Source organism: Leucopleurus acutus, assembly GCF_964270905.1.
Source record: "Leucopleurus acutus genome assembly, chromosome: 7".
Taxonomy (NCBI): Eukaryota; Metazoa; Chordata; class Mammalia; order Artiodactyla; family Delphinidae; genus Leucopleurus; species Leucopleurus acutus.
Genome location: NC_139150.1, coordinates 30749750 through 31038107, shown reverse-complemented (window position 1 = coordinate 31038107; position 288358 = coordinate 30749750). Strand labels below are relative to the sequence as shown.

At 40.7% G+C, this 288358-nt stretch overlaps 2 protein-coding genes across 5 annotated transcripts; one reads left to right on the top strand and one right to left on the bottom strand.

Moving 5' to 3' along the window:
- Window positions 1-79435: 79435 nt before the first annotated feature.
- PLPPR1 (phospholipid phosphatase related 1) lies at window positions 79436-254733 on the top strand. Its single transcript, XM_082843203.1, has 8 exons — window positions 79436-79474; window positions 133466-133573; window positions 208193-208381; window positions 222460-222592; window positions 241036-241286; window positions 244866-245042; window positions 248941-249072; window positions 253874-254733. The coding sequence occupies exons 2-8, from the start codon at window positions 133511-133513 to the stop codon at window positions 253904-253906; spliced, it is 978 nt and encodes a 325-aa protein (XP_082699329.1). The 5' UTR covers window positions 79436-79474; window positions 133466-133510; the 3' UTR covers window positions 253907-254733.
- An 8392-nt stretch (window positions 254734-263125) lies between these two features.
- Window positions 263126-277237, bottom strand: LOC309964194 (acyl-coenzyme A amino acid N-acyltransferase 2-like). Of its 4 annotated transcripts, none has more exons than XM_082842970.1 (4): window positions 276950-277237; window positions 267596-268095; window positions 267156-267358; window positions 263126-264876 (listed from the first exon to the last, which is right to left on the bottom strand). In XM_082842970.1, exons 2-4 carry the CDS (start codon window positions 268056-268058, stop codon window positions 264283-264285), a joined length of 1260 nt encoding a protein of 419 aa, XP_082699096.1. In that variant the 5' UTR covers window positions 268059-268095; window positions 276950-277237; the 3' UTR covers window positions 263126-264282. The 4 variants fall into 4 exon arrangements, with proteins under 4 accessions (XP_082699096.1, XP_082699097.1, XP_082699095.1 ...); XM_082842971.1 differs by lacking the exon at window positions 276950-277237 and adding an exon at window positions 276798-276932; XM_082842969.1 differs by lacking the exon at window positions 276950-277237 and adding an exon at window positions 276198-276785.
- Window positions 277238-288358: the final 11121 nt, after the last annotated feature.

The window sequence follows — 288358 nt, the reverse complement described above, 5'->3', positions numbered from 1 at the left end:
CTTTATTCTGCTTTAAATTTCTTCATTAGTATTGATTACCACCGTGCTTGTTTTTAACCACCTTGCTTTTTAGTATATGTTTACTTGTTTATCTGTTTGTAGTCTGTCTCCTACTAGAATGGAAGCATCACAAGATGAGGGATTCTGCATGTTTTGTCCATTTTTATCCCCAAGACTTAGAAGAGTGCCTGTCACACTCTATAAATTTAATTCAAATTTACTGAATAAATGAATTAAAATGTAAAGAATAATTAGCACCTTGAGGGTAGATCTAAGAAACCAGTAGAAATCAAGTCCAAACCAAGTCCAAAAGACAGGAGAGTGAGAAAACATCTAAAAATGTGAGATAGTTCCAGAGACCCAGAGCTGGGCAGATCTGGGAATGTACGCTGGGAAACGAGGCCCAAGGTAGGGAGTGGTCGAAGAGGATTGCTCTGAACGAGGCAGAGGTGTCTCAGTTGCAACCACTGGCTCTCAGACACAGGGACCTCTGGTGGGCGGGGCACATGCCATTGAGCTTACTTCTGCAGGAAAGAGATCATTTCATTGCAGACAACTTGAAACATTAAACAGATTGAGTTAAATCTGCCTCCCTTTAGCTATGTGGGGCCAGTTGGCCAGGCTAAGGGGTACAGCTCATGTGGAAGAAGACGAAATTAAGTGATGCCCAAGAAATCGAGCTTCATTTTATATAGAGACTCGTTTGTATAGCACTACAACAAAATGAGCAAATTGGACGCAGACTGTGTACTTATAAGGAAAATAAGATTGGAAAACTAAAAGTATTTAGCATATGCACCTTCTTACCTCTATATGTGACCCACTATTGAAGCAATGTACATTTGTATAGGAAATCTTGTTATCTTGGGATCTTTAAATGTGAAGTTACTTCTGATTACTAGGTTCGGTTCTGAGTACAATGCTGACAAGTGTTCTGTGTGGTTTGTTGCATTTGTGTGATCTGGGGCACAGCAGCCAGAGGCAGCTCTGTGGAGGACAGGATTGCCCTGAAGTTGTCCCGGAGTTTCTCCTGGAGAAGCTGTAAAAGGTGTGGCAGTATTGCCTGAACACCCAAGGCCAGGTCTTGATCTCTGTGGATTTCCTTGGAGAACAATTATTGGATTTTTTTTTTTTTTTTTTTTTTTTTGCGGTGCGCAGGCCTCTCACTGTTGTGGCCTCTCCCGTTGTGGAGTATTATTGGATTTTTTATAGTTCTTTTGCTTTGAGCAGAAGTTTTCACTCAGGTAATTTCACTCACGTAAATATCAACTATGTAGAAGAAACTTACCAAAACTAATTGAAAGGAAATGTAAAATTCTTGGAAAGTTTAACTAGGTAAAAGAGAGTATGCCAGTTAAAGGATGTCATTCTGTGTGAGTCTTCAGGACAAGCCAGCCTTGAGGCAAGTGATGAAAACCTAAACTCTATACCTTTATACATGGAGAAAATAGAATTTATAGGAAAAGAACTGAAAGAAGAGAAATCTAAACATTCAGAACTGAGTGAACTGATTGTCTGGTGTTACGAGAAGGGTAAAGTCGCTAGAGAATAAATCGGAATTTATCGTATCACTAGTACCTTTTCTAACAGGGCATCTGGCAGAGAAAATCCCCCATAGTCTTTCACCAAGAGGGGACCTTTCCCCTCTCTTCCTCTCAGATCTCACTTTTGCTATAAATCTTTGTTCCTCTACCTTTTCCTTGAATTCAAGGTTCTCTGTTTTTAGTGGATCCAAGGGGAAGATTCGTGAGACTAGGGCTTATTTTTCCTCTTGTTCTCACGGAAAGCATGTAGGGCCACCCCAGGGAAACTTTCTGTCAAGGAATTTTTCTGCACTGTCACATCCTTCAATAGCAAAGAAAATATCTACCCACCAAGTTTTCCTCATTTTTCTCTCCCTGGTGTTAGATCCACTCCACCTCCATCCTAAAAATAATGATGTTACCTTTAAGGTAGATTCAGCTTTCAAGTAAACTTGCTCCTGAACATCCAGACGGAAGAAATGAGAACTTTTCTTTTTCTTCAAATCGAGAATTATTTCTCAATTTGTGTTTAGGAAATGGCTGTAACTTCAGTGATTATACTTTTGACCAAAAAGAAGTTTTATCAAATTACAATTCCTTGGGTAATATTTTATAAATCAAGGTGATTTAAATATTGTTAAAACATGGGTTAAAAAGAATAATTGTTCCATTATTATAGGAGATGAAACATAAACTTCCCCTTAACAGTTATTCCATGTGGACTTCAGCTTGGAGTTTCTCCTCTGAAGCTTCCCAGGCTTCAACCCCTTTTCTCCAGACCTACCTTTCCATTGCAGTTGTCTTTGTCTGCCATCTTTCCCATTTTAGACAGTTCTTGCTGCGGTCTTTACTACCCAACTCCACCCCCTCCCCCCAGACAACTTTGCAGCCCATTCCCACCCCCAGCTCCTGAGAGAGAACATAAAGATCATTTGGAAACGGTGGAATGTAGTGGAAAGTATGAGATTTCAATCAAAAGGTCTGAGTTTTAGCCTTGACTACATCACTTACAGTGTGACCTGAGAGTTTTCTTAATCTCTCTAGATTTGTTTGTTTGTAAAATGAAGACAAGGGTAACTCATAAAGAATTGTTCTGAGATAATTTGTGAGAGGGTAAACTCTAAAACTCTGCAAAAGTGTCTTATTAGTATATTATTTCTAATTCAGCGCCATCAGCCATCATTTTATAGAAAATGAAGGGAGATGAAGTAATTCTTCCAGGGATGCAGGGCTCAATTTTTTACTATTCATTTGGCAATTGAAGAACAAAGCATGTAGTATCAATCAGATGGAAATACACGTGCTGGCTGAGGATGTAAATCACCCAATGTGATTCACCCAGATGTGTTTCTCTTTGGGATGACTCTGAAGTGTTCTATTGTAAACAGAGTCCACGTTTGGCATTCATACAGGGAATCACTTTACCTCGTTTGCCCCAAATTGCTTACCTAAAGCTATTAAGCTTTATGCTTTCTATGTTCCCATTTTAATATGTGGTGTGTCTGAGATTATCCAGAGGAGTTGAGAAGGTTCTCATTCTTGATTTTTAAGAAGTAGGTGGGTAGAGGGAGGGGCTGCTTACAGAAAAGGAAAATGGAGAGGACAACTGAATAAGGGGTCTGAGCTGATCCAGAAGGAATCGGCTGTTTCTCATGAACCTAAAATAGAAGGAGAAGCTTTGCCAGATAGGGCTGTGTGGTTTGAAATCATCAAATTCATAACAAAGTAAGGGTGTCATGCCCTTTATACCTCTGTACAGTTAGAGAAACCAAAACCATTTTGATGGAAATCACCAGGAAAATTCAACTGGATGAATAGGCAAGACCTGGACAGGCTGATTGAGGTCTTAATGACTGTTAGGCAACAGCTGAAACTAGACACATTCCTTTTCTTTAATAATTAGACATGTTTCAGTATACAGGAAATATTTGTTGAAGGGGTGAATAAATGGAAGAGTAAGTGAATGAGTAAGTGAACCAAAAGAGTCATGAGTGAATGGGATTACCCTGAGCTGAGAGCTGGAAGCTGTTGTCTAATGGCAACTTAGTTGGACATTGGAAGCAAGAGGATGAGCCAAAAATGTGCTGGGTTAGAGATTCCAAATGGTTGCTCTTAAGAAGCATATTTTAGCAAGACAGGGTCAGATAAAAGGCTTGCCCCAAAGGATTATGCCACTTGATGCTTAAAGAATATGATATCCTGGTACTGCCCCAGAGACGTAGTCTAGAATAATGAGCTGAGCATGGGCTCTGAGGTCCAGCAGATGATTTTCAGTTCTGCTTTACTAGCTTTGACATGGGCAAAATACTTCATCTCTCTCACCTTCGATTTTCTTCTCTGAAAATGGGCTAATAACACCTCCTTCATATGATTATTGTAAGAAGTATCTGCACTGTCTGTAAATCTCCTGGCATATTGTTTATTCTCAGTAAATGTCAGTTGCCTTCTCTTTTCCTTACTCTCGGACAAAATATCAGCACCGCCCATCAGAGGCAGACATGTTAAAAACGAACAGAGAATCATAGCTCTTCCAACACTGGTTACTTCTACAAAACCCAGTGTATACATTCTTAAGCGTGTCTCCAAATACATCTATGCTGGAGTTTGTCTTGAATGTTGTCGTACCTTGGAGCAGCCCTGCCACTTCTTTTTCTTCTCACTGCTTTTGATTACTCTGTGTTTCTTTTTCTGAGACTACTGATTTTGACTAAGATGTTACTGAGATCTTTAGGAACTGAATCTTTATTGTTGAGGGTGGTCCTTTAGCTTAGGGGACTCTTGTGATTCTCCTCAAATTGTACCGTCTTGGTAGGTAGGCACCTAGGCTGTTCCATAGAGGAGACTCAGTTAATATTTGTTGATTAACTGAGTGAACCACCTGCCCCTTCATCTTATTTGCCATGCTCGGGAAGCTGTTTGGCCCAGTTTCACTCATTCTTTTTCTGTTTCTTGAGAACTGTGTCAAGAGAAATGTGCCAGAGAAACAGGTCCATAAATAGATCATTACTCACAGGGAGAAATGCCAAATAACCTTGTTCTGTGTCCAGGAAGACATCGGGGCTCCTGAAAAGCAAACTGAAAAATGACAACTGAACTTACCATTTCATTGGAAAGACAAAAGATATAGACATGAGATAGCATAGTCCTTGATCTAGTGAGTGTTTGAGGTAAGATACACCTGGCATATCTCGAGCTAATTGAAAACTACAGGGATCCTAGAGGCTTTGAGGTACACACTTCTTACTGAGTCTAATATATTTCTATAAGGTATCAGAGAACACAATGCTTTGGGATACAAGGCTGTCCTGGAGAAATGGGACTCATGATGAGATAGTGAGTGAACCAGATATCCCTTTTCAGGAAAAGGTTTATTCTTCTTAAGGTAAAGAATGAAGATTGATGTGGTGCTGTCTCATTTCAGGGAGATTCTTAGAAGCATTGATTTTATAATAGGAAACATGCATATCTCCTAATGCATTGGCACTGAATGCTCATACATCAATAGCCACAAATCCTCAGAGGCCAGGAAAGATTTTGATTCAGAGCCACTGTTTAAAGAGTCACTGTTCATTAGTACATGGATAATAAAGCCTTGAAGGATAGGAAAATACTAGGAGCACAAATGGCATACAGTGGGTTAATAGACATACAATTAAAGAGCACTACAAAATGATAAGAAATAGACAATAGTAAAATGAGCAAAGGGTGAAAGAAGAAACTCATAAAAGGTAAAATGCAAATGGCCAATAACTATATCAAGGGAAGTTCAATTTCATTAGTAGATGGAGAAAAGCAGGTAAAAACCAAGATACCATTTTGAAACCATCAGACTGGTAAAATGTTTAAATATTGTTTTTATTCAGTGGTGGCAAGTGTGTGTGTGTGTGTGTGTGTGTGTGAAAACACTTTGTACACTGCCGATGGTTGTGTGAATGATTACAACAGTTTTAGGACTTAATTGGTAAATATTCTCAAAACTGAAAATGCACACTCCTTGTCACTCAGTAATCTGACTTTGGAGAAGATATCCTAAGGAAATGAGGGCATGCATCTTTAAGGATATATATATCCAAAAATACAGCATTTAGTAGCTAAAACATGGAAACGCATCTGAATACTTATCAATAGGGCATTGAATAAATTATGGAACACTAAATAAATTGGAATATGCCACTTTGCCATTTTGAAAAATATGTGTTTATGTTTATTCACCTGGAGTGATATCCTTTATCCTTTTGCAAGTGGAAAAAGAAAATTAATAATATTAGCTAAAACATATATATTGTTTACCATGTGCCAAGTATTATTCCGAGTTGCATGTGTTATTTCATTCAAATATCACAGTATCACTTCACAGTTGAGAAAATAAAACAGAGAGAGGCTAAATGACTTCCAAGGCACATAAATACTCAGTGTTAGAACTAAGATTTAAACTTTTGTGAGTTGGCTCCAGAGTTGGCAGTCTTAATGACCATGGGGTTATTTTTCTCAAGTGATGGGTATTATAAAATCCAATCTTTGTATTAAAAAAGAAACAGAAATAACCATATGTATATGTATATATGTACATATTGATGCATATACATTTAAAAGTGATGCTTCTAATAAGAGGCTTAATTATTTTAAGAAACAAGATAGTGAGATCTGTTTGCCTTTGAGTTTATCACACCCAAACAAACAAAATAAAACCTTCCTTAAAGATTCCAGGAAATTCCAGAAGTTCTGTGATTTCCAAATTGATTTGAATCCTTCTCAGTATCTTTTTTGGCAAAAGACTTATGTACTGAGAGAATTTATGTCTACTCTGAGAGGTGGAGGAAAGTTACAGATCAGGTTGTATTTTAAACATATAGTCATGAATTTTTAAGACAGAAAAGCAATGAAAACTAAGTGTATTTGAGCTCTCCAAGTAAGGCTTGGGTTTAATTTTTGATATCCTGATATGTATGAGGAAGATATCCTAAATGATTAAGTGCTGTGTTTTCTGGAAAGTCCTGGAAGAAACAAGTGTGGAGGGATAGCGTCAGAGATGGAGGATATCGTAAGAATACTTTGAAGTATTGTGGAGTAGGATAGAAGAAGGATCCCAGAAGATGAAGAGAGATCACTCAGTGGATCTTGTCTCTCTATTGATAGTGCTAAATCGATAAAAACATATTTATGAGTCAAAATTGGTCCAAGTTGACGCTTATTAATGATGGTATTGATTCTAGACAAACTAGAACTATTGCACTTCTAAAACATGAAATTATGAAACAGCCATGTGACCACAACCTCAGCCTTTCATTTCACTGTCTTTGCGCTTGTCCATCCATCCGTCACCTTTTTCCTGGACTCCTTAGCCTTCTCTTTATCAATAGAAGGTTTCACTCAAACTACTGTCACTCCAGATTCACTTTGTCTCCTCCCATGGCTTCCTTGACATGGTCCTTTCCTAGTTTTTCCTTTTGTCTCCATGGCTTCTTATTTTCAGTCTGCTTTTCTAGCTTTCTTATTCTGTCTTCCTGATGTTGATGAACTTCTGTCCTCTGCTTTACACAATGCTCTTAGCATTGTTTCTGTTTTTGCTGTTGTCCTAATTAGAGCTATCATTATTTTTGCCTATACGTTTTCACTCATATCTTAATTGGCCTCTTATCTCCACTCCCTCCAATCCATTGTAACTACTATTCGTGTCTGATCTATTTATATAAAATTCATCTCTAGTCATATCACCCCATTCCTCAACAATTTTCAGTAGCTCACCATGAAACTCAGCTTCTTCATTCTGGAACTCAGTATCCTTCAATATTAGGCCCCAGACTGTCTTCCTTATCTTGTCTCCTACCTGCTCAAGCTGCATAAGACTTCCTGCCTTTCCACAAGCATGCCTTGCATATTCCTCCTCCATGTCTTAAACCTTCTTATCCCATGTGTACCACTCAAAATTTTAGCTATCCTTCAGAACCTTCTAAAATCTTCCCCCACCTTCTCAGATGCTCCCGGTCAGAAATAATCATTCTCCACTTAACGTTCATGTTTTAGTCTGTTCTTCTATTAGTGCTCGTTTCATTTTTGTTCTTGCTTTATAGCTATTATGTACATGTGTTAGTCTCTTCCATTCACTATGCACCTCCTTGAAGAGAGGTAGATGTTTATTTTTTAATTTAGAGATATAGAAAGAGTATAAGGAATTCCAACACCCAGACGGTGATAACCATGATTAACATTTTGGTGTATATCCTTGCAGGCTTTCTTTATGCCTACATACAGTGCTCCTTATTCTAAAGAGTAAAACAATATCACAGTACACATATTCTTTTATAACCTGTTTTACTATCTAATGAGAAGTCAGAATTGAATCGCTTGGCTCCAAAAGGTAGTTAAGGAGTTGTACCAAGAAGAGACTTGCCTGAGTTAAATCCCTGCTTCACTGCTTACTAGCTGGGTGAACGTAGGCATAATAGTTAACCTTTCTTTACTTCAATTCCCTAATCTGTAAAATATAGATATTAATAACACCTACTTTTTATGCCTATGGGAAGGATTAAATGTCATAATCCATGTAAAATATTTACCCTAGTATGTATGACATAATAAGCATATAATAAATGTTGCTTGCTGTTATTATAGAAACGATATCTTGAATATATCCATATGACAATAAGGAAGTATAGTCTAGAATTCCTGCTGAACACCTTGCAGCATACACAGGACAGCCTTGCACAACAGTGAATGACCTGAGTCCAGATGTCAGTAGTGGCAAGGTGGAGAGTCCACAGCCCAGGGTGTCCAGGGCCTCAGCTGGCATGGCTGAGATGGCTGAGGTGACCAGGTGCCTGAGGCTTCTCTCTACATTGTCGTTCTTCCTGCAGGAAACTAGCCTGAGCTTGTTCACGTGGTGGTGGAAGGTTTCCCAGCAGTGAGAGGGTAAACCCCAATGGAGTACTGAAAATACTTTTCAATCTCTGTGTCATGTTTTCTAAAGTCCCATTGGCCAAAACAAGTTCTGTGGCCAATTCCAGACTCAAGAGGTAGAGACACAGACTACTTTTTGATGGGAGGAGTTGCAAACCATTCTGGCTTTAAAAAAATCTACTACATGGGCGGACACACTTAACTGAGATGCATTCTGCCCAGCGGCCCTCCAGGAAGGCTGTACCAATTTACTCACCCAACAGTTGTCTATATTTCATTATCTCACAAACACTTCTAAGTTGGTGTTAAGGAGTCTTTGATCATTCAGGTGAAAGTAAAAGGGCAGGATAGAAACAGAACAAAATAAAAACTTTCTATTAATTCATTTTTGATGTTTCTGCTCAGAAGAGCCCAGATTCATGTGTTAAACAGCCTGGTGGCATCTCAGCTTGGATGTCACATGGTATCTGAACTGGAAGGCGTAAAATGGTTTATTTTCTGCCACAAACCTGCTTTTCCTACACTTCCCATTTCAGTTAATGGCACCACCATTATCCAATCACTTGACCCAGGTCTCCTCTTGGAACCTCCCTCTCCCTTAATTCCCTGACTTTTTTAATCAGTCACCTAGCCCTCCATTAATTTACCGCCTATATGTCTCTCATATTGACTCCATGTTTCCCATTCCCATCACCATAGGGTGATTGGTTAATTTATACTCTTGTTATCTCTTACTTGGATCGTTACAATATCCTCTGTGTCCACTATCACTTCCCCTACCACACCCTACCCACTCTAATGCCTCCAGAGTTATCTTTCCAAAGTAAAAATCAGACCAAGTCAATTCCATGACAAAAATCCCTAGAATTTTTGTGTACTTTGTGGGCTCTCCATGTCCTTCAGGAATTAAGTTCAAATGCCTTAGCAGAGCATTCACATGCCTGCTCTAGGAGAAATGATAAGACTTCACCTGTCTTACAAGCTTGTTTAGATAAATAAAGGAGATGCTGTGTGTGTATACTGAATAAATGAATGAGTGTATGAATCAATAAGTGAATCAATGAATGCAAAAGAAGTCCTTCTGTCTGTCTGGAGTAAATGATTTGGAAGTTGTAGCGAAAAGATGCAGCTTGAAGGGTAATCAGGGACTTACTTGATTATAAATGGCCTTGTGTATCAGGCTGAGAAGACAGGATTTAATTCTAGAAGGAACCAGGAACATATGATAGCAGCTGCTACTTCAGATAACCTCTAGAAAGGGAAGTATCTAACCCTATTTACATTATATTTCAATGTCCAAAAATGATTAGTTTGAACGTTCTGGTCCATGTTGAATCACAATTTCCTGATGAAACTTAATCCTCCTAAGTAGCCTGAATTCTATGACCTGACTTTCACTAAGTCTTCAAATTCACAAGGTAATTTCTGGAGCCCCTTTCATGCATTCATTTCTTTGGACATAACCTTTGACCTCTATTAGAAAATGGTCCCAACAACACTTCTGAAGCATGTTGATGACACAGTCAATTGGAACAGGATCCAAAATGGTTTCAGTTTACTGGAGTCGAGGTGTAATATTCCTGTTAGGCCTTCCCACCTGTCTTCAGCTGTGCTCTGCACAAACCCAGTAGCCCTCTTTCAGGCAGGATTTGTTCTTCACAAAGACTTATTGCTTATTATCCAGTGCGCTGTGATCTCTGAGGTTATTGAAAATTGATTTCTTCCAGTGCCTTTCCCTGGTGCGAGCCACTGAAATCCTTGACCATCGACGGATGGAGAGAATTACAAACAAGCCAATAAATAAATAAATAACAGGAGCCTTCTTTGTTTCACGTCTCTGACTTCTGCTATGCTGCAAACCTCTTCGTGTGCATTTGCTGTGTCAGCTCCAAGTGAAGCAGACAGAATGGGCATTGAGGAAGGCCACTGGGAGGTGAAGCAGCAGGAGCCTGATAAGGAGAGGCCCTGGCCCTGCTGTGAGTGTAAAGGCGGGATAGTCTGCGGCAGGAGTTGAGCAGGGGCCCTTGTTTCTCTGCTCCTGGGAAACAGCATGGCCACTTTGTAAACAAAAGGCTCCATGTGGACTGCTTAACCTGAGCTCATCAGTTCAGTCTGGGATTGGGAATTCCTTTTAGTGGGAACCAACAAGTGGATAAAGAGGTTATTATTGGAATGGGGTTTTTCACACTCTGAATAGGATCAATTTCAATTTTTCCTTGACGGATCTGCATTCTGTACAGGATCATCTTAACATTAGTTTGCTTTTGAGTTTTTATGCTAACAATGAAAAGATCTTATTTTATTAGTTCTTCCTCTCTTATGCTAATCCGGGAAGCATCCTTTTGATACCCAGCTAATAAAGACAATCTCTGAAACCAATAATAGGCTGAAATATGTTATAAGTTCTTATTTCATTCAAGACGGGGGTTACCTTTAATTCTCCAGTTGAGACAGTTGTGTTTGTCTTTCTGAAAGCAGTTTGGTCAAGTGTCTCAAGTAAATCAAAAGATTAGCTAATTAATTCCTTATAGAATTGGGTTAGATACTCTCATTTCAAATGGCAGCTTTATGCTTACTCATTGTCTTGAGCAGCCTTAAATATTGTTGCTATCTTCCTGCTCCATTATTTATGTAATCACTAGCCCTTGGTCTTCTGCTTCAGGTCATATAAAATCACTTACAGATACTTTCAACATGCACACAGAGGCCCTTGATGTCATAATCCAATTTAATGGGGTTTTTTTTCCTCTGCATTACGTCATGTGGGAATTCTTGTTTAAACTTTATTGATCTGTCTGGTTTATTGTGCTGGGCTATACAATTCCACATCACATGGGCAGGATGGAGAGGTACAGTGAACAGACCTACACTTTTTGAGTCTTCTCTTACCAGTGCCCACAATTACTTCCTCTCTTTTGAACTGTCAGAGTCATTGTTTGCTAGCAATACATTTGCTTAGAAATAAACATTGTTTACACGATGTAAAAGTTATCTGTGTCCTCTATCTGTAGTTGGCAACTTCTGCTTTACACCAGTTATTAATACAAAAGCAGTAATAGTAATAGCTTTCATTTATTGAGTCCTCTTAAAGTGTCATTCTGTAAGTGCCTTATATACATTATCTCATTAATCCTTCAGTATTCCAGGAAAGTCTGCACTATTATCCATAACCTTCAGATGAGAAAGGAGAGGCCCCCAAATGTTGAGTAACACAGCTAGTACATGTTAGACGTTAGGATTCAAATCCATGGTTTTCTGACCCTCAAAACTATGCTCTTAATCATATTATTATATATGCTCCAAAGGTAACCTGTTCCATTTTTCAGTTGTTGAAAAATTTTATCTTAAATGTCTGAAATCTGTCTATAGCTTTTACTCACTGGTCTTATTTTGGCAATTTTGGCTAGGTAAAGTGGCTTTCAGTTCTCTCTCTGGATTATTTTTAACAGGCAAAACATTTCCAATTCTTTCTGGAAGTATGTACTGGGCACTTGACCCATAGGGTTATATATTCCCATGAAAGAGTTTTTCATTCCTCAGAAACATGTAACTTTTTATAGAGACTGTTTTTAATGTCTCTCCTTCATCCTGGTATTTCAAAAACACTGTCTTGGGTTATTTCTGTCCATAATTCTTTCTGGTCACGTGTCTCTGTCAGATCTGGACCAGGCTGCACCCACAGCATCCTCTGTGTCTAAGACAAAGGCACCTTCAAGTGGCAGCCATTCCCAGGTCATCTGCAGATTCTGAGGTCAACTTATGGAGTCAGGACAATTTGTTGGAGGGCCAAGGGATCCAGTTTGATTTGGGAGATGAGGTTCCCTCATTGCCGAGTAGAGCCAAGATCTTGTACCTACCCATATGTGCCTGAACTTCCCAACTAGGATTAAATTAACAAGTCAGAATTTCTGTCCTTGACCCTAAGGACTACCTGAAGTAGATCTATGATAGATCCTTATAATACCCTAGCCTCGTTTTGATTTTGAAGATTTCTAAGGCTGGTAAAATTTTGTTTTGACAGAAGCCTCAGGGTCATTGAAGATCTCTTAATCCCGTCTCTGAGGGGTCATGCAGCTCTTGGTTATACGACTCAGTGCTGAGCTGCAGAATGGTGGCCCCTGTTGCTTCTGGGCTCAGTTAAGAAGAAACAGCTTCTGGTAAATGTTATACCAGACAGGGTCAAAGGGCTTTTGTACTTAGTCTCTTGTGCTCACATTATCCTAGAGAGAAATGTCCAGTTTAATCCCTTCTTCCTTTTCCTCCCTGGTCACTTGTCAGGACATCTAGAAAGAAATTTGAAGGTCCCAGATCTCAAGTTCCCTCTTTGTTTTCCTTTGGGCCATATGCACCGTTGCCCATTTAACTGAGGAAGAAAGGAAAGAGAAGAAGCAGAATTACTTAGCCAGAATAAGAAAAAGAAGAAAGATTCTAGACACATTAAAAAGAAACTGCAGAGCAATAATGACCCCACCTATCAATATTACAGCACAAAAGCCTGAACCACTTTACCTCTCCAGGTTATAACCCTCTCCTCCATCTAGCCAGAGTCCCCAGGCCCTGGGGGGAGAGAAGGCAGGGAATGTTTCTTACTTTCTCAACACCATTTTTGTTTAATATTCCACAAATATTTTGTGATGAAGAGAGCCGGAGAGAAGCAAGGAGAGCTTTGCTGAGGATTGGACCTGAGGAAGGGCTCTGCACCTTACTCGCCCAAGCAGAGACTGGGTGGGGCATGATAAAGAAAAGATAGGTTTGGGGATACAGAGCAGGGGTGACTCACCTCTCTTTTTTTAGTTAGAACCTGGGAAAGAGCTCGATTTCAGAATTCCTTCATGGTGCACAAGGCTGCCAGGAATTGGTTCAGGCCTTGGTGAAAACATTTTTGGGGTCCCCCCCCAGCAAGGGTGAGATTGTGTTGACATCCAGCATAGTTGGACTCTGGACCCCCTGCTGGACCACTAGCCCTGGTCATTTGTATTGACTTCCCCTGTCCTCACCAGCCTGATTGTTGCAGGAGAGCTGGGTAGGAGAGGAAGAACCCAACAAGGGCCACATGATGCCAGGAGCTAAAAGAGACATGGTGAGCACACATGAGATACCTTGTGGGGACCATCAGACACATACCTGAGTGAGACTATGAGGGTATGGGGAGTGGGGTTGCTTTCAGTCCCACCCGAAGAGACAGGGCAGGAACCACTGAAATTTGATTTAGTCTATCAACCATGACCCCATCTTCTGGGGAAGCCTGGAGAAACACAACCACCTCAGATTGAAGTTACCAAACCCCTACTGCTACCAGAGATGCAAGCACTCGTTCAGTCTGTAATGGCATGGAGAATAAGGCATTTTATTTTTCTTTGTAATGCAGACAAAATAGCATTTTGTATGTCACAATATCCAGCATTGCCTTAAACTTTCTACATCATCTCATTTACTTCTCACTGATCAACTAGGCTAACAGTCCTGTTTTATAGGAGAGAAAACTGATGCACAGGAAGAAAAGATACTCAATTTGATAATCATATTAATAACAACTAACGGTCTCAGGTATACCATGCTAAGAAAGTTACATGCACTCTTTTATTTAATTCTTAAAATTACTTTGTGAAATGAACATTGCTATTATTTCCATATTACTGATGAATAAATTAAGGCTCAAAAGACCTTAATTAACCTGCTCAAGGTCACACAGCTAAGAAACAACTGAGTCAGGGTTTAAATCTGTATCTTCCCCACCTAAAAGTCCAGGCTTCTAGCCACTTGCTGTTCTGGGACTGGCAAAACTAGAACTCAGATGTGATTAACTGTAAAATAACCATTCTGTTTTACCTGCAGGGAGTTTCTCACTGCATGTGAGACAGATAGCTTCTCAGATAACTTTTTTTGTGTGTGAGCGTTTCATTAACATGCATCAAATAGATTTTCAGATGGATTCATTTCTCATTTCCACTGTTTTCATTAATTTGAATATCAAAGCATTTGCTTGTTTATACACACTGAAGAATGAGCACTCTAAAAAGAGACAAGAGCAACTCTCTGAAAAGGTTTTGGCATGTTTGTATGAGTGAAAAATAGTTTGTGTGAGTCATTCAGGGTTTGTGTGTATTACACACGATAAACCAAATGAGTGTAACAAGTTAAATTTATGAATTAAAGATCTGGTAATTCATCAGCCACCTGTCTGCAAAAGACTTGAATTCAGTGTGTATAAAATGCTTCCTCTAATCACATGGAGGGAATATGCAGTATGGCTATAAAGTAATAAGATTTAAAATATACAAGAATTTAGATAACCCTTATCACATATTATTTTATTTAAAATGCATTAAAAATTGTGTATTGAGTATAAGCTGTCCACTCTACAGCAAGCTTGGAGGGACTTTACATATCTCAATGTGTGTCCTTCTCTGTAAAGTAGTCATTTTAGAGTCTATATATATTTATTCCAATAATACTGCAATTTCTTAAAACATTTGGAAAACTTCCCTGAGTAAATTTCCCCCAGAGTCAGTTTATAAGGTGTATGAAAGTAATTTTCATTAATGTATAACCACCCTCCCTTCGTTAACAAAAAGTGGTGATTCTCCATCCTATAATCTATCTGATTTACCAAACCGGGCTCTGAACTGCTTTTGACTATTTTTCAAAACCAAGCCCTGTGTCTCAGTGTCACCACTGAAGGGATCCAAAGGACTGTGGAGGAAGTTCCCAAAATGTTGGGAATAATGTGGTAACTTCCCAAGACAGGTAATACCCTGATTGGGCCTACATGCCTTCGAATGGACACATTCAGGTCTCCGCTTAAAAAATATAGTGTTACTCTGTGGCCTCACATATATAACTCTGTGATCTCATTTTGCCATTCTAGTATCTTGATTCTTCAATGAAACCAGAAGCAGATTTCTAGCCAGTGTGAGGTGTTCTTTTGAGCTCTTCATCCTATTAAATTTCAATCAAGACATCTTTTAAAAAATAACATTTTAACTAAGATATAACTTGCAGCACATGTCACATTTTTTTCTGAGGGGCGCTTTCAGTAATTGGAGATTTTGGCTGCAGGATATACTTCTGACACCTGATTAAGAAACAGCTCAGCCAGACATCTTGATTATGGAGCACAGGTCACATTTGAAACAGTTGATGCATGTTATGTTGAGTTCCTCTTTTGGAGTTGCAGTAATTCACACAGGCTGGTATGAAGTTTCTTTTTGTATTCTCTCAACTAAAAAGTAAAAAGGAGGGGGAGAGAGAGAGAGAGAGAGAGAGAGAGAGAGAGAGAGAGAGAGAGGGAGAGAGAGAGAGAGAGAGAGAGTGTGTGTGTGTGTGTGTGTGTCTGTGTGTGTGTGTTTGTGTGTCTGTGTGTGTACCTTTTTGTGTGACTGCAGTAGCTATAATAACTTAGGTAAAGGAGCAGTTTGTTTTATGGGTTTTGAAAGAAGGCATCATCCTAAATAAAAATAATGAAGTAGGTGAATTTCATCATTGATGTCTTCCTCTTGAAACTTACAGAAACCCTCTCCTACCTCCTGGAGCCCCTGACATTCCAAGAGTCTAATTCCCACAGTGCATTGTTCTCATCTCATCTTCACCACCGCATTAGAGGTTATTGTGCCAGAAGCATTTATAAACAAGTTAATTTCAAAGCAGTAGGTTTGTGTTGGTGGTATTTCAGGCACTGATAATATATAGTAATTGGGGACAGAATCACTTTCCACAAAACCACAAACCCAAACACATTGATGACTGTGAACCCCAGAGCTAGCTAGACAGTGGAGGCTAACTTTACAAAAAAAAATCATTAAAGGTGGGACCTTTATTGGTAATGAAACTTCCCCTCGCTGCTCCTTTTTTACCCCCATTCTCCTGAATTCTCTGGAACCTCTTTTCAGTTAGCAGTAAATAGTTATTTTCCATCTTTTCACAGAAATATTCCTTCTACCTTCTTGCCTGAGGTATATTTACACATTGCCCCAGCCCTGTGTTAAAATTGCAACCCTGCCCTGTCTCAGTGGAGGCTCCTACGCCCTCTGATCTCCTGCACCTGGATTTCCACCTGGGTTCTCACTATTACTTCGGACCATTGTTTGATCATCTTCTTTTACCAACGTAACTTTATTTGAAATCACTGTCTCTTCCAGACTCTGTGCCTCCTCTAATGCTGTTACTATGGTGATACCTGATGGCTGGATTCATAGCTCCTCCTTCAGTCTTAGGTTTGTTTCACCTTTCTGCATTGTTGAACATCATTAGTCAAGCTCTCCTTGAAACTCTCTCTTCTCCAAATTCTCTTACCTGTCAACCTGTCCTTCAGTCTTTTCAATTCCTCTTCTTTCTCCAGTCTTTAACAACTGTTGTGACCCCATGCTTTGCTCTTTCTCCCGCGACATTCTCCTCAGAAATGATCTAATCAACATTTAATTCCCCAAACTCTCTTCAGTGTGACTCTTCTTTATTTCTGTCTCCTTATCTTAATGTCTCCCAAATTCCTACTGAGTCTCCATTATGTCTCCAGCATCCTCTTTCTGAAACATAGATCCAATCAAAGCATTCCATTCTTCAGAAATTGTTAATGAATCCTGTTACCTCCAAAAAAAAGGGCACCGGCTGCTACAGGCTTATGAGAGAAACGGGAGATGAGGAAGAAAGGAAGGAGCAGCAGTATAAGAAGATGTGTGATGCTCTGGCCGCTGCCTCACAAGAAGCCAGGAAGAGATAGCCGGTTGAATGGCATGCCTGTCTACTTGGCTGCACGGGTTATCTTTGGAACAGCTCATTCATAGGTCTTACACCTCAGAGCGGGCTGTGGAAAGGAGGGAGTGGCTGAAATTTATCTTCCTGGATCCCCAGCCTCCCCTGGTTCTCTGCTGTCCATAGTTAGTCTGAGGAAGCTTAACTCCTCTGTGTGGTGACATTCAGCTCTTTCAGTAGTCACTCAGAAGGATCCTCTGCCCGTGGTGTAGTGTTTCACTTCCCTGCAAGTGTCGGGAGGAGTCATAGAGCTGGCTGGCCCGACTACATGTTGGTGGGCCAAGAGGGAGTCCTGTATTCCTGAGCAGACTGCTGGGTTCTGGAAAAGCCGTGACTCCGGGCGTGTGAGGTGCCTCGGTTGCTGCTACAGCAGAAGCGGAGTGAGCCACCAAGAGCCTAGGGGGCCAGCGAGGTCAAGAGATGCGGGGCACAGATAAGGTGTGTCCAGTATAATACTCAGACTCACTACTCATCAGGGAATCAATAATGAGATTCCGTTTTTCACCTGGCAGATTGGTAGAAGCCAAATTGATCGCTTCTAGGGCTGTGGAAAAATTGGTGCTCCCCCAGAGAGCAGCTGGGTACCCACTCTGGAGAGCAGGAAGTGTACTGATACAGGGGAATGCAGAGAGCATTAAAGGGCATGGTCTAGTGTTTATATATCAATACACTGCATTAAAAAAATACTAGTAATGGAAAAGAGCAAGTTGCAGAAGAATACACGTAGCATTTGAATTCACATAAAACATAAGGAAATGGAGAGAACGTAAAGGCAATGGGTGTCAAGTGTGGTCACTGCTGCTGAGAATGAGCCCTATGGAGAAAGAGATCATGGGCAGAAGCTTTAAGCTGCTTAGATGACTGGAAAACCAAGTATGGCACTGGATATGAGAGTGGCACGTCCTCTGCTCGGTGTCACAGCAACAGTGACGTGCCCTTGCCTATCAACGACCGAGCGTGAGGGAGGCTGTGATGACCAGTGGATGTAGAGGCCCAGTGGGAAAATGGAAAGATTATATGCAATGCCCCCTAGAGGCTCTGTGAAGTATTAAGGGAAGGCTTTCCTCAAGACTGGGGTCTCGGAGGGAACATACTCCAAGCAAAATACGAGAATTCATGTTAAGATGAATTCATTTGACTACTGAAGCCTGAGGTCATTCGGGCAGAGTTAATTGTCCCTTGTCTATGTTCCCCAAACATATATTGCATTATCGTAGAGATTGTTCTGTTCTCAAGGGTAAGGATAATGTCATATTTATGTAGGGTCCTCAATATATAGTATCATAACTAGTACATAGTGAAGACTTATTAATGTTTGTGGATTGGATGAACAGATGATTGGTCAGGGTCTCTGGAAATCAGTTTGAGCTATGATAGCGCCTTTCAAATCTGAATGAAATCTTCAGGTGAGAAAAGTCAAGAAATACTGTATGGCTGGCTTGAGTCTAGACTCATCAGGAGAGACAAGAACTGTCATGCCACTTTGGAATCACTTTGAATATTTGTGAACAGCTGCATATTTGTCCTTCAGGTTCATGCAATTTCATGGGTCAAAGCCAAAGAATGAGTAAAAGCCAAAAATTGTTAATGTATACAGTTTCTAGCTGTCAATCAAATATCAAATTCTGGAGCACTCACAGTTATGACAAGGTTTGATGTGTGTGTGTGTGTTGTGTAGTTTCCTTCACGAAACCTGAGGATTTCATGCAGATCTCAAAGACCACGTTAAAACATTAACCACACAATATAACAGCAAAAGTCCCATCAAACTGATAGATATTCTCTGAAAGAAGATAATTTAAATATACATATATATTTTTTCAGATAATAAATGTGTAAATTGGACTCGCTGATGCCTGGATTTATTTCAGTTTAATACTTCTGAGGGCTTATATAGGCTTAAATTCCTTTAATATTGGTAGCCGAGAGTTTTTCTGAGTAAGAAGCCTTTTGATAGACTTTACATTTAAAATTTAATCATAGGGGCTTCCCTGGTGGCTCAGTGGTTAAGAATCCACCTGCCAAGGCAGGGGACACGTGTTCGAGCCCTGGTCCGGGAAGATCCCACATGCTACAGAGCAACTAAGCCCGTGCGCCACAACTACTGAGCCTGTGCTCTAGAGCCTGTGAGCCACGACTACTGAGCCCGTGCACCACCACTACTGAAGCCCGCATGCCTAGAGCCCATGCTCCGCAACAAGAGAGGCCACCGCAATGAGAAGCCCGTGCACTGCAACGAAAAGTAGCCCCGGCTTACCGCAACTAAAGAAAGCCCACGTGTAGCAACGAAGACCCAACACAGCCAAAAAAGTTAATTAATTAATTTAAAAAATTTTAAGCATGAAAAAGCAATAAATACTCTGCTAGATTATAGGCATAGTATATTTTACATATTTTAGACTATAGTTTCAGACTGATTTAACCCATTCCATTTGGAGGAACATGTTTAGAATATCTTTTGACAAATTATAACAGTGCATTGAAAGCATTAACTCACGAAACATAACTAAAATCATCTGAACGTTGTATTTGGCCAGAGATTCTCAGAAAAGACTCTAATGAAAGATCCAGTAGACAGCAATTGTAAGAGCAGGCAAAAAATAATAGATCCTGTATTATCATACGACATTATGCTTCTTTGCCTGGATAAACTTGTGCTCAAACTCTTGGTCCTCTGACTCTGCCCCCTTCCCCCATTACACACCCTCCCAGCCAACTAGGGTGCTCTGTCTTCTCTGTTCCCACTGGGCTTGTGTTAGGAAGTATCCTTTACTTGAATTATTTATTCATCATCGTGTCTACCAGCTTTTTTCAGTCCTCATAGTGATGGCATCTTAATTTGCTGTAGAGTCTCAGGTCATGCTCAGAGTTTGATTTTAGGAGCAGCAACGTATGGTTTGGCTTGATACAGATCACACTGTCTTTGTGTGGCCTCAGTTAGTTGTTTTACACATATCTCAAGCGGTGAGGAGCCTGATGTAAACTTCCCTTAACAGGAAAGATGGTATATGAGTAGACTATGTTTTCCAAAACGTATGTTTATTAAGAGTTCCAGAACGGGCTTCCCTGGTGGCGCAGTGGTTGAGAGTCCGCCTGCCGATGCAGGGGACACGGGTTCGTGCCCCGGTCCAGGAAGATCCCATATGCCGCGGAGTGGCTGGGCCCATGAGCCATGGCTGCTGAGCCTGCGCATCCGGAGCCTGTGCTCCGCGGTGGGAGAGGCCACAGCGGTGAGAGGCCCGCATACCGCAAAAAAAAAAAAAAAAAAAGAGTTCCAGAAAATCTAAAAGCTGCTAGATCATGTACAAATCACCCTCTTGAACTGGATGATTATTCCTTTTCATTTAAAAGAAATTCTCATTCTTCTGGACCGAGCTGAGAGTTCTCAGTTGACAGAACATGGGGCTTCCATGTCTTTTCTTCACGTTGAACCTTTGTAATAATCCACCACAGTAGTTTTACTCTTTTGCCTTCTAATCCAATGTTCACAGAGACTAGAATGATCTTAAAACATAAATCAGGCCATCTCATTTCCCTGTATACAATAATGGGTTCTCAGTGCTCTTAGAGGAAAATCAAATTCCTCACCATGTGATGCAACCTCTCATGATGACTGCCAGCTGAATCTTGTCTCACTCTCCCTTACGTCAGTTAAGATAATACTAACTGCCCTAAAAGCTCAGCCCTGAGCTCTCAGGCTTAATAGCAGCAGAGGTGCATTTACTCATGTAAATCCGGTGGGTAGAAAGAGGAAGAGAGGATGGGCCTTTGCTCCATGCAGTCATTCAGGGGCTCAGATTGGCAGGCATATGGCATCTTTACATTTGGTTCTCTGACACTCTGGGTATTAACGTCCAACTGGCACTTAAGCAAAGAGAGTGGAGGGTTTGTACGGGCCACATCTAGTTGTGGCAGTCCCACCTAAATTCTTTTGACCAGGGATCAGTCACATGGCTATGCTTGTGTGCAAGGGGGTAAGGTTGAGAAATAAAATCTTACTGGAAAGCCACTCCCTCCAGACAACCCTACAACACAGAGGGGCATTCTCTGGTGAAACGCTAGCTGTCTCTTCCACATTCCTCTTACACATTAAGCTCCAGCCACCCTGACTTTACTCTGGTCCTGGCATATTTCTACCCCAGGGCCTTTGCCCATATTGTTCCTCTTCTAGGAATATTTCTACTGCTCTTAACATGACTGGTTATTTCTTTACTTTTAGTTCTTATCTTCAATGCCATTTCATCAGAGAGACTTTTCTTTCTTTTTTTTATTTTTAACATCTTTATTGGAGTATAATTGCTTTACATTGTTGTGTTAGTTTCTGCTGTATAACAAAGTGAATCAGCTATACATTTACATATATCTCCTCCCTCTTGCATCTCCCTCCCACCCTCCCTATCCCACCCCTCTAGGTGGACACAAAGCACCAAGCTGATCTCCCTGTGCTATGTGGCTGCTTCCCACTAGCTATCTATTTTACGTTTGGTAGTGTATATATATCCATGCCACTCTCCCACTTCGTCCCAGCCTACCCTTCCCCCTCCCTGTGTCTTCAAGTCCATTTTCTACATCTGCATCTTTATTCCTGTCCTGCCCCTAGGTTCTTCATAACCAATTTTTTTTTTTTTAGATTCCATATATATGTGTTAGCGTACGGTATTTGTTTTTCTCTTTCTGACTTCCTTCACTCTGTATGACAGACTCTAGGTCCATCCACCTCACTACAAATAACAGAGAGACTTTTCTTAACCGCCTGTCAAAAGTAGGATTTTCCCAAGCACCTTGCTGGTTTCCTTTATAGTACTTAACATAATTGGTAATCATTAGTTCCTTTACTTGTTTTTGTTTGTTTCTCCCACTAGAGTGCAAGCTCCAGGAAACTATGTATATGTCTTTTACATCACTGAATTCCTAATGTCTGTCATTGTGCCTCACACATAGTATATGCTTAATAAATATTTTCTAAATTAAGGCAGAGGCTCTGGGTAATAAGTAAATCATTACATATTGAACTAAAACATTACTTATCATTAATATAGATTTATGTATTTATGATTCTATGGCCAGGTTTCACACAACACAGTCAATGAATCATGATTACCCTACACTGACACTTTATGTTATCCCAACTCTTTCTTGAACAGTCATAAACAAACGATTCCAGTTAGCTATTGCTGCATAATACATTAGCTCAGAATTTAGAGAATTAAAACAGCAACAATAATTTTATCATCTTTCACACATTTTTGTGGGTCAAGAATTCAGGAAATATTTGACTAAATTATCCTGGTTCAAAGTTTCTCATATGGTTATGGTCAAACAGTGGGTGAAGCTAGAATGACAGTGGGACCAGAGCAGACCTAGAGGCTGAAGGTTTCCAGATAAAGTGTTCCTGTGAGCAAAGCAGAAGCACTTTTGTGTTTATGATCTAACTTTGGAAGCATTGCATCCTTTCCACTGTGTGCTATTGTTGGAAGCATACAGTTTCAAGCTTAGAGGACATAGACCCCATCTCTGGATAGGAGGAGTGCCAGTGAATTTGTGGATGTATTTTTTAACTATCACACTGACCAGGAAGGAATGAATAGAATCCTTGAACTTTGCAGAGTATTTTAAGGCATTGTTATTACCAGGCTTTCTCTTTCATCCTATTTTTTACACGGGCCACCAAGGAATTCCATGGCACTTAATTTTCTTCCTGCACAGACCTCTTTAAGATATATATATATATTCAGGACCTCCAATTTGAAAAGTGCCTTCTCTGCTCATGTAATGAGAGCACTGACATTGAATTGAGTACCTGCTTCTTTTTATACCATTGGAATTAGACTGCATTGATCCTTAACGTTGCTTTGGCACATTTGTGGAAAAGAGCTTTTCTCACAATAATTGGTCTTGGCTTCCCAGCCTTCATATCCTACATAACACATTCTCTGTTTTCATTAAAAAAAAATTTTTTTTTTAAACAGTAAGTCAAATATTCTTTACTCTGGTCAGAATTCCAGAGGAAGGAATTACCATGAGTTCTAGGATCCTGCTTTATAACCATCTCTCTAAACTTACTTAATGGGATGTTTTAGAAGGTGGATAATTTGGATTAGAAAACACACAAACTGCTAGATTGGGCCAAGCTCCAAACTGCACATTAATCAATGTAATCCCTTTACTATGAAAACTTACTTATAGTTAGAAAAATTATATTGTTCCAAGTATAACCTTGAACAAGGGTTCATTGACTTTTAAAAAGTAGATATTTTATTTAAAGAAGAATTTTATATTTACAGAAAAGTTGCAAGAATATTATAGATAGTTATTGTATAACTCATACCCAGTTGCCCTTATTGTTAACGTTACTTTGGTTCATTTGTCACAACTGAGGAATCAATACTGATACATTAGTGTTCACTAAAGTCCATTCTTGATTTAGATTTCTTTAGTTTTTACCTAATGTCTGTTTTCTGTGCCAGAATCACACATTGCATTTACTTGTCATGTCTCCTTAGACTCTCCTAGACTGTTACAGTTTTCCACACTTTCCTTGTTTCAGATGAGCTTGACAGTTTTGGGTTGAGAACAGCAAAAATGCACAAGGAAGACCAAGCGCTGTTCTATTAGGAAGTTGAGCACTGTGACTAAGAGAACGAACTCAAGGACGGAATAGCCATGTGTGTGAATCCTAGCTCTGGCACACACCAGCTGTGTGCCTTTAAGTTCCTTAACCTACCTGAGCTTCAGTTTCTTTACTGTCTAAGTGAGGAGTGATACTACCATCTTTCTAGGGCTGCTGGGAGAATTCACTGAGGTAAAGCATACAAAGCATAATGCTCAATGCTTAGAAGGTGCTAGATTGCTCTTTAAACGTATCTAAAATAGAGGTCAGCCCACAAAAGCCTTTTCGAAGTATAATATAGCTGACCTATTTTTATGGCAATAGTTATAGTTACATTAATGCCAAACAGGTATTGCACACATACCATGTATATACAAGTCACTATTCTAAGCACTTAACATACATCCACTGAATTAATCGTACTATTAATATTACTAAGTCCAACCATTTTAATAATATTATTTCTAGGGAAAACACTTCTCACATTTTAGATGTGGGAGAGAATAAAGAGAACATTCCAATGTGAGTAAAGTCATGACAGTTGATATGTGTGCGTCAGTATATGGATGGAAGCTGAGGAAAGTGGACCGAGCAGACAGGTGTGGGTGTGGGTGTCTTAACAGGGCTGTATTGGAACAGGATGTTAAGCCATTATTGAAGGGTTTTGACAGACCTGAATTTATGGTAACTTTTTCCATATCTTCTTTCTCAAGACTTGCTAGCTGGGCTGGGGGCGGGGCAGAATTTGAGGACTGCCCTTATGTTCAGACATTGGGTACGGATGAGATTTGTCAACAGAAAGGAGGGAAAATGCTCTCACTTCTCAGGGTGCCCATGGCTTAGAATAAATGGAAACCTGGCCTCACTGTCTCCACGATCCCTTCCCCAAAAACCGAGAGACAAATGTGCTCACGACTTACTAATTAGGTGGAACCACTGTAGTGATTTCATTGCTGTTGCAGCTTCCACCAAGAGAGTGTTTGATTCATGTAAGGCAATCAGAACTGTAATCCACGGCTAGCAGAAGAAAACAGACAAGAACGTTATTCCTAGTGAATGTTTGCTTACTATCAACAAGGGTGACAGGGGGTAGGAAAAAAGTGTCTGTGTGCCAAAAGCGTGCTTAGAATTCCCATCTGTTATCACGGGCCAATGTTTCATAAAGTAAAACAGTGGTTTCCTCTCAGAATAGCTTTGGGAGCTGAGGACAGAGGAGGAAATTAACTACTGAAAAGTGTTCCCCTGATGACACTTAAGCTGATCCCGGCTTCCCTAGTGGCTGTTGTTGTTTTCCACGTGGATGCTCTTCAGGAGGAAAAGCAAGAAGACAACTAGCATCTTTGTTTAAAAAAACCCACAAAAACCTGCAGTGCTGCAAAATCTCATGTTTAATATCAACAGCAGTCTCAAATTACTGGCACCTGCAAAGTGCTGGCGTAAGCACCTTTTTAAATCCTTCCCTAGTCCAACACGTTAGATATAGTGACTTTCATTTTAGAGATGAAGACATTGAGGCTGAGAGAGGTAAAGCACCTTGCCCAAGGTCAAATAACAGAGCTGGGACATGAACCCCCACCTGTCATTTCTAGAGCTCGTGATCAAAACCACAGTACTACAGACCTGTGTCTAGAATGGCAACGTCTGTGTCTTGCCCAAGCAGTGTCAGTGATGCCCGGTCTGGAAAGGTCTAGCCAACCCAGTGGTAGGTTTCTGAGTTAGAAGAGACTTTAGAGACACCACAGGTTTTCAACCTGCCTGCACATTGGAATCACCCGGACACTTGAAAACACACTGATTCCTGAATCCCAGTCTCACACCCTCTGATCTGATTGGTGTGATGTGGCATTGTTGTGCAGGGGGAGGGATTGAAGAGTTCTCCAGGTGCTTCCGATATGATCCAAGGCTGAGAACCACTGACCTAGACCAACTCTCCATGACTGGCTGCCCCTGTGGCCCAGGGACCATCAGCATCAGTACCACCCGGGAGTTTGTTAGCAATGCTGACTGCCAGGCTCCGCATCAGGTGATTTGTATGCACACTGAGGTTTAAAAGAGTGGCAGTGCCCAGCTAACCGCTAAAGGATGAGGAAGAGTTACATAAAGAAGGAAAGGAAGCGCATTCTAGACAGACGGATTCATATGCACAGAAGAGGGAGAATGGCGCATTCAGGAACTAGAAGTAAGTTATAAGATCACCCTTTTCATACAGGCTTCTGCCCCAGGGCTTGGCACTGGTCACCTCCTCTATCTGCATGGTTCTTTCACCTCAAATGATCCCAGTAAGGGCCTTCTCAGTAAGGGCCTTCTCAGTAAGGGCCTACCACGAGCACCTCATTTAAATTGTAATCCTTCTTCCAAATCTACACTCCCAGATGCCATTATTTGCTCTATTTTTTTTCATAAAACTTGTAACCATCTAACATGCTAAATGATATGCTTACTTTTTGTCTTTATTTACTGCCTATCTCCACACTAGAATGCAAGCTCAGTGAGTGCCCAGATTTTGTTTGGTGTCTACCAGTGCATCCTTCAGCACCGAAAACAGTAGCTGGCACTTAGAAAAGCTGCTTTCTATATATATGTTGAGTTAACGCATTAATCAAGCTGTGAAGGGCTGAGTAGGTTGTGCTTACTTTACCTGGAACTTCATTGTGAAATTCACCGAGAGCCTTTTCAGGACTTTAAGTGGGCAAAGGACAAAAGCAGATTTTCACTTGATTCTAGAAAGACCACCCGGCTGCTGTTTAGCTAGTGAACTTTGGGTACAGGGAAGTGGAAGGCTAGTTTGGTGACAGTGGCACCCTGCACTAAGGGAATAGGGGCTGGAGAAGACGGGATGCATTCCAGGCCGGCTTAGGAAGTAGCATCAGCAGGGATGGCTAAGGGAGTGAGGGAGAGAGAAAAGTCATCCTAGGTTTCTGGTTTAGGCAAGGAGAGGGGTGAAAAGCCATCAGAGAGTGCTGAGGAAGAACCGACATTTGGAGGGAAAGAGTAAAGCTATTGCGAAGTATTGAACCCTAGACTGGTAACTCGGAGGAAATTTGAATTGTACATTCACTAAACACTGATATATATTTAACACTGGCACTACGCTAAGCCCCCGTGTGTAAGTGATATTCATTCAAAAAAGTACCTACTGTGTGTCAGGCATGGTGCTGGCTCCAGGGGTTACAGTGATGAGTAAGGCAGATGTGGAATTTATAAACAGAAATAGATCAAGTGGTATGGGAGTTAGAGGACGGATGTAAAAGAGAAGGGGAGAGAGAGAGAGACCTAAAGAGAGATTCCTTTGATCTGGGAATTCAAGGAGCTGAACTTTCTGGGATTGTTAGCATTTACACTAGAGCTGAAAGTAAATGTAACATTTAGAAAGAGAGGACAAAGGAATCAAAGGCATGGAGGCCAAAAAAAAAAAAAAATTCTAAATCATGTCAGGAATAGCAAATAGTTTAGATTGTTAGGAATTTAGAGACAAGGGTTGGGGGGTGGTATAATGAGAGGCAAACTTGTAAACACAGGTAGAGATCCCTGAAAGCCAGGTGAAAGATTTTCAACTGTAAGATTCTATAAGAAATTAGCCTGAAACATCATAGGAGCTCAGCGTGTGTCTATTCAGTACATCTATGAATCATTTTTTTAAGGGAGGTGATGGTTACAAAGTGCTGTTTGGGGCAGATAAGCATGATTTCAGCACAGATGTTGGGTTATAAGGGGAGAAGCTGGGAAACGAGGCTATTTTAGTTGTGCATTAGATGGGCTATTTACTGTCAAATAATCCCCATGTTTTAGTGTCAGCACAATGAAAGTTTGTATCTGGTTTTTGTGAGAGTCCACTGCAGGAGTTCCTGGTTAGGTGTCTCATATAGACAGATAGCTCTCCTCTAGATTGTAACTCAAGCCCCCAGCCTCCTTATATGTTGTAGTTTCGCCATCCTCTAGGCCTTTGGAGTCTCCTCCATTCAACTCATGGATTGCAAAAGAGAAAGAAAGATACTCTTGAGAGGAGTCTATGGGTCATCCAGAAGGAGCAGACAACACTTCCATTAGCCAGAATGCAATCCCGTGGCGTCAGCTAACTGTGAGAGAGGCTGGGAAGTAGGCTAGCTGTGTGTCCAGAGAAAAAGGGCTCCACCTCAGTAATGAAGGTGAGAGATAATAAAGGCTAACTGAGGGAATAGAGAGGGAGATACGCATTCGGTAGATACTGGGAAAGTAGAATTGATGGTAAATTGCTACTGATTGGGCACAGGATGGCAAAGGGTACATTCTCCAAATGTAATTGCCACGAGTAAAAAGGTGTTTCCATCGCAGGCCTTTGAATTATACATTAACTTGTCCCAGATGCTTTCTATTTGAAGAGACAATGTAGCAACTCATGAGAAGATTCACAGAGAAGGAGCTCTTGCTTCAGTATGACAGCTTTTTATTCTCTGTTTTATTAAAGAAAATAAGTTCACCATGAATGTGTACTGTTAGTTAAAAGTTTAAGAAAGCATGCATCCAAATCGCTGAGTTTTAGGCATGCTTACTGGTTTACTAAAGGATAAACAATGCATAAGCACAGTGGGGAAAACCTTTTGTTTACATGTCTCTACCTTGACAGATTGTTCTGAGGATTGTAGAGAAAATATAGGTAATGGACCCAGTACAGTGTTTAGCTCCTAGAAATAAAAGGTAGCTGCTATTATGTGGATATAACAAAAAGACAATTATGGAGGGATGGGTCTAGGTCAGGTGAACTAGGCAGCAAGTAATAAATCCTGGCATGCTCGTACAGCATGGTGATACTTTACAAGTCTAATTTTGCTGGGTTATTTCTCAAAGGAACTTCCAATTCAATAGCAGCTCACCAGTGTAGGAGTCTCAGCTGAAATTTGCTTTGCAGCCGATCTATTGCACAAATTGAGGCAGCTGTGCACAGCATGCTTTTCATTTCAATGACTCTATCTTGAAGGGTGTTATGCAAAAGGCCACTAATCAGGGAAAAGACTCTCTTCAATCGGCAACTTCTCAGGGCCTCATGCAAAGGAAAATTTGCCTGTTTCATTAAGAATGAACCAACCTATTGGTTTGTGTACAACCTGGATCATTTACGTTTTCGGTTAAAAAAAAATGCTTAGATGTTATTTCCAGTCCCGCGTCTTCCCTCTCAGTTCATTAGCCTGAATAAACTAAGTTCCCTTAGTGGAGAAATTGATTGTAGAACCGTAGGTGTCTTGGGGCTGGTTGTTGCAGCATACCCAGATAACCTTAATAAGATTAGCCTTGTCTTTTCCTATGGGCTTTGATGATGGAAATCTACCAGTCTCCAGTTAAAATCCTTGTCACATTTGACTTTTGTTTTGCTTAATTTTTACAATGTATTCATCTTGAAGAGTAAAAGTAGATTGATCTGTTTCACTCCTAAGTTGTTCCTTACACGGATTTCCATGCCCTGGTTCATGTTTTGTGGGTCTGCAGTCAGTGTATGAAGCAGACGGTGCTAATCTATATAATCTGATTTATGGAGAAAGAAGATGAGACCATGAATATTAATATCCCATTTTCGTGTGATGGTATTCTAAACATATACACTATAAAAAATTCTCAAAATATGAAACGAAATGATCCCGGGGTCACCTGTATAATTTCTATCCCAAAGAAATGAAGCTGGGAAAGAGCACGTAAACAAAGTATGATTCCGGGCCTTGCCATGGAACAAACTACGGCTCTGAGGCTTCAAGTCTCTGTTCAGTTGTGAAGTACTAGGTGGTGTATTGATGTATCGGGGAAACTGAACACAGCATCCAGTGTCTTTGTGGATCAATTAAGTGCAAGACATTAGCTTGATGGTTTGTGAATGCTCATATTTCAGTTTAGGTGATTAGCTGTTACAGAAATCAAGTATGATATTGGGATGTAGTATTTTTCCTTTTTCCTGGAGTTATTGGAAATGGATCTAGTATTTGAACATTGGATTTTGGATCTCATAATCGTCTTAACTCCCTAATTTTCCCCAAAAGAAAAGTGAGGTCCAGAGAGATGAAGCAGCTTGCCCAAGATAACCCAGCAAATTAATGATTACATTGCCATATCATATGATAGCCCATTGGCGGTAACAGGTGTCCACAAATGTTCCTTTCTTTGAATAAACATCAAGGCTCTGTCTATTCTTAAAGAAAATATTTTCTCTGAGATCATGATCATGGTAAAAACAGGTTTCCTTTCTCTAAGTATGACTTTATGCTCCTTTTCTCTTTGTTTGCTATATTGGTTATTCATTCATTAAGTAGCCTCTGAATATTGTCATGTGGTTGGTATTCTGCAAGGTTCAGCAGGACAGCAAGAGAAGAGTGAGTATGCTTATATACTGAGTGGAGACAAGTACTGGGCTAATTGTCAAGTAATTAACCAGAAAAAAAGTCCACATAATAGAAATGCACTTGTTACAATGACTATGAGAGTGGAAGATTACAGATAGAAGTTTATGAAGTACCATTAAAAACCCTCAGCAGTGATCTGATTCTAAAGTGCAGTGTTTTACTTCTCTTCCCAAAGAAAAGATATTAAGGGAGATCACTTAACTGTGAGCCGCTGAATTTGAACCAAACGTTACGCGTCTCCTAGAGATAAATTTTCATGGCCAACAATTGGGAGAAACCACTCAAATGATGTAAAAATTAAGATTTTTGTAAGAGCCGAGGGAACAGACAGTTGTTAAATAATCTAGTGTCTAAGAGAAGTGATGTTTTATGTTTCTGTTTAGTTTGAAAACTGAATTACTCAAATGGCTCTAAAAAATTTTTTTAACCTTGAAAATCATCATTTCCTTTTACAGATTTGCAGTTCTGGTGATTTGTCAAGGGTTATATGCCTGGGATCACAGATTTAGCTTCACGTCAAAATCAATTTCAGTTTTGCTTCATGTTAAAATGTGTAGTTTGCTTCTAATACCTTTCCTCTTTTTATAAAATAGCTTGATTTTTTTTTGTTGTTAGACTAGGGCTAATTTTATTGTATCCCTGCTTAGCAGAACTGACATTCCACCAGCTTTGTGCTAAGTTATACCTCCTGGTCCAATTTGCTAATTACAAATGACATGTGGAATAAATTTTCTAATTACAGATGACTTGGGGGAACAAAAGGTTCTTGGATGAGAGTGATGGAAAGATACCAACTGATGGAGCATTGTTAGGTGTCTGGCTAGTGATGAAAGTCTTCCTATGACTAGAACTCTCAAACCACAGATCTTATCTGTTCCATAGATTTACTTGTTCATCTAAACATTTATTTATCATTTGCCTCCAAGTGCTACAGATAAACCAGAAAGCCAGAGAGGTCCCTGCCCACATGGAGCTTCCTCTGTGTAGAGAAGACAGATAATGAGCAAATAATTATCACATACCTTCAGATAGAGATAAGTGCCAGTGACAAGAAAATGAAATAGGACAGTGGTGTAGATGGAGAGTGGTGAAGAGTTCCGTTAGCTAGGGTGGTTAAGAAGGCCCTTCTAAGAAGATGAAGATCACGGAGAGATCAAGGAGGAACGAATTTAGGCAGAGGGAGCCATAAATGCAGAGACCTTGACCTGGAACCAGCATGAAGTGTTGAGGGTCGGAAAGGCTGGAGTGGCTGAAGTAGAATATCCGAGGAGAGTGGTATTAAGAGATGGAGCTAGAGATTTGACAGGTACGTGGGCAGGGAGAGCAATAGTTCTCAAAGTGTGGTCCCCAGACCAGCAGCAGCAGCATCGCCAGGAATCTGTGAGTAATGCACATTCTCAGGCCCCATCCCAGACCTACTGCATCAGAGCCTCGGGGGCAGAGCCTGGCATTCTGAGTTTTTACCAGTCCTCCCAGGGATGCGTGCTCAAACCCAGGACCTGCTGATCAAGAGCATTGTTTTCCAGGATAAGGAATTTGTGTTTTATTCTCCACTGGATGGTTTTAAGCAGAAGAGGGAAATAATGTGATTTAGGCTTTGAGTAGATAACTTTGGCCTTTGTGAGAAGAATGGACAGATTGGTACTCTTTTAAGTATCTGTTCTGACTAAAAATTGTAGCTCAGCAGGAAAGAACAATTAGCAGATTCATGCTGAGCTCTGTTTACTTTTATTGTGAAGGATAATTGTGTTCAATCTTATGCCTGAATTCCAGATGTCAGGTACCTGAAAATGCAGTTAGTAATTCCCTACTGTGAGATGTCAGGGCACTGAAATTCAAACACAGTGGTGGAAACGCAAACCCATTATCAATTGTCTTCGGATACTAATGTCTTAAGTAGGGCAGATTTTCTAGTTGAAAACACCAATTGGCTTTTGCAATGAAGTATAATTAGGACAGTTGTAAATTAATACGCTGTCTGTTTTACTCTGGATACCAGCCCAGATTTGGTAGGGTGTGTGTGTGTGTGTGTGTATGTGTGTGTGTGTGTGTGTGTGTGTGTGTGTATATGTGTATGTGTGTAAAACATGCTTCCTATGTGGGGACTTAACCTCCATACCATAAAATCCCTCTAGATATTTATGGAGTCTTCAAGGGATGATCCAAGACTGTTCTAGAACAAATCTTTTCAACCACCATTTAAATCTGCCATTGTCTCTTCTCTCTTGTTCTACTTTACTTTCTTTCTGAGATATGCTTAGTAAAGTCATATGACGTTATTTGTACTGCAACTACCAAAGGTATATCTATACCATCTCCCATTGCTAGAGATGTTGCCTTTTGTAATACGCCCTCTTGGCTCTGTCAGCCTCCCAGTTAGGCTAGTGCTAAAGCTGCTCCGTCGAAGGGGCAAATCTCACACACGCTGTTCTTGCCACTGTCAGACATACTAAGCCCCAGGAAGTGCTGCCTCCAGATCTCACAGGCGTTGTGAGAGAAAGCCACTCTTTCCGTTCCTGCTTACGTTTCCTCTCTCCTTGGGACTCAGAGAGAATGCTGGCCACTTCTACCTCCCCAAGGGCATCCACTTTCTGTGTTTTGGAATAAATTTCCTCCTGGCACTTCCTTTCTTGTTAGGCAAGATTTCCATCTTACATTCTTGCAGAAATCTTTCCTGGAGTCTTCTGACCTACCCCAGTCTGGTCTGGTGACTCTCTAGGCAAGCAGCACACTTTCGTCACTGCCATCACTCTTGACTGTCATCCTAGCATTCACTTCTCTGCTTTCCCGTATAGGATCCTGTTTCCTGAATTTCATGATTTCCTCTTTCTTATTTCTTTGTTTTGGAGGAGCACATCCCTCACTTCCTAAGAAAGGGTGCACTAGAGGTGAAGTTTTTGTTTTTTTTAGAATTTTCATGTCTGAAATTGTCTTTTATCCTCACACAAGATAGTGATAGTTGGACGTATGAAGATTTCCAGATTAAACATCACCATTTCCTTAGCACTTTGAAGGGATTGTACCATTGTCTTCTCATTTCCAGTGACATTCAGATTGTTCATTCTTTGTATGAAAACTTTTTTTTTTCTCAAGATTCTTTTCTTTCCCCTAGAATTCTGAAATTTCACTGTGAAATGCCTTGGTGTGGGTGTATTTTCACCTATTATGCTGGTCAGAACTTTAAATCTGAGATTCATGTCTTTCATATGTAGGGAATTTTCTTGAATTATTTCACTGGTGATTTCTTCTCCTCCATTTTCTCCATTCTATCTGGTGGTTTGATTTGATTTGAACGTGAAGCTGTTTGGAAGCTCTGGGCACTAGAAGAGGTTTGTTGAATCTGGTCTTCACTGTAGGGTAACTGGATGGACTCCTTTCTTTGGGAACTTCCGATGTCAATATCTTTAGAGTTTTCTCTTTGGTTACAATCCCCAGGGAAGACTCTTCCAATCCCCTGCCTGGCTGCCAACCTCTGGGAGTTGAGTAGATGTGAAAAAGTGCTGAGGTCTGAACATTCAGTAAGTCAGTGCTCTGTCATTGCATTGTTTTCAGTACGGTGCCCAAGTCTCAACTGGGCCTGGTGCCCCCCAGTTCAGAGAAACTCTGTTCCCTTTCCTGAGAACAAAGCTCCAGGATTCTACCAGGATGGAGGAAGAATTGGAAAAGACTTTGGGGAGCCAAATGCTTCTTAAACATTCTTTTACCAAGTCTTCCTGTTGCTGGCCTCATCTTCTCTACCCCTTCCAGAAGTATTTGGTGCATTGATTCCTGAGCCCATTGGGAGTTCTGCAGTGTAAAGCAGACTGTTCTTGCCTCTCCTTGCTGCTGATTTAGAACTTTGCTTTTTTGAGTCTAAGGCGGTTTCTACCCATTCATCTACTTTCTAGCCCTTAACATTTTGTTTTATTGTCTCCTCTCCCATTTTCCTTTGTGAGTTCATACACTAAAAAAATTCTTGGGTTTCCCTGGTGGCGCAGTGGTTGAGAGTCCACCTGCCGATGCAGGGGACACGGGTTCATGCCCCGGTCCGGGAAGATCCCACATGCCACGGAGCGGCTGGGCCCGTGAGCCATGGCCGCTGAGCCTGCGCATCCGGAGCCTGTGCTCCGCAACGGGAGAGGCCACAACAGTGAGAGGCCCGCGTACCGCAAAAAAAAAAAAAAAAAAATTCTTTACTTGAGATTTTATGGGATTTGAGAGGGAGCAGAATTAAATGCATGTGTTTAATTCACCATTTAAAATCAGAAGTGCTTTCAAACTTATTTCCTTCCCCTCTAGTCTCTGAACTGGATTGGGAGGAGTGGAGAGTTATATGAATTATGGCACCTTTATCCCCACACTCCCCAGTTAGAAAGCAGAAATAGATACAATGGATTTAGATTAAAAAGTTTTTTTCCCTCTGTGTTACCTATGGACATGGTCCAATTCTATTTCTGCTTAAGATAAGATGAGCAGGGATGTATTTAAATTTCAGAAAGAGGAATGGAGATTAGATAATAAAATCTGACTGTGTGGGATGTTGAAGTCGGTTATCAGGGGAATCCTCTGAAGCTTGTGAGTAGCTGAGTTGACAAAGAACTAGGAGCAAAAGCATGGATCTTAACTTGGCTGGCATTCCTTTGTGAGACACAGCAATTAGCACAGAAGCAAGCACGCTCTTCTCTTTGTCTGGATTAAGAAATATCTGCAATTTTAACCAAATACAATGTTCTTATTGATGCATGTTTGGATATTGCAGAGTTGTCCCTGAGATCAAGTTACTTACATCCAATTAGTGCCTGGGCATCATTTTTGAGAGTGGTGGGCATAGCTGCTGCCAGATGGGCAGTGACTTAGTGAGGATGGTAGAGGGGAGGAGGGGGATGTAGCAGCTGCTATGAAAAATGCCACATACGACCTGCTCATTAATAATATATTCTCCAGTTTATTGTTTGAGAAGTGATAGCTGATTACCTCTCTACTTTCGCAGGGTCTTTCGGTTTACCTGCTCTGCCTTTTATTTTTCTTTTCTGTTATCCTTCGTGTTACTTACAGACATAATTTCATCGGGATATTTTCTGGTGATTTTTTGTCTGTTTTACTTTGAGGGTTGGGGTGTCGCCGTGAGCAGGAAAGCTTTCGTTTTTCCAAGAAAGGGATTACGGAGCATGGTTCACCCATGTGAAGTTCCCTTTAGGTGCGTGTGTCACTGTATAGTGTGAAACCAGTGCTGCAGGGAGAAAGCTATCCTAGCCCTGCCATGAAATTGGGTTGGATTTATGTTTGGCTGCAGAGTCAAAATAAAGAAAATAAAGGTGTCATTTACTACGTTGTACTGGAAGCTTGGCCACTCCTTGCCTTTTCTGGGTTTTGAATTTGCGGGACAACACTGATACAATGCTTATTTATTTGACCAGGATTTTCTAATCCCACATTTCTAAAGGCAGTGTTGCACAGGAGTAGAGTATGGGTTTTGGAGTGAGACAGACCTGGGTCCAGATGTGTGTGAGTGACTTTGACCAAGCTAGTTAGTCTCTCTAAACCCCAGCCTCCTTATTTGTAAAATAAGAATGATGTCTGTGCTCTTCCAAGGACTGCTGTGGAGATTAAATGAGCAAATATAAGTAAACAGCTCCTGTCATTGCCATGATTATTATTGCTGTTATTACTATTCAAAGAAAGACTGGAATCATCATTAGGGGAAAAGTGGGAAAAGGCATTTTAGCAGTGACTTGGGGGTGAGCAAAGGCCAGTGAGCTCAGCCTACTCCTCCTGTAGAATCTAGTGGAAGATCTGCATAAATGTGGGTCCACAGCACAGACTAGAAAATCAATCTTGCTTTATCGAATGTCCACTAGTTCTACCTAGAATTTATCTTATCACACACCAGACATCCTTGTTAGGCCCCAAGAAAAAGCTCAGTAAATCATACTATTTCAAAGTCCCATTTACAAGAACGCTTCTTCCTTACCTGTGTCCAACTTCAGCAGGCAGTGAACATTGATACTGTTGAGAGAATCCCAGTAGAGCAATAAAAAGCCTTAAATATATTGTTTTTAACTAAAATTTTTTAAAATTTATATATTTATTTATTTTTGGCTGCGTTGGGTCTTTGTTGCTGCGCGTGGGCTTTCTCTAGTTGCGGGGAGTGGGGGCCACTCTTCATTGTGGTGCGCAGGCTTCTCATTGCGGTGGCTACTCTTGTTGTGGAGCACGGGCTCTAGGCACGCGGGCTTCAGTAGTTATGGCACGCAGGCTCAGTAGTTGTGGCTTGTAGGCTCTAGAGTGCAGGCTCAGTAGCTGTGGCACACGGGCTTAGTTGCTCCATGGCATGTGTGATCTTCCCCGACCAGGGCTCGAACCCGTGTCCCCTGAACTGGCAGGTGGATTTTTTTTTTTTTTGCGGTACGCGGGCCTCTCACTGTTGTGGCCTCTCCCATTGCGGAGCACAGGCTCTGGATGCGCAGGCTCAGCGGCCATGGCTCACAGGCCCAGCCGCTCTGCGGCATGTGGGATCCTCCCGGACCAGGGCACGAACCCGTGTCCCCTGCATTGGCAGGCGGACTCTCAACCACTGCGCCACCAGGGAAGCCCTGGCAGGTGGATTCTTAACCGCTGCGCCACCAGGGAAGTCCCTAACTAAAATATTTTAAAATGGCCAAATATTCATATGAGTAGTTGTACAAAGTAGAAAATGTGGAAAATTATCCGAACCTTCTAGCTGATACATTTTCGGAGTTGGAGAGAGTATTAAAAAAAAAAAAAGTGAGCTTGAAAAATAAACAGGATTCAAAGGATCCGTGATTCAGAACTGGGTTTCCTGCATTAAAATACTTAAAGTTATGCAAAATTGACTGTGGAAAGAATAACACTTAGTAAATGAAGGCTTTTCTTTTTCCTGTGTATCAAATCAAATGCATTTCATAAAGGAGCAGGAACCTCTTAAAATAAATACAATGAAGCCTCCTTTAAGCATTCACTCTAGGGACTAACAAAAATCAATTGCCTCCTCAAGTTAGATCTTTAATAAAAGATGGACTCAAAATGGTATTGGAAGCTGCGTCCACATTCTGAAGAAGCGGCCCCTTAAGACGGCTGATTGCCCACCAGGCAGCATCTTAATACAGATTCTGTTGTCTTTTTTAAAGGAGATGGTTTGATTGAGGAATGCCCTATTGAATACAATGTCTAGTCCTTGCCATATTGAATATAAGCTTTAGCCCTTCATCTGTTTACTTATTAATGATCAGATTCATTATCTTAAATAACAGAGAGAAAAAATATCTCCAAGCCTCATAATAGCAAGAGGGAGTACATTTATTTGTACTTCTCAGGAGAACTCCGCTTGGCTGATATCACCTAATTAATCTTTACAGTTGGTCCGTAAGGAGGATGCAGTTTTACTGTCCCTCAATCTGTAGATCTAATAACTGTGGAACATAGAAGATAAATTGTATTTGCCCTGAATAGCGGTTTTAAAGGAGTCTCTACAGTGCCAATAATGAAGCCCATTCTAAGCTTTGTACACAAGGGGACTTTGACTCAGAGCTTCCTGTATGGGATGCCTGGAGACTGTTGAAACAGCGAAAATCTGTGAGAAATGTTCAGGTGGTTCCAGTTCTTGGAGCAACGCAGTCTGTGCTATGCCTTTGGGACTTACTAGGGCCTCTTCTCTTTCCTAAATTTTGGGATCTGGGTGGGTTGGGATGCTGTGTGCAGTAAAGTACACAGTGACGATTCCTACCATGGGAGAGAAGGATTAAAACGTTGTCATATGTCACTTGATCCACGTGGATGGGGCAGTGAAACGGTGAAAGCGGAATGGCTGTAATGATGACGATGATGAAAATAAGGACAGTGTTAATGACTTATTTTATTAAATGCTACCCTGTGCAGGCCCAGAACCAAACATTCTACTTACTTTATTTTCTTTAATCAACACAATACTCTATGAGGTTGGTATTATTATCATACCAAGTTTACAGGGAAGAAAATAAAGTGTCTGACTTCTGTTAATAAAGAAAAATGTGGAAAATCAGAGCTTCACAGGAGTCATTTTTTTGAATTGAAATATAGTTGATTTACAATATTGTATTAGTTTCAGGTGTACAGCATGGCGATTCAGTATTTTTACAGGTTATATGCCATTAAAAGTTATTACAACATGATGGCTGTAATTCCCTGTGCTGTCCAATATATCCTTGTTGCTTATCTATCTTATACATAGTAGTTTGTATCTCTTAATCCCATACCCCATCTCCCCCCTCCCCCCTTCCCTCTCCCCACTGGTAACCACTAGTTTGTTTCCTATATCTGTGAGTCTGTTTCTTTTTTGCTATCTACATTCATTTGTTTTGTTTTTTAGATTCCACATATAAGTGATACCATATGGCACTTATCTTTTTCTGTCTGACTTACTTCACTAAGCATAAGATTCTCTAGGTCCATCCACCTTGCTGCAGATGGCAGAATTTCATTCTTTTCTATGGCCGAGTAATGTTCCATTGATACGTATGCCACATCTTCTTTGGCCATTTGTCTGTTGTTGGATCCTTGGGTTGCTTCCATACGGTCCAGTTAGTTTTCAGTGAGAATTGTTCCACATGTAGATGTATTTTTGATGTGTTCACGGGAGGACATGAGCTATACATTTTCTTACTCTGCCATCTTAATTATCTCCCTGAGGGAGTCATTTTTTCCTGATGCAAAAGACGGCAGTTCACTTTGCAATGCTCCTCTATACAATTCAGCTCAATTTTTGATTTGAGGATTTCTTTGGGATACTGTGTGCAGGGTTTGGGCTGGGGACTGAGCATAGGGAAATGAAAATGGCACAATGTTTGTCCTTAAGAAGTTCAGCCCAAACTCGGCTACAAACTCAAATTCTTTCAGGGGCAGCCATGCAGCATGACACCAATGAGTATGGCAAGGACTGAGGCCAACTGGAGATGTTGCAATTAGACGACATTAACAACAAAAATTCCTGCCATGTGACCAGAACCCCTCTCTGGGCTGGGTTAAGTCTGGCATTATTTTGCAACTCATGGACTAGCTATATTCTAATTTCTTGACCAAGATCATATTTTCTCTGTGATTTTTCATATTAAAGTTAAAACATAAGACCTTTACCTCTGTGATATGGAAATTTTGATATGGAGGTTTAGGAACTACTGACGGCCATGCTGTGCTTTGAAGGATGCCACTGTAGTGAGAATGGAGTAGGCTTGCAGAGAGAAGCAGAGACAAGAGATGAGGTAATGGAAAGTCCAGATGGCATTCGTATCCCCAGTTCCAGTTACCCTAAGGCCCAGTGGTACCTTTCCTGTGATTTGTTCAATGATTTCTTCAGTTATAGAAAATGATACTCTAGAATATCCTTCCAAGATATTTCTCTTTCTCTTTTAGCCAGACCTAGTTTAAGGGGTTTCTGCCACTTGTAACTAAAAGTGACTTGATTAATTCACAGGGCTGCCTGTGAACCCAGGAAGGGAGATGAAGGAGGTAGAAAGTCAAAGATGAGAGTATTGCATCCATCCAGAGAGCACACAGCCAGCTGGGGCCATCTATACTCATCAGCCTAAACATAGAGACACGGGTACTCAAGACCAAACAGCTGGAGTCAAAATTAGAAGACAAAAGGATACTAAGGGAATTGGGGGAAAAATTTTGATAAGAAAAAAAATTCAGTTCCTATTTGGAACTGAAGCCGATGCCATAATGAATGAGCTTTTGCCTGAAAGCTGTTGGAAAATGGATTCTGGTATTTCTCAGTAGGTCAAAGACAGGGCTCTTAAAGGAGGGGAAGCTGGGACTAGTTTTCAAAAGGAGGAGGTGAAGCTGGAGGTACTGGGGCAGTCTGTAAAGTGGACTCACTTCTTTAGATTGTCTCAGAACTTACCCTGGCTTCTTAGGGGACCTCTGCTCTCATTGGAGGTGGACCAGGATGGCTATACTGGCTTCATCTTCATCTGGATCTGAACTCTAAGGGTATTGCTACCTTCTTAGTATCAGGGAACATATAACACATCCTGAACATATTCTGTGAACATCTTCCATGCTTTCTCTTGCCAGCTCTGTTTAAAAAAACAAACAAACAAAACAGCTTTATTGAGATATAATTCATGTGCTAAACAATTCACCATTGAAGGTATATAATTCAATGGCTTCTAGTGTATTCACAGAGTTGTGCAGCCACGATGACAATATATTGTAGAACATTATCTCCAACCCCAAAAGAAATCCTGTCCCCATTAGCAGTTACTCCTCATTTCTCTCTCAACGGTCCCACTCCCAGCCCTAGGAAACCACTAATCTGGTTTCTGTCTCATTAGATTTGCCTATTCTGGACATTGCACATAAATGGATTCATATAATATGTGCCTTTTGTGATTGGCTTCTTCCACTTGGCATAGTGTTTTCAAGGACCATCTATGTTGTAGATATATGAATAATTCGTGCCTTTATTGCCAAATAATAGCCCATTGTAGGGATATACCACATTCTATTTTTCCATTCATCAGCTGATGGACATTTGAATTGTTTCCACTTTTTGGCTATTTTATGAATAACAGTGCTGTGAACATTCATGTACAACTTTTTGTGTAGATGTATGTTTTCATTTCTCTTGCATATATACCTAAGAATGGAATTGTTGGGTCATGTGGAAACTTTATATTTAACATTTTGGGGAAATGCCAAACTGTTATACAAAGTAGCCACACCATATTACCTTCCCAGTGGCAAAGTATAAAGGTTCCAATTTTGCTGTATCCTCACGAACACTTGTTTTATTAAATGTTTTTTGACTGTACATATCCTAATGGTTATGAAGATATATCTCATTGTGGTTTTTATTTGTACTTCCCTCATGGCTAATAATATTGAGCGTCTTTTTATGTGCTTATTGGCCATTTATATATCTTCTTTGTAAAGATATCTATTTAGATTCTTTGTCCATTTTTTTTTTTCCGGTACGTGGGCCTCTCAGTGTTGTGGCCTCTCCCGTTGCAGAGCACAGGCTCTGGACGCGTAGGCTCAGCGGCCATGGCTCACGGGCCCAACCACTCCGCGGCATGTGAGATCTCCCCGGACTGGGGCACAAACCCGTGTCCCCTGCATCGGCAGGCGGACTCTCAACCACTGCACCACCAGGGAAGCCCTGTCCACTTTTTTTTAAACATCTTTATTGGAGTATAATTGCTTTACAATGGTGTGTTAGTTTCTGCTATATAACAAAGTGAATCAGCAATACATATACTTATCCCCATATCTCCTCCCTCTTGCGTCTCCCTCCCACCCTCCCTATGCCACCCCTCTAGGTGGTCACAAAGCACCGAGGAGCTGATCTCCCTGTGCTATGCAGCTGCTTCCCACTAGCTATCTAGTTAACAGTTGGTAGTGTATATATATCCATGCCACTCTCTCACTTCGTCCCAGCTTACCCTTCCCACTCCCCATGTCCTCAAGTCCATTCTCTACATCTGCGTCTTTATTCCTGTCCTGCTCCTAGGTTCATCAGAACCTTTTTTTTTTTTTTTTTTTTTAGATTCCATATATATGTGTTAGCATATGGCATTTGTTTTTCTCTTTCTGACTTACTTTACTCTGTATGCCAGACTCTAGGTCCATCCACCTCACTACAAATAACTCAAATTCCTTTCTTTTTATGGCTGAGTAATATTCCATTGTATATATGTGCCACATCTTCTTTATCCATTCATCTGTCGATGGACACTTAGGTTGCTTCCGTGTCCTGCCTATTGTCAGTAGAGCTGCAATGAACATTGTGGTACGTGACTCTTTTTGAATTATGGTTTTCTCCGGTATATGCCCAGTAGTGGGATTGCTGAGTCATATGGTTGTTCTATTTTTAGTTATTTAAGGAACCTCCATACTGTTCTCCATAGTGGCTGTACCAATTCACATTCCCACCAGCAGTGCAAGACTGTTCTCTTTTCTCCACACCCTCTCCAGCATTTATTGTTTCTAGATTTTTTGATGATGGCCATTCTGACCGGTGTGAGATGATACCTCATTGTAGTTTTGATTTGCATTTCTCTAATGATTAGTGATGTTGAGCATTCTTTCATGTGTTTGTTAGCAATCTGTATATCTTCTTTGGAGAAATGTCTACTTAGGTCTTCTGCTCATGTTTGGATTGGGTTGTTTGTTTTTTTGTTATTGAGCTGCATGAGCTGCTTGTAAATTTTGGAGATTAATCCTTTGTCAGTTGCTTCATTTGACACTATTTTCTCCCATTCTGAGGGCTAGCTTTTTGTCTTGTTTATGGTTTCCTTTGCTGTGCAAAAGCTTTTAAGTTTCATTAGGTCCCATTTGTTTATTATTGTTTTTATTTCCATTTCTCTAGGAGGTGGGTCAAAAAGGATCTTGCTGTGATTTATGTCAAAGAGTGTTCTGACTATGTTTTCCTCTGAGAGTTTTATAGTGTCTGGCCTTACATTTAGGTCTTTAATCCATTTTGAGTTTATTTTTGTGTATGGTGTTTAGGGAGTTTTCTAATTTCATAGTCTTACATGTAGCTATCCAGTTTTCCCAGCACCACTTATTGAAGAGGCTGTCTTTTCTCCATTGTATATTCTTGCCTCCTTTATCAAAAATAAGGTGACCATATGTGCGTGGGTTTATCTCTGGGCTTTCTATCCTGTTCCATTGATCTATATTTCTGTTTTTGTGCCAGTACCATACTGTCTTGATTACTGTAGCTTTGTAGTATAGTCTGAAGTCAGGGAGCCTGATTCCTCCAGCTCCGTTTTTCTTTCTCAAGATTGCTTTGGCTATTCAGGGTCTTTTGTGTTTCCATACAAATTGTGAAATTTTTGTTCTAGTTCCATGAAAAATGCCATTGGTAGTTTGATAGGGATTGCATTGAATCCGTAGATTGCTTTGGGTAGTATAGTCATTTTCACAACATTGATTCTTCCAATCCAAGAACATGGTATATCTCTCCATCATCTTTAATTTCTTTCATCAGTGTGTTATAATTTTCTGCATACAGGTCCATTTCTTCTTCCTCTTCCTTTTTTAAAAAAAGTTTGCTCTCTCTCCCTAGATGATCACCTGTAAGTTACCACATATGTTAATGACTCTAAAATCTGTATCTCTAATCTAGAACTCTTTTTTGATTCTCCAGACTGACACATTTACCTGGCACCAGTATTGCAGAAACCCCACAATCAGTGTGTTCAAAAGTGAATCAACATTTATCTCCTTAACCTCTTCCTCCTCTTCCTATGTTCCCTAGTGGAAGCACCATTCCACAATGTTGTCAAAGACAGAATCTTGGCATCATCCTGGATCTTTCCTCTCTGTCACTGTGTTAGTTTCATATTGCTGCTATAATAAATTACCACAAATTTAGTGCTTAAATCATACAAATTTAGTATCTTACAGTTCTGGAGGTCAGAAGACCAAAATGACTCTCACTGAGCTAAAATCAGGATGTCGGCAGGCCAGCATTTCTTCTGAAGACTCTGTGGGAGAACCTATTTCCTTGCTTTTTCCAGCGTCTAGAGGCTACCACTATTTTTTGGCTCGTGGCCTCCTTCCTCCATCTTCAAAGCCAGCAAGGTCAGTCCTCACAGTGCCATCTCTGGTTCTCTTTCTTCTGCCCCCTCTTCCACTTTAAGGACCCTTGTGATTCCACTGGACCTACCAGGATAATCTAGGATAATCTCCAGGTTTAAGGTCATCTGATTAGCAGCCTCATTCTATCTGCAACCTCAATTCCCCTTTGCCATATAGCCTAACCTATTCAAAGGTTCCAGGGACATCTTTGGGGGGCTGTGATACTGCCTACCACACCTTACTTAGATAATCAAACACTAGGTCTAATAACTTCTGCCTCCTAAATATGTCTCAATCCCATCCAATTCCCTTTTCCTCATTTGTCTCCAAAATAATTCAGATCTCATCAACTGTCACCTCAATTATGCTAATAGTTTCCTAACTGGCCTCCCAGTGTTTGGCTTTCTCTTTCCCAATCCATTCTACATGACCCTTTCCCTCAGGATGTGGGCTATACTTCTTAACATGGAGTATGGGTCCCTTCACGATATATCCCTTGCTTACAACCTCACCACCATCTCTTGCTAGTATCTCCTTGTACCTTTTATTTTAGCTACTTCTGAACTTCTGTCATCTTCTTCCAACGCAAGGTACTCTCTCTTACCTCCAGGCCTGCATACCTGCTCCTTAAAACTGCAATAAGTTGTGTTTCAGTTTTCACTTTGCTAAAGTCTACTTTATTTCTCTTTCAGGACTCACTTAAAATACCCCTTCCTTTAGGAAGTCTTTTGCTATTCCCCATCCTCCGGAAGTTATGTGTCCCTACTTCCCTATATCAGCACTTACTATTTTTGCATTGTAAGCATCATATCTGTCTTGCTTATCATCCCTGGTGTATTTTTAGTGCCTAGCTGGTGCCTGACATATATTAAATTCTCAATATAAATTTGTTGAGTTAGAGAAAAAAATCAGTATGGTCCTTTATCAAATAAAGTGGCCTTGCTTGGTTCAGCCCTGCCTACCTCTTGCAATTCATCCTGCCTGTCTCTCACTCTTCCTTTCTGTGATCCATGCACACTGGCCTCTCAGTGCTGCCAAGGGCCCCTGCTCCATCATGCTGTAGGAACATTGCCTGTGTCGTACCTTCTCCGTGGAATGAATTCCTGTGCCCATACCTCTCCTGCAGATCTCAGCCCAGGGATCACTTCTTCAGGGAAATTTTTCTTGACTGTCCCCCTTTTATAGACTAAATGTTTGTGCAGCCTCCCCATTCATATGTTGAAACATTAAACTGTGGAGATCGGGCCTTTGGGCGGTAATTAGGTTTTGATGAGGTCATAAGCATGGGCCGCATGATGGGATTAGTGTCCTTATGAGAAGAGAAAGAGACTAGAGCTGTCTTTCTCTCTTCATATGAAGACACAGTGAGAAGGCAGCCATCTGCACCCAGGAAGAGGGTCTTCATCAGACGCTGAATTGGCTGGTACTTTGATCTTGGACTCCCAGCCTCCAGAACTGTGAGAAAATGTCTGTTGTCTATGGTATTAAGCCCCACAGTCTATGGTATTTTGTTATGGTTTACAGCAGTCTGAGCTGACTAAGACACACCCCATCCCCTTTCCCAGTCAAGCTCTCTTGTTATATATTCTTCAAAAACACTTATGTTAGAGCCATTATCTCAGTATTTATGCATTCATTAGAGGGGATATTTAATTAATGTTCGTCTCACTAACAGACTAGGTTCCATAAGAACAGGAACTATCTATTTTGACTTATCGTTTTATTCCCATTCAGCCACCAATAAATATTTGTTGGATAAAAAAAAACAATGAATGAATCCTTTTATCCTCTGAGTTTCTCCCTTTTTCTCTCCCTTACTCCTTTTCTCTACTCTTCACTGTGCTAGCTAGGGCAACTTATCATAAACACGTGAGCACAAAGTGTTTCTTTGTCTACATTAGAATAGCTATATAAGACTCGTGAGGTTGTCTGGACCAATCTCCATACCAGGCAGAAGTTCATTCCCCCAGCCTGAGGCTTGGGCTGATAACTTATGAACTTTCTCCGTTGCTGGCAGCTCATGACATTTCAATTTGTTATACTTTTCAACAGTTCTGATTGTTTGAAAACTCTCCATTTACCAAACCAACAACCATCTTCTTAAATTCCTCCCATTTATCCCATTTCAGCCCTCTGCAGCAATAAATGATAAAGTTATTCTCTCTTCTACGTGACTCCCTTCATATTTTTAAAGGCAGGTATTAGGGACTCTCTTCCGTTGCCCAAGACTCTTGTCTAGGCTCTGTTCCTTTCAACCATTGCCATTCTGTTTCTGTTTGGTGGCTCTTCTCTTACTTCTTTCCCTACCTCCTTCCTTTTCCCACCCTTACTTCCTTCTTCCCATTTTTCCTTTCCTCTTCCCTTCCTCCCCATTCCCTCCTCTCCTTTTCTATTTTCTTTCTTTCCTTCCTTTCTCCTGTTTCCTCTTCCCCTTGTCCTTTTGTTTCCCTCTGCACTTCCCTTCCCTCCTCCCTTTCCCTACTTCATTTCCCAAATAATATAAAGCAACAAGGTGATCTCTAGTTCTCATTTTTCTCTTAAAGATCAGACCTACCTTGATCATCACAGTGGACAGGGAAGGAAGGAGAGAGGGACATCCCCAGCTGTGGGTTATTTTGATAAGCGTGACAGTTGTGCTTTCATCCAAACTGTGGATGAAAATGTTGAACAGGATTGAGCTATGTACAGAAACCTGGGAATCCTACTAAAACTTCCCTTCAAGTTAATACTGATCCATTAATTAACACTCTCAGTTATTAATATGCTGTCACCAAAGCCATGTGGAAAATGTGACTGATAATGTAATCACCAGGAAATCTTGAAAGCTAGATTTAATATGTCAGAGAAATCCATTCATTCATTTTTTCACTCAATTGAGTGCCCACTTCATATGTAGCCCTGACATTTTAAACTGAATATTTTGGTAATGGCAGCTATAATAGAGCTTTGAAATTTCAGAATGTCAAGCTTCTGTCCACCCAGAAGTCATGTAATGAGTTTCTTGTCTGTTTGGATACATTCAGAAAATATACCATAGTCACTGATCAATTTTGTATTTGATCCTGGGTCCTTCTGCTTTAACTTTAGAATTTCCATTCATCGACTCATCTGACATGTACGTGCATTGCTGTGGTGGGTGCTTCCATCTTCTTGGCTAACTGAAATGGGTATTGTGACTATCTCTTTTCATTAGGTCAGCTATGCTGCTGTAGCACCCCAGAAGAAGCAGTCAAGGCTCTAGAGTGCATGAAGGATTGGAATCTGTGAATCATTGTCGGGGTTCCTAGATCTTTTACCGAGGGGGTGGCCCTGAACAAGTGTCAGATATCAGCACAGATCAGTTCCCAGCTGCACTGGGATACTTTACTTAAAACTACGGTTTTGGGCTTCCCTGGTGGTGCAGTGGTTGAGAGTCCGCCTGCCGATGCAGGGGACGCGGGTTCGTGCCCCGGTCCGGGAAGATCCCACATGACGCCGAGTGGCTGGGCCCATGAGCCATGGCCGCTGAGCCTGCGCGTCCGGAGCCTGTGCTCCGCAACGGGAGAGGCCACAGCAGTGAGAGGCCCGCGTACCGCAAAAAAGAAAAAAAACAAAAAAACAAAAAAAAAAAAACAAAAAAAAACTACGGTTTTTCCGTAAGTGTGATAAGGACATATTTCCTTTCTTTCCAGCCCCCTGTTCAAGTGATCATCAAATCTTGTCATTTTTTTTCCTACCTCTTAACTCTCTTTGGTGTTTGTCCTCCCATCTCCATCCTTCTTGCTACTACTTTATCCAGATCATCATCATCTTCCATCTGAATTGCAGCCAGAATATTCTAGCAGGGCTCCCTTCTTCCTGCCTTGCCTTCCTCCTGATATTGTTCACACTGTAGCAAGAGCGATGTTTCTAAAACATAAATCAACTCAAGTCATTCTCCTGCTCAAAAACCTTCAGGGAGGCCCCTGACTCCTGCTCAAAAACCTTCAGGGGCCTCCCCGGTGGCGCAGTGGTTGAGACTCCGCCTAACGATGCAGGGGGACACGGGTTCGTGCCCCGGTCCGGGAAGATCCCACATGCCACGGAGCGGCTGGGCCCGTGAGCCATGGCCGCTGAGCCTGCGCGTCCGGAGCCTGTGCTCCGCAACGGGAGAGGCCACAGCAGTGAGAGGCCCGCGTACCGCAAAAACAAAAACAAAAACAAAAAGAAAAACACCTTCAGTAGCTCCCTACTGCCTACAGATTTAGGCCTAATCTCTTATCAAGACATTCAAGGCCATTTGTGATTTGGTTCCAGCCTTCCTCTGTTGCCTGACCTTTCCCCATTCTCTGTAGCTCCCTCCATTTCCTTGAATGTATTACCTTTGCACTTGCTGGTGTTCTGTCTGAATACCCTACTTTCTCCGTCTTCTTGCTGACTACCCAGGAGTCCATGCAAACACATCAGAGGTGCTCCCTGCGACACCCCTGCCTCACCAGACCCAGGCAGAATTGGACATTCCTTCCTTTTGTTTTTATGTTTCTTTAAATTAGGTTATTAACAGATTATTTCTCTCTCGAGGTAAGGGGTTATGGTTTTATTTTGTCTATCCCTAACAACTGAAACATAGCAGGTGCGTACTATATATTTGTTGAGTTAATTCATAAATACCATCCCACTAGAAAACACCTATGTGGTCCTTATTCTGGATCAGGCACTGTTCTAAGCACTCTGAACATGTTACCTATTTAAGGAGTGAATGTGTACAGCCTGGTGGCCTTTTTGGTTAATATGCACTGCCTTGTGACTTAAATGTCACAGAAGTGTGAAACCCACTCTAGCAGCCCTTCTGTCACCAAGTTGGACCCCCATTTCCTTGCTTCTACTTTTCCCAGCTCACTAATGACATCCCTGCATGCTTCAGTCTATCTCAGTTCTAAAAACAATCTGCTATTAAGGCAGGAAGTTTCAAGAAGCCCCAGTCCTTCTCCCCAACGAGTGGTAGTGTCAGGCCCAAGCAGTGACCACAAGTTCCAAGCCATGCTGTCAGTGGCTTTGCAGCTCATCTGACTCAGAGTGTGGTATCTGAACAGTGACCCTATAATCCGTGTTTATCAAGCTCTCTATTCCTTTCTCAGACCTTGAAACTGTCCATCCTAGAATTGTCCCCTTGTACCCAGTTTTCTAACTTCAATATTCCCTCGTCCTCTATTCCTCAGGTGCCTCAATCAGTGGGACTAAACTTCTGACTTAGTCACTATTCCAAGGGACTTCGTCATTAAATGACTTTCTCAAGATCACATAGCCAGTAAGTGGTAGAACCAAGATTCAAATTAGTAACATTCTGATTCCAAACATAAAATAGCTTTTTCTCTGTAAATTGGAGGAAGAAACACTTGGGACAAGCACAGAAGTGTTTCTGGGCCACTAAAGGAGGTTGAGTTCATGCTAAGTGCTCAATGAATACTCCCTGTTCTGGATGTTGATCTAGTGTCACTGCATAAGCCTCTCTTGTTGATTGTGGCCAAGGCAATGATAAAATTATGAAGTGGAACCAATCAAAAGCTTCTCTGAACTCGGAAAGCCCTGTAGGTATATAACTGGGGGTTGCCAAAGGTGACAGAAGATGTGGTTAAAAGCACATTCAAACCCAGTGAAAGGCTGACAGTTGCTGGAACAACTTTCCCCAAGTAGGTGAGGGTATTTGAGTGTGGGGAACAGGTATGAATTCCATGTTACCAATGGTGAGCTTGAGCTACCCTGAGATCACAGAAACTGTGAGGAAGCTGATGAGCCAGGAGAGTCTGCAAAGGGAGAGGCACAGCAACAGCGTCAGGAGAGGGGGCAGGTGCCATAGGAGACCAAGGCAAGGGGAACCTTTCTAAAGAAGATACCGTCCTCAAGATGGGAAATGGCCAGAGCAGAATATAACCCTTCATCTGTAGCAGGGGTTGGTTAGCAGTGCATACGGGGTGGGCAAGGCAGTTTCTGAATGAGTGAGCATACAACTGAATGGTCCCATGGACGTGAAAGTGAGCACGTGTGATCTGAATAAGCACCTTTAATATCAGAATGGGCTTGTGAAACATCTGTGTGCGTTGTGAAACATGTATGAACATGTGTAAGGTCTGAGTGAACATGTATTGATATATTATCTGAAAAAGGGTAGGTGGCATCTAAATAAACACGTGAGTGTGGAAGATCAAAGTGAATAGTTTAACATATGTAAGATTTAGGTAAGCATTTTTAACAACACAGCAAACATGTGTGTCATCTCAGTGAGCATGTGTAGTGTCTGATGAGGGTTTGTGATGTCTCAGGTGTGACTTTCTGAATAAGCATGAGCATGATCTGAATATCAGTGTGTAATGTTTGAGCTATTTACTATCTAAATAAATCTGTTTTTAAAACAACTAACATGTGTAACATTTTAGTGAACGTGTGTGTCACCTGTGTTAGTAGAACATATGAATGAGGATGTGTAACATCTCAGTTGGTGGGTCTCAAACTTGAGCGTGTGCCGGAATCACCTACAGGACTTGTTAAGTACACATTGCTGGGAACTCTTCCCCAGAGTTTCTGAATCAGAAGGTCTGGGGTTGGGCCCAAGAATATGCGTTCAGATGATCCTGGTACTGCTGGTCTGGGAACCACATTTTGAGAACTACTGTTTCAAGTATGAGTGATACCTATGTGTGGCATTTCAGTGAGCTGATTAACAGCTACCTGGACACATGGCAGATCTAAGTGAACACAGGTAACATTTAAGGGACATATGTGTCACCTGAGCAAACACTGTGAAAGCTATACAAGCCCATGTAACATTGGAATGATGTGTGAGGAACATAAGTGAACCTCAGTATGTTTGCAAAAACACCTGAATAAGCATGTATAAATATGAGGACACATGGAGTATCTGAATGAGTTTGAGTACCATCTGAGTAGATATATCTAGACGGTGTGTATGTGTTTAACATCTGAAGGCACTCATTGTCTATATGACTAGACAGACATCTGTACAAATAATTACCGTGCATTCTGGAAAATGCAGCAATGAGTGTCCAGGGAATAAAGATGCGCAAGAAACAATAGCTACACTAGGAGCAGAAGCTACTAGAGGAGAATGGAGGTGGAAGATGACCTGTGAGGTCTGTTTTAAACGCTGATTAGGTCTATAGCTATACCACCCTGAATGTGCTGCTTCTCATCTGATCTTAGAAGCTAAGCAGGGTCGGGCTTGGCTAGTATTTGGATAGGAGAACAACTGGGAATACCCAGTGCTGTAAGCTTTTTTTTTTTTTTTTTAAAGCTGGTTAGGAATTCTCTAGAATGACAGGAGGAGGTAGGTGGGGAAAGTCTTTCTGTAAGAGAGCACAGCATAAGCAAAGGCATAACACAGAATAGCTTGGTGTGTTTGGGGAACCAAAAGTGGTTTGGGATTTTGAGAATAAAATATGATGTGGGAGCAGGGGCTGAGGCTAGAGGGTTCCCAATGGATCAGATCATGGAGATCCTTGTGAGCCACGATATAGAATATGGTGTTTTTTCCCCCCAGTAAATGATACAAAATCAATGAATTGGTTTTAGGCAGGGGATTAATGTGATGGGTTTATGTTCAGAAATATCACTCTGGAGTGTGAATGGAAGATGGATTGGGAATGGAGCAGGAAGTCTACTGCAACATCTGTTATATTTATGACAGATGATGAGGTCTTAAGCTATAAAAAATGCAGTGGAAAATAAGGGACAAAATTAGGATCTATTTTAGGAGATAAAAGTCCACAGGACTTGTGGACCTGGTGGGTCACAAAATTAGGATCTATTTTAGGAGATAAAAGTCCATAGCACTTGTGGACCTGGTGGGTCATGAGTCTCAGGTGGAAAGAATGGGAGAGACAGGGAATATGGGAGAATGGATTGGAAAGAATCATATGTTTAGTATTAGATACCGTCAATTTAGGTGCTTCTTCGACATTCAGAAAGGGATGTTGTACACTTGGGTCTGGAGCTCAGGGGACAGTCCAGGCCAAAGACAGAAATTTGGAAATGATTAGTTAGTGATAACTACACTCATGGGAATGGCCAGACGTTGGTGAGAAGAGTAAAGAGCAAAGAGGCCAAAGATGGGGAAACCTAGGCTCATCAACATTTGAGGGGTAGGCAAATGAAGACTCAAGTAAAAGGAAATTAGGTGGAATGTTAGAAAGGTAGAGGCATGCAGAATCATGTGACCTCGTGAAACATTGAGTTCCTTTAAAAGTTGGGGGAAATCCATTTCATTTAAATGATTTGCAGATGGTTCTGGATTGAGAGTTGGCGGTTCAAGAGGGAGTCCCGCGTTCCATCCTGGCTGTGCTACTAGGTACTTTTGTGGCCTTGGTTCATTAATTTGAGTCTCTGGGCCTCAGTTTTAAAATATGAAAAGTGATAAGGCAATCTTGACTGTGAGAGAACAAGAGCTTGGTAGTTTCTGTTTTGCCTGTGAACAAGAGTTTAAAGACTGTCCTTGGAACTCTTGTTAACAAGGGCAAGTTCTGGAGTTGCTCAGTCCTGGGTTAAAATCCTGAAGGCATTCATTTCCCAGTTCTTTGACCCTGGGTAAATTACTTAATCCCTCTAAGCCTCAATTTCCTATACAATAAGTCAAACAGTAGTGGGTTGTTTTTGTGTGAGTATTTAAAGAGACAAGCCACATAAACTGCTTAGCACAATGCCTGGTACAGAGTGAGTGTTCAAACAAACAAACCCATCAACAGCAGCAACAAAACCCACGAATTCATGATGATGGAGGAAGTTAAATTAGATCATCCCTGAAGTCTTTTCTAGCCCAACACTCTTTGTGCTTGTTTCTCTTTTTGTCTGTGATCCTGGGGTGAGACACTCAGTAGACATTTATGACCTAAATATTGACTAGGAAGAAGGATTTGGTTTCTGATTTCTGACATATATTACACAGTCAAGAAAAAATAATTCCGATGGAAAAAAAACTAACATAAAATGCAAATACACTAAAAAAAAAAAATATGGCTCGCCAGACAGTGCCCCTCCTCCTCTCCCCATCAGGCATCTGAGGATCCTGTGCTACACCGAGTCCAAAGAGCATCTTCCACTAATGACCCGTAATAAATTGTTTCCTTGATGCATTCACTGGGACGGGTGATTATTTGTTTCTCAAAATATAGCAGTAAAATAAGAAGGAGTCATGGGCTTGGGGAAAATGTGGTGGCTAATTATTCCTCTTCCTTTTTTTTTTTTTTTAACATCTTTATTGGAGTATAATTGCTTTACATTGTTGTGTTAGTTTGTGCTGTATAACAAAGTGAATCAGCTGTATGTATACATATATCCCCATATCCCCACCCTCTTGTGTCTCCCTCCCACTCTCCCTATCCCACCCCTCTAGGTGGTCACAAAGCACCGAGCTGACCTCCCTGTACTATGCAGCTGCTTCCCACTAGCTATCTATTTTACATTTGGTAGTGTATATAAGTCCATGCCACTCTCTCACTTCGTCCCAGCTAACCCTTCCCCCTCGTCGTGTCCTCAAGTCCATTCTCTACATCTGCGTCTTTATTCCTGTCCTGCCCCTAGGTTCATCAGAACCATTTTTTAAAATTAGATTCCATATATATGTGTTTTTATTTTTCTCTTTCTGACTTACTTCACTCTGTATGACAGACTCTAGGTCCATCCACCTCACTACAAATAACTCAATTTCGTTTCTTCTTATGGCTGATTAATATTCCATTGTGTATATGTGCCACATCTTCTTTATCCATTCATCTGTGGATGGACATCTAGGTTGCTTCCATGTCCTGGCTATTGTAAATAGTGCTGCAGTGAACATTGTGGTACATGACTCTTTGAATTATGGTTTTCTCAGGGTGTATGCCCAGTAGTGGGATTGCTGGGTCATATGGTAGTTCTATTTTTAGTTTTTTAAGGAACCTCCATACTGTTCTCCATAGTGGCTGTATCAATTTACATTCCCACCAACAGTGCAAGAGGGTTCCCTTTTCTCCACACCCTCTCCAGCATTTATTGTTTGTAGATTTTTTGATGATGGCCATTCTGACTGGTGTGAGGTGATACCTCATTGTAGTTTTGATTTGCATTTCTCTAATAATTAGTGATGTTGAGCATCCTTTCCTGTGTTTGTTGGCAATCTGTATATCTTCTTTGGAGAAATGTCTATTTAGGTCTTCTGCCCATTTTTGGATCGGGTTGTTTGTTTTCTTGATATTAAGCTGCATGAGCTGCTTGTAAATTTTGAAGATTAATCCTCTGTCAGTTGCTTCATTTGCAAATGTTTTCTCCCATTCTGAGGGTTGTCTTTTCATCTTGTGTATGGTTTCCTTTGCTGTGCAAAAGCTTCTAAGTTTCATTAGGTCCCATTTATTTGTTTTTATTTCCATTTCTCTAGGTTCTCTAGGATGTGGGTCAAAAAGGATCTTGCTGTGATTTATGTCAAAGAGTGTTCTGACTATGTTTTCCTCTGAGAGTTTTATAGTGTCCGGTCTTACATTTAGGTCTTTAATCCATTTTGAATTATTTTAGTGTATGGTGTTAGGAAGTGTTCTAATTTCATTCTTTTCCATGTAGCTGTCCAGTTTTCCCAGCACCACTTATTGAACAGGCTATCTTTTCTCCATTGTATATTCTTGCCTCCTTTATCAAAGATAAGGTAACCATATGTGCGTGGGTTTATCTCTGGGCTTTCTATCCTGTTCCATTGATCTATATTTCTGTTTTTGTACCAGTACCATACAGTCTTGATTACTGTAGCTTTGTAGTACAGTCTGAAGTCCAGGAGCTTTATTCCTCCAGCTCCGTTTTTCTTTCTCAAGGTTGCTTTGGCTATTTGGAGTTTTTAGTGTTTCCATACAAATTGTGAAATTTTTTGTTCTACTTATGTGAAAAATGCCATTGGTATTTTGATAGGGATTGCATTGAATCTGTAGATTGCTTTGGGTAGTAGAGTCATTTTCACAATATTGATTCTTCCAATCCAAGAACATGGTATATCTCTCCATCTGTTTGTATCATCTTTAATTTCTTTCATCAGTGTCTTATAGTTTTTTGAGTACAGGTCTTTTATCTCCTTAGGTAGGTTTATTCCTAGGTGTTTTATTCTTTTTGTTGCAGTGGTAAATGGGAGTGTTTCCTCAATTTCTCTTTCAGGATTTTCATCATTAGTGTATAGGAATGCAAGAGATGTCTGTGCATTAATTTTGTATCCTGCTATATTACCAAATTCATTGACTAACTCTAGTAGTTTTCTTGTAGCATCTTTCAGATTCTCTATGTATAGTATCATGTCATCTGCAAACAGTGACAGCTTTACTTCTTCTTTTCCATTTTGGATTCCTTTTATTTCTTTTTCTTCTCTGATTTCTGTGGCTAAAAATTCCAAAACTATGTTGAATAATAGTGGTGAGAATAGTCATCCTTGTCTTGTTCCTGATTTTAGAGGAAATGGTTTCAGTTTTTCACCATTAAGAATGATGTTGGCTGTGGCTTTGTCATATATGGTCTTTATTATGTTGAGGTAGGTCCCCTCTATGCCTACTTTCTGGAGGTTTTTTATCATAAATCGGTGTTGAATTTTGTTGAAAGCTTTTTCTGCATCCATTGAGATGATCATATGGTTTTTATTCTTCAATTTGTTAATGTTGTGTATCACATTGATTGATTTGCATATATTGAAGAATCCTTGCATTCCTGGGATAAGCCCCACTTGATCATGTATGATCCTTTTAATGTGCTGTTGGATTCTGTTTGCTAGTATTGTGTTGTGTTCCTCTTCCTTTTATCACACCTGGTCAGAGTGTCTCATTACTTCCTTTATGAGAGTCACATGGTTGGCATTTTTTCGTATGTACATTATCTAGAAAAATGTGAGATGGACAAAAAATGGGTTATTAACATGGATCCCCGACTAAATTTAGGACCCAGCAAGGTGGAAAGATAAAGAAGTCTGACTCAAAGTCTGTGGCGCAGGGAAATTGAGAAGATGAGATCTCACCTTTGTGGTGACAGTGTCTATTTTGCAAAGCAAAACCATCCTCACCTCCATGAAAAGGGAGGCTAAAGTGACCAAGTGGATTAAAGGCTGCACCCAGGAAAGAAGTAAGAGTTGGGTTTTACCTTCTGCTCATTTTATTTTTATTTGTAAAAAAACCTAGAATTTCATTTCAAGGTATTATTTGAGTTGCTTGCCTCTGTATACGTCCTCCACCCTAATTCCTCACACTTTGCCCTGCTTACCTGCTTGAAATACAACCTCATTGCTCTCAAACCCTGAAAACACTATAATTATTATGTAAATGTATTTTAGAACACACATTTTTATATGCTAGCATTTAGGAAATTTTAAGGAACTATAATCTGATAATATATGGGATAGACTTAAAGACAGTTTGTCAGAGGTAATTTACTCTTTGTTCTGTGTGTGTGTGTGTGTGTGTGTGTGTGTCTGTGTGTGTCTGTGTGTGTGTGTGTGTGTGTGTGTCTGTGTTTAGTCTTGATCATAGTTCACATTTATTGAGCATTTTGAATCCCGGTGCTTTTCCAAGTTCTTTATCATTTAATCCTCACAGTTAGGACCCCCTTTTTTTTTTTACATCTTTATTGGAGTATAATTGCTTTACAATGTTGTGTTAGTTTCTGCTGTATAACAAAGTGAATCAGCTGTATGTATACATATATCCCGATATCCCCTCCCTCTTGCACCTCCCTCCCACCCTTCCTATCCCACCCTAGTTCTTAGGTGGTCACAGAGGTGGTCACAAAGCACCGAGCTGATCGCCCTGTGCTATGCGGCTGCTTCCCACTATCTATCTGTTTTACATTTGGTAGTGTATATGTGTCCATGCCACTCTCTCACTTTGTCCCAGCTTACCCTTCCCCTGCCCCCGTGTCCTCAAGTCCATTCTCTACGTAGGACCCCATTCTTAAGACTCCTTGGATAATGTTAGAGCCCACAATTAGGACAATTATTTCCCCCATTCTGTAGTTGAGAGAACTGAGGTTAGTGATGCAAAGTTATTCACCCAAAGTCACAGAGCTAGATAGTGGTGGAGTAGGATTTGAACACAGGTCTGCCTGATTCCCAAACCCACTCTTTGAGCCACTGCACAGTACTTGTGTTTACACAAAAGCATATGCAAGTAAATTAAACCTTAAGAAATGTACATTCTTTTACCCATTGCTGCTTGTGTTTTGCTTAGCTTGCTGCAGCCACTTTGTACATTCCTTCATTATAATACGTATTACTTTATATTATAATTAGTTTATGTTTCTTTCATTCTTTACTGGTGGTTCTTGACTTTTCTTGTGCGGTAAGAGATGCTAGTGGCAGTCATGAACCCCTTTGAGGACTTATCAACGTTAGGAACTCTCTCAAGTAAAATGTGTGTGCATTTAGACTGGGTTAATGCTCTAGTGATTACTTATGTAACATTATATATTTCCCCCATCAAAATATAATTTGAATGTTCTTAGATTTTCCAGACCTATGAGATCACTCTTTTATTTAGTATCTCAATACTAAATACTTCATAAAGGAAATCTAGTCCCCTTCTGAAAACATCTGAGTGTTTGCTGTAAATGCTTCTGAGTTTTTGTTGTCATATGTCACCTCTGGTGCTGCATGAAGCTCCAGAACCAGCTTTGGAGAATGGTTGACACGCTTAGTAAGGACCTGAGGATAGCTTGAGGTAATTTAAGAAGGGACAAAAAGGAAAAGCTAATAGTTGGGCATCAGACACAACTCTTCCTCAGATTTCTTATTGGATACTTTACCTGATATATGGCCATCTTGTTGAGTAAACAGTATAAATGGATGAATGAAAGAATAAATCTATAGACCCTTTAGATATTAATGAACTGGGTAGTTCCAACAAACCCTTACACAAGACTGTAAGGTCCTTAAGGGCAAAGATTTTTTCTACATTCTTCGCCACTTTATACCCATAAACTGATGCTCAAAAACTATTTGTTAAATATATTAATAGAATAAATTCACGAACCCACATACACTGGTACACTAAAGAGAAGATTAGCTCCTCTTTTTTAAACTTCTTCCTTTAAAACCAGGCTAGAAGCCCTTAAAAGAATATTTCCAAATACAAGAGCATTATTCCTCCCAAAGAGAATTCTGCCATCACCTCTTTAATGCTGTTTATAGAATACCACTCTTTCCCACTTATCACATTTCTAGTTATTCTATCTTTTCCATAGACTATAAGCTTATAAACTTGATGAGGGTAGGAACCACTTTTATCTGTATACCATTGTATTTCCAGGTTTTAGATGGAGATAATAAATATTTGTTGAGGGAGACTTATTGCATCAATGAATGGATGATTAAATCAACCAGTTGATCCGTCCATGAACCATGGGTTTGCTTAGATTGTAAACATCTTTCAAAGGCTTATTCCATTTTGTATTCCTGACCTATACCATAGAATCTGGCACAGAGTAAGTGTTCAATAGATGCTTGTTGAATGAAATAAACACATGCATAAATGACAGTCTTGGATAAGTAGTGTGATTCGATAATTTATTGTCCAACTTGGGACTCTTCGTTCCTGAAGGCGGGCACCATTTGTAGTTATGCCAGGATATCAGGCATAGACCAGAACTTCCCAGACACACTGGGAAATTTGGTCACCCTATGGATCAAGATGATACGAACAAAGTAGATTTTTGTTTAGGGAAAATAAAAGCCAATTCATTGCAATGCAGTTCCCCTGAACATTTTTTTAAATACCACCCCATGCCATAAATTAACTCTAAATAATTAAGCTACACATATTATTTACTTTGGAAGTCCCAAGATCCTTCCTAACTCCAAAAGGTCCTAAAAACTGGAGGGCGGGCTCAAAACATCCCAGAGAGCAATTGGGCATTTGCCTGCCGGCTGGAGGGGTAAATTGTTGTAATGATTTGCATTTTTGCTTTTTTAACCTATGGAAAGAGAATAAACATTTCCCTGGGAATACTGCCCTCCTAACCCTCTTGCTTACCGCAAATGTTCCCAGCCTGCTTTGGTCTGAAGTTTCTTCCTAAGGCATCTCTGGATCGTAGTGCAGCCTTCACTTCTATCCACTTTAGATTAGATCCATTTAGGTAGCTCAGGCTAGAACTAGCTAGTCTCCAGAGCCCGTGGTGTTGGGAATGAACTGGGGCTACAATTGCATTTATGGGCTTCATCTCCTGTTTGTGGATTGCAGAATCCTCTGGTCAAACTAACTTTCAGGCAGCGTGGAAGAGTGACTTTAGAGTTAGAAGAAAAGGCTGTGGGCTAAAGTCATACTCTGCTCTTCAGATGTCTGTGTGAACCTGAGGAATTCATGTAACCTTTCTGAGCCCCTTTTTACTCCTATGAAAAGAGGTTATGTTGTGAAGGTTACAATATTAAGGGAACCTTAATGTGAAGGTGCTTTATAAACTGTAAGGGACAGTACAGAAACTGTGAAGGCCTAAACAGATAAACATCTTGTAGCTGCTCTGGGCATCATCAGTGATAACATTAGGATGCTGCCAGGTTCTACACTACTGTTTGTCCTTCTCTTTAGAAAACAGTTAATAATGTCAGTGAAGTCCAATAAGTTAATTTTGCCTATTTTTTAACTTGACGTTAATGAAATTATATTGTACATATTCTTGGATTTTATTTCTTCTTACTGTAATATTCCTGTAATTTAATTATATTTCTTATTGCTCTGTATGGCCAAAATTCACCCATCTTCATACTATTAAGTATTTCATGGCTTTGTTTTCTTTTTTGTTATTGTTATTACACACAGTAGTCCTATGAACATTCTTTTACTTGTGCCCTTGTGTGAAAGTGCAAGAATTTAAGGGAAAATTTTGAGTTATAAATAATTCACATCTTTAGTTTTACTAGGTTATGTCTAATTATTTTCTTCAATGGGTAAAATAAACTGAAATACCACTAGGAGCATGTGAATTTTCTAATTCCTACATATCCTAGCCAACAATTGATATTGTTCAGCTTTTAAATATTTGCTAATCTGGTGGTTATAAATGGTACTGTATTATGGTTTCAATTTATATTTTCCTGATTACAAAGAGTGTAATTATTATTTAATACATTTATCCACTATTTGGATTCCCTACTCTGAAGTACCTAGTCACATCTTCTGCCTATTTTTCTACTTGATTGTCTTTTTCTTATTGATTTGTTGGTATTCTTTATATATTGGGGGCACTAATGAATTGTTAGTTATATGTGTGGCAAATATCTTCTCTCAACTTGTGGTTTGAGTTTCAGCACATTTTTAGAAAATTTTTATGTTGGAAGAAGTATTTTTTTCCCCTCCGTGTGATCAAAGTTAACTATTTCTTTTAATTGTCAACCCATTTGTGTCGTATTTAAGAAAACATATACTGCCTTGGCTCATAAAATATTCTCCTGTATTGTCCTGTAAAAGCTGTAGAATTTTGCCTTTTGCATTTAAGTCTTAAATCTACTTGGAATTAATTATGGTGTATGATATGAGATGGGACAAATTTAATTTAATTTTTCCTATGGATAACTAGTCCAAATGCCTGTTTTATGGAAAGGCCATTCTTTTCTATAGATTTTCAGTGCAGGCTCAGATTTCCATGTATCTGTGGGTCTGTATTTCCAAGTAGCATTTTAAAAAGAGAAACAGAATCATCCTCATTGAAGCTCTCATTTACTGAGAGCTTAGTTTGGGCTAGGAACTCTGCTAAAAGCTGTTTATATGCATTGTTTTCTTTGCCCTTCAAATAATCCTGTTGCAATTGGTGGGCACTATTCGTTTTATCCCCATTTTACTGATGAGTAAACTGAATATCATACATGAATTATATAAATTAAGTGATCAGCTTTTCCTGCTAAGGAGTAGAGACTAGCAATGAACCTATATTAAAGACTTGTTTATTTTGCAAGGCACCATTTTGGTTTGAGAAACCAGAATGTATCCTTAAAACCCTGAGTTTTCATTTGTTATCTATTGAGAACCTACTGTATAGTGCAGGCAACTCTACTCAGTGCTCTGTGGTGACCTAAATGAGAAGGAAATCCAAAAAAGAGCGGATATATGTATACGTATAGATGATTCACTTTGCTGTACAGTATAAACTAACACAATATTGTAAAGCAACTATACTCCAAAAAAAAAACCAAAAACCCTGAGTTTTTAAAATGCCTTTTTGAAGCTTTAAATTTTATTTCAAATACAGTTGGGAAAATGATGATAAGCACACTTCCAGCTCACCTCTGCTCCTGCCATGCCATCTCAAAAAGCTTTTTATGGAGTATTTTGCCAGAACCTACTCCTTTTATAAGGGTTAATGCATTCATTCAACTGTGCAAACAGACCATTCTCTGATGTAAATTCATGTAAGGAATGAAGAAAAATTATTTATTGTTAATCACATTTACATTAAATGAATGTGCTTCTTAATGCCTGCAATCGGGTGATCCAGTCAGCTTTATAGGGCTTTACTATTATTTTTAACATAGGTGATGATTAAAAATGTATTTAATGTATTCATTTCAACCTAAGGCTGGTATATTCAATGTAACATATGTCTAAAAACCCCACTGGACACCAGAATTCCTTTATTATAGAAATTCCCCCTGTAGAGGAAATGCCTGATCACTAGGATTGTTTTCTATTTAGAGAGATCTCATCTGTTTATGAAATGACTAAAGTGTGCCCTATTAATAAAATCTGAATGTTCGTATACTTGTGTGCGCGCGCACACACACACACACACACACACACACACAGAGAGAGAGAATTCCTGCCTCTGGTTAAGTTATCATGGCTAAGTAACATTTTTTGTACCTTTTATACACCTTACCCCACCCACAAAAACATATAGAATAAAATAAAATCTTAATTGGCCATTAAATTGGAGATTTGTAATATATGTATAACCTTCCTTTTCAGGAAGGTCAGTTGAATTTTGGGAGAGAGCAAATTCCAGAAGACAAAAGCTTAGAGAAAAATTTCCTGGTTTTGGTATGTTTTTCCCGTTAGATCTTAGTTTGCTGCAGTTTTTTTCTATATTTTTCATTCTGGCATTTTTTAAATGGGGAGAATCATACAGTCATAACATGTCAGAACTGAATGAGACCTTAGAAATCTTCTCATTCAGAGATCCTCAAAGTATAATTCGTGGATCCACAAGACCTTTGCAAGGGGTCCGCAAGGTAAAAATTATTTTCGTAATAATACCAAGATGCTACCTGCATCTTCACTCTCACTAGTGTAAAATGAGTTTCCCAGAGGCTACGTGGTATGTGTTATCACAACAGATGGAATGTAGACATAGACAAGAGAATCTAGCTGTCTCCCACTTACTAAACATAAAGAAGATTTGCAGCATTGTAGGAGAGCTGCTCGTATAGTTGTTTTCTGTTTTGGAAAATCTAGTTATTTTTCAATAATATGTTTTTATGTTAACCTGCATTGGGTTTATTAATGTTACCCTTGAATTAATAAATAGTTTAAAATTTTCTGTTTTAATTACCAACGTAGTAAAATTGATTGAAATAACCCACAAAACAAAAGCTCTTTTGGGTCCTTAATAATTTTTAAGAGTGTAATGGGATCCTGAGACAAAAAAAAAAAGGAAGAAACTTTCATCTACTTTAGCTTAATGCCGTCATTTTGCAGTAAAGAAATGGAGACCTAGACTTCCTCAAGGGTGTAGTTGTTGCATTTAAATCAGCATTTTTTCTCATCTCTCTTTTGACATTGCTAATCATTTCTCTTGCAGATATGTATCTGTGGCACTGCCATATGTACTTCTGGTCTGGAGCACAATTATAGCTTCACAGAAAGTATTCAGATATACTCATTGAATCAATGGTTATTATGAACTTTTAGAAATCCTTCTAGTATGTTCTACAAGGGGTATAGGTAGGAGGTTCCTACCCAGAGCACTTGGTGTTGATGTTTTAGCATTTCCACAGAAAGATTAAGTTAGTAATCTGCAGTCCTACTACCCAGGCATAATCACTGTGAACATTTTTGAGTAATTCTTATTTTTTTAGGTGTGGTTTTGAGAATTTGACTACTACCCTATATTTTAATGAGTTTTAATCATAATTAACTAGCCATATATAATATATATGATGGTTTATTCGTGACAGCACTTTCAAAGTTACTTTGAAATCTTGGCACACGCAAAAGGCCATTATGTGGAGCTGAGTGACTCTGCTTTAGGGTGGGAAAAGTGGGAAGACTTTGTGTTAAATGATTCTCCCAGCAAAGTATCCCAAACATGTAAACAGTTTGGCCATTGTTAACAGTGCCAAGACACAATAGTTTTTGTTATTGTTTTAAGTTATCATATATAAAAGCAGGAGAATATGAATGTGAAGTGAAGGATATAAATCACAATACAGTTTTTTAGCTAGTGAATTAGTTAGTTGAAGAACGGCAGGGGCAAGATTTTCCCCAGTCTTCAGAATCCATATGATGATTCACTTGGAATTTAGAATTTGAGGTCCAGATTGAATAAGTGATTGATCTCACTCATAATTAAAGAAATACAAATGAAAATACAACATAAATAATGCAGGGTCTTATCTTTCAGGGTAGCAAGGATTAAAAGATTGCATAATAGTGTTGCTAAGAAATGTAAATAAAATAACCATTTAGAAAAGGCAATATGATGATGTCTAGAAAAATTAAAAGACATATATCCATTTACTTAACAAATTCCCTCTATACCGAAACATCTATGTAAGTTTGCAAAATACACGTACAAGGATGGTATATCATTGTTTGTAACAGCAAAAATTAAATGATGGAAATATGCATCAATGGGGACCATTTTTTTAGTAAGTTCTGATATATTCAGGCAACCAAATCTAATGAAATCATTAAAAGGACTGAGGTAGAGATATAGGCACTGATCTCCAAGATATCTTGCTAAGATATAGCATGCTTCCATTTGTGTAATGGTGCATTTGTGTAATATGTATAAATTGCATATATCTCTGTGTATGAATATAAAATTTCTGGGAGAATAAATAAGAAATTGTTTGCAGTAGTTACATCTGAAGGGTGGACTGTAGGTTGGGGTCAGGGAAGAAGGTAAAAGAGACTTTTGCTTTTTGATAGATTATGTTCAAGTGTTACTCCTATAATTAAAAACATTTTAATAAAAAGCCTTAAAATTCTTATCTTTTTTGATCCAGCAATACAAATTTAAGGAATTAATCTTATAGAAATAATTATGTATGTATGCAGAGCCCAGGTCCTAAGATGGTCTTTTGGCATTGTTAATAAGTAAAGGATTCGAAGCAATATGTGACCAGTCACAGAAAATGGATTGCATGAATTATAGTGTGTTACTAAAAATGATATTGTGAGAGAATATTTATACCATATTGTTAGATGGTGCCCCTTAAAGTATGTGCAGTATAACTCAGATATCTGGGATGAGATGTATCAAAACATGACTAGTGGTGGAATAATGATTGATTTTTATTTTCTTTTTTTAAAAAAAAATCTGTATTTTCTAAGTGCTTAAAAAAAAACCCAACCCAGGTCATTTTAAGAAAATAAAAATAAAGGCTAAGACATTTAGATATTCCTGCTAAGAGTAAATTAATCTCCTCTTAGCATTGTTAGAACATGTGATTCCATATTTTCATGACCCAACTATTTTCTTAGTTTAGTAATGCTACTTACTGCTAGGCTTACATGCAGTGGAATTCCCATATAACCCATATAAGACCTGTCTATTCAGCAGTCAGTTCCTTTCATAAAAGTATGTTGGAGTTTGTGTAGTGAAATATTTGAGGGACAGTATTTTCCTGTTGTACCTGTATTTGTGTGCCTAAGCTATATTAAATGAGCAATGAGATTCGATATGGTTTATCAATATTCTGTTGATGATACTCTGGCATTTTATAAATAGATTTTATTATTTTTTTTTGGTTAGATAGAAAAACTATGAAGCACTGTCATTTACTTTGTGAAAATTCAGATACTAGGTGGTAAAACCTTAATCGCACAGTTAAAAAACTGTACCTTATGACTTTCTGAGTCTCCCTGACCGCAGAGTATTGCCAGTGCATGAGCTGCTCTCTGCTTGGCTGAACTGAACTGTATCATGTTAAGGCATCTGCCAACCCAACCCGCCACTGATAAAGATACATTTAAAGTGCACCTAAATATTAGAAAGTCTTTGTAGTAGAAGAAATGAATAGAATTTATTCTCTCAAAGTAATCTTTTAAAATACATACAGCTTTGCTTCAACCTTAACTCCTCTCTCCCAACTTCATAAGGTGCTTTATTTTTTTATTATTATTATTATTATTTTGCGGTACATGGGCCTCTCACTGTTGTGGCCTCTCCTGTTGCGGAGCACAGGCTCCGGATGCGCAGGCTCAGCGGCCATGGCTCACGGGCCCAGCCGCTCTGCGGCATGTGGGATCTTCCCGGACCGGACCGGGGCACAAACCCGTGTCCCCTGCATCGGCAGGCGGACTCTCAACCACTGCGCCACCAGGGAAGCCCTTAGCATAGTTTTGATTTGAGTAAATCAGAACCAATACTGAGGGTTCTGAGGGGGTTGGGCAGCAGGGGAGGGAGGAAGATGACAGACAATAGGGGCAGTTTGCGCGGCACCACAGGCGATCAGGTAAGGCGTCATGGACGTGTCCTGAAAAGTGGACAGGAGCCTGAAATCAGTACTGTTGACAAAATCAGCAAAGCAAACAGCAGCATCAAGAGCAAGGGTTGAGCGTCTAGCAATGGCTTCCCATTGCCCATGGGAAAAAAAATCCAGTCTTTACCAGGCCTGAAAAGTCCTACAAAATCCGGCTCTCACTTTCCCCTCAAGCCCCATCTTTCTCTCCACTCCCCTGTTGCTTGCTGTGCTCCAGCAAATTCACCTGCCTGTGGTTCTTCCAACATTTCAAGCTTTTTCCCTACTCAGGGCCTCTCCACATGCTCTTTCCTCTGCCTGGAATCCTGTTTGCCCCCATACTTCCCATCCACTGTCCTCAACTTGGCTGACTGCTATTTCTTCAAGTTTCTGCTTCAGTGTAACCTCCTTCAGAGAGGTCTTTCCTGACTTTCTAATTTATAGGACCCTTGCCAGTTACACCATGTCTGGAGCCCTCTACCTGTCACCTGTGTTACCGAGGTCCTACCATCCTCCCCAACATAAATGGCTACCTGAGGCCCAGAGAGGTCGAGTAAGTTGCCCAAACTATCAACACATACTAGCAAAGGGTATATCAGCCAGGATCCCAGCAAGGGAGAGACAGTACACTTGGATTTGCCTGATTTAAGGAGCCCTTAAACTTAAAGATCCAGGAAATAGATAGGGCTGTGTGGAAGGGATCATCTGTAAAAGACTGAGACATAGGTGAGGAATGTAGCAGAGAGGGAGGCAGGAGGGGAGGAAACCATACCACACTCTCCTTTCTCCCTTATCTCCTGCTATAGTGCTCCCTGCTGGGAAGCAGGAAGGCAAGGGAGCCAGTGATGTGATCCGCATAGATCAGCCCTTAGGGACACAGAACAGGGTAAGAAAGGTCCATGTGGAGGCAAGCAGCAATGGAACAGGGATTTGAACTTAATCTGGTTCTGTAACAGATGCTCTTAACAATGACGCATGTTTGTGTCTCTGGTACATAGTGCTTAATCAGGGCTGGTCCTGATGTAATGAAGACCTGAAGGATCAGCGAGAGGTTGCTGTTTTTCCTGCACTCATTGAAAAGCAGAGTAGGTAGATGTTGCTGAACATCCTTCTCTATAGGGGAGAGCTAAGGACCATCTATTAATTAACCTAGTGCTTTTCAGAGGTGGAGGAGAGGTCTCCTTTTTATTTTGCTACCTCTTGTAGTTAATTATGTTTCTTAGAATAGTCTGAGGCTTGCAGCTGCTGGAGATGACTCTCCAGGTAATTTCGGCATCGCACTCTGGGGCCGGCCTGTGTTTGATTCTGCTGCCTCATCACGTTCTGTCCAATCCCCGCAGAACAGGAAGGACATTCATTTAGGAGACCTCATTCCATTCTCCCAACAGAGCCCCAGTGAGAAAAAGTGCCCAGTTCACTCCTAGAAGGTCTTTTTCTTCCTTCCAAAGGGAGCTTCAGGAACATATGGGAAAAGAGGCAGCGTAAACATTTGCATATATCTGTGCTCCAAGGCTGATTCACATAGAGGATCAGCAACCTGCATAAATTTAACCTACGAGGGCAGCTGTGATAGTTGTGGGAATGAACGGTGACTGATCTCAATTATGCAATTATTTATCAAGTGCTTACCAGGGGACAAACACTTGGGGCTACTATGATGAACAAAACAGACACGGTGTCATCGTACTTTCAGAATTTCACTTTTAAAAATACAAATTACCAGTTGAGATTGAAGGATGTGTCTTTCCCTCCCTTAGGGAATATAAGAGACGGCAAAGAATAGAGCTTAAAAAATCATAGATGTGAGAGACATAAAAAACCATATTGCATAATAGCCTTTTAAACAACCATTACATAAAACCTGATGGTAAGATATGCATATATTCCATATGGCATGTGTGCATTACGTTTTTTATCTACAACTTGAATGTACACTTAGCTGCATCCCATCTTAATGAGAGGGATTTCTTGCTTTCTTTGTACTCATAGAATTCCCTCAGGTTTAGCTAGGAGAGCTAATAATAGCAACAGTAAGTCACCTCATTAAGGACAATCACTTTTTGCTGAGTTTCGCATCATTCTCATTACTTAGCAGTGGCTCTTGGAATTTACTCAAGTCCTCCCAGTTTTCCAGAAAATGAAAAGGAAGCTTCTGTAGAAACACAAAACTTTGAAGATTCTCTAGGAATGACCACAAATCTCACTGTGGCTCTGTGGCCAAATGCCAATATCATCTAGACAATCTAATAAACAGCTATGGAGTGCTTACTCTCTGTAAGGCAGGGAACCAGGAAAAAAACATGTGGTTGAGAGTGCAGGCTCTGAAGTCAGATGTGTCAAAACCTTAGGGAGGTTATTTAATCTCCGAAGTCTCAGTTTCCTTCTCTTTAAATGGAGATAATAAGAACATCTTCAAAATTTAGTTGTGAGGATGAAATGACATACCTCGTGTGGCACCTAGCACAGGTGAGCACTCAGTAGACATCACCTAATCCTACCAGTATTCTCATCATTACTTTCGTTATATCTGATTCCCTCTTCTTAAATAAGTAGGCCTCCAGGATATTGGGGATTTCCTACCCAAGGGCTGCTTTGTCAGATGCCATCAACAGAGACAAATTTTCTATCAGCAGTGGTTTCAAGGGGGAAAGCATAAAGGAACAATCCAGAGGGCAGCCAATGGAGGAAAAAAAACAGATAAGATCAAGTGTGCAGAGGAGAAGTTAGAGGCTGAGTCCAGAGAAATTACCTAAGACAGTGCAGCTGTATCAGTTTTGATTCATTACTAACATCCTAGGACATGGATGGGCAAGAAGCCAATAGAAGCGAGCATGACCTGCCCTGGGCAGTAATAGTCAAGAATCTTAAATTTCACCTCACAGACAGGACACAGGTGCTGCTCGCTGGGGTTCTGGGGAATATATGAGGGAGACAAAGAACATTACTGCCCAAGAGTGAATGTGTCTGGACTCACATGTTAGAGACTAAATTTGCTTTCTGGGAAACAGGGTCTAAAAGAGAGAGCTGAATGGAACATGAGACGAAGTGAAGTTGAGGAGGAGTGAAGCACAGAGGATCTAGGACTTGTCCCATGAACTGCAAGGGGACGCCTGGCACTCTGTCTGGATTCCAGCTTCGAGCGGTTTGAGGTAAAGATGCGACTTCAGCTGGAGCAGCAGATGTTAGAGAGTGATGAGAGAGGCTCTAGGGCAGGTAGGGGGACGATTAGGAAGCCTACTCTGGACATTCCCAGGGAGTTCAGTCTGAGCCTATGGACAATGGAGAGTCATCAAATTCCTTTCTTATTTTCTCCTGCTTTTTAAACAAGCAAGTGGATTGATGAGATTCCAGAAACTCCTGAAGGGCTTGGGCTTGGGACTCAGGTAGTGAGTTACCACCTCCTGCACTAGAATTGGGCCCCTGGGAATGCGCAAGCTGTAATTGGGCCTGTAGCACTGGAAGCTTCCTGAGAGTCCTTTTTTCTCTTTTTCGTGTCTTCTCAGTCTTAACCATACGCTCAGCACACAGCCCTCAACATGTGTTTGATAGGTGAAAGACTGGTACCTCTTCTTTGAAGGATAGCCACAGATGGGGACTTCAGAGTGGTGCTTTCCCCAGCGTTATGGTATCCTTGGTGGTGTGCTGCTTTGGCAGTGTGGCAGCCCTCCCGGTCTCCTGGCAGATGCTTGGAGTAAAACCACTTCACATTGTACTGCCCGGAGCTGAGGCACAAACCCTGGCCTTCAAGTGTGGCCGGTGGAGGGCGCTTCTCAAGGGAACTTCCCTCTAGAGTCCACTGAACCACCAGATGTCTTTGGGCAGGGGAACTGAGAGTGCACAGGTGACAGGCAAGGGCTCATAAACAACCAAAAGGAAGAGTCAATAGCACCTTGGGAGCAAGGTTGGGCTGTAGGGAAACTGAGAAGCTGCCCCTTGAAAGCCTTGAGCTAGGCTGGGGACTACCAATGGGAAACTAAAAACCTTAGCTGAGTACGTGGAGAAAGGCACAGCTAGCACCACTGTACAATCCCTTTGTGTTCTGCACACCACCAGAGTCCTTGGTGAGCTGGATGAGACACATTTTCCAGAGGACCTCAAAGAGAACCGCAGATGACCTCTAGGCCCTTTACTTCCTTGGAGAATGTAGTGGCTCTGGAAGAATTCCCTCCCAATACTCTTTTCCACATCCCTCCCACCTAAACCACTCATTTCTGTCTCGTGTGTTTCTTCTTTAGCTGGCCGAGGAGGCTGGTCCTACACTGAAGGGAAAACCTGGGTTTTCCTTGGCATCTCTACAGCCTCACTAGGGGCAGTCTGCCTCAGTTTACTACCATGACTAGCAGAATTTAGGAGATGTCTTCCCTTCTTTTAGCCTGTGCTTTACTGAGTTTCTGCTTACTGGCTAGGCAAGATCTCTGGGTTCTTTCTGGTGGCTGATTTACCCACATTTTCACATCTAACGTAGTGTTCCAGCCTCCTCCTACTAAGGCTTCCCAGGAGAAAAAATGTCTTTACACACAAGAATAAAAATAATCATCCACAAAGTGTGAGAAAAGAGATACGGAATGAGGTGTACTCACTCTCTCGAAATTCCTCTTTTCCTCTTTTTTTCTTTTACCCTACCCACCTAACAGCCAATGGAACCAATTGTGAATTCCTTTTGTTAGTTTTGATGGTTAGAATTACTGACTGTAGGCTTTGTGACTTATTTAGAAGAGATAATGTTTGAATGTTCCATTTACTTTTTTCCAAGTTTATTGGCCAATGTATCTTATCAATGTCTTTGTGGGGTTTTTTGTTTTTGTGGTTTTTGGTACGCGGGCCTCTCACTGCTGTGGCCTCTCCCGTTGCGGAGCACAGGCTCCGGACGTGCAGGCCCAGCGGCCACGGCTCACGGGCCCAGCCGCTCCGTGGCATATGGGATCTTCCCAGACCGGGGCACGAACCCGTGTCCCCTGCATCAGCAGGCGGACTCTCAACCACTGCGCCACCAGGGAAGCCCTGTCTTTGTGTTTTTATCATCTAAATTTATTGTTGCTCAAAGAAGCATCATAAATATCCTTACTGGCTCGAACTTCATTCATTGCCTGGTATCTTTCTAAGTGACTTACTCATGCTCTTCTTTACATAGTCAGTTAACACGTGCTATTCAGTTAGCAATAGGTGCTACTGAATGAATGGTTGGGTGAGTGCCTATTATATGCTAAGTACCATCCCCTTATTTTATCCTAGGACCATTCTGTTTTTTAAGCTGAACAAAGGAAATAGTTACTTACAGTCATATTCTTCCCTCTTTAAATAGATATGTGTAGGGTCATCACCAAAGGAAAAGTTTGAGAATCAGTTAGGTCAGCCACCAGTCTCTCTTGGCTTCAGAATCTCTGTACCTTGGGAAAGAATATGACCCTGTGAGGCCTTTCCCGCTCTCTTAGTTCCAGGATTTAGTGGCTCTTCCCTCTCATCACCACAATCACATCCCTGGCATTGGAGTTACTGGAATTATTCTTGATGGCTTAGAAGACAGAATCAAAACCCATCACTGGGTGATTATTGCAGATAAATAAATATGGGCTCAACTTAAATAAGCATTTTCTAACAGTTGAATCTCCCAAAGACAAATGAAGCTGATTCACAAGGGGATGAACACCAGTCACTGGCGTTTTAGGCAGAGGATGGAAGGCCACTTGCTAACACCGGTTCTCTCTCATGTTCAGATTGTTTATAGCCTTCAGGACACATAATGATCATGGCCTTCTAGAATGGGTTTCTTACAAGCTCCTATTGATGCCTGAATCTTAGCCAGTGGAACAGTGCAGTGCATCTTAGAAACAGTATCTAGCTTCTTTTTAGCAGACGAACAATACATTTGCATTCATTGAGTTACTGTATACTGTGTCAAGCACTTTCCTTTTTATTCTTTTCATTCCACAGGTAAGGAAACTGAGACTCAGAGGGTTTAAGTCACTTGATCAAGTTCACATCATAGCAGAGCCCAAATCTGGAGCCAGGTCTGTCTGAAGGTCTGTCTTTTCAGTACACCAGGCCACCTTTAATAAAGAATTGAAAGCTACGCTTGCCAAGGCTCTGTCCTTCTGAGTATACCATGCATTTTAGTCACAAGTAACAACATTTACAACAGTAATTTATGATCAAGGAGCAGTTTGTAATTTTTTATAAGTGACTGCAGGGTAAACATAGCTCAGCTTCATTCTGCATTCACCTCACAACATGTACACAGTCGGTTTGTTCTCACATTTCATGTCAGCAAGTGCAGGGGATGTGGCGCTCAAGGAAGGTGAAAAATGATTGAAGGCCTTAGATTGACAGGAGTCGCAAGATTTTTATAACTGGTTATGCTGTGAGAATTGTGAGTGTGGGCAGGTGAGAACAGTGAATTCTTCCAGAGGGTAGCAGCTTTTCCCCTTGCTGTTATACCGGCTGAGTCCATCTCCTCTTTTTTAGCTATAGGACGTGCACTCAGCTAGCTGCTTGAGGGCTGATCACAAATGTGACCATGACAGTACGGTTGAGTCCATTAATTCGTGGTTTGCAGAACTAAGACCAGAGTCACCCCCAGGAACATGGCTGGAGCATTTCCCAATGCTCTGGAAGGCTGGAGCCATCCACACAGTCAGCCTTTTGGTATTTATTTCCTTCATATAAAAACAGACATTGAACTTGCTTTGTATTCATTTGTTTTCCAGGTTTGCTCTTGCAATTCTCTTTGAATGTGCAGAGAAGGATTTTTCAGAGGTAACATCTGAACCATAACAAGGAATCTTATCTGGCAGTCTTCCCTGATCTGTCACTGAAAGCTAATCTCACTATAGGAACACTGTCATACATCATAAAGATATATACCCTTTTCCAGGCATTTAAAAACTTGTTCATCTTCCCATTGTTGTACAAACACTGCCATTGTCGACAACTGTTGGTTTTCATAATACTACTAGCAAACACTTAATTGCACTCGCTATGTGCCCAGCACTGTTTTAAGAGCTTTTTATCTTACAGCAACTTTGTGATGATTCTCATCTTACAGAGATAGAAACTACATCCAGCTTTTTTTTTCCTTAATAGACTAGGAAAAAAATAAAAAGTTGAAATAAGAATCCCTGCTAGCTTTAAAGTAGATATTCAATTTAAAACTAAACAAAACACAATCAATTTCAAAGATGTGTATTCTAGAAGTTATTTGTAGAGTCATATTTTTTACTGTTCAATCTTGTTTAATAATTTCTGTAGTTAATAAGAATCAATAGCTCTACTTAATTAAATGTATTTGAGACAGTTGGTATCCCTGTGAAAAAATAGCCTTTTTGGAAACAGACCCAGGGTAAACTCTGAATTGGAGTTGTTGCCTTTTATATACTACTTCCATCGCTGCCAACCCCTAAACCGTATTCCTTCTAGTACCTAGTCAGCACCTGGTTACTCTCAGAGACTGCTGGCTTTCAGGTCTGTCCGTAGAAGTTAGGTCAGAATTCTTCTATATCTGTTTCCACAATTGCAAAGTAACATTGAATATAAATGGCTTTATCTTAAGTGCAATGGTTAAGGGCCTCATAATAGCATTCTTTCCCTTAGACCTGAATTTAGTTTCAGTACAGTAGATTCACCTGGGCTTCTGCCCAATGACTGGTGTTCCTGAAGTTCCTCCAAGAATTTGTTGTGGATGGTTCCCTGTAAGCAAATCAATGTATCTATATATTTCTAAATTCCTAAATTAGGGGTCCAGACTCTAAAATGGAGACCAAACATTATAAATCTGAAAGTCCCCCAAATTAGAAATGTTGGATAGCTCTACCTTTAAGTCCATCACAAGGCTTTTGAGACACTAAGAAATAGAGCATCTTCACAGTGAGGCCTCCAAGTTTCGAAATCAGACAGCTTGGGTCTGGTCCCACCAGTAAGGGCAAATGCGGGTACCATAAATGTAACGTGTCTGGTGATGGCTGGTGCACGTGAGGGGTGGGGTGGGGTATAAGTGGAGTGAGACCAAGTAGGTAGTTGGAGTATCATTTCAAGAGAATCACTTAGGGAGGGAGAGGAGGAAGAATTAAATCACATCAGGCAATGTAGGGGATATTGGGCTGGGATGTGGGTGGAGATAAAGGTTGACAGAATTCCTAGAAAGAGTAGTTCAGAGAGTCTAGAAAAGAATAGGTACTTTGGGATAGTGGGAAGTTTCTTTGAGAACCTGGGTGCTATGTCTGGAGATACATTAAAGGAAAACCTGGGACCTCTATTATTGAAGAACCAAGAGGTCTGCAACTCACATGGTACAACCATCAAAACATCCAGTTGTAAAGAAATTCCAAGGAAGAAAATCCCCACTGGAATCATGATTCATCCCAACCTACCATTATAGCCTTTTGTTTAAATTCTGAGAAGTTGTTTCCTTAAAAGAATGAATGCTTTTTTTTTCTATGTGAAGAAATCATTTTTCCTTTGAGATGTGATGATGATCTTATTTACTCCTGCCAAATCTTTATATTATTTGAGTCAGTCTGTGGTAGACAGTTTACTGAGTGCCAAATTCAGTTTCCATGGAAAACCCACACTCCCTTCAAAGCAGTGACTAGATAGATTTTGGCACGCAGTACAGCACAAGTTTAATGTGATGGGAGGGTGGCATTTTTTTCTGTTGACGTGCCCAAGTTAATCAGTGCTCTCTCTCAAAATATGTAGTTAATTATTCATTTCTTTGCCTGAGCCCATGTAATGTGCAGGGTTGACACACTTCTTTGATGAGAACTTTGGAAGGAGATGATTTCATGGTCCTTTGTCTTGTGGTTTAATTTGGGTCTTTTGCATGATAACCCCCTGTTATGAGGAACAGAGAAGTTAAATAAGTGACCCATGTTAGCCTGTCAATAGAGGATTCTGAAACACCATCTTTTTCTTCTAACAGTATAAGTCCTGTGGTTCTCTCAAGGTTGATACAAAAGTTATCTTTTACCAGAAGCAACACCTGACCAACTATACGTAATAATGTTATGCTCTTATTTTATATTCCCGTTTGAATACTTTTAATCATGTTTAGATATCCTATCCTATCATATTAATCCTTCTTATTAGCTAGCTAGCTAGCTAGATATGCAATTATAGTAATCGTGCTCTAACTACTTCATTGTCTCCCCAGATAGACTTTGAGCTCTATGAGATAGAGTCGCTAGTCCTCTAATTCCTCAACCCCCCATGCCCTCTTGCACAGTGCAGAAAACACTCTAGGGACCCAATAATTCCTTGTTGAAAATATAGAAGACTGACTATACCAAATGTTGGCAAAGGTATGGAGCAACTGTAACTCTCATTCACTACTGGTGAGAATATAAGGTAGTACAACCACTTTAGAAGAGAGTCTGGAAGGCTTTTTTTTAAGTTAAACATACATCTACCATATGACCTAACCATTCCATTCCTAATTATTTATTCAAGAGAAATGAAAGCATACATCCACACAAAAATTTGTACAAAAATACTCATAGCAGCTTTATTTGTAATAGCCCCAAACTGGAAACAACCAAAATGTATGTCCATTAGATGAAAAATGCAGTGGAAAAGCAAATTGTGGTATATCCACACAATGGAGTACTACTTAGCAATAAAAAGGAACAAACTATTGATATATACAACATGGCTAAATTTGAAAATAATTATACTGAATGCAAAAAGCCTCACCAAAAAAAGAGTACATACTGTATGATTCCACTTACATAAAATTCTAGGAAGTGCAAAGTAATGTATAATGACAGCATATCATGTTGTTGCCTGGGGATGGGAGAGCAGGGTGTGGAGATTATAAAGGCAATGAGGAAACTTTTGGATGTGATGAATATACTCATTATCTTGATTATGGTGATGGTTTAATAGATATATACATATGTCAAAAGTCATCAAATTTACATTCTAAATATGCCTGGTTAATTATTGTCAGTTATGCCTCAGGAAGCTAAAAAAGTACTGAAATTACCAAAATTATTGTACATGTATCATTTTCCCTTCAGTATCTCGCTGCTGTGTTTCCATGGCAGGAAGCTTCCTCTTTGAGACCAGCATGCAAGATGACATGAAGCAGATCGGGGCATTTAGGTCAGACAGAGCTGGTGTGATCCAAGGTGTGCCTCTTACCAGCCGTATAACCCTGGGCAAGCTACTCAGTGTCCTTAGACCTCATTTTCTTCCTCTTCTAGAAAATGGAACGAATAATATACCAACCTCAGAGGAATGTTATAAAAATTAAATTAGATAAAAGGCCTGGCACTTCATAAGTGGTAGCTACTATTTATTATATATTGTTGAGAACCTTTTTTTTTTACAGGACTGGCACACATTTATTGAGACCTTTCTCAGCTTGATTTAATTCTTGTTGATGCCTAACCAATTACTAAGAATAAAGCAACTGACAAAGAGAGAGCAGATTATGCTTGAAAATATAAATAATACAGAATCACTCCTGGGCATCTGTCTACTTAATCCTCCATCATTTGTGCTAAGCTGAATTACTAGCACATGTGTAAGTGTGTTCAGATGTTCTAAGTGGAGAATAGGATAATTCAGAAAATGTGTATCAGGGGCAAAGTAGGAATTGATAAACTGAACAGCATGGAGAGGTACTTGAAAGACTGTGGGTTTGGTTTACACAGTCTGACTTTAAATGTGAGCTCAGCCACTTACTGTTTATATGTGAAGCCGTGGATAGGTTACTAAACTTCTGTGATCCTCAGTTTATTCATTTGCAAAATGTAGATAAACAGTTCACACATCACGAATTTGTAGCGACAATATTTATACTGATAATCAGAAATAACTTCAGGAATAAATATATGTGTGATGGTCCCTATTCCCCTTCTCATTCTGGATAAGGCCAACTGTGTGTACTAATGATAAACAAGTGATATAACCTGGCCTTAATGGTATTTTAAAAACAATACCTATTAAAAGTCCTTTGTAAATTCATTCTGGGATAATTGTGTGTGTGTGTGTGTGTGTGTGTGTGTGTAAATGTGATTACCTGATCACTTGAATCCTTCCATTAATATTTCTTTTAAGGAGAAAATTTTATCACATTAAAACCGTCTAAGTTCAGGAAGGCAACTAAAGCAGTATTTTTGGTTCAAAGCAGTGAAGGCATGTGCCCAAGCCTAGCCTCTAATTCCCAAGGCTTGCCCACGTTCCCTGGCCCAGGTGTATCTGCATGGTGCCATCAGGTTTAAAGGGACCACCTGAGAAGGAGCAGCCCTCAGAAGCTCAGTTGGGAAGGTGGAAGCAGAAGGGAGACCGGAGGAGCAGGGGTGTGGACTCTCCTCCGGGCGGGAAGCCCTGTGACCTACTCTGTGAGTGTTCTCCCTCAGACACCAGCGTCTGCTCCTGGGTATGAAAGGTTCATCACCACTTACCTTCTGTTTCTTAGCTCACTTTCCATGGGGTCTTGAAAGTTTGAGAAAGGTACACATTTTAATCTAATTTTGCAAATGGGGAGCCAAGTCCTAGAGAAACAAGTAGTGAAGAACTTTGCTTCGAAAGAAATTTTTAGCCAAGAGATTAAAACTATAGACTCTGTACTCAGGTTACCTGGGCTTAACTTTTATCTCGGCTACTTACTAGCTGTGTGATCTGGGACACGTTACTTAACCTCACGTTGTCTTGGTTTCCCTATGTGTAAAATGAATAGTAATAGTACCTACTTCATAGGGTTGTTGATCAAATGAGTCAAAGCAAAGTGCTCAGAGCAGTACCTGGCTTATAGGAAGTGCTGCATCGATGTTGATTATTGTTTTTTGAACCATTGCTTAGTCGGTTTCATAAGAAAAGATTTGGTGTAGTGGGATTGTTCTGGCTTTCCATACTCTATTCCTCCTAGACTGTTTGGCCAGTAGCATCTTAAGACACTGCAGCTTTTTAAACAGAGTTTTGAAAACAGAGATAGTTTGGAAACTGAGGGGGCTGTACACAGACAACTCCTGAAAGTCTTAAGAGGAGATTAAGATCCATCAGCACCACTAAATCCCTAGAAATGAGCGGGGCACAGGCCCTAAAGAACGAAAAATGCAATGGGGAATTCTAGCACTTAGGTGGCTTTTTTTCACTCTTTTTCCATCAGTCTCTGGAACGTTTTCTTGTCTTGAATGATTAACCAAGGATTATGGTTCGTGTTATTTCACGTCTAAGTTTGACCACTGGATAGATGCAATCATGCTACAAAAGCATGTAACTGAACTAGTGTTTAGCTGTGGTATAAATCCCTTGGGATCAAGCTTCAGTTAGGAAACTTACAGAAAGATAAGCTTGAGTAACAGTCTTAGAAATAACAAAAGTGTTCCTTTATTTTCATCTATATGGATTGTCTCCACCAATACCCTTTACTGCACATGGCATCTGTCTCCTTATGTAACACATGCTTTTGAAAACTATCTTATACTTTATACCATTACCTTTAAGTGTAGGGTTTACTGCCAGGTGGAATGGATTTAACTCTTTTCCCCTGATTTTATGTTCATTAAAAAGGAACACTTGTGTTAAATCATAGACGCACTATAATAGATAATACAAGAAAGCAGGATAGTTTACAGGTTGAGTTTGGCCTCTAGTATCAAAAGGGACTGAGTTTGAATTCTAATTTTACCATCTAAAAACTTTTGACTTTGGATAAATTATTGAACTTAAGCTTCAATTATTTTATCTGTTTTTTTAAAAAGGAATCATTTGTATCTACTATACATGATATTTACATATTAGCCTTAGGCAATCAGGATTAAATAATATGACATATGTGAATGCTTGTACTCCTGTCTGGCACTGAGTGAGCAGCAAATTGTAAATCACTGTTATTCAATGTTTTCAGCTTAAATAATAGGAAAGTTTCATACTCGAAGAAGGATGACTATTTTATGCCTACTATTCTCAAGTTTATCCCTGTAAGGAAGTGAAGGAAACTACAGCAAAGCAAAATCATACTGAAGCCATACAGTAGTATTGTATGGTGGTTATAAACCAGGCTCTGAATTTAGACAAGCTGGGCTCAAGCCCCAGCTCTGCCCTTCATTTCTCTGTGGGTTTGGGCAAGCTGCTTAACCTTGCTGGTGCTTCATTTTCTCCATCTACAAAACTGGATCAATAATATACTACTTTACTGGGTGGCTGTGAGAATTAAGTGAGATGATAATATAAGGCATTTAGAATATAGAAAACGTTCAAAATATTTGAATTACTAATATTCAAGAATAGTCAAGGAAACTGCGGAGTGTAAACAACAACGAAAGTCAAGTTTAGGTCTGGAGTTCTAGGAAATGTGCAGTTTTGTCCTACTCTATGAAAATGAGGTTGGTATCCATTCAGAGTTTCTACTTGTGTCAAGCTAGGTAGACAATATCTCTGTATTAAGCCTTATTGACTAGTTATGTACCGTAAAGAATATAGAAGTTGAAGAATTAAGGAATTTGATATATTGTTAAAGAGATAAGCCTAAGTCATAGAAAATAATTTGAGGACAGCATCAGATAATATAATCAAGTGCTAAGTGATATGTTGTGGTCTGTAAGAAGAGGAAAATTGCAAAGAATGACAGGTATCAGAGGAGCTGGGAATAACTTACTCTTATGGTAGAGTTTGGAAGGGAGTAGGGATGGATTCAAGTTCTAGTTCAAGAGAACAGCAAAAGCAAAGGGGAGGTGGTGGGACTGGGCATGGCATTTGTGGAGGGGAGAAGCAGAGGAATGAAAACCCCAGAGGGTGTCTATGAGCAAATAGTGAGAACTGAGCATGGCACACCGGGTAACAAGACCGCTAAAGAGTCAAGTTTATGGTTTAACTTGCACCCCTCGTTTTATAGATGAGGTGACTGAGGTATAAAGAACACCAAGTTACGCTTACTAGTTGGTATGAGACCCCATCAGCCCTGACTCCTTGGCTAGTGAACTTGCAACTGCATCACTCTGCAGGGTCAGATGACAGAGATCCTTAAAAGGACTGAAAAATTCCCTAGATGCTTCCCACATGGTCACAATTCTAATTTTGTAGATTAATTGATGCCCTTTTTTCTGTCCATTTTTCCTAGAGTGAAAAAAGCAAATATTAATTCACAGGCCACCGAAACGAGGGCTTCATCAGTTTCCACTTGAACACCCACCCTAAATAGGTAATTTGATTATGGAAGCGTTGTCTTAGAACCCAGATCCGATTCCCAGGGCAGAGTGCTTTCCGCTGTATCCCACCACTTGTACTCACTTACTATGATTTCAAACCCTTCTCTTAAGGATCTCCTTATTTCGATCCCTGCCAGGCTAAATGACTCAGGTTTTGGTTTTTGTTCTTTTCCTCTACAGAGTGTGATTCATTTTCTCACTTTTACCAGCCCCGTTAAGATCAATGAAGTGTTATCATCTGCCTAAATGGAGCCTCTAGGATTGCTCTGCCTGTTGCTCCTGAGATCTGCTGAGCTGGAGTCTATATTCTGTCATTGTGTTCCTGAATCTTGTAGGTCATTAGATTAGAATGATGTTTTCCTCCTCCTCTGAGTTATCTCTGGCTTGAAGGTTGCAGGTCCTATTGCTGCCGGAGTCCTTTCTTGATAAAAACCAACACACACATCCTCGGGAGATCCCTGTTTGCTATTATATGCTGGTGCAGTTGTTGGTTTTTTTTTTTCTTAACATCTTTATTGGAGTATAATTGCTTTACAATGGTGTGTTAGTTTCTGCTGTATAACAAGGTGAATCAGCTATACATATACATCTATCCCCATATCTCCTCCTTCTTCTGTCTCCCTCCCACCCTCCCTATCCCACCCCTCTAGGTGGTCACAAAGCACCGAGCTGATCTCCCTGTGCCATGCGGCTGCTTCCCACTAGCTATCTATTTTACATTTGGTAGTGTATATATGTCCATGCCACTCTCTCACTTCGTCCCAGCTTACCCTTTCCCCTCCCCGTGTCCTCAAGGCCATTCTCTACGTCTGGTGCAGTTGTTTTCACCTTCCCATTTTTCCCCTCCTGCCACTGTGTGCCCAGCAGGCTGTCAATGAGGAAAGGAGCAGCAGGGGAGTCAAGTCAATCATGTACATTAACACAGCCGTGGTTTATTTCAGATGGCTGTTCGGGGAAGAGGAGACAGGCCAGAAACTCTGCACATGAAATACAAAGTAGATAGTATGTGCTGTGACTGAGGTTGCAGGGATTTAGGGAAGTTTCTCTGCTATTTTTTTAATCAGCTTCAATTCCTCCCCTTCACCTCTGAGTGGGTGTAAATTACTTCAGAGTTCTTTTCCCACCCTCACCTCCTCCTCCTCTTCCCCTTCCCTCTATTTCCTTTCACAGCCCTTAGTGGCAGGTGAATCAGAATTAGTGGGGGAATAATTATGTTCTCTATCAGCATTTATCACCAGCCCACTTCCCTTTAAAACCTGAGATACTGCTTGCAGGTTGCAAAGTACCCAGAGCGCCCTGAAGAAACATCATGTTTATAGGAACAGCTTTTACTGCCAGCATTAGAGTTGAGAGAATATGTGCAGGTCTGTACATCAAATCGGAGGCCTATCTCCCTGGATGAGTTAAAATCTGGGAACAAAAATAGTCTTCTGGGTTCTCCTTTGCTGATCGTATTTGACGCCATTCAACACGTGCTTTGCATGACGATGTTCTCTTTTCCTCTGACATTAAGCTGCTTTTATTGCTCTAGTGAAGGTTCCAGTTTCTCTACATTTACTTATTACTATTGAATCGTTCACTCATAAATCCCTTCCTCCCTATTCAGTTTTTTTAAATATATATATTTATTTATTTTTCGCTGCGTGGCATCTTCGTTGCTGCGCACAGGCTTTCTCTAGTTGCGGCAAGCAGGGGCTCCTCTTGGTTGCGGTGCATGGGCTATAGGTGTGCGGGCTTCAGAAGTTGTGGCTCGCGGGCTCTAGAGCACAGGCTCAGTAGTTGTGGGGCACGGGCTTACTTGCTCCGCTGCATGTGGGATCTTCCTGGACCAGGGCTCGAACCCGTGTGCCCTGCATTGGCAGGCGGATTCTTACCCACTGCGCCACCATGGAAGCCCCCCCCCCACCCACTCAGTTTTTAGTCACTTAGGTGTACGTGTCTTTCTTTATGAATTGTATTTATTCTGTTATATTTGCTTTTAAGAGCTTTATGTACTTCTATGTGTGAAAATGGGTTGTGTGGTTACTTTTATGTCACAATTGCATGGTGAGGATTTGAATGTGGTTACTGGGTTTCTTAGTGACAGTGCCTGGCTCTCCTCATAGCACCCGTTCCTTTAGGCCTGAAGGGCAGTCCAAGAGGTGACATTTTTTGGCAGACTGGGTGGCAGATGGGATGGAGGGATGTTCTGCACATTGGGCTTGGTAAATACATACAGGCAAGAAAAGTGACTGGCAGGGAGAAGTGCTGTGTTGGTTTAAACAAGCTGTTGGAAGGACTTCCAGGTGAGAAAAAAAGTCAGGGAGAAGAGAGACGAGCACAGGCCAGAAGGAATGGAAGTTGGAGGGATAAGAAAATAAGAATTATTTGGACAGAAGTAGATGGAGGATAGTTAAAGGAGAAGAGAGTTTAAGCAAGGACACTGCTAGCCCATAACTCTGCCTTAGGGCAACATTAGAAGAAGGTGCTGGTTCCTCTGGGTAAAGGTGGTCCAGTATTTGGGTGCATGGCTTGCCAAACAGAGAGTAGGCTGAATTTTAGTCACTGTTTGCCTCCTTGGTTCAGTGCCCTTGGGCAAGGCACAGCCTGCATACTGTCCATGGCAACTCTGAGTGTAGATCGAGAATATCCTCTAAAAAGCAGTGGTACAACTTTTAGTATGTATTACCTCTGAAGAGAAAACAGTCTGCTCTGAAATGGTCATATTCTAATATTCCTTTCAATAATGTAGTAGGATTTACAAAGTTCCTGAATCTCCCTGCCTCATTTGATCCCTCACATAGCCCTGAGTATCCTGTTATCCCCACTGTGTAGATGGACAGGTTTAAAGAGATCAAGTTGCTCACAGAGGATACGTGACATCAAGTAAGTGGCAGAGTCATGATTTAAATCACACCCTCTGACTGTAAATGCTGAGCTTTGCTGCAGTGTCAGGCTACCCACATTGACTGCATACAGAATAAATGAGGCTGCGTTTGTGAATGACCATGACCACTCCTCACGCATATGCAGTAATTAAGACAACTGTGTCATCTTGTCTGTACCAGTAGAGCTGGTAGATTCTTGCCACCAAGGTAACTTGGAGAAATGAATTCCTGTGCCTCAGTTTCCTCACATGTAAACTGAGGCCAGTAATATCTACCCCATAACTCACTAGGTTGTTAAGAATCATAATTATGATTCTGAATGTTGAATACCACAAGACAGGGCTTCTGTCTATTTCATATACCACTGTGTCTCCAAAGACAAAAACAATACCTGGCACAAATAGCTGCGCAATGTATATTTTTTGAAAGAATTAATGGATATTACAGTTTACTGAATGTTGGGTGCTAGGCTGGGCTGAGTGCTTTGTAAACATTACTTATTCCTCACCACAGAGCTGCAGGCCGGGTGTGATGACATCCATTTTACAGGTGAGGAAATCAAGGCACAGAGAGTGAAGTAACTCATGAGAGGTCACACAGCAGAGCTGGGATTCAAACACAGGACTGTCTGATCCTAAAGCTTATGCTCACAGCTACTACAATTGTTGTAAGAAGTAAACTATCATTTAAAAGGCAGGGCAAATAATAACATGAAAAGTCTAAGAGTTGAACACCAATAATCTTTCTGAAAAAGTGCAAAATAATGTACTATAACTAAAAACAGAATTTAAGAAAGAGGCTCATATAAGGAAAAACTGTGAGCAAATAAAAGATAAAGCCTGCAGTTAAGTTCAAGTAGCAGTTGACAATTGACTCTAAAGTTAATTCAGTTGCCAAGAAATGATTCATCAGCAATCGGAAACACAATGATAGAAGAGGATGCAAATACACCCAAATCAATCCAAAAGGATTCCAAAAAATCTTCAAATGTAAATTGGTGATGCAGTGCATTGTTAAAGAGAAAGTAAGCTAAGGATTTGTCTGCTCTGGGAGATAGAAGAGATTCAGATTCTGATTAATTCTTCATGTTAATAGAAAAGTTGGTATCAGTATGTAATTATATATGCATCAATAAAAGTGTTTTTAAATTTAAAAAAAAGAACTGTTGTAAGGACTAAATAAAAGTAGGTACTGGGCCTAGCACAGTATGTAACACAGATGCTTGATCAATGAGAATTTCCTCTTCCAATTGTAAATCCAAAATTCATGACCACTTTAAAAATGCCTCAAGAATAAATATCATATAAAGGTTTCAGTTGATAAATAACTGGAAGCCTAATTTCTGAAGACTGACTAGCCAGCTTCTTTCCCCCATCATGCTTTCAGTGATGACAATTTCTTAGGGCACCAATAGATGATTTTTTTCTCCTTTAAACATAACCCTCGGGCTTCCCTGGTGGCGCAGTGCTTGAGGGTCCGCCTGCCGATGCAGGGAACACGGGTTCGTGCCCCAGTCCGGGAAGATCCCATATGCCGCGGAGCGGCTGGTCCCGTGAGCCGTGGCCGCTGAGCCTGCGCGTCCGGAGCCTGTGCTTCGCAACGGGAAAGGCCGCAACGGTGAGAGGCCCGCGTACCGCAAAAAAAAAAAAACCAAAACACAAACATACCCCTTATTAGATCTGGCGATGCATGTTCTCACAGGTCTCACAGCACGAGAGACATTGATGCTGGCATCTTTCCAAGGATGTAGAGGAGCAGCCAGAAGTGACTAACATCCCATACGGTGGTGAATACAGTTCTGTCTTTATGATGTAGTCATCCCAAAAGGCCTCATGGTAAAGCAATTAATATTGCAGTGGGCAGGGGTTTTTTCTCTATTTGTTGTGAAAGCTATATTGCTTCACCTTTCAGAAACAGGAAAAATATTTAGAAAACAGTAAATAGTTACAATGAGTTCTAATAAAAATAGAGTTGCTGGAGGCCCGCCCCCGCCACCCCTGCTTAATATGAAATGCAGGTGACTGGGTGCCAGCAATAGAATAGGCACCCAGATATAGTCACAGTTGATAGAGGCAGCTCCAGCCCTACCAAACCCCACTACAGATAGCCTGCAAAATGTGAACTTTGAAATAAAAATAAATACACGTGTTCAGATCCTAGCTCTGCCACTTCCTAGCTTTCTTGTCCTAGATGAGGTGTTATCTTCACTGAGCCCTGGCCTTGCTCTCACAGGAGGGTGAGAACTCCTGCTTCGCAGGCACCCCGTGAGGACGAAAGGAGACCGCAGATGGAGCAGACCTAGCAGAGTGCCTGGCACGCATGGGAACTCCTCCAAGATGAGTTCTTCTTCCCTCTCAGGGCTAACAGTGCAGCGAAGGGGTTAGTCGGAGAACATGCGGGAGGTGACTGCAGAGTGAAGACAGTGTGTTGTACTCGCATTAGAAGTGGCATCGTTATATTAATTTTTGTAGGCATGGAAATGTAAACTAAAGATTATAATATAATTAGGGTTGGTTAATAAAATGGCTATTTTGAAGTAAAATAGGTGGGTGTCAGGCCAGAATCAAGGGCTGAGGAACTGGAATCTAGATCCAGATCTGTATCGGTTGGAGAGCTTTCCCCTGCCGTGTGCCTCAACTGCTCCCCTAACAAATGGAGTAAACATCTACTACACATAGGCTGCTTAATAGAATGAATGAGGCAAAACCTGTGAAGTTGTGGTATCCCAAATGAGAGGGATAATGTGAGTACAGAAGGAGTTAGAAGGGGGTCATTGCCCCCTCCTTTTTTACCCTAAAGGGCTAAGACTGTATACATTCTCCTAAAAATTACTTTTGCTGAATGGGTTTGGCTTTTCCTAGAGACACAAAAACAAGGTTAAGAGATAGGAAAGAAATAGATTCCCCATATGGATTAAAGCTAAGTTTAAGTTTCATTCATTCAAGTGTTTGAGGTCTACCGTATACCAGAATCTTCACTTAGTACTGCACATAGGAGAAACAGGTATTTTAAACACCAGCAAAAACAAAACAGCATTGACCTGTTAGCACAGAAATCACTGGGTGTGTAAAATGTTCTTTGCATTCTACGTGCATTGGCAAGTGCTTAAAAGTCAGAAGGAGGGTACCTTATATATTTACAGACCAGCCCCTTTCTTCAGGGACCTCCCCTCATGTAAATAGCTCCCCAACCTCATCTGCTGTGGGATAAATGGCTCCTTCTAGAGGGTACAGTATGACAGCTGTTTAATGACATATGACATAACAGAAGAAACCAACAAGATTGTCATACCCCTTAGAGACAGTGAGGGAAAACGGGTCAGAAGATAGCAGCCGGTTACCTACAGTAGAATTTGGCCCAAGTGTTGTAGGGAAGATTGTCTTGGTGGACTGTGTAATAAGACATACTGAACCCCACAATTTGATATGTGTGTCCTCTTGCTAGCCAAACAGCAGGAATAACTCAGTACTAGGATGAGAGAATAAAATAAGCAGCAACACAGGACCCAGGCAAACGTGAGAAGAGGTGGAGAGTGTGCTCCACAGGTGAGTGACCTCAAAGCCTGTCAGTAGGTAATATTCTGCTCAGGGGTGTCACAGGGATGACACCTGGTAGGAATCCCATGAGAAAATGATCCAACTATGGAAGTTTCTGTCTGGAAGAAAATGGCACTCCTATATCCCTGTGTAGGAGTGTCATAAGGAATAAGGATTCTTTGAATAGAAAATAAGCATTAATTTCCAACCACAAAGGACATGGCGTCCTGTTAGACATTGGGAGGACAGATGGGTCTCCTAGGAGAACCTATGGGAATCTCCTCTGGCAACAGGGAAGATTCCAGTCGGTGAAAGTATTAGCTGTACTGTCTCATTTTATTTAATCATTAACATCGTAAGTGCTTAGGCACTATGGGAGTTGATACAGCAAATATAGCCATACTTTATTGAGCATCTACTCTGTGCCTATCACTTGGGGGAGGTGAGCGGGGGTAAGCCTTTTGTGTGAATTACTTTATTTAATTCTCATGATGATTTATGAAGTAGATAGTGTCCTTGCCAGTTTTCAGATTAGATACTTGATTAGAGAGATTAAGTACATTGCCAAAAAAATCACACTTTACGTGGAAAATCTCACTACTCCTATTAGATGGAATTGAACTCAGGTCAAAGCCCAAGTTCTTAACAATATCTTGATGGATTTTTCCTAGCACAGAATGAGCAAGAGGATTCTTGGTTGTATTTGGATGGACAATTTTAAAACATATTTACTGAACGAGGATTTTAAAAGAATGTAACCCATGATTTCATTGTTCTTGTTCTTAGAATGAGACTAAGTAAAAATGGTAGACTTTAAGGTAATTTTCTAGCAATAGGATGGACATGGGAAAGACGTGAATAAGTATGTAAGTAACTGAAATTGGGAAACTGCATTAGGACACGTATCCTTACCTGGTTCTTGAACGTCCATCACCAACATCCTTTATCCCTATGTGCTCTGGAATTTCAGTTCCTCTACCTACTCCGTGATTCCCCACATCAGATCAACTTCATTGCTGACTTTCTCTGCTCCTGTTCCTTTGATACCTAACAGTACAGGTGGAAAAAAAGCATAACCCTGCTAATTGGCCCCATCACTGCATATTCATCATTCGCAGCCCCGACTTGTTTCCCCCGATTGGTCAGCAGTTCTGTTCTTTGTCCTGCAGTGGCTCTTCCAAACCTTTACCACATTTCTCAGTCGAACTCTATCTGAACATCCCTCTCACTAGATGATCCAAGCTTCCTCCTTCACCAAGAAAATACCTCGTAGAGTTTCTTACATAGAAGTAAACAAGACACAGGAAGCTTAAGTAACTTGCCCCAAGTCTCACTGCTAGTGATGGCAGTTCTCAGTTTCAAACCTTCTCAGTCTGGCTATAGACTTTGCCCTATTAACCACTATGCCATATTGCCTCTCTGGTCATATATTTTGGATGAGTCAATTAATCAACGAATGGATGGATTCAAGACCAGAATTTGAAACTTGGCCTGCTCCTGGCCCATAGTAGCCAGACCATCTCTGCTTGTACTTCTGAAGCTTACTGATAAGGTTAACTTTTGTATTGGGACCCACTAAATGGAGGCCACCTTAGTAGCCTGGTCCATGTCACAAAAGTAAACCTAAGCCAGCCTGCACTTACAGGGAATGCCTGTCAAGGAAACCTGACATACACCAATCACAATCCTCCAACTTGGCTTTAGCTAGCTCACCTTTCCCTAGAAAATAGGACCTACCGGCCTTGTAAGGAAATCCCTGACCTCCAAGCCACTCATGCCCTGTTTCCACATTGCCTCTTCTAATGCTCTATAAACTCACTCTTGCCCAAAATCCCTTGGGAAGAATGCTCCACTGCTTCTGAGGCACTGCACTCCCCCAGTCCATGGAGTATTTTCTCTTGAATAAAGGACATCGGACTCCTAACTTGTTTTAGTTTTGTCACTTGACATTAGGCCTGTTCTAAATGTGGCCTGACTCCACATGCCTTTGGACTTGCTTTTACTGGGCTGGTTCTTCCCCCGAGACCACAGGCACTCCTACCAGGAACTTCCTCCATGACTTAGTTTTCCCCTTGCCCCAGCATCCTACGTGGCCAGAGTGGCTGCTCCACTGACTCTTTCATGGCCTCAGCTAGCTCTTCTCCTATATTCCCTGTTGCCCTTAAGGACAGCCTTCCAGATGGAATCCAGGAATAGCCTAGAATCCTTCCCATACTCTCCTAAAACTTTACCTCTTGACTCTGTCTCCTCTCATTTTCTGTTGTCACTTCTTTAATTCCTTCATGTAGCCCATTTCTTTGGCATTAAGATTTCAGTGAGGAACACGACTTACAAGGCTCCAACCTCAAGAAGTTCTCATTGTGGGGAAAGAGCTTCTAACCAAAATCCAGATTGTGATAAATGAAAAGAATCAAACTTGGGGGTAGAGAGCATAGTGGGGTGGTCTGATGGTATCTAAAGCGTCTGTGAAGTTGGTGCTCATGAATCTACTGTGAACCAGTGATCCCAGTTGGGTATTTTTTTTTCTCCTGTAACTTGCCTGTTTGGATGAGGCATGGGCAAGGTGGATGGATGACTTTCTTTACCTCTTCCTCATCTCTTATGCAGGTCACTGCAAAAGCCTGCTGAGTGATTCCCCTTACCTCCAGTTCTCACCTCTACCCAACTCCATATCGATGCTAGCATGTTCTCTGTAAACATAGGGGTGCTATACTGTTGCTCTGACTAGAGATCTCTGATGCCCCCTCTGCCTAACAGTGATTCTCAATCCTTAATGTATGACAGTCACCTGGAGAGTTAACCACACTGACTGCCGTCTCCTCCCTCACTCTCATCACCTCCCTACCAAAGTTTCTGATGCCATAGGTCTGGAGATAGGTCTGGGGTGGGGTCTGAGAATTTGCATTTCTAACAAGTTTTCAGTTTATGCTGATGGTCTGGAGACCACACTTTGAAAACCACTGGCCTGAAGAACAGTTTGCTAACTCCTTCATAAAGTAAGCCAGCCTATTTCCAACTTCACTTCTCCACTCTCTCATTCATTTAGATAGTGTTCTAGCCAGACTGTTTGCAGCACTTTCAACATGCCAAGTGCTTCATCATCTGTTACCTCTGCTCATGCTCTTTCTCTTGCCTTGAACGGTCTTTCTTTTCTCTCCTTGGTGAAATCCTCATCCTTCGAGTCCCCGCCTAAACACATCCACAGCTGGGAATCCTTCCCTTATCCCATCATTTGAGTAAAACTAATGACTGCTTCCTCTGGGCTTCCATAGCACGTTCATGATATCTCTTTCTTTTCTTTCTTTCTTTTTTTTTTTTTTACATCTTTATTGGAGTATTATTGCTTTACAATGATATGTTAGTTTCTGCTTTATAACAAACTGAATCAGTTATACATATGTTCCCATATCTCCTCCCTCTTGCGTCTCCCTCCCTCCCACCCTCCCTATCCCACCCCTCTAGGTGGTCACAAAGCACTGAGCTGATCTCCCTATGCTATGCAGCTGCTTCCCACTAGCAATCTATTTTACGTTTGGTAGTGTATATATGTCCATGCCACTCTCTCACTTTGTCACAGCTTACCCTTCCCCCTCCCCATGTCCTCAAGTCCATTCTCTACTAGGTCTGTGTCTTTATTCCCGTCTTACCCCTAGGTTCTTCATGATATATATATTTTTAGATTCCATATATATGTGTTAGCATGCGGTATTTGTCTTTCTCTTTCTGACTTACTTCACTATGTATGACAGACTCTAGGTCCATCCACCTCACTACAAATAACTCAATTTCGTTTCTTTTTATGGCTGAGTAATATTCCATTGTATGTATGTGCCACATCTACTTTATCCATTCATCTGATGATGGATACTTACGTTGCTTCCATCTCCTGGCTATTGTAAATAGAGCTGCAATGAACATTTTGGTACATGACTCTTTTTTTTTAATCATCTGATACATTTTAATTTTTTAATTTTATTTATTTATTTTTAACATCTTTATTGGGGTATAATTGCTTTAAAATGGTGTGTTAGTTTCTGCTTTATAACAAAGTGAATCAGTTATGCATATACATATGTTCCCATATCGCTTCCCTCTTGCGTCTCCCTCCCTCCCACCCTCCCTATCCCACCCCTCCAGGCGGTCACAAAGCACCAAGCTGATATCCCTGTGCTATGCGACTGCTTCCCACTAGCTATCTACCTTACGTTTGTTAGTGTATATATGTCCATGCCTCTCTCTCGCTTTGTCACAGCTCATCCTTCCCCCTCCCCATATCCTCAAGTCCATTCTCCAGTTGGTCTGTGTCTTTATTCCTGTCTTACCCCTAGGTTCTTCATGACATTTTTTTTTCTTAACTTCCATATATATGTGTTAGCATGCGGTATTTGTCTTTCTCTTTCTGACTTACTTCACTCTGTATGACAGACTCTAGGTCTATCCACCTCATTACAAATAGCTCAATTTCGTTTCTTTTTATGGCTGAGTAATATTCCATTGTATATATGTGCCACATCTTCTTTATCCATTCATCCGATGATGGGCACTTAGGTTGTTTCCATCACTGGGCTATGGTAAGTAGAGCTGCAATAAACATTTTGGTACATGACTCTTTTTGAATTTTGGTTTTCTCAGGGTATATGCCCAGTAGTGGGATTGCTGGGTCATATGGTAGTTCTATTTGTAGTTTTTTAGGGAACCTCCATACTGTTCTCCATAGTGGCTGAACCAATTCACATTCCCACCAGCAGTGCAAGAGTGTTCCCTTTTCTCCACACCCTCTCCAGCATTTATTGTTTCTAGATTTTTTGATGATGGCCATTCTGACCGGTGTGAGATGATATCTCACTGTAGTTTTTTGGGGGTTTTCTTTTTTTTTTTTTTTTTGCAGTACGCGGGCCTCTCACTGTTGTGGCCTTTCCTGTTGCAGAGCACAGGCTCCGGATGCACAGGCTCAGCGGCCATGGCTCATGGACCCAGCCGCTCCGCGGCATGTGGGATCTTCCCGGACTGGGGCACGAACCCATGTCCCCTGCATCGGCAGGCAGACTTTCAACCACTGCGCCACCAGGGAAGCCCCGCATCGTAGTTTTGATTTGCATTTCTCTAATGATTAATGATGTTGAGCATTCTTTCATGTGCTTGTTGGCAATCTGTATATCTTCTTTGGAGAAATGGCTACTTAGGTCTTCTGCCCATTTTGGGATTTGTTTTTTTGTTATTGAGCTGCATGAGCTGCTTGTGAATTTTGGAGATTAATCCTTTGTCAGTTGCTTCATTTGCAAGTATTTTCTCCGATTCCGAGGGTTGTATTTTGGTCTTGTTTATGGTTTCCTTTGCTGTGCAAAAGCTTTTAAGATTCATTAGGTCCCATTTATTTTTGTTTTTATTTCCATTTCTCTAGGATGTGGGTCAAAAAGGATCTTGCTGTGATTTATGTCATAGAGTGTTCTGCCTATGTTTTCCTCTAAGAGTTTGATAGTGTCTGGCCTTACAATTTAGGTCTTTAATCCATTTTGAGCTTATTTTTGTGAATGGTGTTAGGGAGTGTTCTAATCTCATACTTTTACATGTGCCTGTCCAGTTTCTCCAGCACCACTTATTGAAGAGGTTGTCCTTTCTCAACTACATTCTTGCCTCCTTTATCAAAGATAAGGTGACCATATGTGCGTGGGTTTCTCTCTGGGCTTTCTATCCTGTTCCATTGATCTATATTTCTGTTCTTGTGCCAGTACCATACAGTCTTGATTACTGTAGCTTTGTAGTACAGTCTGAAGTCAGGGAGCCTGATTCCTCCAGCTCCGTTTTTCGTTCTCAAGATTGCTTTGGCTATTCAGGGTCTTTTGTGTTTCCATACAAATTGTGAAATTTTTTGTTCTAGTTCTGTGAAAAATGCCAGTGGTAGTTTGATAGGGATTGCATTGAATCTGTAGATTGCTTTGTGTAGTAGAGTCATTTTCACAATGTTGATTCTTCCAATCCAAGAACATGGTATATCTCTCCATCTATTTGTATCATCTTTAATTTCTTTCATCAGTGTCTTATAATTTTCTGCATACAGGTCTTTTGTCTCCTTAGGTAGATTTATTCCTAGATATTTTATTCTTTTCATTGCAATAATAAGTGGGAGAGTTTTCTTGCTTTCACTTTCAGATTTTTCATCATTAGTGTATAGGAATGCAAGAGATTTCTGTGCATTAATTTTGTATCCTTATACTCTACCAAACTAGCTCTAGTAGTTTTCTGGTTGCATCTTTAGGATTCTCTATGTATAGTATCATGTCATCTGCAAACAGTGACAGCTTTACTTCATCTTTTCCGATTTGGATTCCTTTTATTTCCTTTTCTTCTCTGACTGCTGTGGCTAAAACTTCAAAAACTATGTTGAATAAGAGTGGTGAGAGTGGGCAACCTTGTCTTGTTCCTGATCTTAGTGGAAATCCTTTCAGTTTTTCACCATGAGGACGATATTGGATGTGGGTTTGTCATATATGGCCTTTATTATGTTGAGGAAAGTTCCCTCTGTGCCTACTTTCTGCAGGGTTTTTATCATAAATTGGCATTGAATTTTGTCGGAAGCTTTCTCTGCATCTATTGATATGATATTTTTTTTCTCCTTCAATTTGTTAATATGGTGTATCACGTTGATTGATTTGCGTATATTGAAGAATCCTTGCATTCCTGGAATAAACCCCACTTGATCATGGTGTATGATCCTTTTAATGTGCTGTTGGATTCTGTTTACTAGCATTTTGTTGAGGATTTTTGCAACTATGTTCATCAGTGATATTGGCCTGTAGTTTTCTTTCTTTGTGACATCCTTGTCTGGTTTTGGTCTCAGGGTGATGGTGGCCTCGTAGAATGAGTTTGGGAATGTTCCGCCCCCTGCTATATTTTGGAAGAGTTTGAGAAGGATAGGTGTTAGCTCTTCTCTAAATGTTTGATAGAATTCGCCTGTGAAGCCATCTGGCCCTGGGCTTTTGTTTGTTGGAAGATTTTTAATCACAGTTTCAATTTCAGTGCTTGTGATTGGCCTGTTCATATTTTCTATCTCTTCCTGATTCAGTCTTGGAAGGTTGTGCATTTCTAAGAATTTGTCCATTTCTTCCAGGTTGTCCATTTTATTGGCATAGAGTTGCTTGTAGTAATCTCTCATGAACTTTTGTATTTCTGCAGTGTCAGTTGTTACTTCTCCTTTTTCATTTCTAATTCTATTGATCTGAGTCTTCTCCTTTTTTTTCTTGATGAGTCTGGCTAATGGTTTATCAATTTTGTTTATCTTCTCAAAGAACCAGCTTTTAGTTTTATTGATCTTTGCTATCGTTTCCTTCATTTCTTTTTCATTTATTTCTGATCTGATCTTTATGATTTCTTTCCTTCTGCTAACTTTGGGGTTTTTTTGTTCTTCTTTCTCTAATTGCTTTAGGTGCAAGGTTAGGTTGTTTATTTGAGATGTTTCCTGTTTCTTAAGGTGGGGTCATAGTGCTATAAACTTCCCTGTTAGAACTGCTTTTGCTGTATCCTGTAGATTTGGGGTCATCGTGTTTTCATTGTCATTTGTTTCTAGGTATTTTTTGATTTTTTCAGTGATCTTTTGGTTATTTAGTAGTGTATTATTTAGTCTCCATGTGTTTGTATTTTTTACAGATATTTTCCTGTAATTGATATCTAGTCTCATAGCGTTGTGGTTGGAAAAGATACGAATTCAGTTTTCTTAAATTTACCAAAGCTTGATTTGTGACCCAAGATATGATCTATCCTGCAGAATGTTCCATGAGCACTTGAAAAGAAAGTGTATTCTGTTGTTTTTGGAATGAATATTCTATAAATATCAATTAAGTCCATCTTGTTTAACGTGTCATTTAAAGCTTGTGTTTCCTTATTTATTTTCTTTTTGGATGATCTGTCCATTGGTGAAAGTGAGATTGATTGTGTTATGATTGTGTTACTGTTGATTTCCCCTTTTATGGCTGTTAGCATTTGCCTTATGTATTGAGGTGCTCCGATGTAGGGTGCATAAATAATTACAACTGTTATATCTTCTTCTTGGATCGATCCCTTGATCATTATGTAGTGTACTTCTTTGTCTCTTCTAATATTCTTTATATTTTAAAGTCTATTTTGTCTGATATGAGAATTGCTACTCCAGCTTTCTTTTGGTTTCCATTTGCATGGAATATCTTTTTGCATCCCCTCACTTTCTGTCTGTATGTGTCCCTAGGTCTGAAGTGGGACTCTTGTAGACAGCATATATACAGGTCTTTTTTTTGTATACATTCAGCCAGCCTGTGTCTTTTGGTTGGAGCATTTAATCCATTTACATGTAAGGTAGCTATTGATATGTATGTTCCTATTTCCATTTCTTAATTGTTTTGGGTTTGTTATTGTAGGTCTTTTCCTTCTCTTGTGTTTCTTGCCTAGATAAGTTCCTTTAGCATTTGTTGTAAAGCTGGTTTGGTGGTGCTGAACTCTCTCAGCTTTTGCTTGTCTGTAAAGGTTTTATTTTCTCCATCAAATCTAAATGAGATCCTCGCTGGGTAGAGTAATCTTGGTTGTAGGTTTTTCTCCTTCATCACTTTAATTATGTCCTGCCAGTCCTTTCTGGCTTGCACAGTTTCTGCTAAAAGATCCGCTTTTAACCTTATGGGGATTCCCTTGTGTGTTATTTGTTGTTTTTCCCTTGCTGCTTTTAATATGTTTTCTTTGTATTTAGTTTTTGACAGTTTGATTAATATGTGTCTTGGCATATTTCTCCTGGGATTTATCCTGTATGGGGCTCTCTGTGCTTCCTGGACTTGATTAACTATTTCCTTTCTCATATTAGGGGAGTTTTCAACTATAATCTCTTCAAATATTTTCTCAGTCCCTTTCTTTTTCTCTTCTTCTTCTGCGACCCCTATAATTCGAATGTTGGTGCATTTAATGTTGTCCCAGAGGTCTCTGAGACTGTCCTCCGTTCTTTTCATGCTTTTTTCTTTTTTTTTTCTTTTTTTGTGGTACGCAGGTCTCTCACTGTTGTGCCCTCTCCTGTTGCGGAGCACAGGCTCCAGACACACTGGCTCAGCGGCCATGGCTTACAGGCCCAGCTGCTCCATGGCATGTGGGATCTTCCTGGACCGAGGCACGAACCCTGTCCCCTGCATCGGCAGGCAGAATCTCAACCACTGCGCCACCAGGGAAGCCCTCATTCTTTTTTCTTTATTCTGCTCTGCAGTAGTTACTTCCACTGTTTTATCTTCCAGGTCACTTATCCTTTCTTCTGCCTCAGTTATGCGGCTATGGATCCCTTTTAGAGTATTTTCAATTTAATTTATTGTGTTGTTCATTGTTGCTTGTTTCCTCTTTAGTTCTTCTAGGTCCTTGTTAAATGTTTCTTGCATTTTCTCTTTTCTATTTACAAGATTTGGATCATCTTTACTATCATTATTCTGAATTCTTTTTCAGGTAGACTGCCTATTTCCTCTTCATTTGTTAGGTCTGGTGGGTTTTTATCTTGCTCCTTCATCTGCTGTGTGTTTTTCTGTCTTCTCATTTTGCTTAACTTACTGTGTTTGGGGTCTCCTTTTTGCAGGCTGCAGGTTTGTAGTTCCCGTTGTTTTTGGTGTCTGTCCCCAGTGGCTAAAGTTGGTTCAGTGGGTTGTATAGGCTTCCTGTTGGAGGGGACTAGTGCCTGTGTTCTGGTGGATGAGGCTGGATCTTGTCTTTCTGGTGGGAAGGTCCACGTCTGGTGTGTTTTGGGGTGTCTGTGGCCTTATTATGATTTTAGGCAGCCTCTCTGCTAATTGGGTGGGGTTGTGTTCCTGTCTTGCTAGTTGTTTGGCATAGGGTGTCCAGCACTGTAGCTTGCTGGTCGTTGAGTGAAGCTGGGTGTTGGTGTTGAAATGGAGGTCTCTGGGAGGTTTTTGCCGTTTAATATTATGTGGAGCTGGGAGGTCTCTTGTGGACCAGTGTCCTGAAGTTGTCTCTCCCACCTCAGAGGCACAGCACTGACTCCTGGCGGCAGCACCAAGAGCCTTTCATCCACACGGCTCAGAATCAAAGGGAGAAAAAGTAGAAAGAAAGGAAGGAAGAAAGGAAGAGGAGAAAATAAAATAAAGTAAGATAAAATAAAATAAAGTTATTAAAATAAAAAATAAAAAAATTATTCAGAAAAAAATGTTTTTAAAAAGTAAAAAAGAAACAAAAAAACGGAGGGACAGAACCCTAGGGCAAATGGTGAAAGCCAAGCTATACAGATAAAATCTCACACAGAAGCATACACATACACACTCATAAAAAGAGGAAAAGGGGAAAAAAATAATAAATCGTGCTCTCAAAGTCCACCTCCTCAGTTTGGAATGATTCGTTGTCTACTCCGGTATTCCAGAGATGCAGGTACATCGAGTTGATTGTGAAGATTTAATCCGCTGCTGGGAGAGATTTCCGTTTCTCTTCTTTGTTCGCACAGCTCCCGGGGCTCAGCTTTGGATTTGGCCCTGCCTCTGCGTGTAGGTCGCCTGAGGGCGTCTGTTCTTCGCTCAGACAGGACGGGGTTAAAGGAGCCGCTGATTCGGGGGGCTCTGGGTCACTCAGGCCGGGGGGAGGGAGGGGCACGGAGTGCGAGGCGAGCCCGCAGCGGCAGAGGCCGGCATGACGTTGCACCAGCCTGAGGTGCGCCGTGCGTTCTCCCGGGGAAGTTGTCCCTGGATCCCGGGACCCTGGCAGCGGCGGGCTGTACAGGATTCCCGGAAGGGAGGTGTGGAGAGTGACCTGTGCTCGCACACAGGCTTCTTGGTGGCGGCAGCAGCAGCCTTAGCGGCTCATGTCCGTCTCTGGGGTCCGCGCTGTTAGCCGAGGCTCGCGCCCGTCTCCGGAGCTCCTTTAAGCAGCGCTCTTAATCCCCTCTCCTCGTGCACCAGGAAACAAAGAGGCAAGAAAAAGTCTTTTGCCTCTTCGGCAGGTCCAGACTTTTCCCCGGACTCCCTCCCGGCTAGCCGTGGTGCACTAACCCCTTCAGGCTGTGTTCACGCCGCTAACCCCAGTCCTCTCCCGGCGCTCCAACCGAAGCCCGAGCCTCAGCTCCCAGCCCCCTCCTGCCCCGGCGGGTGAGCAGACAAGCCTCTCGGGCTGGTGAGTGCCGGTCGGCCCTGATCTCTGTGCGGGAGTCTCTCCGCTTTGCTCTCTGCACCCCTGTTGCTGTGCTCTCCTCCGCGGCTCTGAAGCTCCCCTCCTCCGCCACCCGCAGTCTCCGCCCGTGAAGGGGCTTCTAGTGTGTGGGAACGTTTCCTCCTTCCCAGCTCCCTCCCACTGGTGCCGGTCCCGTCCCTATCCTTTTGTCTCTGTTTATTCATTTTTCTTGTGCCCTACCCAGGTACGTGGGGAGTTTCTTGCCTTTTGGGAGGTGTGAGGTCTGCCAGCGTTCAGTGGGTGTTCTGTAGGAGTTGTTCCACGTGTAGATGTATTTCTGATGTATCTGTGGGGAGGAAGGTGATCTCCGCGTCTTACTCTTCCGCCATCTTCCCACAATTTTCTCTTTCTCATAGCATAACATGACTCTTTATATGTCTCTTGCTTTGAGAAACCACAGTTTATTTATCTCTCTACCCCCAGTGACAGCACAGGACCTGGCACATAGCAGATGCTCAAGAATCATTTGCTGGCAAATGACTGGTTAGGTAGGTGGCTGCTTACGGTGGTCAGAGAAGACCCCTCAGAGCAGTCTTGAATAAAAGTAGGAAGAATACCTGATAATGTGCCAATGTTAAGCCTTGCTGGACAGGAGCCTGTGAGGCAGAAAATGAAGGTCCCTCAGAAGCCCCCACCGGTTAGCCCACCCAGCCAGCCAGGCCAATAAAAGAGAAGAGATCTATTGATTATGCAGAAAGAAATGTTTGAAAATCCAAGCTTGAATTGCCTAGACATTACATCAACAGAAACCAGGGAAACATCACCCGTGAAGGTACCGCTGAATAACCTGGGGAAACAGTTTCTGAGCCTGAGGCCTCAAAGGAGTGAATTCTCTTCCTCCCCAGCAGAGGAAGGAAGGATCTCTTCCTAAACCTCCCCTCCCCCAAACTAGGACAAAACCCATTGTAAGCTCTGAGCTCACAGTGATGACAGACCCTTATCCTAGGGCCAGCAGGCAAGGTCTGCACCTTCAAGAAACTTAAAATGCTGCCCAGAACGCTTGGCATTAGCGCATAGAGGAGACAGATGATTTGTTAAAACTGATACTTGGGGATTTTCAAGCCCTGTTTCAATTCCACGCGGCATTAAGAATTGAAAGAGGCTTCTGTTTCTGGTTTATCTTGCTTAATAAGAAAGGACTAGGATATTGTAAGATCACGTTGTTGGGCAAAAGGGCACTTCAGCAGTTCTGACAGTGTGGTCACAGTCCAGCCACCTGATAACTTTAGAACTAAGTAGGAGCCGCGTGTGTGGCTCAGAGTGGCTCCCATCCTCACCCCACAGAATAGGTGCTGTGCCTGGAATTACCTTTTGGTTGGTTCAACGGCCTCATGTGAACTTCACTCAAACATAGCTCTGCGGCTCAGAGCAGAATCCTACCCAGTGCCTAGTGGTCTAGTATATTTCCCATGTCTGCATATTTATAATTTGTGAGGAATGTCTTGTATTCATCCACAGTAAGGCTTTCTGTGGGAATTACCACAGTTTTGTGTCTTTGGGTGGGCGTTCGAAAAACAGTCACTCTCTGTCTCTGAAAGACGCCCATTTCTTCCTAATACTAGGGTATGATATTCACAACTGCTCTGCAAATCAAGGAGATGAGTTTTTGTACTAAGTGCCTTTGGGGCTCCTCCTGAGTCAGTCGTAACCTCTTAGGAGGGAGGAGAATAGCAAAAAGCATAAAGAGACAGATACTCAAATTAAGAATAAAGAAGAGCAAGACTTAGGAGGAGGAAGAGAGACCGAATTCCTAGGAAACAGGACAGAGAGAAAAGTGTCCCAGGGAAGGAGAGGGAGAGTGGAGGACGTACAGGAAGAAGATAGAAGATGCCGCTTCAGGAACTGGAGGTGACTTTGCAGAAAACCAGCAGCTGATGTGGCAGGTACACTGGGAAGCATGGGGTGAGGGGTACAGGGCGCTTATCTGCTAAGTGTTGAAACATCTCAGGCTCTTTGCCATCCACTTTTATTATCTTGTGACATCCCCATAAGAACCCTGTGAGGTGTTACTATCCAAGCTAGCTCAGTGAAGTTACATCACTTGCCTAATGTCACTAAGTGGCAGAAAGGGAATTTAAGCCCAGGTGTGTTTTGCCCCCAGAGCCCATTCCTAATGGTCCCACATCTGGGGCACCGTCTTTTTCCTGGCTCAGGGCGCTCTGCAAACCATGGTCATAAAGGCAGTCAGATTTGGATGCCCACTCACCTGAGAGTGGGTGTTGGGAGAGGGTCCTCTACATGTGCAGCTGGGCTGGCACCAAGCTGCCTCACAGTCTCCAAGTGACCTCTGCTTGGAGTGGACTGACAGAGTCCCAGGTGCCCAGGCTCCCTCCCTTGGTGTAACTGCGAAGCGGGTAGTGTCTTCCATTCTCTCTCCTCAGGGGCCCTCATAGAGTAAATGCCCAGATCTTTTCTCCAGTCTTGTATTTCATTGCCTCTGGATTAGGAGAGTCTCAGGTGCTCCTGATCTGACTGTAAACCCTGCCATGGGCTCATTTGCTTCGCGAGGAAACTGCTATCAGCTCCCAAGTAACCACTTGAGCTTTGGGTTCTGCCCCTCCTTTCTCTCATCTGGCATTTTCATTTTCAGCGCTTTGCCCAACTTGGTTCTCTGCTGCTTCACCCCCAGAATGCATCTCTAACATTCTCTCCAGCACTGTGTTCCTACTTCCACTGTGTCAGGCCAAGTCCTCCCAATCTTTTGCTAAACCCTCCTTTAGCCCTGTAAATGGCCCCCCGTCTGTGTTCTCTCTATTCATTTTATAGATTTTCTGCCAGATTAATCATCCCTAAATGCAATGTTGGTTTTGCTCTATGTTGACTCAGTAGCACCTCACTGATCACAGGATGAAACTCCAACGCCATGGTCTGGCCTTCATGGCCCTCTACTGGGTCCCACAGAGACTCATCCCACCTTACTTTCTAGGGTCCCCACCCAACATTCTCAATTCCAGAACACATCCAGAACTTTTCCCACTTCTGTGCCTTCATTCCCACAATCCCCCTACTTGGAAGTCATTCTCCCTCATCCCCAAAGGTCAAAATCCATCTGTAATTTACAGCCTGGTTCAAGTACCAGTTACCACAAAAACCTTCTGTTAAAGCCCTCCTCCCCCTTTCTGCCTGAGATGACTATCTCCCATCACTGAACTCCCATCACAGAGCATTAAACCGTTTTAGGGGTCTTTACATTTAAAATTTTGTATTAGAAATATTTAGGTAATAAGTACCTGTGTTATGTACCCTTCTAGGAATTTGCTTCATAGAATTGACCAGTTGACATATGCTTCCCATGTTCCCTCCACAGTTCTCAGATAATGGGGAGACACTCACCAGAGTTATGGTTAAAAGACGTGATTGCTATGAAGGACTACTGATCATATACTTAAAATAAAGCATGTAGGCTATAGACACTGGAGTATAACAGGGACTTGTTGAATATTTGTTGGATAAATGAATGGCTAAAATAGGCAAATTAAAATTTCTTAAGCTCAGCTTTGAAGTAGGAAAAAACCCTGACTCTACTCGTGACCGTTACCACTTCATACACTTCTTGGGCTTATCTGTGAGTCCTCAGAATTCTAGAAGACCACACAGTCTTCCAGTTATCTGGGGCTACCTCTTTGTGTATACAGTCTTGGACCCACAGTGAGTTCCTATGGCTTGTCCTAGAGGCAGTTAGGAAAACAAGAACAGTTTGTCTGGTTATGAAATTCTTAGGTCACATTTGCTTTAGAATTTTGTCCATATCATTTCACTATTCCATATTTAATGTTGTTAGAAAGAAGTCAGAGGCAACATAATTTTTTTATGCTGTTTTTCACAGCTGGATATCTATAGAATTTTTTTTTTAATCTTTGGAGTTCAGCAGCTTCCCTAGTACTTGATCAGGTTTTCTTAGGAAATGGTATGTCTTTTTATCTGCAGCTTCAAATCTTTAATCCAGGATTGCTTTCTTCTTTAATATCTTTGTTTTTATTCCATTTTTTTTTCTGTACTCCTTTTCAGGAACACCAGTTTTAGGGATGTCATATTTCCTTTGCCTTCTAATCCATCATTTTCCTTATAATCATGTTAATATCTGTGTTCTTGTCTTATGTCATTTGAAGCCTCTCCACTGTATCCCTAACTCTGTTTTCAGTTGTTCATTTTATATTTGTTCTTTTAATGAGGCTTTCATTTGTCAAACTTCTACTTTACTTTTGCATTTGTTTTTTTTATTTTTTATTTATTTATTTTTGGCTGTGTTGGGTCTTCTTTGCTGCGTGCCAGCTTTCTCTAGTTGTGGAGAGCGGGGGCTACTCTTTCTTGCAGTGTGCAGGCTTCTCATTGCAGTGGCTTCTCTTGTTGCAGAGCACGGGCTCTAGGCACGTGGGCTTCAGTAGCTGTGGCACGCAGGCTCAGTAGTTGTGGCTCGTGGGCTCTAGAGCGCAGGCTCAGTAGCTGTGGCGCATGGGCTTAGCTGCTTGTGGCATGTGGGATCTTCCCAGAGCAGGGACTGAACCCGTGTCCCCTGCACTGGCAGGCGGATTCTTAACCACTGCGCCACCAGGGAAGTCCCCTGCATTTCTTTCTTGAGCACTGCCAACTTTTAAAGTCTTCTATAATCTCAATAATATTTGCCTACTTAAAATCCTGTATCTCTTCTTTGAGCTCTTTCTACAGCTCTCTAATATTTTTGTGTCTACTGAGATTCATTGGTCTAAACATTTTGTTGGTTTCTTTTTCTGTAAAGTGGTCTTAATCTCATTTTTCCCTCTCTTCCTGTTGTGGGGTTTTAGTGTTTAATTGCTTACTTTAGTTTTGTAGCTTTTATGCATAGGTCTCCTTTCTGATTATTATCTTTGATTTGGGCTACTAGTTTCAGAAGAATATTTCAGAGTGGAGTGAAAGAGAGCTTTTAAGTTGGAGCATTGTACAATTTTGGTTGAGACTTGTCTCAAATACCTTTTCACAAAATCTGTTATGCTTTATGCTTGTTTATCTTACACTCAGGGCCCTGACTAAGTTTTTGTCATTCAGAAAGCTGGTGTCATTTTTAGCGAAACCTCTTGACAGGCTGTCAGTGTCATGATCCGAGGACTGCTGCCTCTTATCCATCCACCACCCTGTTCGTCTCTGATGGTCCCTATCAACTAGATGGTGATACTGTGGACTGTAGAAAGAGCCACTCAGGTTTGGTTCCTCTTCAGATTCCCTTCCTTGCAGATCTGCAGTGATTTGACCTGCCTGGGCTCCCAAATCTCATTGCTTCAACAAAATGACTTTTCAAGGAGTCTTTATGGCCGTGCCTCCTGCTCTTGGTGAAATCCACTTCCTGCTTGCATTTTGAGGAGGTGTATTCATTCTCACACATACAGATTTCACAGTATTGGGTCAGATATGCTTTATAGTTGGGACAGCATTGCCATTTCCAAATAAATGGAATTTTTTTCCTCGATAGCGTGTGTGTTTGTGTGTGTGTGTGTGTGTGTGTGTGTGTGTGTGTGTGTGTATGTGTGTGTGTGTAGTATTTGAGAGAATAGAGTCAAATGGAAACACTTCTACATCTTTAAGCAAAGGTCCAGATAATGTCTTTAAAGACCAAATCAGATGAAAAGAAAGCCATGTGTGGCTAGTAAAACATATTCTATTAATTAGATAACACCAAAGTAATGGGTGTTTGCTGCCATTATGAGTTGGCTGTGTAATTCTTTGGAACCCTTCTCAGATGAAATAATGGATGGGAAACAACTTTAAAAATATTAGACAGTGTTTAAGCATAAAGTAATATTCATTATAGAACAGAGTTTATACAAATCTGGGTCATTTTAAGAAATGTACTGGTTGGAATACCCTAAGGCCTTTTTATTGATTTGGCATCAAATATTCATATTTATTTTAAAGGGAAACTATGTTAGTGTTCTTTAAGCAGGGGAAGGCATCAGTTCTTGCAGAAGTAAGAGATAAGGACTTGTTGCTTTAAAATATTATTCAATCAGACCACATAGCACAGCAACATGCTAATAAGTAATGAGTTAATTGTCAGGTTCTCTGACATTCTGGATGAATGCTTGAGCATGTACAGTGAAGCCTTTTGTGTGGCTGTATTATTGTTACCCCTTCTTTGGTTTATAAAGAGATGGCAACTATATAGCACACATGCTGCTGCTTCCCTCTTGCTGAGCCCCTGACTGAGTGCTAACTTACCATTTTACACCTTACACTGAGATCAAACATGGCATCAATCCTTCCCATCACAAAAGCATCTACTATGAATTTATTCAAGATGGCAAGACAGGAGCAGTCTGCCTACCACCCCTGCTCTAACTCACCGCTGGTCTTCTCGATTTGATGGTATTCCCAAAATAATGAGCAGGCAGAAATGTGAAATTATGCGAAGAAAATGAGATTTCCTAACTATCAGAAAACATTCCATATGCTTGTTTTCTATGATGCTTGGATAGGGTGACTGAAATTCAGTTCAAAAACTTACTGATGCCTACTCTGGGTGCTATTTGAACTGGGGTGAGATGAATAAAATTTAGGCCCTGTCTTCAAGAAGTTAGCCAGTTAGTCCAAATATTTATTAAACGCTTCCTTTGGCAGATGCAATGCCTGGTGCTAGGGTTACAGCAGTGAACAAAACAAACCCTGACCTTGCCCTCATGGAACACATAGTCTAGAAGGGAAGATGGGAAATCAAAACATATAACGGTTAGCTAATTACAAGTACATAAAGTGCCTCAGAGTTGTAGAAGGGCACTACTCTTAGTGTTTGATGGGGGCTCTGAGTTTGTCGTGGGTGAAGGGGTTTGCCATCTAGTAGTAGAAATAGCCACAGAAGCAAACAAGTAGAACTTGATATGACACGAACAATAGAATAGTTGCGTACAAGGAATAGAAGCTGTGCTAAAGACAGAATGATTAATTCCATTTTGTGGAGTCAGGGAAGAACACATAGGGAATACCCGAGGGAGGCTGTAATGGATTGAATAGGGTGTCAGTGGGCAGGTACACACAGAGAGGGAGGCTTGCCAGATGGAGGAAATAGCCAGAATTCAAAAGCAAAGGAGAGCCGCTGCCTAGTGTTTGCAGAGAGCTATAAGTGATTCTGAGTGGCAAGTGATAGCCTTTAACACAATAAAGATCCCTCTATGACATATAAAGAAGTTTAAACTTTATTATTGTTTTTTGTACTGATTAGACCGACATTGACATGGTCCCACTTGTTACCGAAAGATCATTTCGTGGCAGTATTGAGGATGGATTGATGGGTGAAGTAAAGCCTGGAGATAAGGAATACAAATAGGTTATGATACCATGTGAGGGAGCTAATGAGGAATATTATAATGACAAATTCGAAATGCCCAAATCCAAATACCTAATCCATTTTACACTTTTTGTTTCCACTTTACTTTTTGTGTGATAATGGAGAAGAAAAGGGGAGAACACATATGAGAAATATTTAGGAGGTAAAATTCACAGGACTTGTTAATTTTTAGGTCATGATCCCTGGGAGAGAAGACGGGTGATTGAGCTTACGGAGGTTTTACTGAGTAAGATGCATATTGTAGGAGGTTTGGGCTAAAAAACTGATGAACTCAGTGTTGGATGTATGAAATCTAGATGCCTGTGAACATTCAGTAAATATGTCCAAAGGGATATATGGATCTAAATTCAAGAGAGTTGTCAATCGTAAACATTACGGATTTCAGCATTGTTGGCATATTATGATGGTTAAAACCAGGGGGATAGATGAAATTACCCAGAAAGAGCATGTGTGGTAAAAAGAGAACCTGAGAAGAGAGCCCTGGGGAGCATCAACATTTAGTTTGCAGAAGAATAGAATCCAAAGCAGTCTGCAAAGGAGTAGTCATATATAATATAAGAGAAAAATCAAGAGAGTGAGGTCACAAAAGTCAAGGTTAATGAAATTTAAAGAAGATGGTTTCTTTTTTAAAAAATTTATTTATTTATTTTTGGCTGTGTTCGGTTTTCGTTGCTGTGCGTGGGCTTTCTCTAGTCGAGGTGAGCAGGGGCTACTCTTCAGTGTGGTGCGTGGGCTTCTCATTGTGGTGGCTTCTCTTTGTTGCAGAACACAGGCTCTAGGCACACTGGCTTCAGTAGTTGTGGCACGCGGGCTCAGTGGTTGTGGCTCATGGGCTTAGTTGCTGCACGGCATGTGGGATCTTCCTGGACCAGGGCTCAAACCCGTGTCCCCTGCATTGGCAGGCGGATTCTTAACCACCGCGCCACCAGGGAAGTCCAGAAGATGGTTTTTGTAATGTAGGGAAGTAAAGTAGGGGCATAAAAGTGTTAGGTTTGGCATTTATAAGGTCACTGCTGACATTTGGTGAAAAGAGCTTCAATAGAGATGGATAAAAAAGCCAGATTGCAGTTGGTGAAGATGAGAAAGTTACAACATACAGGGCACTCTTTAGGTTGGATGAAAAAGAAAGGGGGGGTGGAAATTAGGATAACAACCAGAAGGGGATGCAAGAGGGTTTCTTCATAGAGTGAGAGAAAATCGGCTCCTAGGAAGAAGAGGAAGTCAATGGAGCATAGAGTAAGATGGGAAACGATAGGAACAGAATTCAAGTGAAGGAGCTGGCGTTCATCTTAGTTTGGATCTCTCTAGAAACATGCTGAGACAAGAGGGCAAGGGCAAGTAGTTTCTTCAAGAGTTCAGGAAATAACAGTAGGAAGGTAGAAAAGTGGGACAGGGAAGGAGGACAGCCAATAAAGGATAAACTCTCAAACCAGCTACCACTGTGGGTGACTGGAGCTTAACCCCATGGAGAAAGTCTAGGAAACAGGGAGAAGTGCGTGCCACAGAGTTTTCTCATCCTAATGATGGGGGAATCTTGGGCCTTTTATTCTGACTACCATCAGACATTGGTTGAGGAATTGCTGCTTCCAGGAGTTTTAATTCCCTGGCACTTCCAGCCTGCATTGCAGGTGGCTGAGCAGTTATCTTCTACTTCTGATAAAATATCCCCAGCTGAAGAGATGTTGTAGGTGCTGCAGGTTGTGAGTTGGGCCAGGTCAACTGAAATAGTAATACTCAGGAGGTATGTGCTGGGCAACAGCAGCTTCTCCTACAGCTTGGAAGATTGACTCTTTGCTGAGTAAATGAAGGCATGGGATTGAGTGGATTCTCCATTACATTTCATGTAATTGCTGTGTGTATGCTAAATTTAGCTAATATCTTCATCATATAGCAATTTTAAGAGTTAAAATTATGTTTGAATAGTAATCTGTAAGGTAAAAACCTTTTCCCCCATCTTATATAGATAATTAAAAATCTTGATGTAAGACTTCATTCTCAATCCATATAAGATGTTATTTGATTTATTGTAACTGATCTTGCAAGAGCACCTGGAAACGGAATTTTACTGTGAAAACTCAAGTTTGTGACTAAGTACATAGAAATTCAAAATCATCAATGAGGTGGGCTAGGTATTTAAGGAGTGAGATTGAAGGTGCAAAAGACCCCCCAGACTTCATCACCTTAAGATAAGTCATATAATATTTGGGCTCTCCTATAGAGACAAACATAGGCATGGACCTCAGATTTATTTTATTTTGAGTTGTCTTGCTGTGAAAGATATGAGTGGTAGTTTAGGCTGTGGTGATATGTTTATTCTAGACTTCTCTTAGATTTTGATCAAACTGAAAATGATTTTTCCCATACATAATGATACTAATCACTTTATTTTCCCTTTAATGTGTGAATCTAGTCACTAAATATGAGAAGAAACAACTAAAATGTTTCAAAGTAATTGCCTCTCAAGGATGGGACATCAGGGTGAAGAAAGGCAAAATGGGAGACTGCTAATGGGGTCATAAATTGCTAGTTTTACTTGACCTTTTAAACTTGGCACATACATTTATTTTTTCATAGAAACTTTTAAAAATGTTTTGTGGAACACAGAGGCTAAAAGAGATAAATGGAAAGTGGTGGTGTACCAGAACTGTAGTGCAGAAGAACAAAGTTCTGGGAGGTGAGGATGATAAAGTGGCCGCTTCCACACACAAGCACAAAGGAGCATCATGTGAAACACATCCACAGAGGGGAAGAGGGCATTGGTGGGGACTGAGCTGGTTAAAATGAACAGGCCTCGTGTTCCAAGCTGTGTGTTGATATTATAGCCTTTACATCTCACTTTTCAGACTGTAACTTAAGATTCTTCCTCAAAAAGGTATTATTTTGCTTCTTGTAACATGATAGTACCCAAACAAAATGCAAGTCTTTTCTGGGCCAAGAAAAATGTGGTGGCGGTGAGAGCATTACCCTTAAGGGATAAGATGTTGGAGTGAAGGTGCTAAGCATCAATGAAAAGGCCTCCTGAGAACCTGTTGAGAGATTCCTAAAGTGTATGCCTGGGGAGAGCATGAGCCTTCTAGAAATGGGCAGAACAAGGACAGAACCATCTATTCCCTTCTGGGTAGCTGTGAGCTGCCTTTCTCTGTAACTATAAAGCAATGGTGTTGCATCTGAGGACTGGCTCGAGAACTGTTTCTGCTTAGTTGCTACATGATACTGAATAGGTTACTCAGCCTTTCTACTCCTTTGTTTCTTTCATAGTAAAATAGAATGGTAATCTCCACTTCCAGGCGTGGTTGTGGGGAATCACATGAAGTCATCTATGCAAAAGGCTGCCTGGCTGATGACATCAAGTGCTGATTTGTGCTTTTTGCTCTTTTTTGGGGGGGGGCAGTTGGTACTTTATTACTCTTTGATCAGAATGAATGCTTTCACATGAGAAATCCATTTTATCATGGTATTTGGGTCTTCAAACGTTTGTCTAAAAATAAGGATTATAAATTTCATGATGTAGTGTGCATAACAAATGTGAGAATTTAAAATATAGCCTTTAAGGATGTTAAAAACAATTGCTTATTTAACATGGACAAAACCAAGATCAGCAAAGAGCTCGGGTTTCATGGAGAGCATAAAATTGGACAAATTCCTAGATAAAAAGCTTATAATCCAATTAAGCTGTCAGGAGTCCATAAGTGTTTATGCAAAAATCATAGGACTGGAGAGATTTTCAAGTTAAATGCAAATGTGATTTCTAAAACAGTCCTTAACTTCCTTGTTCATTCTAACCTCTTATGTGCATTCAAAATGTCATTGAAATACTAAAAAAAAAAAAAAATTTAACCACTTTGGTGTGACAAGTTGTCTGTAGCTGGATGGTTGACTGGATATAAAACATTATTCCCCTTCAGCTGTTAAAGCTGTTCTTGAAAAAGAATCTCTCAATTTCCTTCAAGATCACTTGTGCTTCAATGAATAGTATTAAACCTCTTTGCTTTGGTAATGTCACTTCATCAGCATGATTTTTTGCCCTTGACCCAATGAGAGATACAAGTGAGAGGTTCCTAACTGAATTGTATTGTCAGCTGAATATAAGTATGATTTTCTGATCATCAGAGCTGCTTATAGGTGGAACAAGCTGGAAGTGTTTTTGTTCACTGGAGATGTTCAAATACAGGCTCAGTAAGTGGTAGGTAACATGTTAGCTCAGTTACCCCAAGATGTTTTGACCCTAGGAAACCAGAGAGAAGTATTTGGACATGCCTTAGATGGAAGAAAGTATTGGGTTATTCGCCACCTGTCCACAAACTTGCAAATAAGCACAACTGTCTACTGATATCAAGCTAGAGAATAGTAACAAGTCATTAGGTTTACTTCTGTATGTCAGTGTGTGTCTCCACATACCTTGAAGACCACGTGAATAAACTAGGTTTGTATCCTTGTACTAAGGCTTACTTGTTGTGCGACAAGTTATGCTATGGTTCTAAACCTGTTTCCTTATCTGTAAAATGGGGATATCAATGATACACTGCTTTATAAGATCATTGTGGGGATTCTGAAGGCAGTGTTGGAGCTTAGCGCAGCCTAGCACATGGGAGACATTCAAAATATATTATTTATTAAAAGGAGGAGAAGAGAGTGTCTCATAAGGGGATTTTCCCAAACCCCAAGACTACTCATCTCTCTGGAAAGTTACTACCTTATTTCAAACTATGTAAAAGTCCTCTTCTGAAATTCTAAGCATAGGATGGGTTCTTGGACTAGATGACTCATGAGGTAGCTTCCTACTCTGAGACTCTGTTATTTTGAATATTTGATTCATAGTATTCACTTAGGGTAACATTTCCATATTTATTTTCGCCAAATATCGAGAGCCTGGCTATCCTGGGTAAGCATTGTGTAGGATGAGGAACTAGCGTGGTGGAGTGGAATTCAGTGGACTTTGGAGCCCTGCGGACCTAGTTTAAATCCTAGCTTCCAATACCTGTTAGCTGGTAACCACCTGAGGCAAGTTCCTTAACCTCTCTGAGCCTCAATATCCACAACTGTAAAATGAGGGTAAAATAATATCCAGAATATCTGGAATGAAGATGTAATGCATTAGTCCATGTTATATCGTATACTACTGGGTATCCAGGAAACGATTTTTCTGCTGACTACAATTTTCACTTTTTAGCCAGGTGTGCCTGCATGATTAAACACAGCCGGACAGTGTTTTATTCCCACTCTCTAAACAGTAGGAATATCTTCTACCTTGCCCAAATGTTAGGATGTAAGATTTTGAGATTGTACCCAGTTTGTGTTAATAGAAAGGCCTTAAATAAAATGCTTTGGTTAGAAACAGTTTTGGCTCGTCCACAAACCAGCGACAAAAATGCCTGGCATCCCAAGGGCAAAGCAAATGATTATGTGACTGGCTTTATTTGCTTAGGGAAGAACTTGTGAAATTTTCTGCCAGCAGCTTAAGTACATGTTTCTGTGGCTTTTGCTTCCCGTTTTGTAGAGCTGTGGTGGCAAGGTTTTCTTAGCACGATGTGCGGAATTTGAAGAACTGGATGTATTAGTTCATGAAGTTGAGCGCATCCTAGCTTCAGCCTCACCACTGCTTTTGCTTTGGGAGTTTGGGGGGCTTCTATTATGTTCAGGGTTTAACCTACCACTTTGCCAGCATTGACCCGTCACTGAGCTCTACATGCTATGTTTTTATTTCCTGGGTTGCCCAGATGGGTTTGCTCTGTGTTGTGGAGAATGTGGTTAATTAAGAGCTTCAGGCACAACCTGCAGGTGCTTTTTAATTTTTCTTGCTGTTTGGTTCATCGCTTCCTTTTTTTTTTTTCACATCTTTATTGGAGTATAATTGCTTTAAAATGGTGTGTTAGTTTCTGCTGTATAACAAAGTGAATCAGCTATACATATACACATATCTCCATATCTCCTCCCTCTTGCATCTTCCTCCCACCCTCCCTATTCCACCCCTCTAGGTGGACAAAAAGCATTGAGCTGATCTCCCTGTGCAATGTGGCTGCTTCCCACTAATTATCTATTTTACATTTGCTAGTGTATATATGTCCATGCCACTCTCTCACTTCGTCCCAGGTTACCCTTCCCCCTCCCCGTGTCCTCAAGTCCATTCTCTATGTCTGTGTCTTTATTCCCATCCTGCCCCTAGGTTCTTCAGAACCATTTTTTTTGATTCCATGTGTATGTCTTAACATGTGGTATTTGTTTTTCACTTTCTGACTTCACTCTGTATGACAGACTCTAGGTCCATCCACCTCGCTAAAAATAACTCAATTTCATTTCTTTTTATGGCTGAGTAATATTCCATTGTATATATGTGCCACATCTTCTTTATCCATTCATCTGTTGATAAACACTTAAGTTGCTTCCATGTCGTGGCTATTGTAAATAGAGCTGCCATGAACATTGTGGTACACGACTCTTTTTAAATTATGGTTTTCTCAGGGTATATGCCCAGTAGTGGGATCTCTGGGTCATATGGTAGTTCTATTTTTAGTTTTTTAAGGAACCTCCATAGTGGCTGTATCAATTTACATTCCCACCAAGTGCAAGAGGGTTCCCCCTTCTCCACACCCTCTCCAGCATTTATTGTTTGTAGATTTTTTGATGATGGTCATTCTGACTGGTGTGATGTGATACCTCATTGTAATTTTGATTTGCATTTCTCTAATGATTAGTGATGTTGAGCATCCTTTCATGTGTTTGTTGGCAATCTGTATATCTTCTTTGGAGGAATGTCTATTTAGGTCTTCTGCCCATTTTTGGATTGGGTTGTTTGTTTTTTTGATATTGAGCTGCATGAGCTGCTTGTATATTTTGGAGATTAATCCTTTGTCAGTTGCTTCATATGAAAATATTTTCTCCCATTCTGAAGGTTGTCTTTCTGTCTTGTTTATGGTTTCCTTTGCTGTGCAAAAGCTTTTCAGGTTCATTAGGTCCCATTTGTTTATTTTTGTTTTTATTTCCATTTCTCTAGAAGGTGGGTCAAAAAGGATCTTGCTGTGATTTATGTCATAGACTGTTCTGCCTATGTTTTCCTCTGAGAGTTTTATAGTGTCCGGTCTTACATTTAGGTCTTTAATCCATTTTGAGTTTATTTTTTGTATGATGTTAGGCAGTGTTCTAATTTCATTCTTTTACATGTAGTTGTCCAGTTTTCCCAGCACCACTTATTGAAGAGGCTGTCTTTTCTCCATTGTATATTCATGCCTCCTTTATCAAAAATAAGGTGACCATAGGTGTGTGGGTTTATTTCTGGGCTATCTATCCTGTTCCATTGATCTATATTTCTGTTTTTGTGCCTGTACCATACTGTCTTGATTGCTGTAGCTTTGTAGTATAGTCTGAAGTCTGGGAGCCTGATTCTACCAGCTCCGTTTTTCTTTCTCAAGGTTGCTTTGGCTATTCGGGGTCTTTTGTGTTTCCATACAAATTGTGAAATTTTTTGTTTCAGTTCTGTGAAAAATACCATTGGTAGTTTGATAGGGATTGCACTGATTCTGTAGATTGCTTTGGGTAGTAGAGTCATTTTCACAATGTTGATTCTTCCAATCCAAGAACATGGTATATCTCTCCATCTGTTTGTATCATCTTTAATTTCTTTCATCAGTGTCTCATAGTTTTCTGCATACAGGTCTTTTGTCTCCCTAGGTAGGTTTATTCCTAGGTATTTTATTCTTTTTGTTGCAGTGGTAAATGGGAGTGTTTCCTTAATTTCTCTGACAGATTTTTATCATTAGTATATAGGAATGTAAGAGATTTCTGTGCATTAATTCTGTATCTTGCTACTTTACCAAATTCATTGATTAGCTCTAGCAGTTTTCTGGTAGCATCTTTAGGATTCTATATATATAGTATCATGTCATCTGCAAACAGTGACAGCTTTACTTCTTCTTTTCCGATTTGGATTCTTTTTATTTATTTTTCACCTATGATTGCTGTGGCTAAAGCTTCCAAAACTATGTTGAATAATAGTGGTGAGAGTGGGCAACCTTGTCTTGTTCCTGATCTTAGTGGAAATGGTTTCACTTTTTCACCATTGTGAACGATGTTGGCTGTGGGTGTGTCATATATGGCCTTTATTATGTTGAGGTAAATTCCCTCTATGCCTACTTTTCGGAGGGTTTTTTATCATAAATGGGTGCTGAATTTTTTGAAAGCTTTTTCTGCATCTATTGAGATGATCATATGGTTTTTCTCCTTCAATTTGTTAATATGGTGTATCACATTGATTGACTTGCGTGTATTGAAGAATCCTTGCATTCCTGGGATAAACCCCACGTGATCATGGTGTATGATCCTTTTAATGTGCTGTTGGATTCTGTTTACTAGTATTTTGTTGAGGATTTTTGCATCTATGTTCATCAGTGATATTAGCCTGTAGTTTTCTTTCTTTGTGACATCTTTGTCTGGTTTTGGTATCAGGGTGATGCTGACCTTGTATAATGAGTTTGGGAGTGTTCCCCCCTCTGCTATATTTTGGAAGAGTTTGAGAAGGATGGGTGTTAGCTCTTCTCTAAATGTTTGATAGAATTCGCCTGTGAAGCCATCTGGTCCTGGGCTTTTGTTTGTTGGAAGATTTTTAATCACAGTCTCAATTTCAGTGCTTGTGATTGGTCTGTTTATATTTTCTGTTTCTTCCTGGTTCAGTCTCAGAAGGTAGTGCTTTTCTAAGAATGTGTCCATTTCTTCCAGGTTGTCCATTTTATTGGCCTATAGTTGCTTGTAGTACTCTCTCATGATCCTGTGAATTCTGCAGTGTCAGTTGTTACTTCTCCTTTTTCATTTGTAATTCTATTGATTTGAGTCTTCTCCGTTTTTTTCTTGATGAGTCTGGCTAATGGTTTATCAATTTTGTTTATCTTCTCAAAGAACCAGCTTTTAGTTTTATTGATATTTGTTATCGTTTCCTTCATTTGTTTTTCATTTATTTCTGATCTGATCTTTATGATTTCTTTCCTTCTGCTAACTTTGGGGTTTTTTTTTTCTTCTTCCTCTAATTGCTTTAGGTGTAACATTAGGTTATTTGAGATGTTTCTTGTTTCTTGAGGTAGGATCATATTGCTATAAACTTCCCTGTTAGAACAGCTTTTGCTGTATCCCATAGATTTTGGGTCATCGTGTTTTCATTGTCATTTGTTTCTAGGTATTTTTTGATTTCCTCTTTGATTTCTTCAGTGGTCTCTTGGTTATTTAGTAGTGTATTATTTAGCCTCCATGTGTTTGTTTTTTTTACAGATTTTTTCCTGTAATTGATATCTAGTCTCATAGTGTTATGGTTGGAAGAGATACTTGATACGAATTCAGTTTTCTTAAATTTACCAAAGCTTGATTTGTGACCTAAGATATGATCTATCCTGGAGAATGTTCCATGAGCACTTGAAAAGAAAGTGTATTCTGTTGTTTTTGGAATGAATGTCCTATAAATATCAATTAAGTCCATCTTGTTTAATGTGTCATTTAAAGCTTGTGTTTCCTTATTTATTTTCTTTTTGGATAATCTGTCCATTGTTGAAAGTGAGATGTTAAAGTCCCCTACTATGATTGTGTTACTGTCGATTTCACCTTTTATGGCTGTTAGCATTTGCCTTATGTATTGAGGTGCTCCTATGTAGGGTGCATAAATATTTACAATTTATATATCTTCTTCTTGGATGGATCCCTTGATCATTGTGTAGTATCCTTCTTTGTCTCTTGTAATAGTCTTTATTTTAAAGTCTATTTTGTCTGATATGAGAACTGCTACTCCAGCTTTCTTTTGATTTCCATTTGTATGGAATATCTTTTTTCATCCCCTCACTTTCAGTCTGTATGTGTCCCTAGGTCTGAAGTGGGTCTCTTGTAGACAGCATATATACAGGTCTTGTTTTTGTATCCATTCAGCCAGCCTGTGTCTTTTGGTTGAAGCATTTAATCCATTTACATGTAAGGTAGTTATTGATATGTATGTTTCTATTCCCATTTTCTTAATTGCTTTGGGTTTGTTATTGTAGGTCTTTTCCTTCTCTTGTGTTTCCTGCCTAGAGAAGTCCCTTTAGCATTTGTTGTAAAGCTGGATTGGTGGTGCTGAATTGTCTTACCTTTTGCTTGTCTGTGAAGGTTTTAATTTCTCCGTCGAATCTGAATGAGATCCTTGCTGGGTAGAGTAATCTTGGTTTTAGATTCTTCCCTTTCATCATTTAAAATATGTCCTGCCACTCCCTTCTGGCTTGCAGAGTTTCTGCTGAAGTATCAGCTGTTCACCTTATGGGGATTTCCTTGTGTGTTATTTGTTGTTGTTCCCTTGCTGCTTTTAATATTTTTTCCTTCTATTTAATTTTTGAGAGTTTGATTAATATGTGTCTTGGCATGTTTTTCCTTGGATTTATCCTGTATGGGACAGTTGCACTTCCTGGACTTGATTGACTATTTCCTTTCCCATATTAGGGAAATTTTCAACTGTAATCTCTTCAAATATTTTCTTAGCCCCTTTCTTTTTCTCTTCTTCTTCTGGCACCCCTATCCCTATAATTCGAATGTTGGTGCATTTAATGTAGTCCCAGAGGTCTCTGAGACTGTCCTCAATTCCTTCCATTCTGTTTTCTTTATTCTGCTCTGTGGTAGTTATCTCCACTCTTTTAGCTTCCAGGTCACTTTCCCATTCTTCTGTGTCAGTTATTCTGCTATTGGTTCCTTCTAGAGAATTTTAAATTTCATTTATTGTGTTGTTCATCATTGTTTTTTTGCTCTTTAATTCTTCTAGGTCCTTGTTAAACGTTTCTTGTATTTTCTCCATTCTATTTCCAAAATTTTGGATCATCTTTACTATCATTACTCTGAATTCTTATACAGGTAGACTGCCTATTTCCTCTTCATTTGTTTGGTCTGGTGGGTTTTTACCTTGCTCCTTCATCTGCTGTGTGTTCCTCTGTCTTCTCATTTTGCTTAACTTACTGTGTTTGGGGTCTCCTTTTCGCAGGCTGTATGTTCGTAGTTCCCGTTGTTTTTGGTGTCTGCCCCCAGCAGGTAAGGTTGGTTCAGTGGATGTGTAGGCTTCCTGGTAGAGGGGACTAGTGCCTGTGTTCTGGTGGATGAGGCTGGATCTTGTCTTTCTGGTGGGAAGGTCTATGTCTGGTGGTGTGTTTTAGGGTGTCTGTGGCCTTATCATGATTTTAGGCAGCCTCTCTGCTAATGCTTGGGGTTGTGTTCCTGTCTTGCTAATTGTTTGGCATAGGGTGTCCAGCACTGGAGCTTGCTGGTCGTTGAGTGGAGCTGGGTCTTAGCGCTGAGATGGAGATCTCTGGGAGATTTTCACCGTTTGATAGTATGTGGAGCTGGGAGGTCTCTTGTGGACCAGTGTCCTGAGCTTGGCTCTCCCACCTCAGAGGCACAGCTCTGATGCCTGGCTGGAGCACCAAGAGCCTTTCATCCACGCGGCTCAGAATAAAAGGGAGAAAAGGAAGGAAGAAAGAAAAGATAAAATAAAATAAAGTAAAATAAAGTTAAATAAAGTTATTAAAATAAAAAATAATTCTTAAGAAAAAGTTTTTAAAAAGTAAAAAAAAAAAAAAAACAAAAACGGACAGACAGAACCCTAGGACAAATGGTAAAAGCAAAGCTATACAGACAAAATCACACAGAGAAGCATACACATACACACTCACAAAAGGAGAAAAAGGGAAATATATATATATATCTTTGCTTCCAAAGTCCACCTCCTCAATTTGGGATGATTCGTTGTCTATTCAGGTATTCCACAGATGCAGGGTACATCAAGTTGATTGTGGAGATTTAATCTGCTGCTCCTGAGGCTGCTGGGAGAGATTTCCCTTTCTCTTCTTTGTTTGCTCAGATCCCGGGGTTCAGCTTTGGATTTGTCCCTGCCTGTGCGTGTAGGTCACCTGAGTGTGTCTGTTCTTCACTCAGACAGGACAGGGTTAAAGGAGCAGCTGATTCGGGGGCTCTGGCTCACTCAGGCCAGTGGGGAGGGAGGGGTACAGATGCGGGGCGAACCTGCGGCGGCAGAGGCCGGCGTGACGTTGCACCAGCCTGAGGCGCGCCGTGCATTCTCCCGGGGAAGTTGTCCCTGGATCCTGGGACCCTGGCAGTGGCGGGCTGCACAGGCTCCTGGGAGGGGAGGTGTGGATAGTGCCCCGTGCTTGAACATAGGGTTCTTGGTGGCTGCAGCAGCAGCCTTAGCGTCTCATGCCCGTCTCTGGGGTCCGCGCTGATAGCCGCGGCTCACTCTCATCTCTGGAGCTTGTTTAAGCGGTGCTCTGAATCCCCTCTCCTCGCGCACCCCGAAACAATGGTCTCTTGCCTCTTCGGCAGCTCCAGACTTTTCCTCAGACTCCCTCCTGGCTAGCTGTGGCACACTAGCCCCCTTCAGGCTGTGTTCACACTGCTAACCCCAGTCCTCTCCCTGGGATCCGACCTCCGAAGCCTGAGCCTCAGCTCCCAGCCCCTGCCCGTCCCAGAGGGGGAGCAGACAAGCCTCTCGGGCTGGTGGGTGCTGGTCTGCACCCATCCTCCGTGCGGGAATCTCTCTGCTTTGCCCTCCGCACCCCTGTTGCTGTGCTCTCCTCCGTGTCTGCGAAGCTCCCGCCTCTGCCACCCGCAGTGTCCGCCCGCGAAGGGGCTTCCTAGTGTGTGGAAACCTTTCCTCCTTCACAGCTCCCTCCCACTGGTGCAGGTCCAGTCCCTATTCTTTTTTTTTTTTTTTTTTCTTTTGCCCTACCCAGGTACGTGGGGAGTTTCTTGCCTTTTGGGAAGTCTGAGGTCTTCTGCCAGCGTTCAGTATGTGTTCTGTAGGAGCTGTTCCACATGTAGATGTATTTCTGATGTATTTGTGGGGAGGAAGGTGATCTCCATGTCTTACTCCTCTGCCATCTTGAAGGTCTCCTTCCATCGCTTCCCTTCTCTCATTACCCACCTTTCTCCTCCAATCTCAAGAATGAATTTCCTCCTTAGAAAGCCCCACTGGCTGAGATGTAGCTTGCGTACTGTTACCTGCTTGACTGCCCTGTGGTTTCTCTATGAGGGCAAAGAAAAATAGTGAAATTAGCTCATTCAAATCTGAAGGTTTTCTGAAAATACATGTGAACAAATTAGGTGTCCTAGGAATTAGCCAAAGCTCAGTAATTAATAATCTTTTTATCTGGGTGAATAAGGAGAATGTTTAATAAGTATGGCTAATGTTGTCTACAAACAGTCCTTTCTCACTAAGTGGAACAGTATAGCAGTGTTTCCCTCATTGGTGATGTCTGGCACTGAAGGACAAGAGTAGAAAAGTGACTATGAGTGAGGGGTGTAGTGAGCTTTCATTCAACCAATGTTACAGAACACCTGGCATATGCTAACCACTGCACACATCATGTCATTACCCCTCACAACGACTACCCCAGTGCAACCACAACAGTACCAAGGCATAGAAAACACGGCAAGCCACAGGGACTTAATCTAATTTACTTACTTTGGTTCCTTGTGACCTGGGTCCAGATCCACACCCATCAGACTCTAAAGCTAGTGCTCAAGGCCATGGAACCGGGGCTTTTTCATCTAGATGCAGAGTTCCTTTTACTCATGTGATGATGGTTGGTGCTGTCCCAGGAAGGAAATCCCTGTTCTGGTGGCATTCTACTGGGGAGGTCGGTAATGAACCTGCCCAGGTTTCACTCTGTAGGTTACATGCCAGCAAAGTGCAGAGAGAAAGGAGGACACTTGGTGAGAACACTGGAACAGGTGTTCACTTCATCCCAAAGCTTGTTTATAGATACTGAATGTTTCATCAGCAAACAGGTGCCTTTGAGGGGCTAATGTTTATTCTTAGGAAACTTTAGATTGGGCCACAAAGTAACACCAAGTCCCTGGAATAATTTTACGATCCTCTGAAGTGTGGCATTTCAGTGAGACAGAAAAGAACGAGAGGTCTCCTAAGTACAGTCATTGAAGGTATCTTGGTCCACAACTTGTGGAAGTTCATTTAAAATTAGGGAAAACTTGGGAATCACAGGGAATCACATCAGGGAATCACAATCCTTGGATGTTTATTGGATGCTAAAAAGAACCAGTGCATCAGAGAGCAAACTGACCATTAGCTAGCAGGCTGGGACCAGGGGTTTAGATTAAGCCCTTTGCTTCCTTTTTCATTTTTCTGGAGAAGAAAGTGATGCAGTGACTGAGTACAAAAACTTTAGGGTCAGGTGCCTAGGTTATAAATCCCAGCTTGGACACTCACCACCTATGGGATCCTGGGCGCTCTGCTTAAATTCTCTGTCTGTTTTCTCCCCAAAATACAATGCATAATTGGATCTAAATATTTCATAGGATGTATGACTGTTAAGTAAATGCTGTATACATTTTGCTAGTGCCTTCATCCCTTTGATCCTGGCCTTTTGACACCTTTATAAATGTTTCCACTAAAAATAGAAAGGCAAAAAGGAAGGAAAACTAAAAGTACTTAGTGTTTTGTGTTTTTAAGTAATTTTAGCAAAAGGACAGGTGAGTCTATTGATCTGAAATTAGATCAGTAGCTTGAGTTCATTCATTTCGCTTCTAATATGAATATTCATAAATTGACTCTGCTTTAATCATCTAGTCCTCACAGAAGCTCTGACAGTGTTATTACAGCCAGCATGTGCTGCCTGCCCACTCGATGCCCAGCTGGGCATTACTGTAGAGGTCTGGGATGTGAGAGGAGAGATAGCTGGAGCTAAGTAGTAGTCACCTCCTGCACAATTCTCTTTGAAATAACCATAAATACTTTCCATATATTGTCATTTAGCAGTGGGCTAGATGCTGTGAGGGACACAAAGACTTAAAAGTCAGATCACTCTTGTAGTTTATAATCCGTTATAAACAGATTATAACAGATTATAATCTGTTTGGACATGTTCAGATGATGTAACCCATTTGCCCATAGACAGTTAACTAAGAACTTTGGAGTTTGGAAGATGAAAATGAGAATACAAAAGGGAACCGTGGGCTGGGAAGGGTCTAAGACATCGCCTTACCCTATCCTACTATCGATGTCCTAATGTTGCCTGTGACTAAACACTAAATCAATGGCTCGGATAGTAAGCGTACACAGCCTATGGGCAGATCAAAGCAGATTGTTGTGAATGACTGACTAGACTAAGGCAGTTTCCTGGCAGAGGCAGAAATTGAATTGTGTTCTGAAGGATACGTAGGAATTGGAAAGGCAAAAAAAGAAAATAAGGAAGGGTATTTGTGTATGTTAAAGGATCCCAACTTACTTGAGGAATGAATTTACAATAAGATACTGGTTTTGTTGTTTTTCTTTAAACACAGCATTTCAAAAGGAGATATTGTGAGGTGATTCTCAAGAATAGTCTGTTCCATGCTGTGCCTAATTCTGGGCCAGTTGAAGGATGAGAGGACATGGTTGGGATTCATGAGGAAAGATTAAAGGGGAGGCTGCAAGTGATTTAACAGGAGAGTAAACAGAAAGCTATTCATCACTACTGGAGATAGCACAAGTAAGATACACGGTTTAGTTTGAGGGATTTAAATAAATAAGAAAAGACATTTTAATATTCCCCCCACTCCTACTTTAATCAATTACTGAATATTATTTACTCTTCTAATCTTTTGAATTCACTGACCTGTCTGTCTCTATTGCCTTAGCCTTAACCCAAGCCACCTTCTCCTCTTGCCTAGATGATAGCAGGACCCTTCAACTGGCCACCTCACCATATTCATTCTTGTCCCACTCTCCCAAACCACTCTCTATATCCTGAACAATCTTTAGTAAAAGCAAATCAGGGCGTGTCAGGTTTGTTCCTTAAAGCCTTTCAGTAGGTTACTATTGTTCTTAGAACTAATCGCAAACTTTTTAACGTGGCCCACCTGGCCCTGCATTGTAAGCCCTCTCTTCCCAGGCCTCAATATGTGTCTATTGCCCGTGCTCTGTATGTTGCAGCCATATGTGTTACTGCTTTCTCTCATTTCAGGAACTTCCCATGTGCTCTTCCTTTTGACACGAATACAGTTCCCCTCTCTTTTATGTAGCCAAAGATTGCTTCCTCAGGAAAGACTTTCCTGGCCCCCTAGACGAGGTTAGGTCCCCCATTAGGTCCCAGAGAGACATTATTTTTATCTCACTTGTAATTATTTGATGTCATCTTTCCAAGAGACACTTGGGGTACAACTGGTGAACACAATAGGCAAGGCTCATGACACTTACATTCTGGCCGTTGGAGGAAGATAATAAGCACAATAAATAAATCATAGTATGCGGGATGATAAGTGGTATAGATGAAAGAGAAAGTAGACTAGAGTAAGGAGGATCAGGAATGCTGGGTGAGGGAAGCAGGCTGCAATACTGAAAAGACTGGTCGGCATATCTCCATACCATATGCAGGTTAACTCAAGAAATATTATAGTGTTAAATGTAAAGACTAAAACCATAGCCCTGTATAAAGCCTGGCATGGGAAAGTCCTCCATACATATTTATCAAGGTGACTAGTGGACAATGTTATCATTATTATTACACGCATGCAGAATTCTAAGTTTGGGTCAGTCACAGAATACACGCAGTCCTCCCTTGGGTGCACAGCAGGCAGACCAAGGCCAACGCCAGGGTTGTCTAATCCTTCTCTGAAATCTCCTGTGGTGAAAGGGAATTCCTTTCACTGTCTTTTCCTGTCTCCTGTGAGACTCTAGCAGGGTCCAACAGAGCTAATTAATTACCCTGTCATGAGGGCATAGGGACTTCCTGGCTGTGATTTCTGAGGGCGCCCGAGGATTGAGGATCTAATGACAAAAACAGAATCACTCTGTTCCAGAGAGTTGATATGAGGAGAGATTTGGTATCTCAACTCTTGGATGTTTCTGTCTGTGTCTGTCTCACACACACACACACACACACACACACACACACACACACACACACACACTCTCTCCCCTCCCCTCCCCTCCCCTCCCCTCCCCTCTCCTCTCCTCTCCTCTCCTTGTCTTCTGGAAAACAAACCGCTTGGCTCCTGGGCAGCTTAGCTTTAAATTGGAAAATGCAGCCTTGCTTGGCCAAACAACAGTATCACAGCCTCCCCACTGCTCAGAACAGCTTGTGACATACACCCCTGCAGCAAGACCATAAAGGGCTGTCTAACATCCTGGAACCACCAGTCCCCAAAAGGACTTTCCTGTGCAACTTCTTTAGAATTCTAGACTGTGGGACCTATCTTCTCTTCTCCGGCAGTTTCTCACCCTGGACTTGAACTTTTGCTTCGTTTCTCTCCATTTAATTAGTGACCCCATCTCTTAGAAGAGATCATTAGAAACCCACGGTGGCCCTGGAGATGCGAATCAGAACAGAATTCAAAGGGAAATAGAGGAACTAATGACTTGGAAGTCTGAAAGAACACTCTAGTCCCTCTGACCTTCATAACATAACAAGTTCCCTTCTAGGCCACTTTACAGAGGCCCCAATTCAAACAGGTGCTCCTATTTACCTCTTCTCCCTGTTCATTTCAAATTAAAAAAAAAACTAGATTGAAGCCAGTTCTTGCATGGTTCTGATTATGTCTCACCTAGATGATGGTGGCCCCTCGTAAGTCTTGCTAACTCTGGTTTCACCCACCCACACCCATCTTACATTCTGTAAGCCAAACCAAATGGAGAGAATCCAAAATCCTTAGCTTGCATTCAACAGCCCAGCCCCAGTCCTCTAGCGATACCCAATGCTATTTTCATCTCCTACATGCTGGCCAAACTTGCCTAACTGTAATTCCAGACCGTAGGTATGGTCGGGGCTGTTCTACTCTATACTTTGCTCATTCCAGTCCTAATGCCTAGAAATCCATCCTGGGCGTGTTGATCACTTACCTGTCCTCACTGGTCCACCTCAGATATCATCAATGGAAACAGCCTCTCCTTCCTATGAATTCTCATCAATGATATCATTTTATAAATAGACTGCATTTGACTGCATTTGCATTCGTACTAGGTTGTAAGCTACTGGCTGTCAATGACTGACTTGTATTTGCATCACTCAAAGCCTAAGGCTTTGCACTTAGTATTTAATAAAACCTCATTGATGGGTGAATGGACAAAATGGCACCTCTTCTCAATGCCTGTCTTCAAAATAGTTTAGTAAAAAAGCATTACGGTACTAGGTACATCAGAGCCTTTCCAAAATGCGGCTCATTTTAGAACAGACTTTAACATAGTACAAGTTTACCTTAAATCTTATCAATGGGCATTTTTCATTGGAACGGTGTGAAAGACCATAATAAAACAATCTTTACCTTTAATATAGTCAGTGCTATAACACAGATCATAACATCATTATAAATTTTGTTAACTGCTATTACTTTTGAAATTATAGTTGAAATTTTATAAACAGAGCCAGATACAGGAGAAGCACTCAGTCCCCAACTTAATATGGTTGGACTTAAGATTTTTCGACTTTACAATGGTGTGAAAGCCATTCAGCAGAAACCGTACTTCGAATTGTGATCTTTTCCTGGGCTAACATATGAGGTATAGTACTCTTGTGATACTGGGCAGGGTACTGAGCTGCAGCTCGCAGCGGGCCACGTGATCGCAACAGTAAACAACTGATACACTTATAACCATTTTGTACCCGTACAACCATTCTGTTTTTCACAGTCAGTACAGTATTAAATAAATTACCTGAGATAGTCAACACTTTATTATAAAATAGGCTTTGTGTTAAGTGACTTTGCCCAACTGTAGGCTAATTGTAAGTGTTCTGAGCATGTTTAAGGTAGGCTAAGCTAAGCTACAATGTTCAGTAGGTTAGGTGAATTAAATGCATTTTTGACAGGATATTTTCAGTTTATGATGAGTTTATCAGGATGGAATTCTACCAGGATATTTTCAGTTTACGATGGGTTTATCAGGATGGAATTCTACCGTAAAGCAAGGAAGACCTGTACTTAATTATATTTAAGATCACATTCACTACTTTTTAATTAAGAGCAATTCAGCATGTTCTCTGCCTATTTCCTCCCCAGACTTTAAGCTGAGCACAACACTGCCTGAGGGGCAACGTTTACTACCTTTAAGCATTTCTGAGGGGGAGGTGCGTGTGTGTGTGTGTGTGTGTGTGTGTGTGTGTGTGCGCGCGTGCACACGCATACTTCTGGTTCTTGCTCCGATGCTTCAAGGTTTCAGTTTCATGGAGCATCAAAACCTCATTTCCTTCTAGCCTTTGATTTTATTGAAAGAAACATTAACTCACTGCTTCATAATTAAGAAAAGCTCTTTGTGCCTGCTACTTCCCGCTTTGTTTTTTCTTTTTCCTGGTATAAAATTAGGGGTCAACAATATCAACAATTGAAAAAGAAATTAGGGAAACACCCTGCTGGTTTGGGCGCTGTCTTCCTATTAAGTAGTTCTCCTGGTGGTGGCCCATCCGATGGTCCTAGGTACTCCTTCCCATCAGCTATTTCGACATTCATATGCTTCCTGCTTTCTTCCAGCTGTCTCAGGTCACCTGCTGAGCTTTGCAGTCTGCATCATCCTTGTGCTCTTTGTTTATAGAAGATCAGTCTCTAACAGAGACAGCTTACTTTTAGGTAGACTTGGACTCTTTTTTTCCAATTTAAACTTTTAACTTTAAGGCATATACCTTTTAAAGCAACAATCTAAAGCAATTTTTTTTTAACAGTCAAAAGACCCCAGAGGTAGAATCCAGCTGAATAATTTCCCCTTTCAGTTTTACATTTTGAAATGTGTTCTGGCTTACATTTTGATTTCTAGGACTTTCAGACACTTCACTTTTCATTGTTCTTTGGGTCCAAGGTATAGAGGGTCTTAACTGGTTGGGGTGGGCAGAAGGGCTTGACCCAAGACCTACATTAGTACCATATTGTTCAGTTCATGCACGACCTGGAAAGGATTGACCAAGACCTAGATTAGGACTGCGTCAGGAGTAAGGAATGGACCCAGAGCAAATGTGAAATCAAACGATGGAGCTGAATGACTGAGGCACACTGTTAGTGTCAGCATTTACTGTGTACCTACTATGTGCTTGGCACTGTGCAAAGTACAAAAGTTGCAGTGCTGAGCAAGGCAGACAAACATTCCTAGAAAAGGAATAGATATTAAACAATTACACAATAAATACTCTGAAGGAGCATGGTAGTATGTAATAGAACTGAACCAGTCCGGGCAATTAAGGAAACTTACCCATTGAAAATGGCATTTAACTGCAGATCTGAAGGAAGAGCAAATAATGGAGGAGGAAAGAGTTCTCCAAGATGTAGTACGTGAGAAGGCCCAGAGGTGAGAAAGAGCTTGGCATGTTGCAGAAACTGAGTGAGTGGCTGGAGTGCCAAGAGGCTGGGGATAGGCATGGGGTGGAGATGGTTGCAAAATGGGACGGGAACAGTCTAAAAGTTATAACAAGCTCAGACATTAGCCAGGCAATCTTGTGCCTTAGCTGTGAGAGGTCCAGCAACAGGGATCCTAGATGCAAGGGGAAATGGCTGTCTGCAGACTATCCATTCAGGCTTAGGGCTGAAGTATGAACCAGGCATACTTGTAGGTTCAAAGGACTCACCTAGATAAATGAGCATCTATCTGAGTCCTAGTTACTGAGTGCAGTCCACATAGGACTGCAGGCTTGGAAAGAGACTGAGGTATGAGAGTGAGTCATCAGATTTAAGCAGTAGGAACAAAGCTAATGGCTGGTCATAGAGACCAGGCCAATGTAATATGGGAGCCCAGAGGGAACCTGGAACTATCCCCGGGTCTGAAAAGCTACTCAAGAACAATGTGGGGCCCTGGTACCTTCACAGGGCCCCTGAGTCTTTATTTTGTAAAGATTTGACTGAACCCTAGATTTTCCTGGATCGTGGGTCTCATGCTCTTTGTATCTCTCTGCCTTATTCTGGGCTGACTCAAGGGCTGAGCCATGGATCTAGCTGTGAGACACTGTGGAAGGGAGAGACTGGACCAAAAGGTGGGGGGGTGTCAATGCTACTCTCCTATAATGTGGGGCTTTCACACTGTCATTCTTTACAAGCTTTGAAAAGCATCTTTATAAGCTTTGAAAAGCATCTCTGAAATTGAACAGAGTAAAGCATTTCTCTTGAAAGCCTGAGTAGTACTGTCCTAAATCCCACACCATCTTGTGATGAAATCTCTTTTGCACTCATCTACAATCTCTTTCAATTTTTTCCTATCTCTTAATGTTTTAGTTGCTTTTTAAAAAAAATACATAGTTAGGTTTCCCAGCTTTGGGAAATTAAATGCACACTGTGATCCTGGTTGGAGGTAATGCACTGAATAGAAATGATCCAGAACAGTGAGGGGTAGGTCAGTGCCACCAAGGAAGTTAATGCCTATTTAACACGTGTTAAAGATGAGCTGGATTTGGGGATTACGGCTCACCCTGAGTACTGGGGAACAAAATGAAGTGTAACTCTCACAACTCATTTTTCACCTTTTAATTTTCCCTTTTGTACTCCAATCCCCACCCCCCTTACCTCCAATTAAGATGTAGATCACATAGAAATAAGCCCTATTTTTCCCCTTGCTAGACATAATCTCATTTCAATCTTACACCAGCCCAATTTTGAGGAAATCCTAGAAAGTTCGTGTTGTAAAACTCATGTCAGAGGTGCCTTTGATGTGCCCTGGGTCGTGGATTATGCAACATATTCTTGCCTCTGGGGCCCCGTGACACCAGGGAAAAGCACATCACTCAGTGGCCCAGAATCTCAATAAATACTCGGTATCCTGCAACAGACAAAGAAAAAACAACTCTCTAGGAATACTTTTGGTCCCTGGATGAGAAATGTTTTAATATTGGAGTTATTAGTTAACCCAAACTACAGTCTTCTGCCTGCTATCTGGTGAGTTAGGTGTCTTTTAACTGGGGTTGGTGGGAACAGACGGTACTCTTAGTCTCCTGTGAGCCCTGATGATGATTTTTCTCTAATCCTTTTGGATGGTTTCACTCCCGGCCTTAGCTAGATTCTCCCATGCTCATCAGTACTCTGCTGAAGACTCGAGGGGACTCTCTGCAGGGCAACCCAACTCCATCTGTGCAGAATTCTCTCTGGTTCTCTGCCTTGTGAACTCCAGTCCCTTGGGCCTCCCCACATTCCCATCTCTGTCTGTTCAACTCAGGGAGGTCACGGGCCGTTCTTCTGGGTTCCCCTCTCTGTGCCGTGTACTGGAGACTCTCTCCAGGCAGTAAGCTAGGGCAATTGTAGGGCTTTCCTCTGTTTGTTCCCATCTTTCAGGGATCACTGCCCTTTATTGCCTCACATCCAGTGCCTTGAATACCATCGGCTCATTTATTTTGTCTGTATCTTTTAGTTGTGCCAGGCATGAAATCCAGTCTTAGCTACTTTCACTTGGCTGAAAGCAAAATCCCTCCAGGGTTATTTTAAGGTTGTTTAACCTTGTTTTTGACACTCACTTTTTGAGGCCCCACTCCATATGAAGATAAACACATAATGAGCGATCTGACAGTAAATCTTTATTTTGCATGAAAAGATTTTTACGGCTTTTCTTTTGAAACTATTAATTTACAATTATTTAAAGTTTCTTAGCGAAGGAATTTTTAGAATTAAGAATTTCACCTACAAATCACTTTCAAATTAATTGTTAACACTAAATTGAGTAATGAAATTGCAAGAATTTTACATTTTTAGGTATACACTTACATAGTTATTCATTTGGTTTTACATAGTTTTGCTGCCTTTTTAAAATTTCTTATATATTTTCAGGGGCTGTTAAATAGCTCACAGGCCCTAGGAATTGGGCCTATAGTCCCCAGTGGGTGAAACAGCCCTGCTTTCTTTTGAGATTCAAAGTGGTAGTAACTACCACTTATAGTACCTTTGTTTCCCCAAATGCCAGTAAGGCATCTCACAATTTCCATATTTTCCTCTGTTAGGTACTAGGCAGGAATAGGCTTGTCCCCTTGGGCAAAACTGTGGCCTTTATCCCTGGTGAAGCAAGTTCTTCACCTGCTCAAAAATTCTCATGTCCTAGGGCCTCTGATTTCAATCCTTTGAAATTAGTGGTTCTCCCGCAAGGCTATCTCCACCCCCTGCTCCTTCCCACCTTGAAGGGGAGTATCTGGCAATGTCTGGAGACACTTTTAGTTGTCACAATATTGGGGGAGGAGTGTTGCTGCTATTGGTGTCTTGTGGGTAGAGGCCAGCGATGTAACTAAACACCAGCGGTACTCAAGACAGCCCCTCACAACAAAGCATTTTCCAGCCCACAATACCTACAGTGATGGGGTTGAGAAACACTGTCCTAAATCAATGTGGCCTCAGAATGCAGAATTGTTGGGCTTCCTCAGAAAAGCACCATTTCTGCTGGCCTTGTTGCCTATTTGTTTTTTAGATTTTTGTCTTAGTGAACTCGATTAATTCATATCATTCTAACTTTGAAGGGAATCACCATGGTATTTTTAGCAAAATTAGCTCAAAATATTCTATAGAAAGAGCAAGCTCTAGCTTCCCTAAAATCATAGACTCTGGGCCCCTGAGGAGGGCCACAGGCTGTGACTTTGGCCACTGGAAATACTAGATTCACACCGAGGCTGGGCAGAAGGTCCACTGAAACATGGTGACTCTTTCTCAAGGGCATTTGTGTTCCTTGCTACTTCATTGACTGCTCAGCTAGAGCCAACTTTGCATAACTTAGAAATCAATGCATTTGTCCCCATCTAGCTATGACCATGCTCCATCACCATCCATTTCCAGTCTCACTAAAACAGATACTTTATAATCAGCAATTATTTTTGTATTTGTTCTGGGGTGAGTAGGAATTGTTAACAAGAGGGAATTACATGGAAAATCCAATGGAAATACATGAGATGTCATTGACTCCTTTATTAGCCAGGTCTGATTTATAATAGACTTACCTGCCTAGAAATGAAGAGCTCTGTCTGAGTTAATTACTAGGAAACAGTACTGTCTGTCAATATTCTCTTTTTTTCCTATGTTCTTATCTGATACGGAAATGAACCAACCTTGTATTTCTTATCCTTGAGGTGTTCTGCTTCTGAGTTTGTGTATAAAACGCTATGTGTATTATACATAAATTTTGGTAACATCTATACTTATCCTCGAATGTTTTCATTTGAGCTGGTAGTGATCTTAGTTTCCCAAACATATGTTAGGCCAGCTTATATCTTTGGAACCTTAGCTCTTGCTGTTCCCTTTAGCTGAAATGCTTCTCTTGTCCTCCTCTTATAGGGGAGCAGCTACCTTTATTTTAATCAACTTAAATAGCTATCTCCTCTAAGAAACCTTTCCTTAACTTTCTCCCAGCTAGGACTGTCTTATTACTTTTGTAGACTTTAAGAAATTTTGCCTTTGTGGACCCTTTTCTCTATTAAAGTTAAAATTTATATTTTATAGTTGAATTAGTATAAAACTGAATTTAATAATACATTAAAATATTTTTGTACCTAACCTAAAAATTTATTATTTAAAAAAAATTTTAAATGTTTTCAAAGGCCCCTAAAAGTATTATGGGTCCTAGACAGTGTATCTACTATGCCAGTTGGATAAGAGACCCCTGACCTCAAGAGTTAGAATTGGTCATTTGTGCTGCTATTGAAAAACAAATATACAAACAAGTATAGCAATCTATTCTTAATGACTATTAGTCCCTTAAACACAGGGTATTTGGCTAATTCATTGCTTCTAGTTGTGTCTAATGGGATACCTGGCATGAATTAGGGACTCACAAATGAACAAACAAATAATGCTATTCTGGTATTTTGAAACCTTGGGCACCAAAAGACTCGAATTCATGAGAACACAGCGGGGCTAGCCTATACGAGAACCTTTTAAAACTCTTTTAACTCTTTTAACTCTTTTAAAAAGACTTCTGGAGGCTTTTGCTTCTGAGAGGATGGAGTAAGATGTACGTTCCCCATCCCTCCCACTAAATCACCCAAAAATCTTGGACGTTACATGTAGACAAAGCTCAGACAAAGAAAAGGTGGACTGGCTGGGGACCTCACATAACAACCAACACAATATTGAGTTCCCAGGATTTCTTTTTACCTCATATCTCAGACTGGATATTGGAGAAGCTGGCAACCTGGGTTATTGATACTTGCAGACAAAACAGCCCCAAGAAAGCCTGCCACCTCTCTAGCCAAAGGGCCTGGAAAAGGGCAGCCTAGCAATGCAGCAAACTTTTAGAAAATAACCCTTTGACTATATCCAAAAACCACAGAAAAACTTCAGTCCTATCTCTGTCTCTGTCAGCAAAGACTAAGTGGGGACCCTGGACTTCTACCCTTGCCACGCTCTAAGGAGGCTCCCCTAGTCTCCTGCTGGGGTCATATCAGAGAAGGCCGAGTAGGGAACCAGGACTTTAGTTCATGCTGGGCAGTAATGAGTAGGCCTCCATCCCTGCTCTACAGTATCAGGGGAAAACATGGGGGGGAGCCTAGACTTTTACCTGCTTTAGGCAGTAATGAGGCATCCCGACTTCCTCCTCCCTGGAGTGGTATCAGAGGGGGACTAGTGGAAATTCAGTTTTATTATTACACAACAATAGCAAGGCCATAGTGTCAGTGGAGGCCATGTGGGGAGCCGCAAAGAAGTACCTAACCCCCTCCCCAGCCAGGGTGGTATCAATGGGGCCCTACTGAGGAGCCTGAACTCTACTGCTGCCCAGCAAAAGGGGTCCCTCCCCAACTAGCTGTCAGAGGAAGCCAAGTGGAGAACCCGGACTTCTACCTTCACATGGCACTAACAAGGTGACATTCCGCATACCTACTAGAGGAGTGTCAGAGGAAGTATGATAAAACATAAGCTTTAAACAGGATCCTGAGTCTTGTAATGTAACAACCCAAGGTCAGTCGAAAATCACTCTTCATACCAAGAACCAGGAAGATCGCAAACTGAATAAGAAAAGACAATCAACAGACACCAAAACCAAGATGATATAAAATTATCTGACAATAATTTAAGTGGCCATCATAAAAGTACTTTAATAAATACTTACAGACATGCTTGAAACATGAAAAAATAGTCTCAGCAAAGAAATAGAGTTTCAGCAAAGAAATAGAAAATATAAAGAAAAAGCAAATATAAATTTTAGAACTAAGAAATATAACAACTAACATAAACTCAGTGGATGGACTTGGCTCAACACCATAATGGGGATGATAGAGGAAAGAGTCAGTGAACTTGAGGATAGAATAATAGAAAATATCCAATCTGAACAACAGAGAGAAAATAGACTTGGGGAGGGGTGATTAAGAGTGTCAGGGACATGATGGACTGTAACAGAAGATCTAATATTCATGTCACGGGAGTCCCAGAAAGAGATGAGAGAGTGGGTTAAAAAGTTTTCCAGGAATAATGGCTGAACATTTTCCCAAATTTGGGAAAAAAACATAAACCCATAGATTCAAGTAGTAAGAAATCTCTAAGCAGCATAAACCTAAAGGAATCCACACCAAGGCACATTAATCGTCAAAAGACAAAATATACATCTGATAAGGGACTTTGTATTATCCAGAATAATACAAAGAACACTTATATCTTGAAAATATCCAAATCTTTTGTTTTTTTTTGATTTATTTCACAAAAGAAGATAGAATAATGGGCAATAAGCACCTGAAAGGATGCTCGATATCATTTGTTATTTACAAAATGAAAACTACAATGAGATATTATCTCACACCCACTCGAATGACTATAATAAAAAAGATAGGCAATAAAAATGTTAGGATGTGGAGAAAGGAGAACGCTTATTGTTGCTGGCGGCAGTGTAAAATGACACAACCACTTTGGAGAACACTTCTGCAGTTTTCTTTAAAAAATTAAACAATTTGGCATATGGCCCAGTAATTCCACTCTTAGGTATACATCTACAATAAAAGTATACAGATGTTCTTAGCATCATTATCCATAACACTGGATACAACCTAATATTGGATACAGCAAAAATTAGAAACTACCTACATTGCCACCAATTAGTAAAGGTTCTATAGCCATACGATGAAATACATTCAGTAATAAAAAGGAAAAATTACTGATATGTGCACTATGACATGAATAAACTTCAAAAACATTATGCTAAGAATCCAGGTCAAAAGACCACATATTGTATGATTATATTTATTTGAAATATCCAAAAAAAGCAAATCTGTAGAGACATAGAGAATAGTGACTAGCTGGGCTGGAGAGGTGGTGAGGGAGGTGATGGTGGGGATGACATTTTGGGGGGTGAAGGAAAAAGTGCTAAAATTGTTTTATGATCATTGTACAACTTGGTAAATTTACTAAAAGATCATTGAATTGTACACTTGAAATGGGTGAATTATATGTGAAATATACCTTACTATAGTTACTGATTATGTATAATACACATACATAGATACATATATGTGTATATATATGCATATATGTAGCCTCCATACACATATAAAAAGCTAGTTTGTATTTTGAACCAGAAGAGTGAATAGAAAGGAGAATTTTATATGATATCCAAAGCCTGTCTTGTATTCTCCATTTCATTGCTATTTTTTATTAATTGTATGGAGAAGCCATCGAAAATACTAGGTATGTCTGATGCCTTTGTTTTTTCTGGTGCCCCTACCTACTTCAAGGTGATTAAAAATTTAATTTTCTTTTCAGATGTGTGGTTCTGTGTTTAGTTGTTGCTAACAGTAGGACTCATCTAAATCATAAATACTGATAAGTGAATTCTAAGATACTTGGATTAAGTGAGGATAAAATGAAACCAATACATGGTTGCCAAATCAGCTCAATGTGTGTTCTATGGATGGGTTCCTTTCTAATTGTAAACAAATATTATTTATTCCTAAATCATGAAATAGATGTGAAATAACAGATATATTATGAGTATTTTATAACAGATAATATCCAATTTTAATTGAAAAACTTAAGTTGCCTAAAAATTAAATAATTTAAACACTATGATTGGCATGGCCTTAATACTACACATAATGTTACATGTGATCAGGGAAAGTTTTAGTCGACACGTGAGAAGCTGGCATTTCAAAAAGAGAAGGAAATGTATTTTAAAGTTTTATTTTGGAAAAACATAAGAACGGACTTAAAGACAGAATTAAGTTAAAAACATTAATTCATGACCTTTAAGAAAAGATGCGGTTGGCCAGTTGCATAGACTAGCAGTCCCCATTGCCAGTCTTCGTATCACAACCTGTAAGAACTATTGGCAAGTCTGACACAGAAACAGAACAAACAAAAAATAATGACTCTCGAAAGCAGATACCTGAAACATGTCAAGTATTGCTTTGGATAGAGAATAAAAGGTATAGTGGAAAATTCTTTTTACTGGGCTGTGGAAGTTTCAGAAAAGTCTAAAATCTCTATTTGTTGTACCAAAATTAACTGATCTTTTAATACAGGAATATTCTCAGTTCAAAGTTAGGACAGAAGAGTTCTAACAAATATTTAAAATACTCTGCTATAGGCCAGCTACTCCATTCTTATAGTCAATGTTTTGTGTTTGGAAAACACACACACACACAGACACACACACACACACACACACACACACACACACGGCTGAGGGAACCCAGAGAGAGGGATCAGTGATGTATTAATCCAGAGTAGTTAATAGCCCTGCAGTCAAGGCAGCAAGGGCAGAGTGGTCACGGAAGGAAGTCAGGGATTAGTGCCTCAGTGCTAAATGTCAGCTCCAAAGGGAGAGGCGAAGGCGGAAATAAACGCGTCCCTAGATGGCAGACTGCAAGGATCAGGCACAGAAAGGGGAGATTCATACAGAATGGACAATAACAAATGTTTTGTCGCAAAAACTGCGTTCATGGCATGAGCACAGTCTACTGGGTTAAGGCACTGTGCAGCACCAGGCGATTAGAATTCTGTTCACTATAACTGTGTGCACAGGAGCTCCCTACCTGGTCATTTAGGCTCAAAGACTGTTCATGGCTAGTATACATTACTTTCTCTTCTCTGGACTGATTATTAGTCTGACTTGACTGTGTTGTAGATTAGTATTTTGCATTGTTTGTACACAGCTTGCTTATCTAGAGGGTAGCTGATATTTTTATGTAAATACCTAAAGGACTGCTAAACATATGGTTCTTAACACCATGCTATCTATTTCTATTTCAGCCTGGACAGTTTAAGACGGTGCAGCCTTGCTACATGTTGTAAGAAATGGCTGTAGGAAACAACACTCAACGAAGTTATTCCATCATCCCGTGTTTTATATTTGTTGAGGTAGGTGTATTTATTTGCCTTTACAGACAAATTGGAATAATTGTAGCAGTTTTTATGCTGAGAACTTGGATTATTTTGTAAAATTATTTAATCTTATGATAATGAAATTTTGATAGCACACATATTGGTAAAGAATTAATGAGATATGCCAAGTGTTTCTTGAATAGGAAGCCATAGAACAAGGTTCATGTATGGGGTACAAAATGTGTTTTATTAGATTTCTTTTATTTTCAGTGGTGACTTGAATATATTATTAATTATGAATGCAGCATTTTGATTAAATTATTTTTTAAAAAATCAATATCATGTTTTAGGAATTCAATAAATGAGGTTTACAGATGATGTTAGTTGATGGCCTTTTGCCTTGGAGCCCATACAGAGAAAAAGAAATCTTAGAGTTGACTCTCTCCACTGGGCAGTTTTCTTTAGTGGGATATTGAGAACTTGTATAGTGTGCAACTTCTTTTGTTCATAAATGATTTTGTTGAGTTGCTCCAACTTTGTACCAGCAAACAATTTCTCCAGCATCTTCTGGGTTAAACTTCCTGCACCCTTTCCCCACTGTACCTCCCTTTCTATAATGTTTGCTACGGAAGAGACAAAGACTTGGAAATTTTAGGAAATTTGGAATAATAGGATGAAAAAAAAAGCTACTCCAGGTTATCTCAAAATAAGATGTTTATTTGCCAGAGATGATATTATATCTGCCTTCTCCAAGAGATAGAGCATCTACTCCAAGAGATAGAGCATCTAACAGATTGGTTTTTATCCTGAAAATTGTGTTCAAAATATGACGATATAAAGAGCTAAAAAGTAAATGTCCTAAGTTTCCTTTCTGGGTAACTACCCCTATAGTCTCTCCATCCCAAGGATCAGCTGTAGCTTGTTCTTATGTTATGGGGCAGGGGATCTTTTTGCCTGAGTATGGGAGGACTATGCACGTTGATCCATTTTATTCCCTGTGTGAAAACAGACACTTGAATTAAACCACTACTGATGTTAGCAAACATGTACTTTCAGTACATATGTTATTTAAACACAGCCTATGAATCAATGAAACAAGTTTGGTTTTTGTTTTGTTTTTATCTTCTAGCTCTTGAAATAACTTTAGCTGTTTACATAGTCAGTTGGATAATTTTGAGCATTCCGATTTGGGGGCCAAATATATATGTTTGGCCGATCCTTGAGTTTCACCTTATAGATATCCCTTGGTAGTTTAGATGAACAAATATTACTAGATGATTTATTTTCTGGTGATATTTGTGAACCTGTTTGTATTGCAGAACCAGGTGGAAATATAGGAGATTAGGTTGGGACAGAGGTGTTGATAGAAGTTAAGATACTCAGACTCAAGCTATATCTCTGAAAGGGTAAACAAAGAACTCATCTCTCAACATAAACACATATTCTTAATACTCTTATCTTGCTGTACAAGGCCAAGAATAACTCCTTTCAGACAATAACTATACATTATATATATTGTGGGTTCTAGTTACTATTGTTCATATTGAAATTGTAATGTAGAAAAAGGAGTCCTTTCTCCCACTGCTCATGGGGGAAATGGTAGAAGGCTGTAACACTATATTTTTCAATGTTAAACCCCTTTCTCTTTTGTCATAAGAAAAATAAAATTTTAAAGTAAACTAGGGGAAATTTAGAATAAGTCACCTGTCATCATCCTTACCCTCATGGTAGCAATTTTATTTTAAATTTTCTTAAAAATAGAACAGGAAACAAACCTTAAAGTAAGAGATTTAATTTATTTCTGGAAGCTCTATCTCTAAAGATTTTCAGCCCTCTAATGTGTGAACGATGAGCTTGATGGGTAGAGCAAACAACAAAAGACATAAATTAGTCTTTGTATGCCTTAACCTGACACAGACATAAATATAAGAAAAATCTTGGAGAGGAAAGATAGCTTATTCTTTTTCTTGCTGTATTGTCATTCTTACTTTGCATAGAGGTTTAAGACATATCACTGACTTATCTGAAACAATCAGGAGAAAGAAAGAGAGGAAGTGAAGTAGAATAAAGTAGAAACTGAGAAGGGAAGAGGTGACTCTCAAAGTGGCTTTCATGATTCTCATGCATTTCATTCATCAAATGCTTATTGCTATACGTACCCCATGTTCATTGCTGCACTATTTGCAATAGCCAAGATATAGAAACAACCTAGGTGTCCGACAATAGATGAATGGATAATGCAATTGTGGTGTATATATACGGTGGAATATTATTCAGCCATCAAAAAGAAGTGAAATACTGCCATTTGTGACATGTATGGATCTCAAGGGCATTACACTAAGTGAAACAAGTCAGTCAAAGAAAGACAAATACTGTATGATTGTGAAATATAAATATGTGGAATACATATGTGGAATCTGAAAAGGAAAAAAAAACAAGCTCATAGATACAGAGAACAGATTTGTGGTTGCCAGAGGTGGGGGTACAGTGAAGAGGACAGAAGTAGGTAAAGGGAGTCAAAAGGTTAAAAAAAAATTGTTAAAGTCTCTTCTGAGATTGTGCAACAAAACTCTGAGTAAGATCCAATGGGAACAAAACAAAAGAAACAAAAGAAAATACTTATTATTTACCTGCATTATAACAGGAATATCAGAAAACTTGATCAAAAATAACTTGGTTAAAATGTCAATATGATCAATAAATATCTCTTCACATTGCTTTTTAATTATGAAAAGATTCAAACAGAGAAAATAATATAACAGACATCATTGCACCTACCATCAAGACCAAATCTTAAAATTATGCCATATGTGCTTCAAATATTTTTTCAAGGAATATAAAATATTACAGCTATGGCTGAAGTCCTATTATCCTAGACCCAGAAGTAACTACAGTTGACCCTTGAACAATGTTGATTTGAACTGCACGATTCCACTTATATGGAGATGTTTTTCAATAGTAAACACTACAGTGCTACACAGTCCATGGTTGGTTGAATCCGTGGATGTGGAGGAACCATGGATCTGGAGTTCTGACTATAAGTTACATGTGGATTAACCCCCGCATCGTTCAAGGGTCAGTTGTATGTATATGAAGTTAGAGGCTTCATTCCCTTGCATGATTCTTACGCATATTTTCATATTTTCCCTACATGTCCATATATTCATAAATTATATTCTAGGGAGATTTTACATAAATGATACCATAATGAACTTTCTTTTTGCAACTTACCTTTTCATTCAACATTATGTTTCTGAGATTTGTCCAGATTGGCAATTCATTCTTTTTAATTGTTGCATTTTATCCCATTGTGTGACTATACCTACTGAGGGATGGTTTGGTTGATTCTTTGTTGTTTATTTTTTTTAAGTTTTATACTCTTACAGCTTTTTTATTTTTTCTTTTTTTGCAGGAAATATTCTTATTTCTGTCTCTATGCACATGTGTGCAAGGGCTTTCCTTGGATTGCCTAGTGGTGGAATTGTGGGGAGATGATTACATTTTCCAGTTGTTTGTTGCTTCATTATAGAAACAATATTAATATTTTAAATCAGTTTTCTTGAAAAAACTTTGTTAAACTTGATTATTGGTTTTACTAGTATCTGTATATTTCTTAGATTTTTTTTCAGTTATATAATCTGCAAGTAGTAGCAGATCTGTTTTTTCTTTTCTGATTGTTACAATTAATTTGTTTTTCTTATTGCTTTGGCTAAGGCCCCCAGTGTAATATTGGATAAAGACAGTGGTAGAGGACATCCATACCTTGTTGCTGATTTTAAAGGAAATACTTCAGGTGTTTCAATATTAACTGATAAATAAGCATGGACTTATTTTTTCTGTTCTGCCTTCTAAATTAGATTCCTTGTTTGAATCCCCCTTTATGTTACAAATTATAGATTTTATTTCTATTCTTTTAAAGCTTAGTCCTAAATTTTAAATATATAAACAAGAAAAACTGAGGTTAATCAATAGCTCTATGCTTCTTTTAATGCTATTTTTAGGTCACTTCAGGACCTTGAGTGTCATTCATGATTTTTATATCTTCCTTAAATTTTTCATTAATTTTTCAGTCAGGGCTTCAGTGACTTTACCCGCATATTCATCAGTTTGGAGGTTTTTTTCTTACCATTCCTCCTTTTATTCTTCTCCTTCAGGATTTAATTTCCTCATGAAATTTATCCCTTAGTAGTTGTTTCAGCAAGGATCTAGTGAATTGTAAAACTTCTTAATATTTATCTGAAGTCATCTTTACATTACAATTAATCTGGAATGGTGATCTCTCTTGGCATTGAATTCTAGATTGACTAGTTTATTTTCTACTCTCAGAACTTTCATAATGTTAATCCATTTCACTCTCCTTCCATCCCATGTCTTTATTGTTGCTATAAAAACTCTTTTCTCTTATTACCGTTCTTAATAGGTAATCCACTTTTTCTCTCCAGTTGCTTTTACATTTTTCTTTGGTGTCCTGAAATTCACTATAACATGTCTAAGTGTGTATTTATACTGTCTAGGACTTGTTTTACATCTTGAATATGAAGCCATGTTTATACCAATTCTATAAAACTCTCAGACATCACATCTTCAAATATTCTCTTCCTCCATTCTCTGTTCTCTTTTTCTATTTGATGTATGTTGGATCTTCTCATTCTTTCTATAGTCCATGTCTCTTAACCCATCCTTTTTTAATATCTAGAAGTTCTATGTGCATTTAAAAAAATCTGTTTTTATAGTATTTCTATACTTATGGTTTTTATTTTTTATTCTTTCAGATTATTCTCTTTTCTGAAATTACTGATATTGTGATCCTCCTGTGTGTTGTGTCCATTGTCTCTAGCTCATGGTGGATTGTTTATTACTATTTTTAATTATTCTTAGCTCATTTTCGGCAGAGCTTGCTTCCTCTGTAGAATTCTTCTGGGCCTTAGGTTTTAAGAGTATCTCTTTGGAAAGTTTTTACATGCATGTTTCTCTTGGGTTTACACTACTATATTCGTAAGTCAAATTTGCACAATCCCAAAGTATAATTAATCAAAGTTCATCTTCCTTGTAGTCTTCCTGTGCCAGCAGGTGGATTTACATAGAACACTTCTTCTCTGAAGTGAAAAGCAAGCTTTCAGGAATTCTGGGTCTTACCTAGGAGTCTCAGTTCCAACTCAAGTCCTCAGGATGTCCTATCCTCATGGACATTAAAACCCAAGCCTTGTTACTAAGAGTGACCTGTACCCCTTTCTCTAGTCCCACTTAGGTTCACCTATCATCAGTTTACTCAGTTACCACTCTTATTTTCGGTATGCTTTTTGACTGAGCTCACCTGTGAATTAAAAAGAAAGAAAAACGCTAACCATTGCTTGCAGATGTTTGCATTAGAATGTTTTCATGCCATCTTTGTTCCATGAATGCATTCATTCATTCAACACTCACTTTTTTAGAACTTATTTTTCTCTCCCAAGTCATTAAGTGTTTTGCTCTTTTTGCATACTTTACATACTAACTAGGTTTCTGTAACTTGGATCTCACCAAGTTTTTTGCAGGTCCATGGCTGTTGGGCCATGTTTAACATGTGTGGGAGATGGAGGGTGGGGATGAGAGACACAAAGTGCCCACAGTTGGAGCACTGATGTGTATTTTCTTGGTGATTTCAACTATATGAGCACAGAATTTTGACTGGGGGCCGGGGGTGTGTGTTTTATTTGTGGCAATTGGTGAGGAGAATAGATGCCAACCAGTCTCTAAAATTCAAATGTGCTGACAAAGCAGGAGCCTGCCTTCTGGGTGAATTTTTCACTTGGAAGGCTGAAACAATGCTAGAGAGGCTATCTGACAAAGCAGCATGCAGCAGGAAAGCTCTCCTGACGGTAACAAGTCAGGAGAGCATTGCTCTAGGTAATCCTTGAATGTCACAAACCAAAATAAGGGTTACGATGTCACCGGAGAGAGAGCAAAGTTTGTAGATTACGAGAGTACATACAGAAGGTAATGGGCTGAAATGAGGGGATTAACAGTGGGAGGACAGCAGAACAGATTGAGAAGTATGATATGCAATGGGTAATGCAGGTGCTTCCAGAAACCAAGCCCTCGAATGTTAGATATTCAGAAAAACGTCTCGTATACATCTCCCAGTGTCAGCTAATCCTTAAAATGTACCTTTCCGGGCTTCCCTGGTGGCGCAGTGGTTGAGAGTCCACCTGCTGATGCAGGGGACACGGGTTCGTGCCCCGGTCCGGGAAGATCCCACATGCCGCGGAGCGGCTGGGTCCGTGAGTCACGGCCGCTGAGCATGCGCGTCCGGAGCCTGTGCTCCGCAACGGGAGAGGCCACAACAGTGAGAGGCCCGCGTACCGCAAAAAAAAAAAAAAAAAAAAAAAGTACCTTTCCATGCTGGCTTAAGCCTCTTAAATGGAAGGCCCTTGACAAGAGAATAATGACTTTAAGGGCCGGAATATAAACTTTTCTATCACTAATGAGAGGGAACTTCAGAATCACTAAAATTCCGATATGGCGCACAACAATATTTCTGGCCAGCTTTCATCTCTTCACTGATCTGGTTCTACTAGAGCAAGTAAAAAAGAGCAAATGCTGAACTAGACAAAAGCTAGAAGAGTCAGAGGGTGTAGGTAAAGTGGTAGAAAGTTACCAACCTATAAATGAACATGAGGACATCAACTTCCTCATCCTCATTTTTACTCCTTGAAATCAATAATATTAATTTTGGGTGAGGATACATGTACAACAAAGTATCTTCAAAAAAGTGATCAAAATAATCAAATATTCTTTGTGGTTTTCATCCTTAGTCCATTTTTCTCTTTCTCTCCCTCTGCCTTCCCTACCTCTGTCTTTCCCTTTTACTATATTTCTGATCCCCCTCCCTCTCTCCATGCTTTCCTTCTCTCTCTCCTTTTCTCTGTCATTTCAACAATACCTCTCATGCTTGAAGATCTACAAACAGAGAATTTCCCTGAGGGAAAACACACTCAAACTGGTCATTGAAGTATCATTTTTTTCCCTAAAAATAAGAATACAAGCTGTTTGAGATCTCACATGTCCCCAAAATCAATACTGGTGTACTTTTGCAAACTACTTAAGGCTGAGATATCCCTTTTGACAAATCTTCCCCAGATATCAGTGGATTCCTCTCAAGACAATTTCACTGCATTCTCTGTAAAATCATGAAAAACTCAGTCAAGTCTCTTTCAAATATATTTGTGCTAACAGCAAAACTCTAAATGGAGCTTAGCTTCCTTGGCAGACAGTATTAAGTACCAGGAGTTGTACATAATGAATGCAACTGTTGCTTGATATGTATAGATGTGACAGTTTTATCATTTTGACAGTTGCTTGTACTTGCAATTGTCGTTGCCTTTTTTTGACAACTCATTTTTCTCAGCTGTAACCTACAAGGTGATTGTTATAAATCCCAGCCTGAAGGTAAATAATCTCATGATGTTCTGCAAGAACTCGGTGATTCTGAGTGTCTTTCTCCAGGGCCAGAAGTTAAGGAATTCCGCCTCATCATTTTTGGACAATGAGTGCCATTTCAGTATCTTTGTTTCATGCGCCTCAAATTTTAAAAGAAGAGTTGCTTGGCCTTGCTTTCTGCTCCTTACTTGCAGCTGCTAAGATTTAGCAGCTCTGATTGCCTTGTTTCTGAGACTTAGATTGCATTTATATTTAAGTCACATTGAGATCTTTTTCTCCTTTTAAAAGAAAAAGAAAAAAACTCTGCTGGTTCTTGCAAGTAGAAAGTATCAAAATCTTATCCTCATACATAGTAGAGTAGAATGAGAAAATAACTTGATGTCAGAAGCACTGGGTTTGGGTCCTGGCTCTGCCATTTACTGCTGCTAGAAACTTGCGCACCTTCTTTGAACCTCAGTTGCTTCATCTGTGAAGTGGAAATAGAAACAGCTTCTTCCTGAGCACTTTTGAGAAATGAGGTAATGCGCCTGAAAGTGCTTGTCAAGTAATAAGTGGTTAATAAATGTTAGCATAAAAATAATTTAAAATAACAGATTCTACCCAATATAAAACAAAATCAACAAAGATGAAAAATAAAACTAACCAAACACATACTCACACACACATATACATGGACACCAAACCCCTGACAATTAGAGAGGAACTCTGGCAGATTAATCCTCAGATATGCAACATTCCTGGTCTTAGGGGGATAATGTTTTTAGAATATATTGAGATGTTATCGGGTAAGGTTTCAAACAAAGTAATGAAAAATCTGTGGTCTTTTAAAACTTGCAATGACAAATGCACGTTATAAAGTACTTTCCCATGCATTTCCTTATTTAATCATCATTTTGACTACCGTTTGCAGTACTGGGGCAAAAGGACGATGCCAATATTTAGGTATCTATTTTTCATATTATCAAAATACCAATGTTGAGAACCATCCACACCCAAGTGCCGTTTCCCAGGTTCTACCCAAGAATGCTTTCCTTAACTCAGCCACCTACTTGGTGTCGTTTTCCAGACCACCTTATTCCCATGCTGTATACAATGTGGTAGCATGCTTCCTATCAGTTTCCCTAATAATTGACACAGCACCTTAAACCAAGCATTCTTCATGATGTTGCATGAATGCACCAATACTCTGATCCTCATAGAATTTTACATTCTACCCTATGGGTCATGAGCCCAGACAATCATGCCAAAGTAATGACAGACTCTGGACTGAACAGTTATATTCTTCAAGAGCTATAAAAACATCTTGTCCCTACTGCAGTATAGTATTTTGCACAGGCTGCAGGTGAATTCATTCTTTGCTTTGTGATGCATTTTTCTTATAAAATTCATCCTTTAAATATAATATGAAGCAGTCTAAGTTGTCACCGATATGTGTGGCTGGCCAAACTCTTTGTATTTCTCTTGATGTAATCTTGGAATTAGGATTCAAGCCTAATTTTTAAACCAATGCAATGTTATGATCATTTATTCTAAAACAACAACAACAAAAAAAAAACCCCTCGAATTCAAATCTATCTCACAGCATATAAAAATTATAATTTATAGGAATGTTGAAATAGCAATCTGTAGGGAGAAGCAGCTTGGCACTGTGTCCTAAAATCTTCAAGACTTTATACTCCCCTTTTGACCCCAAAAGCACACTTTTTTAATTGAAGCATAGTTGATTTACAATGTTCTGTAATTTCTGCTGTACAGAAAAGTGATTCAGTTATACATATATATACATTCCTTTTGATGTTCTTTTCCATTATGGTTTATCACGGGATATTGAATATCGCTCCCTGTACTATACAGTAGGACCTTGTTGTTTATCCATCGTATATATACTAGTTCGCATCTGCTAATCCCAAAATCTCAATCCTTCCCTCCCCCTTGGCAACCACAAGTCTGTTCTCTACTGTCTATTGCTCACACCTGCTCATGGAGGATTCCAGAAGCTCTCCAGTCTTCCCTGGTTAAGCCTGGGATTGATACCAATGCTCATGAAGCAGTCTCTGGGCTCTTGTTACCCAGAGAATTAGAGAATTTTGTTCATCAGCTCCAGCCATGCATATCCATTTTCTCAAGCAAAGAAGCCACATAAAGGTGCCTCATCCCGGCCTTCCCTGGTGGCGCAGTGGTTGAGAGTCTGCCTGCTAATGCAGAGGACACGGGTTCGAACCCTGGTCTGGGAGGATCCCACATGCCGCGGAGCAACTAGGCCCATGAGCCACAACTACTTACTGAGCCTGCGCGTCTGGAGCCTGTGCTCTGCAACAAGAGAGGCCGTGATAGTGAGAGGCCCGCGCACCGCGATGAAGAGTGGCCCCCGCTTGCCACAACTAGAGAAAGCCCTCGCACAGAAACGAAGACCCAACACAGCAAAAATAATAAATTAATTAATTAATAATCTCCTACCCCCAACATCTAAAAAAAAAAAAAGGTGCCTCATCCCTACCACTGCTGGCTTTGCTCCCATGGGGGATGCTAATATCTCAGCCACTGGTACTTGTCTACACAGAGGATAGGAGAAAACCCTGCTCCCAACTTGATGTTTCACTTGGTCACCTGAACATCAGGGGGCGCTGCTGTGTCTCTACAGCCTTCTGTTCACAGGACTCAGACCTGACTGAATCCACGTACTCGTGGAAGAACCAAAACCTAAGGCAGACACACTTGTCTCCTCTATTCGTGTTTTTCCTTCCCCTTTTCCATGCAGATTAGTTCATGGAAAATGTTGTTTTGTGGACCATCAGCTGCATTGACTTCTCAGACATGCCAGGTGTGTTCGGGTCATGGCAGTAGATATTGTAGCCTCCAAGCCAGATAACCTCTCCATTCAAATTCTGCAGCACAGCTGTAAAACGTGATGCCATTTTGGAAATATGCATATGTGGCTATATAACTGCCTAGAAAGAAAAGGTATGTGCAAAAATCAGTGTTCGTCTCTGGGTGTTGGGTTTAGAAGTACATTTTTTGCATAGAACTTGATTACTTTTTCTATCAGAGAAAAAATAACTCCCTTTTAAGATTACACTAAGTTATTGATGTGTATAGTATGAAATATGAAAATACCTTTGTATAAAGATAGAAACAGGCTACTTCTTCTGTAACTTAAACTCATTCACAAAAAATCTGCAGTCTCATATCATTTCTCAGTGTAGAATTAATTGAAACAATAGTGAGGGTTGCTCTTTCTAACACTGGCTTATTTTTTTTACAGCACATACTACATGTTTGTCACCAGCAGAAACCTTGGGGGCATTACTATAAATATTTATAGTCATGCTTCAATTGTCAGTCTTGTTTAGAAAAACATATTTAGGAAAATATATTTGAGTGCCCTGGATTTTTCTCTGGTTATAGGGTGGTATATTAGATTGTTCATTATATAAAATAATGATTGTTCTTATTTTCAGTTTTAGAACTACTGTCTTTTCTACACATATTTGTGGAACTGTCTTTTTCTACTCAACTGGCGGCTCTGGCCAGAGTGCCTACCAGTGGCTGTATCTCCTTGTTGCCTGTTATGTCAGTGGAGTAAAGAATCCTTGTCCCACTCCTACCCCCAGACATTTAGCAGCACCAAAAATATCTCTCCTCACAGTTAAGAATAAAGGCTCTTAGTGCTAAATGGGGGCCTAGATCACTTTGCAAATCTCTCTTGTTTCAGATCAGATAATTGAGATTCAGAGAGGTTTAGTGACTTGTCTAAGGTCACACAGCTGGTTATTAACTGAGTTAGCAACCAAACCTGTAACTCTTGACCCTGTCATAATCAATAGCAAATTAAATTATTCATAGCCAAATAATTTCAAAAGCAGAAATATAAAAATCATCTCCTAATATTTATAGCAAGAACAATTATGTATAATGTATTGTATCTGAATCTACTTCAATGTGATGTGAGGAGGAGCCTTCAAAAGTGTTAGATCCCAAGGCCTACAAAGATTCCTATAACAGCTCTGACTCATCTTCCAAAGGGGCCGGGGAAGCATCCCAGAGAAAGTTCATTTAGAGCGATACCTGAAGACTAGTGAGTGTTCACTCAACTGAAGGAAAAGGAAGAGGGGGGAGTCTTCTAGGAGGAAGAGACAGCTTGGCATGAGCCAAGAACTAAGGATCTACAGGGAATTGAAAAGCTGGAAGAGTTTAATAAGGCTGGAGCTTAAAGGATAAGACAGGGATTAGTGACAGAGGAGACTGGCAAGGCAGACAGAGGCCAGGTCATGAAGTACCTTGCAGGCCATAGTAAGCAATGTATGTATCCGAAAGGCTTCGGGAAACCAGGATACTTCTGGATATTTTAAGTTTATACCTTATCTGATAACAGGAAATGTCAGAGAGAAGTGATGATGAGAACCTGGAACCAAGGAAAGGAAACATGAGCTCAGATCTGCACTATTTACAATAGATACCATCTCTCTCCAGACTGTAGAACATCATTCTTAGAGAGACAGACAAGTGTCATGGCCCTAGGGCCCTCGTTGCCCTCTCTCCATAATATGTATCAGACAGATGAGAAGAATGTGAAAGGAACAATACTTCATCAAAAAAATTCTGAGCATAGCCAATTGCTTTTAGAAGTACCATGTCACCTTTTATCATAACCCAGGAAACTTTGAAAAAGATGGTTTCAACAGTTGGTCTGGCTTTGATACTTCCCAAAGCTGCACTGGTTTATATGCAAGCTCCCTGTAACAAAGACTTGAAGATATGTTTTTCCTAAGAATCCTGACCAACACATGTAGGTACAATGACTTCATTTTCTGTTTCAATGTCAACGCTTCTTATTTTCCCCCTATATTCACTCCTACTCATCACACCATCTTGTTGGAAAAGCATGGTCACTCCACCGTAAGGGTATCTGGTAATTTTGCCCCTGACCCACGATCAGTTGGCTGCATCTATATTTAAAGTGATTTTCCAGAATTAGACTTCCAACGTGCTAACCATCCACATACTCTCATTATATTCCCCTTACAAGCAACAGCTTATATTTGAAAAAATGGGACATAGGGAAGTAAGATCCATCTGTGGCCAATTTAGAGATTTTTCTCTCCCAGACACTGGTTAACACACATGGGATGAATTTATGGTCTTTGTCGACACTAGCACAGTATTTTCACACAGTGGCCCAGGGACCCCTTGCTTTGGAACAATTGGGTGCTTGTTAAAATTCAGGTTCCTGAACCCAACTACTGATCTTAATCAGAATGGGGGCAGGGGGCTAGAGATATGTATTTTTCTATGTCTTTCAGGTCATTATGTCCAGTAAAGTTGAAAACTAAGTCGATCAATAAAGCAATTCATTGTGGACAGACACAGTGCAGCAAATGCGGGCAGCACCCTGCCCATTTTTCCTTGACCCAGGGCACTTGCAAACAGTCCTGAACAGACATACAGGTTTCTCTGTCCTCTGTCTAGAGGCCATTCTCTAGCTGTAGAAACATGCTAGGCCTAACAAGTTAAGGAGGCCTAACAAGTTAAGGAGGCCATGATTGCTGGGGGGGTTACCTTCAGTTCCCCTTGACCAGTGAAGAAGGCCATGATGGTGGATAAACTGTCTACCTTCCTCACTCCTCAGCAGGACTGTTCTGAAGGGAGTTTCATATAGTCTCTGAGAGGTTCCCAGCGAGGTAGAATGCCAGTTACCCCTAGGGGTAACCTATTCACTAATGCACCTTCACTGGCTCTCCTCCCTTCCTTGTCTCCCTTCCGCCTCCTTCAGGTGCTTCCTGGGTCACTTCACAAATAAACTGCTTGCACCCACATCACTGTCTCAAGGTCCACTTTGGTGGGGGGAAGCGGATCCCAAACTAAGGCAGAGAATATACTGTATGTGGAGTAGAACAGCTTTATTCCAGCGAAATCAGGGGATAAGATTTGAAGAATGGAGGGTGAAAAAAAATTTTTAAGAGATTTGATAAAGGAAATTTAATTAAATCCACCTAATTAAAATAGAGTCAATAACTGCCCGGGCCACAGAAACCATGCTGCAAGCCCACCTGGGTGCTGACTGCCTCTTGACACTTTTAAAAATGGGCATCGCGGTGGTGGTGTGGATCCCGTCAATTAAGTGGAGAATGGGGAAACAAAGGTTTTTCCCCCAAACCTTTAAGGTAGGTTTTTGTTTGGGGTGGGTTTTTTTTTTTTTTTCTCCTGCCCTCTGGATTTTTACTTTTAAATCTTAAGTGATATACTGCAGGCCTCAGGCATGACAGGCAATGAGCAGGTGAAGAACCAGTGGAAAAGCGTTCAAAAACTCCTGTGTTAGCTAACAGGCTTCTGAATGTATCGCTCTGGTCCACAGGGAAGGCTGGGGAAGGTAGCAAGGAGATGCTGTATCAGCTACTGCAGCCTTAAAACAAAGTTGGTGTCTCTTTGGACTTTAAAATTGTTCCTATGCAGCTTATTTTATTTTTGTTTAATCAAATAAACAAGAAGGTTTTTCCATGGGGAAAAAAAATTGAGTCAATTCAGGCAATTTTATTTTTCACACTGTTTGCTATTATTTTTGTGTGGGTGTGCATCCCCTTATGAAGTTTAATGTGCTCACCATCCTTCCGAAAGTATCCTAATCACTTGATATTAAATCCTGCAGCTTTTTCTTGAAAATCTTCAGATTTTTCTGGAGATAAATATTAATTCTGTGTATACTACATGTAATTTAGATAACTGAGGAATTAATTTTCTTTTGATAGTAGACAAAAGAATGCTTAGCCAACAGAAACAACAAAAAAAATTTTAAACACTCATTTTCACTGGAACTACATGTTATTTGACCAAACAGTTGAGGGCTCAATTGTTCAAACTTACATTTGGCATGTCCTAAGACAGGACGCTGTGAAGCTGAAATTTGGTGTGCTTTCTTTCCAGCCCTAAAGCATGAAATTTGGGAGAAGTTTGAATTTGAGGGTCTGACAAAACAGCTGTCAGACCTTACTAAGCATCTCCAAGTTGCAGTTTTCTCATTTGTTAAAGGGTAATAATAATAATACTAATAATACCTGGTTCATTAGATTGTTTTAAGGCTGAAATAGTGTTTTTAAGGTGCCTGGCACATGGCAGGTAGATGCTTTACTACTCATTAGCTCACAAGACAGCCCAGCTAGAACCACACACCATGAAACAGCCAGCATTTATCAGCTCAGGAATGCCCTAAGGTTTCTTATCTACGTTTATTCAACTCGCTCTGTTCTGTCATTTTTACTCAGTAACTGTCTTGGGCTGAAGGAGAGGTATTTATAGGAGGCTATGTAGCTGGTGTCTGCAATCTGCAAACGTTTGGCTGACCTTGGCATAGTCTCTAGCTCAAGTGAAAACCCAAATGGCTGACTTCCAGCCTAGTGACATACACAAAATTTAACTGTTCGCCTTCCACGGAAATTAGTCTATTTTGACAGAACTGAAGGAGAAGGCAGTTCTGACACTCTTCAGGCACAAGATGCAAAATAGCCAATTGATCTTGTCCAGCCAGTTTAGGGCTTTACGTACCTGCCCTTGCCACTAAAACACAACCCTGGGGGACTTCTCTGGTGGCGCAGTGGTTGAGAGTCCGCCTGCCGATGCAGAGGACACGGGTTCGTGCCCCGGTCCGGGAAGATCCCACATGCCGCGGAGCGGCTGGGCCCATGAGCCATGGCCAATGAGCCTGTGTGTCCGGAGCCTGTGCTCTGCAACGGGAGAGGCCACAATAGTGAGATGCCCGCGTACCGCAAACAAATAAACAAACAAAAAAAAAACAACCCTGGGTTGTATAAAATCTTTCCTTTTAGATTGATCATTCAAGCTTGCGTTGTAAGTAATGACAAATCCTCCAACACATATTTCCAAGTGAAATCAGCACCTTGGTTTTTTCTTTGATGTGTGTAACGTTACTACTTAGGTTGTTTGATGCCTTCCTGGTGTAGAGAATTTCGTGCTGATTCCTTAACGGCAAATTCCACTTTTTATTGTGAGAGTCTTTCATTAGTGAACATATTTTTGTTGTATTATATATATCCCCAGTCTTCTCCCAAAGTACTCTGTGTACTCTGTCTTCTCTTGTCTTGCCTTTGTGGTTACATTCCTAGAGGTCTTATCTTTTGAGGGCTAGGGTGGTATATTTTTCCTCTTCAGATCTCTGATACCTATTATAGAAAAGTGATTTGTACAGAGCATATATGCTTGTCTTAGGTTGGATTCCTCCAGAACAGACCCTAAAACAAAGATTTGAGTGCAAGTAGTTTGAAAGTACCTGTTAGAAATGGGAAAGGAATAAAGCTAAGACACGGTGAGAGCAGGTTCCCAGGGTGAAGCACTGGGCTCAGTGCATGCTGGAGACTCCTAAGAGGCCGCCTAGGAGACGCCTCAGAGTGATCTCAATTGAGGGATGAGGAAGCTGGAGTATTTATCATATGGTAGCTGCACCATTGTTTGAGGTTTACCCCAAGGGCCATTGATTCCTGGGCGCTCTGGCCAGCCCTGCACGCATCCAGCACACTCCCACATCTCAGGAAGCCCTCAGGCAGAGGATCACTGTGAGAAAACAGTGAGTGCCAAGGGACTGTGGGCAGGGCACCGGCTACCTCTGATGTAAGGCTCAGTAAACTCTTATTGTACAGAACTGAATGGAATTTGCCAAGAGCTATAAGAAACGTCAAATGACTCTAAGATCTGAAATCATTGACTTTTACTCACCTCCTGCAGAGGCATGTTTTCAACAGTATCAATTTTGTCAGGGCTGAATGATTTGGGGGCAGTGCCATCTCTAGAAGCAGCAGGAGGGCAGTGTTTATTCTAACTCGATCACACCGTTGGGATGTCTTCCATACCCAGGCTGTGTTACAGACGGAGCAATAAAAGTACTTTTTATGCTTTTTTACATTCCTTTTTCTTATATACTTTTTTTAACATCTTTATTGGAGTATAATTGCTTTACAATGTTGTGTTAGTTTCTGCTGTATAACGAAGTGGATCAGCTGTATGTGTACATATATCCCCATATCCCCTCTCTCTTGTGTCTCCCTCCCACCCACCCTATCCCACCCCTCTAGGTGGTCACAAAGCACTGAGCTGATCTCCCTGTGCTATGCGGCTGCTTCCCACTAGCTATTTATTTTACATTTGGTAGTGCATATAAGTCAATGCTACTCTCTCACTTCGTTTCAGCTTACCCTTACCCTTCCCTGTGTCCTCAAGTCCATTCTCTACATCTGTGTCTTTATTCCTGTCCTGCCCCTATGTTCTTCAGATCCTTTTTTTTTTTTAGATTACATATATATATGTGTTAGCCTACAGTATTTGTTTTTCTCTTTCTGACTTACTTCATTCTGTATGACAGACTCTAGGTCCATCCACCTCACTTACAAATAACTCAATTTTGTTTCTTTTTATGGCTGAGTAATATTCCATTGTATATATGTGCCACATCTTCTTTATCCATTCATCTGTTGATGGACATTTAGGTTGCTTCCACGTCCTGGCTATTGTAAATAGAGCTGCAATGAGCATTGTGGTACATGACTCTCTCTGAATTATGGTTTTCTCAGGGTATATGCCCAGTAGTGGGATTGCTGGGTCATATGGTAGTTCTATTTTTAGTTTTTTAAGGAACCTCCCTACTGTTCTCCATGGTGGCTGTATCAATTTACATTCCTACCAACAGTGCAAGAGGGTTCCCTTTTCTCCACACCCTCTCCAGCATTTATTGTTTGTAGATTTTTTGATGATGGCCATTCTGACTGGTACAGTATGGGATCTCAGTAGAGACCTTAGGGAAGAAAGACTATGGTCCTTTGGAAACAGTACTGGGCCAGGAGTTGGGGAGTTTAAGCTTTTATATTCTTTCTTGCATGACCTTATAGGCATGTGGCCTTGCAGAAATCACATTGAACCTTCTAGCCTCATTTGCTGACCTGTGAAATGGATGGATTGAACACTAAGGTTTCTTCCAGCTTCAAGTATGATTGTCCTATGAAATAAGGCAATGGGACTTGTATATATTATATGTGTATATATATTGTATATATTATATGTACATATGTGGATGAAGTAGAGATTGGGAGACAAAAATACAGACTTACACATATGTGCAAATTACACATATTTATTTCTGTAACATGTGTCTTTATTCTGTAGTTATTTTTATTCCAAAAACGAGAGAACAAATTGTTATGGCATTCAGAATATATCCTATTCTAATAATTCTTTCCTCTGAAAGCAAATGGTTTCTTCTCCCACTTACAAATGAGAATATATTTTCCATGTAGGATCACAACAGGAAAGGGAATTTGAGAACGAGAATTCTATCTTTGTTTTCTTGTGACTGACATGATTAAGTGGTCTACAGAGATGAATGTTGGTTGCAAACTGTGTTAAAATAACCTTAGGTTGCTTCCCCAGGTAATGTAAGTTTCTCTTAATTTCCCATCTGTCTTCATAAACTCAGCAGGATTATACCAGTAGAGAAGGATTCCCTATTTCTAGATGTTAAAAAAAACAAACCCAACCTTGCAGTTTTTGTATTTGTTTTGCTAATTTAGCGTAAGTGTTGGTTTTGTACCCTAACAAATGTAAGGTTTTATCCTATTTGTTCCCAAGAGATACAGAGTGGTGTGTGAACGGGTGGGAGCAACCGGTTCAAACCCACTGGTAGAGCTCACGTACCCCAACCCCTATCTCTTCGAGGACTTCACATCATACTATGAATAGGGAAATCCAGTATTTCGAGATAAAGATGAACATTATGTCGTGATGGAGACGTTGAAGAGAAGGAAGTTCACGTCCTAGGCTAGCACCACAGCTAATCACCCCCGATTCTGACCTTCCCATTTGGGTCCTTTAAGGGAGTGTGCCTGGGCTTGGCTGGCGATCAGCTGAGGATGCAGAATGTGATTCACTCCGGTTTTGAGGTCCAGCCGCGTTTATGGACACTCTGCAGCTGCTGCCCCCGTGTATTGGGAGAGCAAAGCCACAGCCCGGCCCTTCTGTTAGTGCTTTGCCACTGTGCATGCCTGTTCATCTCCCTGGAGACCAACCCCACTCCAGACTGGGTCCTCAGAGCCCTGGAAGTACAGAATGGGTTTCTGAGATTCTCTAGCTTCTCTAGTAGGGCTGATATTTTCTTACTGGGCTAATCAGTATGTCTGAGTTCCCAACAGACCTTTGAGTCAAATTCAACTTTGGAACTGTTTCACAGCTGGGGACAATGTAGGAGCCCGTGCTCACCCCAGTTCAGTCTAGTCTAGCACAAACCTTAGAGTAGGTAATGGTTATGTTTCAATGCCCATCGAAAGAAAAATGGAGTCATTAATGCTTGCAAAATCCTTCTGTATCTACAAAGAGGCTTCATAAGTTCAATGCATTTTTTTGCTTCTTTTTGGAAATTATCTTTCTCTGCCCTCAAGGTCTTAGTGCAGTGGTTCTAAAACTTCAAAATGTATGAGAATCAATAGAAGGGTTAGAAATGTAGATTCCTGACTCCTCAGAGATTAGATTCAGATAAGATGGTTGATTAGGAATCTGCATTTTAAACAATTACTCCATATAATGCTAAATGCAATTGGCAGGTGGATCTTACTTTAAGAAAAACTCTTTTAGAGACGCTCATATGATAAGTGTTTTTGAAAACTCTCTTTTCCAAGAAGAGGTCTTGTCATTGCCAGAAATTGGGTGTTTCTAAACAGAAGTAAATCATGGATAAGTAGTGCTTTGTCATCTATAGGAAAATAGCCAATAGGTATGAATGCACACCCGAAAGTCATTATTGTTATTGGGGGCATATATGCATTTAAGCATTTTGTTTTATATTTTCACCTATTTTTTGATGTTTATTGAGTTCTCATTGAAAATTCGCTTTGAACATGACAAGTATAGCCACTTAAAAGATCTATCATATCATGGACTAGTCTCTGACCTTAAAAATATTCAATCACATGATTTACTTAACATTTATTACGTACATATTTATTGTAAGTTTTCCTGGTGCTGGGCCCTATGCTGGCACTGAAGTGAGGCCACACTTGAACTCCCCCGTGAATGTTAAGTGACTGTCATACAAATCTGGGGCTTGTGTGCAATACACAGGCTCAGTCAAACGTAAGTTTTATTTAAGCTTACTTAGTGCCGCTTACTTAGTTTTGCTCAGTTTAGGAATCATAACCTTTCCTGTAATTGTGAGAAAGACATAGAGGAGTGCTCTGTGTATCCTTACAGAGAACCTCGGCTGTTGGTTGGAAGAGGGTAAGATGGTCCTGCGGGTGGGGGCTGGAGTGTGATCACAAATTACACCAACATACTTCCTCAGGGATTGGGCAGATGTGAGAATTAAAGTCACGGCGACCGAACGATTTATAGGCGCTAGACTATTTCTCAAAAGTGAGGCTGAAAAAGGTTTAAAAACTATGATTGCCTGGAAGGCTTTTTCACTTAAGACTTTGTCAGTACAACGAAAGACTGAATGTCTGAATCCATCCTCTGGAAAGGAAGATAGTAGAACAGACTTGGCCACACACACACACAATAAACACATGCGATGTCCAGGCGCACACCCTTAGCCTTCTCATTAACTTTCTGGAAGTCCACTCTGAGTGTAGACATTATCCAGTGGTTCTCAAGGTAGTATATCTGGGGATGTTTAGTAAATGCCCGCTGCTTTGACATACCAACCCGAGACTCCGTCGCTCCAGTCTGCAGCCTGCGCTTTCTCCCAGGGTCTGAGCTCTCTGCATAGGACAGAACAACCTTTCTTCTTCTGTCCTTTTGTGTTACAAGCACACAGGGTTCTCTTGCTCTACAGCAAGGTGGGCAGAGGTGGGTACAGGAAGAGAGAAGGTTTAAACTTGGATCCTTTGTCAGCAGATTATCTTCTTGAAAGGTGTTGGAAGTGAACATTGATTCAGCTTCCAGCTAGGACACCCAGGTTTTCCTGCTAAACTGCTGAGTATATGACTGTCTGTGGGATAATTATATTTTCTCTGGAACTTCCACCGGCACCTGGAGTCCCTCTTTCCTCCAGGAACTCAGAGCTGCTCCAGGAACCCACCAGCGGAGAAGTGGGTCCCAGCATCACTGGGTCTGCAGGGCCTTGGGGTTTGACATCCCCTGTAAGAGCATAAAGTAGACCACCAGAGTAACCCCACCATTGCCTGCCCAGGACTTAGAGCGAACATCACCCCTCCCTGTTGGAATCCCTCCAAAAAAGGACATCACCTACCTGCTCCTACCCTAGGTAGGGAGTATGGACACACAAAATACACATGTGAGCTAAATGTGACTGTTCGCATTATCTTGATTATTTGCTAGATTACACTTTTTACAATCTATAAGTTGTTTGCTTTTGTGTGATTTTTAAAATCTGCTTTTTTATTCTGTGTCTCACTCAGTAGACTGTAAGCTCCATGCATAACAAATGAAGGTAATAAATATTGGTTCAGTGAATAGACAGGTAAATAAACCCTCAAGAAAAATATATCCAACCCCCTTCCTTTCCCCTCACTTGTTCCTCTTCCGAGAAATGAAGAGGAATGAGATAGAGAAGGAACTAGAAGCATTAGACCACACTGACCTGCAGGATTAGTACAAGCGCTGCTGTCTATCTTTTAATTGCACCTGGCCTGGAAGAATTAAGCAGAGTTGTCTTCAAACCTTCTAATTCTTTGATTCAGTTTTGTTTTTTTTTCCCCAGTACCCTGGTTTTCTCCAGCTGTGGTTTGATAGTCTTCATACTCTAAGTAATTAGGTAAAGTGCTTTCTTTCTTGGAGCCTACATGCATTTTCAGAATATGGTTCCAGCAGCCTGAGATGGAATGATGGGGGTGAGGAGAAAGTGAGGGGAAGCAAGGGGAATAGAACCCAAGCTTCTACCCCTTAAGTCAGCTTCAGGCTATGTGACATCAGGCCACCCCCACTCACCACCAATGGCGAATACATCAGTAATGGACAGTATCTTAACATATGAAGTGATCAAAGAATTTCTGATGGAACCATGATCTACCTCTTGCCCTTCAGGAATTAGGGGAAGAATTCTGAGCCTATGAGAGAGTTTGAAAATGGAAGGAGTGCTCTTCAGGGAGGGGACAGAATACATATCCAGAAGTAAGCAGTGACATAACTAGGGAAACAGGGCTTCCTATAGTCTAAGGAGAGGTCCTGAATGGAACGATGGCAGCCTCATCCTACCTGCAAACATATTTTGTTTGGGTCACACAGTATTTTAACAGGAAACTTTACATGAAATTCCAAGTTCTGATCCCTCTTGGAAAATTGGGAGATCTGGTAACACTGGGATCACATCCCATAATGCAGCAATCTCCTGGAGCTGGAAAAGAGCATCCCCTTTAAATAGAACATAGAGTTTTTGGTTAACCAAGACCCATTACTACCTATTACCTTATATTCTCTCAATGTCAGTCATTTATATTGGTCCCCGTAGGCTGCGAGATTTCAACTCTGGTCTGTGGGGTAGATTTTAGAATTTTCAAAGGGACAGTACACACTGGATATTTCATTGGCAGAATGGAAGTGAATGGCAGTCACTGCCTGACTCCACCAGAGAGAACCAAAGGCTCTGAGAAGGTGTGTTTCTTGCTTATACATCCTTAGGAGACACATGTATGGAGAACATCTCTTGAACCTGAGCATCTGTTGGTGGTTGAAGACTTCTTGGTAGTGGTGGTGGTGGGCTTTCTGCCCCCTTGTGACAGTTTTCTTTGTCAGCACAAATTTTAGCTTTGCATTTTAGTCAATGTGTGCTGCTCTGTCTGTAAACATTTGCTAGTACCTCTTTTGGGCATTACAGCCATTCTTTAATCTTTATACCTCAACCTTCACTTGTTCTAAATGGCTAAGTATGTCTCTACTGGAAAATTTGCCTAGTCTTAGTAAATGTGTGTCTGTTATTCAGATTAGTTGTGCCAAATCACTGAATATAATATCCTCAGGGTAGAATAAATTAATACACTTGTAAAGGTAATTCCATTAAGTACTTTTGCCACAGCAGTCAGAAAAAAGGATGTAGAAAATTTCTAATGAATCCTTTGGAGTGGGTTTGTAAAACACTCATACAAATTCTAATGACTCATAAACTGTAATTTGGTACCTTTCACATTTACAATGACAGATCTCTCTGGCCACTGTCATCCTCCTTAATAGTTCCCCACTTTGGCCTGGCTCAACAAAGAGAAACATCCAATTTGGGCCTGCCATTTCGTCTCTCTGTGCTTCCTTATTCACTCCCTAACAATCATTTATTGAGCAAACCCATTAAGACCTCGGGTTAGGAAAGAGGCCTGCCCTCAGAGAACTCAGAAACTAATAATCGAGTGAAGAATTAGACCTGTGGGTCTCAAGGGGCAGGCCCCAACGTGTAGCCTCAGAGTCCTTGCAACTTGTTAGAAATGCAAATTCAGAACTCCCACTCCAGATGTAATGAACCAGAAAGTCGAGGAGTTGGCCCCCTAATCAATGTGTTAACAAGCCCTCAAGGTGATTCTGACATACATAAACCTTTGAGAACCCAAGTGTCTTGTGTTCCATTCACATAAATTATACTCCAAGTTTCTTCACAAAGCTTCCTCAGAAGCGAAACAGATAAGCTAAGGCATGAGGTCCATGGTATCCAAAGAGGCAGAATTTTTTCCTCTGTGAGTTTTTCCTGTCTAGTAGAGCTGTGTGCTGTGTGGCTATTTCAGCATAGATATGGTATAGACAGGATCAACCTTTAAGGTAATTGTGGAGTGAATGAATCATCTGCTCCTTGTCTGTCTCTCTGTTTAGGGTCCTTTCTCAGATTTCTTGGGCATCTTCAGCCCACCGGCACCTCCACAGCCCAATAATCTGGGCTTCTTCCCTTTACACAGTCTCCTTTCCACTGTCTATTGATCAGACATAGAATCGAAGGTTCACAAAGAGGGACTTCTGTTTGGTGTAAACCATGAAGATGCATAGGGTAAAATCAGCAACATATTTTGAGCAGTTTTTGACAGTGCAGTTTTCTTTCTAGCCAAAGTATTTGATTTCCACATCAAATGAATGTGAAGGAATCTGACCATTCCAGGTTTGTCCATTTTTCAGCTACTGAGATAGTCCCTCCTTATAAGGAATTTCTGCAAATGTGGATTATTTTACTAGTGAGAAGTTTTTTTGTTGTTTTTTTGTTGTTGTTTTCTTTGTGGTATGCGGGCCTCTCACTGTTGTGGCCTCTCCCGTTGCGGAGCACAGGCTCTGGACGCGCAGGCTCAGCGGCCGTGGCTCACGGGCCCAGCCGCTCTGCGGCACGTGGGATCTTCCCGGACCGGGGCACGAACCCGTGTCCCCTGCATCGGCAGGCGGACTCTCAACCACTGCGCCACCAGGGAAGCCCAAGTTTTTGTTTTTTAATTTTATTGGGGTATAGTTGATTTATACCAGTGACAAGTTTTAAAAATAGCACATCAGCTATCTTCTGCATCATAGACTCACTGAACACTGATTCTTGCAGGTAGGTTGTGCAGTGACTGTTAATCTGGGTTTGAGCTCAGGAATAATGGAGACTTAGATGTGAAAAATGAGCAGTACTTCCTAGAAGTATAGGGATTAGTTTCATAATCACTTACATTTCCATCAGGTATAGAATTATTTTTAGAATTATAAAACCAAATGTTATGTACAATTGCTGTGTCCTGACAATTGCTTTAAGCTGCATTCATCACCTGTGCTTGCTAACACTGCAAACAATGGTTAGTGCCGCAATCCCATATACTATGGCATTATAGGCAAAAATACTGCTGACTTTGAGGTAGTGGGATAAGAATTGTATGCACCTCACAGAAATTAATGTGACCTGTGGTACTTCTTCAGAGCACTGCAGGGTCATCTGGGAGAAGATAAAGACATGTGTAGGTTATGACACAAGTAGCTTGGAGGCCTCCAGATTCCAATTCCAGGGCACAGGGGCTCCCTGGGCCCTGTGAGGTTCGTGTGGGTAGTGACCAGTGGTTAGGAACAGACAGGGAAGGAGTCTGTGCACTCATCCCCACCCCTTTCTCCGGAGGCCTCTACAGGGGGTACTTGACTTGCCATCTTTCTTCCTCTCGTTCTTTATAATGGGCTTAGAGTATAAGAGAATTCATAGTCTCCCATCAATTTTTTCCCAAATTTGGCCTTGTATCCTATGAATATGATGAAATTTACACATTACTGTTGGCCAGTTTTACTTGTAAAAATAGACATTTAAAACCTAGAATTTAAAAGAATGTGGGCTTCCCTGGTGGTGCAGTGGTTGAGAGTCTGCCTGCCGATGCAGGGGACACGGGTTCGTGCCCCGGTCCGGGAGGATCCCACGTGCCGCGGAGCAGCTGGGCCCATGAGCCATGGCCGCTGGGCCTGCGCGTCCGGAGCCTGTGCTCCGCAACGGGAGAGGCCACAGCAGTGAGAGGCCCACGTACCGCAAAAAAAACAAAACAAAACAAAACAAAAAGAAGAATGCAATTTTCTTCTTTATTTATCTTCACAATTGAGTTGGGCATCCTTCCATTTTTAATCTTAATTAAATTTAATTTTATATTCATGCTGTAATCATAATTATGGTTTTATGAGCCCCTGGTTAATTTCAGGGTTCAGATGTTGCTGCTGGAAGTAATAATTGAACAGACAGGACTGGAGATTTCACAAGGGGTCATCCACACCAGTCAGAAATGAGCTTCATTAAGATAGTGAGAAAGAGAAAAGAACCCTGACACCCATGAGCTGGCAGAGTGCTTTCAGTGAGGTTTTGGCATTCTCCTCCTGCATACAGACAATTTCATGGACATCAACATCAGACAAGGCCATTCTGTGAGTATGATGGATCAAGACGAAAACAAGACCACTCTGAATTCACATCTGAATACGGACAAAACACCCACAATCCTCCCTCTCAGCTAGTAGGAGTGACTGCTGTTTCCCTATCAATTATAGGTTTAGTCTGCCCTGCCCTCAGATAAGATTCATTAAGTAATTAAAAACTTATCCCTGCTTTCTGAAAGTACCCAACAGAGATAGAAGCCCACTTCCTTGGACCCTCCTCAAAGCTCTCAAAGTCCCAATCCTAAACCTTGCTAACACCCTTTTGTTTTTGTTTTTTTTACAGTTTAAAAAAAAATTTTATTGAAGTATAATTGATTTATAATGTGTTAATTTCTGCTGTACAACAGTGATTCAGTTATACATATATATTCTTTTTCATATTCTTATATTATTATTATTACTATTATGCTATGGGGATTTAAAGTAGACCTGCTTAGATATAAACCATATAAGAAAATCTATAGTCAGTATTCTTTTTTTAATTAATTTTTATTGGGATAGAGTTGATTTACAATATTGTTAGTTTCTGCTGTCCAGCAAAGTGAATCAGTTATATATATACATATATCTACCCCTTTTTTGGATTGTTTTCCCATGTAAGTCATTACAGAGATTATTGAATATAGTTCCCTGTGCTATGCAGTAGGCCCTAGTTGCTCATCTTTTTTATGTATAGTAGTGTGTATATGTCAATCCCAATCTCCCAGTTTATCCCTCCCCCCCTCTTTTCCCCTTGGTAACCACAAGTTTGTTTTGACTCTATTTCTGTCTGTGACTCTATTTCTGTCTTGTAAATAAGTTCATTTGTACCATTTTTTAGATTTCATGTATAAGCGATATCATATGATATTTGTCTTTCTCTGTCTGACTTACTTCACTCAGTATGACAATCTCTAGGTCCACCATGTCGCTGTAAACGGCATTATTTTGCTCTTTTTTGTGGCTAATATTCCGTTGTATATATGTACCACATCTTCTTTATCCATTGATCCACTGATGGACATTTTAGGTTGCTTCCACGTGCTGGCTATTGAAAATAATGCTACAATGAACTTTGGGGTGCACATATCTTTTCGAATTATGGTTTTCTCCAGATATATGCCCAGGGTTGGGATTGCTGGATCATATGGTAGCTCTATTTTTAGTTTAAGGGACCTCCATACTGTTCCCCATAGTGGCTGTACCAGTTTACATTCCCACCAACAGTGTAGGAGGGTTCCCTTTTCTCCACACCCTCTCCAGCATTTATTGTTTGTAGATTTTTTGATGATGGCCATTCTAACTTGTGTGAGGTGGTACCTCATTGTAGTTTTGATTTGCATTTCTCTAATAATTAGTGATGTTGAGCATCTTTTCATATGCCTCTTGGCCATCTGTATGTCTTCTTTGGAGAAATGTCTGTTTAGATCTTCTGCCCACTTTTTGATTGGGGTGTTTGTTTTTTGGATATTGAGCTGCATGAACAGTTTGTATAATTTGGAGATTAATCCCTTGTCAGTTGCTTTGTTTGCAAATATTTTATCCCATTCTGTGGGTTGTCTTTTTTTGTTTATGGTTTCCTTTGATGTGAAGAAGCTTTTAAGTTTAAGTAGGTCCCATTTGTTTATTTTTTTTTTTATTTTCATTACTCTAGGAAAGATCTTGCTGCAGTTTTTGTCAGAGAGTGTTCTGCGTATGTTTTCCTCTAAGAGTTTTATAGTATCCGGTCTTACATTTAGGTCTTTAACACATTGTGAGTGTATTTTTGTGTATGTTGTAAGAAAATGTTCTAATTTCATTCTTTTACATGTAGCTATCCAGTCTTCCCAGCACCACTTATTGAAGAGACTGTCTTTTCTCCACTCTATACTTTTGCCTCCTTTGCCATAGATTAGGTGACCATAGGTGTGTGGGTTTATCTCTGGACTTTCCTGTTCCATTGATCTATATTTCTGTTTTTGTGCCAGTACCATACTGTTTTGATCACTGTAGCTCTGTAATATAGTCTGAATTCAGGGCACCTGATCCCTCCAGCTCCGTTTTTCTTTCTCAAGATTGCTTTGGCTAATCAGGGTCTTTTGTGTTTCCATACAAATTGTAAAAATTTTTGTTCTAATTCTGTGAAAAATGCTATTGGTAATTTGATAGGAATTGCACTGAGTCTGTAGATTACTTTGCATAGTGTACTCATTTTGACAATGCTGATCCTTCCAATCCAAGAACATGGTATATCTCTCCACCTGTGTCGTCTTTGATTTCATTCATTGGTATCTTATAGTTTTCTGAACACAGGTCTTTTGCCTCCTTAGGTGAGTTTATTCCTAGGTATTTTATTCTTTTTGTTGCAGTGGTAAATGGGATTGTTTCCTTTCTTCCTTTCTTTTTGTTGTTAGCGTATAGGAATGCAAGAGATTTCTGTGTATTAATTTTGTATCCTAAAATGTTAACAAATTCATTGATGAGCTCTAGTAGTTTTCTGGTAGCATCTTTAGGATTTTCTATGTAAAGTACCATGTCATCTGCAAACTGACAGTTTTACTTCTTGTCTGATCTGGATTCTTTTTACTTCTTTTTCTTCTCTGATTGCCATAGCTAGGACTTCCAAAACTCTGTTGAATAATAGCGGCGAGAGTGGACATCCTTGTCTTTTTTCCTGATCTTAGAGGAAATCTTTTCATTTTTTCACTGTTGAGAATGATGTTTGCTGTGGGCTTGTTGTATATGGCCTTTATTATGTTGAAGTAGCTTCCCTCTATGCCCCCTTTCTGGAGAGTTTTTATCATAAATGTAACAGCCTCTTTCTGAGACAACCCATGATTACCCATGGTGTGCAGTCTCTCACTGCAGTGAGTAACAAACCCAACTTGTTCAACCACAGGTGTGTTCCTGGTAGTCTTTGGCCAGAGAATATTCTATAAGTTGGTTGATTATTTGCTTATGTCCATTCTGGACAATAAATCTGAATTGTACCTCCTTAACTCTGGGCATGGCTTACCAATGCAGCAGCTCTGTCCTTCTCTGACTTCAGTTCTTTTCGGAGATTCATTCTTAATGTGTTCATATGCTGAAAAGATTTTAGTCCTTTGAACAGAAAGAGTCACCTTAGAATCTAAAGTGAAAATGTGTATTAGGGTTCTCTAGAGAAACAGAACCAGTTGGATGGATGGATGGGGTACATATTATTATATTAAACATCTAATATTTACTGCATGTTAGGAACTGTGTTAAGTGCTTTACATAAATTAGCTTGTTTTAATCCTGAGACAAGCCTGTGAGGTGGGCGCTGTTATTACCCCATTTTATAGATGAGCAAACTGAAACACAGGTGAATTAACTTGCCCAAGATTACACTTTTAAGGTTCAAATTTAAGTTGTCTAACTCCCCACTCTTTGCTTTAACTTTTACATTTTACTGCCTTTGAGATACCTCCTCTATTTCCCAGAATCTAGACAGTAGTAATTCAGAATGCTATTACCTGGAGTAACATATGTAACTCTAGGAAGGCAAAATAATAGTTATTAAAATGTTGGCATATTTTATTTTATAGTAAGTGTAATTACCAGCCTCATTCTTCTCAGTTACAATAGTTAATGAGTCCAGCGATCAAATTCTTGAGAGTCAGATACTCTCATCATATATAACTACAGGTTTCAGAATGTATGAGCAAATATTGTTAAAAGTGTATTCCTCTGTGTTATCGAGGGTCATTGTAAAGAGTCGATATAAATATATAGGAAACTGTCTTCTTTGAATAAGATAGACAGAAGGAATGAGAAATATGTGTAACATGAGTACTGAGCACAGGTATATTATGGTGGTGTCAATTGTAATGCGTGTTTCCCAGTGTTTCCTTGTTGGTAGCAGCTTTTTGGGTCTTTATATTGAGAGGTACTACTTGATTTGTTGTAGCGTGTATCACCTCTTCTTTTTTCCAACCATTATTTTCAGTCTCCTATGTTTTCTGTCCATCTTAGTCATGAGGGATTTTATTACTCTCATAGTTTACTTGATCACTCCTTTAATGCTAACTTACCATTTCTTCTACCTCTTGTCAGAATTTTTATAATAGTTTAGCCATTTTTACAACTCTTCAAACCTTTAAGTCTTCTGTTAATGTTAGGTAATAAATCAAGAGCTTATTTGAATATCCAAAAATGCATAAAATATTTTGAGTAAGCACTCAGAAAAAGGGGTATAATCCTTACAAATACTTTTAATAAGCACTATATTCAAAATAAAGCATATGTTTAACATCATTGATACACTGTAGAAATTCTAAGGTTAATATTAAAATAGTAAATATGCAGCAACGTAAAATTTATAAACAGATATTACCTTCCTGTCCCTTAATGTCAACTTTATTAATTAAAAGTCATGGTTTAGACATGATTATAGTATGCTTTTCTGTCTGTTTTCTGGAGCAATCATGGGAAAACCTGTGACCTCCTGAGCCTTGGGGAAATATTTCTCAGCATTTTGTATGTAGAACGTTCATCAGTTCCTACCTAATATTGTTAGGGTTGCAATTCATTTTCACAATCCTTCCATTCCTCCTTATTGCCAAACAGATTCTAAGTCTAATGCTCTGTACCTAAGAAGGGAAGCATATTGTGAAAAAGTGAAGAAAAAAGGTTAGTCATAAGCACCTCAGATGCAAATGTACTATTCTTTTTATAGTATTCACAGAAGGTTAAATACGGACAGAAAAAAAGTATGTGATAATTTAATTAAATAATTCATTTCCTCAGTATTGTATCTCTTATTCTAAACATCTATAACTCTGTATATTCATAGAGAAAATTACAAATGTAGGTCGGTTTGGAGAGATGTGTTTGTCTACAGTTTTGACCTGTGAAGAGAATGTATAGCTGAGTCACTGTTGACTATTCTGTGAGGCCTCCAGAAAAATCTGTGAAGAGATGGATGAGGTGACAAAACAGATCCTGGTAAAGAAGGGTTTAGGGATTGCTATCACTGAAGCACTAAAGATTAGGTCAGAAATATTTTTGTTCAAGTTCATTCAAGAATCAGTCATTTTATTCTGCAGGGGTGCTGGGGGAAATTACAATTTGACCTGCTGCAGAGGAATCTTTTACCCTTGATGGCCTCTGAATAGCTCCTTGTTCTTCAGGGAGCGTAAGCACATCATTGAACTGCCAACATATCCAGACCCAGCTAGCACAGCAGTACTTTGCCATGTCACATTAATATTTTTAGAGGTCTATTATGTGTGTATATGTGCGTATATGTATGCGTGTATATGTACACCTACACACACATACATACATACACATATACTTACTATGTAATAAAATCAAAAGACCAGTAATAACTACTTTCGAACACAGATCTGTAGCTTAAATTTTTCATATAGAGGATCATTGTAAGTTGTTTGTTTATTTTTGGCTGCATTGGGTCTTCATTGCTGTGCATGGGCTTTCTCTAGTTGCGTCGAGCAGGGGCTACTCTTTGTTGTGGTGCACGGGCTTCTCATTGCGGTGGCTTCTCGTTGTGGAGCATGGGCTCTAGGCGCGAGGGCCTCCGTAGTTGTGGCACATGGGCTTAGTTGCTCCGCAGCATGTGAGATCTTCCCAGACCAGGGCTCGAACCTGTGTCCCCTGCATTGGCAGGAGGATTCTTAACCACTGCGCCACCAGGGAAGTCCCACATAAGCTGTTTAAACATTTATCATTTTAAGTTAAAGTCAAGAATATTTACTTACTTCTGAAATTTTACATTTTTAATTCTATCAACATAATTTATTAAAATTAGTTTGGAAGTCCAAGCTTATGCTATATGAACCAAACAAAAATAAGCATTGGAAAGAATCTACAAATTATATTACTTTATGGCTTGAAAATTGAAACAAACCAGGCAAACTCTACTCAAATTATGAGTTTTAGTAAAATTGTTTGAAATAAAAAGTAGTATCCAGAAGTAGCCATTTAATAACAAAGAGGTCCCATTTCAGAGCAAGAAACTTGTAAAATACTTAGGAATAAACCTGAGAGATGTTTATGACAAAGTAAGAAAGCTAGAAAGTTTGACTGGAAATTTTACTTGGTAAAGACTTACTTACAAACCAGAGCTATAATAGGAGGCTGATTGGTTAGGAATATAAGTTAATTTGTAGCACTAGTTCAATTCTGGCCAAAATCTGAAAAGAATTTTCTTTTTCCTTGACAGAGGCTATTCTAAAATTCATTTGTAAAAATAAGCAATCAGGAAGACCAATTGGTATTTTGAAAAGAAGCAGAAATGGGGGAGGTACCTGGCTGCATGTCACTATAAAGCATCAATAAATAAAGTACAAAGTTAAAGTAGGGTTTCTCAATCATACTGACACTTGGGCCAGGTAATTCTTTGTTATGGGGACTGTCCTGAAATTTTAAGATGGTTAGCAGCACCCCTGGCCTCTACTCATTAGATGAGTAGTACCTCTTCCTTCAGTTATGATAACCAAAAACATCTCTGGATACTGACCGATATCCCCTGGGGGGCAAAATCATTCCTGGTTGAGAACCACTGAGCTAAAGAACAAAAAATACAATCAGAAATTAATGAAACAGATTTAAAAGTTCAAAAATTGTCCAATTATAGATAAATTTATTTATGATAAAGTAGGCATCACTAGGCAATGAATAAGAAAAATGTTTATGATTGGAATTGTGAGTAACAATTTTAAAATAGATTTGCACAATCAGATTTCATACTACACATTAAAATTAACATTGTGAATAGAATTAACTATGTATCTCATCTCTGGGGCAGTGGTTGTTGAAGGAAACCATCTAAAAAGTCTATCATATATAAAAACAAACATCAGTGTTTTGACACAAGTGGCATAATTTAGAAAAAACAAAATTACAGACAAGGAAAAACATTTAAACACATTATAACAGATTTAAGATTAGTATGTATACCAGGGATCAGCAAAGGGCTAGATAATAAATATTTCTGACTTCGTGGGCAGGGCCAGCTTCATGGGCATATGACCTTCACTTGACTTAATGCTCTGCCATTGCCATTTTGAAATTCTTAATAATCTTTTAACAATGGGCTCCACACATTTTCATTTTTTTACCCTTCAAATTATGTAGCCAGTTCTATTTGCAGGCCACATGTTCTCTGTTGAAACTACTCAACTCTGCAGTTGTAGCATAAAAGCAGTCATAGACAATACATGAATGAATGTGGTCATACTTGAATAAAACTTTATTTATAAAAACAGGCAGTGGGCCAGATTTGGCCCCTGAGCCATAGTTTGCCCTTGTCTATATTATACATAAAGTATATAGAAATTGATAAAAAGAAGCATAAATGAATGTCCTACTTCAATAATTTTCAAAGAAATGATTATGAACAAAAGACAACTGCTGAATTAATACAAACTTAAAATAATGATGGATTTCCATACTGATGAAATCATGGTAAACCTGCTAGCCTCAAAAAGCACTCACAGGGGCATAACTCAGAAAACTTTTTGAAGAATATGTTTGAAGAATTATAAAAAGGCACCTAGCCTTTGCCTCAGTACCTTCACTCCTAGGAATTTATCCCAAGAAATAAGTCAAAATTAGAAAATACTGCATGCATGAAGATGTTTACTAGAGATTTATTGTAAAAAGGTGAAAAACTGAAAACAATATAGATATGCTACAATGGAAGCATGCTTAGGTCAAGTATGATGTATTGATTTTTTGAAATAATATATGCACTATCAATCAATATGAGACAGCTACTTGGAAAATGTTTTTAGTATTCTGCTAAGTGAAAAGAGCAGACAAAGTCAGTCAATGCTATGTTTGCAGAAATGTAAAAATTATGCATGGATAATGATAAATTCTGGAAGGAACCAACGAGAGAGCAACTAGAACAGAGTCTTTGAGTTCCAGCTCAGGCTAGTGCTGAGCTGGAGTCCTGGGCCTGTGGTGTTCAGCAGGGCCCCATTTGGCATGACTGTGGACAAGTTACTTAACTTCTCTAAGACAATTTCCTTTTCTTCAAAATAGATGTAATAACATTATACTATCTCAGGAGGATGTTGCGAGACTTAAGTGAAAAGATACATATGGTATATAGCACGGTGCTTTGCACATGGGAAGCTTTCAAATGTTAGCTATTATTACTATTAGCAAAGCATGGGAAATTAAAACAGTTTATTTCATTTTTAGTTCAGTTGTTATGATGTTATTTGTGCAGTTAAAGGAACTTCTAACAGCTGTCTTTTAAAATGTAATGATTAAGACTACAGCAATCTCAGCAGGTAGCAAACTAAAACTATTAAAGCAGGGACAATAAAAAGACTATTTTAAAGATTTCACCAATAGAAAAGAGAAAAGAATTGCTGAAATTGCTTAGCAACTTATGTAAGACACAAAGACAATTGGAATGAGCACAGGGAAGGATAACGAGTGGCGATAATTAAAGCTGCCACCAGATACACACACACATGCAAACTCACACACATCCCTGTGTCCTTTAGGGAAGCTGATTAAGTCAACAGAGGAGCAGAGAAAGGGGTAATTATTAAACCAGTCATGTGGTGAACACTCTCCTCCACCCAGCTTCTCCCTCATGGTGAGAGAGCAAGGGAAGTCACATCATCACATTACTGCCGGGAAGCTTTGCTGTTCACACCTGGTCGGTGACCCTGTCCTCACCTCTCGCTGTAGATGAACGGGGCTTCAAGACACCATGTATGTAGCTGGATGGTCTGGGGGAGTTCCAAGTTGGGTTACTCTCAGCAACTCTGCCCCAGGTCTCGGGGTTGGCATGACACTGAATTTACTCTAGCCACTTGGTGCCAAGAAGCTTCGTGAGAAAAGAAGCATTTAACACAGTAAATCTGGACTTCTTATTCTTCAACCTTGTGATGATTATCATTGCCCCAAAGGGCCAGGTTATGACTTACAGGACTTCCCCACCTTTCCTCTCTCTGTCATGCCTGGGAATATCTGTTAGACTGAACCAGGCAGTGTTCTGTTTCCTCACCATGCCAGGATTTGCAAACATCCTCAGCGTGTATACACATATATAATGTAATCTAATATGTTTAAGGAGTATAAAACAATACATAACCTAGAGAAGGTCGGTAGCTGGTTAATGAAAGTAAGATGGCCTATTCCTCCTAACTCCAAGTTCTCAGCGTTTTAACTGTGCTTCACCTCACCGCACTTACAGATGCAGGGAGCATTCTGGTCTAGAGCTTTGCCATGCCCCTACCCACAGGGACGACATTCATCCTCTTGCTGTGGCACTGTCATGAGCCCTAGCTGGGCACTCCAGTTTGCACTCTCCCATGCTCCATAACCTCTGTGTTTCCTCAGCTGGGCCCTGAGCTCCCTCGTTTACTCTGAAACCCATCAGTCACATGCAGAACTCCCCCAACCTTGGCACAGGGGCAGGGAATCCCTCTGTTTTCACTCCCGGTGCTACTACCTCACGTACTCACTCTTTTTTCCTCTTTCATTTCCCCGAAGTGTTTTGGCAGAAATAATGCAAATTGGGCCCAATCTGAGCACTCCCCTGACACCAGTAGACCTTATCTTCTAGAGCTGAGTTTCTTAACCTTGGCACTCGTGACATTTTTGACTGGCTGGTTCTTTGTTGTGGGGTCTGTGCTGTGAATTGTGAGATGTTCAGCAGCATCCCTGGTCTCTACCTACCAAGTGCCAGCAGCTCCCCTCCAGTTGTGGCAACCAGAAATGCTTGTAGAGTTTGCCAAATGTCCGCTGGGGTGTGTGTGTGAAATAGCTCCTAGTTAAAAGCCACTCTTCTAGATGGTACTTCTGTATGACCTCCTGATCCCTCTTATGTACAAATTCCACTTAAACGACCACAGTGATTTAAATATCATTATTCATCACCTATAATTTAAAAGGGAATTATTAAACCCATTTTTCAGGTGAGGAAATTGAGGTTCTATTTGCCAAATATGAACACAGCTAATAAGTGGTACTATCTGGATTTGAACAATTCTCTCTAACTACAACTCTCATGTTCTTTCTACTACTTAACAGTGCAAACCAGAGTATTATTTAACTATATATGTATATCTTAGTTTGGGCCACCTTGACAACACACAGAGTGGGTGGCTTAAACAACAAAAATTTATTTTTCTTAGTTCTAGACACTGGGAAGTCAAGGCACTGGCAGATTTGGTGTCTGATGGGGTCCTACTTCCTGGTTCATAGATAGCTTGTATTCTGCCTTTGTCCTCACATGGCAGAAGGAGCAAGAAAGCTCTGTGGGGTCTCTTTTATAAGGGCACTAATCCTATTCATGAGGGCTCCACCCTCATGACCTAATCACCTCCCAAACACCCCACCTCCAAGTACTATCATAGTGGGGTTTAGGATTTCAACATATGAATTTGGGAGGGACACAAACCTTCAGTTCATAACAATATACATACAACCCATGGAGCAGTAAAGTAACAAAGAAAAACATCAAAGATCTACATCAGTTCAGCTGTTATTACACTATTAAAATGCCAAATATCTTTTAGAGTAAATAATTTTCTTATAATTCTGCCTTCTAGTTAAATGGAAAGTAATTTATCTTTGAGGGTAATTAGATTCACAGAAGTTTTCTTTTCCCAACATATTGGGTCTCTCAGTTGAAGCTTTACATTACAGATTTCAAACTGATTGGTTCACATAACTGAAAAATCCAGATATTATACTGACCTCAGGTAAGGCTTGATCCGGGTTTCAAACACTTTCACCAAAGACATTTTCCCCTCCATCTTTCAGCTGCTTTTCTTAATGCCAACTTCATCCTCAGCCTCTACACAGGAGATCAAGGCTCTCCCTTCATGGTAGTAGTTCAGGCTTCACAGCTTCATTTTACACCATCCAAAAAGAGGAGAGATTCTTTTGTGGTAACCCAAGGAAAAGAGAAAAAGGAATGGATTCTCTAAGCCCCAGAAAATATTTGGCTCTCACTGCGTCATATGCCCACCCCTGAACCAATCGGTGCAGCCAGAAGGCTGGATGTGTAATTTGCTTTAGCTCCTCAAGGCTCAACTCTGGACTAGTTGTGGGGTCCATTCCCTTTAAATTAATAGAGCCAAAATTGAGAGCCAGTGGTTCCTCAAGGAAAGTTAGGGATTTGTTTCCAGAAGATGGGGAAATGGTTGCTAGGGAGGACCAAGTGATATGCGTCTACACCAATTCTGTTAACATGCCTGCTACAGTGAGTAGTTTTCATTATTTCACAACCCCCATCCCACCCAGTTCTATCACAGAGCTTTTACCATAGACATGTTTCCTTTACGTGGCATTGTTGGAAACTCCTTGACAAGTGCCCAGTCACCGTAAGTCTACAGTCTGGTGAACTGACACGCACAGAGCAGGTCTTAGCCTAGGACAGGGCCAGATCAGGGCTCTTGCTTCTTGGCGAGGCCTCCCACCCAGCCAGTCCCTATCATTCAATCACAACTCCTCTCGATCATGGGGACTCCAGGGCAAGACTGCTCTCACTGCAAGTAGGGTAGCACTTCATTCCTCAAGCAAAGGAAAGGGACTTACTGTTTTTGAGTGCCAACTGTGTACTAAGCAAGTGCCACATGCTGCATCATGTCTTCCTACAGCCACCCTGTGAGGTAGGTGTTAGTATCCCACTTTAAAGATGAGGAAGCGGAAGCTCGGGGAGGTGAAGCAGCTTGTCCAAAGTCACACCCCCTATAAGAGGCAGAAAGTGGATTCACTGATACGTCTTTCATCCCAAAGCCTGTGCTTTTCATGAACCCTCAAGAAAATCAGTGAATATGTATTTATTTAAAATCTATTGTTTAGCAAGAAATATGCTCAACATTACTTACGTATGAGTAAATATAAAGCATTTCCCCTTTTCCCCAGGAATGAATGAATGGAAGCGGGAAAGAGAGAAAATAGGAAAGATCAAACCCTTGTGTAATGAGAAGATCCTTAGCCATCCCAGTGGTACACACAGTGCCTAGAAAACCAGCAACCAATGTATAATAACAAGAGCATCTGAAGCAATGGTGAAGCAATTTCTTCAGCAGAAGTGCAGGGTGAGACTTCTTTAGGCAGTGACACGAGTCCCCAGAGAAATTAGCAGTGGCTGGGGCAGCCCTGCAGCAATGTGGGAATCAAAGCAGCGTTTGAGAAAGAGGGCAAGTGGGCAGTATGGACGCCAGTCCCATCATAAAGTCTTTCAGCTCTGCCCCTAGATTGGTGTGCCCTAAGGGAATTCCTGCTAGAGAAAGGTGGTACAGCACTACGCAGGAAACATGGATTTTGCTAAAATTCAAACTCTGCAGTCTGGAATAGAACAAACAGGAAGAGCAGTTGCTCATTCCTGGCTTAGCTTGAAAAGCTAACGTAGCTATAACATTTGTGTGTACTCTCCACCTGATAGGGTATCATGTGGATTTCTTTCAGCTCTGACAAGAATACCGCTTTTAGCCGCATCAAAATGCAACAAACTTTCTACCCAACTCAGTCTCTGTGTACCTTATACCTGTCATCCTAAACCCATGTAAAACTTGGACAGGTTGTGAGGTAAACTCATTCCTTTGCCCATGATTTGTAATACACAGCAGGATGACACAAAGACAGATAGTCATGTTTCTCCATTATGTGTCTTAAGATTACGGGCAATTGTATATGACTTGGCTTGTTCTGCAGATAGCCTAGAGCAGGGGCCCTCAGAATGGGTTCTGTGGAGAACTAGGCCTCTGAGAGAGGGTCTCAAAGATGGCAAGGGGTGGGACCAGGGGGAAGCCTGTGTGCTTCCTCCCTCCACCCCTTCCCCCGGGCACCTCCACTGCACCTGCTTCTAATATTGGAGCTCTACGTGAGATTGTGTCTGCGAATATTTCACAACTAACAAAGGTTTACAAGCCACAGTCCTAGAAGGAAACACCATATTTGTGCCTCTGAAATGTCTGAGTTATTCTCAGAATGACAGCTCCTAAAACAATATGGAAGTCAACAGCTCTGGAGGATACCAGCTATTGGGGGCAAGTGTCTCCTGAATTTGCATGGGAACAAGTGGTTGGTACATAATAGTGCTGGGCATGACATCCAGAAAATAGAATTTCCAGAAATTTGGGAAGGCCATCATCCATCATAGTCTGAGACACCTCCTTCCCCAATTATTAAATCCTTTTACTAATTCACCTTCGCCCAACAAGAACCTATAGTAAGTTCTAAGTAAAGCATCAGGGCCTTAAGCCTTTGAATTGTCCATCCCAACTGGTGGGGCAGTGAAAGGAGGCTACAGCCTATTTTCCACCTGACCTGCCACCTAGGAGTATTGGGAAATGCATTTAAGACACAGAGTGGGAAAATTCTGCAGTATTTTCTCAGCTCCTCTGAGAAATCACATGACGATTCTAAATTTTACTGGGTGTAAAATGAAACACCCAGTTCTGTCCATTTAAAGAAAATTATATATGAATATATGTGAAACATATACATATAATATCTAAATGTATATAACCAGACCAGTACTTCATCATTGCAGAAAAACAGGTAGTCAGTTTTTAGTTTGTATTTTTAAATTTTTTCAAGAACTTACATAAGAAGATGACACCCCTCCCCGAATTCCTCTCCTGTTCCTCTTAACGTGTTGGAACCTGCAGCTTGGTATCTGGGTCTAAATCTCCCTCTGTCTTATGAGGATGAAATCACAAAGCCTCTCACCTCCTTAGAAGAGCTATTTTGAGGAATAATAAAAAGTTGCCATTGTGCTTTTAGCCTCTGACAATTGACAAACGTAAGAAGCTGGATAAAGGAGAAAGACTCCGCAAAAAGAATTTTCTCTACAAATCAGGTGGTAAATGTCTTTGCTATTGTTAATGGTTACACACTAACAAGCGTTAAAAGTGTTCTGCTAGGAAAATAGTGAGGATTCCAGCGCCATATCCAGGAAGATACAATCCACTATTGAATTTTGAGCATTCATTTTCGTTCGTGGAGGGAAACATAATTAAAAGCTTCCATTTTGATGACTGAATTTTTTTTCCTTTCTCACTGAACCCAGAGTTACTGATGTTCAGGCCTCCGTCACTGAGTCTTTGAGGGAGTGTTTTACTTCTTCTTTACAAAGAGGGCATTCTGGTGGCAGTTTTACTTGGGAGAGAAAATACACTGCGGGCTCTTTCCAAGGGCCTGTAGACAGCCTAGGGCGGGCGTTTACAGACACCGTGGAGAAGATCTGTGGGTGTAAAAGACTGTGTTAGCACATTGGGCCTGAATTTGTGCCTGTTGAAGAATCTGTCTTTTGGAGTCATTTGAGGAATGAATTTTACCAGCAATTCCTTCTTAAGTGAAAAGAATCACTGTCAGTTCCTTTCGAGCACATGACATCTTTCATGTTTCTTTTGGGCCATTTGTGGAGTGAAATATTATCACCGCTCACATTGCTGCTTCCCAAAAATAGAGGGCCCTGCAGACAGATATAACAAGGACCATGCCTCACCTGGCTGCGCAGCACTGATTGGCTCGTTCTGACCCCACACAGCCCACCCAAAGAAAGAGCCAGACCACAACCACACAAGGATTCACCCACAAACTCCCAGATTTCCAGAACTTCTCATCCCAATGGCAAAATTTGCCTGTGCAGCTGAACCTAAAGAGATGCAGACAGCTAGAAGTGAGCAGTAATAGAAAGGCTCACAGCATCGGTGGGAGTGAGATGCTTCTGGCACGACCTGTCACACCCTGTGCTTGTTCACATGCGACAGTCACCTTTGGACGCTTCATACAGCCGCACTTAACATGGTCCCCTCATTGTCCCCTGTACCTGTCTAGCCAAACCACATAACTTAAAAGTGCCAAATAGTATAGACGATGATTATTAAGATGCTTTTATAAAAATGATAGACCCACTCCTGTTACACCAAACCAGATGCAAATCTCGGGGCTTGGAGGGGGTTTAGGATCAACGCATTTTTTGTAGCTGGGAAAGCTGAGGCCCAGAGGGAGAAAGTCACTTGTCCAGGGTCACACAGTAAGTTTAGTGAGAGAAGTGAGACCCAAACCCCATGGCGCCTACTCTCAGTTTAGTGTTCTTCCTCCAGGACCAAAGAGACCACAGCTGCTTTTCATCTCTTACAATCTCACTTCCCAAGTTTACTCTCTGACCTGATGGGTCAAATGTTTGTACTACTGGGCAGGTGTCACGGTAGCTTTTTCTGAAAGTGAATTTCTTGGGAAAATTGTTGCTCACGTGGTAGAGCAATGTATTGGGATGCTCACCCTACACACACATACAGCCCTCCTCACCCCATTGCATTGTTCCAACACCAAGCGAGCAGCCAGGGGCTCCGTGTTCTTTGTTAATCGCAGAGGTATATGCCAGGGAAAAAGAGCTGAAGCTACTTAAACTTACTGACTTCTCTTATCTTTTATCAAAGCTTATACTCCTTAAAGCGATTATGCTAGGAGACCTGGAGGGACTGGGAAGAAGATGGGTCTTTGAGGGCCAGCAGACAGAGGGAGGAAGAGGATATTCCCCAAGACTACAAAAGAGGAACAAAATGGATGGGTCTTTCAACTAATAGGACATATATCCTGCTGGGTGGCAGAACTTCTGTGAATTGGCAAGACCTCACAGGTGATGACCACTTGGGACACCAAAGGAGGCTGGACCTTGGGCCCGGGGGTTCCGAGCCCAGCAGAGATGCCTGTGCCCCAACTGTGACACAGAAGCAGCAGAGCCCCTGGAGCTTAAAGGAACTATGTGAGCTGGATATTGTGAGCTTCAGGGCTACCCAGTATAGACCATCATCCCAAGGGCCTATCTGATACACTAAGATCCTGTAGGGGAGTCCTAGGAGTTACAACAAATAAATTTCCTGTGGCCCAGTGTGATGGTGGCTCAAACTCAGATATTGACTTAAAAAAAAAAGATGGGATTCTTTTTTTTAACAACTTAGTTTATAGCCAAGATTTTTACCTCTACATTTGCATTTAAAATCTTATCAAAGCACGGGTATTGCATTTGCCTCAACAACTGGAATCCTGGCAACATTATTTTCAGTGTGTGAAAAGACCCAACTTCAAAAGTAATGATTTGGGGCTTCCCTGGTGGCGCAGTGGTTGAGAGTCCGCCTGCCGATGCAGGGGACACGGGTTCGTGCCCCGGTCCGGGAAGATCCCACGTGCCGTGGAGCGGCTGGGCCCGCGAGCCATGGCCACTGAGCCTGCGTGTCCGGAGCCTGTGCTCCACAACAGGAGAGGCCACAACAGTGAGAGGCCCGCGTACCGAAAAAAAAAAAAAAAAAAAAGTAATGATTTGCCCCTGGAAAGGTTTATGGTGTGGTGGAGGTCTTGTCTGCCCTGTGAAGCCTTTCCTGACCAGACACACCCTTCTCTGGGCTACTACTACTGTATCTTGTAAATGCACCTCTAACTGCACTTGACCCTCTGTGTATGATTACTTGTGTATAGGACTATGTGTCCCTTCAAACCAGCACAAATGCAGGCATGTAAGAGACCATCAGTAAATCTATATTATGCTGCAGTCAGAGCTGTGGCTTTCCTATAGCGTTTTCCCTCAAAAGAGTTTCAGAGTAAATTATGGGTCAGTAGCTCAGGCAACACATAATTTCATTTTGAGATTAAAAACAAAACACCCCAAACCCGTGCATTTTTCATTTGACCGAATGGAAACAGGAGAGCCCAAATTTATTTAGAAGGTGTGAGGTTTCTAGCTTTTCAGTCTTGGTGCTGTTTCAGCTTGGGTCGATTCCACAAACTCAAGGGGAGTACCTAGTATGTTCGGAGCACTTTGTTCCATGAGGAAGTCACACACGCGCGTGCATACACACTCCAGCTCCCAGCCTACTGGAGAGTGCAGGCAAAACCAATGTAACTGGTGAAAAAAAATCATGTTGCTAATTCCCTTTCCTTCATACCCGCTGTAGGACCCTCTTCCAGGCCTAACATAAGCCCATCTGACTGAAGCTCTGGTACAAATGCCAATCCAGGCCAGTCGCACGCAGTTAGGGGGCAGTCATACGACCTCTGGATTTTGAAAGCAAGGAGTTAGGTTCTAATCCCTTACTTGGATCTTAGTTTCTTCAATTTTTTCATCTGTAAGTAGATGTAGTATTTGCCTCAGAGGCTTGGTGACAATATGCTTAAAAGTGCAGTGTAAAAAAAGTATTTTTTTGTTTGTTTGTTTTTTTGCGGTACGCGGGCCTCTCACTGTTGTGGCCTCTCCCGTTGCGGAGCACAGGCTCCGGACACACAGGCTCAGCAGCCATGGCTCACGGGCCCAGCCGCTCCGCGGCATGTGGGATCTTCCCGGACCGGGTCACGAACCCGTGTCCCCTGCATCGGCAGGCGGACTCTCAACCACTGCGCCACCAGGGAAGCCCAAAAAAAGTTTTATAAGGAAGTAGAAAGGGTAAATAAAGCCTAGTTAATCAACAAATTTAAACACAAAAGAAGAGAAACTGGACAGAGGTTGACAGTTGACTGACAGTAAACTTATTAAATTTAAATTTATTCCTCATTTAAATTTATTAAATTACAGTGGGACTACTGGTGACATGATATATTCAGGAGATTATTTAAAAGCAGAACCAATTAAGTTTATCATAGATGCCAGCCAGAAAATGGGCAAGTCATCATCTAAAAGAATAAAATAGTAAATTCAGTGTAGAGGTAGAAGGTGATTGGACAGGGTTGCAGCTAAATCTTTGGGAGAGTGAGTTAGCTGGGGAGGAAAAATAGGAAGTTAATGGAAAATTTCAGGGGAGAAGTACAAAATAAGTGAGCTGAAAGAATCAAATGAGGAAAAATCCCTCCTTCCCCCGCAAGTCACTATATTATTTACCTAGGAATCAGTATAAGGTGTTTTGAGCTGCAGCCTCCAAGGAGATTCATGTGACCAAATAGGCCATTTCCATGACCCGCCCTGTCAAAGTCAGCCAGTTCTTAACAGAATGAAAAAAATAATTAGGTCTGCTTCAAGAAGTTTGTCTTGTTTGTTATTGGGTCAGAGGTTTGATATTGGATCAAAGCCACTATTACACATTGATTCTTAAGCATAATTTTCTATTGAAATGAAAATAAAGTCTATCGGCAATCATTCAGTCATAAAACAGTACAGTGTAAGCATCAATCAATCTGTTTTTTTCCAGTTCATCACATTTGCCACCCCCAAGATCTTAGAAACGAAAGCTGGTTCTCCTAAGTATCTTATGGCTAATTTGGGGGCACTGATTTAGCTCTTCCATGAGAACAAGCAGACTTTTAGTAATTAAAACTTATTTTTTTCCGTTTATAAAAGCAATGCATACAAAATACAGGAAAGAAAAAGGAGAAAAGAATCATCCATTGTTCAATCATTCAAAGCAACCTACTGCTAATAATGTGATGTATGTCCTTCCAGTATTTTCCATGCATATTTTATTTCATAGTTGGGATCATACTCTATTTCATATATGGCTTCATTTACTTATCTTAATAATAAAGAAAGAGGGCATTTAAAAATGCTTTTTAAAAATAAGATGCCTAAATCTAAAATGCTATGCATTTGAAAGTTTTCATCTCTCAGTTTCTGCAGTAAGATTTTAACAAAATCCTTAACAGGAAGTAAAATTCAGCATCAAATCTGAATGTAAATTTAGAGAACCTATTTGGAGGGTCACAGCCAGCAAAGTCAGCAGATTCTAAAGCCTCTCCAATTTCTGTGCCTTGCCAAGTGACTGAAGTGGAGAGGCAATTTGACTATTGTCTTCTGACTTTAATTAATGTTTAATATTGAGCAGCAAAAGTGAGCTTCCTCTTGTAAATTCTCATTAAGTTCCTTTTGAATGAGTTAACACCCTGTTTATAAAGATGTGGATATTTTCTCTAATTACTGTAATTTTGGTGACTGCTGTAAAAATCAGTGCTCCGTGTCACGCTGTCAGAGATCATTACAGATGCGAGCGTACTTCTCCCCTCCCTCCCCTGCTAAGGATCCAGTTATCTCTGGAAATTAAATGCCTTAAAAGGTTCAATAAAGGAAAGGAAAAGCCAGACATAGCATGTCTCATTTCAAGCCATTCCAGAATAAAACCAAGATGTATTCATCAGGGTGATGAAATGTGGTCTGTTGAAAGATTAAGGATATGGATGCAGAGTTCTGTTACTTATAATAAATTTCATTATTGTAAAATCCAATTCATCCTGCCAAACGGGAATGAATTGAGATGATTTATGCTCTCAGAAGCATATTCCCCACTCCTGGTACTTCCTGTTGTGTGGAGAGATATTTATAAGGGTATAACGTCTGGCCCCTCTCTCTCTCCCCCTTCAATTGCCCCTCCCCTGGGGTGGAAGTTTCACTGTTGGTGGGTTTGGAAGAAGACCTGGGCATGCGTAGCTCAGCTGCTTCTTCCTTCCCCGTGGGAGCCAGGTACCACAGGAAACATGCGTTCTAGTCTGTTCCTCCTATGTGGGGAAGGACTGTGGTTTTCTAGCTCTCTGTGACTGAGTAGGTCAGTCCACCTAAGTCTGTGGCTCAGTATTGGGAGATTCAGTTAAGCCACATCCTCTAACCCAACCGTTAGAAGTAACAAGGGACTGTCTTGATCTGACACCTTCTCTCTCTCTTAATTGATCAAAACACTTGCAGGGCTAAAACAGGTGCTATTTACGAAACACAAAAGCTGCTGATTCAAAAACAAAAGCGAAGCAAAATCACCACTCTCTTTTAGAGTTGTGCTGTTTTCCTTTCTGTTACTGTAGGCAGCATCGGGAAGAAATGCTATAAGGGTCTATTAAATTGAGAAAAATATGCCCAACTAGAAACGCATGTTCCAGGAGTTCAGAGTATGGCCCCAGAGATCAAGGCAAGTTTTATAGGGGAGTACCTAGCCAGTGCTGCCATGTACCTAGAAGGGGTTGCATGAAGGTAAAATGCTGGATGAGCGTTAAGGGTGGGTGGGAATTAGGCAGTCTTCCCCTGCTTGAAATAGAATTGAATTAGAGAAAGCTATAGATATGTATATGTGTATTTTGATGTAGCCTTCCTTTGTGTTATTCCTTAAGATCTCCGATTTGAAGTCCCAGAATTCTAAGATACAAAGCTAAAAGAATTTTGAGGATAGAGGGGCCAGAAAGATGGGATATCAAAATTTTCTAGAAAGTGTAATAATTCCTAAGTAATTATATCTGCCATCTAGCATTTATGTTATGGTAGATGTGGAAATTTTGCATTTATTTTTATTGTTGTTTAATAATCTTTCTATCCGTGACCAAATGTGGGGCTTGTGTGTGTGTTAAAGAAAGACAGCTCTTATCTCATATACTGTGCATTCCAAATCTAAGTGTTTTCCTTTCCCCCAATTCCTTTCATAATTACGTGCTTTTGCCTGTGCCAGTAAAAGGGGAGAGAGAAAAACAGACCAGTATTTGTTGTATTAGAGAAGTTTCTAACACAGAAAGAACTGTTTAATTTCAGTCTCATTACAGCTAAATGAGAGCTGTAAGCACTCGTGATACTAGTTTACCATGATGGCAATTCATCTGTCTTCCCAATTCCTAGGACTTGGAAATGCTGAATCTGCAGCTGCTGGGATATTTTTTTCACTCTCAAAAAAAAAAATTTTAAGGCCTCCAGCATCTTTCATTTATATTGGAAAAACCAAATATGTACATGCTGTTCATTTAGAACAGATGACATTTCTATGTGGATTTTTCTAAGAAAAATAGTTTCCCTCTCTGCTTTGATTTGTGATCATTATAAAATGCTCAGAATTACCAAGAGCACTTAGTCTCTGAGTCAAGGTCTCCTGCTGATAGAACACCAGTGCCCCCTACTGGTAAATTTCCCAAAACCTTCCTTTGGAGAATGAGAACAGAAACCCCTCGCTTACAACAGGCATGCTGTTCACTGGCCTCGTCTGAAAAGGAGGAGTACTTCTGGGGTCATCTCAGTCTGCTTTCTTAGCCTCTCATTAGTGTAATTTCCTCTAATTAGTCTTTACTAAAGCAGCTAGAAGTTATTTCATGCTTGGCTGGCTTTATTAGAAAAACAATTTTAAAGGTATCAGCAGAGCTTTATACCTGACAAAATGCAAACCAGAACTAACATTTGATTATGGTAATGTAATTCCTGTTACATTATGTTTATATTTAATTGGGGAAGTCACTCCAAATAGCTTCATATGTGTCTTCCTGTATCTTCAGTATTTATAGAACTCAGGCATAAAAAGACTTTAATACCTACTGTTCCAGATTTACTGGAATCCCTTCTAATGTCATCTCCATCAAGTAACTGCTTGGTTTCCCCTAGTGACAGAGAACACACCACCTATCGAAGCAACCCGTTGCATCTTTGAACAATTCTGACAGAAAGTTCATGGAGGGCTTCCCTGGTGGCACAGTGGTTGAGAGTCCGCCTGCCGATACAGGGGACACGGGTTCGTGCCCCTGTCCGGGAAGATCCCACGTGCCACGGAGCGGCTAGGCCCGTGAGCCATGGTTGCTGAGCCTGCGCATCCGGAGCCTGTGCTCCGCAACGGGAGAGGCCACAACAGTGAGAGGCCTGCGTACCGCAAATAAATAAATAAATATTGGGGAATTTCTACCCTTTGATTGCTATATAACAACTATAATTCCTCTTAATTCTTCAATATTTGAACAGAAAGATCATGCTGTTCCCCTGACATTCTTCTTTTCCCCAGGAAGAGTAATGTCAACTGTTAGAGAAAAGGCAAATATGTCTATAAATGTGAGATCAAAGGGGCAAAGATTTAGGACAGAATGCCAGTAGAGTATAAAATTCCTGTTTTCAAATGTTGTACTAATTGTTACTTTCTCTCTCACACACACACACATCTCACGGTTACCATAATATACTTTAAAAATGGTCATCTTTGAACTTGGTAAAGGAAGCAGGAGAACAATTCGGCTTCTGTGATAGTGTGATTTGAAGGTTTCTAAGAAGATCCAATCTCAAGGCTACCTTCATAAATGCCTGGAAATTGTTAGACGTCCCTGCTCAGTCCACATATACTTAAATTAAGCAAGCAGTGTTACACGAGGGTTTCCAACAAGGTTTGAAACTTAGACTGAGGTTTTTTAAGTAGCAAATATCTCGCAAGACCACTGGATCTTTTCAAGATGTTTGTCATCCCACTGAGTTCTGCCCCTTCTCTTCAGGCAGATACATAATCAAGATGCCTGGTGCTCTCAGTATAACTCACTCCTCCCCTCCTTTTACCTGCAGCCTTAATTTTGCTGTCCAGGTAGCCAGTCATCAAGGGTATTGCTATGTTTTACTTAATCATAAAACGAGCGATGCCCTTAAGCCCAGAACCACTGCCACATTGGTATCACTGGGCTTGTTCTGCCACTGAGTCCTAATGAGTTGCTCTTTGTTGTTATCATTTTCCTAAGAGAATGCAAGATGGTTGTGTATGTTATATTCTCTAGGAAGCAGACACTGAGATGGAAGAGGCATGAGAAAAGTTCATGGGGGCGTAAGACCTGTGGAAAGGCGGGCGCAGTACTGGGCAGGTGGAGGCATCATCCCACGGGGCAGACCAGAGGAGGTCTCTGCCAGCCCAGGGGGAAGCGCGAGAGCAAGGGTTGCTCGTTTGAGGAGGCCCCACAGTTGGACGGAAGCAGCTAGGCCTTTGTACCACATCTCGTTCAGCCATTGACTGGGAACACTCCAAGAACACGGCTTTGGCTACAGCTGCCTCGCCCAGTCACTGGCTGGGGCCTGTCCTGAAAAGAGCACGCCCACAGCTCTGAATATGAGGTAGGCCCTGAGGGAGCTCACTGCTGGAGGCTGCCAGCCAATCGCGTTCCTCGAGGCTGGGCAGCACGTGCTTCTGGCAGGGGGAGAGCTGAACGACGCGTCTCCATTTTTGCCACAGTGGTTTATGGCTTGTTACCAGATCACTCTTCAGTCAGTCAACATCTGTAGTTGTTGTTTTAGGTACAGAGTGGCTGTTGTACAGCAATACGTATTTTAACGGTTTAAAACTCCAAATTCAGTGCTTAAAATTTTTTAATTCGTGAATCAGAAATTTGAAAAGGGTCTTTCTTGCTTAAGTGTCTTATGTGGTTGCAGTTAGATGTTGGTGGGGGCTGCAGTTCTCTGAAGGCTCATTTGGGTCGGTGTCCAGCATGCTTCACTCATTGATGGCAGCCAGGAGTTCTCCTGGCACCACCAGCACCTTCATGTGGCCTGTTTGTGCCTTGGGCGTCTTGATTCTGGAGTGGAAACACCCCAAGAAGAAACATTACAAGAGACCAAGGCAGAAACTGCAAGGTTTCTTCTGACCTAACTGACCTCCCCTTCATCACGCTTCTTCCCTGAAACAGGCCAAGAAATGCTCGTGTGAGAGGTGCTCTCCCTACACCCAGAGAAAAGGAACATCCTTATCTCTGAAGACAAAGGGATGCTAAGAATCTTAACATGTCTTGCTAAGTTTCCCCCTGTTTACTGCAATTTCCTCATACTCCTTAATCTATCAGATTCCTCCACTGCTGTGCACCTCACCAAGCCTAGCATAAAATACTCAGATCTGTTTCTTTGGGTCTTCATTTCCTTATGAAGGCTCTCATATTTGTATTTAATATAAAACTTATATTAAATACATTTGTGTCCCTTTCTTTCATTCTGTTGGTCAAGCAAACCACCTTCAAGGGTAGGATAATTCGACTCCACTTCTTAGTGAGAAAAGCAGCAAACAATCTGTCATCATATTTAATCTGCCAAAGTTGTGTTTTATTAGAAAAGGAGTGGCTTGAGGGGGTGGGAGTGGGCAAAATGAGTGAAGGGGGTCAGTAAGTACAACTTCCAGCTGTAAAATAAGTCCTGGGAGGGACTTCCCTGGTGGCACAGTGGCTAAAAATCCACCTGCCACTGCAGGAGACACTGATTCAGGCCCAGGTCTGAGAGGATCCCACATGCCTCGGAGCCACTAAGCCTGTGCACCACAACCACTGAGCCTGCTCTCTAGAGCCCACGAGCCACAACTACTGAGCCCATATGCCACAACTACTGAAGCCTGGGCACCTAGAGCCTGTGCTCCGCAATAAGAGAAGCCACCGCAATGAAAAGCCCGTGCACCTCAATGAAGAGTAGCCCCCGCTCACCACAACTAGAGAAAAGCCCATGCGCAGCAACGAAGACCCAATGCAGCCAAAAATAAATATTAAAAGAAAAAAAATGTCCTGGGGATGTAATGTACAGCATGGTGAACAATACTGAAAGTATTATAATATTTGAAAGTCACTAAAAGAGTAAATCTTAAAAGTCCTTATCACAAGAAAAAAAATTTGTAACTACATATAGTGTCAGCTGTGATCATTTCAGTGCATACAAATATTGAATCATTATACTGTACACCTGAAACTAATATGTCATCTGTCAATTATACCTCAATTTTTTTAAAAAAAGCGCCTTGCTTTCAATCACCTACTATTGCAATAGGCACTGTTAATTTTCTTTCTGTGGTGCCTCACACAAATATTTCCCATTTCTTCAATCATTGCCCCTTTGACATGGTGTTAGATTTCTTATTGTACTTCTTTAATGTTTTTTAGTTTATTGCTGCCTCAGTGTAAGTGCAGCATCACATCAAAGCAAAATATTCTAAATGTGCAGCCAGAGAAAAGCAGCACTACCACTGTCTCTAAGTTCTAGAACTGTTAACAGCCAGGAGAGAACAAATTTGTGGAAGTGACACTGTAGTATTCACACACATTGGGTTAATCTATTTCATAAACATGAATGAAGTGTTCACTGTGTACCAGGAACTATGCTAAGTGCTGGGGCTACAAAGATAGTCACTTCCTTGAGGAGCTCACAGTTTAGTGGTGAAGATTGTCATGCAAAACAAGTAATTACTGCTCTGTGTTTTGCACTATAATAGGAAAATGAGGCTCTATGGGAATACAGAAGAGAAAGTTTCAAACGCTGCCTAGAGAAAACAAGGAATTAGGCCTCAAAGAATTTCATCAGGCAAAAAAAAAAAAGAAAAGAAAAAGGAAGAAGGAACAATTGAAGCAAAGGGAAAAGCATACGAATAGGCACAAAAGTATAACAGAAGCAAGACATACGTAGGTAACCTTACTTTTAGTAGAAATGGATGGTTAGTCTATTGGATACTTGCAGGGAAGAACTATGAGATGGGATTGGAAAGGTAGGGAGAGGACCCAGCTCATCAGATCCTGGTGACATGCTAAGAAGTTGGGATTATTATCCTCCAGAAAAGGAAATAAATAGACTTGAGTTTAAGAAAAAGTGCTCTGGTGGCAGTGGGATATTAATGAAATAGAATCGACCAGACTTGGAGTCTGCCTGAACGTAGAGGGGAAAAAAAGGAAGAAGGAAGAATCAGGCACAATGCTTCATTTTCTGGCTTGTATGGGGGGTGGTGTGATTTTTTAGAGAAGGAAATACTGCAAGAAGAGGTTTTAGGAGGTGGAGGGAGGACAGATACGATTCAGATTGAAAATCTTGAGTGTAAGATGTCTAAGAAATATCTAGAGGAAGGTGTTGAGTATGGATATAGAAATAAGGGTTTAGAGTTCAAGAGAGAGGTCTGGGTTAGAGTTTCTGTGAATAATCAAAGTATAGGTGGTGATTGAAGCCATTAGAGAAGTTGAGGAGAAAGTAAAGTCTAGAACTCAAGAAAGGGGTTATGTAAGAAATAAGGATCTCAGCATATGAGGCAGTTGAAACCCTGGGAGTACGAGATCCCCCAGCAACAAACAATGAGAAGGAAGTGCAGAGCCAGTGGTAGAATGAGGTGTGCACTTGAAGAGAGTGGCAAAAGAGACTTGAAATGGAATTATGAGACCAGGAAAGTAACCACAAAAGAAAGGAAACTAAGGGAAGAGAGAAATTCAAGAATAAAAACAGTGACCGGGAGTGTCAAATGCTGCAGAGGCATCAATCAAATAAGCTTAGGAGTGAAGAGTGTTTTGAGTTTTTCAATGAGGATGTCATTGATGACTTAAGTGAGGCGCATTTGAGAAGACCGGCCAGAGCAAGTGAAGTTAACCCCTTGAGTAGCTTTGCCCTGTAGAAAAGTTTAAAGAGTGTCTGGTAGCTAAAGGCAGTAATAAAATCAAGGGAGAGTTTTATTTTTTGTTCTGTGTTATGTTTTATTTTGTTTTTAATGTTTAAGATGTGCTCAAAAGCAGTGAGGATGGAGAGGTTCAAGATGCAGAAAGAAGAAAACTAATGGAAGCAGTGTTTTCAAGAAAGACAAATTAGTTAACAGCCGAGGGGAAAGGTTTTTTAAAGCTTTTTTCCTCAGTCTTGTTTCTTTATTGCTGTTCTGTTAAGTTACATTTATGCCCCTCTCATATCCACCACCCAATATTTCAGCAATAGATTATTTTAGACCCAAGTGTTAGGCCTTCTGTTTTCTATCTCTATGAAATTTCTTTGAGTTAACTTCAGTTTCTCATTCCAGGCTGCTGAGGACTTTCTGGATTCTGATTTTTTTCTTTTGGTATAGATGCTATCCCTTCTAAGTTCACATTCATCATTCACAGATTTGGTAAGGCTGACTTCTAACTCATTGACATAAGACTGAGAAATGCACACAACCTAGATTCTTCCATTAGTATTACTACTGACTTATTAATAAACTCATGTTGAGTTCATCCAATATTCAATATACATGTCATCCAGTTCACATTCCTATCTTGTCCATCAGGTTTCTCAAGGCCAACTTTGCCAAGATAGACCACAAATAACTCATATCCCCCCTATGCCAATTGAGCAGTTCTGTTAAAGAATGAAATAAGATCAGCCTAAGATGACCTGACTCACGCTTAGTGAACCCATCCTGGCTCAGAGAGATCAGTGCTTCCTCCTCTAAGAGCGAAGAAAGTTGCCCTGTAACATTCTACAGTCATGCCCCGGATAACTATAAAATTCAGTCATCATCATTAGCAATGCTTTTAAGTCTGTATACTTCATTTTTTGAAATTTGGAAATAATGTTTGCCCATATCTAACCTTCCTGCTTCTCTTTTACTCTCAGCAATTTCTTAAAACTCTCATTTGCAAGTTTCTCAGTGTCCTGAATGTGATTTCTGTTGTAAAGCATATTTAAACTCATTTAAAGCAACTTTGTTCTTTCTTCGATCACTCCCTACATTTGGGACCAATGCCATTCTCACCTTTTAAATCTAAAGATGTTTTCTCTAGACAGGGAAGACAGACAAATAAATATTAAATAATGCATCTTTCTCATCCATCCATCAATATCATCTATCAATATCACATCATCATTCTGTCTTGTTACATCAAATTTAATTGTAGTGTTTTTGTTAACCACTGTTTACACTCTGGATTTTAGACGCCTGAACCCCTGTCTTATGTTGGTCTCAGTTGGCTGTCTCTTTCCTTTCATCTTATATACATCCAGTTGCCAAGTCTGGCCTCATCATAGAGCTCCCCATACAGCCCAGAGAGTTTCTTTCAGTTGTTTCTCCTTTTCTTTCTCATTAGAACTTCATTTGTGAGAATTTTAATGATCTAGACCGATTTCTCTTTTAGGTTCTCATATTTTAGACCCGTGTCTGCTTCATCTTGAGATCTTTTAATTTTTTTTTTCATGAGTTCACGAGTCTGACCAAACTCAACCTTTCCTTTCTTAGATACACTGAACTCCTAAGTTACATGGGCAGGGTTTTCCTACTATGTCTACTAAAGGCAGTTTATTTTTGATTTAATTATTTTTCATGGATTAGAGCATATTGATCTGATAGGTTACCTATAAATAATCCACTGCCTTATTTTATAAGAATATCAAAATTAACTGCAAATTTGATAAATATTGCATGTGAATTCTGGGGCAAATGGAAAATAAAAGTTATGTGGCATAATAGGTACACAAAATTATATTTCTCAACTACCAATGTGGCTTGAATTAATTATCAGAAAGAGGTTATAACTGATGAAGTAATTGCTTTAGCTTATTTTTGATATATGATTGACTAGGACAAACATTTGTACATATCAAATCCCTCTAATTTGGAGACAATCTGTTTTCTATGTTGACATACAACAGAATACAACTTTGATGTAGTTAAAATCCATACTAAAGAAAATGCTAAAACCAAGAAGTTGTCTTCATCAAAAGATGTCTATAAAAAAGTAAAAAGATAAATGTGTGAGAATATTTGTTACCTGTGTATCTGATAAGATTAGTGTCCAGAGTTTATTAAAAATTACTTCAAGTCAGTTAAGACAGCGCAAAAAAGACATAAGTAGGGGGTGTGTGTGTGTGTGTGTGTGTGTGTGTGTATACACACACACATACATACATACATGTATTTCTTTATTTTAAGGGACACATACAAACGTGCAAGGAAATGAAGAATATAAAATTCGGGAAAATGGTGGCCTCTTTGGGAGATGCCTTAGGTTGGGGTTGCTATAGGATCCAGTAGGTTGAGATTAGAGCACATGCAGTTAACTCTTGAGCAATGCAGGGGTTGGAAGTGCCAACTCTCCAAATGGTTGAAAATTCTAAATGATAAAAGTATAGTATAAATTATAGTAGGCACTCCGCATTAGTGCTTCCTCTCTATCTGCAGTTCCAATTCTGAGGATTCAACCAACCAATGGATTGTGTAATGACAAAAATTTGGATTTAAGTGGACCCATGTATTTAGTTCAAACCCAGGTTGTTCAAGGGTCAGCTGTATACAGGAAGTGTCTATGGCATGAGGTGATATGTTCAGGTACTTATTATGTATCTAATTTAAACTATAATTCAATAAATATAGATATATATATATAGTGAATTTACAATGTTGTGTTAGTTTCAGGTGTACAGCAAAGTGATTCAATTATACATTTTTTTCCGATTCTTTTCCATTATAGGTTATTACAAGATTGAATATAGTTCCCTGTGCTATACAGTAGGTCCTTGTTGTTTATCTGTTTTATATAGTACTGTGTATTTTATATATAGTTGTGTGTACATGTTAATCCCAAACTCTTAATTTCACACATATCAAATACTGAACAATAAAAGACAATAAGAACCCACTGGACCTGGGAGAGCACTATATTCTGATCCAGGGTCTTTGGCTAAATTATTCTGGTACCTCAAACAAAGGACTTAGCTTGTCTGAGCCTCAGTTCCCTCATCAGTAAAGAGACTGGCTAATCTGCAAAGTGCCTTCCAATTCCCACAGTCTCTAATCCCGTGATCCAGAGAAATAACACAGTATGTAAACCAAGGAACTTCCCCAGTTAGTTTTCAATTTACACACGTTGACACAGACTCGAAATATGAGGAAAGGAACAAAAAATATTAATCTGCTAACTTATTATAAATAAATGAAAAATTCAAACAAGGAAAGACTAAATAAACAAGATTGCATTCGATTATTTGAAACTATACTGTCTTACCTCCGGATCAAATAGCTACTTGTGCACAAGCGTCCTAATCACCCTTCCCATATCCCTTTCAAGATTTTAAAAGCAAGGAAAAGTTTGTATAAACACTGAAATCTAGAGGAAAATGACATTCAATGACAAAAATCTCAATACATATCCACAGATGTGGTACAGATTGACTCAGAAGAAGGGAAGAGAAACTGCGGCCCACTTATAAAACCTCTTGACCATCCAGAGAAACCAGCAGCGTCATGTAAAGCAAAATAAAAATAATAATAATTGGAAAAATCCCACTGACATTCCTTAATTAGGACAGGAGCAGGCTTTCAGACCTGCAGGATCAAACTATTTGGTTCTCTTTTCACCAATGCAAATCAACATAGTAGCAAATGATAATAGCACATTTATAGTGCTTACTATATGCCAGCATATATAATTAGTTCACTTAATCTTCACATCAGCCCCTGTTGGCAAATACTATTGTCTCCATTTTACAGGTGAAGAAACAGGTATAGAAAGTTTAAGCGACTGACCCCAGGGTCAGTGAGTGGCTGAGGCAGGATTTAAATCTGACCTCTTGGCTTCTAGAGTCTGGTCCACTCATCACTGAACTATACTACTCCTCAACAGCAAAAAAAAAAAAAAAAAAAAAAAAGTAGCTGTGCCTGATGTCTATTGCATGATGCATTAAAAACTACTTCAAAATTCCGTGGTATATAACAGTGGGTATTATTTAGCTTACGAGTTCATGGGATGGCTGCTTAGACCTTACTGGGCGGTTCTGGTCGTGGCTGGGCTCACTCATAGGTCTGAGAGCTGACCAGCTATTGTCAGGGGCTCACACATCCTGGGGTTAGTTGGCTGTCATCTGGGGTGACTTGGCCTTCTTCCATGTAGTTTAGGCATCCCTCCAGCAACCTAACCCAGGCATGTTCTCCTGGCAGAGGCAGAGGTGCAAGAGCAAATGGGGACATACAAGTGCTTTTCACACCTCTGCTTGTAGTCACATCTGCACACATGTCCTTGGCCAAAGTAAGTCACTGCTCTTCAGTAAGAGGAACAAGAAAGGATGTGGACACAGGGAGAGGAGAAGAATTGGGGCCATTCACTTACCACAGTATCTGCTGAGAGGTACCAAAAAAGAAGCTTTTGCTGCAATGACAAGGCCTCTCCACTTGTGTCAGGGTTCTTCCCTGAGGCCATGGGCAGCGGCTCCCAAAAGGAGGGAGGTCCCAACAACATGTCATCTGGAGCCAAGCCCTTCAGACAACTGCCTTCAGAAATCTGACCTCCAGAGAAGATTCTCCAACAAGAGAGAGAAAACTCAAAGAAGCAACACAAAGTCAACTCCAACTCCCTCTCATTCCTCCCCTCTCAGGCTTCTAGATGACCTAACTGGGTACTTATATCAACCTGTCCTTCACTGTAACGTCTGAGAGGAGGATTTTTACAGCTGTCACAGGGAGAAGAAGGGAATCTAAAGAGATACTTATGCGGGAAAGTGTTTTCAGTTTCTACTAGGGTATAGATTTACTACGTGGCAATTTCCAGGGCACTGCCTGTTGCTAATAGTTGCCTTGAGGCACCTGAGAGAACGTGGACTGTAGGTACGGTCATCTGTGGACCGGCACCCATCTGGCTGGCATCTGGGTCTCACGACTGTCCTCTGGTTTTCATTCATTTATTGAACAAGGACGCGTGGAGCACCTACACTAGGCTCTGGGAACACAACAGCTGTTCTGTGTTCACAATCCCTGGGGACCTCAGCCTGCTGCACTGATTTTTCACGGTCTCCCAGGTGGAAGGATGTTTCTTCCAGACCCAGAGTGCTCATTGGACTACCTTTAGGAATTAAAGTAGCAGGATTATTACTATTCTGTCTCCCACACCTCTCTGTCTTTATGAGTGAATATAACCTCCTCTTCAATACATCCAGCGAAAAATATTTTTCCTGATCCCTAGAGAACAGAGATCCTATCCTACTTCATAGAAAGCAGAGAGCCTGTGCCTAGGAAGGGGTGGGGCTAAGCCTGAGTTAGCTCATACAGTGGTACTGACAGTTTTCAGAAGCTACTTTTGGACACAGTAAGAGGCGGATGATGTGAGGGGAGGTGTAAGGTGTCGGTTGGTAGGGCTCAAACCAGCACCCTGACTGCACACTCTAGTTATAACCGTTCTGACCTCAAAGATGATGTGAAAATGTGAAGATGCCATTGAGATGTTCTTTCATATACTACATTCCCTACCTTCTCCTGGCTGTTTTGTGAGGTCAGAAGCAGAGGCAGCAGTCAAGAATGAAAAGATAGCTTATGATGGACAATTATTAACTACGTAAGAATATAACTAACTTCCTGAACGTTTTCAGCTCAACATGCCTGGCTCAAATCAAATGCTCTAAATGTGGACTTCCCTGGTGGCACAGTGGTTAAGAATCCACCTGCCAATGCAGAGGACAGGGGTTCGAGCCCTGCTCTGGAAGATCCCACATGCCACGGAGCAACTAAGCCCATGTGCCACAACTACTGAGCCGGCACTCTAAAGTCCGTGAGCCACAACTACTGAGCCCACATGCCACAACTACTGAAGCCCGTGCGCCTAGAGCCCGTGTTCCACAGCAAGAGAAGCCACGGCAGTGAGAAGCCCGCACACCTCAACCAAGAGCAGCCCCCGCTCGCCTCAACTAGAGAAAGCCTGCACGCAGCAATGAAGACCCAATGCAACCAATAAATAAATAAGTAAAAAGAAGTGTTCCCTCCTCTTAAAAAATGCTCTAAATGTGTCTTCTAAAGTAATTTCACATCTCAGTGAATAAATTTCCATTGAAAAGGCATGCTCAGCCATAAGTACCCTAGTATAATGGCAGAGTATTTAGAGGCTAAATGATACAGATTATGCATTGTGCCATGTTCAGAAAGTTTTAAAATGGAACAATCATTTTCAAGGAACAAAAATCAACCCAAGAGGATAAAAGTGAGAAAAGGGGGCTTAGATTGCTGTGCAGAACCTCCAGTCAGGCAAAGAATGACAGTTTTTCATAAGGATCTGGAGATTAAAGGCTCTGAAAGCTTTTCTCCTATCGTGTATTAAAATAATTGTTTCTCTAATTCAAATCTCTAAGCAGCTTAATGCCTGTTCTTATCTTAGTTCAATTTAGAGAGAACATAAGAACAAAAATGATGTATCTGTTCAGTGTCTGCTTCTCTAAGTGAAATTGTTCAGGGACTTCCCTGGTGGCACAGTGGTTAAGAATCCGCCTGCCAATGCAAGGGACACAGGTCGAGCCCTGGTCCGGGAAGATCTCACATGCCGTGGAGCAACTAAGCCCGTGCACCATAACTACTGAGCCTGTGCTCTAGAGCCTGCGAGCCACAACTACTGAGCCCACATGCCACAACTACTGAAGCCCATGAGCCTAGAGCCCGTGCTCCGCAACAAGAGAAGCCACTGCAATGAGAAGCCAGCGCACTGCAACGAAGGGTAGCCCCTGCTTGCTGCAACTAGAGAAAACCTGTGCGCAGCAATGAAGATCCAATACAGCCAAAATAAATTAATTAATTAATTAATTTAAAAAAATATTTAAGTAACCCCAAAGCTCTGGGCTTATGTGATTGACAACATAGCTGGACATTCTTTCCAAAGACACGGTGAAGAAAGCCTCTCAGGCTAAGAATCAAATTGAGCAGTGGTCCTGGGATTGCTAGAGGGGTATAATAAGCCCTTCCTAACGAAATATGTTTGGGGACAACTTAACCTAATATTAGAGGGAAGAAAAAATCTTTGTCCCATTCAATGCTCTGAATTTAATTGAATCACATGATGTCATCAGTCAGCATTCTCAGCTGACAGAATTGGGGTTCTTACCTAGGGCAAGAGGTAACCATCTTTACTGAAGTTACTGGCTTCCTCCAAAATTGAAAGAAACCATTGATGAGCAAATGTCTGGCAATACCCCATGCTGGATTGCCTGTCGTGTGCCTCTCCTCTGGAGAGGAAGCTCTGGAACCAGAGTTTTCTTGTCTCAGGAATGTGGAGTACTTTGAAGGAGCACAGGAACCCTTCAAGCATGTACTGAAAACCTCATGGCAACCTAACCTGTTTCAGGACCCATGTCATGCATCTGAAAAGGTGGTACCCCTTATGTCATCAGGGGTGGCCTACTTCTAATCGATTGGTAATGACTGTCTGAAGTGTCGTGTGGAAAGTGATTTGAAGACCCAACTCTGACAACTGGTGCTGTCAGTCACAATTATGGCGCATGTGGCATGATTTTGTCATTTCTAGTTCTGTTGACTTCAAACTACTGTTTTTCCTTGCATTTTCTCATTTCTTTAAAAACACAGGGGAAAGGAAACCTGGTTGGGGGTGGGAGCGTGGGTTTAGGTCCTCTGCAGTTTGAACCATGAAGATGGTCCTATATTTGTGTCATTCTCTGACAGTTTGTTAGATGCTTATTATAAAATGGTACAAGCATTTCTGAACCACAGTCTCCAGCATGGGAATACTTGGAGAAGTGGACCACTGGCCCTTTCTCTTCTGGAGACAGGGAGGGAAATGCACCTCCTGGAATCCCAAAGAGCAAGAAAAGGTTTTGAAACCGCCAGGTCTCTTCTTATCACCTGCCAGACAACAGGCGCAGCTGCGTCTGAGGACTGACGTTTCCTGGAGATGGCTGCTTTCCCTTCTCTCCATCCTTTTCCATGCCTGGTACCATAGTGGATATTCAACATGTTATTTGTTGAGATAAGGGTGGAATCCATGCTGCCTAGAGATGCCTAAAGATGTGCGAAACTGCCACAACTTAGGAAACATTTTTTAAATGGTCACATTCCTGGATTAGCACACACAGGCTGTTTTTTTTTTTTTAACTCACAACACAATGCAGAGGAGCTTTCTCTGTCTCTTCCTGCCTTCTCAGTACATCCCCACTAATCTGCCTCAGAGAACATCAGGGCTAATTCTGTCCTGCCCTTCGTCCCTGTCTGTCTTAACCACAATTAGAAAACAAGGACTCCACATCACCTCTCACCCTGTGGTCTCTCATGCCCACACAGCTCCATGCATCTCTAATTGATCCCATCACCCACCTTCCTCAGCCCCTACATTGCTGCCCTACAAACTCCAAAACTCACAGGTCTGTCATCAGTAAAGCCCCTTATCTTCTTAACCTTGTCTGAACAATTCCTTCTTCTTCTTACCGTGAACTTGGCTTTCTTAATTATATTGCTTCCCTGAAGCCCTCCCAACTGGCCATGTTTTATTTCCTATACCCCTTGTGCTACTGGACTTAGAGACAGGGTGGGTGTTTTCCTTGCTCCTCAGTGCCTCTTGTAGACTCTCCTTAAAAGTCACTCAGCTTGGGCTTCCCTGGTGGCGCAGTGGTTGAGAGTCTGCCTGCCAATGCAGGGGACACAGGTTCGTGCCCCGGTCCGGGAAGATCCCACATGCCGCAGAGCGGCTGGGCCCGTGAGCCATGGCTGCTGAGCCTGTGCGTCCGGAGCCTGTGCTCCGCAACGGGAGAGGCCACAACAGTGAGAGCCCCGCATACCGCAAAAAAAAAAAAAAAAAGTCACTCAGCTTGTAGTTATAAGAGAAATGCAAATCAGAACTACAATGAGGTACCACCTTGCACTGGTCAGAATGGCCATCATAAAAAAGTCTACAAATAACAAATGCTGGAGAGGGTGTGGAGAAAAGGGAACCCTCCTACACTGTTGGTGGGAATGTAAATTGGTGCAGCCACTATCGAGAACAGTATGGAGGTTCCTCAAAAAACTAAAACTAGAACTACAATATGATCCAGCAATCCCACTACTGGGCATATACCCAGACAAAACTATAATTCAAAAAGATACATGCCCCTCTATGTTCACAGCAGCTCTATTTACGATAGCCAAGGCATGGCAACAACCTAAATGTCCATCGACACGTGAAGGGTTAAAGTAGATGTGGTACGTATATAAAATGGAATATTATTCAACCATAAAAAAGAATAAAATAATGCCATTTGCAGCTACATGAATGGACCTAGAGATTATCATACTAAGCAAAGTAATTCAGAAAGAGAAAGACAAATACCATATGATATCACTTATATGTGGAATCTAAAATATGACACAAATGAACCTATCTATGAAACAGAAACAGAATCAGGGACATAGAGAATAGACTGGTGGTTGCCAAGGGGGAGGAAGGTGGCGGGGGGAAAGACTGGGAGTTTAGGATTAGCACATGCAAACTAGCATATGTGGAATGGATAAACAACAAGATCCTACTGTATAGCACAGGGAACTATATTCAATATCCTGTGATAAACCATAATGGAAAAAATATGAAAAATAATGTATATATATATATGTATGTATATATATATGTATACATAACTAAATCACTTTGCTGTATACCAGAAACTAACACAATATTGTAAATCAACTATACTTCAATTAAAAAAAAAAGTCACTTAGCTTGAAGACTCATACCGTCAGTCAGTACCACTCACTCTGCCTCCTTGGTGCCCTTATATGAAGTCTTGGACCACCCCATCTCCCATCTTTGGAGATTCTTGTTCTTGGCTCACTGTTACTTTCCCACCAACCCTAATCTTGTCACCAGCTTCTTCATTCGCCTTTGCTCATTCGTCACATGTCCTGGACTCCCCTTTCCTCTGTGTGTGCTTGCTAACTAGGCGATCACATACTCTGATGACTCCCAAAATATGTCTCCAACTTGTCTCCAAAATATGTCTCCAATACACCACTGCCTCCTTGACATTTCTGTTGAATGTCTAATAGGCATCTCAAAATTTATATGTTCGAAATTAAACTTATTTTCCCCAGCCCCCAAATCTACTCTTTTCTATTGCCTCCCTCATGTGGACAGAGACTTTATTTTGTGCACTGCTAATGCCTATCATGTAGTAGTTTATCAATAAAAGTTTAATGAATGCATTACTTTATATCTTCACAATGGTAGTTGAAAACTAAATGTACAACAGACAGTATTTTACTCCTACTCCATTGTGAGGGAGAAAGCTAAATAGGATTTCGTGAGCTTGCTCTGGAAATGTGATAGCGCTGCACTATTACTGGTATTCGAGTACCTGGTAACTGACCTGTAAACTAACCTTTGTACAATACCAACTCTGATTTCTCTGCTTAGGGTCTCTGCTCCAGTCTAATACAGATTCCTATCAAGGTCACCCTCTTCGATGACAGGTTTGATGGTGCCACTTTTCTGCTCAAAATCCTTCAGTTATTTCCTTTTGAGTATATAATAAAAGGTTGATTTCCTCTGCCTGCCAGGCAGAGCTCTCCTCTTTCGAGTTTGCACCTACCTCTTCTCTTTTATTCTGGTTCCTGAATACACCTGTATCAATGAGAACGTATTATCTCATATAACTGTAAAGATCTCTATGTACTAACATAGAAAGATGGTCAAAATATGTCAGGAGAAATACAAGCTGCGGAACAGCATGTACAGTGTGATTCTACTTTATGTACTTTAAAGTCTAGAAAAATAAAGACATACCACATATTAATTCCAGTGATAAAGATTTTCAGTTTATACCAATATGTATTAGTGTTTTATTTTTGAAAAGGTTCACAAACTCAGAGAAAGAGATCAGAGTTGTGGCTACCAGAGGTGGGAGCAGGGGGAATAGAATAGAACAGAATAGAATAGAAAGAATAGAAAGCCCAGAAATAAACCCATGCACCTATGGTCAATTAGTCTATGACAAAGGAGGCAAGAATATACAATGGAGAAAAGACAATCTTTTCAGTAAGTGGTGCTGGAAAAACTGGACCGCTCTCAATACATGTAAAAGAATGAAAATAGAACATTCTCTAATACCATACACAAAAATAAACTCAAAATGGGTTGAAGATCTAAATGTAAGACTGGATACTATAAAACTCCTACAGGAAAACATAGGCAGAGCACTTTTAGACATAAATGGAAGCAGTATCTTTTTTGGTCCAACTCCTAGAGTAATGAAAATAAAAACAAAAACAAATGGGACCTAATTAAACTTAAAACCTTCTGCACAGCAAAGGAAACCATAAACAAAATGAAAGACAACCCACAGAATGGGAGAAAATATTTGCAAATGAAGCGACCAACAAGGGATTAATCTCCAAAACATACAAACAGCTCATGCAGCTCTATGTCAAAAAAACAAACAACCCAATCAAAAAATGGGCAGAAGATCTAAATAGACATTTCTCCAAAGAAGACATACAGATGGCCAAGAGGCACACAAAAAGATGCTCAACATTGCTGATTATTAGAGAAATGCAAATCAAAACTACAATGAGATATCACCTTACACCAGTCAGAATGACCATCATCAAAAAATCTACAAACAATAAATGCTGGAGAGGGTGTGGAGAAAAGGGAAGCCTCCTAACACTGTTGGTGGGAATGTAAATTGGTACAGCCACTATGGAGAATAGTATGGAGGTTCCTGAGAAAACTAAAAATAGAACTACCATATGATCCAGTAATCCCACTCCTGGGCATATATCTGGAGAAGACCATAATCTGAAAAGACACACGCACCCCAATGTTCATTGCAACACTTTTTACAATAGCCAAGACAATAGAAGCAACCTAAATGGCCATCGACAGATGAATGAATAACGAAGGTGTGGTACATATATACAATGGAATACTACTCAGCCATAAAAAAATGAGATAATGCCATTGCAGCAACATGGATGGACCTAGAGATTATCATACTAAGTGAAATAAGTTGGACAGAGAAAGACAAATATCATATGATATTACTCATATGGGGAATCTGATTTTAAAAAATGATACAAATGAACTTATTTACAAAACAGAAACAGAATTACAGGTATCGAAAACAAACTTATGGTTACCAAAGGGGAAATGTGTTGGGAAGGGATAAATCAGGAGCTTGGAGTGAACATACACACACTACTATGTATAAGATAAATAACCAACAAGGACCTGCTGTATGGCACAAGGAACTCTACTCAGTGTTCTGTGATAACTTATATGAGAAAAGAATTTGAAAAAGAATGAATATATGTATAACTGAATCACTGTGCTGTACACCTGAAGCTAACATAACACTGTAAGTCAACTATACTCCAATAAAATTAAAATAAAAAATAATAAATTTTTTAAAAAACACTGATCATTTGGTCACTTGCTCATATCCTTGAAAAGCTAAGAACTCCTTCATCTTTAAGTTCCTACCAACTAGCTGAAGGATTTGGCACATAGTTGGTGTTCATAGTAGTTTGCTGACTTCTAATGATTCTGCTGAGAAACCTTAGATTATCACCCAAATCAACTTAGTTTGTTAACAAAAAGCTAGTAGGTGGGACTTCCCTGGTGGCACAGTGGATAAGGCTCTGCGCTCCCAATGCAGGGGGCCCAGGTTCGATCCCTGGTCAGGGAACTAGATCCCGCATGCATGCTGCAACTAAGAGTTCACATGCCGCAACTAAGGAGCCCACATGCTGCAACTAAGGAGCTGGCGAGCTGCAACTAAGACCTGGTGCACCAGATAATTTTTTTTTTTTTTTAAAGGTAGTAGGACTGCAGCCATTTAGACCATAGGGATCATTTGCAAAACTGCTTCCGTCCACCTCTCTAAGTAAGTAAATAAAATGTGCATCAACGTCATCCAGGACTTGCTTTTCAAAGACTTCTCTTGACTCCTCATCTCATCACTCTCATTTTCCCACACATGTAACATCTACTGAGCTCTGACCTTCCCGGTCTCTGAGTCTGAAGCATCCCTGAGGAAGGGCAGGGTCAGTGAAGGCCAAGGCTGGTGAGCCTCTCAGGTCAGAGTTCTAGGCTTTCCGCTCTACCAGCCCCTGAAGTTAAGGAATAGCAAAGCCTTGTTGTAGGACTTTACATTTGTCCCCAAGCAATGTTCTCAAACATCAAAATTATTTTGAATTTTTTTCTGCTTTCTCTAATATTAGCTATACCTGCCAGTTTTGTGTCACTATACATTTAACATTCCTTATATGTATTCATCTGTGTCTATGAATTAAAAATATACATATCCCTAACGGCAGAATATCAAAGAGAAAATTTTGTGGCCCAGTTTAGCTTGACATAGATCCAATAATAATCCCTTCCTCAGTGTAGCTGTAAATCTACCTGAAAATATTATCATACACTCTACATTTCTTCATATCATTCACTAATAGCCAACAGGATGCTGGAGGATGGAAACACACACACGCAAAGACAAGGTTATGGTATTTGCATTTGTTCTTTAAGGAGTGGCCAAATAGGGAGGTGTAGTCAGCCCAGGCTGAGAGGTAGACCTGTGTATTTTCTGCTACCTGAGGAGCAATGCCTGATGGGGTTTCCTGGGTTGGTCTCTATTCAAATGGCAGGCTTCTCTCCATTATCAAAAACATGAGTGGAACAGAGCCCAGTGTGTTAAAATAGACAGAAAATTGCTTGATTTATCTGAAATACTTATCACTGAAGATTTTGGAGTAGAAAGACACAATCATAGCTGTGCCTTAGAATCATAACTCTTTAGTAGCAGGGTAACTAATGGCATAAAGGGGTTGAGATCTCCAAGGCAGCAGGAGCAGGTAGGACAAGATTTCAGTAGTGTAGATGAGAGAATATGGAAGCCTGCATAAGAACATGGCAGTTGGCATAGGAAAAATGAGATACACAGGATGGGCACTACAGGAAGAAGACATGGGAGCTGACCAGGTATGGGGTGGGAAGAACAAGAAAGCTGGAGGAAGTGTCTAAGATGATGTTGAGATTTCTAGCCTGGGTGACTGAGAAGATGTTGGTTGGATTTACCAGGACAGTGAACTCTAAAGAAGTTGCACATTGAGGGGAGAAGACATGCTGAATTTCATTTCAGACTTGTGGTATTTGGAGTGTCTGTGGAGCACAAGGTTGGTGGTCAGGAGAGTAAACAGGACCGAGAATGATAATATGAGGGTCAATGGAATCAATATAAGAGTGGAAGCCATAGAAAGATGAGATCTCCCAAGAAGAATACATGGAAAGAAAATGAAAAGAGGGGAAAGGATAGGTCCTAGGAGAGCACTACCATTTACAGACCAGGTAGAAGAAAAGGAAAAATGAAAGGAGCCAGTATGGTCAGAGGCAGGCGAAAGCAGTGCTCTTAAATACCAAGAAAGGAAAGTGACGGGGGTGGCGATCAGTCAACCCCCACTCCTTCCCCAGAGCCATGTCAAGAAGCATTGAAAAGGACAAGTGAACAGAAATCAAAGAGTAAGAGAAAGGACTGAGCACTTACTAAGTAGGCATTAGGCTAAGCATTTTACAGGCATCATCTCTTAATGCTTAATTGACACCAGAGGTTCAAATCCTGGCTCCACCGTTCACTAGTTCTGTGAGCTTGGATAAACGTACTCTGCTTTAAATGAGGGTGACTCATCATCTCACAGGGTGGCATGAGGATCGTGTAACAGAATGCATTTCAAGGTATGTAGTTGGTTATGTGGTCAATGGGAGTCATTATTATCATTCCCTTGGGTTTGCTTTTATGATATCTGTCTCCCCCACAGAAATCCCCATGAGCCCCAAAATCATGTGTTTTGTAAGTTTTATTTGTTATTCAATGACTGAAACTCCCCAGTGTCTGCAAGCAGTAGGCACTCAATAAATACTGGCTGAATAACTGAACAGTCTCATTTCATCTACATATCCTTGCCTATGGGTACACCTTTGGTTCTCCTTAAAGAAGGAATGAATTCTCATATACATGCACTGGTCCATTGTAGGTTTTTCAATTTTCACAGGAGGATGTCATTCTTAACCACACTTTAATTGCCTATTAGTTAAAAGATCCCGGACTGAGGGGGAAATGGAGAGTTACTAATCAATAGGCATGAGGTTTTAGTTAAGCAAAAGGAAGAAGCTCTAGAAATCTGCTGTACATTGGACCTATAGTCAACAATAACATATGGTACTAAAATATTTGTTAAGAGGATAGATCTCATTTTAAGTGTTCTTACCACAATAAAATAATTTTTTTAAATCTTTCATAAAATACAAAAATATAAGACAATCAGTGATCAAATACATTGATAAGAGGACCGGTTGCTTAATATTTTATTTTTATTCCTTCATATCTTGAGATAATATCATTTGCAAATAGCAAGACTAAGAATACTTTGACTCTTGAAAATTCATATTTGTGGAAATAAGATGCTTGTCAAGAAGCATCATTTTATAGATGGAAAAACTAGTTGATTATTCAGTCCTGGCTAATGCGACGACTTCATATTCTCTTATGTATTTTAGTGCATGTGGTATTGTTTGCTTATTCAGAAAAAAATATATATTCTACTTAAGTCTTAATAAAATAACAGCTAACAGTTATTGAGTGCCTGCTAAGTGGTTTTGATATACTTAATCATATAGTTCTCATACCACTCTCATGAGAACTCATTTCACAGGTGAGGAAACTAAGGCATAGACAGGTTAAGTTCAAAGACATACAGTAGTAATTAGTGGATTTGCGATTTGAACCTACGTGCCTTAGGCACTAAAGTATAAGAAATTGCTTATGATGAGACAAGTATCTAATAAAATCACATTTTATTGAAGGATTTTTAAATACAACCCATAGTAAGAAATATATTTCACTTTGTATTATACATTCTCCCTCTGCCTGTATGTTACATACTCAACAAAAGTTTCACATGAAAACACTTGTCCTTAGGATTGGGAGTTTGGGATTAGCAGATGCAAACTAGTATATACAGGATGAATAAACAACAAGGTCCTACTGTATAGCACAGGGAACTATATTCAATATCCTGTGATAAACCAAAATGGAAAAGAATATGAAAAAGAATATGTATATATGTATAACTGAGTCACTTTACTGTACAGCAGACATTAACACAACATTGCAAATCAACTGTACTTCAATAAAATTGAGAAGAAAACACTTGTCCTTACTATGTATAAAACTCTACTATATTCAATTCTATTCCATTCTTTTTCACTAAAAAATTCTAGTTGAGGGCTTCCCTGGTGGCGCAGTTGTTGGGAGTCCGCCTGCCGATGCGGGGGACGTGGGTTCGTGCCGCGGAGCGGCTGGGCCCGCGAGCCGTGGCCGCTGGGCCTGCGCGTCCGGAGCCTGTGCTCCGCGGCGGGAGAGACCACAACAGTGGGAGGCCCGCGTACCGTAAAAAAAAAAAAAAAAGAAAAAAAAAAATTCTAGTTGAACCCTACCTTGTATACATTTGTTTCACAATCAACTAATGGTTTGAGACCTGCAGTTTGGAAAACCACAATAAGGGACATATATAAGACACAGTAACACTAAATGAAGCTAATAATAACTAGGGATGTCATTTATTAAGCATCTACTATGTGCCAAAATAGTGTCATTGATATTTATGTGTAATAGCCTCAATTCTCATTACAACCCTGAAAAGTAACTCAATCTTTTTTCACAGAAGAAACTGGGATGAGGAAAGGTTAAAAGATTTGTCCTACAGAGAGTAGCCTGAGCAAAGGTTCCTTCCGCTAGTCTACTCTAATAATAACATTGTAGTATTATTAAACAATGAAATCCATGTTTAAAACAAGATGCAGGTCTGTATTTCACTAGCAGGAAACTTACTAAAAGGCAGTATCTAATTCACTGCTACCCAGTAGTTTTTAAAAACCTAACCTGAGAGAAACTATAATTAGGAAGCAGTGAAGAATATATAGTCTACCCATTCTTATAGAACATGCTTACTATTATGAGTCAGATACTGTTCTAAATACTACACAATCCTCATTTAATCCTCATGATGACCTGAAGAGGTAGGTGCTGTAGCATTATTAGCCCCACTTTACTAACAAAGAAACAGAGGCACGGGAATTTAAGTCACACACCTAGTAAAAGCAGCAGAGGAAGTTTCCAGCCTAGCAGTCTTAACCTTTCATTGTGCTGTATCTCTCAAGTTCAACCTAGACCGTATCATAATGCTGACCTCCTCCCTTCTATCTCACACTATTGTTTTTGTGCATTTAGCTTTGATGTGATGTCATTGGCCTATGTTGAGTTGATATGAGGTCCCATATAAAGAACAGCACCAACATACTCAGTATTGTCATTGTTTATCATGTCCCTTATGAGAACTCAGGATGAATTCCTATCCAGTCACTGTATCAGAAAGATTCTACTCTTCAACCGCTGGTTGGTTTTTGTCATATAGCTACTGTGAAATGTGAAAATGACCAGCATTTCCTTATTGTGTTGACTATTAGACAACTTATACTCAAGGATGTAACTCCTGTCTCCATATTTATTTCTTCTTCTGTTCCAACTGCTCCTGGAGGCTTGCTTACTTTATTTGGTGGAAGTTGGTATAACGTCTTTTTGGAACAAAATGAGAATACATAAACATGCCTCAGTGCATATTTATGAATTATTATTAACCTTCATACAGATGAAATTGATACTAGGAGACATTTGAATAAAGTACTCAAGTCTGTAGCACATAGTTTAGCCCTTAATATTATGCTGACGTATTGTAAGCTGCTTTTTCCCAGGCTGCCCAAGTTTGTGTGGAGAAATACATCATAATTGTAGTAATCATCCTAGGTTCACCCAAGTTGTGTGACCTTAATGCAATTCATGTAATCTCTCTGCGCCTGTTTCCTCTTCTATAAAATGGAAATAATGTATGTACCACGTAGAAGGTGGCTGGGCAGAAGAAGAGTTAATTTATGTCAAGCGCTTACAGAAGTTCCTGGGACACATGCATAATATAGGTCATCACCTTTACCGTCACCATCACGTCCCCCTCCATCTCCTACTCTTTCCTCTTCTCCTTGGATCTTGCCCATGTTGTTTTTGGAGAACTTTCAGCCCCTCTCAAAGTGTTATCCTTACTTCTAAGGGCTCCCAGTGAGGTCTCAGGTGTTTCCCCTCTAACTTACTACCTTGTTTCCCACTTCCATCAGTGCCACTTGAGGGTTGCCCAGCCCAGCCCTTTTGTGCAGCTACTGACCCTTGTGCCTAACATGCTTCCTCAATACTGAACAACATGCAAATCTTTAACGTGTACCATCCCCTGGAGTCCTAAGACTTTGCTTCTGCATCACAACCATGCCAAACCTTATCACCTAAGCTCTCTGATGCAGCGTTCCTTCTGCTGAGTTTCCTTTATCCCATCTTGCTATGGAATTGAACATATGTCCTTGAGGCTTAGTCAGAACCAATATCCTGAACACACGCCACGCTGCCCTCTCCACCCCCTTGCCCTCACTCCTCCTCCACGCAGGAGCCCCTTCCCTTGTTCTCCTTCTGCCAATACCCATCCCTCACCAAACCCATGCAGCCATGTATGAAACCCAGCTTGGGATCAGCTGACACCCTCCTACAGATCACTGTTTCCTGTATTGGCGAGCACTCCCCACTTAGCTTGATCTCAAATTGCTTGAGGTTAGAGAGCACGTCTGAGAATTCCTCGCCTTCACAGCACTTAGTCCGGAACTGAACACAGAGGCGGTTTTCAGAAACAGTTGTTGGTTGACTGATTAATTGGCATTGGTCTTAATAGCTCCTGGCCAGACCAGAATAAGAAAGCTCTTTGGGGAGGGAAACATTGTCTCAGGTAGAGTGACCTAGCACCCCAGTTTGTTCAAGACTACCTCCATTTTAGCACTGAAAAGTCCCATGCCCCAGGAAACCCCTTGGTCCTGGGCAAACTGAGATGGTTGGCCACCTAGCTCCAGGAGTCCCCAGTTCAAACTATGCCCTTTACACTCCAGACCAGATACCAGTCCTCTCATTTCCACGTCATGTGTCTGCCCCTACATCCCTGGACACACATACATACTCACATGAGTCATAGCACCATTTATCTATCCCCTGCTCTCCCAGCTTGTATCCTGTCATATAAATTAGTGGTCCACAACTGCTTCAGACTACCGACCAAAGAAAAACGTACTTGTCATCTCAGCCTCTTCTCTCAGCTTTGTGACCTCCCCACTTATCCCTCTGTGACATTCATTTTTCTCCAATCAGCAGAGAACCTGGGTACAAACACAGGATTCTCAACTCTGAGAGGCTGGATTTCAGATATTGCTGGCTTCTGCCTTCTGAATCTTTGTGGAATGATCAGGATTTAATGCATTTTCATATATTGGGTTGTCATTCTTAGAAAGCAACAGCTGAGGAAAATCCCTGGTACATGAGCTCCTTCTACCTCATTATCTCCCCACATCCATAATTGCTTTTTTCACACTAATACCGTCAACCCTTCCACCAGCACTTGGGTCCAGCACAGCCTCACCATCTGCTCATGTGACACCAACATTATGGCCTCCCTCCATGCCTCCCTAAATGGGGCTGGAGAAGGCAGCGGAGACGGCAAGTGTGCCAGCTGGCACGAGTGACACAAACGTAGACAGTGATGAATCATGGCCCAGGACAGGGCAGAGGAAGGGAGGACACCGACGGCTAATTGTGTGTCATCAGTGCTGCAAGGCAGAGCTCTCTGCTTGTGGAAGCAGAATCAACGTGCTGTTTCTGTTCCTGCAGTAAATGCATAAGCTTCTTTTTAATATATGGTCGCAAGAGAATGTTCAATAGAAAAGAAACCTAGAAATCAAGATCCAAATTGTTCTATATTTGCTTCTGTGCATCTCTAACTGGTATTTTATTGAGGACTCTCCAGGGAGCTTGAGGATGGCTTTAAAGTGACAGGAAGGGGTTTCTGACTGCTCAGGGGAGGAACCAAGGCCAAGGTGACTCATGCTGATGGGTCAGTTCTGTCCTGTAGGCTGTGGAAGTTCCCATCTACCTCTACCACCCTGCGTCTCCAAGGTTCTCTGTTCTTTATGCCCTGCACTTGATTCATTCATTCATTCAGTTCTCTCTTAATGCTGTTTCCATAGTTAAATTGGCCAAGCAGCTCTTCAAGATTTTTTCTATGTATAGCAAATTTAGATATATTGACCTTGGCTTTTTTATTGTTACTGTTGATTATGATGTATTTGATGTTAAGACAATTCTGTTTTAAAAGTTTCTATTCTTCATTTTTCTGAGTCATCTTACGTATATATACACATATATATAATATATATACATATATAATATATATACATATAGATCGTATATAGAGAGATCATACATATACATATATACACACACACACACACTATTTTGCTTTCATTTACTTCATTTTCACCTTTCTCTCTTTTAAATGGAAGTGGTAGCACAAATGTCCCTTGTAAAATATAATATTCTTCCTCAATAGAGGAAGCTAGATGCCATTTTTGTTTTTGTTTTATCCAAAAAGCCCCCGTCGATCCTGCCTGTTCTCCAAGCTTATTTCTCCTAAGGGCTGATGAAGCTGAGAGAGAGAAATATGTTTCCTGCCACATGGATGAGATACAGAGAAATCAGATCAAGGCTGTGCAGGAGACAGAAACAGCCCGAGGCAGAGCCCCCAAACTGTTGGAATCCTAGCGTTAGCTCCAAAACATCCGGGTCAACTGGCTAGGTTCCCTCCTGTCGGGTCGACTCAACTGACTAGTGCAGCACAAAAGAAATAGAAACGTCATGGCCTTGACTTTATAAACTAGCTACTAGCAAGAGCACCAATCAGTGGGGCAGCTTGGGAGCACCTATCTCTCATTACTATAGGAAACATCCTTATCCAAGTCTCTCCTCTGTTGCTGAAGAGATAAGAAATAAACAAAATGCTTGAAACAGTAGAGATGGCGGGCATGAGCATTGGCAATTTACACGTGCCAATAAACAACTTCAGGCACAGAGAAACACACGCGAATGTCTAGAGATTACTGGATGGTCAGAAGTTGTGCCAGGAGGTCCACTGGGGGAGAAGGGGTAGAACATGTCAGATAATGGAACAAAATCCTTGTAGAGCCAGAAACAAGTCATGTGTGAGAGAGAGTGATTGCAAAGTATGATTTGGAGCCTACCTGGAGATAAAGGTGGTGATGGATACAGCCAAAAGGTAAAGACCTTTATAACAGGATGGTTAGGCATTTGTACTTTAGACATGTTAACGCTGGAGATACTCGAGGCTTCTGAACCAAAGAGGAAAGGCTTTTAACCAAAGAGTTAGAGAAAATGGAAGGTTGAGGGAAGATTTTTTTTTTTTTTTGGTTGTGGGGTGCCGCACTGGGTCTTCGTCGCTGTGTGCGGGCTTTCTCTGGTTGTGGCGAGTGGGGGCTACTCTTCTTTGCAGTGTGCGGGCTTCTCATTGTGGTGGCTTCTCCTGTTGCGGAGCACGGGCTCTAGGTGCGCTGGCTTCAGTAGTTGCAGCATGCGGGCTTGGTAGTTGTGGCTTGCGGGCTTAGTTGCTCCGCAGCACGTGGGATCTTCCTGGGCCAAGGATTGAACCCATGTCCCCTGCATTGGCAGGTGGATTCTTAACCACTGTGCCACTAGGAAGTCCTGAGGGAAGATTCTTAATCCAAATGACCCTTAAAGAAAATGATGCCTTCTGCTAGAGTGAGGAGGAATTGCAGAGCCAACGTACCAGAAGCAGGTGTGAGAGAGTGGGCAAAGTTCAAGGCTCTGCTTCAGTGTGGTGGCTAAAGAAATGGATATGAACGTGGATAAAGACGCCAAATGGTGCCTCTCTGCATTGGAGTTGAGCTACTTTGCCTCTCCCCGTAACTCTCCACACTTTTGTGTATGATGCGATTTTGATGCTGTGACCCAGGTGTTTTGCCCCCTGGGGATCAGAAAATGTGGGATTCTAGTCCTGGGTCTAACACTAACTAGCTATGTGACCTTATGTTAGTCATTCCAGGGCTGGAATAAGAACTTGAGACTAAAACCTAAAAGATTATGGTTTCCCCCTCCCTGCCCCTTATGTACTTCCAAATAGAAACAATTTTTAAGCCATGAAGGATGTACTAAGATGCCCTACCAAGTTCTGATTCTTCTCCCAAAATGATTACTTTGATACTTTTAAACAAATCAACATTTTAAAATATTTTTCCCCATTTTAGTTTCCCTGCTTTGCTGATTGTCAGTCTAAGGACATGTTTGGTTTCCTTGTTGGAAAATCCAGCTGTCGTCGGTTCTCCTTGCTGGGCCTCTGTTTTCTCATCTATGAAATAAAGATTTTAGATGGGAGGATCTCCAAGATCTTTTCCAGCTTAACTTTCTGTAATTTCGTAACCTCAAAGACCTCTTTTCTGTCTACCTTTATCACCGTCTCATCTTGCCATTTGGTGTTTCCTAATGGGAATGAGAAAAATAATGGCATTTCCATACTCCCCCAACTCCTCATACCTATTAAAGGCTACATCTAAACCTCGGTGAGTATCTGGGACATTTCTGAATCAAATGCAAGGATAATTGTGTCCCTTTTTGTGTCCAAACCTTATGAAGGATATATGTCTATAATAAGATGTGATCATCAGTAAAGTCCTCTACTTACTGGTAGAAAGCATTTTGGAATAAAGGCAACATCTTTTTGGAAAAGGATAAAAGTTGTGACTGATATAGGATACCTGTACAGTGTTTTCATCCACACCGGTAATTTAGGTTCTGAAGATTTCCCTTAACCTTTCTAGGCTTCAGCTTTCCTGTTTGTTCATTCATGCGTCATTTACCTGCCTCTAATACTCTATAATAAAGTAAGTCTATCTCTAACATTTTATGAAATTGCCCACGAACAGATCTCACCCTACATCTTGCCAATTCATATGCCACTATCCTTTGACTTTTCACCTCTGTCCTGAATGGCAGTATTGCCGTGGTTCCCATGCATCCCCTGAGAGGGGCACAGCAGAACCTGGGTCTCTCTACAAGCCTTGCTGTGGTCTGCTTCTCAGGTGGGAGCTGTTCATTCTTTTCTGGGAGGTTTATGTAACAGATGTTACAAGGCAGACAAGTAAGCACACACTCCCTGAGCCCGGAGCCCATGGAGCCAGGCACGCACACACTTGCCAATACCAATACAAGGAGAGCTGCTGGGTGATGGAGGGAGTGTGCTCTGAGGGGCGGGCGCTGCTCCGAAGCCCTGCTAATGTCTCTGTGTGGCCATGCTGTATTTTCAGCTTGTCATCATGGCTGGGACAGTGCTGCTTGCCTACTACTTCGAATGCACTGACACTTTTCAGGTGCATATCCAAGGATTCTTCTGTCAGGACGGAGACTTAATGAAGCCTTACCCGGGGACAGAGGAAGAAAGCTTCATCACCCCTCTGGTGCTCTATTGTGTGCTGGCTGCCACCCCAACTGCTATTGTAAGTACAGAAAAGGATTTCCTTCTTTACTGTTGGATCCTAAACAACATTTTCTGTCTGCCTTTTCTCCTCTTTCCTCTCTTCCTGGGCGTTCACCAGCAGCCTTATCAGGCATGCCCTGTTTCAGCCCAAACAGAGTGAGTAGAGCGGTGCATAAAATCTCATTAAGACAGGTCTTGTCTTTTATAGGTGGCTTTTGCTTTTTGGTTCCTGAATTTAAATATATATACATATATATTTTTAAAAGAATGTCTGAATGTCATACGTATATATTTTTTAAATGAACAGGCCTGAGTGGCTGCCAGGTTAAGAACAGCTACTGTACTCTTGAAAAAATACGCTGTGCGTTGTGTGTTTTCAGAAGAGGTCTTGAATGTAAATGCTGGCCTTGATACAAAGCCTCAGTCAGAGTGGAATAGAATCCCCCAGGCCTGTATCTCTTGCTCTTCTGACTGAACTTCCAGAGAGGCCAGAGATGAAAGAAACCCCTTGACCCGAAGTTTGCTGTGAATTGTTCTGGGCGGCTCTGGCTCTGCTCACATTACATCACATTCAATTAAGTTGCAAATGTACCTTCATTGATTGCATTCTCCTCTCTCAAGAGGCAAAAAAAAAAGTGGCAGACAGGCCTCTTGGAAGACTATTTCAAAAGCATAAAGCTCATAGATCCGTATTGTCTGGTAAAATGATTTAGCATTTAGACATCTTAATTTGATTTAAAAAAAATGACTTCATGAGTGTTTTTAAATAAACATTTCTGTGTCTGAACATGCTACAACGTCAGATTATTTGGGATGTAATTTCAGTTATTATTTCCTACCTTTCTCTGCCAAAGCTGCCTCCCCCCCAACTCTCCCTCCTCCCCTACCTGCCCTCTCCCACTCCCCTCTCCTTGGAACAGTAATAAAAATACCGACTGGCATGCTGAGGAATGTACTGATTGCTCAGACATTCGGTTCGAGTATTGTTTTCTATGCAAATGTTTTATTTGCTTTACGATGAGAAATAGAATAGAATTTTGAGGAGGAAATAATATGGACATAATGAGTCATAGTACTTTAAGTTCATTTTGATCGTTGATCCTAGACTTGACAAGTTCCCCCTTAAATAATAAGGCTACGCCGTAGGAATTACGGTCAGCAGTGATGAAACACGATCTATCACGGTGGTTAGAAACACACGCTTTGCAGTCCGACCTTCCAGGGTTCACATCCTGTCTATATGACTTCAGGCAAGTCACTCTACTGTCCCCTCCCCCCAAAATGGGAATAACGTGACCGCCTATTTCACAGAGTTGTCAAGACCTAAATAAGATGCTTCATACAAATGACTTGGCACAGCGTCTGTCATGGACTAAATGGTTAGAAGTCGGGGAAACAAAGAACCTGGCTGGAAACCGATCTTTACCGTCTTCAGGATCACAGACCAACTTCCTCTCCCTGCAGAGAAGGAGATTCCACTGAAACCCTGGTATCACCTCCTCTTTAGAGTGATGGGGGATGTGCCCTCTCCCAGAGGAAGGCTGATCTCCGTGTTCCTCTTACCTTTCCCTTTTCCTTTCTCACCAGCCCAAGGACTAAGAGAAAGCATAAAAGACACCCTTCTAAGTACCTTAAAAGGTGACACACTTCACTCCTCAGAAAAAACCTGGAGGCCACATTGGGTTCTATCTGTAATGGTTTAATGGCAGCTCTACCTAGTCCTAGAATTAGGCTGGAATCAGGTCCTGGTTTCTTCCTGTCCCATAAACATATCATTTTCTCATGTACTCAGACATAAATCCCTGAGTGATCCATTGACTGACTAACATATTTTCCTCTCTTCTTCCCAGTCCCAGGAAACATCATTGCCTAGGTTCTCTTGCAATTACTTTTTGTAATTATAGAGTTTTTTCCCTTTAAAAAAAAAAAAACACTTAAGGAAAGCAAGGGAAACAGATCAATAAAAATTATGAAAAATCAGTGAATCAGAAAACAATAGGATTAATAAGTAAAATGTACAACCCCCTGGTTAGTCTAATATACGAAAGGCAAAAGTTAAAAAAAAAAAGAAAGAATATATAAGTAAAAATATATAAACCTTTACACTGTAGTTTTATTTAAATTGTATATTCAATTCTATGCCAATACATGCTTCCTCCTTTCAATAAAATTGATAATATTCTATGAAAAGATAACTTACTAACAATGTGTTTAAAAATGTAGAAAAGCTGAATAAATGAATACAAATTTTTAAACATGTCTAAAATTTATTGCACAAAATAGTACTGGGGACACATAACTATAGTACAAATTCCTTCAAACTTTCAAGGGATAGAAAACCCATAGCTGGGCTTCCCTGGTGGCGCAGTGGTTGAGAGTCCGCCTGCCAACGCAGGGGACACAGGTTCGAACCCTGGTCCAGGAAGATCCCACATGCCACGGAGCAACTAAGCCCGTGTGCCACAACTACTGAGCCTGCGCTCTAGAGCCCGCAACTACTGAGCCCTGTGCCACATCTACTGAAGCCCACGCGCCTAGAGCCCATGCTCCACAGCAAGAGAAGCTACCGCAATGCAGAAGCCCGCGCACCACAATGAAGAGTAGCCCCCGCTCGCCGCAGCTAGAGAAAGCCCGCACGCAGCAACGAAGACCCCACGCAAATATAAAAACCCAGCCAAAAATAAAATTAATAATAAAAAAAAGAATAACTATTTAAACTGTTCCAGAGCCTTAAAATAAGTGGAAAGCTTTTCAATGCACATTATGAGGTGAGAAAAATATGGATTTCAAACACTTAGAAAGTCTACATACACACCCACAAAAGCATCCTCAATTAGGAATGTTGTTGCAGGCAGATAGAAAAGGATTGATAGATTTGTCTACCTGAAAATAAGCATTTCTACCAAAAGAAAAAGTAAATAAAGACTGCAAAACAATTTTGCAGCATGAGACTCCAATGTAAATATTTCTAATACTTAAAAAGATGAGCTTCCCAAAATAAAAATGAGAAAGGACAAAAATAGACAATTAACAACAATAAATTGACTATGCATATAAACATTTCTAAACTCATCAATTATCAAAGAAAAATTACTTTAAATACAGTATTTTTCCAATATAAGTTTGGCAAATGTTTTAAAGTTTAACCCGTGTTGTTAAAGGTGCAGATACTTTCATACAATTCAAATGTAAACCGACATTTTCTTTCTGAAGAGCAGCTGGTCGAGATGTACTGAGAGTTTTATAAACTTCAGACCCAGTCATTAATTCCATGCCCTGAATTTATGTTAAGGAGATAACCAGAGTTTTATATAAATACAAAGATTTGTATATAGGGATGTTCATGTCAGTGATAGTTTTAAGATGGAAGGAAAACTTGGCTAAATACACAGCACTAGAGGATTGTCTAAACACATTTTGGGCAGCCATGTTTCTGAAAAACCTCTAATAGCAAAGAAACATGCTTGTGATTTAGTGAAATGATGTTTATGAAGGCTAAACATTCTATATAGTATTGCAGATAAAAGTTTTTCTCTTCTATAAGAGGATTTGAACTTCCCTTAGTTTTCTAGCTCTGTTTCCTTAGAAAAAGATATGTATCAGCTATGTTACTAGGCAAAATTAACCCCTGATTGGTGAACTGCATCTGGACTCAGAACTATAACTACCTGAAAAGGTGCCATGCTGTGACTTCCAAGTACAGTGACTCTGGACACTTGGCATGTCCAGTGTGGGAACTTGGAAGCGATGTCTATGGAGTTGCTATACCATATATTGACTCCTATGGGACATGCTGAGTCTTTTAAGCTGGTGGCTCCTGCGTCCTCTGATATGTCTGCAGTCTCCTTGCAGCTGAACTGTACTGGACCACAGCAAGGGCATGTGCTAAAGAGCAGCATGTGATGCTGCCCTGTTGGCAAGCTATTGTTCCTCCCACGTGGACCAGTGCCAAATGAAGCATGTGGTTGTCTGTGGGTCTGAATATTTAATAGACCCTAACAAGACAGCATGTGTGTTACAAGTATAATCCCAAATTTATAATTACACATAAAAGACTAGTAAGAAATAAACTAAAAATGTATAGCTGTTATCTCTGAGTGCTAACGGTACAGTCTTTTCTCTTCTGTGTTATATATACGTATGTTTAAATTCTACATCAATGCAGTATTTTCAAATTGAAAGATATATTTTTAAAACATTCCAGTTCTTCTGACATAATTATGAAATAACCAATCTTTAATAAGACTTGAAACTAGCAATTCTAATAAACAAAAACACACATGGCCAAAAAACAAAACAGAACTTTATGATGAATTTTCTCTTCTCTTTGGGTAAAAATGATAGATCTTTCATTCTAAGATTTTCAGCAAAAACTCTTCTTCTGCCTACAAATTTTGATCACATATCTTCCACCAGTTCCTTTTCCCCGAAGGACACAAACTGACATGGGGTCAAATGCTCTGATGGGAAGCCATGGGGATATGGCCAATGGATAGTGAACTGAGTATTAAGGACCTACAGTTCTACTCTAGTTTTCAAGTATGGAACCCTGAGTCAGCCGTTCCATTCCTTTGCTTCTCTGGGTGAAAAACGTGACCAATAATGATGGCAGCCCTCCAAGATATGTGCTGAGGAATATTCCATAAATGATGATGGCAAGAATAACATCTTTTAATTTACTTGTATTCTGCAGTCCTTGCCTACTTTATCCTCACAGCATCCCAGTGAAATAGAAAAGAGACATCCCAAAGAACATAGAGAAAGGTTGTGGTCCAGTTCCCTTCATTTTTTTTTTTTTTGCGGTACGCGGGCTTCTCACTGTTGTGGCCTCTCCCGTTGCGGAGCAGAGGCTCCGGACGCGCAGGCTCAGCGGCCATGGCTCACGGGCCCAGCCTCTCCGCAGCACGCGGAATCCTCCCGGACCGGGGCACGAACCCGTGCCCCCCCGCATCGGCAGGCGGACTCCCAACCACTGTGCCACCAGGGAAGCCCCCAATTCCCTTCATTTTTGACTCTGAGTTCATTCAGGGGGCCAGTTGTTAGCTACGTTACTTGTAACATGAGACTTAGCTACACTAAATGATTTGCTGAAGGTCGCAGTTAGTTCTGTATGTAATCGGACAGGTACCCACCCATTTGGTTCTACTTTTATGTTCCTCCCGAATGAGGGGCATTGCTAGGAACCAGCGCTGATTACAGCTGATGGGTTAATGGCGGAGAGCTGAGTGACCTTGAAACCCTGCTGTGGCGCTTGATCTTCCCCCCAAGACCTGAAAATAAGTGAGCAACAGCGGGACAGGAAGAACTCCCCTGATGCTCAGGGACGTCTCCTGGGAGCAAGGAGCCATGTTTACTTCTGCCCCTTCCTGGAGAGAGATGGTGTATCCTAAGCAGTCTTTTTTGGGCCACTTGAACACGGATCCCAAGTGCCTAGCTCAGCACACCCCCTGCCCCTGAGTGTGCATCCTTCATTATCCTCACACTGCAGTCATCCTGCCTCAGTCCTGATCTGTCAGGAAAGGGAGGAGTCCCAGTTGTGGCTTTGCCCCCAGTAATTGTGTGACCTCTGCTAAGGCATGTTCCCTCTTTGGGTTCGATTTCTCATCCGCAAAAGGTGGGGTTGGGCTAAATGATCTCCAAGATCTTTCTGGTTCTAATATTCCTTGAGAGATGAAAAAAGAACCTTCTAATTGGAAGACTCCAAATGTCAGATTCCCAACTCCCTAGGCTCTCCTGACTTTCGGGAGTTCAATCTGTGCCTGGCCGGGCGTTTCACAGAATGGCTGTGTGTGTGTGTGTGTGTGTGTGTGTGTGTGTGTGTGTGCGTGCGTGTGTGCCCGTGTGCGCGCGCGCTCCTTCATAAACCCATTTCCTATTTTCCCTGTAGTAGAAAGAAAGCAAGACTCCTCGGGGGTGACTTATGTGACACAAACTAATGGCAATTCTCATAAAAGGTAGTTCAACCTGGACTCGTCCTTGGTGCTCTGTGTATTCTCTAGCACAGGGGTCCCCAAACCCCAGGCCGCGGACCGGTATCGGTTGTCAGCCTGTTAGGAACCGGGCCGCACAGCAGGAGGTAAGCGGAGGGCAAGCCAGCGAACCTTCCTCTGCCGCTCCCCATTGCTCACATTACCGCCTGAAATTCCCCCCCTCATCCGTGGAAAAACTGGCTTCCACAAAACTGGTCCCTGGTGCCAGAAATGTTGGGGACCACTGCTCTAGCACATTAACCACAGGAAAACCTACCACCCTAAACTGCCGTGTGTCTCCAAGGATGGGTGCTGCTTGCAGGGACACACAAGAAAGGCATGAGGGAAGAGACTGCCGTGGGTTTGACCTGTCATTTCCTATTTCTCCTTTTGTGCTTCACTGCCAGAAAGGATCAGCATCATGTTGAGGCAAGGCCACACAGGAGAAAGCTGTACAGGGACTTAGGAAAGGTTAGAGCTTGGGGGATTTATTGTGTCCGGAACGATTTAGCCAAAAGTGTTGGCCACACGTCCAAGAAACCGCAGGGTGCATTCTGACCAACGTGGAAACCCTGGCTAACAACTGCTCCCGGCCCCCTGAATAAACTCTCAGACTCAGAGTCAAAGGCAGAGAGCCTGTTGGGAGAAGAGGATTTAACCCGGTGGAGAATCTGATTGACCCTTATTTTATCTCAGCCCCAGCACCCCAGGCATGAGAAAATAGCTAGTAAACCTTTTTTTGGCCTCACAACTAAGTGATGGGAGTATTTAGAACTGAAGCAGCAGAACGTCTGACACCCAGCCTGAGAGAATTGACACAGCTCACAGTTTGTGTGCAAGTGTGCACGCGCACACACACAAGACTCATCTAGAATTTGCTGGGAAAGGAAGAGACAAGCATAATTTGATAGAAAGGCACAATCTGGAGGAAACTGCGACTCTTCACCTGGGGGTTTGTGGGCCATAAGCTCTGCAGTGAATACAAAAGCTCAGTGCACAGCGTGGATCAGAGAGTGGGCCCCGGGTAAATGCACATCTGCTGCCTGGCTGGCGAGGGACGCAGCTGCCAGAGCAAGGGAGACAGTGTGGGCGCCTGTACTGAACAACCTCATCTGTTGAAACCTCTTTTTAACACTTCATCATTCACATCTTTTTCCCTTTTGCACATTATCTCATGACTTTTTTTTTTTTTTTACCGTGAACACATTTTCTTTGTTGCAAATGTACTTAGTCATTACAATTGACATTTTTTTCTGGGAAAGGGTTATAGATAGCCTCACTAATTGTTGTGGATTTCCTATTTACTATCCATGTGGCAGACGAGTGCTCCAAATTCCCTTACAGATTATTTTTTCCCTTAACATCGTCCCACGGAGAGACTTGCTTACCACCTTTGAGATGCCCCTTTTAAGGATTGGTGAATAGATGATTGTGTTAGGAGCTTTGAGAATTTGTTTCTTGAGAAGACTACTGTTTGCCTAAAATTGTGTGACGGTCAGTTTACTTGGGGATCACAATGCGTTTTAGTTTTTACTAAGAGCAGTATTTTAGCTAACTCATTTTAAATTCCCATTTCTCTTGCATCCACCATCCAGAAAGGAAAAAAAAAAAAAAAAAGGCTCAAGAGAATACTCTGCTTTGGAAATGTAGCATCCCACCTTGGTGTTGCATTATATAGCAAGTGTCAACTTAAGAGCGTTTTGAATAGGTAGATGCCACCCCTGGATTAAGACCAGTAATGATGCTGCAATCCACAAAACATTTATTATGTGAGTTGCTGAATGATTTCCAAAATGCCATCATCCACGTGGCCTTGATACTATTGAAGCGTTCAGCTTTGAAAGGCACAGAAGTGTCTAGAGCTGAATTCCTTTATTTACACTTAGCTGTGATAAAGCAGAAGTCAAGAGTTCTTGAACCAAGCACAGCTCAGCAGGTCAGAGGACCAGAACCTCTCTGCACATCTGGGTTGTCACCGGCACTCATCAGGAAAGATGAAAGCAGAGCATTTAGACGTCAGCAGCCAGGACTGGCAGCATAGTCTGGACATTTAAAATCCCCTGGGTCACTTTTAAACAAAATCTACGGCAAAAACCATGCCTGCCTTTCTTGGAAATGCTCACGAGTAAAGAATCTTCCCAAGGAGGATATTGGAAGCATCTAAAAATCCCTGGGGCTGAAATTTCTGAAGCTACTTAGACATTAATATTGAGAAGTATGCAAAGAACCCTCTCCTCTTCCTCAGAGCATGACACACAGAAATCCAGGGAGGAGCTACTAGCCTCTGCCGTCCTTAGGCACACAGGTAACAGAGGTATCAGGCAATGTGACGACTCGGGAGCAGGCTGCGTCCACTTTGCTTTTAGGGAAGATTACTTGGTGAGGGCAAAGCCCCATGGGATTTTAAAAGTGAATGAAGGCTGAAGGAAGAAGCATTGCAAGAAACTACTCTGACCCTGGAGAGCTTAACCAACAGGAGAGAAATTAAAGCCCAATTACATGATTTCAGTTTCCTTAATCAGCCCTCTCTTGTCAGTTCCTGTCATAAAGGCAAAGATGTTGGAGCTGGAAAAGCAACTTAAAGTTCTCCTAGTCCAAGAGATAAGAAACTGACAGATGAGAAGCTAGGCCCAGAGAGGTCAAGCAAGTGGTCCAAGATCGAACATCTGGTTAGGGGCAGAGCAGAGCTATGTTTTCTTAATCCAGGACAATTTTTCAAGCAATTTCAATACACATTCTTGCCTAGACCGACCAGTAAGTGACAGCAACAAACATTCTTTGAGCACCTATAGATGTTTTGACATACATTTCCTAATACTCTCAATAATTTTCTGATATAGTTATTACCCTCATGTTCAAAGTCATGAACAAAAGAAAAGCAGAAGCTCAGAAAGGTTCAGTTACCTGCCCAAAGTCACATCAAGAAGGGAGGGAGCTGAGATTTCAACTCAACAGCCCACATTCAAGAAACAGCAATGACTCTGATATTGCCAAGTACCAGAGCTACAACTAGCATATGTGTGAACCCAAAACATATTCCAGGAATTCTAGACACCTTTATGATGACAGCCACATAGAACATGCAGTGAGTCCCCCTTACAATATGAAATCATAATACATCTTCCAGTGACTTTTTCTGCAGATTTTATATTTTGAAATCTGAACACTATCCCCTAAATATTTTACATTTATATCACTTATTTATGACTTATCAGATCTCCTTTAAAGATTGTAAAGAAGTGAAGTCTGCAAGGTAACCCACCAAACTGATGTATTATATTCCAGGGTTATTTGCTTATTTGCCATTTGGGTTTCCATATTTGAAAGACAAATTTATCAAGTTATCCTCACTAAAAGTATATTTACTGTTATCTAAGTGTCTTAGGTCATGTCACTTGTGACTGTAGCCAGCATAGCTGGGGGATGAGAGATGCGCCGATGGAATTCACTTGCTGTTTGTTCATGGCCAGGTCTAGAGTTTGGCCTTGATCATTTCTCACCAGAGGGTATGCTCATTTGCTGTGAGTGATAGGATGCTTGTTAGCCAACAATTTGAAAGGCCATAATAGGCAGGACAGCCAGGGCCGAACACATGGAGAGTCCCACATGTCCCAGCTGCTCTCTGAAAAGAGTGGTGGATAGAGGCAGAGTGTGTGTGGCAAAGATACAGATGGAGGAACCCAACCATTGCCAGAACCAGAGTCATAAATCTGCCAGTGGGTAGACAGCTTCCAACATCCGCTGGGGCCAGGCAGGAAAGAAAAGAGACCCCTACCTTTATCAAGCAGAATCTTCCCTCTCTCTCTCCCTCTCTCTCCAAGCAGAATCAGGCCCTGTATGAGACTGTGGAACCCAGTGGATGGAGAAATAGCACCCTGAGTGTGATCAGAGAAACGCAGTGAAATGAACATCCATGAAGCCCATTCACTGAGATCTAAGAGCTGGATTATTTTATCAGCAACCTTTATGTCCATCACAGTCTGAACTGGATGGACCAGGAATACTGTCCTACCTTGAAGTTATAAAATGACCCCCTTCCTTTCTTCCTTCCTTCCTTATGTAAACATTATTACTTAATATACTCAAAGTATTATGTCGGTAATTAGATATATAGGTTAGCATATATCCTTGCTCTGATTTTTTTCTTTTGTATTTCATACCTCAATTGTGATTTGAATATTGTTGACCAATAGTATCAATTCTTGTTTTTGGTTTTTTTTATTTGGCTGCGGGGATCTTTTAGTTGCGGCGTGCGGGATCTAGCTCCCTGACCAGGGATCAAACCTGGGCCCCCTGCTTTGGGAGCATGGAGTCTTAACCACTGGACCACCAGGGAAGTCCCAATAGTATCAATTCTTATACTGCTTATCACCTTTGACATGAGAGTCTTAGGACATTTTACTTACGGATTTATTTGAGCCCCATACCCTTTTCACATGACACGTTTTGTTCGGTGTGCCTTGGAGTGATTTTGTTTAGATCTGTGTGTATGTGTGCACATGTGTATTTTCTTTTTTTTAACATCTTTATTGGAGTATAATTGCTTTACAATGGTGTGTTAGTTTCTGCTGTATAACAGAGTGAATCAGTTATACATATGTTCCCATATCTCTTCCCTCTTGCGTCTCCCTCCCACCCTCCCTATCCCACCCCTCTAGGTGGTCACAAAGCACCGAGCTGATCTCCCTGTGCTATGCGGCTGCTTCCCACTAGCTATCTATTTTACATTTGGTAGTGTGTATATGTCCACGCCACCACCTCACTTTGTCCCAGCTTACCTTTCCACCTCCCCGTATCCTCAAGTCCATTCTCTAGTAGGTCTGTGTCTTTATTCTTGTCTTACCCCTAGGTTCTAACAAGAACATGTTTTGTGTAGATTTTCTCTCACATTTTCTTGCTTTTTTGCCTCTTGTGTGAGTAGTGACAACCTTCACTAAATGGAGAACTTCTAGAATTTTCTTCTCTCTTTCTTATAGAGTAAGGATGTTTTGGGCTTCTGAAATGGCTGAGGCAAGAATTGCTCATTTCTTTTCTTATCCCTATGTGTTTACCACTCTCCATCCCAGTTCCCTGCTTTACTTTTTAATCATGTCATTTCACAACATTACACGATATACTTACTGGTTTCTTTGTGCTCTCCCCCACTATTCTCTGTTCACAGCTACGTCTCCCATGCTAGAACAATTCCTGGCAGAATGGGTGCTGCCTCTCCAAAATTGTTGAATGCAAAATGAGTATATGAGTAAATTTAGTTTAAAAAGAGATACTTTACTTTGTATTCGTTAATCCTTAATTTTTTACTATATTCCTAAGCAATACAGCAAAAATTGCATGTTTTCTGGTCCATATTGGGAATTTCCTGCAGAGAAACTTCAGAGAAGTTAAGATCAGAGGGTTCTACCCATACATAGGTACTCTAAAGATTCAGTCTTTTATTCATTCAACAAATATTGATTGAATCTACTATATACCAGTCCCTGTTCTAGTTACCATGCAAGGAAGGGCAAGTCTTTCCCATAAGGACATCATAGTCAAATGAAAAGGGACATACAGACAATAATTGCAATTAATTGGGTAGATGTCAGGAGAGAGATCTGTGTAATATGTTGTGGGAACAATGACAAGGCAGGATCTCCCTTTTCCCGAGGGGACCTGGCAAAGTTTCTTTACAGTCTACCTCGTTAAACCTGTATTCCAAAACACCTGCATTAATCTGATATGCTTAATTCATTCAACATTGAATAACTACTATGTACATTACACTGGGCTATGCCCTGGGGACATAACCGGAATAAGACATGTGGGACATCCCATAACAAGGAATAAAAATGATAGCATGTAATCGTACTATCATTGTAATTTGTGATAGAAATGGAAAGGAGAAACACAAGGTAAGAGACTAACGTACAACATGAATGCCTAAGCTAGTCTGTGGGAGCAGAGAAAGCTCCCTCAGGGAAATACTATTTCATGTACCCGACTATACATGAATTTATCCCCATCTGTTCACTGAGATAAAGAACAGTAATGCAGTGCCGTCATTGCAGTGGGGACAAACAAAGCCCCTTGGCACCTTGCTTTGGCAGAGATAGGTCTAACGAGAAGAGAGGGAGGGCTGAGTTCTTGAAACTATTCAAATATTTTCACCTGACAGAGCATCAACTCATTGTTAATTCCAAGGGATGTCAGGCACAAAATATTCTTAGACATACATAGACAGCACCTGCCAAGGTGATCCATGCTGGCCCATCATTTGTCTGTCTGACCCTGAACTCAGTCTTTTCCTGCCAGCTTCCATCCCATTCTGACTTGCCCATAGTTCTATTTCCATTACACCATTCTATCTTGTACTTTAATATCATCTACATTTTTTAGTGTTTAAAGCATATTGCATTTGTTTTGTTTTCTATGTTGTCAATGTTAAACACAAATTCAACAAATATTTTATTGCATCACTGCTGAGTCAAAGTGTAGCAGTTAAGAGAAAGGACTCTGGAGCCAGGTTTTCCTGGCTTCAGAGCTGGGATTCGTGACGACCTTGGACAAATTATTTAACTCCTCTACGCCTCAGGTGTCTTATCTGTACAATGGGATAACAGTATTTATTTATAGACCACCTGCTAGAGCTGCTTCAGACACTGTCTGGCTGTGTGTGGCCAAGTCCCTGAGACTTTCGGGTTCCTCCCTCATAAAAGGAAGGGGAAAACATCTGTAGACGATTCCAGTTTTACTATTCTATAGCTTAACTTCCATCTCTCATGTGCCATTCATGATGGCATCTTGATCCATCTAAACAGATATTCTATAATGATAGGAAGAGTATAAGGCATAGGAATTCTTAAAACATTGATGAAGTTTATCTAAAACCACAAGCACACGCATAGCAAAGAAGAACAATTATAAGATCACATTCTTCTGGGGAAATACTGAAATGAGGGTTCAGAAAATAAAAGTGGCATATGATGTGGTGGGAAATGTGGACTTTGGAACCCAGTTGTACTGCATACCAATCCCAGTGCCTCCACATGCCAGTTGTATGCTCTGGAGGGTAAGTTACTTAACTACACTGAACTTTCATTCTTCACCAGTAAAGCAAAGGTAATACTACCAACACTAGGGATTTTGTGACCATGAAAACTATTATGATAAAGTGCTTGACACCCAGTTTGCAATAGATGATGGTAATTATTAACTTTTTATTCACTGAAGCTTCTCAGTCTTCAGCCGCGGCAGTGTCAAAGTTGGTGACAACTTCCCTCATGCCAGATCCTTATTTTAAATGGGAATACAGTGCACTGGGTGCTATAAGCATAATGAAGAAATGTAAGATATGGTCCCTGTCATCAGGAAGCTTACAATGTACACAAAGGCATTATGATTTAAATGGTAATATACATGTATTAGTTCAAGATAACAAGAGGTGCCAATCATAAAAGTGTGACAGTCAACCAGTTCAGAGTAGGAGAATATTGATCAGGCAAATGTGTTCAAATAAAGATGGTAGTATTGCCACGTAATGAAGTAATATCGCGATGGGTGCGTATAATGCCCTACTGGGCTGTCCCAGTCATTCCGCATCATTGCAATGCACACATTCAGTTAAAAATATTCAAGGGCTTCCCTGGTGGCGCAGTGGTTGAGAGTCCGCCTGCCGATGCGGGGGACACGGGTTCGTGCCCCGGTCCGGGAAGATCCCACATGCTGTGGAGCGGCTGGGCCCGTGAGCCATTGCCGCTGAGCTTGCGCGTCTGGAGCCTGTGCTCCTCAAAGAGAGAGGCCACAACAGTGAGAGGCCCACGTACCGCAAAAAAAAAAAAAAAAATTCAAATCCAGCCTGAGTGAGCCCTATCATAGATTCTATTATTCAATTTATTATTTCAACTTAGGTTTCATATGACTTTAGAATTTAATATTATAGCCTGAAATCTATCTGAAATTATCAATTATTGCTTTCTCTAATTCTTTTGAAGAGTTAACTGCAAATTACTATTTAACTCTCCATCCCTCCAACATGATATCTTCTAATATAATTGTGAAGCCTCAGAAGTTTTGAGTTTTTTCTTAAGCTAGTGGTCTCTTTTATCAGACAGCTATCCAACTTGACAATTCTTCAACATTCCTTTTCCAGATTTTTATTGGTGAGCTATCCATGTATTTCATAAAGTCAACCAGAGAATCTCTGATTGCCCAAGAGAAAACAATTCTGACCGGAGAATGCTGTTACCTGAATCCCTTACTCCGAAGGATCGTAAGATTCATAGGTGAGTACAAGGGCATGTTGGACTAAGCCCTCGCTTATAGGTAAAACTTACGAAACTTACTGAAGATGAACACACTTGATAAAATAACCTAAGCTATGGAAGCATCAACTTTAAAAGCAAGAGTTGTTTTGGGGATTTTCCAGGAAGTACAGAAATTGAGCCTGATCCTGGTGCCAAGTCAAATTTTTGATCCTTAAAGTGAAGCAATACTTATTAAATTGTTTTACAAATTATTTCAACTTTGATTTTTTCTTCCTACACAATACTTATCTGAGATTCCCTTGGGACATATATTTTAATATTGACTGGATATTGCCATATACCCTTAAGCTGAGTCAGGCAAGGGGGTACAGCATCAGGAGACACCAGTAAAATGAACTAGAAATAATCAACTTTCCTGACAAAACTTTCCTACCCAGTAACTTTGTTATGCAGGGAACTTTAAAAAGTATGGAAAATCTAATCCATCAAGTCTTAAAAAGAATGCCTTTCCAAAGTTGGAAAACAAATAGTTTTATTAGTGTTCACGATGAGGAATAATTAAGACATTTTCTATAACCCTCCTTCTAGGACTTTTATAAAAATCCTGAGGGTATATGGATAATGATTATAAATATGGGAATGAATGTGTATGTGAGTAAAGGTAGGAATATAGATCTCTCAGAGTTCCTACACGGTGAGTACTCAGTAACTATTAGTGTTCTAATGAGATCCTACAAATACCTACTGGTCAGGTGTTCATGGGAGCCAGGATAAAACTCTGAAAGTATCAACATGGTGCTAAAACAAGCCATGATACCATTTAGAACATATGGAACTGACAACTGAGAAAGTGGGGGCCAGAACACAGCTCCTTTGGTTATTCTTAATCCTTTTCTTCCTGTTATAGAAAAGGGTCGAATTTCCTCAAGTCATGAGCAAATGATCATATCAAAATCAAATATGCAGTAACTTCACGCACCCCTATGTTCACAGCAGCACTATTTACAATAGCCAAGACATGAAAACAACCTATATGTTCATTAACAGATGAACGGATAAAGATGTGGTACATATATACAATGGAATATTACTCAGCCATTAAAAAGAATGAAATAATGCCATTTGCAGCAACATGGATGGACCTAGAGATTATCCTAAGCCAGAAAGAGAAAGACAAATACCATATGATATCACATATAAATGAAATCTAAAATATGACACAAATGAACATATCTATGAAACAAAAACAGACTTACAGACATAGAGAACAGACTCATGGTTGTGGGGTGGGGGGCAGAGGGAAGGACTGGGAGTTTGGGGTTAGCAGATGCAAACTAGTATATATAGGATGGATAAACAACAAGGTCCTACTGTGTAGCGCAGGGAACTGTATTCAATATCCTGTGATAAACCGTAATGGAAAAGAATACGAAAAGAATATATATGTATAACTGGATCACTTTGCTGTACAGCAGAAATTAAACACAACATTGTAAATCAACTATACTTCAATAAAAATTTTAAAAAATATGCAGTAACTTCTAACATTGGCATGGGAGTTAGGGAAGTAGTAGAGTGGGAAGGCTAGGAAAACCTAAGTTAAAAGAAGTAACCCTTAACATTAAAATAGTCTTCGGCATTTACTGATGGTATTTGCAGAATGACCTGTGGGCGTCTGCAGTCGGCTCATTGGGTGTACCCTCATCCATATGATGTCACGTCTATCTAGTCTACTCATTCCAAACAATGGTGCCTTTCAAAGACATCCAGAGTTTGGTCACCTGCTACCAGAGTGGCTTCAAGGAAGACAAGAGGAGAGGCGAGAATATTTATTATACAGAACACTGGACTAGACACTTTATAATTTCGTTTGATCCACCCAACACCCTATAAGGTAGGTTATAGTTCTAACTGTGCAGATGAAGAATATGATATAAAATGGGATAAAGTAACTGTTCCCAAGGACTGTGAGTGTGTGGGTAAGGCTAATAATGCCTGTATTAGGGATCTTCTAAGCATGAAAAATACTATGATAAAGTGCCTGACACCCAGTTTTCAATAGATGATGGTAATTATTAACTTTTAAGTTTTCATTCCATGATTTTGCTTTCCGTGGTTTCAGTTACTCACAGTCAGCCAAAAATATTAAATGAAAAACTACAGAAATAAACAATTCATAAGTTTTAAATCATGCTCCATTCTGAGTATGATGAAATCTTGTGCCATCCTGCTCTGTCGTGAATTATCCCTTTGTCCAAATTCTCCCACCCATTGGTCACTTAGAGGCCGTTTGGTTATCAAATCAACTGTCATGATATGGCAGAGCTTATGTTCAAGTAATCCTTAGTTTACGTAATAATGGCCCCAAAGCACAAGAGTAGTGATGCTGGCAATTTGGATATGCCAAAGAGAAGCCGTAAAGCACTTTCTTTAAGTGAAAAGGTAAAAGTTCTCAGTAAGGAAAGAAAAAAATCACATGCTGAGGTTGAACAGTAAGAACAAATCTTCTGTTTGTGAAATTGTAAAGAAGAAAAAAGTAATACATGCTAGTTCTGCTGTCACACCTCAAACTGCAAAAATTACAGCCACAGCCATGGTAAGTGCTTAGTTAAGATAGAAAAGGCATTAAATTTGTACAATAAGATATTTTGAGAGAGAGAGATTACATTCACCTTTAATTACAGTACATTGTTATAATTGTTCTATTTTGTTATTAGTTATTGTTGTTAATATCTTACTGTACTTAATTTATAAATTAAACCTTATTATAGGTATATATGTATTAGAAAAACATAGTATATGTAGGATTTAGTATGATCCACCGTTTCAGGCATCTACTGGGGGCGGGTCTTGGACCATACCCTCGTGGATAAGGGGGGACTACTGTAATTTATGATCCCTTGGAGAGCAGGGACTATATCTTTTTCACTTTGTATCAACAGCATATTGCAAAATGCCTGGCACATAGTAGGTTTTCCATAATTTTTTTGGAGGAGTAAAGAGCAAAAACTAAACTCTGTTAAATCATAGATTTGCCTAAAATTGCTTCCAAAAAATGCTGATTCTTAAATATTCATTTGCCTCCTGTTTAATTAACTTTATTACATCTCTTCAGCTTAGTTCTAAAAGATTAGGGTACATAAATAAGGCAATTTCTAAGAGAAAGTCAAAAGTCTATTCTGACTTTTCATATAGGAGAGTTGAAGATGGGGGGAGGGGTCTATCTTGAGATGGGTAACTTAGTATGTGTGGATTAAATTTTTCCATAAGAGAAAAAAACATATTACTTGAAGTAAAGATCCTTTATATGGAGATGTTTCCTTTGAAAAAATTAAAGTAAAATTTTTTTACTTTAATTTTACAATAACTTTACAATAATTTTACAATAACGTAAAATTTTTTTACAATAATTTTACAATAACGTTATTGTAAAGGTCTTAACAGTCTTTTTATTCTAGCCCAGTAGCCACCAAAATACACACCATGCAGTTGGCATTAGAAAATAACAATGTTTCAGCTAACTATTCTAATTAAGCTGAAATGGCATGACTTTGCTCTTGCAGTTTATGTAATTATTCTAGAACCCATTATCAACAGTGTTACCCAACAAATACAATCAGCTTCGCATTGCAAAAATAGTCAGTGGACTAGCAAAATATTTTTTAAAAAAATAATGCTTTATGCTGTCAAGGATGAGAAAAAACTTGGGATTCTAGTACAATTCTAGTGAGACTAAGTTGATATACCCTTTCTGCACAGCAATTTGACAATATATTTCAGTAGCCTTAAAATAAGCCTCCTTTTTAACCCAAAATCCTACTTCAAATAATCTTTCCTAAGGAAATGATCAGAAATGTAAATTAATTTTTATGGACTAAAATTATTTTGTCATAACATAAATTAGAAATATCAATAATATAATTTTTACAAATAATGCTAACCATAAGGTACAATCTCAGAAAATGGTATTAAGAATTTTTCATGAAAGGGGAACTATTCATGTTATAACACTATGTGGAAAAAGTCAAGACACTAGGAACCTATGATTATTTCTAAATAAAAAGAATGCAACATGATACATATGTGTGTATATGTATCTGAACATGTATTTGTGTGTGTATGTATTTGTGTGTGTGTACATGTATCCCATAGAAAAAAGACTGAAGAAATGTAGAAGTTAACTGTTGTTATTCCTGAATTGTACGTTAATGGGTGAATAATTTTATTTTTTGCTTTTTATTCTATAATTTCCAATTTTTTAAATCATAAATATGTATAATTTTAAAATCAGTAAAGGAGCTAGACATTTTGGGAGGAGTGGCAAAAAAAGAGGCTATCCCAAAGGATGGCCAAGTCCTTTAACACGGTGTTTGGCGTCGAAAGCAGAGCTGAAAGTGGCACCTTGGCTCTCGAATTCCCTGTCTTCTCTAGGCTGTGTGGCAGGGACTTGAACAGATATCCCCTCACCCCACCCCACAGAGTCAAAGTAAATTTTAACTGAGAAAATGGCAATAGCCAAGTCAAAGGGAAAACATGCAAATTAAACCATCTCTTCCTGTAGACAAATGCTAATTGTGTTGACCTTGACAGAGAGGATTGAATTCCTCTGATTCACAAATCCAACAATAAATGTTTTCCCCAAGGTTCTCATCATTATAAGGAGGATGAAACAGACTCACAGACATAGAAAACAAACTTATGGCCACCAAAGGGGAAAGGGCAAGGGGGATAAATTAGGAGTTTGGGATTAACAGATACACACCACTACATATAAAATAAGCAACAAGGATTTACTGTATAGCACAGGGAACTGTATTCAACAACTTGTTATTACAATAACCTATAATGGAAAAGAATCTGAAAAATATATAGATATAAAAAACTGAATCACTTTGCTGTATACCTGAAACTAACACAATATTATAAATCAACTATACTTCCACAAATAAACAAACAAACAAAAAGAGGATGCCTGGTCTCCCAGGCTTTAGCTATAAACCCTCATAGTTAACTTCTGTAACCATTTCTAAACTGTTGTATAATTTTTCACACTGTGTTACATGATGTGGGAAGGGAGGAAAGAAATTGCCTGAAGTAACAAATTTTACCAACGTTTTATCAAAACAAATGTGGTCAAATTAGTGACACATATTTAAGGCTTCTCCCTTTCCTCAGTTTTCCCTCTCCATTCCTTCCCTTCCTACATCAGTTCCTTTGGTATGCATTAAATTGAACAACAACCATACACAGATTTAAGTTCTCAAAAGAGATAAACCTGTACATTCTCTTTTCAGCAACAAAGACAAAATAAGGAAGTCATATTTAAATTCTTTTCATTCACAAATATACTTGAGTAATCATATTCTTGTAAATATTGACTTTTTAATTTAATACTGAAAGTATGAATAAAAAGCATTAGAATTCCATGAGGGTTTTTGGTTTGTTTGCCGTCTTGAATAACTTTCTTTTGAGTTAAAGAAAAAACTGATCCAGATATACCAAGATTAGATTGTCTTTTGGCACCTAAAATAGCCTGTCATCCAGAAACTGCTTACTTATTATGGGCTTTTCATGTGGGATCACACAGTTGCTCCATTATTACTTCCAATAAAAATTTAATTAAATACCAAGCAAGTCTTAGGCCATTTAGGTCAGGTCTAAGGATTAGGTAGCACTGGACAGAATAGAAAGTACCATGGTAAACGTTAATTCATGTAACGCTAATTGCCATAAATTGTGATCTAAATGAAGCACGAATATTTTAAACGCAGCCTCAAAGGTCACAGTGTTTTATGGTTGTAAGAATTCATACCCTGAGACAAGCTCAGCCTTTTCAAGAACTAGAAAATCCTTCTCAATTTTGAAAGTCATTTAGATGTACTTTATCTGAAAGGAGACTCCATTTGATTCAGTCAGTCCATTTCTACTTGCATTCAGCATTTATAATTATAAATGGAGGGGGGGACTGATCGTATTTTCAACCTTCAACAAGTAATTTTTTGGGCATGTACCATATGCAAAACACTGATTAAGGTGTTGAGGACATATTACTGAACCAAACAGATTTATTTGCTCTTATTGAATTTATATTCTAGTGGGGGAAGCCAGGCATTAAACTAAAAATCATAAATCATATATAAATCATAGTGTTTGTGAGAAGGTAAGTGTTACGGGGGAAAATAATGTAGAGAAAGGAAATAGGGGGGTTGCGGAGGCAGATATGCAATTTTAAATGGGAAGGGAAAGGCTGCCCTACAATGAGAATTGTCTAGAGTTGGCAGTGACTTCATAGCAGGACAGTGACCATCCCAGGAAACTAGGCTCCCAGGGAAGTAGGCCAGCTCCGTGTGCTGACTGTGGAAGTTGACCTTGGCTGCGTAGTCTAAAAATCAGTTGCAGTGCCCAGGCACCCGTCTTTAGTTCCGAGTCCAGAGGCTGGACATTAAAGGAGAAATGTCAAAAGCAAGGCAGGGCATGGGCCTATAAGTTGATGGAGATATTTCTAGAACTCAGCAACAAGAACCAGATTTGAAGCCTAGGTAAATAGATGAGGAGGAGAAAGCCAGGATGGATCTTAGGGGATAAAGGGAACCTCAGTTTCTGGACCCCATGAGCAGCCAAGCCACCAGCCTTTGAGACGAAGATGTTTGGTGCTTCCCACTAGGGACCAGGAGTGGCTCTGGGTGCAGGGAGGGGAGGCATGCTGAGGCTGGGAGCCTCGGCTGACTTCAAAGGCACAACCAGGGGTCAAGCTCTGCTCGGGTCTCAAGAAGCTGTGATGAGGCTGCTTTTGGTTGCTCTGCTCAGTGCAGAGAACAAGTCTGCTCCTCTTTGAATGTCATCCTCACTGAACCAGAGCATTACAGACCCAAACAAGACTCCTGGCCCAGAACTCTGTAAGTTACTCTAATTGTCAAGAGGAAAGTTATTTAGTCATGAAACTCAAGTGACCCTTTTCTGAGGGCCCTTCCCAGCACCAGTGTTTAGAGGCTGGACTCAAATAAAAGGTATAACTGAGCTGCTTAGGACTAACTATAAGGACAAGTAAAGACTGATGCTTAAGGACTAACTAAAAGGACTAAAGATTGCTGCTTTCTCTAGCACTTTTTTGCTGTAAAGCAGAGTTTCTCTACCTCAGCCGTAAAGCAGAGTTTCTCTACCTCAGCACTATTGACATCTTGGGCCAGTTAATTCTTTTCTGTATGGAGGAGGGGACATCCTACATTGTAGGGTGTAGGATGCATAGTAGCATTCCTGGCCTTTACGTACCAGATGCCAGTAACACCCCCTCCTCCATTAGTAACAACCAAAAATGTCTCCAAACATTGTAAAATGTCCCCTGGGGACAGGATCACCCTCCGTCAAAATCCACTGCTGTGAAGGTTTAAAAAAGTACTTCAGGGCTTCCCTGGTGGCGCAGTGGTTGAGAGTCCGCCTGCCGATGCAGGGGACGCGGGTTCGTGCCCCGGTCCGGGAAGATCCCACATGCCGCAGAGCGGCTGGGCCCGTGAGCCATGGCCGCTGAGCCTGCGCGTCCGGAGCCTGTGCTCCGCAACGGGAGAGGCCATAACAGTGAGAGGCCTGCGTACCGCAAAAAAAAAAACTCTTCCTCTTCCCTTACCACGATGCGTGGTTATAGTAATGACACAGTGTTCTTTAAACACCATTGTATTGTAAAAAAGGTGCTTTATTAATACAAAAGATGAATAACACACAGAGTTGAATATATGTTTGAGGTTGTTAGAATTATAGGGTTCTTATCCCTTTCCTGTTTTCAAAATAATTTTATAATCAACTTATTTGAATTACTGAGGATATCCACATCCCTCAGTTATAAAAATGAGTCCCTAATATCTACATAGATCTCACAATTTACAAAATGTTTTTTACAACTATTTTCTACAATTTGCGTTAATAACCCAGTGATTTAGGTCTATTCAAAACCTCTTTTACAGATAAAGTAACTGAGGTTCAGATTGATTTTAATAAAATCTGTTCTTCAGATTAAAACCATGACATCCAGACAATAGACTGTCAGCCTTTGGTGTTTCTGTGACATACACAGGAAAGACAGACCCAAGAATCTTGTTCTGTGAACCCTTGAAATTAACTATCCAAGGAACTGATGTATTTAGTTCTGTCAGAAACTTCCTTTTGAAGCACAATATTTGATGTTTGTAGATCAATTTGCACTGATGGTGTTTGTATTATACTAGAAACAAAGTCAGATTCATTGCTAAATTGATGAGAAAAGTGCCTCATTCAATGATGACATATCTTAGGTATTCTATCATCTTCTTGTTGGAAAATTATTGGCTAAAATATTGAGGAATTCTTGTTCTGTTGTGACAAGGCAAACATTTCATCGGGAGCATGTTCTAAATCCTTGCCTCTTCTCAGTGCGTGGGTGAGAACTAAAGTGCTTTTTTTCATGGCCTGACACCTACCCATATATTTTCTTAAGTACATGAAAATACAAGCTTAGAGGGTTGTGAATAAGAGTTTGGATTTAGAGCCATAACTATTTAGTGTCTAATCCCAGCTCTTCTACTTACTAGCTGTGTGAACTAGGTCAAGTTAATTGACCTCTCTGTGCCTCAATTTCCTCATCTGTGAAATGGAGATAATGGTGTCTACCTCAAAGAGTTGTGGTGAGAAGTAAATGAACTAATATTTCAAAGCATTTAGAATAATACCTAGTACATACTAAACACAGTGTATTGGCTACATTATTATCATCATTACCTAGTATCCATGGCGATCTTATTTAGACATCTCATCAGCTCAGTACACTTTGCTAGGAAATGGGATGAACATGGTAACTGCAGATAAAACGTCTTCACTAGGAAACTTCTAGTTTGAATAAAACATGTTATGGAGGAAACATTTCACCATGTCTTCTTTTTCTAAAGAAATGGTTGTTTCCTGAAGGAAGGCTCTTCACAGCTGAATTGAGAGCACATTTGCAACAGCACAATTACTTTCTCCACTGAGATTTCCCACTAGGGAACTTGATGTGGCAAAAAGAAAAGCAAAAAGGAACTGTATTCATTTCTTTGTATCTTCTATTCCATTTGCAATGGTGCTTGGATCAAAGATGTGATCTAGAATTAAGACCTGGTGATTGAATCAGAATGTACTTTGAGGAAAGTGAACATAAGAATTCCTTAGATGTCTCCCCTTCTGCTGTCAAAATGGTGACCACATGCCGCTTGCTTGTACTTGTTTGTGTGGGATAAGAGCTTCATCAATTTTCCCACTAAAATAAAGGCCAGGAATTGAGTTGAGAGTGTGTTTCCATGTTTTTTGAACATCGTTGTAGAAGAACTACCACAAAAGATTCACAAAGCTGATTAACTTCTGAAAATGAGAAAACGTTCAACCATCCTTAATCTCACACAACACAGTTCTTGAAGTCTCTTTCATTGCACTGTTTTGCTAACATAGACAGGAGAGCAGTCCTTTTTCAGAAATGTTTGATAAGAGGTTGAGAACATATGCTGAGGAAGGAGTAAGATTCCCCTCCCCTTTTCAGAGAGTACTATTACCAACCTAACCCAGATAACTTGTTTTTATGTCTTTTCCACTATCCTTTTTTTTTTAATTCTGTGTGTTAGTTTCTCCACATGAAAAATATGTAGGAGCCATGCTTTCATGTACCCATGTGTTAATATTTAAACTGACAACCATTGCAACTTCTCGGAATCAAAAACGGGGCAATTTGTCCCAAAGATGTGCATGTCTATGTAAAACTGTACCCAGGTGCATCATGATTTCCAATTTCTTGTCCTTCACAAATGTCTACAGTAAGAAGTCTTTCCTGTATATATAGCATAGATCTTCAGACTCCAAATTAAGGTTCTTTTCTCATTCTTGCTACATTGAAAATGGAGAATGCTTTGATTTCCAAATTATGATTTACAAGTTTTCTGACTCCTGAGACACTTATAAAGCCCCAGTTTTCAATTATCTTCTGTTTGCTAAGGCGCCTAGCACTCTGCAGGATTTTGTGACACTTATTAAAAAGAAAAATGGTCTCTACATCACACATGCCAAGTGGTTTCATGTCAAACCCATGTTCAACAGAATCAGGGATGTGAGACACCAACATGAGTTAGAAAATTTGGACAGGTTCTTATGCTCTTTTACCCTCTTCTTCTGTCAATCTTCTCTGAAGTTTCTTCAGCAATTGATTCATGATTCCACAAATATTTGTTTGCTATGGACCAGGTTTGATACTAGGTGCTTGGATACAGTGTTGAACAAAAATAGATGTGTTCCCTGCTCTTTGGAGCTTGCATATTCTACAATCCTAATGGGAGAGATGGACATTACTGAATAATCACACATATAAATTTCCTACTGAGATAAGAGGTACAAAAAAGAAGCATAACGGTACAATACTAGTTTAAAATAGGAGTATTTTTTCCTACGCACCTATGGTCAATTAATCTACAACAAAGGAGGCAAGAATATACAATGGAGAAAAGACAGTCTCTTCAATAAGTGGTGCTGGGAAAACTGGACAGCTACATGTAAAAGAATGAAATTAGAATATTCTCTAACACCATACACAAAAATAAACTCAAAATGGATTAAAGACCTAAATGTAAGACCAGATACTATAAAACTCCTACAGGAAAACATAGGCAGAACACTCTTTGACATAAATTACAATAATATCTTTTTGGATCTGTGTCCTAGAGTAATGGAAATAAAAACAAAAATAAACAAATGGGACCAATTAAACTTAAAAGCTTTTGCACAGCAAAGGAAATCATAAACAAAACGAAGACAACCTAGAGAATGGGAGAAAATATTTGCAAATGATATGACCAACAAGAGATTAATCTCCAAAATATACAAAGAGCTCATACAGCTCAATATCAAAACAAACAACCCAATCAAAAAAATGGGCAGAGGGTTTCCCTTGTGGCACAATGGTTAAGAATCCACCTGCCAATGCAGGGGACATGGGTTTGAGCCCTGGTCCGGGAAGATCCCACATGCAGCAGAGCAACTAAGCCTGTGCGCCACAACTACTGAGCCTGCACTCTAGAGCCTGCGAGCCACAACTACTGAGCCCACGTGCCACAACTACTGAAACCCATGCACCTAGAGCCCATGATCCACAACAAGAGAAGCCACTGTAATGAGAAGCCTGTGCACTGCAACAAAGAGTAGCCCCCGCTCACCACAACTAGAGAAAGCCCGCACACAGCAACAAAGACCAAACGTGGCCAAAAGTAAATAAATTAAAAAAAAAATTGGCAGAGTAATATTACACCTAGAGGGGTGGGATAGGGAGGGTGGGAGGGAGATGCAAGAGGAAGGAGATATGGGGATATAAGTATATGTATAGCTGATTCACTTTGTTATAAAGCAGAAAGTAACACACCATTGTAAAGCAATTATACTCCAATAAAGATGTTAATAAAATATAAGCAAATTTTAAAATGGGCAGAAGATATGTATAACTGCATCACTTTGCTGTATACCTGAAACTAACACAATACTGTAAATCAACTATACTCCAATATAAAATAAAAATTAAAAAATGGGCAGAAGATCTAAAGAAGATATACAGATGGCCAACAGGCACATAAAAAGATGCTCAACTGCTCATTATTAGAGAAATGCAAATCAAAACTACAATGAGGTGTCACCGCACACCAGTCAGAATGGCCATCATCAAAAAATCTACAAACAATAAATGCTGGAGAGGGTGTGGAGAAAAGGGAACCCTTGCACTGTTGGTGGGAATGTAAATTGATACAGCCACTATGGAGAACAGTATGGAGGTTCCTTAAACTAAAAATAGAACTACCACATGACCTAGGAATCCCACTACTGGGCATATACCCTGAGAAAACCATAATCCAAAAAGAGACATGTACCACAATGTTCACTGCAGCTCTATTTACAGTAGCCAGGACATGGAAGCAACCTAAGTGTCCATCGACAGATGAATGGATAAAGAAGATGTGGCACATATATACAATGGGATACTACTCAGCCATAAAAAGAAACAAAATTGATTTATTTGTAGTGAGGTGAATGGACCTAGAGTCTGTCATACAGAGTGAAGTAAGTCAGAAAGAGGAAAACAAATACTGTATGCTAACACATATATATGGAATCTAAAAAAAAAATGGTTCTGGTGAAACTGGAGGCAGGACAGGAATAAAGATGCAGACGTAGAGAATGGACTTCAGAATGGGGACAGGGTGGGGTGTGGAGGAGAAGCTGTGACAAAGTGAGAGAGTGTCATGGACTTATATACACTACCAAATGTAAAATAGATAGCTAGTGGGAAGCAGCCACATAGCATAGGGAGATCAGCTCGGTGCTTTGTGACCACCTAGAGGGGTGGGATAGGGAGGGTGGGAAGGAGGGAGACACAAGAGGGAGGGAATATGGGGATATATATATATACATAGAGCTGATTCACTTTGTTATACAGCAGGAAGTAACAAAACATTGTAAAGCAATCATACGCCAATAAAGATGTTAAAAAAAAAAACTACAATGAGGTATCACCTCACACTGGTCAGAATGGCCATCATCAAAAAGTCTACACATAACAACTGCTGGAGAGGGTGTGGAGAAAAGGGAACTCTCCTACACTATTTGTGGGAATGTAAATTGGTACAGCCACTACGGAGAACAGTGTGGGGGTTCCTTAATAAACTAAAAATAGAACTACCATATGACCCAGCAATCCCACTACTGGGCATATACCCTGAGAAAACCATAATTTGAAAAGATACACGCACCCCAATGTTCATAGCAGCACTATTTACAGTAACAAAGATATGGCAGCAACCTAAATGTCCATCAATAGATGAATGGATAAAGAAGATGTGGTATATTTATACAATGGAATATTACTCAGCTGTAAAAAAGAATGCTATAATGCCATATGCAGCAACATGGATAGATCTAGAGACTATCATACTAAGTAAGCCAGACAGAGAAAGAAAAATATCATATGATATTGCTTATATGTAGAATCTAAAAAGAAAAATGATGCAATGAACTTATTTACAAAACAGAAATAGACCCACAGACATAGAAAACAAATTTATGGTTACCAAAGGGGAAGTGGCGAGATAAATCAGGAGTCTGGGATTAACATATACATACTACTAATATATAAAATAGATAACCAACAAGGACCTACTATATAGCACAGGGAACTAGCCTCAATATTTTGTAATAACCTATAAGAGAAAAGAATTTGAAAATGTATATATGTGTAACTGAATCACTTTGCTGTAAACCTAGAACTAACACATTGTAAATCAACTATACTTCAATAAAAACAAAAACTTTATAAACTCAAAAGTGCTTTATATATATAGCAGTTATGAATTTGAGTCTATATCTCAAATATGCAAACATATCATTTCTTTTATTTTTACTGAGCTGCAATTCACATACCACAAAATTCACCCTTTTTGGTCAGTTTGGTGGTTTTTAGTACATTCACAAAGTTCAGCAACCATCTTTCTTCTGTTTAAGTCCAGAAAATTTCTTCATCCCCCCAAAACAATCCGATGCCCATTAGCAGTCACTATTTTCCCTTCTCCTCAGACCCTGATGTCCACCATTCTACTTTCTATCTGTGGATTTGCCTACTTTAGACATTCCATATAAATTGACCATACAATGTAAAAAAATAAAAATAAAACAGGAGTATTTTTTTTCCCCAAGACCGCATGTGATGTGTGATTATTTCTTAAGTGGGGCAAGATCTATACACACTCCGTTTTCCTCAACAGAAGTTCTTGGCCCACTCTTCAGAGTTTAAGCTTAAGAGCAGGTTGGTGTGCACAGGGCTAAGTCCAATCCCAAATCAGCAGGCTTCCTACTGGAGTGCCTCAGCTCCAGTGAACTGGCATCTCCTCATACCGCCACTGCCATGACAGTGCGGTGCATGCAAAGCTATGGCGCCCAGCATGCGTGTCTGTTCCTCTCAGGAGCAAGACACCAGCGCCGGTGCCCCTGCCACTTCCTGCCTAGTTGTTGTCCCACAGTGTGTCTCTAAATACATTTAGAAGAATAAGGGGGGAGAGGAGACAGTCCCAGGCAAATTCAAAGAGCAGAACTCATCCAGTGGAGTGACAGCATCCCTACTTTCTGAGCAGTCTAAATCCTGGATCTCTGATTCAGGGGGCAGACAGGAGAGAAAGGAAATCTCCCTAGGTTTTCTCCCATGATCTTTGTCTTCAGAGGAGAAGCTCAGGTTTTCCATGAGGTAAAACTGTGTGTGTGTGTGTGTGTGTGTGTGTGTGTGAGAGAGAGAGAGAGATAGAAATCCCTCACTGATTATCCCTTCAGGTTGGCACTATGAGTTTCCATCTTTTTTCACTGCCATTGTTTGTTTTAGTGGACAGTTGAGAGGTGCTCTATTAGAGGCTGTTAGCAAAGTGCCATTTTAAACTGGAAAATTATACACTTATAATTTAATGTGGAATAATTGGCCTTCAGTTCAGAGGCTCCACCTAAAGTCACAGGTTCTTTGTGGCTAAAAGGAATTTATTCCTTTCTTTGCTCACCCCACCAGTCCCTGCTAATTATTACTCTGCAGCCTGGGTCTAGGCTTGCTAATGAAGGCCTCCTGTGTGGACTCAGCAACAAGCAGTCTGGCTTCTGTATTTTGACCAGTTCTTTGTTTGGGAGGCCTAAAGAGATCCTGATAGGAGCCCTATTATCATTTGCCAGTACACCAGTTATCTTTGGCTGAGAAGATCTTTGTCGTACGCATTTCCTGCGTACGTCACTGCTTTCCCCTACTACATTCTTGGTTGAGTAAAAGGATAGAACTCTGCACTGATTCCTTGGCAAGAAGCAGATCACAGAGTTTCACCTACGTGTCCTAATTTACTAGTGATCAAAGATCCTAATTTGTCCAAAGACGTCCTGTCTGAGATCAGAGGGATCCTGGTAAAACCCTCAGAGGGGGGAAAAAGGACTTTTTTTTTTTTTTTTTTAAAAACACTTTCATCTCCTCTTTCTTCATCCTTTGACTTGCCTGATGGGTGTCAGATCCTTTGAGGCCACAAAGAAGAGGCACGCTCAGGTTACCTTAGCGATCTGTATCATCAAAACAGGGACCGCAGACAACACCGTCAACAGATGCCAGTCTCTGTCCTAATGCCACATTTTTTCTAGCCTCCTGGTCCTCTCAGCATTCCAATGCCCCTCACCCCTTAGGGATGTGGGAATTCACAAGTGCTTAGCCCATTCCATGCCAGAATGTATGGGTCTTGGGAGGAACCCTAGGGCTCAAACAATTTGATCCTCCCTCCAACATTGCCAGTGCAGGCTCCTGTAGTTCTGATACTGTGCTGGATGTGGAACTTCTCTAAAAGTTGTCCAGGGCTCCTGAGCTACATCCCTGGGAGGCACAGGACATGCTTCAACTTGATTTCCAAAAATCATTCTGGAGGTTTCTATTGCCCTGCCCCTGGGGTTTGACAGCCAGCATGAGGCAAGGAGCATGGGATGCCCCTTCACTCCTTCACAGCCAGACCAGGCAGGGTTCTGTCTCCTTGGGAGACACCCTCAGCCTCATCTTCCCCATTCTAGGGTTTATTTTAGAAATTCAATGGTCTTATCCTATAGACCATGGCTCTTGGTTTTCCCGTCCAAGTCTTTTCAGAATTCCAAACAAAAACAGCAGTACGTGTCTCAAGCACGTAGCTCTGGCAAGCCAAAAGAGCTTTACTTTTAGACTTTGTGTCTGCTATAAATCCATTCAGAAATGTGATCAGCATCCCTGAAACAAGGAACACCATTGGGAGCAGAGCCATAAGATAAGTAGAACCAGCTAGGGAGGGTTACAGGAATGAAAAATGTATCTGTTAAAATTTCAAAAAGATTATCTCACTTAAAGAATTTTAGCCACCAAGGTAGGATATATAGACACTTTAAAAGCATCTCCTATCAAATCATATATTGCAGTACAGGAGACCATAAACAGTGTTCTACCTGACTCTGAGGACAAAAGCAGCTCTGTTTGGCTTCTGAGGCTTGTAACATACACACAAGGAGCTCAGGATTAACAGAGGAATAGCTGGAATTTCTTACAAAAGCCCCGTATGATCTGACATTGTCTGTGAATCACCGCTGCAGCTTCCACTACACTTCGTTGGCATGGCCCATGCCAGGCAAGTGGAATCCCTGGGACTGCCCTTCTCAAGGTACATCAAATACACCAGAATGAAATGTTTGGAAAGCAAATGCTTGTTAAGCCATCAGGAGAAGCAGACAAAATCCAGGAGAGGCAAAGAGAAGAGGGGAAAGCAACTTTCAGCAATAACATCACATGGCAGCAAAGTGGAAATCTGCCCGTCACAGATTCACTGTGACCATGGACCTGGTACTTCAGACACCTATCCAAGGAGCCTAGAAATCCTCTATCTCAGAAAGAATTCGCCCTGATTGGAAGCATTTTGACAAATAAAATCCCAGAGGAAGATGCTGTCACTTTTCCCTTTTCAAATCACATGTTACCCTAGTTTCCTGGAAAAGTGTGTCTAGACAGACTTACTGCCCCTTGAAAAAGCCAGGGACCCGGTCTTTGAGAATCTTGCTTGAAGATGTAAAAAAAATTTCTAACCAGACTTTCAGAACCTGTGGGTGAAAATTACCACGAATGATCAGCAAATGCCTACTCTCAGAGGTCAGACGCTATGAGTGTGAGCCGGCTGAAGGTATTAAAAGAGCCAGTTCTCATTCTGATAAAGCACATACTGGCAAAGCCACAAAAAAGAAAATTATAACAATCAATACAGGTCAAAATGGAAACCGGATGAAGGTTTCAGCCAAACTTGTCTTTGCTTCTGCTCTAATGGATTGACTTTTAGCTGCTGAAGTCAGCACAATTTGCAGATTCAAGACATTGAATATGGAAGTCAAAATTGGATAGAAATTTAATTGAAAATATAGCAGATCCTTGACATTTACAAGGGTTAACGCTGCCTCTCACACTTGCCAACTTCTCCCATAATTGAGTCGCACTTGAAAAGTCTTCTTTATCTCTTCAGATGACTTGTATGTACCTTGGCTCTGCACAGCTGCTCTTGATATAGTTAACAGAAAACAGTCCACAGGTAATCTATAGATGTATGTATAGGCTTTGAAAGGTCCACAGTGAAACTTCCTATAGGGAATTCTGCTTATTCATGTTCAAGCTTGTTGGGGGTAATCCTATATTCCTGTGGAATTTACCAGAGAACAGATAAAATCCAGGAAATATAGCCTACCCACGGGGTTCTTGGCCAAGCAGGCCAAGTCAGCATGGTGGGCAAAATAACGCCTTCCTCGCTCCGACTTGTCTATGTCCTAACCCCTAGAAACTGTGGATACATTACTTTACATGACAAAAAGGAATTTATATGTGTGATTAGATTAAGGATTTTGAGATTATCCTGGGTTATTCGGGTAGACAATGTAACCTTATAAGAGAGAAGCAAGAGAGTGAGTCACGGAAAGAAACGTGACAATAGAAGCAGAGCTCGTATGACATGATTGCTGGGGAGGCAGGGGGAGAGCAGGGGCACAAGTCAAGAAATGAAGGCGAGAAGCTGGAAAAGCAAGGAATGAATTCGACTCTGGAGCTTCCAGGAAGAACACGGCTCTGCCAACGCTTTGATTTTAGCCCCGTGAAACCTATTTGGGACTTCTGACCTCCGGAACTGTAAAACAATACATTTGTGTTGGTTTAAGCCACTCCGTTTGTGGTAATTTGATACAGTCAACAACATTCATCTTTAACACTCTTCCTCCTCGTTTTCTGTTTCCAACACCCAATGAAACATCCAATTCAATCAAGGTTTCTAAAGTGATCTTTTTCTCTCTTTTAGGGACGACTCTCTAACAACCTCATTCTCTCACCTGCCATGATAACTCCTCCAAGGAGTATCTGCATTTCCAACAGGACCAGGGGGAAGATATTTTCTATAGAAGGAAAGAGAACTAATGTTGAGTAACTACTTAATGCCAGGCACGCAGTGGGTGTTTTGCACATATTTTATTTCATCTTTCCAACTCCTTTCTGAGGTATCACTCCCCCCAACCACTTTGTGATAAGGGTACCAAGATTCAGAGAAGGTCAGCAACTTACACTGTGAACGAGTCACCAGAGGTGGGTCTGGAGCCCAGCTCTACATGACTCCAAAATTCAAATTCTTTCCGTTAGCACACGCTGCTTCTAATTTACTTATACAAAATAATGAAATGCTAACAGCAGCGTGACTGCACCAATTTGGAAGAAACAGTGGTTTGGGAAGCAGGCACCAGTCCCTGGAAAGATAAAGGTGAGGGGACAATTTGACTCTGGGGAGGACCTTTCTGATAGGTTGTCATGGACTCTCACTGCTGTTTTTCTCTCAGGGACAAAACCAATCGATGGGGTATATCACCTTTCCTAATTATTTTAAATCTCCTCATAGGGGTATTTGCTTTTGGGCTTTTTGCTACTGACATTTTTGTAAACGCCGGACAAGTGGTCACGGGGCACCTGACGCCGTACTTCCTGACAGTGTGCAAGCCCAACTACACCAGCGCAGACTGCCGGGCGCACCACCAGTTCATCAACAACGGGAACATCTGTACTGGGGACCTGGAAGTGATAGAGAAGGCTAGGAGGTCCTTTCCCTCCAAACATGCTGCTCTGAGCATTTACTCCGCCTTATACGCCACGGTGAGTATGACCCACGTGGAGTTGTGGCTGTGATGGGTCTCTCCGCCACGCTCCCCCCCATTCTTTCATTACTTCTGGTGACTTTTAAAGTCATGTTACAATATGTTTCTCCTTTATCATGCTGTTGCCCCCACCCTCAACATCCCAATTTAAGACCTGCCACAATTTGAATCTGCAAATTGTGCTGACTTCAGCGCCTAAAAGTCAATCCATTAGAGCAGAAGCAAAGACAAGTTTGGCTGAAACCTTCATCCGGTTTCCATTTTGACCTGTATTGATTGTTATAATTTTCTTTTTTGTGGCTTTGCCAGCATGTGCTTTATCAGAATGAGAACTGGCTCTTTTAATACCTTCAGCCGGCTCACACTCATAGCGTGCCAGAGAATGTTAATTCTGGCAAGACTGTTGATAATCACTTAGTCACATCCTCCCATTTTACAGATGCAGAGACTGAGGCCCAGAGAATAGCTAAGAACACAGAGTCAGAGCAGAGGCCCAGGCTCCTGGCACCGGGTATGGGGTTCTTTCACTGGCCAGAACTGCACTCTTTGCCAAAGCTTTGGTTGTTTCTAGAACAGCACACATTTCTCACACTTGTCTACAAATTTGCAGGTGTGTGCCTCGTGTGAACGCCTGCCCGGGCAGTGCGGCAAACCCGGATAAAGACATGGCTTTCCTCTGCTCCTCCTAATACTCTTCATCACTTTGCCAGGACAGATGGGTGATCCTAAAAGACCCCGAACACCCACAAGTTTACTTCTCACTGTTCCCTGGGTCACACAAGTTTTGACTGCCCCCACTGGGGTATAATATTCTAAACTTTTTGCTCTCATCACAGAGAAAGCCCAAAATGTGTCTCACATCTTAAAATAAAAGAAATGATGGTGTCCATCTTTTTTTCCTGCTCTTTAATTGCATCCACTTTGGAAATGACTTCATTTCACCTTTTTCTGACCTCTGTTTCCTTAGAACCAAGCGTACAGAAGTAGAGGGATCAGTGCAAAGGTTCCACTCCTGGATATCATGTGTATTTACCTGTGGATGAGTGACTATTGCTGAAAACACCCCTTTTCCTTCAACTTATTTTATATTCAGGGTGTGACTAGTCTAGTGATTCTCAGTGAAAGGTGAGGTAGGAGGAGGCAGAGGAAAGACCCCTTTTCAAACTACACAGTCTTCCCAGAGACTCTGGGTGTGCCCTCGCCCCACCCCCAGGGAGCATGTCCCCTCTTATTCAACGACAGTCACTGCACTCCCTGAGTCTGCTTCTGATGGAAGTGTGTCCATGCCATTGCCCCAAATACATACATTCAGGGTGGAGTAAAGGTGACTGACTACAGGTCTGGTCCACTTAGTAGAGTTTGAAAGAAATTGCTGAATATTCTCTTTAAAACAATGGCGCTTTTTTGTTCAATTTATAGGATAACATCTGTAGGATCAGTTTTCCAAAATAAGTCTAATTATTTCTTTTAGATCTACTCTTTAATGAATACATATCAAAAGTGATTTCAGCTACCCCCATATTAAGGAAACATGAACATAAATAATACAGAAGTCTGATTTACAAACAGACCAGTTTAGCTCAGTGAGATTTCTTGGCTTTGCTGCCCACCCCCCAAAAAAATCTACACCAGGTATTTTTTAAACAAAGTCTTTTCAGGCATTTGGCAGTTTCCAGTTTTCAAAATAATCGCTTTGTATCTTAGATTATCTAGGACCTAAGTCATATGAAGCAATGTACTCTTGCACCTTTTTCTGTATTTTTATCAAACTCAAGTCATTGTTGTATGAAATCAATTTTTACAACACCATTATAAAAATAAATCTGTTACTCATCAAAAAAATACTGTCTTGTCAAGTGAGATATGAATTTCTCTTTCTTGGGAAGAAAGAAGTCATCTTACTCAGAATAGATGCTTATATAGCACGTTTTCAAGGATTCAGATATAATCCAATTCAAATCATGCCCCACAGACAGACTATAATCAGAAACCCTGATACAAGATTCCAATTGTGAAAACATTTTTCCGAGCCCCTATTATGTGTGCTTTCAGAAATTACTCAACAAGGATTTCCTAAGTACTAGTTAATGCTGTGAAGAATACTAACTAACCACAGGCCCATGTTATTAATAGTTTGTAATCTTGGGCTTCCCTGGTGGCGCAGTGGTTGAGAGTCCGCCTGCCAATGCAGGGGACACGGGTTCGTGCCCCGGTCCGGGAAGATCCCACATGCCGCAGAGCGGCTAGGCCCGTGAGCCATGGCCGCTGAGCCTGCGCGTCCGGAGCCTGTGCTCCGCAACGGGAGAGGCCACAACAGTGAGAGGCCCGCGTACCGCAAAAAAAAAAAAAAAAGTTTGTAATCTTATAGGAAAGATTTATAAAGGCTTTAATTAAAAAACAATATAGAAGCATAAAAAACTAAATTTAAATGTATCTAGTATAGATGTTAAGTGACATTTCCTACACAGCCTCAGAATGGTGTAATGATATGCTCTAATTTATGTAACTCTGATCTAACCACAGTTTTATAGGGTATCTATTACATGTAACAAAGAAAATCCCATCTTCCTGTATTCACACCAGCGCTGAAGGATCATTCTAGGAAATTAAGTTTCCACTATAATACTTTAAAATGCATCTGTGTGAACTTACATGTGCTCAGGCCATACAAGCACACCATAGATTGTAATTTAAGTATTGGCATACTAGTTTTCTGGGTTGCAAACTCATTTAGCACACTTGTTAAGAAGCGATGATAGATCAATTACGCCCTCTAGTGGCTTCTTGTAACCACCACCAAAGGTTGTGTAACAAAGTATTTACTTGTTTGAAAGAGGCACATCTTCCTAACTCTAAGCCACAAGGGACACATTTGGTAACTGAGCCTATGAAATACTTAGGAGTCTTACCCAGCTCCTCACAATGGAATAAGAACAACCTACAACTCACATGTCATAAGTTGCATCATCCTTTACTTACATCAGGACTTCCCAACTTTTTATACGTCGTGACCCACATAGAAAATTTTATTTTAAAACATGCTGGAGTAAATGAATGGATAGGGCTGATCAAGCTATCACAAGGATTGTGAGAATCAACTTCCCAGCACAACTGAAACGTATTTATGTGACACACTGGTTTGGAAGTTCTAATTCAGTCAATTAACTAATGCTTTTATATTCATTGAAAGTGTGAAGAATCCGCTAGGATTATGGGGGACACAAAAAGTGAAATGTATTGCCACTCACCTACCTGGTCTTCTCCATAAAATTAATTCTCATAGAAGATTTATTTGGCATCTGAGATTCTTATCTGGGTTTCCTAATACCCCAAGTGATTCTTTAGTTTGTTGCATAAAAACTGCATGCTCTGAACCTGATTATTATGCAGTCATTCATGTCACTGTAATTTCTGTTCCCATGCCCACCAGAATACAAAGCACCGAGACCCATGTACATTCATTCATCGTTCTTGCTTTGGTGCAGGCCCGTCTGTGTGTGGTGTATGTCCATGCATGTGTGTATATACACCGTATGCAGAGGCTGCCAGTCACTCCCTGGTCTCTGTCCTAACCTAGATGTACATCACAAGCACAATCAAGACGAAAAGCAGTCGACTGGCCAAGCCGGTGCTGTGCCTCGGGACCCTCTGCACAGCCTTCCTGATGGGCCTCAACCGGGTCTCCGAGTATCGGAACCACTGCTCCGATGTGATCGCGGGCTTCATCCTGGGCACTGCTGTAGCCCTGTTTCTGGTAGGTCAGCTTCCCTCTACTTTTTTCCCCGCTGGTGCCCTCTGAAAGGCTGCCCAGGATCCTGGCAAGTCAGGCTCCCCAGACTCCAGTCTAAGTCCAAGGTCCTCTGGCCCCAACCTTGTGAGTTGCAGTTGCTCGCCAAGTATCCTGTGCCCTTTCTTTCAGAAATATGACTGCATATTCCCCCTGTGGGTCAGGAGTAGGATGGCTTCAGGAAGGACGGCTTACTCCACTTGCTTCAACCCTGGCCTTGGGGCTGGGCAGAAGCAATTTAGCATACCTTCAAACCATGATTCTCTAAATACTTGTTCAGAACGTACTGGGAGCATAAGCTAAGTGTTGCTTGGGGGAAGAACAGAGAACGAAATATTGACGCAAGCAGGCAGCTCCTTCTCCAGCATTTCAAGAAACTCCACTCTGGCCCAGACTTGCATATCCCACTCAGAGATATGAAAACCCTCAGCTAACCACACCCAGACTTTTTAGGGGGACTCTTATCTGAACATGCCTCTTAGGCATCTTATTTCCACCGTAAGTGGCCTCTCAACAACATAATACTTCCTGGAGAAGGGTTCTGGTTAACTTACATTGCTTTTTTAAATTTTTACAGATTTGAGGTATGATAGGCATACAATAAATGGCATAGAAAGTGTATAATTTGACCAGTTTTGACCTACAGATACATCCTTCTCTCCCACCCTTCCTTTCCCTTCATTCCTAAGCAACCACTGATCTTCTGTATTAGATTACCCTGAGATTTAATATTAATGGAATCATACAGTATGTATTTTTTATCCTGGCATCCTTTACCCAGCATAATTATTTTGAGATTTATCCATGTTGTAAGCATGTTATCAGTAATTCCTTTTTCTTGCTGTGTAGTATTCCATTGCATGGGCATACCATAGAGGTTCAGTTTTAAAAATTATCTTCAAGGATTTAAAATATACCCAGAAGGGATTTCCCTGGTGGCGCAGTGTTTAAGAATCTGCCTGCCTATGTAAGGGACACAGGTTCGAGCCCTGGTCCGGGAAGACCCCACATGCTGTGGGGCAACTAAGCCCGTGTGCCACAACTACTGAGCCTGTGCTCTAGAGCCCACGAGCCACAACTACTGAGCCTGCATGCCACAACTACTGAGCCCGCATGCCACAACTACTGAGCCCGAATGCCACAACTACTGAGCCCGCGTGTCTAGAGCCCGTGCTCCGCAACAAGAGAAGCCACCACGATGAGAAGCCCCGCACCGCAATGAAGAGTAGCCCCCCACTCGCCGCAAGCAGAGAAAGCCCGTGCACAGCAATGGAGACCCAATGCAGCCAAAAATAAATAAAATAAATTTATAAAATAAGATAAAATACACTCAGAAGGATTTACAGTAAATCACTAGGCCTGCAGATGTTGTGCATGAAATCAATCTCCTAATAACATTCAGCAGGCCTCCCCTAGGAGACAGAAGCCATCACAGCCTGGATGTCCTTCCTCCCCTTCTGTCCTTTCTGGTCCAAGGCACCTGTTAAGACTAACGTCACACGCAGATAGATTGCACAGGCCTATGACCTAACTGCTCCTTGTCCTACCCCTTCCATACAGGGATTCTGTATGTATGTCCTCCCCAACATACAAAATGCACATATGCCTCTCCCAACCTCTAACTCAGAGTTTCCCAATATTTTTACCTGCTCAGATACACACACAAAATGCTCGCATTCACTCAGAACATTAACTGGCAAGCTCCATTTGAATTCAAAATTATTTTTAATGGATCCAGTCTTTCTTTCTAAAGTAAAAGATGAGGGACTTAAATGCAGATTCTCTGGGTGAAGCAGCAGGAAAAGTGGTGCTGAGATGATCCTGAGATGTTGAACTCTCAGAAGATATTTCCCTGAGGGTGATTTTTAAAAGGGGGAGAGAATACAGGTGACTTCAAGAGAAGAGAGGATTTTACAAATAGAGATCAATAGTACATAAGTGAAGGCTTGAACTCCAAAGAAACACTTTTGCTGTCCCCATCAGTCCTGGATCCAGCTCAACCCCAGCTAAAGAGAAAAAGCGGTACTGACTGTTCCAAGCAATTTCATGGGGTCTTTATGGGATGAAATCCAAAAACTTTGTGTTTGCCGAGGCCCCATACACAAATTCTGCTTTAACATTAAACTTGTGTTCTCTCAGTAACTTGCAGCCCTCTTTCCTACCACTTGGTTACTGTTAAGTCTTGTATTGCCTTCCCAATTGATGATGAATGTCAAAATTTGTTTTCCACAAATGATCTTTATGTAAGACCCATACCTGCTGTTGAACGGGTCTGGTAGGAGGCAGGCCACACTGTCCCCCACTGTATCTGCATGTACACACCTCACATATACACTCGCCAAGCTGGGAAATGGGAGAAGCGGACCTTGTAGAAGAGAACGGAAGCATTCCAAAGCAGAGACTTGGGAGGAGGCCGAAAAAGGGGAGTCTGAACAGGAGCATATTTGTGGCCTGTGTTCATTATGGTTTTGTGTTTCTTATGAAGATGAAAGTGGGGGAAAGGGGAAGGAAGTTAGTTGAACAATTACTACATGCCCTACACTTTATATACACCAAATCATGTGCTCCCAGGACAACCCTTACAATGTTTTTTTTACTGAGGTAACTTTGGTTTATAATGTATGTTTCATGTGTACATTATAATTTGACGTCTGTATACAGATGCTCGCCCCCAAAAGTCTACTTTTCATCTGCCACCATATAATTGACCCCCTTAACCTATTTTGCCCTCCCCCCGCCCCCCTTCCCCTCTGGTAACCACCAATCGGTTCTGTGTTTGTTTTGTTTATCTTGCCCTAACAGTATTCTTATCCTCATTTTATAAAAGAGGAGAGTGAGGCTCGCAGATAAGTAACTTGCCCAATGGCCACCCAGCCAGTAAGCCAGGAATCTGACCTGCTCTCTCCAACCCCAGAGCTCCTACACCCTCCACTTCTCCCATTTCCTGAATGGGGGAAGTTTAAGCAGAGCTGGAGAGTAAGGTAGAGGAGAGCCGGGTAGAGAATATTCATGTGAATGTTCTGTGGGGTTTGAGGAGCTACAGGAAAGATTCAGAGGCACTGGATATAGAAAAAACGATGCAGAACAATGGAAGAGAGTATGGAAAGAGACAAAAGATGGTTAGAACAGACTTAGTTATGAAGCGGCCTCAGTAGGAAATAAAGACAAGTGGGTAGTAATTTAGAGAGGGAGTTTTAATGGAAGCAATAAAAGTGCCACTAATAAATGATGTGAATATTTGCTAAGTAACTTAAGGGTAATCATCTTAGGTAAGAGTTAAAGACTAGCTAACATTGCATTTTTGCTGTATGTAAGAGGCAGAATCCTATAGCGGTGGTGTGATTTAGAGGCTATGGAGTTTAAATCTGTGTAACCTTGGGCAAGTTACCTAAATTCTCTGTGCCTCCTTATCTAAGTTGGAGAGGATAATAGTACCTCCCTTATAAGATTGCTGAGCCGATTAGATGAAGTAAGGTAAACCCTCAGGACAGTACCAGACACATAAGTGGCCCTCAGTAAATGTTAGCTGTTATTATGAGGTGCTTTACATTCATCACGTCTCTTAATTGTTGTAAATCTATGAGGTAGGTATTATTCCCATTTTTACAGGTGAGGAAACAAGCTCAGTGGGGGTAGACTGAGCATCTCTGGCCATCTGGTGATCAAACAATGCTTCCTCAGCACCTAGAATGTGCTCAGCAGCAGACAGCCTGAGCCATGCCCCAGGTCTTTCCATGGTCCCTACCCACTGGCTCACAAGTCACTATGCAACGACATTCTAAGGGGGAAGGCCTGCCACCCGCAGAGATGGCCAGGCATTGACGGCCGCAGTCTGACCCCAATCTTTTTTCCCCTCATCCTGCAGGGAATGTGTGTGGTCCATAACTTTAAAGGAACACAAGGATCTCCTTCCAAACCCAAACCCGAGGACCCCCGTGGAGTACCCCTAATGGCTTTCCCAAGGATAGAAAGCCCTCTGGAAACCTTAAGTGCACAGGTACAGTAAAGTGGTTTTAGCAAACCAAACCCGGAGGCTCCAGGCCTGTTATCTTGGAGGTCAACTAATCCATTTCTCTACTGAAAACAGGACATAACTGAATCCACCCAGCAACAATAAAAATCTGACATAAAGGCCCTCAAGAACTTCACAGCTTCCCTCAATTAATCCTGTATTCCTTCCAGGGCTTGGCCCTTCCTCAGGAAGTTCTTAGTCATGTCTAACTTAAACCCCAACTGCTTCAGGATACCTTGACCTCCAATGTAGTAACACACTTGTGAAATTTACACCAACCCTTGTGGAAGGCCAATTTGATTTAGTAACTAGGACAACATTTGGAAAGAAATGCTTTGTTACATCCAGTGATAGATGTAAACTGGCAGCACATTAAGAAAGGTAACTAAGTATCCTTTTGGATCTGTTTTGATGACCATCAAAAATTCAATGCAACAGTACTAACTGATTACTTATTTACACCAGGACCTTGCTTCATGCCAGAGATGAATGACTAGCCACATAGTCCTGTGCTCAAGGAACTCACAGATGATCAGGAAAGGTGTATATAAATCAGTAATCATAACATGGCATGCTGAATCAGATACACGAAGCACTTTGTGAACACAGATGAAGAAGAAATTTATTCTAAGGCAGGGAAAGCCACGGAGAAGACTTGCCACCTGAAATGAGCCCTGAAACATGGTATAAAGCACTGACTTTTGCCTGAGACACTTGCTAGGTTCTTTACAAATATATTTTTATTTGAACAAAAACTTACTGAATCAGTAGTATAATTCCCATTTCACAGATTGAGAGGAATATGAAAATAGCAACAGTAAATTTCTTCCCCAAGCCACATAGCCAGCAAGTGGGAAAACTGGGGTGAGTAGCTCTTTAAGCAGACAGAATGGGGATAACTGATAATAAAACAGGGTTTTTATATCATGACACGTTTTTCATGTAGCTGACTCCTGCTAAAGTGTTTATTTTCTGTAATAGTCTATCTCGAAATCTTGTTGTATTTGGCATTTCCTTACTAAATCATTTTTACAGATTGCAAGAGAAGCACATCTCCTCCCACTGGAATTATCATGTACTTCCTATCAATATAGTATAAAATATTTCACTATTTAAAGAGTAACTATCAGACGTCTGAGAAACTATCCTACTTCTTTTCACATTTAATGAAGTCTAATGTTATTAATGAACCAGAAAAAAAAAAAAAGCTATTTCCACCTTGGGAAAAATATTTAGGGCTCTCCATTAAACCCAGTGCCAAGTATTTTGTTCGTTTTCCCTTCACCTGTATTAAGGTGAAAATTTTGACTTGGTCCAATTAGAAATAACATAGTGAAAATTTTACTACTGATTTATTTATATATAGCCAGTTAATGCAGGTTGAATGACGAATTAGCTAAATAATAAAACCTTGTAATGAAATGGTGAAATAGAATCTCCCTAGTTTTTCTTCCCTGATTATGTTCTTGTACCTGGTGAGGTCAGAGTTGTTCCCTCTATTTTTTGAGATGAAGCAACTAATGACAAAGGTGAATTCGAAAAGCAAGCTGAGATGTTTGCCAAGTTCCACAAACATATCAGTCTGTCCTTGCAAATGCTGTTGACTTTACCCTGAATGTCCTGGCCAAAGAGCACCCTGTTTCTGCCCCATCCTTTTACCCAGCACTGCTCAAGCATCACCTTCTGTCTGAAGCCTTCTCCAGAATTCTCTCTTCTCCCTCAGGACCAGTAGTAGTTGACCAGGCCAAGAGACATCCAGGCCATGTTTTGGGGGATTCTACTTACATTGAAAAATGAAGGGCCAACCTGATTTCAGAACCTGCTGTTCGCAATATAGATTTTAAACATTCTTTAAAAATATGCATTAGTTTATTATTCACTACAGGCAGTAGTTGAACTTTTCAAATCTGTCCATGTATCTTTATTTCCATGTATATCCCCTCATCTGGGCACAATTTGAGGCCTTTCGTGAATGCCAGGCTTGGGTCAAAGAGACCCCAGGGCCCCAGGTGTGACTGCCCCTCACAATTAATGTCAGTAATCCCCTCATATCTGCCTCCCACAAGGACTGAGAGATTAAGTATATGAACCAGGTCTTTCTTACCCTCTATATTTCCTGGCATTCACTAGGGGTGAAATAAATATGTGATAGATGGACAGATGCAAGCCAGAACCAAAACCTGAACTAGACCCTCTAGTCAAAACTGAGAACCTAAAACTGGGCTCTAGTCAATATCTGAAACTCCATGGTAAATAGAAGTTTATGAGTAATGATGAACAGGACTTCTGCAGGCTAGTCAAAATAAAGCTACAGGAAGCCGGATGGAAAGTATTGCCTCTTAAGTGATGCCTTCCATACTAGTTGTGCAACATTCAAGTAACGAAGCATCTGCTTTCCACATGGGTAGTTAGGAGGATATACCCTTTACTTGTGGGTCAAGAAGAGAAAATGAGCATTTATTGCAAGCCCTCACATTCAGTCCTTACAATAATCCTGCAATTTGCATTATCATTCGACTTTATAGATGAAGTAAGGCAAAAAGTTTAAGTAACATGCCGAAGGTCACCCAGTCAAGATTAAGACCCAGGCTCATCTAATTCTAAAGGCCCTAAAAAAAAAAATTCCATTTTGAAATCTACAACTCTCAGCATTGAATATGGAAACATGCTCTAGGGGACAGTGTGTGTGAGCTGAGCTGCACAGGGCTGGCAGAGTTTACACTGAGCTACACCTCTTCCAAAGTAAATATGCCCTGTGTTTTCCCCTGTGGGCGAGGGCTTCCTGTGCAACAGCAGCAGCCATGGCTTCTACTAGAAGCTGCTCCTTTGTCATTTCTGGGATAGAACCATCTTCCCGGGAGGGGGATCTGAGAGAAGATATGAACCTGTCTTTAAAGCACACATTCTCACACGTGAAGTCCATCCAGCTCTTCAGAGCGCCTCAAGGAGAAGACTGTCTAACTGGGAAGGGAACGCCCTCACCCTCCCTTCCCTTCTTCCAGAGACATCCTTTCCCCTTTGCCACACGGAGCCCCAGAGCTGCAGTGTTCTTTCCTCCTCTCCAAAAGACCAACTCAAATTTGAGTATTCTTCTGTGGTTGAGACGATACATTTTCTAAAATCTTTCCCCAAACTAAAGAGAAACCAGAAAGTAAAAAATTACAGAATCCAAATGGAACAAAAATGGTTGAGTTTCCAAAGCATTATTTTGTGATGCAACAGAGCTGTTGTATCCTAGAGAGACCAGCTCCGAGCTATCCTCGTCCTGTGGCCTCATACCCACTTTCACCTGCGTAATCAAGCTTAGCGTTGAGCAACTGTGTCTTTGTTGAACACAGTTTATATTAACAGAGAAATGAGAGATGAGCCAGTGTGTTAACTCACTGTGTGTGGTATAAAGTCTCCTGTGTCTCCTGATGGGGGCGGGGCGATATAGGGGGGAGATGATATTTTTTTCTTTAACAAAAAAGAAGGATCCAATCTATCTCAAGACTCAGATGCCTATGACCTTATTCCAGAAGATTCTGATTCAGCCATTCTGGGGTGCAAAGCCATATAAGAAAATAGTCCCAGAGGAATTCTAATGCTCACCACCCCTTGATTTAGAACTAGTGATATTATAGACTTCAAATTATAAATAGAAAAAAGAAAAGACTCAGAGAGTTAAAGAAATCTGCCCAAAGTCACCCAGTTAGTTATCTTAGGCTGTTAAACTACTTTATCTTTACCACCCACTTTTAAATGGACTCTTATAAACCTATAAATGACCAAATTATTGACCAAAAGTTTAAAAAAGAAAGCATATTATAAAAGTAAAAACAAATTTTTCACATTATGGCAAGAAATATAAAAACCTCAACTTTCACAAATATAGGAGACAAAAGTACCTTGAAAAATATGGAATATTCAGTTTCTAAAATTCATAGTTGAACTCTCAAGAATATACATCTCTAGTGTCCTAAAAACAAACAGGAATCTGGAAACCCATAATAAATTAGATCTAAAGCCACCATTTCTTAAGGTATTTAGCAATCCCATGGACTGGAAGTTTTAAGTTCAAACAAAAGAGAAAGACTTGGGCCTGAAAAAAGGTGGGATTATGTATAAGTTATATAAAACCAAAGAGATAAGGGTTATTATGAACAAACCATATAAACAAAAATTAATGGAACTGCAAGGAAAAGTGGACGAAGCTGCAATCATAGATTTTAACACTTCTCTCAGTAATAAGCAAATGAAATATAGTAAAAGACAAATGATTAATAAAGTTGATCTAAGGCACATATATAATCCTTCTCAAAACACACAAAACATTTAAAATAGACCACATGCAAGGCTATAAAGCAAATCAAGAAACTTCAAAAGCATCTAGATCACATTCTCTGGAAATTCAAAGATACCTTAAACCAAAAACCCCTGTGCATCCGAAAATATTAAACTCATTGCTCTGGAACTCATGACTCGGAATATATCATATAGAAATTTTTCAAAGATTAGAACTGTTCAAAATTAAAGCCACAATGTTAAAAAAAGATGTGGGGTGAAGCTAAAGTTACTTCTAGATCTTCAAATGTTTCATAGAATATAGTTAAGTATGATATAAGACATGGTCTTATTTGGGTTGAAAATCAGGGAAGTTTTAATAGAAGAGGTAACAATTCGAGGGTCCTTGGAAGAGCATGTCAGGGAGCGGGAGCAGAATGAACTTGAGACAGAAAAGCAAGAGGATATTCTGGGGAGAATGTGTGCATGAGTCAACTAAGGTTTTATCTGCTTGTGTTCGCAGAATCACTCTGCCTCTATGACCGAAGTTACCTGAAACGGCTGACGTGTCACAAGCTGCTTTTTTTTTTTTAAATCACCCTCCAATTCGATACTTCAAGGCACACAGTTACTTGATGTCAAACTGTGAAGACAAGTATTATGTTTATCTAGTTAGAGGCTAATGTTTTGTACATTTTTTGTATGAGGAAGTGATGTAGCTTGCCCTGATTTTTTCTTTTTTTTTAGTCAGCTTTAATATATTTATGCCAGAATTTTAAAAAAATTTTCTTCTTCAGGTGTGCATTGAAGAACCACATTTATTCAATGGTTGATGTTGTTTTGTGATATTTGTACACAAACCTTCTTTTCTCAGTTTTATAGACACTGAAATGAAATAATTCACTTTAATCTTTTATTATCACAGTTGCTGCCTCCTCCAGAATTTTTGAATTTAAAAATAAAAAAAACTTCTGAGTTGCAGGGAAGACAATGTTGGTTTATGATAAATCGCAAAATCAATTGTGTAGAAAGAAGTATTGCTTTGAAAAAGAGCTTTTTCTGATTCCTTAACATGTGATTGCATTCGAAGTTAAAGTAACATATTAATAAAATCACCTAAGTTACATAAACAATGGCAGGAAATCCTGGATTTGAGGAATGTTGGGTATGATTCTTAGGTAATGGCCTCTCCTGGTTAAGAAATTCAAGATCTTTTTGCAATTATGTCTTTGGGCTGGCAGGTGACACTGCAGCCTTCTTTCCCAAGAAACTGCTGGTACCAGCGTCCCCTGTCAACTCAGTTTTGTAGATCATATTGTATGGACTTTATATGAAAATGAATATTTTACAGTTTGCACAGTATTATTTTGCAGAAAGGGTATCAGAGCATCTACAACCTAGAGCCCCAGAGCAACAGCTTGACTTTGTGGCTTTTAATTGTTCTAGAATTTTAACTGCATCACATTTTTCTAGCATGGTAATAACTAATGTGTAACTTCCTTGAGAGCGGGAGCTCCCTTGTCTGTATCTATCAGAATGTTTTCTCGACACTTCCACGTTGGTTCTTCTTAGCTTTTTTTGTACATGTTTTTTTTCTAAAGAAAAAAGTTATCACAAAATGTATCTTGGCTCGTGTCCTTTGTTTGAAACTTCATCCACTGGGCAAAGGTATTTGAAGAGTCACAATGACGTGACCTCAATAAGTGTTTATCCTCCTCAGTTCCAGGCCTATGGGATCAATCCTAATAGAGGCATGACTGATATGTCCTTTCACGAAGGAGTGTGTGTTTAGACAAAAGAATTCTTGAAATTAAGACACTCGGAGGCACATTCTGGATGCCTAGCAAGCCACCTTTGTCTTCAGCTTGCCCATAGATACTTCTAAGGTGTCAGTAAAAAGTCAGAATCATTTTTAGGAAAAGTTACCTCTGCTAAAACTCATCCCCCATCTCATTCAGGCTTAAACTTATTTGCACTTACATGTATATACACTCACACACATCTTTTGAGTGAAGTCTGACTAAAAGTTGGGAAAGTGGGCAAGAAAGGAAAGTGTTGAAAGCCCTACTCATCCCCGATGCTACGTCACAACCATAATCTGGTTGTTCAAAACAAGGAACCCAGAGAAGCTGTGATGACCCCAAGGCGGTGCTATACACGTCAGCATTGATATTAGAATCCAGGTCTGCCCAACTCCAAATTCCATTCTTTCCACTACACCAAAATGTCTGCAAACCAAGTCCACATCTTTTCAGAGGTTTTTCAATGTCATCTACCTACTTAGGTATTAGAGTATAATTAGATGGTGTAGCTGACCAAAGCACATCATGAGAAAGAGGCATTCTAGTTACGAGAAGGAATAATTTGTAAGCTCTGAGGCTTCCAATCTCGTATAAACTACCTAAGTATAATGTTGCCCAACTTCAGAGTGATTCATCTTCTAAATATATAATTATCTAATAACGGCAATGAGAGCTCAGTTTCATTGTTCATAAGACATTCTGAAAAATACTGGCAGACTCTACTGATTTTACATTGCCCATCTCTTATCACAATGGGAGACCATCTAAATATCTGACTACCAGATATGGCATTTCCAAGAACATAAGTTGACCAAGTGAGGCTTACCCTTCTCCTCCTTTCTCTGGTTTCGATCTGGAAGAACCAGTTAGAAGTGTTCTGAGATCTCTGGCCACAGACTCCAGTTTCCTGGCCTTGATATGTTATTGGTGACTTCAGTGAGGGATGCTCCACAGGACACGACACTGGAGCACTTGGAACTAAGGACCATCTCTGGGCTCACATCCCTGGGATCACGGAGCCAGTCTGATTCCTCCCATTATGACAAGGCAACCTTAGTGTTACCCCTGATTTAGCCCCAAGTCATTTCACTGGCTTCACATTGATCTTGGAAGCCTGCCATTTGAGATTCATTTCATAAGGCTAGAGACCCCCCCACATGGGCCTTTTACCCAGGACAAAGCCCTCTGTGTAAGTAGGAGGAGTGGTCACTATCACCTCAGGATGAACTCTGCAATGAGCTTTTCTTCCTCTTTTTAAAGAAAGCCCAGAGGAGCCTGAGAAGTCTGACTCACTGTGAGAGGGAAGCAGGAAGAAACAAAAGAAAGGCTGATATAGTGTGTGGACATAAGCAACCTCATGAGACTATCAGCCCCTGAGGATATTTATGACATCTTTCAGTTCTTTGATTCTGTACCCAGAATAGGATCTGACAGAGCCAAGTTTGTCAAATAGACAGGTTCCAGGGTTCCAATTAATTTGTCTGAAGGAGACTGTGACTCACTTGGAAATAAAGAGAATTTGCATGGGGCCTGAAGGTAAATGAAAGATAAGTGTATTTAGATACAGAAATAAGGGTGAGGAAACTGCACTCAGCAGTTATGAAGATGTGGGTGCCTCTCTTGGTAAATTCTAGAGCTCTCTCTAATTAGACTATAATAGACAGAAGGACTGTATGTAGCTCCAGTGAATCAGAAATGCAAGCAGGCATAATGCCATATACAGGAGGAGGAGCAGACATTATTGGTATGATTTAAAGAGCAGAAGAGACAGGAATAGCATTTTTGTTTCCAATAAATTGCCTTGACTTCCCTAGTATATGCAACTACCAGAACTTCGAGGGTGTTTAAGTGTCTTGGAGGCAGACACAAATACCAGATTGCCCTAGTTCGTTGTAAGGAGGTTGCCTTAAGTCTGTTACACTATTCTTGCCCTGCTGAACTCAAGATGTGTACTAGAACGTGTCTGTTATTTACTGTCATCCCTTCTACTATCACGGGAATTTTGGAATGAACATCAAATCTCTTGCTTGCATCTTAGTTCTTGGTCCAAATATCCCAGGATTGAGTGATACAATCATTCAACAGGTATTTAATGAGCATCTATTATGTGTCAAGAGTCATGCCAAGAACTGGGAATATGCAACAAAATTGACCTATTTCTCACCCTTATGGAATTTTGGGTCAAGTGGAAGAAAAGGAGGACCACAAAACATTTAGTGCTTTGAAGGGAGACTTAATTTAGATAGGGCAAGTGTTATGTCTTCTTTAAAGTGACATACACATTACAATGAGTTGGAGATGAATAGACAGAAAGTAACCAAGAGAGCAGCATGTACAAACGTCCTGGGGCAAAAACGAGTTTTACACATGTGAAGAACTGAAAGAAAGCCAGAGTGACACCCACTATCGGGTACCATTCCAGGGGAAGTTTAGGGCCTGGGGCCCCCTACCTTTTGCCGAGTCCTTTGTGGGGGTCCAGCTCTTCTCTGTGTTAAGGCAGCCACCAGCAGAGTGGCCTGTTGTTTCATTCTCCATTGTTCCTTTTCCCTAAACATGGTCCCTGCCATTAAAAATTTTAAAGGCAATTTCAGCAAGCTAAGACATAGGCATTCCTAAAGCCCCTTCCTAAAGCCCCTTCCACCTTCTGCATTTTCCTTTGTGTATTAGAGGCCCTCTGACCAATAAGTCGTGTTAACCATCTTTAAATTCTCTGGGCCTCAGGGACTGTATCTGTATATGCCCATAGGCTTTAAAGATTCTCTCTAGAAATTCTGAAGGCTCCTCATTCCGTTTCTGTATTCCCTTCTGTGTTTTATTAAGGCTTCTTTGTTTCGGCCCCCTCTTCACAATCCTGCAAGAATGCAGTCTCGATAATGTCCAAGTTTGGGCCTATCCCCAGCATCACACCCCAGTTAGGATGCACTGCTGGTTCAGCTGTGCTGGCAGCAGCCTGTATCGGGCCGCCAGGGGTTTCTGAATGAAGCTCACCTGCCTCCTCCCCAGCTCTACCCAGCACCATTCTACATGCTCCTGAAATGAGGAGGGTGGTTAATAAATTTTGAACACCGGCCCAGGTCGGGTTGTGGGTTGCAAGAAATCGATGAAAGAAAGTTTTCCATTGTCTTTGGGTCATCTCTATAAGTTGACATACTGTTTAATTCCAATTAAATCTGAAGTTGAAAAAGGAGAATGGGCCCAGGTCAATCCCATTGGCTGCCCCATTTCAGCAATCACACCTCCAGTGGGGACTTGCCTTAAGGGATTTTGCCCCACCTGACAAGATCAAAAAACAAAATCCCGGGCCTTTAACCCAGGTAACTCAACGGCTGTAACCTTTTATATTGTCTGCCCACATCCCACCCCGTGGGTCTCCAACCCACCACCGGGTCAGGATCGCACAAACAACCTGGGCATAGGTGTGTTTCTTTAACAAGGTTACCCAAAAGACATCTTCCAAACCCAAACACCCAAAACCATTTTTTTTTTTTTTTTTTGCGGTACGCGGGCCTCTCACTGTTGTGGCCTCTCCCGTTGCGGAGCACAGGCTCCAGACACGCAGGCTCAGCGGCCATGGCTCACGGGCTCAGCCGCTCCACGGCATGTGGGTTCTTCCCGGACCGGGGCACGAACCCGTGTCCCCTGCATCGGCAGGCGGACTCTCAACCACTGCGCCACCAGGGGAGCCCCCGAAACCATTTTTTCACTGCAAAACGAAACTAAGTGCTGAAGGTTGGTGGCACCTCCCCAGAGAAATCCCAAGGACGGTCCTATTACAAATGGACCAGGCAGCTGCTTGGATTCGTGCACAGGCTCTCAGCACCAGCAAGAGGCCAACAAACCAACAGGCAAAACTCCCATCTGAACTTACCTCCTGGTTGACCCACCAAATTTGTTACTGAGCCAGGTTCATTTTTCAAGAGTCACAGCAAGCCAAAACGCTGAGTCACCAAGGCTCGAAGCAGAGGTTTTACTCCCAAGGCAGGCAAGAGAAGAAACCGGAGAATGAACCTCAAATCCACCTCGCAGAAAATAAGGGGCTGGGTTATTTATGGGATGACCAATAAAGAAGCAGGGAAGGCTGAGGCGTGGGGGGAGTGGGGAAAGGTGATTGGGAAAGGGTGCGCGATAATCGTGGTCCTGCACAGGTGTAGCTAAGCTACAGTCCTCTCTACGTTCAAAAGGTCACCCAGCGGTCACTAGCACCTGCCCAGCTGGAGGGTCGATGGTGCTACCCTTAACTAGCTCAACTTGAACTATACACAACTGAGACTCCAAGGTCCTGGAAAACAACTTAGGCAAACATCTTGTTTAGGCTAGGAGCTGCTTGGAGGACATGCAAGTGTTAAAACGACCTTGATTAATGAAGGCAAGTGAAATGGATTTGACTAATCATTACTCAGTTTCATATAGAACCAGGGGAAAAATAAAAGCAAGGAAATGCGATGAGAAAAGCATGTAAATACATTTTCGAATATTATCTTTATCACACCACATATAAGCTCAAAAAAAACATTTATTAATTGATGGTGGAATCATCACTAATTTGTGTCCAGAATTTGACATCCCCTACCCATACCCCATCTTGTAATCAGGGTGTCTAGAAAACCATTTTATTAGTTAAAATGTTGCTTGGTTAGCATGAAAAAAAAATTCTTTTAAAGGTGAATAGTGTATACAGATCATTGAATAAGCCATGGGAAAGGCCTGCTGCACAGTCCTGGTCCCATGGCTAAGATAACTTTTCTATTGTTGACCCATCTATATTTCCTCTATTGGTGGATTTTGTTCTCTGACCCAGTTTTTCTCATTCAGGGCAATGATGGATATTCACTAAATCTTTCTCCCTGAGGCCAGAACACACCTCTGGTTGGTCTGAATTTTTCTTTCTGTATGTGTGGTATTATCAGTTAAAGTATTGTAAGGCTCTCTGTCTTTGAACTAGTCTGTCTTTTAATATTATGTGTTGAGCTAACCAAACTAAAAAATTATAAAGACACCATATCCAACCTAAATTCTAGTGGAAGCCATAATATAACAGACAAGAGAAGATTGGATTATTTCATCCCTAGCTACTGCGACCTGGGTAGATACTGCTGTCAGGCAGGTGAAATAATAGTTACATGAGTTTTGGAGGAAGACTATAAACTCAATCCCATTGTAAAGTCATCTATACTTGTGTGGGCTTAGGTATGTTAAAACTCCTCAAGGCTTAGTTTACTCACCTGTAAAATGGAAATAATTTAGTGACTACCTATCCTGTGATGGTTAATTTTATGTATCAACTTGACTGAGCCATAGGGATCCCAGTTATTTGGTCAAACGTTATTCTGCATATGTCTGTGAGGGTGTTTTTGGATGAGATTAACATTAAATTCAACAGACTGAGTAAAATAGATTGCCCTCCCTAATATGGGTGGCCCTCACCCAATAAATGGAAAGCTGAAAAGAACAAAAAGTCTGACCTTCCTTTAAAAAGAGGGAACTCCTCCTGCCTAGCTGTTTGAGCTAAGACGTCTGTCTTTTCCTGCCTTCAGTCTCATACTGAAACATCGGCTCTCCTTGGATCTCGAGTCTGCCCGCTTTCGGACTGTAATTTACACTATTAACTATTGTGGATCTCAGGACTTCAGACTCAGACTACAATTACAGCATCAGCTCTCCTGGGTCTCCAGATTGCAGGTTGCAGATCTGGGGACTTAGCCTCCATAACCGCCTGAGCCAATTCCTTATAATAAATTTCTTTCTCTCTCTGTATATTTATCTTGTTGCTTCTATTTTTCTAGAGAACCCTGACTGAGATTTTGGTACTGAGAGTGTTTCTAAAGAAACAGTTTTAAGGATGAATTTTCTGAATTGGTTCTGGTGTTTCTGGAACTGGCTCTTCAACCTGATTAGATTTAAAGTTGCTAATAACTCTATTTCAAGTAGTAAGGAGAATACTGATAGTCTATGGCATGACCTGGAAATGAAGATATGAAAAATATCACCACTGGATACTCCTCATCAACCTCTTATAAGAAGCAAAGGGGGACTTCCCTGGTGGCGCAGTGGTTAAAAATCCGCCTGCCAATGCAGGGGACATGGGTTCAAGTCCTGGTCCGGGAAGATCCCACACGCTGCAGAGCGAATAAGCCCATGCGCCACAACTACTGATCCTGTGCTCTAGAGCCCGCAAGCCACAACCACTGAGCCCGCATGCCACAACTACTGAAGCCCACGCACCTAGAGCCTGTGTTCCGCAACAAGAGAAGCCACTGCAATGAGAAGCCCGGTCACTGAAACGAAGAGTACTCCCTGCTCGCCACAACCAGAGAAAGCCCGCGCACAACAATGAAGACCCAATGCAGCCAAAAATAAATAAATTAAATAAATTTAAAAAAAAAACCTAAAAATAGAGCTACTATATGACCCAGCAATTCCACTCCTAGGTGTATATCTGGAGAAAACCATATTTCAAAAGGATGCATGCACCCCAATGTTCATTGCAGCACTATTCACAATAGCCAGGACCTGAAAGCAACCTAAATGTCCATCAACAGAGGAATGGATAAAGAAGATGTGGTACATGTATACAATGGAATATTACTCAGCCATATAAAGGAACGAAATACTGCCATTTGCAGAGACATGGATGGACCTAGAGATTGTCATACAGAGTGAAACAAGTCAAAGAGAAAAACAAATGTATAATATCACTTATATGTGGAATATAGAAAAATGGTACAGATGAACTTATTTGCAAAGCAGAAATAGAGTCACAGATGTAGAGAACAAACTTATGGTTACCAAGGGTGGGATGAACTGGGAGATTGGGATTGACATTTATACACTACTATGTATAAAACAGATAACTAATGAGAAACAAATGTATAGCACCGGGAACTCTACTCTATGCTCTGTGGTGACCTAAATGGGAAGGAAATCTTAAAAAGAGTGGATATATGTATACTGCACAGCAGAATGACTGATTCACTTTACTGCACAGCAGAAACTAACACAACATTGTAAAGCAACTATACTCCAATCAAAATTAATTTAAAAATAATAATTATTGGTTCCAAAAAAATTAATATGAAATTAATGGGGTTGTCATGGAGAAAAGATGTAATGCATGCTAAAGTTCTTGTCTGTTGGGGCAGAAAAGTAAATATACCGATTATATCTCTTACTTTTTTATTATGAAGAATTTGCAAGCATACATAAAAGTAGAGAAAACAAACTTCACTATACCGATCATCTGGATATAATAACTTTTCACATTTGCCAGATTCCTGTAGTATTTTAAAACAATCCCCAGATACTGCAACGCTTCACCTCTAAATATGTCAGTATGCATCTCTAAAAAGTTACTTTTTTACATAACCCCAATACCATTTTGACCCCTAACAAGATAACAATTTCATAGTATCGTTTAATATCCAGTCATATTCAGAGTTCTCTAATTATCCCCCAAATGTCTTTTTACAGTTACTTTGTTCAAACCAGGCCCACACATAGCATTTGGTTGATATGCCTCTTAAGTCCCTTTTAATTTTGAACAATCCCCCAGCTCACTCCAATGCAAAAAGGAAAGCAAAATCCCACAAAGTGAAAAATTCCATATTTTTTCATGCAATTAACTTGTGAAAAGAGACAAGGTGAGTTGGTAATTAACTTGTGAAGAGACCAGGTCATAGAATGATGGACAATCTCTGTTTGTCTCCTTGTAGCACCATTTAAGTTGTTCACTAACTACCACATTAGTAAGAAGTTTGATCTAAGGGCTTGATTAGCTTCAAGTTGAACAGTGTTGTTAGAAATAGTTCTAAGCAGTGCTGGGCGCTCCACATTACATCTTGTCATGAACCACAACAAGTCAAATTGACCATTTTTAGAGATGCTAAATTTGATCAGTGGGTTCAGGTGGAGACAATCTGACCCCTCCATTGCAAAGTGAGGTCCTTATAACCAGCAAGTTATCTACAGGATGATACTTTGTACTTTGGTAAAATTACTCTTGGGTTTAAGGGTGGGGGGAGGGAGGAAGCAAATCAGAAACTATTTAGACATTAACAAAATGAGAACACTGCATATCAAAAAGCCAGGAAAACACAAATATGGCAGAAGGAATGAACTTATTTCAAAGAAGCATACACTGATGAATCAGGAAAAATTAGATTTGACCAATAAACAACCCAAAAGCTATTTTAAGAAAAGGTTAATAAAATAGACAAATATTTAGCAAGTCAGACTGAAAGGAAAAGGAGAAAGCATGCAAATAAACAACAGGGGATATGTAAAAAATTATAAGAGAAAAATGTGTTCCAGAAAATAGGGGTGAAATTCTGAGAAAATATAAATGACTAGGTTGGCTTCAAAAGAAATTTTAAAGCCCAAACTAGTCAATATGAGAAACTGATCTAGTAGAATTAGATGAATAAGCAAAATTAGTCCATTAATGAATGCAATTCACCACATTAACAGATTATAGGAGAAAAGCATCATGAAAATGATAATAGCTAACTCTGATATCTAATCACTTTAAATATAGCTAATATCTAATCACTTTAAATATAGCTCATTTAATTTCACTAAATGCTCCAAAGGCACTTGAGCATTTAGCCCCACTCCTGATTAAAATTATAAAAAAGAAATATATTTTAGGAATAAAAAGAAGCATCACTATTCTAAAAAAGAATTAACGTATCTACTGGAAATCTCTAGCAAGGATTACCCTTGATGGTGGCATCAGGAACTTTTCATATCAAATGTCAAATTCAACCCACAATGGTTTAAACAGAAAATGATTTCACAAGTGACTTCAAAGTTTCAGAACATTCATCTAGATTGGCAATACCTGGATCCAAGGTTTCCCTTACCGGGGTACAAAAGGTTATTCAATTTGCAAGGGTATCACAATTTTGAAATAGCAACATACCTGGTGCATATAAACCAAGATTCAATTTACAAAAATTCAAAGCACATACAATTTTGTCAGAAATATTTCAGATGCACCTGATTCTTTGACTTTGTCCAACTTCCTTCCAGTTGATTCAAGATGACTGTGAATCTAGAGAAATCAAGAGTCCCCTCTCCCACCCACATCCCTGCCTTATCCAATTTTTTTGTTTCTCCTCCCCTATCATCACCCTTAGAGTGTGCTTCTGCTCTGAACAAGGTGTTGCCTGAAGAATTTCTGGATCTCTCCCCAGGCGTGCTCCTGGGCTGCCGCGTGGCCCACAGGGTCCCCCCCCCAAAGCAGGGGGCAGAAGAGGCCGCGGCTCCAGGACGCATAGCACAGGGGCAAATAGGGCGGCTCTATGAGGTGGCCCGCCCCGGGGTAGAGCAGCATCCTTCCGTTGCTTCTGCCGTGCCTCCGCAGCTGGTCCAGGGCTTGCTCAGCGTACTCTCTGCTATTGAAGCATTCGTCATCCTCCCCTATAATGAAGAGGATCGCACCCTGGGCCTTTTCAATAGGAAGCACACTGTGTTGATTCAGTGCATCTCGGGGGTTCCCCTTATAGTGACGGAGGCACAAAGCGCCCATGATGTTGAACTCCATGCGCTCCGGCAGCGAGGGGATGGGTGTTATAACCAGATCCCGGTACTTGAGCGGAAATTCAAAGATGGCATTGCACCCATTGATGCAGACAGTGGCTGCCACCTCCTTCAGGTAGCAGGCCATGGCCAGCCCAATCTCTGCACCTTTGCTCACAGAGATCACTCCAATTCCTGGCTTTTGGATCTGAAGGAGAAAATAAAGGAAACCCATTACAGGACATTCTCTGAGAAGGAGCTGTCCTACAGGCCAGTAAGCTAGTATGATGGGAAGAGTTTGAAAATGTGGGGTGGGAGTCCTGGCACTAAGGTTTACTGGCTTTGCGACTGAGAGAGAATACTACCTACTTACCCTCCCTAAGCCTTACTGTCTTATGGGGGTGATAATATTACCTACCTTGTAGGACAGTTATGAAGATTAAGTGAAAAAATAGAAATTAAAACTCTTCACCCAAAGCAGAGCTCTATAAAGGCAAAAAGGGTCTAATACACCAGCAACATTAGACATCACAAGAGCAGAGGCAGGTAAGATTTTTGAAGAATCTAATTCTTCTCTCCAGCTAGTAAAAGAGGTGTCCCAGTTTCTTTCAAATATTAGGTAAGTGTAATTCATACTTAAATAGCATTTTACAGCTACAAAGGATTTGCATATTTGTTAAAACAAAGGCAAACAAATCCTGGAAGGATTGGGAGTGTAAAGATGAAAGACTTAGATTCTGTAAAAAATTGAATGTCAGTTCCCAGTCCACTAGGAAAAGTAGTAGGTCACAGGAGGGAGTCCTTAACTTTGTGGTGGGCCCAGGGACCAGAGGGAAGGGAAGAAGTCTGAGGGATGAATGAGGAGAGGAAGGGCATTCTGGACAAACAATAGCAAACACATAGTGACCCTGTGTGTTAACTTTGCTCACAGTTGTATCCCCAGCACCTTTCTATCATCAGAATCAGCTGAAAAAAAAACTTTTAAAACTTGAGCTTTCTGAGATCCAGTTTTTTTGTTTGTTTGTTTGGTTTTGTTTTGTTTTGTGGTACGCGGGCCTCTCACTGTTGTGGCCTCTCCCATCGCGGAGCACAGGCTCTGGACGCGCAGGCCCAGCGGGGCACGAACCCGCGTTCCCTGCATTGGCAGGCAGATGCTTAACCACTGCGCCACCACGGAAGCCCCTAAGATCCAGTTTTTTGAGAGCTACTTCAGTAGGTCTGAGTGGGCCCAAGAATCTGATACTATAAAATATCCCCAAGGAAATCCAGTGTGCCTCCACATCTGGGAACCATCCACGTGAGGAGTGGATTGGGAAGTGAGGGAGGAGGGCTATAAATGGAGACGGGAAATTGATTAATGCACTATTGCAGCATCACAGCTGAGCAATGATGAGGGACTAAAACAGCGGCAGGGAGGGTGAAGAGGGTGTGATGTACTGAGAAAGAACCTAAAACACTTTGGGATGGGTTGAGGGTGTGGGGAAAGGAAGAGGGAAGAAACCAGATGGGCACAGGTGACAAGGTGGATTTATTGAGCGTTTACTATATGCTCGGCCCTCCAACAAGAAAACGGGGATTCAGGAAGTGTAAGTCTCGCTCAAGGTTACAACAGTATCAAGGGGGCAGAGGTGGGAATTGAACCTCTTCTGTGGAATCTGACTACAAATTGAATTTTGGCAATTGCCCTTTCTCCTCATACAATGTCACAAATAGTTAAATTTGAAGTGAAAAAAAAAATTAACTTGAAAACATTTTACCTGGGATTTAATTCCTTCTAGGCAATCCTTTAAACAGAGCCAAATATGCTTAGGAAAATCACGTGTATATTTGATTATGATGATGATAAGACTGAAGATGAGGATACCGGTGATGCTCCAATAGCAAACATATCCTATCTCTTCTTGAGAAGAGTCAAGGCTCCAGGAGAGAACGATGTAAGTTGGGGAGTCAGGATGACTTAACGGTTTGGAGCAAAGACATTGCCCCAAGGGCTCTGTCACTTACTGGCCGTGGAGTGTTGGCCTCTTACTTAACTGAGATGGGTATGCCTTCTCATCTGAAAAATGAGGACCATGTCAAAAGTACTAATTTCGCACAGTAATTATGAGCATTAAATGAGATAGTGCATATAAAGTATTTAGCATAGAGTCTAACAAATAGTCACTTAATAGAAACATTAGGTGATACGGTTGTTTTACCCTGTCAGGTTGAACTGTAAGAAATACCTGATATTTGAACATTTCTGAACTAGCAAATGAAGAGAATCATCATATACCCACCATTTATTGTCTTCTTTGTGCCAGTAAGCACTAAGCTGATCCTAATCAACTCAACAATCCTACAAGGTACGTATTATTATCTGCATTTTCACTCAACTGTGTGTGCCCAAGTCTAAACAGACTGGTGATATAGGCAGAATGGACATTTGTGATTTTTGATTTTTTTGGCTATAATGTTGCCAGGTAAAATGAAAAGTATTTTAAATACCTTGGGATGAGCTAGTAGCAAGTTGGCAGCTTCCTCAAAATACTCCAGGTCCACCTCCTGCAACTGCTTGGGCAGGTCTGCGTAGGCAAAATATGCTAAGGCCAGCACTGCAAAGCCGTGGGCGGCCAGAAGACTGGCCCGATACTCAACTAGACCCCCGATGCCCCCAAACAAATCAATGAGTCCTGGGAAAGGGCCTGCCCCTAAGAGCAAGAAAAAAGAGAAGAGAATGATATCACAAAGAGCAACAAGAGGGTCGAGTAGGTGCCAGCAAAAGTACAGGCTGAGCAGAATGAATTCCACCGTCACACACACAACGAAACGGCTTATTACTTTTAAAATATTGTGGGAAATACTAGTTTGCCAACAGTTTGATGCCCTTTGTTTTTGTTTTTATTTCCATGAACCATGTCTTCTAGATCATAAAAGATTAGTCTCACCTGGAGGGAGGAAAAGGGCTCCTCGCACACGACCTTCTTGGACCTGCACCCGCTGCATCTGAGGGCTGGAGAACCAACGCTGCACCACCTGGCTGGCCCTGGGCTGAACCTCCCCTGACTTTTGTATATAAACGGAGTCATATAGCTCCAGAGTGATCCAAAAGGGGCTGTTCATCACATCTTTCTTAATCTGCCTCTCAAAAGCCTTCTCAGGCTTCAGAGACCAGAAGAGGCCCATAGGGTGGACCCCCACGTAGTGGCCGCCCAAGGCAGGAGCCTGCTTCAGGTCCAGCTCACCAGCCTTGCTGGCCCTGTAGAAGGCTCTGGACTGGTACAGATTCCCCTTCTCATCCTTCATAGATGCCATGAGTGTCACCGTCTGCAGTGGGGGCAGGCCTGTCACTCGGATGTGCACGGGCTCATCCGCGAGGGCACTTGCCGGGGTGGCTGTCAGCTGGAACATTGGCAACCGGCAAAGGGACCAAGTGGTATTTCCTACCCTGCAGTGAAAGAGAAAACTCTGAGTTGGAGACTTCAGTTCCAAGGAAGAAGCCCAGACAAGGCTTATATTAGGTCTGGCCAAGGCAGATTTCTGGATACTAGTGCAAAATACACAGGACATTTGGAGGAGGGAAAATAGGGTGTTGCAGACAGTATTCATTATTCTCATTTTACATATGAGGAAACAGGTTAAGTGACATGCTCAAAGTCTTGTAAATAATTAATAGTAGAACCTGAAATTCAAGCTAGGTCTGACACTACAGCCTCCTGTCTTATCCATTACAACACTGTAGGAAATCTTAGTTTTGTGGTTTTGAGTAAGTTGAGCTTCATATCTTCAGTTGAGATCATTCCCAGGTGACCTATTTCACTGGTGTTTGTTAGGATCCGAGGGGGTAATGCATGATTAAGGGTTTATTGGAAGGATCAGTGCTGCTTTTCAACTCCCATACCTACATAAACAAGAAACATGTTATGCTGTTGTTTCTTTCTTTCTTTTCTCTTTTTTCAGTTTCCAATCCCTCCCTGCCATTGTAAGACGGACTGCCAGCTCTTTTCAGAGTTCCCATTATTTGTTCTTTTTAAGGGAAAATAAAACTTCATGATCTGCTTTTGTGGCTTTCCAACAGAGTGATAAACATAAAATATTGTTTGTAGCAAAGAGAATGAAATATACATTTGATCAGCTATTTCATACTCTCCTCATTTTATGAGCAAAATTTGGGGGTACTCTCTCCCTCCTTCCTCCCTCTGTACATTCCTTCTTTCTTTACTTTCCCTCCTTTCTTCTATACCTCATTCCACAAGGGATTTGAACCTGCTTATAGATAAAGGAGGCATAAACAAATAAAAATAAAATAGGATCTGGGAAAATATGAAGTAGCATCAGAGACACTGAATGAATGACAGCCAAAGGAAAAAAGGCAATCTCTCAGTTGTGTTGTTCTAATTAGTCTCATAGAAAGGGTTACCAGTTTCTCAAAGGAAAGGAAAAAGTGAGGCCTTTCCAATATTTTCCTAAAAGAAATTTCTCATATGAAACTTTGACATAGGTATGCATCATTTTTCCAACAGTATCTTCACACAAATGGTAGTAACAGGTGTTCTCTCAGAAAGCTTGATCCTCCAAGGGATCCTTGATTTTATTTTACAGAGGAATGCAAAGTGAAGCCTTTGGGGTTTAGATTTGTGAGCAGAAAAGATTCTGGAGAAAATAAACAGGCTCTGGCAGTGCAGGGGCAGAAGAGGGGTTTTAATGCCCAGTTCTTCACTGTTGAAAGCAGGTCTTTGGAGGAAAGAGAGGGTCAAGGAAAAATGCCTTTTGTGCTTCTTTTAAGAAAGTGATTTTCTGCAAAGGACGCACTCCCTCCCACCTGACCCCCATCAACAACCAGCATTACTGACCATTTCAAAACTCATGGTCAATAGAATAATTTGGAATAAATAGAATGACTGTGAATGTTTTCCCTCAATACCAGCAGAGTTCTTGGCAGAAGAAGGTGGCATCAATTCAAACTTCCTGGGTCTTTCATATGTATCAGGGAAATGGGACCTGTAATATGAATAAGAACACCCCACATCCCATGTGACATTTCAGTGCTCCCTTGGTATTTTCTGATCTGGTCCTTCCTATAACTCTCTGTATCTGCTCTTTCCTTCTTCCCAAAAAGAGATCATTAAGAAGGGGTACTTGCGTGCCCTATTCCACAAATTCTTCTTCCTTCTCAAAACTTCTATATAATTTATTGACTCGATATAGATTTGGTTTTCAAATTGAATTAATTTGAATTAATTAACATAAGTATTCTCCTGCATTCCTGTGTGCATCCCGCATCTGGTCTTATTCTTCCAGGTGGACTGCAAATTCTTCAAGGGCAGCAACTATGTGTTAAAACTTTAGGAATCCTATTGATACTCATATAGTAAATTATACAATGTACATGCTTCAGAGTTATGAAATTCATAACAGGGGCAGGAAAAAATAGCACCAAAAATGTAATTAAAATACTTTACTTACATAGTGCTTTTGTAATATAAAATATTAGAGTCTCTTCCCAAGTCAGGGTCCCTCTTTATCTGAGAACTGCTCCTTAAAGCCCAGAGATGGACCCTCAGCAGCTATGTTTATACCATGTGACCTCCACCCCGGGGGGCCGTTGCTGACAGGATCAGGACTGGACACCTGATTCAAGGTGTGCCAGGGATGTTCCCCCCTTGCCAATTTGGAATGGAGACCCAGAGTCACCAGTCACTCTATCAAGGTAAGGACTAAAGGTGTAGCAAGAAGGCACCTAGGTAGCAAAATTTACTTGCATGACCAAGTCCCTGAAGTCCTGAAATTTTGCACTCCAGGTGCCCTCTTGCCTCAGCCTAGTCTTAGCCTTGGACTCTTTTTACGTGGCTGTATCCATAAAATTCAGAAGCTGTAACCAGATAATCACAGAAAGACAGTCTTGCAGTAGAGTGTGGGAGTTTGAGGAAAGAGAGAAAGATACAGGGACAAAGAGAAATTAGATTGCGCCTATCCTGAGAATCCCCTGAAGAAAGAAAGGGTAGGTCATTTAGAAGGTCTGTGGTTATATAAATAAGTGTCAGAGAAAAGAAAGATGGAAGAAGATAGGTTTCAGAAGACTTCAGTCTTTGAAAGGAATCTATCTTAGAGCTAGAATTTTATTTTGGGGTCTCAGCACTTAGCTGACTATGCTTACTGTTTTGTCTCCTAATTTTTCTGGAGCTCCTGTTAAATGTGTTAAATTATTGATTCTGACTTCTCAGAAATTCCCCATAATGGTCATTAGTATTCTATGTCTAGATTTTTGCCATTTGCACCAAGGTATATGCAAGGGGTTAGATTATAATGAAATTTCCTATAAGAAGCAGGCGTTCTCCCAAGAGCACGTGAAACAAAGAGAGAAAGAGAGAGAGAGGTCACTTGATAAGTCAACAGTGTGTGCTTGTGAATGGTGTGTCAGGTTTCCTGACCAAAGACTAGGAAGCAGCCACATGATCAGCAATCCCACAGTCACTGCCTTTGGAACATGGGCTAAACAAAGTCACTTTTCACAGGCTGACAAGATAGGGTGTGCCCGCATGAAGATCTGGTAGGGATCCAAGGCACAGTCTGACAGATTACCTCTTCAGAAGCTGGTTGTAAGTCTATCAGACCTCAGACTTATTCAAGCCTTGTGCCATCTGTTCTTTATATAACACCCCCTTATATATTCAAGAAACAAGAAAAATCCAGGATTTAAATACATACACATGGGGACTTCCCTGATGGTCTAGTGGTAAAGAATCCGCCTTCCAATGCAGGGGACATGGGTTCAATCCCTGGTTGGGGAACTAAGATCCCACATGCCACGGGGCAACTAAGCCCACACGCTACAACTTCTGAGCCCGGGAGACTCAACTAGAGAGCCTGCGTGCTGCAAACTACAGAGCCTATACGCCACAGCTAGAGAAGAGAAAAACCCACATACCACAACTAGAGAGAAGCCTGAGCGCTGCAACAAAAGATCCCACCTGCTGCAACTAAGACCCAACGCAGCCAAAAATAAATAATACATACATACACTTGTACACACATACACACACACACACACACATACATGAAAGAAGATTTGATACCTATACACCAGGGATTCTCAACTGGGTTTCTGAGGAACTCTGAGGCTCTGCAAAATGTCACTAGGGTTTCCACAAGAGCTCTTAATTGGAAAAATGAGAAACAGTTTTTGAACTTCAAGTGTGATGTGATGATAGTGCATGCAATGATGGAGGGAGACAGTCACTGAGCTGTTCCTTTACATGTTGTTCAGCCCCATAGGGTGGTGTGTGAAAGGACCACATACAATTGGCTGAGACCATTCTCAGTTTGGGATGCAAGATTAGGGGAGGCTGTTGATGGCTAGTGGCGAGCTCGATGTGGAGAAGAACATGGTGGGCTGATGTGTGCCTCTCCTTCCTGAATTACCTCCTCCAAACTCCCCTTATGCTCCGTGGACTGAGTTAAAGGAGTGAACAAACTCTATTGGTGTAATATGGAAGGAAAGTTGCATTCCGAAAAATGAATTTTTACACACTGTAGTCAGCTGCACCCTGACACTTTGTTATTTGTAAACATTGTGAAGTGTGGATAGTGTAAGAAGAGAATTTTCATACGGAATTTTTTTAGGGAATTTTTCTCATTTTGTTACTTATTATGAAACTCTTTTATATTTCAGTAAGCATTCCAAATATGTCTGATGGTCCAATGGAGTGATAAATTTGAGGGTAAATTTAAAATGGGAAGAAGGGCATTGAAGGACTAGGGACAAATCTCAGAAGATTAGTGATGGAGAACTGCCATTTTCTGAGTCATTTGACAAGAGGCCACACACTGAAACACTCTGTCTTTACAGTGAAGCTACTTATCAGTGGAATTTACATCAGCTGGTAATACAAGTTGTCCTGTTGCATTGGGTATGGTCTTTAACAAACAACTAAAAAATGCAGCAATGGCTCCAGGAAAATGGAAAAGACAAATAAAATATCACAATTATTTGACAAGTAAAGGGGCTGGTAATTTTAAGTGGCCTTTGGAATTCAGCTCTCCCCTCATTGCCCTTTTTTCTGTAACAGCAAACAACTATTGAGCACTTACTAATGGCTAGTCACTGGGTAATATGAATCCACATAGTAAAGTCTTTTCACTTTTCAGTACCCTTTTATGACCATTATTTCTCTTGACCCTTGCAAAAAACCTGTGGGAATAAAAAATTATTATTATCCTTACATTGTAAATTAGGAAATTGAGCTCAGCTAGTTAAATGACTTACCCAAGCTTGCCTATGTTGTTAATGATGAAGCAAGAATTTTAACCAGTACCGTCTGACCCTACATATAAACCTTACTTATCTTCCCCAGATGAGGGTAGACATATGAGAGCTCATTCTTTTCCTAGCCTCCCCCTCTTGTTTTTCTTTCCTACTTCTTCTTTGACCTTAACTTCATCTTTCCCTTTCCCTAACTCTGAAGCTTTTAGTTAAAATATATACCCTGGTGTACAGGGTGGCAGGACTAGTAATGGAATAGTAGGAGTAAACTTTAGTCCACAAACCCACATGTGCATGAAATGTAATTTTTTTTCTATTTTTCTAAATTCAGAGTAATTTCTATTTTGAGTCCTTGTTCCTCCAGATGGCAGAGATATAATCACAGAATTCAGAGCATCCTGCTTTTCCTGGGAGCTCAAGGAAGTTCCCTGTGACTGTGGCAGTGCTCAAAGACTTGGGGTTGGGAGACCCTATTCATATGTTACTATGCATTCTTCTAAACCTGTTTTACGATGGATACCAGTGGTTCCAAATTCAGATACCTATAGGGGCCAGGCAGGTAATATAAATTTGTAGATAAAGGACAGAGATGAACAAAATGTAAGACTGCAGTGAACCTAAGACTACCTGCCCATCTAAGGCATTCAAATGTATTCTATTAAAAAAATGCACACACACAAAACTACCCAACAACAACCACCAACCAACCAAAGGAAAAAACAACCCAAGGCGTGGACCAAACGAAAGACACCAAATGAAATACACCCATTTGTGACTTCTGAAATTCACATCATCTATTAGGCTTTTTGCAACATAAAGGCCAGGAAAAAATTTTTGTTTTTCTCTTTCCTGAAGCAATAAGTATCAACTGATCTCCCTCTGGAGGAAGAAGGAAAACAAGGTCAAATAAAAATACAAGAATGTGGGGATGGGAAGTGGGAGTGAGGACTCAGCCATTCATATTTCCAGTGGTATATGGCAAGTTAACCCTGCCCTCAAACCTTCTTGTCACCTCTCACCATGCTGAATCTTTACAATCTTTTCCTGCTTTCCCTGCATTCCATTTCTATTGTCTTATTCTAATTGAATCCCAACTAATCCACATACTGCTATAGGGATTAATATCTTTGTTAGTTGTTAAGGCTTATTGCCTGCCAGGGCCCGTCCCTCACAGATTTTCAAAATAAGTTGTAAGAAGACTTAAAACTTATCCTGTTCAACACTCAATTGTCATTATCATCAATGAAGCACCTACACTGTGCGGGGACACCCAGATGAAGAGGGCTGTCCCTCCTCTGGGCTCTCTCTCTACCATGTCTCCCAGAGCACTTAATTCTTGAACTTAATATTAATGAGTAATGTATGCTGTGTGTACTCTCTCCTGTTACTTTGTAAATTTCTTGAAGGCAGGATCCTGTCTGATGTGTCTTTGTCACTTTCACTGCACAGGAGCTCTTCACATCCCATGTATTCATTAAATGATTGTGGATTTTCCTCTCCATTCCCATAAACTCTCATCCTTTTACCCAATTATTTCTCTCTCCTAACAGTTGCTTTTGCTCCCCAGTCTAATCTCGACAATGTTGTCAGACAGATCTTTATAAAACTCAAAAATAATCAATTTTCTCATCTGCTTTAAACTTCCAGTGGCAGCCAGATTCATTTGAGGATAAAGTCTAAATCTTTTGTCTTAGCACTTAAGACTCTTTGCAGGGGAATGGCTCTACCATAGCACCCTCGAGACCTTCCATGTTTCCACAGGAACAGCTTGAACCACCATATGACCTAAATCTGGGTGGAATGCCTTGTGATCCTCCCAGGAGCATGGCATGAGAAGCAGTCTTTACAAGAGGCTTCACAAGACAGTTTTCCCATCTGTCTCTCCCTATCTTGTGGGAGGCTGCCATGAGGCAGCTTTCCCATCCACCTCCCTGGTTCCAGAGAGGCATGGGACTCTCCATCTCATACTTACACCCCTTTAGGGCAGAGCTGCAGGCTCTAGGACCACTGAGTTGCAGTCTAGGATCAACTCCTCAGCCACTGAATATCTCACAACTCTGTTGAAGACGTCTGGTTCCTTTTGCTTCAGTTCCATCCTTTTGGTGGGTGAGACAAGGACCCAGAGAGCTGCACCCTTGGCACCTCTTGCCTTCACTGCCTATATAAGTAATAAACTGTCTGAATCTAAAAGGGGCTCCTTAGTTCTTTTCCAGCTGAACCTGTCAGTCTTGGACTTGGACTTCCCTTTGTGTTTGACACGCTTTATCATCTAATTCAATCAAAGCCTTTCACCACCACCCCCCAATCTATTTACTAGTCTAAGCAACCATCTCATTACAAACTAGCATAGGATATTGTCAAAATCTGCTTCTTTATCTGTCTCTCCCTTTTCTGCTCTATCCAATATAGTACCCACTAGCCATGTACAGCTATTTAAATTTCAATTCACTTAAAAATGCATGAAATTGACATTTAAAATTTAGCTTCTCACTCACACTAACCACATTTTAATTGCTCAGTAGCCACATGTTACTAGTGGCTACTGTATTGGACCATGTAGCTATAGAATATTCCCATCACCACAGAATATCCTACTGGACAGCACTACTCTGGATTGTAAAGTATTCCTCACGGGCAAGAATTATACCTTGTTCAACACTCTACTTCTCAGTTCCTAGAATAGTGCCAGTACATAGTGATCGCTCAGTAAATGTTTGAGGAATGAAGTGAAAGAATAAATGATAGATAAAAAAGCACACAAAAAAAAGTTGAGTGACATATCTCAGAGAGAGTGTGAAGACAGAACAGAAGCCCAGTTGAATATTTATAGGCTACTTCTGAAGATGGAAAATTCCTCAAAATCCAATGGGATACAATTTCCAGGGTTCCTCATTTCTTTGCAGCAGAAGGCAGGACTGTCCATGAAACAGTTAATGTACACTGCAGACTGTCAGTGAAACCAAAGATAGAAAGCAGCCAGAGGGCAAGAAACAAGAACTCAGCTGCCTCTCACAGGCATAGCCTCCTGGTGGCTGGAGAGGGAGCCCTCAGCAAAATGGAAGCAATCTGATAGGGTCTGAAAGCTGATAGCTGCATTGCTGAGCATGTTTCAGACACCCCCAGAGTCCCAGGGGGAAGGACGGGGATCACGCCTGCACCACTGGGAGACCTTGACCTGTTAGAGGAAGGGCAGTCAAGAACTGGCGGGACATCAACACATCAGAAGGCAGGAAACAAAGAATAAAAGAGAGCGAAAGGTCCCGTGGAAGTTAAAATTACCATATTACCAATCAAGAAACAAAAATTCCATTTCCTTTAGGATCCTGTTGCTTTTCTTCCTTCATCACAGCACTTCCTCCTCCCAATAAATCCCAGAGAAAAATTCTTTGAGTCAAGAAACATCTCTCCAGGGACTTCCCTGGTGACGCAGTGGTTGAGAATCCACCTGCCAGTGCAGGGGACACGGGTTCAAGCCCTGGTCCGGGAAGATCCCACATGCCACAAAGCAACTAAGCCCATGCGCCATAACTACTGAGCCTGCGCTCTAGAGCCCGTAAGCCACTACTGAGCCCACGCACCTAGAGCCCGTGCTCCGCAACAAGAGAAGCCACTGCAATGAGAAGCCCGCGCACCACAACGAAGAGCAGCCCCTGCTCACCGCAACTAGAGAAAGCCTGCACACAGCAACGAAGACCCAAAGCAGCCAAAAATTAATTAATTAATTAATTAATTAAATGTATATAAAAACCAATCTCTCCATTAGTCACATTAGGCTGGACCCTGACTTTTGCAGCCAAGTGTGCATTTCACCTCCAAAATAGTCTCTAAACAGTCTTCTGGTTAGGTTTATGCATCTGACATAAATCAGCGTTTGAACAATAAACTACCTGGGATAGTAATTTCTGGTTCTTCAGAGAACTGTGCTACCCACTGAGGTGAGCGAAACATACACAGAAAGACAAAGCAGCCTTCCCCGGTTCCCTGCTGCTGAAATCAGAAAGCAGACCTTTTCTACTTGGCCACGACAGCCCTGACTCACCCTGAATTCGGCTGCAGGAAGCAGTCTGGAGCGGGATGGCTTACTGAGCCGGCTAGAAGCACTGGACACTTGCCTATTGCTTGCTAATTTAGATCGTTCAAAATACCCCAGCCTACTGTTCAAAGTTGAGATTGTCTCCATAGAAACCATCAGCTGCTCCTTTTTTTTTTTTTTTTTTAAGTTCCCAGGGACAGGGCTACGAGCACGTGCTGCCACAGGGTCTGGGCAGAGGCTCTGTTTAGCTGGTGTGCCTTTCAATCCAGGTGTTTCATAAAGGAATGTTTTATTTCATCACATAGGTCTGGTTTCTACACCTCTTCCCTGGACTCCTCCTCTCAACTCCTGGCTCTCTTCTCCTTTGCTTCAATTCCGTCTCTATCTCCTCCTCTAAGTCAGTGGTCTCTTAGGCAGCTGCCTTTTTAGTGGTTTCTAAGATGAGTCCCAAATATCCATCTTCAGAGTGGTGCGGGTTTCAGACTCATCTGACAAGTCTGTTAAATAAAGACTCCCAGGCCCCTCAGCTGGAGATTCTGACTTGATAAGTTTGGGGTAAGTTTCTGGGATCTGTACTTTTAAAAGCAGATTCTAAAGCATAGCCCAGTTTGCAAACCACTCTTCAAAGGGACAGCAAAAGTCCTCCCCATGCAAAAATGCCTCCTCAGGACCAGAACCCCTGAAATCTGTCCTATTGTTAATCCCATCAGTCAAGCCCATTGTCAAAATATACAAGTGATCCAAGCTACAAATTGCAGACTGTGCGTCCAGGTTGTGAACTCCTGGAGGGAAGGTACCATGTCTTTTAATTTTTGCATCTCTTGCAGCCAGTGGGGTGTAGCTGGCCTCTGGAATCAGAAAGACTTAGATTGGAACGCTGATTCCTTTACATCTGTCATTGTGACTGACCTCAAGCAAATTACTTACCTTTCCTTGGGCTTCTGCTTTCTAACTTGTGAAATGGGAATGGTACAATAAAATGTATTAAAAGTGAAGTATAAGCCTTGAGGAGAAGGGGCCAATATTGGAAGTCATGGGCAGATTGGAATGTCTGGGAGAAGAGGAGGCTGTTTTAGCACACAGCTCTTACACAGGATGAGAGGTACCTTGGCAGGCTAGCAAGGCTCCCAGCTTAGTGACTAATTCCTAGGACTTGATCCAAGGATGGGAGGTGGGCTGGGGAGGAACGCAGCAGAAATAGTGTTGTTTTTACTAAGACTCTAAGAGAAGCACAGGAAAGGGTGCTCCAGCATCCAGGCAATAAAGTGAGATGCATGCTAAGTTGGCACAGAGTCAGACCTTCTTCACTCTGCTGCCTAGAACAGAAGACACCAGGGACCTGGCACTCCATGGACCCTCAAAGAATGTAGCAAATTAAGAGCGGGGACATTGGTGGGAGCACTGGACAGTAAGGTGCTAACCATGTACAAGGGAGGCATTAGCAGTTGTCAGTAGCAGGTGTGAACCATGCAGAAAAGATTGAACTCCTCTGAGGAAGAAGGAATCTACCTCCAGCCTGCCTTCAGACCCAAGACTATAACATCAACTCTTCCCTGGGTCTCCAGCTTGCTGACCCACCCTGCAGATTTCCAGTCCCCACAATCGCATGAGTCAAATCCTTAAAATATCTGTCCCTCTGTCTCTGTCTCTCTTTCTCTCTCTCTCCCTCTCTGTCTCTGTCTCTACGATTATATCAATATATAATTTTAGGATAGAATTTAACTGACATAAGGCAGATTAACAGGAGAAAAGCATACACATTTATTTAGTGTAAGCTTTATGTGACACAGGAGCCCTCACAAGGAATGAAGACCCAAAGCAATGGCAAAACCTACCTGTTTTATATTAGATTGAACAAAGAGAGGCAATTGTGGAAAAGTAATTATACTATGTGCGGAGCCTAAAGGAAGATAAGAATTGTTTTTAACAAGGTCTATTTGTATAGAATTATCTCAGTCTCAATTTCTTGTCCTTGATGATAAGAATGTTACTTTCCTTCTGGTGTAGGGAGGACACCTTCCATCTGGGAGTTTTATCTCCTGCTTTTAGGAAGAAAAGGGGGAGGGTCAGAGGGGCTCTCTTGCAGCTGCTGTTTTTCTAAAGTGCTAGTATTTTTATGGCAAAGAGGCCTATTTTGGGATGATATATTCTGGTCTCCTTAGAAGGAGAGGAAAGAAAAGCAGCAAAAATAAGTGATTATGGAATGAAGACTATTCTGGTGGGTGAAAGTCACCAGGTGTACTTAAGGGATTTCATTGAACTTCCACAGAGCTGCAGCACAATCAGTGGAAAACTGTGATGCCCTTTCAGTGACAGACCTAACAGTATTTCTAATCATCATTAGAACCTAAAAAAATGTACTCCCTAAATAGGAGTAAATATAGAAATGGAAGTGTTTCTAGCTCTCCGGAGACAAAAACAGTGCTAGTGAATACAGCAAAACATATTTCAAATTTCCTTAGAATTTAACAGCCTATGGGAAAAAAAATCTCAACATAGTGTAACAGAGAAAATTTAGGGCTACATCCCCAGGTTCTGATCCCAGCACTGCTCTTAATTCATTGTAAAAATTTCTCCAAGACTCTATTACTTAGCTGTAACATGAGAAGGCTAACTACTGATGCATTCCAAATACTGATGTATTCCAAAATATTTCAGTCATTAAGTAGCATCTGCATAAGTTCAGCTGTATCTGTGTACACCCTGACTTATTACTTACAAGGAAAAATCTTTACTAATACCTCCCAATTTGTTTATATTCTCAGTAATTGTTTTGTTCTTCCTCTGACGCTTTACTACATTAAGGCTAAACCCTGGACCTGTTGTGCTAGGGGAGAAGGCATCCCTGCCTAGAAAAAAGGTCTAGGCCTTGACCAAAAGTGGGAATGAATTACAAGAAACTGGAAACCCCAGAGGAAGATTTTGTCCTGCTTCCTGTTTGGAGTTCTGGAAAGTAGAGTAAAACAGGATGTTGTGTGTTTAAGCAGAGAGAGATGCAAAGACAGCACACATAAGTTTCTCTTTGCACTCCTGTTGTGTGAAAGGGTTCAGGAAGTCCCCATATTCTCACAATGATGGGCATGGAAAGCAGCTAAGAGTTGAAGGCCAGCAAACCTCCCTGGGGACCATTATGACAATGTGTGAGGTGACTCTTTAGCACAGGGTATGGGGTATGTAGCTCTACCAGGGATCTATAAAGGACACAGGTGACACTCAGGGAATTTTGAAGGACAATGAAGGACAAGTGGGGCAAACCCAGAGGATTTGAGTAGTTTCACCACCTGAGCCAGAGGGTGAGAGTGAGTTTGCCACCTGGCCTTGACCATTCTGAGAGAACAACCATGAGTTATGAATGCATACACACAAAAGGTCAATGCCTGGAGACCAGATGAGTTACACTTCCACCAGGTTAGAGAAGCTGGCCAAGAATAGTTATTTGATCTAGCGTTCCTGCCACACACCCTTGCCCTGAGATTATACAAGTCCTCTTGCACCCAGATTTGGAAAAGAAGGTACAGGGTATCTTTGAAGGAAATAGAAACATTTCTGCTAATATCTGAACTTCAAATTAATTATTTACCTGAACATGGGCTGTATGAAACAAGAAAAGATTAAGATACCTTTAATGAGCTGGTTTATGTTTTCTTTCCCTTCCATCATCATTGGAAACAGGTGTTTGAAAGGAAGCCTGATTCTATTACAGAAAATTAAAGAGAAGGCAGGATCAGTGGTGGCATAGGAAAACCCTAGCTCACCTACAAAACTACAACTACATGTAGAACAACTCTCTCCAAAAATGACCTGAAGACTAGTAGAATAGCTCTTCTACAACTGAGGATATAAAGACAACAACCACACTGAGACTGGCAGGAGAAGAGAAGCAATCTACTCAGGACCCATACCACCAGTGGGCAACTCAGAAGAGGAGGGGGAAACCACAAACTTGGGAATCCTGCCTAAGGAGCAAGGGGTTCAAGCCCCACATTGGGGTCTAGCACTGAGACAGCAATCCTCCTTGTCTGGTTTTGAAAACCAGTGAGGCTTTTTGAAGGGCTGTAGGAAACCAAGACTGCTTTTAAAGGGCATGTACACAGACTTGCTTGCTCCCAATCCCAGCACAGAAGCAGCAGATTGAAAAGTGCCTGGTGCTCTGGCTGGCCTGCCAAGGCAGCCCCAGCACACACCCCAGCCCACACCAGTCTCCAGCTCCAGCCCCTCCAATTCCTGTCCTGCCCCCCGTCGAGTTGAAGGCCACCAGCACACCCCAGGAGATGCTGCAGCTTGCACTGGGCTCTAGCTCTAGCTGCCCCCTGGCTCCAGTCCACCCTGGCCAAGGTGGCAGCCACCAATGCAACTCAGGAGAAGCCCTGGCCCATGCCAGGCTCCAGCTCTACCCCCCATCCCCCAGGCTCCAGCCCACCCCCACCAAGGTGATGGATTCAGTATGCCCCAGAAAAAGCTCTGGCCCATGCTTGCTTCAGATCAAGCTCTCCCACCAAAGTCACTGGGCACATACAGACTGCATAGAGATGCTCCCACACAAGAACACACCTTCAAGACCAAGAGAGGTATCTGTTTCACCTAATTTCATAGAGACAAATAGAGAAATTCAAACAAAATGAGAAAACAGAAGAATATGTTCCAAACCAAAGAACACAATAAAATCCAGGGGGGAAAAGAAAATCCTAATGAAACGGAGAAAAGTAATTTACCTGATTAAATCAAAACAATAGTCATGGGGGCTTCCCTGGTGGCGCAGTGGTTGAGAGTCCACCTGCCGATGCAGGGGACACGGGTTCGTGCCCCAGTCCGGGAAGATCCCACATGCCGCGGAGCGGCTGGGCCCGTGAGCCATGGCCGCTGAGCCTGCGCGAATGGAGCATGTGCTCCGCAACGGGAGAGGCCACAACAGTGAAAGGGGCCCGCGTACCATAAAAAAAAACAAAAAAACAATAGTCATAAAAATGCTCACCAAACTCGAGAAAAGAATAGAAGAACACAATGAGAACTTCAACAAAGAACTAGAAAATATTATAAAGAGCCAACCAGAACTGAAGAATACAATAAATGAAATGAAAAATACGCTAGAGGAAATTAACAGCAGATTAGGTGTTACAGAAGAATGCAAAAGTGACCTGGAAGACAGAATAATGGAAATCACCCAATCAGAAAAGAAAAAAGAAAAATTGTTTTTAATGAGGATACATTAAGGGACCTCTGGGACAACATCAAACATGCTAATGTTTGCATTATAGAGATCCCAGAAAAAGAAGAAACAAAGGGCAGAAAATGTAATTTATGAAATATTGGCTAAAAACTTTTCTAACTTGAAGAAGGAAACAGGTATCAAGTTCCAAGATCACAGAAAGTCCCAAACAAGATAAGCCCAAAGAAACCCACATCAAGGCATATCACAATCAAAACGGCAAAAATTAATGATAAAGGTAGAACTCCCAAGGCAGCAAGAGAAAAACAAAGGGCCACATACTAAGAGAATCCCCATAAGGCTGTCAGCTGACTTTTCAGCAGAAACTGTGCTGGCCAGAAAGGAGTGGCTGATATATTTAAAGTGCTGAAACGAAAAAACTTAAAACCAAGGATATTCTACCTGGCAAGGTTATCATTCAGAATTGAAGGAGAGACAGAGTTTTCCAGACAAGCAAAAACTAAGAGTTCATCACCACTAAACCAGCCTTAAAAGCAAGGTTAAAGGGTCTTCCTTAAGTGGGGGGGGGGGGGGGGGCACACAGGGAAAGCCATAACAAGAAATAAGAAAATATATGAAGGAAAAAATCTCTCTGGTAAAGGTAAATATATAATAAAGACATCAGATCAACCACTTTAAAGATCTAGGACAAAGGTTAGAAGACAAAATTGTAAAATCAACTATAACTAAAAGAAGCAATTAAGGGATTCATATAAATATGTAAAATATGAAATCAAAAACATAAAACATGGTGTTGAGGAGTAAAAATATAGAGATTTTAGAATGTGTTTGAACTTAATGACTATCAGTTTAATACACGCACACACACACAGACACACACACACATGTCTCATGGTAACCACACAACAAAAACCCGTAATAGTTACAAAAACAAAAAGAAACCACAAACAAAACACTAAAGAAAATCAAACCACAAGGGAAGAGACTAGAAGTAATGAACTACAAATACAACCATAAAACAAGTAATAAAATGACAATTAGTACATACCTATCAAAAATCACTTTAAATGTAAATGGACTAAATGCTCCAATCAAAAGACTTAGGGTAGCTAAATGGATTAAAAAAATAAAACCCATTTATATGCTGTCTACAAGAGACTCACTTCAGAGATGAAGGTACACACAGACTGAAAGTTAAAGGATGGGAAAAAAATACTCCATGCAAATGAAAACGAAAATAAATCTCCAGTAGCAATACTCCTATCAGACAAAACAGACTTTAAAATAAAGTATATAACAAAAGACAAAAAAGGCCGTTATATAATGATAAAAGGGTCAATCCAAGAAGAGGATATAACATTCATAAACATAGATGTATCTAAGATAGGAGCACCTAAATATATAAAGCAAATATTAACAGACATAAAGGGAGAAACCAACAATAATACAATAATAGTAGGGGACTTTAATACCCCACTTACATCAATGGATAGATCATCCAGACAGAAGTGAAATAATGGTCTTAAATGACACATTAGACCACATGGACTCAACAGATATCTACAAAACATTCTATCCAAAAAAAGCAGAGTACACATTCTTTTCAAGTGCACATTCTCTAGGCTAGATCACATGCTAGGCAGCAAAATAAGTCTCAATACGTTTAAAAAGATTAGGATTTCCCTGGTGGTCCAGTGGTAAAGAATCCACCTTACAATGCAGGGGATGTGGGTTTGATCCCTGGTCAGGGAACTAAGATCCCACATGCCATACAGCAATGAAAACAGCACAACACAACTATTGAGCTTGCATGCCTCAACTAGAGAGCCTGCATACCACAAATTACAGAGCCCACGTGCTCTGGAGCCCATGTGCCACAACTACAGAGCCCATGTGCCCTGGAGCCTGCGTGCCACAAATAGAGAAGAGAAAACCCACATGCCACAACTACAGAGAAGCCCATACGCTGCAATGAAAGATCCTGCATGACTCAACAAAGATCCTGTGTGCCGCAACTAAGACCCGACGTAGTCAAAAATAATAAATAAATAAATAAATTTAAGAAGATTGAAATCATATCAAGCATTTTTTTCTGACCACAATGGTATGAAACTACATATCAATTACAGGAAGAAAACTGGAAAAAACACAAACACATGGAGACTAAACATGTTACTAAAAAATCACTGGGTCCATGAAGAAATCAAAGAGGAAATAAAAAAATACCTTGAGACAAATGCAAATAGAAACATGATGCTTCAAAATCTATGGAACATAGCAAAAAGCAGTTCTAAAAGGGAAATTAAGAATGATACAGGCCTACCTCAGGAAATAAGAAAAATCTCAAATAAACCTAACTTTCTACCTAGAGGAATAAAAAAAAGAAGAACAAAGAAAGCCCAAAGTTAGCACAAGGAAGGAAATAATAACTATCAGAGCAGAACTAAATAAAATAGAGATAAAAACAAACAATAGAGAAGATCAATGAAAATAAGAGTTAGTTTTTTGAATGGATAAACTTAGCCAGACTCATTAAAAAAAAAGAGAGAGAAAGAGCACCCAATAAATAAAATTACAAATGAAAGAGGAGAAGTTACAACTGATATCACAAAAATACAATCATAAGAGAATATTATAAACAGTTATACAGCAATGGATTGGACAACCTAGCGGAAACAAATGAATTCCTAGAAACATGAAATCTTCCAAGTCTGAATGAGGGAGAAATAGAAAATCTGAACATACTGACTACAGTAGTGAAATTGAATCAGTAATTCAAAAACTCCCAATAAGCTTATATGGGAAAAAAATCGACAAAAGAGTGGATATATGTATATGTATAATTGATTCACTTTGCTGTACACCTGAAACTAACACAACATTGTACCTCAACTATACTCCAATAAAAATTAAAAAAAAAACCTCCCAACAAACAAAATTTTTTTAAAATTTAAGAATAGACAGCTTCACAAGGGAATTCTATGAAACATTTAAAGAAGACTTAATGCCTTCTCTTCTCAAACTATTCCCAAAAAATTGAAGAGGAAGGAACACTTCCAAATTCATTCTACAAGGCCAACATTGCCCTGATACCAAAACCAGACAAAGACACTACAAAAAATAAAATAAAATTACAGGCCAATATCCCTGAACATAGATGCAAAAATCCTCAACAAAATATTAGCAAACCGAATTCAACAATACTTTAAAAGAATTAAATATTATGATCAAGTGGGATTTGCTACAGGGATGCAAGGATGGTTCAAATTCTGCAAGTCAATCAATGTGATACACCACGTTAAAAAAAATGAAGAATAAAAATCACATTATCGGGCTTCCCTGGTGGTGCAGTGTTTGAGAGTCCACCTGCCGATGCAGGGGACACAGGTTCGTGCCCCGGTCTGGGAAGATCCCACATGCCGTGGAGCGAGCCATGGCTGCTGAGCCTGCGCGTCTGGAGCCTGTGCTCCGCAATGGGAGAGGCCACAACAGTGAGAGGCCCACGTACCGAAAAAAAAAAAAAATCACATTATCTTCTCAATAGATGCAGAAAAAGCATTTGACAAAATTCAACAGCCATACATGATAAAAACTCTCAACAAAGCTGGTGTACAGGAAACATACCTCAACATAATAAAAGTCATTCATGACAAATCCAATTAATAAAAGTTAAATAAAAGTTAAAGCTTTTCCTCTAAGATCAAGAATAAGATAAGTATGCCCACTCTTGCCACTTTATTTAACATAGTATTGGAAGTCCTAGTCACAGCAATCAAACAAGAAAAAGAAACAAAAGTCATCCAAATTGTAAGGGAAGAAGTAAAACTATCACTATTTGTTTGCAGACAACATGATGCTATATATAGAAAACCCTAAAGATTCCACCAAAAAACTATTAGAACTAATAGATGAATTCAGTAAAGTTGCAGTATACAAAATTAATATACAGAAATCTTTTGCATTTCTATACATTAATAGTGAACTATAAAGAAGGTAATATCAAGAAAACAATCCCATTTATGATTACATCGAAAATAATAAGATACCTAGGAATAAATTTAGCCAAAGAGGTGAAAGACCTCTACTCTGAAAACTATAAGACATTGATGAAAGAAACTGAACATTTATACAAATAAATGGAAAGATATTCAATGTTCATGGATTGAAAGAATTATTATTGTTCAAATGTTCATACTATCCAAAGAAATCTACAGGTTCAAGGCAATCCCTATCAAAATATTAGTGACATTTTTCACATCTAGAAAAAATAATTCTAAAATTTGTATGGAACCACAAAAGACTCTAAATAGCCAAAACAGTTTGGAGAAAGAAGAACAAAGCTGGAGTTATCATGCTTCCTGACTTCAGACTATATTGCAAGGCTATAATAATCAAAACAGTATGGTACTGGCACAAAAAACAGAACACATGGATCTTCTGCCCATTTTTTGATTGGGTTGTTTGTTTTTTTGATATTGAGCTGTATGAGCTGTTTATATATTTTGGAGACTAATCCCTTGTTGGTCACATTGTTTGCAAATATTTTCTCCCATTCTGTAGGTTGCCTTTTTGTTTTGTTTATGATTTCCTTTGCTGGGCAAAAGCTTTTAATTAGGTCCTATTTGTTTATTTTTGTTTTAATTTCCATTATCCTAGGAGACGGATTGAAAAAGATATTGCTGCAATTTATGTCAAAGAATATTCTGCCTATGTTTTCCTCTAGGAGTGTTATAGTATCTGGTCTTACATTTAGGTCTTTAATTCATTTTGAGTTTTTTTGTATGGTGTAGGTTTTACATGTAGCTGTCCAGTTTTCCCAGCACCACTTATTGAAGCTGTCATTTCTCCATTGTATATTCTTCTCTCCTTTGTCATAGATTAATTGACCATATGTACATGGGTTTATTCCAGGGCTTTCTAAAGACATTTCTCCAAAGAAGACATATAGATGGCCAAAAGGCACATGAAAAGATGCTCAACATCGCTAGTTATTATAGAAATGCAAATCAAAACTACAATGAGGCACCACCTCACACCAGCCAGAATGCCCAACATCAAAAAGTCTACAAATAATTAATGCTGGAGAGGATGTGGAGAAAAACGAACCTTCCTACACTGTTGGTGGGAATGTAAATTGGTACAGCCACAATGGAGAACAGTAATGAGGTTCCTTAAAAAACTAAAACTAGAGCTACCATATGATCCTGCAATCCCACTCTTGGGCATATATCCAGAGAAAAAACATAATTCAAAAAGATACATGTACCCCTTATGTTCATTGCAGCACTATTTACAATAGGCAAGACATGGAAGCAACCTAAATATCCATCAACAGATGAATGGATAAAGATATAATATATATATATATATGTGTATATATATAAACTTAGTATAAGATACACACACACACAAACACACACATACTGGAATATTACTCAGCCATAAAAAAGAATAAAATAATGCCATTTGCAGCAACATGCATGGACTAGAGATTCTCACACTAAGTGAAGGAAGACAAAGACAAATATTATATGATATCACTTATATGTAGAATCTAAAAAAAATGATATAAATGAACTTATTTGCAAAACAGAAACAGACTCACAGACATAGAATACAAACTTATGGTTACCAAAGAGGAGGGGGGCAGGGATAAATTAGGAGTTTGGGATTAAAATATACACACTACTATATATAAAATAGAAAATGAACAATGACCTACTGTATTGCACAGTGAACTATACTCAATATCTTGTAATAACCTACAATGGAAGAGAATATAAAAAAAGAATATATATATGTATGTATCACTGAATCACTCTGCACACCTGAAACTAACACAATATTGTAAATGAACTATATTTAAATAAAGTTTTTTTAATATAAAAGAATAAAATAAAATATACCCAAAAAAAGGAAATAGTAGAACTAAAAAAAAGTTAAATATTTGGGGGAAAAACATAAGATGGGTTTAATAGAAGACTGGAGTTAGAAAAAAAGGGTCAAAAACTTGAGAACTCACCAATAGAAATTAACCAACCTGAAGGACAGAAAAAAAATTGAAAAGAAAATGGGTAAAAAAAAGTCTTAGGGATTTCTGGGAAATAACCAGAGAAAAGTTTAAAGTGCAAGTGTTCATTCACATTCCTAGAAGAAGAAAAGAGAATAAAGCAGAGAAATTATTTGAAAAAATAATATCTGAAATTCCCCAATATTTGGGGAAAGATCTAATTCATAGATCTCAAGAA

What these genes read in the sequence shown, in the direction of transcription:
- PLPPR1 (XM_082843203.1), top strand. Translation starts at nt 133,511, where the DNA reads ATGGCTGTAGGAAACAACACTCAACGAAGTTATTCCATCATCCCGTGT. An exon ending in CTGCCACCCCAACTGCTATT is followed by an intron (nt 208,382 to 222,459) that starts GTAAGTACAGAA and finishes TTCCTTTTCCAG; the next exon opens with ATTTTTATTGGTGAGCTATC. An exon ending in ACTCCGCCTTATACGCCACG is followed by an intron (nt 241,287 to 244,865) that starts GTGAGTATGACC and finishes GTCCTAACCTAG; the next exon opens with ATGTACATCACAAGCACAAT.
- LOC309964194 (XM_082842969.1), bottom strand. Translation starts at nt 276,220, where the DNA reads ATGGAATTTTTGTTTCTTGATTG. An exon ending in GAATTTTTGTTTCTTGATTG is followed by an intron (nt 268,096 to 276,197) that starts GTAATATGGTAA and finishes CTTTCACTGCAG; the next exon opens with GGTAGGAAATACCACTTGGT. An exon ending in AGCCCTTTTCCTCCCTCCAG is followed by an intron (nt 267,359 to 267,595) that starts GTGAGACTAATC and finishes TCTTGCTCTTAG; the next exon opens with GGGCAGGCCCTTTCCCAGGA.